This window comes from Pimephales promelas, chromosome 19, assembly GCF_988280905.1.
Source record: "Pimephales promelas chromosome 19, fPimPro1.hap1.1, whole genome shotgun sequence".
Lineage (NCBI taxonomy): Eukaryota > Metazoa > Chordata > Actinopteri > Cypriniformes > Leuciscidae > Pimephales > Pimephales promelas.
This window is the reverse complement of record NC_142787.1, coordinates 16,557,307-16,845,664: the sequence shown is the minus strand read 5'-3', so window position 1 is coordinate 16,845,664 and position 288,358 is coordinate 16,557,307. Positions and strand designations below refer to the sequence as shown.

General features: G+C 36.9%; 2 protein-coding genes and 3 long non-coding RNA genes across 8 annotated transcripts in view; 2 read left to right on the top strand and 3 right to left on the bottom strand.

Moving 5' to 3' along the window:
• The window catches only part of ccbe1 (collagen and calcium binding EGF domains 1), an 87,492-nt gene extending 18,447 nt beyond the window's left edge, over positions 1-69,045 (bottom strand). Inside the window, exons 1-8 of one of the 2 annotated variants that reach the window (XM_039687879.2) lie at positions 68,928-69,045; positions 66,329-66,444; positions 45,859-46,011; positions 40,593-40,772; positions 40,388-40,468; positions 4,571-4,623; positions 3,562-3,696; positions 2,070-2,207 (exon numbers count right to left, since the gene is read on the bottom strand). In XM_039687879.2, the coding sequence (XP_039543813.2) occupies positions 2,070-2,207; positions 3,562-3,696; positions 4,571-4,623; positions 40,388-40,468; positions 40,593-40,699 (514 nt within the window). In that variant the 5' untranslated portion in view covers positions 40,700-40,772; positions 45,859-46,011; positions 66,329-66,444; positions 68,928-69,045. The remainder of the gene's footprint in view (positions 1-2,069; positions 2,208-3,561; positions 3,697-4,570; positions 4,624-40,387; positions 40,469-40,592; positions 40,773-45,858; positions 46,012-66,328; positions 66,445-68,927) is intronic. The other variant, XM_089123790.1, reaches the window with a different exon arrangement.
• A 2,080-nt stretch (positions 69,046-71,125) lies between these two features.
• On the bottom strand, positions 71,126-98,838 carry LOC120490580 (uncharacterized). 3 transcript variants are annotated; one of them, XR_016147764.1, is made up of 6 exons: positions 96,361-98,838; positions 84,258-84,381; positions 82,099-82,740; positions 73,548-73,613; positions 71,602-71,949; positions 71,126-71,514 (listed from the first exon to the last, which is right to left on the bottom strand). It is a non-coding gene; the product is annotated as an uncharacterized LOC120490580 (long non-coding RNA). The 3 variants fall into 3 exon arrangements; XR_016147762.1 differs by having other exon boundaries at positions 71,126-71,509; XR_016147763.1 differs by lacking the exon at positions 73,548-73,613 and having other exon boundaries at positions 71,126-71,509.
• A 6,060-nt stretch (positions 98,839-104,898) lies between these two features.
• On the top strand, positions 104,899-217,136 carry hcn1 (hyperpolarization activated cyclic nucleotide-gated potassium channel 1). The gene is made up of 8 exons (XM_039688126.2): positions 104,899-105,579; positions 118,238-118,661; positions 161,430-161,591; positions 178,881-179,099; positions 195,457-195,603; positions 198,605-198,845; positions 202,421-202,585; positions 212,635-217,136. The coding sequence occupies exons 1-8, from the start codon at positions 105,224-105,226 to the stop codon at positions 213,651-213,653; spliced, it is 2,733 nt and encodes a 910-aa protein (XP_039544060.1). The 5' UTR covers positions 104,899-105,223; the 3' UTR covers positions 213,654-217,136.
• Positions 161,450-218,418, bottom strand: LOC120490739 (uncharacterized). Its single transcript, XR_005625122.2, has 3 exons — positions 218,195-218,418; positions 161,794-161,923; positions 161,450-161,575 (listed from the first exon to the last, which is right to left on the bottom strand). It is a non-coding gene; the product is annotated as an uncharacterized LOC120490739 (long non-coding RNA).
• A 29,643-nt stretch (positions 218,419-248,061) lies between these two features.
• Positions 248,062-250,273, top strand: LOC148970788 (uncharacterized). The gene is made up of 5 exons (XR_016147661.1): positions 248,062-248,197; positions 248,356-248,461; positions 249,187-249,274; positions 249,730-249,844; positions 250,068-250,273. It is a non-coding gene; the product is annotated as an uncharacterized LOC148970788 (long non-coding RNA).
• The last annotated feature ends 38,085 nt before the right edge of the window (positions 250,274-288,358 follow it).

The window sequence follows — 288,358 nt, the reverse complement described above, 5'->3', positions numbered from 1 at the left end:
CTTAAGTGGCCTTTTATTTTTTTCTATTATATAAAAAAAACAACTTTTAAAGTTACAGAGCATACAGCTGTTGTCTATGCAGAGTGTTCTAAATCAATAACTTATGAGATTCAAATTCAATCAGCAAGATCTTATGAAGGCAGTAGACAACAAGGTAGCTCAGTAGCTTTTGGGACAGATCTAAAGTTGCCGTCAAACTGTGCCATAAACAACAGAGATCTTAAAGTCCTCCTGTGGTGAAAATCAAGCTTTTAATGTTGTTTTATGTCTATGTGGTGTTTTTGATACGCTTTAAGCACAAACCATGTGCAAATTCATCCGTCAACACCATTGCTTTTATTATTTTCTCCTTAAAACTGCAGTGAACCAAAGACAGTCTCAAAAGAACTCAGTTCGAAATCACTGTGTATCTGACATTACAAACTACCTTGTAACCAATCACGCCAGCAAGTGGTTTTCTGAGTGAGTGGAGGTGGAACCACGTATACTAAATGAGGCAAGGGTGTCAAGGTACATAATCAAGCTGTTTTAAGGCATGAAGATTTTTTTTTTCAAGGACAAAACATTTAAATATGTCAGTTTGGTGATCAAAGATGAGTTTTAGGGATAATAAAGACAAATATTGACAGCAGGGGAACTTGTCTTATTCAAGGTCATATTGAGGCTCACTCTTTACAGGCATCATCAGAACTGTTCTAGATCAGGCCATTCCTGCCAAAAGTCCGCTGAGTTATATCACAACCTCCAACAGCTTAGTTTGACTCAGCTGATAACCTCATCTGATCCACACACTGTAATCTCAGAGTTCTGGAATTCTCAGAATTCTTTTTTTGTACATCTGGGTTGTTGCATCCCTGCATGCCCCAAAAGGTCATCGCGTTTTGCACTCAAACTGACCCAAAAGAGAGGAAACAGCACACAGGAAACTCTGATAGACTGACACGCTCCACAAGAAAGATCGATGGACAGAGGAGAGGAGAAGAGGAAGTGATTGATGCTAATGCTAACCGCTAGTTGGTGTCCAAAGTCATTAACCGCAATGGGTCAGTGGACTTCCTGCAGGGAGGCAGGAAGCAATGTCTTATAAATATGTCAAACCAGAAGAGGCTGCAGAATGGATTTTATGTAAATAGTGAGGTGATTAGGAGTTAAGCCATATCTGACATGAACTTATGATGTTCTTTCTATGCAACCAATGCAAGGAACAAGGAACATGTTGCACACATGCAACGTTCCAAGTTAAATATGTCCCTATGCCATTATTCAGATACAAAGGAAACTTAGCATCTACCCTTTCCACTTGGCTTATTTTCTTCAAATCTCTGCTTGCATTTGCATTGCAACAATCAGATCAATTACCAGTCGGAGCATTTTATAGACCGCACTCACTCACTCCTTTCCACACCTGTGTGACAGAGATATCTGTGTATGGATGGTCAGGCACAGACAGGAAAACGAATATCTCTGGTTCTTCGTGTTCTATATAAAACCTCACACAGCAGCGATTCGCCTTTTCCGTGCTCCATTTCTTTTGTTTGTTGGAAATGCTTTGGCGAGTCAGAGCAGAACTGTGAGGTTTGCAAAAGCAGCTTCCAACTGGAAAGTGACTCTCAAACTGAAAAAATAAATAAATAAATCTCACAGAAAAAACTTCGGAAATGAACTACAATCCCACAAAGCATGGCAAATCCTGCAATCAAATTAACCAAAATGATTCAACCTATACTGACAATACAAATAACTTGTTAATATGCTAAATTCAAAGGTTATTAGAAAATGATTTGACTGCCAAGTTGATTTATCTTTACAAGCGAACAACAACTTCTCCAAGCCTTATTGCTTCAGGATTACAAATCATCGTAAAGTACTTAATTTGGGCAATTAATCATTTTTATTAAGGCCGACAGGAGGGGGTCAGAGAACAGTGTGGGGCCATTAATGAATTTAACAAATGGGTCCAAAAAAAGTGTGACAAACACTAAAGTACAGAAGAAAAGTAGAAAAACAAATTCCAAAAGAGAGAGTAATAGAATAAAGTTCTTTGCTGAGAAAGGGATCCAGACACTCACCTCTCTCGCCCTTGGTGCATGTTTTCCCATCATCCTCTAAGTAGAAGCCTCTCTCGCACTCACACTGGTAGCTGCCGGGGGTGTTCACACAGATCTGTGAGCACACCGTCTCGTTATTGTTGGCACATTCATCAATGTCTGACGCAAGAACAGAGAGTGAAAGTGTGAGGGACGGAAAGTTGGCAAAGCGCAAAAGACGTGATATTCGCTCCTCAGGCACTATACGGAGCGCTTCGGTGATATCAGCCGGAGAAACTAAATCTGACTCCCATCAAATCAACACTTCAGCAGTCTGAGAGGTCAGACCCTTTAAGAAACATTCACACTGATATTAAAGAAACAGAGAAATCAAGCCCCATGAAATAAAAACAACCTATAGAGGGTGCTAACATCTTTGTACACTTAAATATATTCCAGATCAAACAAGTCAAATTTCAAAACATCTTAATCTAATTACAAGTTTAAAGTCTTCTTTTGAAAAACAAAATGCAGCACAGAAAAAAGGTTCTATATAGAACTTGAAATGGTTCACAATTTTGTTTTAATTCATTTTTAATTGTAACTAAATTACATTTAATGAATCAAACTGCAAGAAAACATACTGTATACTTGGAAAAAAAAAGGAAATAACCCTAGGGTTCTAGAACTCAAATTGAACCTTTTTTTGTATAAAAGAGTGATATTAGGATTTATGGGTGTCAAAATAAATTAAAATGACAAACCTTTTGAACTTTTTTTGCCAGATTATTATTATTAATTATTCATTACAATTTTACAGTTTATTATTACTATTTATAAAAATAAAGTAATAATGAAATGGGTACATGTACATGTACATTATAGAGTCTCAAAAACATATAAAATGAACAGGAAGACATGCAAATGAGGAATGTCAATGGTAAAAATTTAAGGGCTAGATTTATAAACAGCTTGCGCCAGCGCAAACCCTCTTTTGACGTTAACAAACTATACTGTCAGGATTTACTAAAGACACGCATTGAAAAATTAGCACTGAAAAGGTGTGGACAGGGTTATTTTTGCATCTGACCTTATTGCATATGCATTTTTTATGAGTTTCAGATGCAAATTTTATGGTATTTGATGAAATGAATCATGCAAGGTGATTTACTAAGACTTGCTCTACTCAATTTACTGGTATTTGCGCCATTATTTACCACCCCAAAAATTGTGTTGGTCATATGGAAAATCTCCGGCTGCATTTGCGTTCTTTAATTTGCTCGTCGTCAGTAGATTACGCGCTGAACTTTCCACTACCATCGGCACTTTTTTGGAATTGAGCTCTCACGCTAAATTGCCCTGTTTAGTAAATCTGGCCCAAATAGATATATGTACATTAGAGTCTGAATAAAAAAACTGTGAATTGTTTTCTGGAACATTTCAGTTATTGCCAAACCCTACCACTCTATGTATTTGAACATACTCCAAGTACACTTTTATCAATATATTCATATAAATAGGAGTAAAATCTTACCCAGGCAGTAGGGTTTCTCACGGTTTCTATGTCGTTCCCGGTCATAGCGGTACCCAGAGTAACAGGTGCACACCACACGGCCAAAATGATCGGTACACTGCTGTTCACATGGAGCCCCGGCACACACGTCATAGTCTGCATATACAAACACACCCACAAACAAACAAACAGAAATAAACACAACAAGAGAGGATTAATCTAGCTATAAAACAAAAACCACAATATCGCTTTCATTTCCGGAAATCGTATGCAAATGTGCTACTTCAAATCTTTTCCCTTCAGAATTTTAATTTAATAGTACAAACAAAACACTGTGGTCTGGGAAGCCAGTACTGCAAACTCCAGTCCAAAAATTCTTGCATCTTTTCCTTATTCCATGATTTATCCCGGAAGAGCCAAATCCATCTCAGTCACAGCATGAAATGCGTGTGAGTCAGGGAAATGTGTCCATTCTCAACTTGTACTTTATGTGTTTCTCATCAGTGGAGAGGGGGCAGGTGAGGACACCCGAGAACATAAACAGCATAAAAAAAGCAAAAAGACAAAAACAAGCTCTAGACTGTCTCAAAGGGCCTTTCAGAAACCAATATACACCCTTCTCAACGTGGCAGGGCGAACCGCAGAACACAGACAATTTAATTGCACGCTTTTATTTGACAGTTACGAGTAAAAGCTTGTTAGTGGTTTGAAAACCCTCAACCAAAGATCGAGAAGTATATTACTGTATTCATAAGCTAATATACAGACCTGTTCCCACTATAAAAATACGCACGAGGTAATCAAGATATCGTTACTGGTTGGGAAACTTTGCCAAGCGCTTTAAGGTGTGCTGGAAATGTTAAAACAACATTAAAAGCACCCGCTGAGTTATTTCCAAAAGGAATGATTTTGTTTAGAACCCTAATGGGAGACGAGGGAAAACCCGTCCAGAAATATCAGAGCAAATTCAACCCAGAGGAGTCTAGTGTGGGTCGAGAGAGAGAGAGAGAGAGAGGGAAAGAGGTCTTACCTTCTGGAATACACTGCCCCAGTACAAACTTAAAACCTTCACAGCACTTCTTTCTGAAAGAGAGGAGAAATGACTTTAAAAGTATGATTAAGGCTTACGCTTGACACTAGGGTGATGTGTATGGTTGCCAAGATGCTGCTACACTACTGTTCAAAAGTTTGGGTTTAGTAAGATTAATTTTTAAGAATGACATCTAGGGCCAGATTTACTAAACAGGGCAAATTAGCGAGAGATCGTAATTCCAAAAAAAAAGCACAGATGGTAGTGGAAAGTTCAGCGCGGGATCTACTGACATTGGGTGGGGTGGTGATGGTGCAGTCAGTGGACACATGCCTTTGGTGTGAGAGACCCAGGTTCAAATCCACTGGGAGACACCAGTGTGTCCCTGAGCAAGACACTTAACCCCTAGTTGCTCCAGAGGCGTGTGACCTCTGACATATATAGCAATTGTAAGTCACTTTGGATAAAAGCGTCAGCTAAATGTAAATGTAAATATAAATTAAAGAACACAAATGCAGCTGGAGCAATTATATATGACCAACACAATCTACCAAGATCAGCGCAAATTTGTGTCTGGGGCAGTAAATAATGTTGCAAATAGCAGTAAATTGACAAGTGCCAACCTTAGTAAATCAGCTTGCACGATTCATTTAAATACTGCAATAATGCAATACGTTCAGCCGCAACAATAAACCCGTCCACTACTGTATCGCCAAAATCAAGATGGAGCAAGCTGTTAGTAAATCTGGCCCCAAGAATGTTACAAAAGATTTCCATTTCCATTTTCACAACAACATTTAGCAGCAGAACTGTTTTCAACATTGATAACAAGGCCCTGTTTACACCTGGTATTGAGAATGTTTTGGTCGATCAGATTACAATTAGATGAGGCGGACAAATATCGGTTTACTCCTGGTGTTTTAATCTCTTTTATTCACTCTCAATTTGTCCTGAATTTGCATACATTTCATTTCTAAATGCTCAAATTATGAATTTTTTTTTTTTTTTTCAGGCTGGACCAGCTAATGTACATGTGCAGTCATAAGTGCGCATCTCTGAACACTTTCTGTAGAAACCGGAGCTTCTGACAGCAGCTGGCGTAATGCCTTTGCCAATTGATGATTGGCTATTTTATTTAGAAGGCAGGACTTATTCCTCCATATTTTTGAGTAGCACTTTCTCCTAGTGCACCGTCTTTGTAAATCCAAAGTCTGGCTGGGACAGGTCAAACACATAAGTTTAATACTCAGGGTTATGGTTTTATTCAAACTCCCAACTTAACAGATGAGCAATAACAATAACTTCAAGCCAGAGCAGAGGTTGCAATCCAGTCTGAAACAAAAGTGTGCAAAAGTGTCTGTTTTTATGATTTTCCTAATCTGATTTAATGTGATATCCTTGCCCACAATGCAAGACAGACAAACAGAAGATCCAAAGGAAAAATTGTGCTTTTTCTGGACAGTGATGGAAAACTCAGACAATAAAATTCCCCCCAACCTTTTCTCTCTCTAAGTGGTTATTGTGGAGAAGTTTCATTTTTGGAATGACAAGAGAAGAACTCATAAGCGCTAACAGAAATGATTCAGTTCCAGACTATGCTTCAATGATTCCCAAATGTTTCAAAGCTCAAAAAAATAAAATTACAAAACAAAAAAATACAACAGGGGGAAATGGAATTTGGATAGTAAGTAAATGGTAATATCCTTACAGTATTACTCACAAGAGTAAGCTCTTTTGGTCTACGCTGGAAGCAAACTGATCAACAATGTTTAAATAGTGCATATTAAAAAGGATATCATCATGTTAAACATTTAAAATGCACTAGTTATTACAAGTTAATAAGAACAGCTAATATATTTCCACACAATCACTTTTACAGCCACATACAGAGTACGAAGTCTGAGCTGGACTACAAGCTAGTATGGTTTGAATCATGGGAGCTGTTCAGGTGGTCTGATTCACACAGAAAAAAAAAACTTTATTGGTTTGTTTGATGTTCAAGATGAAAATATTGGGACCCCAATCTCTCTCTCACACATAAAACCAAACCCATTGAACCCTCCTAATATAAAAGGCCACCATCTACATCTTGATGTCCTGAAAAAAATATAAATACACATAATAACATACTTCAGCTACATACCATATGATATTCCTTAAAGAAATGACATTACAAAAATGTAACTATTTTATATTTTAAATGAGAAGTGAGATCATTATTAAATAATCATGACCCACAACTTGGCATTGAACTTAATAGACTTGAAACACTAACTACATGAGCTTGTTTTCAGACAAAACTTGCAGTCTTTTTCCACCTCACACCATTGTTTCTCCAGCATGTTGCCCAGAACTAATGTGCACGTTTGGAGTCCCCTCCAAGATAAAGAATTTTCCCACACTAACAAAAAACTTCAGCATTCAGGCTGCATACTGTATATATATACACGTTGACTGGACACCTTCTAGACTCTAAAAGAAGATTTCAAAAGTGATTTTAAAAGTAAAAATAATAATAATAAAAAATATAATATAATCTTTTAATATTCTTATGTCATATTTATTTTCATATTTAAATGGATGTTTATCTAGCCTATGTGCTAATTAAAAGAACTAAAAAAAAAAAACATGTCTTTATTTGTAGTGTCTGTATTAAGGCAGCCCACACTAAAACGCAGAGCTGTAAAATCAACTGTGCAGTGCCACACAAGTGCCGTAACTCAACAGAACAACAACAACAGAAATGGAGAAGGCCCATGGGGAGGAAGCACTGAGAAGCGGAAGAGGAGGACAGAGCAGGCGCAAATCTCCTGCTTTGGGAGGTGATGATAGGGATGAGAGCTGAACGAGGTGGAGGTGATTTAAACACTTCAACGCATGTTTGCAGTCATGTACACAGACACTCACTCACATGAACATATGCACACCGCTATAGAAACATAAACAACAAGGCATGCAAATGCGCTACATTTAGTATATATTGTTTATACACCAGCTTAAATGAAGTGCAATTGGAGATTTTAAGAAAAAAAAAAGGTAAAAATATCATCTTACACATATATCAGAAGATATCTCAACAATGTGATCAGACTTATAAGTATAAAAGTATGTAATTGAAATTTCACAACCTTCCACAAACACATACATTGCAGTATTAAGGATGTAGGTTTAGATATCCAAAAGAGAAAATCGTTTTTCTGGTATGCTGACCCCAAAACCACCCTGATCCTCCACAAATACACAGACTCTACTGTATGAAGAGTTCAGATGCAAAAGCCTCTAAATGCCATTTGAAATTTTCTTCTTTAATGATGATTTTTATCAAACTTGTATATTTAAGTTCAGTAATTTCACTTAAATAACAATTAATAGGTAATTATCATTGCCATTTTAGTGAAATTACTAAACTTAAATATACAAGTTTGATAAAAATCATCATTAAAGAAGAAAATTTCAAATGGCATTTAGAGGCTTTTGCATCTGAACTCTTCGTATGTCCCCATCTTAACAAACATGCAACACTCAGAGAGGAGAACGCACAGAGAGAACAGCCAGAACTGACCCTGGACCTGTCTGCTAGGGTATAAGATTTCCAAAAATATTTTTAAAGCTTTGTTTATTGACTCTCTGAGCTGTTTACTCTCAGGTTTCCATCCATCTGGTGTTCACAAATATTCATATTCACAAAATTTTGATCTCTTTATAAAACTCATTATGTAAAACAAACTTTGAAACCCATCATGAGTAAACATGTTTTTGTAATTATGTATTTAAGTTATCACAATAATAGTATCATAATATTTGTATTTACCCTTTATTTTAGTTATAAAATGTAATGGATGTTATAAAATATGAGGCATGCAAATATAGGATTTTTAGAAACCAAATCTGGACTGCATAAAAGTATTTATTAGTGCATGCGTCATTAATATGAATAATTATGCAGGCTTAATGGACAGGAGAACATGAAATCCAGCTGGAGCAAATCCCATAATGATCTAAACAGAGCCAGAAATGGTCAAACACAAAACCAAGCTTTACTGTACACATCACACAATACAAACCCATGTAAATATACAAAACTTCACAAGGACTATAATATTTTGCCTTGAGCGACCCCAGATGTTCTGTTCTGACGTCTTATATAGACTACGGCTACTTGTACCGATTCATAATCTGCGTGACACAGTGCTGGTTTAATCTCAGAAGCTTAAAAACACAAAACCAATCATGTGTCTGTGGAGTGTTGAATAGCATCCACTGAACAGCAAATTACAAAATCAGTGGGAGAAAAATAGACTTTTTTTCTTAGGATCAGGTCAATAGCACTAGCATTTAAAAACATGACACATATTAATGTAAATCACTCCCCATATTAGTGGTGTATCTGCCAGAGTGGTTAAAGCCTGACAGACTGATACAGGCCAGAATCTCTATAATGACCATTTCTCATGACAGGACCTTTGAGAGACACTCCAGCCTACTGAGTCTTCAAGTTTCACAATATTAAACGCCTATACATTAAATAAATACTACAAAAAAAAAAAAAAAAAGGAAAAATACTACTAGGAAAAAATACAATAAATCTATAAAAATCTGATTATATGAATTTAAGGGAATTCTTCTTCTTAACATGCTTAGAATGGGAGGTGCTACACAAAGCAAAAAATTACACAATTTGAAAAGATTTAGATTTCTAAACAAGGCAGCAAAGATTGAGCATTTTTCTGCCACGGAATAAAAACGTCAAATAAAATAAATGCGACACTTCTCTCGCAATTCTGACTTTTCTCTCCCCCTTGCAATTGCTATTCTGACTTTTTCCCCCTTGCAATTGTCCATTTTTAACGACTTCATAACTCACAATTGCGAGTTTATATGAGAAAAAGGTCAGAATTGTGGGATATAAATTTGCAATTGCAACAAAAAGTTTGTAAGACTTGAGATCCGTAGCTTTCATAGACGTGAGATCTGTCCAATGACAGAAAGTTGTGAAGGTTCAGAACAATTTTTACAGTTTAGTTTAGAAAAAAAAAAACCAGATTTTTTTGGACTGGAGTGGAAGTTGAGCTCTGAAAGTTACAATATGTTTTAATATTACATCAAACTCTTCTCAAAAGATCAAAGACAATTTAATTTGACATGACTTGTTTAAAAGGGTTCCTCTTAACTCTTTCCATGCCAGTGTTTTTGAAAAAAGTTGTCAGAATTTTTTTTAAATAATTTTCACAAAAGCTTTGTGGCCTCCAGAATATTCTGTTGTAAGAATATCTGAACATGCAATATATCAAAAGAAAGAACAGACCCTCTGCTTTTAGAAAACAACAGCCCTGTTTTATTCTAGCTTCATACATTCCTTTTTATCAACACTTGAATGTAGGTACGTTTAATCAAAAGCAACATTTTCAGCAATAAGCTGATAAAATATTATTACATCAAAGACTACATTCAGATCAGATTCAGAAAGATAAATCAAAATAGATGAAGTAGATCGAGTCCATCAACACCCCCAACGCTTTAAAGTCCTAAAAGTTTGTTCTGAGTCGACATTTCATTTGGTAACATTAGGCTGTTTTGATATCACTTGTTTCTGCTTCTTCATTGCCTGTGTTTTGATCAGGATATTCAGTTCTCTTTCAGAAGATGTGCCATAGCGCCCCCTACCGTATAACAGTGACAACATGGAAATCCAGGGAAAGAGTTAATAAACTTAGTACAATAAATCACAATATATTTAACTATGCATTCCTAATTTAAAAAAAAAAAAAATTCTGCATTGAACCTGATAAACTGTGAGTGAAACTATATTTCCATGGATTAGGATAAGTAACTACAATTGGTCTGATTTGTTTGTGGGACCTTCTGTCACACAGATGTTTTCATGCATTAGATTATTATTCCAGAATGCCATGTCACTGCAGGCTGTTACATAATTTACTATTTAACATCCTCTAGGGGTCAGATTGTAAAGATAAGATCACATTGAAGAGCAGAGGAGGATATGGGACACTGCGGTGTGGTCCGATCGCTCCAATGGTGTGCACGTCTCAGGAGGGGAGGCTCCAAATGTGAACCCAACCTCAGGAGGTTTTAATACGGACGAAATGGATTTGTTCAGGTTGAGTCACAACCAGACTTCTAACCAAATCAATGTTATGTAAGAGAAAAAGAGAAAGCATGCAGTGACAAGGTTCAATACAGATCTTTGTAAGTAAATGGAAGAGAAGAAGTCTTGTCAGATTTATTTAATATCGCCTATTGATTAACACAAATCCTACTCCATTTAGAACATTCACCTTGAGCCCTGTTCACTCACTTAAGCACCTGATCTCGACTCCTGAGGGCATTTTAGTCCGCGCAGAGCAGGCACGGCCGCATTAACCATAGGGCTAGGCGGGGCTTAAGCCCCGGGGCCCAAGCAAGGAGGGGGCCCGTGATTGGCTGTGGAGCAGATACTGCAAGCCATCTGATTACCAAAGCCTTACCACGCAATAACGTCCCCCACAAATTATCCCTGTTATTTAGTTGCACTTTGCCTTATTCCATGCATTATCATGGAATCATTATCATAAATAGAGACGTTCGCAAAGACCCGCCTTTTTTAGTATGTGACGGGCCACGAGCCAGGCGGGTCTCACGAGTCACGCATATCATGTTCTCATGCGCTCACGCAGTGAAAAATACATCGCGGGGCAAAGACTAACGTTACACCGAGTGATTACGAGAGAGAGTTCAGAGTAGCTTACTGTTGATATGAAACAAAGTCTCAACTTTCAAATATTGTTATTTAAGTAATTTAAACAATACTGTTTTCAAGTTCATATCCACCGACGTTACTGACAGCTTTGTTGTCGGACAAAGTTGCTTATTCGGCGTTATGATTGGCCAGGCCACCTGTCAATCAAACCCCCGTGGGCAGCAGGGCAAAATTGAAACGTCAGGTTTTAATTTGATATGACAAATACATTTATTCTATATTTAACTTGTGAACGATCGACCTGCTGCTGCACGTAGGCCTATAGATGATGGCTGCCTGCGCCTTAGAATATACATCAATCAATAAATTGCCTTTACTCTTCACTTCATTCTAGTCTATTCTTAAAACACAGCGTCATCATCGACCCCACAAACTTTCGGTAAGTTTGAATATTAACTTGATGTTGATGGATGTATAATTTTGCTTTTTGTGTTTGATTAAACTATTCGCCTAAAGGACTGGCGATAATACCGGGTTGCATATCCGGTAGAAATATTTAAATTTTGCTGCGCATCGATGTAGTTTATCATTTAAACGCGTTTTTAAACATTGTGGTTTGGATACCATTTATTTCAAACTGCTCAGGCACAGTGAGCAGCGGGAGAGAATTCATTTTGTAAATGCTGGTTTTGAGACCATGGTGAACTTGAGACGGTTTTGCACAGTGACAGACGCTGAAAGTGACAGACGCTGCTAATGCTGTCGCCATGTGTGTCAATAATGTTAATCAAACATCAGAAAGAAAGTAATTTAATGTTACTGTATTTGACTGAATTACTTTTGCAAAATTAACAAGAATGAATGTTGAATTTATAGTGAAAACCATGTAGGCTATTGTATATTTGATTACTTTATATAATATAATATTATTCAGTGCTTAAAGTCAATTTATTGTGCCTTTGTTCTATTTTAATTTGTGACTCTTGTCATCAGTAAGCTTGAGATTATTTTCTTAAGCTACTATTATTTTTTGGTGATATTGAAATTGGTCACAATAATTATGAAATTTTAGTCGCAATACATTTTGATATGATAAAAAAAATTGTGTTAAAAGTAACATAACTTAACTGTGAAGTATATCATAGATGGATAAAATGACTCGTATAATAACATTTAGCTCATGTAGTTGGTGACCTAACGTGGTGGGGGGGCCCTGCAGTAACTCATAGCCCCGGGGCCCAGTGAGCTCTTAATACGGCCCTGAGAGCAGGTGCATTTACTCAGATGAAAAGGAAAATGTAGTTATTCTGGCACATTAAAAGGGCTTACAACATGTCCGACAGCAAAAAAAAAAAAAAAAAAAAATGAGCTGGGAGGGTTTTTTTAGATACATTACTGTGGAAAAGGAAACGTTTTGTATTTTTTTCAGCCTCTGCTAAATGATAGATGAAAATTATGGGGAACTCAAGAATGAGTGGTGAGATTCCAAGACCACGTCTAAATAAAAACAGGTGCATTAACAGCGAGTCACATTCACTTTTAAATAGAGATTTTACTTGACTGTCAGATGTTATTAGTGGGTACGGTAGCACCTGCGCTTTCCTAATGTCGTGTTTATTTAATTTCCCACGCGGATGGGGATCCGGTTACCAGGAGAATATCAGGTCTGGATTAGCGTGACCTCAGCCCCACTTGCTGGGTTCGGAGAGAGATCTCTAATTACCTTATAAACAAACAGACTAGAGACCTGGAATAAACACACACAGAGACAGTTCACATGGAGGAAATAACATTAAATTCTGGCTATATGAGAAATGTACCATGGTACATCGAGTCTAGAATCAGTTTAGTTCAAATCAAGTTTATTTGAATTTTAAATAAAGGTGCCTATGAAGTTCTTATGATGCTCTAGAAAAACCCTTAAGAGAGTAGTTTTTAAAGATCCCAAATGTTTTTTTTAGTTCTCCGATACAGTTAAAATCAAAATATATTATTTTCAAATTAAAACACATCAACATGAAGCATATTCTGCTAATTTTGCAACTTATCTAAGTAAAACCATATTTTTTTAATGTTGCGTGAGACTTTACACACACACACACACACACACACACACACACACACACACTGTTAGTGAACAGCATTACAGTTATCATGAGTTACATAATCAGATTATTCTTCGAGTAACTTAAATGAGTTTGTTGCATTCAGAATGAAGTCTGGTAATGAGTGATCCCCAGTCGTTTAGTTTGCAGAGATGCAGAGATTTCCTCTAAAACCACTTTCAAAGTCGACAAGTGATGTCTAGTGTTTGAAAGTGCTCAGATTTGAATATTGTATTCCAGCTTTAAAGGGGTCATATAATAGTACATGCACTTTTACAAGTTGATGGTACTGAAATGTGTGTTGACACCACCATCATATAATAATACAAATCCACCCAGTGTTTTTTTAAATCTCCTGATACGTTTTCCCATCTCAAATCGAGCCGTCTGACCATGTCCGACATCACAGAGTCAACCCCCCCCCCAAAAAAACAAAACAAAACATTTGAAACAAACTTTTGAAACAAAAAATTCATACGTAAATTACATTAGATGTAATTTTATATATAGTTATGTTTATTTAATATAATTTTAAAAAGAAGCATACACACAACGAGGGGTGTCTGTTTTGTCTGTTTTTGTGACTAACCTTTCTTTAGTATAACCATGGCATGGAGTATAAAATTCAATATAAATTCTCAGTATTGCATTGGACTCTACGATCGGCGGAAGTTATCCAGCATCCTTAGACCTTCACCGGAAATACCGCCGTGCATAGAGCCCACTGACCGTAGCGTTTCCACACAGACCCGCCCCGAGCGAGCTGTCATCGTAGTCCGCCATTGTTGATACGCTGGAGCAGAATGACGTCAAAGCGATTGTGGTGTTCTGTTCTTGGGTGTAATAACAAACACAGCAGTCATTTTGATGTTCCTAAATCCGAACCGCTGAAATTAAATGCAGTGGCTGAGTTTTGTTTTCGAAGGGAATCTTCCCCACGATCAACATCAATGCTTTCATGTTTGCGCAAATCATTTCTCACCAGACTGCTTTATAAACGAGGGTCAGTATAAAGCTCGTTTTGCTAAGGAACTGCACTTGAATAACAAATCGGTTATTTGTTATAAACTATTTGTGTCCCTGCTGCACCTCCAGAAGAAGTTAGTGTAAATTTTATTAACCTTTATGTTAATCTTGCAAATTGTGGAAAAAGTTTTTCATGACCATTAGCTCTAACATCAATCTGTCAATGAACTAATGTATACATCAGTAAACACACAGCATTCTTATCTCACTAATCTACCCTGCCAGTACACACAAAGATGGATCAAAGTGACATTACGTTAAACAACCATTCGAGCCTTAATTGGCGAACTTCTTCGGGGCATCATCTTTTTCCGGGTGCAACTCAGGTTCAAATTGATTCGGTTGCACAGGTCTTTCTCCAAAATATACCCTCAACTGTTGTCAAGGCAACACTCCACGTGTGTTGTGTCAAAACGCCCCACAGAACACAGGGGCGGAGTGAGCGAAGCTCATTATCATTTAAAGACACATGCACTTAAATGGCGTGCTGAAAACAGGTAAAATTAGTGTTTTCTTACAATACTAGTAAGAATTTTTAATTAAAGTTTATTACAAACTTTTTTATTTAGACCCTTACAAATAATTTCGACCTGTATAAAAAAGGCATTAAATGACTCCTTTAAGAGGGAGGTAATTACAAAGGCGCTAATGAATCATGCACAATAAGACCAGGAATGTGAATCAACAAAATTAATTGGGGCCATTTTAAATCCATCCATGATGACTTCAAGCTTAGCATAGCACTTGAACTTGATACTTTCTATTTAATACTCACAGATACAGTTTCCAGACTATCCAGCCAAGTACAGCACGAAGAGTCATCAACGTTCACAGCTGGATATCACAGGCTAACAAACGCATAACCAAAATCTCAATTTCCTTCATAATTAGCATCCACATAATTGGCCAGGAGCCTAGCCATTAGCAGCTGCATAAGTTCGTATTTTTTCATGAATTCACGGCAGGCATCTCTCTCCCCTTTTCCTTAGCAAAAACCACTACAGCTGGTAACTGTAAATTACACAGACCTCCATTAATGTTTGACGATATATAATGAGTGTGTAACTCAGCGCAGGCTTTGTGTAAGTGTGTGGGTGTTTGAAGTTTCAGTCTTACACGTGTAAGGGCCCTATTAGAGTCTAGATCCCATTGTATCTTATATTGTACGTCAGTAAACGCCCTTTGGTAGAGTTGGGCCTCTGAAAACCGATTTGATCTTAGTGCTTTTTTAATGCCAAGTGTGAGTACATGTTTTCAGGGGGGTCTAATTGTTTTGATGGTGCTCTGACGCAGAGGGCCACTTCACTTTCTCTACTTTAATGCTTAGAAGAATCTTGATAATGTGGCAGAGATCAAGAGCCTGGAACACACACACACACACGCAGACAAAAACTAACCCTACATTCCTCCACACTGGCCCCAGATGTGGTTCCTCATTTTTCTTGTGCCTTCTCTCACTGTAACCCCCCCTTCTCTCACTGTAACCCCCCCCCCCCCCCCACAGGTCTTTTATAAGAGTAGGGAGTCGGTGTGTCTCTGGTAACTCGCTGGACTGAAGTCTTTTTTCCGCTCATGCTTTTATGTTCACGTTAAATCACAGAAGTGCTGTTGCTTGTTTAGGTGTAACTGCTTGGAATCGGGCCTGACAGAACCAGCCAGCCAATGCAAAGATCTGCCTGTCAACATTTCAGACATGCTGAGGAGATGAGAAATAGAAATGAATTCAGATTGATGGTGTAATGGGCATTTAGCTGGTCTGGAAACCCCATACTGGCATGGGCACCATAGAATCCAGTTATAGTCAGAGACTTTTTCTTTTATTATGCTGATTAAAGTCATTCATATGTAAAGTAATTCATATGGCATGGTGTTTAACAGTTGAAGTCCACATTTAAGTTGAATTTAAACTGTGCTGGTCAATTACTTGAAGCTAATAAACAGTGTGCAATTATGACACTTTTAATGTATAGAGTATTATAAAAAAAGTCAAATTTAACTTATCGGAGGGAATATGAGGTGGGTAATAAATTTAAAGTAATACAATATAATTATAATTTTTAAATGATATTACATAATATTACAAAATAACAATTTAACATTGATTAATAATATAATATACTGTATATTTTCTGGAGGTGTACCTTTCCTAGCCCTCTTGTTTTCACGGTCACGGGTATTTGTACAGTGATTAGTTGTCCCAACAAGGAGTTTTACATAACTGTGATTTAAATGTACACCAGGTCCAAAATATGAAAGTTAAAGGGGTCACATCAATGGTTTTAAAAAAATGAATTCCAAAAAAAAAAAAATTCCATCAACACTTCCAAGCAGGAGATGTTTTGTGAAACCTGAGATATTGGAGAAATATAATCTCTGCGTTGAGTTGTTGCTTTGGCAATCCTCCTTTCTTTTTTGCTCTGCCTCTCACTCTCCTCTATTGTTTCATGCCACTCCTGTTCGCAATAAACAGCTCGAGAGAGGAATCTGGATCTGGACTGGAGCAGAAATCACTTATGGACGATTGAATGTCATTATGTCAAAGTATGCATTGACTGGACCTGTTTGCCATTTATAAAAATACCTTGTTGGTTTTCCCTGTCAATGTTTAAGATACGATATGTGATCAGATACTACTTCGTTGTCGCTCACCGTAGACAAGCTAAGAACTGGAAGCAAACACATGGGATCAGCATGAGGAATTATTTGGAAGTTGTTCAACATACAGTCTAGAGCACAATGTGAAACAGTGATCAAGGACTATCATTCAAAGCTTTATTTATAGCATTATACCTCACATTAAAGCCATTTTCTCGAAGGATTGTGTTAAACCCCTCTGAGCATATGATGTTGCAATATTTAGGAATCCCCAAAATCTTCAATAACAGCAGTTTGTCATCCATCACAGTTCTCAGTGTCCTTCAGATATCAACACAAGGGGACACGCATACAATCTCAAGCCCCATGAGTTAAAAATAAAACTGATGTTTGGGCGATCAGCTAACTTTACGTAACTCACTTTATATAATCTATGGCAACACCGCGGCAAGCTATCTGTCAAAACACATACTTATGAATAAACCGTTCATCGATGCAGAGGTGAACCAAATGTCTGTCATGGTGCGCTGGTTACTCGAGCGAGCAGTGAGAACGAAAGGTCTCGCCAGAAAGTTCAAGAGAGGAGAACGGCTGTCGGAAAATACTAGTGTTATGTCTCCAAAACACATTGCCTTGTGGGAATACTGTTACAGGAAGGCATAAATTACAAAGAACAGTTACCTCTGAAAAATGCTTGGATATCTTTTGGCTTTTTAATATTTCTTCTTTCAAACGTCATATTTGGAGGAACTTCCTACTACCACTGCTAAAAATATCTCTGTCAAACCACAGGATACTTTGCAGACCTGAGAAAAGTGCCTTTTATCACGAATTGCAGATAATCTTTAGAAGGATCTGCACTTTTTCATGAAAGGTATAATTCATCATGTCTTTTTTTTCCACTGGAGTAAAATGTTTTTCCTGTTACATTTACTTCTTTACTCCCCCTTCATAGTCCCATTTCAGCCGCTACAGTTTCCTTGAGACTCGAACATAAACCTAATAGACTGAATTGACTTAGGCATTTATGATATAATTGTACAAGGTACAGAGGACAAGGCGATTTGTCTTGAAAATTGATATTACTCCAAATATGTGCAGTGTACAGGTCAGCGTCTCTGATTGGGCAGCTTTTGTGTAAGAGAATAAAGGTCGACCAAATCTTTAAGCTTTTGAACCGTCTAGTCATCTTAAATGCTAACCAGCAAAAGTTGGTCTCCATAGTGCTCTTTACAGTGGTCATGCACAACACACGCCACAAAAACAAAAGCACTTATAAAATTCTGTGTAAAGAATACAAAAGTAAGTACACTTGAGGGGCTTCTTGGTTATGCGGTCTCAAAATCATCTTTAAAGGGTCATGAACTGAGAAATCAAACTTTCCTTGAGCCTTTGACATATAAGAGGACATCATACTATAAAAATATCCTGTACATTTTAGAACTGAAAACTTCCTTGTTAGTCCAAAAACAGCTTTTATTGTACCAAGCCCAAAGAACGACTCGTTGTTCGTATTGGCGTATTCGCCATGGGCGTATTAGGGAGATGACAAGGATAGAAGAGTGATACAGAATCACTGGACTAAATATAACATTACTGTAGCTTCCCAAGGATCCTATTGCTATAAATGTGGTTATTTGTTTACAACAATGTGAATGTCTCAGTTGAGCATTATTTATTTGTATTCGGTACAATTCACTTTGGATTCTTGGGTAAATCAGTCACAATCTCGGTGCATGATTTGCAAAAAGACTTTTACAATGTAAGTAACTGTTAATTCTAATGGCTGATCTGTGACCAGTGATATGTAATGATTAATGTACAGTCAGATGTTCTTTGTCTATGCGTCAGTAAATCAAACCAGAGACTAAACGGTCAATTTCACATTGTTTTTCTCAGTAGTAAGAGAATAATGTTATTTAAACTGTGATAAAGAATGCTGGAGCACTCAATAAAACTGCTCAAGTTTATCAGTAACTGAATTCTGGACTCTCGCATAAAACCCCTATTATAACAAAGTCCCTTTTATCTATAGTCTATTGTTATAATCAACAAATCTCTTATTTACATTGTGTTTGCACTCTTAGTTATGATGAAAGCAAATTTCGTTAGTGTGCAGAAATTGAGTTAAAATGACGAGATCACTGTATTCATGCTCTCAACATGTCTGTGATCAGCTGCAATGCTCATCATTGCAAGCTTTCATGCAACAATCTAAATATAATGCTTTATTACATGGCTTGGTAGAATTCCAATGTAGAATGCAGTCTGTTATTTCTTGTTATAAAAAGGTTAGTTCAGGACAAAACACGGCGATGACCGCTTCACCCAATGGTTCTATTTATCACTGCGCAACACTGCAGTTCCAATGTTGTTTTTATTTGAGCTTTCATGCATATTCAGCCCATTCTCACTCCCAAGGCGTCACTTAACTGACGCCTTGGGAAGCATTTGGACATGCTTCAATATCTGACGCTTTAGGCGCCCTTTAGCGTCAGTTAGATGACGCCCTAGGATCGCATGTACCCTACCCCCACCCCACACCTAAACCTAACCGCGTCCTCTAACAGACGCTTTCCTTTAGCGTCAGTTAGATGACGCCGTAGGATCGCGTCATGTAAGTGACGCTAAAGGGCGCCTAAAACGTCAAATATTGAAGCATGGTCAAAGGTGACGCCTTGGGGTGAGAATGCGTTGGCATATTACACACATTGGAACGTTGTTGCGGTTCACGGTCAGGGACTTTTTTTTTCTAGCGGAAGGAAGGGCTTTTAGTGATTTTACTTCATGAAAGTTGCTTTAATACATATATCTTTTTTTAACTTTAATATTTTTATTGTGTGGTAACCCTAACCGTTTTATAAAAGCAATAAGGTACTCAAGGCAAGTGCTGTATCGTGAGTAACGGCTGAAGGGGTTGCAGGGACTCGTGTCGTGCCTAACAACGCCCTTCAGCTCTTACTTATGCACGATACAACACAGTATTTCATACCCTATTGCTTACAGAACACACCATTGCCATGAAAAACAGAGCGTTTCTATGGACACAGTTCAGAGATGGAACTAAATAAACTCCTTTTTGAATAAATATTTTAAGTCAAATTATTGATTTATTTGGTAGGTATTCATGTAATAAGCGGTATAATGTATAGTGAGGCGGTTGTTATAGCCCCGAATACCACCCCTTCAGTCTGATTAAGACACCTCCAAATTCGCGTCGGGCGAGTCAACCTGTCGAGACAACCGCCTCGCTATACATTACCCCTTACATAATCAACCCATTCAAATCGTAGGTTAAAATCAGGGTAGGAAAAATGCTTTTTATTTCTACATTTTTGATTGAAATCTACCATACTAAGATTATGTGCACCCCAGGAAACATTATAAAACAATAAAACACTGCAGTTCATGAGCCCATTAATACAAGGAATTCAAACTCTTTAAAGTGTCTTCAAACTAAGCATTGCATTTTGCATTTGCATTACAGAATTATCTGTTCAATCAAATGTTCAATCAGCTGCTTGTGTAAATTTCTGGTGTGAAAACAATTTCTCCTCCAGGTTTTTAAACCCCCTAACCTGATTATTAAACTTAATTCATGCAGCACCTGAGGAATAAATTAAACCTCAAATTAATTGACTTTTTGAGGAAAGATGTGCTATTAATTTTTCTATACAATGAGTTGTATAATATTCATCTGGCAGACAATAAAAAGGCACTGGACTAGAACATCATAGACAACCCCCCAACAAACAATTCAGAACACCCTAGCAACCGCATAGCAACACACTAATAAACACCCACAAAACCTTAACGAAACAAGCATAACATCTTATCATGGTGGAAAAAAATGATAACAATTTCTGAGGGATAATGCGACACTGAGGAAGTAATTTTGCTATATATATAATGTATTTATTTTAAAATATATTTTAATATTTTCTAAAAATTTACGTTTAAAATATATTAAAATATAGAAGAGTTGTTTTGACAATACAACACAACTTTACAGTATTTTTTTCTTTATTTATTTACGAAGGGACCATGCACAATTTTTAACATAAAATTACCATTTCATGTATGGTACCGGATTTAGCCAGAGGCTATTTTTAATCTGTAGTCCCCAGTCCCTGTAGTTTGATAGAATAAATAAAGATTTTGTGAACAAAAAGAGAATTATTTCAATCTTACTGTACCAACCCCAAACTTTTGAACTGTAGTTGACACAATTCCCTGTCAGGCCTCGTCTTATCTAAAACAAACAAAAACATTCACATCGAACCTGCATGAATAGTTTGCTTAATTTAATAATGTTCACTTCACGCTATAGTTCCACATTCCCAACTGAAGCATTGTCAGATGTTCAGAAAACAATTAATCAGTTGCCATGCAGTCAAATCACAACATTTCTTGCAGTGAAAATGTGTAGAATGACCTGCTACAACATCCTCCAATATTCAACAAAATGTCATTGAAAAGAAAAAAAGAAAACTGCTTTGATAATCACTTTTGGACGTGAATTGCAAGAAACGACCTGCTGCAGAATATTTATGTCATTATCGTGTGAGGTCTTGTTTTCCCCATCACATTCAAAATTCCCAACCTGAGACGCACATGTGAGCGTCTCGGTTTTTGGTTGTTGCACATGCTCACTGACATCAGAAATGCCAAATTCTTTGTTGTCTTGACAACAGTCGTAGGGTTCTACAAAAGACCCCCCAAAGCCCATGTGGTTGTGGTTAGATGCAGATCTGTGTCTGTCTCCTTTTGGCCAGTAATCACATGTGGAACAATCTCTCTCCTCATCTCCATCTCTCTTGACACTCAGTAACCAATTTCGTTATCTGAATCATCTAAATATCACACGATATCTCTTGAGTCTGTAAACGATAAGGGTAATTAAAACAAACAAAGAAAAGATGTGCGCCGTCGTCTCAGACACACAAACCCTTGAAACCAACCGAGTGAACAACCAAGAAATCAGTCCGAAGTCTGCAACGTCTGGCTTCAATATACAGCAGGCGGAGGAAGTGAAGGTATCTTTAGAAGCGTATTAAGGCGGACTGGCACTGAATCTAACCTGTGTGATGTCTCTCACCCTGACAACCCCGGAAATTACAGAGAGCATGCCCATCCATAGGTTGTTATACAGAATCCACGTTCACGGACATCCTTTCTGCACTTTATACTCTCTTAATCTTAACTCGAACCATACTACAGCCCTGGCCTTGGTCCAGATCAATGATGAAGAAAGAGCTTCGACTACTGGAACCCTCAATAGACTCTCGATTTGCACAGTAACGGGAGGTTTTTCCAGGAAAATGTCAAGTGCTTAGCCTGACCATTTGGGTCGACACCTTTACTGCCAAAGGACATGAATGAATGATGGGATGAATGAATGAACACGTCCCTGTTTGGTGAAAAATAAATCCTGGAGGCACTGACCTCTGGAAAGAGGTTTACAAAAACACCAGATCAGCACAAAAAGTTGTTGCGTGGAAACAAATGATTCAGTTAAGCGGAAAATATATGATTTATTTCAACAAGGTGATTTTAACGATAGCTGCAGTTAAAGCATTCTCAGACAAAAAAGTTTTTTCTTTCACATCCAATTTGTTGGAGAGTCAAAGGCTTATGGAGTATCAGATGACCAGGGTTTTCCCTGCGATTTAGCAAGAAAACCGAGCTTGTACAATTTGCATGTCCTGAACTGAAAGCACTATGTCTAAGTGACTAAGATTTATGTATGACCTGGAAAGTCCATCTGACTGACAAAAATATTAAAATTCAGTAGCATACAAGATTATAATGGTGGTACAAAGGCAAAAATGCAGAAAAAAAGACTGGCCTGACATCCAAATGCTTGAATATCCAGCTGCTAGCAATAGAAAATTATTACTACTGTAGCACAGTGCAGAACATTTCCTTTAGCTTGTTAAAAATTATCGGCTGGGAGAATAAATTAAGAGTTAAAATGACCACAAATTGTATAAAGCAAGACAGCAAAACAGAAACGATAAGCTCTGCCAGTAAAATATACACTGCAAATCCCAAAACATTAACCACCTAAAAGGAAAAAAAAAAAAAACCCAGACTGTGGTTTTGCGGAACCCTGTACAATTTCCTATGCAAACCCACATAAACAGTTTCTTGACAATCCATGCTTGACTTTATTACCCACTGCACATAAATAATGCAATTTAACACGTGTAAATGTCTTTCCATAAGAATTAAAATAAGCACAATTTAGCTGTGATGGGAATTTATAGCTTTGGTGAATCCTGAATGAAATATGAAAATCTTCCAGCACCAAAATGATCCAAAATCAATGATTCAAATTCATTAAAATCATTTGTTTCAATTTCATCTAAGAAATCTTGGTTTTTAGAAAGGTTTTTAAAATAAATTAAACTATGACTACTACTATTAGTAATAATAATAATAATAATAATACAAAAATACTTATTAGCAAACTTTCATTCTTTTTCAAACAGCATTCAGAAAAGCCAATTGGACAACAGTAATAGTTGAAAAAGCAACAAACTACCCATTCAGCATAATAATTCATAGATTTTATTTTCAGCTTTAAAGTTTAATGCTTCTTCTGATTCAAGAATGGAAACTATATTTTTACACCTTGTCCAGACTTTACACACAGGGGTCATGTAGAAGCTAAATGTAGTGCCACGGTTGTATTCACCTTGAATAATCATTAGATCCACGTTAGCAGTTCCATTAGGATAAACACAAACACACACAGGCGCGCACACACACATGTTGACACAGTACAAAGCCCTATACATCATCAACCTGTGTCTCGACCATCCTGTTTTAATTCAGGCCAAAGCCAACATCTGTTTCTCCTTACGAACCCAAATCCTCAGTAGTCTGCATTCAAACTATTGGCACCTATTCAACACAAACCCCCCCAAAACCATGGCGGGGCAAATGAATAATGTCAAAATTATGTTTAAAAAGGATAAGTGTGTGGCAAAAACAGAGTGACACTGCAAGTTTTTCATGAGCCAAGGGTTTGTCAGTAAGGCAGGGGACTGAAACAGTCAGATTACTGGCTATTTTTGATGATGACTAGACTCACCCTCACAAGGGGGTCTGTTAATGTATCGTCCTAAAAAAGTAATTTGGAAGGGAGCCACGTTGAAAAGTATAACAAGTGCTCAAATACACCGAACTGTGGAGATTAAAAGGATAACATAATTTCCAATTTCCAGATCCAGCTTGATTTAATTCGTTTTCAGATATTGGTATGTGACAATTATGTGTGCATTTTTGGACGTTTGGATGTACAGTGAAATAAGTAATATGGACATAATAACATTAAACTATACATTGAACAATTTTTTTTGCTTATATACTTAAATTCAGCTAGAATGCATTAAATTGAAATATAAAATGTGACAGTAAATACATTTATAATGTGCTTCATAATAAGAGTTTGGGGTTCAGCGAAACCATGCCTGCTTTAAAGGCGTGAGAGAAATGATGCGTTTAAAAATGTGAGATGATGCTCTGATTGGTTTATTGCACGTTACACCCAAACCACACCTATAAGTAAAGTAGCTTCAGACCAACCCATTTTACATTTGCGTCGGGTGCAAGACTCATTTATGTCGCCGGTATAATAGCAACAGCTCCCGAGATCCGTTACTTGCGGATACTTGCGTTTCGCATTTGATACATGCGTGTCAGATCGTTAACATAGGGTCTATAGGAATAACAAAAATGTAAAAGTAGAACAGGTTTATTTTAAAATTGTAATAATTTTTCACAACAGTAGTGTTTTACTGTGTTTTTGATCAAATAAATGCAGCCTTGGTAAGCAGAAGAGACTTCTTTCAAAAATATGAAAAATAATTTTTTGCAACGGTGTATGCATTGCATTAAAAGGCATTTTAAAGATTTAATCCTTTATATTATAGATATATTTGTATAGTTACATTTTGCTATTTGTATATAGATATATTTCAGGTAAATGTTTTGAATTAATTACATTTAATGCCATTACATTTATGTTATAAAATGCTATAAAATTAACCCTTTTAATTTCATGAAGTTAATATTCAAAGAATTTTCAGTAAAAAAGGATTTGTAAACCTTTTAAGGTCTCAAGTTAAAGTTGTTCATACATAAAACGCTAACTACACTTTTTATACAAAACCCTACAAGTAATAGGGATGGGCAACGATTAATCGCGATTAATCGCATCCAAAATAAAAGTTTGTGTTTACATAATATATGTGTGTGTAGTGTGTATAAATAATTTGTATATATAAATACCCACACATGCATGTATACAGTATATTTAAGAAAAATGTGTTAATATATCAAATATTTATATTTATATATAATATTAATTGTAAATAAATATATATAAAATATATACATGCACATATTTCTTAAATATATACATGCATGTGTGGGTATTTATATATACAAATTAATTATACACACTACACACACATATATTATGTAAACACAAATTTGGATGCGATTAATTTTATTTTGGATGCGATTAATTGCGATTAATCGTTGCCCATACCTAACTAGTAACAAGTTCACATTGCCCGGTCCCATTTTTGCCTTCTTCCCTCATTTACAGATCTTTCGCTAATAAAACGTACAAAAGTAAAAGACAAAATATACATCAATTAGACAGTTAAGATCTGTTTAAAACTCTCAAAATAGCAATTTTCAGGTAAATGGTCAATTAACGCACAAAGAAAGCTATGTGCAACATAACAATGAATGTGCAGCAAAGTAATTAAATAAATATTTCTAAGTTAGAAGTATAGCTTTTGCAAGCAGCACACAAATATTTGGTAAAACAGGATGTTTCAGTCATGCTTTTACAAGTGAGCTAAACATGAACAAACAAACCTATCATAGCATTGTGCAAATTAGACTAGTTTATAGAACCACATGGCATACCCACAACAGCAAATAATGAGCAAGAAACGAATCGTCTATGATTAACAGGAGCTTGGAACTTTGAGGTAAACATGTAGACAGGATGAGTGGACTTCTGCCAAGCCAAAACCTTGAGGCTAATCCACACCAAAGAGAGATGCGGATCAAATTTATCATTTGTTGGCAACGTTTTTAGCTACCAACATGCTCGTTCACATTCTATTTGACCTGATCACTGAAACACAAGGATTAAAGTTGTTTCCGTGCCCAGCTAACAGGTCTGGACAGCAGTATTAAGTCTGGCACAAAATACTAAAATAATGCAAATGCCCAATTACACAATTGTTCTGTTTTTGAGCCAATTTACTTCATCTTTAATTATATACAGCTCATCATCTGCCATGTCTGCTATTCAAAAATAACATCGAAAACATAATTAATATAAGATTATATATATATATATATATATATATATATATATATATATATATATTCACAGCCCCACACAAAGATGCAAGGAGAGATATTTATCCAAGCCTAAACAAGTCAAATCCCCTTTGGTTGAAGGTCTGTTTTTCTTTAAGCTCGTCTTTGTTGGTAGCTTTTGTAGTGCTGAAACCTGACCTCAGAAGTGAAAAAAATCAATGGGAACTGAAGGATCATGAAGGTCATTACTATCATTTGGATAAAACAATCCTGGGAAAGGAATGCAACAACCATGCCAGCTACATTCAATGTAATGAACAGTAAACAATGATTAAGTTATGAATACAGACTCAAGCCAAGGCTATGAACATGAACGAATACGATCTCCGTCCACACCAGCGTTTTATCTGCGTATTAGAATTGATCTCTGTTCACACTAAAACGACTGAAAACGCGGATCACGTGACCACTCACCAACACTGGGCATGCGCGCGCCGGTGTAAACAGTGAATGACGAATCAGGGAAAGACACGTCATGAGTGCAAACGTAGCAAAAGGTCTCCGTTTTTTTAAACAGGTGCAAACGTAGCAAAAGGTCTCCGTTTTTTAAACAGGTGCAAACGTAGCAAAAGGTCTCCGTTTTTTAAACAAAAACGCAGTAGTGTGGACGGCCCCGTCCACACTACTGCGTTTTTCGTTTAAAAATGGAGACCTTTTGCTACGTTTGCACCTTCCGTCCACACTAAAACGGGAAAAACGAAGACCTAAAACGGGGAAGTTAAAGGGTTAGTTCACCCAAAAATGAAAATTAAGTCATTAATTACTCACCCCCATGCTGTACCAACCCCGTAAGACCTTCGTTTGTCTTCGGAACACAAATTAAGATATTTTTGATTAAATTTGAGAGCTGTATAACTACCACATTGGCTCCTAAGGGACTGCCTCTTGACGGCCCAGAAAGTCAATGAAGAAAATGTTTAAATATCCCAAGTGACTACCGTGGCTCAACTACATGTTTATCAAGCGACGCGAATACTTTTTGTGCAAAAAAACAAACAAAAATAACGAGTTTATTCGACTATTTCTTTTCTTCCTTGTAGGCCAGAACGAGACTTCCTTAGATTTCCACGACGCATGCACGAGATTTGCGATCTGCTTACACCAGGTTACACCACTTCAGATCGCAATTCTCGCGCATGCGTCGTGAAATCTATAAGGAAGTCTCGTTCTGGCCTACAAGGAAGAAAAGAAATAGTCGAATAAACTCGTTATTTTTGTTTGTTTTTTCGCACAAAAACTATTCGCGTCGCTTGATAAACATATAGTTGAGCCACGGTAGTCACTTGGGATATTTAAACATTTTCTTCATTGACTTTTTGGGCCGTCAAGAGGCAGTCCCTTAGGAGCCAATGTGGTAGTTAGCTCTCAAATTTAATCAAAAATGATCTTCATTTGTGTTCCGAAGACAAACGAAGGTCTTACGGGGTTGGTACAGCATGGGGGTGAGTAATTAATGACTTAATTTTCATTTTTGGGTGAACTAACCCTTTAAGAAACGCTGCAGCTGCGTTTTGCGTTTTGAATATCCGGAGGGCGTTTTATTGTGGACGAGACAAAACGGAGAACTTCAGAAACGCTGACGCAGAGGCTGACGCTCGGCTCTATGATTGGGTGTTATCCGTCATGACGTATCCTTCCCTGATTCGTCATTCACTGTTTACACCGGCGCGCGCATGCAAAATGTTGGTGAATGGTCACGTGATCCGCGTTTTCAGTCGTTTTAATGTGGACGGAGATCGTTTCTAATACGCAGATAAAACGCTGGTGTGGACGGAGATCGTATTCGTTTTAATTCTCCGTTTTTAAACGAAAACGCAGTAGTGTGGACGGAGCCTTATATATCTCTGCAAAGTCAGATGCTTTCACAAAAAAAGGACCCATAATTTTTTGTTAAAAGTGTATAGAGTATGTGTAATGTTTACACATCACAGAGGCATAAAAGGTACCAGATTTATAGAATAACCAATGTGTCCTGAAGAGGGCACTTCACAGATGCAGTTCAATCTAAGAAAATGACCTTTCTCTGTAATTCACTTCAATGGCCTTGTGTATTGCCCTGGTACATCCTGCCTCAGATAAGATAGATTCTTAAAGCTTGGCACACAAACATAGAGACCATCAGGAAGGAAGGACAATCCATAGACAACTTTGAAAGGAAAAAAAGGAATTCAAAAGCTCTCCAAATAGTGTGTTGATCCCGCGGTACTAATAAATAACATCACTACATTTTAATGCATTATGTAACAGAAACATGCAAGTTAATTTGGCCTGGTGAGAGCAGAAAGACAGGAAAATGACTGGGAAACTACTTACATTTCTGTAGGAATTCATCTATAAACACTGTAACCTTCCAATACACAGTACCTATAAATAGTCAATTTTTCCCTTCAGTAATCCACAAATATGAACTAGCGAAATGAACTGGCTCAAATGATTTCATCTTGAACTCAATATTACTTTATTGTAAAAAGTCACGCAATGGTATAATCCTGCAAATAAAACAAGACTGCCTACAGCTTTGGTTTATGGCTGCCTCGGAGAATGAGAATTCTTACCAAGCGTGTTCATGATGATATATGAGACTTAACAGATATATATGACATTTATAGCACTTGTTTGCCAATACTCTGGCATATCACAAGATATCCTGCTGTGATACTCCAATACCAGCATACTTCATTACATATCATGAGCCTAGGAAGAACGCCAGTGCTATCCGCTGGTTGAGATTTAAGACTGCCATATAGATTGAATATTAAACCCATTAATTTGGGTTTGTTTAGAGCTACCCGTCAAATGTTATATTCATCCAAATTCTCTAAACTAATAACTGCTCGCATTGGCTTTGCCTCTGGCTCTTTCTGGGTGGAAAACATAAGCAATTAAATTTAGAGAACATCAATCAATGCCTCTATGTCTCAAATAACTACTGCTTGACATCATCTGAAATAAGAAATTTCGTTTTTAATTAAAAAAAAGTCAATAAATCCAGTAGATATTTCTAGATTAAAGCAAATTATGTCTTACTATACTTCATAACTTGCTCCAACAACATGCTTTGTTAACATGGCTGACTCAATAAAAATGGCTGGACAAATGGCTCTGGGGAGGGAAAGACTATATAATTTTTCTGTTTCTCTAAACAGTGGAGATAAATTACTGAAGGCCATCCAAAAGAAACGACCAAGAAAATTTCACTTATTTACAGCTCCAAAAAAAAGGCGCTTCAAATCTTTACAGCCTTGAAAGTGCGAGGAAAATGGGTTCATGCACAATTCAAGCAGCACTGTATGGTTTCACAATCAGCAGCTATGATTTTATCGTAGCAAAAAACACTGGAATCGTATAAACAATTTCATTTACGGACAGCTGATGACATACATGATGTCGAGTTTCTATGGTGACATCTACAAAGTGTTTTATAACTAGTGCCTATCCTGTGTTTTTTTCTTTAAAAAGACTGACATGAGAACAATAAGAAACCTACATTAATGGCAGATATCAATCTACACCCATTGTAATTGCTTACAGGTGGATCAAAAATCTTGCCAGGTCGGAAATCAAATGGCTGACATGGAAATTTCACTTTTATAACACATGTGTGTGTGTATGAATGGACAAAATAGTGTTTTAAAATAGGGCACAGATGTGTTAGTTGTGATATTATGAAATGACTTCACTCATTAATTTAAATATGAAATATTGTATTGTTAAAAAATGTGGCATGATCTATAGATAAGGTATAGTATTTTTGCTCAAGTCAAAACTAAAGTGTAAACAATAACGATTAACTCAAATCATTAAAATAGCAATTTCAATATCAGATTGAATTGCTATTTCTCAACATTCCTTCCAAGAATGTACAGTACATCTGATTCTGTAGGTCATTTGATAAATTCATGGATAGGAAATTGAATTGGATGAATGACACGACAATGTTTTCACTTAGAGTACGAAACATTCAGGGTTCTCGCCCACTCTAATATGACTTTTGATTTTAATAAGCCAAAATTGCAGCTGTACAAAGATGCATATCGGCAGTGGGAACACATTTGTTTGCATTTTCATTTGTGATTTCACTGGAACGGACAGAGAACCGCAGAAAAGCAAAAGGGAGGTAGAGCGCACAGCTGTATGTGGTAGAAAACATGAACGCTCTACGCCGCTGTAGTAGACAACCGCAAGAATAACTCAGGAAACAAATTACAAAATTTTAGCAGATCGCCACTCATGTAAACACATAGAAACATATTAGATACACGACTGTCGCAAGTACTGGGAACATGATGTCACAGTCCCCATTAATTATTCCTATATATGACATTAAAAGGAAGAAAAAAATAGATGGGATGGATGGCAGGATATAACGATACGTAATCAGCAAACGTGAACGAGAGCAAGACCAGATTTCCAAAGCATTTCATACATCACTGAGGAATGCAACACAACAAAAACAACACGTCCTCTCCCCCGCATGCCTGCCAAGATATCCCAAACAGCACTGCAGACTCCCTGTTGCTCAACTGTGCTCTCAGATTGAGCCCAAAAGATCTCTGCTTTTTTCAGTCAACTACTGGTAAAAAATGGGCTTTGAACAACGAGTTTAATGCCAAGATGGAGAGAGAGAACGCTACAATCGCTTTAGCTGAGAGGTTTCTCAATGAGCTGAGGTACTAAGTCATTCATCCTAAACGACTGGCAGAAATCGAGAAGGGTCCTGCCAACGATGTCTTTGAGGGTTGAGATTCACATGCAGTTAGCCATAATAAAACCCAACCTACACCAAGGCCATTTCAAGTGATGGAAAAAACTGAATTTATTAAAGTGCCCCTATTAAGCTTTTTCGAATATTACCTTTCATGCAGAGTGTAATATAGCCGTTTGTGAATGTAAAAGGTCTGCAAAGTTTTAAAGATCAAAATGCACGACAAATAAAAGTAACTGTCTCCTTAAAGAAAGAATAGATTTCAAACTGCCGAAATAAGTCATCAGCAATTTAGTCTCACTTCCTGTTACATACCTACTCAAATGTAGCAAAATGCCAGCCCAAGGTCTTTATTGTCTAAACTGTAGTTGTAGCTGAGGCCTGAAAGAGTTTGTTTCGGGTTGCCGTGAAGAAGCCATTTTAGACATTTTGCATGCACTAGATACGGTAATGAGCATTTCATTTCCGACATGCGCTGTAACTGGTAGGCCAATCACAACTGACTGAGCCGTCTGATCAATCAGAGCAGAGCAGACTCTAGGAGTTTAGAGAGACTGAGGCCCCGTTTACACGATGCAGAAATAAATGCAGATATTTCTCTGCGTTTTACCCTCTCATTTACACGAAAACGCCGTTTTTATCACAGAAAACGATTATTTATAAGAACTCCGGGCAAAGAGGGGATTTCTAAAAACGGCGGTTATGTGTTGCCGTGTAAACTGGGAGAAACGGCGTTTTAGGTTCTCTCTTGTCGATTCTGAGGATTCTGATTGGGTTGCATGGCTTTATCCTTAACCCCTACACTGCCGCCAATAGGTTTGGCATAGATATGATGGCGCTCAACGGCGTATTTACTGTATACGGGTGTGTGAACGATGTTATTTTTGAAAACGGAGAGGGGGAAAATATTCGTTTTTCTAAATACTCGGCTTTGCGTAAACGTGGCCTGAATCTTCAAACAAACTATTTTCAGAATAGACTGAATCTTTAAGTGAACTGTTTTTAGACTCTTTGAGAAGTCTTTTTTGACCTTTGATGGATGTAAATTTATTGTAGGAGAAATTTAAAATAGCACAATAGGGGCACTTAAAAAAACAAGTCCATAGAAATAGTGCAAAAGGTAGGGGTTCAACTAGGCAATTAGTTCAGAATCGCATTATTTCAGTGGCGCTTATTGAATACGTTTTCCATTCACAAAGTACATAAGAATTGAACTGCGACGTAGATGTGGCAAGATTGTCCACATTCATTTAGGGTGTGTATATGTCAAGTGTTTAATAAACTTACTCCATAATCAAAAGTTTGTGGTAATTTGAGGGTTACCTAGATAATGGGAGTTTAGGATTATTTGACAGGTCATGGGATCTCAAATTTGTGGGCAACAAACTTAAAATTGTGTTTTTGTGACTGTACTTTTAACACCATGCAAATAGTGTACATAGTGTAAAAAAAGTTACATTGATTACTGTTCAGAAGTTTTGGGTCAGTACATTTTTTTTTAAAAGAAAAAATAATAATTTTATTCAGTAAGGATACATCAAATTCAACAACCAAAAACAACATGCATTTATAATTTTACAAAAGTTCAAATTCAATTTTATTGTCTAAATCAATGCTGTTCTTTTGAACATTCTAATAATCAAAGAATATTGGTAAATATTTCCACAAAAAGTCAATCAAGAAGTCCATCAAGTTTTTTACAATACAGATTGTTTCAAATCAGGTTTACAGAGCTAACAGGAAAATAATGCAAAAAAGATTTGTTTCCAGAAGAAAATAACATCTCAGTCCAGCTTAAGTTATTTAAGAGTAGCACATGTTTTCAACACATAAAGAAATGTTTCTTGAGTGGCAAATCAGCATATTAGAATAATTTCTGAAGGATCATGTGACACTAACGACTGGAGTAATGATGCTGAAAATTCAGCTTTTCATCACAGGAATAAATACCATTTTAAAATGTATTCAATTTGAAAACAGCTCTTCAATATTTCGAAATATTACTTAAATGCACCTCTGGTAAACATAAGATAATTCTTTAAAAAGAAACTTCTGACCCCAAACTTTTTTTCAAGAAGAAAAATCTTGCTGACCCCAAACTTTTGTGTATGGCAAACTTTAGGAGAAAACTTCTTAGTTAATTTCAACTTAAACATTAGTTACTTACAAGTGAAGAAATGAGGTAATGGGAACTGGTTAAAAGACAACATGACTTATTGGATTTACCACAGGAGGCCCCAATTATTCAGGTTGTTGCCCTTTGACCTTCTAAATTGCATGAGCAAACCATTACCGGCCAAACCATGAGTCTGTATCTTTTTGACTAGTGAGACAAAACAGACCACCATTGCTTCTAATTACTGCAAAAAGAGCCGCGATTATTAGCAAAAATATGTAAAACTGTGGTCAAGTAATTAACCTTTGTGAATGAAAGACTGAGAGGGACGGCAATCATTTGTATGTGACACCACCATAATGTCATGTCACAATAGCACGGTAAAATCATGTATGAAGTATGTCAAAATAGGATTTAAATACAGTCCCGAATATTAAAAAAAAAACAAGGACGCGTCATTTTTATACCTTAGTACAGTAGTTTATTTAGCCTTTCAGTTTCCATTGTAATTTCAGAGCCATTCATAGCATTTTATATGAGAGATTTGCAGGAGAATTTTTATAAAATCCACAGCTAATGATCAAATTTGATAACGGTTTCATTATATTCATAACATCGCATGAGCAAATCTGTCTAAAGTTGACACCATTGGTTCAGATGTCAATGGACCGTTACAATGTTCACCACCGATAATTTCTTCAAGACTGATATTTCGAAGAAAGCTCACAAACACATCTGAATTCATAGGTTACAGCTGTGTATACACACTCCAATGCAGCATCACCAACCAGACCAGCGTTGAAAAAAACCGCGTCATGACAAGATGTGGAAAGCAAAGAGAGAACATTTTTAAAGGAGACTGCTAAAAAACAAACACCTATTTTCATCGGAATTATCACAGAATCCATCAGAGAATTGCGTAAATTCCAGAGGTTGTTGTGTAATGCATTCGGTTTCCTTCATGCTTTGAGCTCGGCTCAATTGATCCCAAACTAACTCTGGCCGTGTACCAACCAGAATCACTCAATCTGTCTGTAAGCATGCTGAAAACACTTTTCAGGGGACATTCATTAACTTTCGGGGTTTTAGGAGAAGAGAATGGAGGTCATCCCTGTTGTAAATACCGGCCAGTTGAAAAAGCCTATAAATCAGCTTGAGTGGTGTTGACTCAGTGGTCAGTGGTCCATTTGATTTAAGCATCTACAGAACTCATGGCTCATTTGTGCTTTAAAGGGATGCATATTCAGAATAACCCCTGCATGAAATCATTGTGGCTATAATAAAACCACCCCATAACACTATAAGAGAGCTCTGTATGAAGAAGGAATTCGTATGATATTCAAAAAAACAATGCCACAAAGAAAAGACTGGTACATTGGTTTTGAGCCATGGTTTGATCTGCTGCCATTAATTCCCACAGACATCGTAAAGAGACAACAGAGAACAATGCAAAGGATTTCCTGTTAAATCACCCTTTTCGTTTCATGGGTCAAAAACACCAATATCCTATTCCCCAGAATTTTATGAGCTGGTGGTCAAATGGTTTGTATGACAGCGTGTTTGACCTGATGAGCACTTTGAGCTGATTGATGAAGACTTTCACTGATATGAACCATCTGGTCAACTTAACCAAGAAGGGCATTAATCACTGTAAAATTGCATAATATTTCTGCCTAAGTCATAAAATGAAATGTACCCAAATCCCAAATGGCAGATGCTATGAGAGTGATTCGCATCACTTCCATCTTGTGGCATTTGAATATTAAAGGGGAGAACAAGACCTTCATAAAATGTTTGTTGGAAATAAATCATATTGAAATATTGTTGCAATTAAGCAGTAAAGGTATCTAACGTCTTCAGCCTGGTCATGTGCTGCCGCACGTGTTAATCTAGATGACGGAGTTCATGCTCATAATAAACATATTTATTTTAGATGAATTGTTCCAGATGAAATATGAACACTGGCAAAGTCTAAATCAATTAAAAGTGATGTATTTTAAAAATCAAATTACAATAACAAAAGTTGAAAAACCCATCAGCTTCTCTAACAACATTTTGATCTTAATCTGTGCCACATTTTTCTCTTCATCACTGTTCCAATCACAGCTTGTCTACATGTCTATGGACTTACACAATTGATAAACAATAAAAGAATAAAACTTAAATATCCCCAATATATATTTAAGTGAACAAATAATAAATATGTTGCAAATACAAAAGAAACAGGACACTGACAGATTGTCTTCTCCTCAATACAGTTGCCAGGCGCGCACACACACTCACACACATAAAGAGGAAATGTCCTTGCCTCATGGTACATTTGAAGGCAAACATTTCTAGGACATCACATTTTGGGAAAGGCAATAATGTCATAGCGCAAATGTATTAATTTGGGTGTGGGATGTGGGATAGGTCTATTCACGTTTTGTCCAAACAATGGAAGTTAAGGGGCAAAAGGGACAGTAGGAATGTTTTGAAAAACATTCGTCCTTGAGCTTAAAGTCCCAAATCTTATAGTACCTAAACAATCAATCCTGAAGCTGTTCAGCGGTAGGTAACCAGTACCCTTGTGAATCCATGTTGCAGGTTTAGGTTTACTGTGCATAGGCCAGACACATTTGCTCAAAGGAGCTTTTGGACATGTCTGGGTTGAAAAAAACTCCCAATATTATCTTGTTTCTTTTAATGGACACTTTTGGAAATAATCTCCCTAGACACCAGTGGATATTAAAGATGAACTAGAGGGGTGAGAAAAGACATGCGACTGGACTCTAGAGGATTCCCAATTTGTATAAAGGTTCAGCAGATCATTTAAAAGCTTTCTGCTGGCGACAAACAAGTGCTTGTGGTCAGATGAACTTAATGTTTAAGTTCATGGCTGGTTTTCTGTCCTAGAGGGGATAGTGATATGGTTTATATGATATGGCCTTTGTCTGTTTGGTTCACTTTGCCTTTTGCCCTGGAATGCTTCTACTTCAGAGCGCAGAAACAGGCCTAAAACCACCAGAAATATTTGGAAGAATTATCAACACCCAAGTTTCCCAGGAACATCTTGAGTATATCATCAGATTCATCATTTAATTATTTGTTAAGTACGTTTAAAGGGCACCTATTATGGCATTTAAAATGTTCCTAATATTGTTCTGGGAGTCGCCAACAACAGTTTTACATGAATGCAATGACAAAAAAACACTTTTGTTGTCTTATAATATGCATTTATTTTTACTTGATTCGCTCACCGACTTCGTACAACGACTCATTTTTCCAAATCACTCCTTTGTGTGACGCTAATCGGCGGTGATTGATCAGATAACCCAGTCAGTTATTGTTTGTTAGCCCAACGCATAAACATTGATAAAGCAAGCACTACAAGACGCTCTATTCTTTAAGACAACTCCAATAACAGCAACAAACATTTCACATATTTAAAAAAATTGACATTGGAGACCTAGAAGCTGGGAAAGGAAAGGATGGGAAAAATCTTATATTTCTGTGCAAACTGAACTAGTTCATTTTAAAATGTGTGAACTGAACTTTGAACTAGTTCATGTAGAAAGTGAACTTTCCCAACACTGATTAGTATGGTGTTCCTAATAATCCTTTAGGTGAGTGTATAAATGTCAGTGGCAGATTTTCCTTTTAGGGTGGCAGTGGCTCAGTGGTTCATGTGGGTTGTCTACAAACCGAAAGGTGGTCCAAGTGTGACCAAGTGTCGAGGTGTCCATGAGCAAGACACCTAACCCCAGCTGCTCCCGACGAGCTGGATGGCGCCTTGTATGACTGACACCGCCGTCGGTGTACAGTATGAATGAGTGTGTGAATGTGAGGCAATATGTAAAACGCTTTGGTGGCCATTTGGTCTATGAAAGCGCTATATAAAAATGCAGTCCATTTACCATAGAACCAAAATACTTTTATGCACAAATAGACTCAAAGCCAATAAGAGCTCAAAAATGAATCATTCACTGATGGACAGAAAGTTTAGCATCCATTTACATCCCTGGTTAGTTTTCACAGCTATTAAGCTCCAGGATGGATCACAACCAGGGGAGATTTAGGATTTTCCTTTTAGGGGGGCTTAGCCCCCAATGAGGGTGTGAATAAAAAAAAAAACAAGGTAAAAGTTTAATTTAGGGTCTAACGCTCACTTTCATTACCATGCAATTGCAGGGTTTTACAAACACTGTAGTCCTGGATTCGAATTGTGGCAGTTAGGGGGGTTCGGGGTTTCCCCGAGAAAATTTTGAATTCTCTGAACTATTATGTCCATTTTAAGATGTTTTGAAGGCATTTTTTTTTTTTTTTTGATAAAACCATGTCAGTGGGCAGCTGATTATTTTTCTCTCCTCATCAGCATCACACTCTTTTTCTCTTTGTTTTTCTCTTGCCCTGTCTCTTGCCCTCCTAAAGTTGAGCTTTGACTGATAATTAGGCTTTTCATTTTAGTACAAAAAAGCACACTTGGGATAAAGCGCTTTCTGGTTCTGACTCTGATGCCTATACAGGGCTGTGGACAGGGCTTTATAATCAAAGAGGTCCTACATTTGAGGTGGAGGTTTGGGGGTTAAATTTTTTAATCTCTGATATGTGCATTTCAAGACGTTTGAAGACCAAAAAAAAAAGAAATAACTTTAAAACGATGTCAGTAGATTTGTCAATACCTGCTCTCTCCTCTCGCTTGTCTCCTCATCGTGCCCTTTCTCTCCCCATCCTAAAGCTGAGCTTTTTTTTAATTACTAAAGGCTACAATTTGTACTATATTTTCACACATTCATTATTAATCATTTACCTTACATGATGAAAACGGATTTGTTAACGTTTCTTGTCTCACAATGACATTAAACTAATTATTACATTATAGGCTGACGTTACATGTTGAATATAATATTATAATTAGATGAAACTATATTAGTTTTCCTGATTACTTTTTGTTTATCATTCGTTTAACATTTATGACCTCAAAAAACTGTCAAATATATAACGTTATAAGTTTAGCTATTTACATGTCGCACTTGCCACTTGCCCGTGCACTGAAGTCGAGTCGTGCTGCTAAAATTCGCGCTCAGCTTCTGTGAATGTACTGTAAAGTCCGCCTACTTTGATTTGATTGGTCATCTCAAATATTCTGACATTGATGAGCAGTGACAGACCAATGGGCTCAGATGAACACACGCACAATTTCCTCTCTTTTTGACGTGCTTTCTGCTTGGTGCCACTGATTTAAGATGTAGAACACACTGAATCTGATTAAAACAAGACTGAAGCGAACACGAATTTGTGTAGCATATTAGGCACACATTTTTAGGGGGGCTAGGCATAAATTTAGGGGGGCTGAAGCCCCCCTAAAAAGGGCCTAGTGACGCCCCTGATCACAACCAAAGACAATGTCAATTGTCAATGCATGAACATTCTCCTTACATCATAATCTATTCAAGAGACAAACCCTGGCTTGCATGAATGTTTCTAACACAAGAACAGATGTGCAGAAGATCAAATCAGATCACATCAGATTTGAAGCATTAATTGAACAATAAATTACACAATTATTTCCAAAAATCACATCACGAGTTTGAGAGCCGCCAAGCCACAACCGAAAAGAGGTGTGGTGACTTACACTAACGACACCTGTTAATTTACGATGAGCTCATATCAAAACAGGGATTGAACCATTTTAGTGATCTGCATATGAGCAAATGATACTGACAAGTGTGCTCACTTGAGACCCAGTGTGTAAATACTCTCAAAGCACGCTTGAGAGAGTTAGGGACTCCACAGGTCACCAGCGCTGGCCCATACACCATACACCCCAGGAATTTACAAGCTTACAAGCTTAACAGCGATTTTGGCAAGTGTTTCAAAGCATCACACATCAGCGCCTGTTGAAATAATAATAAAAAAATGTTGAAGTTATGCTTTAACTTGCTACTTCCAGCTTCCAGCATGCAGGTGGACTGAAATGCACCACCACCAGAGGAGAGTGCCACCATTATCAAGTGATAATGGAAAAGAGGATAAAATCATCTACAATTTTGATTGCTTGATTTCTATTGTAGACAAATATTTAAAGTGTTTCATCCTAAAATGAAACCTGCCATTATTTATTAATACATTTCCAAACCTGTGTGACTTTATGCCATCCATGGACCACAAAGAAGAGATTATGAAAAATAAAAGTAGTCTGAATATTTATGGTGTTTTCTGTCTTTTGCAGCTCAGCAGCCGTTATCCAAGCTCACTTTAATGTCAAGTGCATTCATAAAAACTGAAAAGTTATGAGTGAATGCAAGTAGATTTTTAAACGAACTTTACCTTTAACTGAGGGGGTGTACAGCAACACAATAAACCTTAATAATAATCTAACCATCCCATGGCAAAGTAACAGACTGGAACCAAGACCTGCTTTCAAAACTAGCTTAAGTTACTGCGCTAAGGCTGAGGAATCTTGGTCTGCATTGCATCCGGAGCCGGCTTAAACCTCCAGCATCATAATCCTCAACCTTCAAAGAATAATATCTCCTTGCTTTCTTTCACTAATTCTAAAAGGTCACAGGAATGAAAACAGGATTACTTAACATGACCCACACAAAACACACCAACACAGCTAACCAAGTGAGAGAAAAATCCTGTGCACTTTATGAGAATGAGAAACTGACTGGCTGATTTGAACAGATTTTATAGTCATTTTCAGTTTGAAAGGACACAATGTGGGTCTCATTTTTGACATATAAACTCAGTATATGGTTCTTCCATTGGCACATAAGAAATGCATTAAACACAGCTGGAGTCTGTGTACTGTTGGTGATGTAGAATACAATGGCACATTAAAAACTGGCTGCTGCTGTCAGACATGGAGCCAGTGGCTCTATTTTCAAACTTAACCATAAAACAACTAAATATAATTTCTTGGCAGCCGTCCTGCAAATACAATACTTTTTTTTTTTTAAAGCAAAGAAGGTTTCATTGCCTAACCATGCAAAATAACCATAATAGACAGACATAGGGCACTTATTTTTTTTATGAGAAGCTGTCCAATTCAGCCCTACTTTAATAGCCTACAAAACGTTAAATAAGTCACAAAAGCGATTACAGACAATATATACCCACAATCATACACAAAAACCAACAGAATGCTAAAATGTAGAAGTAAACAGTTCCTTACCTGTAGCATGTGGTCACCTCTCCAGTGGATTTTACGCACGGGTATTTTGTCGTTGCGATTTTGCTCTCTGAACACACTTCTCTGTAAGACAAAGAAGACGTCAGCTGTTTCTTTTTACAGAAACAATTCTTCCTCACGCACAGGACAGAAACTTTCCATCCTCTGAGTTAGCGCAAACAGCGAGCTGACAGCACGCGCACTTTACCTGTCCACATCCTCCTTCTCCTCTCGGAAAGTCCACGGCGTTCCCAATGAGAAGAGTATTACCACCACAGCGAGACTGAGAGGAGTTCCTCTGGCCGTGGAGCTCATTTCAAACACTCTGAGATGATAAAAAAGATATTTGTCCGAATAAAGCCAGTGTCTTGAAGTTCAGCGCTTGTTTCTGAGGAATTGAGAGAGTATTGATTGGTTACCTCCTGCGAAGCCCCACGCGCAGATTCCCCCCGGCCCCTCCCACTGCAACACTTGATCAACTTCCATAGGTTCAGAAAAGCAAGTTATAGGTATAATATTTAATAATTGCCGCACGTAACAGCAAAGCCATTACTGAAAATAAGCTTGAAAAAAGGTGAAAACCCAAGGGGGGTGAGGTTTGAGTTAAATAATAATTATTTTAGTTTATGTTATGTTTAAATTATGTGTGTATACTAAATAATATATGAATGTGTAATTTATAAATATAATCATAATCATAGTATAGTTATAAAGGAGTTAACAGTTTTAGATGGAAAATGTCAAAATGATTAATGATTACCCTATGACAAGTGTTTAATTTGGTACATAAGGATGAAATAAATATTTTATGAAATAATGAATATAGAAATGTGAAGTGAATTAAAACATTTAAATTATACAATTATAAAAATGGAAATAGATATAGGCTCCCAATGATTGCTCTCAAAGGTTAAACAAGGCAAACTGAATCCCTCACAACAGGAATTATTTGCACCAAATCTTCATCCTTGACCTCTGACTAATGCCATAAGCTGTTAAGGGACCTAAAACGGCCCACAAGGCCAGGATTGTCACAAAAAAAAAGAAAAAAAAAAGATTTAGGCTAATAGTATAATTCTTGAATTGTAGTTATTTTTAAATTAGTGTTATTGATGCCCACGAAATTCATATAACTATTTCAGTTGTGGCCACAGATGAAGTGAGGGACATTTTGAAATTTTCGCCCCCTAGTGGCCGACAAAGCAGCAGCTGTTTCTTGTTTTAATGCAGAGGAGCCCTCACTAAAAATAAAAATCTCCATTCCCAACCATCTGAAGAGCGATAAATGAAGATGCTCTCCCCAGAAAAATCTTCCTGATGAATAATCTCCCATCTCATGAGTTTCAGAACCGTCTCTCATGAGCAAGCAACTCTAAACGCATCAGACAGGGTCAACCTCAAGTGCTTGGAAGTGCAAATAAATGGTCTGCTTCCAAAGATGTGTTTCCATGGAGCTGTTTGCACGATGCTGCTGATGAATCTTGGCTGAGATCACTTTTCGTGCCGTGTTTTTTTTTTTTTTTTTTTTGTAGTGATAAACTTCCTTTTCTTTTTCTTTCCTTCTTTTTGTCTTTTTCTTTCAACACTTTCACATTCCAAGCAACAGATTTAAGATGCTAGGTTGATGTCATCAGGGCCAATGTCTAGACTTTATGGAGACTTTAAGCTAAGTATTACAAGTTCCCTCATTAGGCTCAAAATCTAAACAGAATAAACTAATCTTTCTTCAATCATTTTAAGAAAATTAGTTGCAAGAAATGCTTCTTAAACTTTATTTCCCATCATAACACGAGGCTGCAGAGCTTGACACAAATGCAGGTGGATTTTAGCAGAAAAATTAGTGGCTAAAATACTAATAGATAATACTAATAGAAAATACTAATACTAATAAACACGAAGTCTATATAGGCCTATATTATATATGCATTTAATATATGCATTTTCAACTGGAGTCTTTTTAAAAGGCATCATAAATATAGATTTTTCTACATATTTTGATGAAATATCCGAAACGTTTCCAATACTCTTTTTCCGCATATGGGCTACATGATAGCTGCACTCTCTCTCAGACACACAAACTTGCCTCTCCTCGCTCACTCGTTTCATTTGCTCCGGATGAATATTGTTGGTGTTACAGGGTTTTGAAGTTTAGGATTGCGCGTAATGCACATAATTTTACTCTTTTCCAGCCGCCTCAGTACTAAGTTGAGTTATTTTTTGCTGCTTATTGCGCGTAAAGAGTGAAATACATACAATAATGCCAGTCTTGGTGGGTATTCACATAATTGAAGCGAACATAGTTAAGAACAGTTGAGAAAAAAACACGCATGTGTAACCTGACTTAACCTCTAATGGGCCTGTGTGTCAGGTCTTAAAGTGACAACAGCCTAATATGCCTGCTGTCAAATTATGAGAATATTAAAGTCCCCATGACATCAAAATTAAGGACATGTTAGCCTTATTGTTATCAATAAGCTAGTGTGCTCCAAACAATGACTAATTTCCCATTCCCATTTAGAAGATATAAGCATTCAAAACATAATCTCTCATGATCAATGATTTTGATGACATCACTCTGCACTTAGATTCATCAGATTTTCTGTCCAATCAAATGCTCTCTAGGATCTAAAGCGCCCGGCCCCAACATAATGAACAGACCATTTCACAAGATGTAAACAACACTGGCCCAGAAGCACTTCCTGTTTCAGTTTGTAACTGTTTTCTTTATTTCACATGCAAAGAAAACATCTTAAAGATGTTATTTAACTTTTTGATTCAGTTTTACATGTTCTGTTGGTAGTATTTTTATTCCAGCTTTTGTGTAGTGTTAAAAAACTGAAACAGGAAGTGCTTCTGGACCAGTGTTGTTTACATCTTGTGAAATGGTCTATAGATGCTAAAGCAGCGGCTGAAATCGGTCACTTTTTCAACATTATTTTCTATGGTGGGGCTAATGAAGTGTTTTCATGTTAGTGTCACAAGAAAAGTCGCAGTGCGCACACAGTCTGCTTCGGTCCAGAGACATAATAAAACAGAGCGGATCATACGTGAGTCGACGCAGACCAGAAAATGAATCGGACCCATTTAAATTCTGCACAGAATGCTTTTTCAAAGCAATATGGAGGAGAAACGGTGAGAGATTAGGAGGAAACAGCGGTTTTACCAAGCTTATGGCTCTGGTTGTGCTGGAAAACCAGTGGCTGGTGAGCAAAAAAGTTGATGTGAACCTCTATGTGAGTGGATGTAGCTATAACATTTAAACATTTTATATTCTTTACAGCTGTTTACATATGATTTTTTTTTTAAATTTCAGGTGGTTTGCATAATTCATGCCATGCTCTTCAAACACCCACACAAGTAAACAGAACAAATGAATTGTTTTCTGCTTTATAAAGAATTGTAATCCTAATCAAACAGCAATGATCAATTTAAGTCTATTGTTTAACTAAGCATTTTGCCTGTAACGGCATAGTGATAACAATTTAGCATTTTCTTATGCTTTGTAATTGATGGAGTGATTTACATAAAAGTTAGGAATTTTGTTATGAGTCACCGATGATGCAAATATGTGCTAGAAAGAGTGTGCTTGCAAGTTTTGCTTGCAAGTCATAGGACATAGATCAAATTGAGCAGTGTAACAGCAGGGAAATAGGCAGTCTTTATAAACCTTCCAAACATTTTAATGTCAAGATGCAAATATTTGCAGTTGGGTATGACTGAAGAAACAAGCTAAGGTCTGTTTCCCCCCCTCACTTCTGTTGTATAATAGCTGCAAACACTTCAAGTTCCAAGGAACAATGATTTGTTTCAATGTAATGAAATCTTGAGCCAAAAGTCAATTACACAAATGTGTTTAAATAACAATACACAGCTGTTTTTTTTAACTTTGATAAGACACATTTCTTGAGCAGCAAATCAGCATATTAGAATGATTTCTGAAGGATCACACTGAAGACTGGAGTAGGTAATTATGCTGAAAATTCAGCTTTATCACATATATATGAAGAGTTCAGATGCAAAAGCCTTTAAGTGCCATTTGAAATTTTGTTCTAGAATGACCATTTTTATCAAGCTTGTGTATTTCAGTTCAGTAATTTCACTTAAATGACAATAGGTAATCTTCATTGCCATTTAAGTGAAATTACTGAAATTAAATATACAAGCTTGATAAAAATGATAATTTTAGAAGAAAATTTCAAATGGCACTTAGAAGCTTTTGCATCTGAACTCTTCATATATATATATATATATATATATATATATATATATAAAGTATTAAAATAGAAAACAGTTATTTTAATGTGCAATAATATTTCACGATATTGCTGATTTTACTGTATTTTTTATCAAATAAATGTAGCCCTGGTGAGCATAAAAAACTTCTTTCAAAAGCATGGAAAAACTACTCAGAACTTCTGAATAATGTGTTTCAAACATCTACCGTTGTCTACCAAACCAAATATAAATATCATCATATTTTTCACTTCAGCTAAACAAGTGAACACAACCACACAAGCATATATAAGACTTATACTAAGTCTTAAAACTAAATAATGCAGGCAGATTTGAATTATTAAAGAATAGAAGAAAATAATAATTTAAATCCTCGAGTTAAGTGTGTTTTTTCTTCTCCCATAGCATAGTACCAGTATGAGACAAGTTGTCAGATGTTTTAAATGTAATTTAGTCAGGCTAATTTCATGATCTGTTGGCCTAAAAATATATTTATGCTTTGTGAATTTTGCATTTTTTCATAATTTGTTTTAAATTAAGCTTAAAAATATAAATATACTAAAAATAATGATATGACATATGGAATATAACAATATGGAATAATAATGGCAGTTTCTACTGTGACAAAGCAACCCACTAATCTGTTTTCTTGTGCAATAATAGTGGAATGTTCAATATTTTCATAGTTATGCATCTACTTGAGAAGCAAAATGACCCAAGACAATAAATTGAAATTTCTTTATTGAAATTATGTTAAAAAAACAGAAAAACGTATTCAAAAGAATATTAAACATTTTATTTAAATGGAAAACAAGTTTGTTTCTAACCACACTGACAGATTTAGCTATAGGTTTTAAGCATGAATTATTATTATTATAATTTTTTTAAACATTAATTATAATTTTTTCTTTTTAGAAAAAAAGACTTATTTGTTCTCTCAAGTAAATGTATCATGATTTAAAAGTAATACTGAAAAACAAAACAAAAACAGACATTTTTAATTTTGTATCTAATGCTTTGAAGTTTATCCAAATATAGACTACTCTTTGGTGCCAAAGATTTAAATTAATCTATAAGCTAATGATCTCTTTTTAAACATGTGAATGAATAGATTTGGGACCTATGCCATTTTCCTTTACACAAAGTGAGAATCATATGTGTTTTGACATGAAGGTTCAACTCCTTGTGATAATGACATTTACATGTGTGTACTTTGGTGTGTAAGAACAGGAAGAATTTACCATGCTGACCTCTGGGTCGCCCCAATCAATGGTCCATAATCAAGGTCATCCGGGGGGCTCAGCACTGTTATTTTTTCTCCTTCCCTTTCTCTCTTCAGCTGATAGTTGACACATGAAGAATACAGCTCTGGATTTGAATCAATGTGAAAATGTCTGAGAACAGAAAATGAAGATGTGGGATTTACTATCACTCTGCATCAACAACACAACCTCCAGTCAGAATGAGAGAGACTCACACACACACACACACACACACACACACACACACACACACTAAGAGAGAAAGAGAGAGAGAGAGAGAGAGAGAGAGAGAGAGAGAGAGAGAGAGAGAGAGAGAGAGAGAGAGAGAGAGAGAGAGAGAGAGAGAGAGAGAGAGAGCAAAATCTTGAGATTTGCCGTCTGTCAGATTTTCGACCTCACATGACCTGCCTGGACATCTGTGAACCGAGATTTACTCACTGACTGTGTGTCGCTACAGCAAATCATTTTGGATTAAAATGTTCATCCTGTCATAGGCCTACATGTGCACTTTATCACGTGATATCAATTTTATTACCTGTTGTCAGTGCTGGCATAGGGGCATAACATAGGGGTAAGACGTTTTTTTTTTTTTTTTTTCTTTGGTCAAGGGATGCCATTATGCCGCATAAGGCATCCCTTGACCAAGGAAAAAAAAAAAAACGTCTGATCCACAAGAACACCTCAAACTGCAATTGTAGTACCGCTGTAGGCCGCTAGATGCCTCTTCGGCTCCAGCGCTGCACACCTCCCTCATCGTAAACAAAATGGATGACCAGGGTTATAAATACCGGGGTGCGTCACGACTAGGGAGGGTGCCTGCTGTGCCATTTAAGTTTCTGCAGTTTTTGATGGCTCAGCAGAGAGGAGGAAAAAGGAAGATAGATAAATTAGAGAGAGCGGGGTTATTATATGTCTCCAGGTGCAAACATCCCTCACAGCCAGTCTTAAAGAAGAGAGGCAGTGTTTTTTTTCCTGCCTCTCTTCTATAGCCTATAGCCTATAAGTTATAACGTTTTACACAAGGCATTTTTGTTGCGTTGTTGTGCAATGTGTCTGTGAATAACTTGAAATATAGTCTTGAAAGTCTTTTGAAATCTTTGGGGTTTCTGTTGTCTCTAAACAAAACATGTAGCCTAATCTTTTCTTTTATTATTGCAATTGTTTAGTAAGAAGCAGTAGGCCTATAAAAAGATGACTGAAGGAAAATATAATGAAATTGCAATGCTAAGTAGGCTATGTGGGGGCAAAGGAAGTTAGGCATATCAATAAGAAAGCTAGACCAACTTTAAAAAATAAAAATGGCAACTGTTAGCCTATATAGCCTATTTTATAAAAGTCGTAAAAAGAATAAAATGACAACGCTGAGTTGAATGGAAGTTCAGCTTGTCAATTAATAGACTAGCTGGACCAACTTTAAGAAATACGAATGTAATTTTTATATTTTGTAAAAATATAAAGATTGATTTTGAGCTATAAGAAGATATGATTTAAATGTTGTCAGTAGTATTTATTTTAAATGCAGTATTTAATTGCTGTATTTATTATAGCCTAGTGACATGGCCTACAGGAGAGTCCAAAATTCTGTGTCCAAATGGCAAAAAAAGTCACAGCCTTGAAAGTCCCTACTCAAGAAGATAGTAGCAGATGTGCTTACGTGACTCGAAAAAAGCTGCCAGGGGTTTTCGCCAAGATGTCTGCCAAGTGAGCAAACTTGCTCCAATGAGAATTTTGGTTTAACGGATAAAGACAGGAAAAGATGGAGAGCGAGAGGGGAGAACCAGATCTGAAAATGCCACAAGTTGGAATCAAATTCACTTCGCCTTAATGAGCCCCACTGCTCAACACGTCAGAGCATGCACTAACTACTAAGCCACAGCTTCTGAAACACATGCAATCTTCTAAAGAGCAAATTAACATTTTAATTTAAAGCATATAATCTAATACCACTGCTATTATTTAATTGTATCTGCAGTTTGAATGTGTATCTTTGAGTCAGTCCATGTTGCAGCATATGTCCTATTAGAGGACCCTGTGCATCACTTTACCCAAGGAAGTGTCACCATAATAAGCTGAAATGGCTTTTGTTTCCCCCTTTATATTTTTCTCGGTCCATTCGGTTACATATCACCTTGCCTGAGAATTGGGCCTGTGGACAGGGAAGATTCTCTGTGTTGGGCATAAGGTGATTACACAATGCCTGGCACACCAACCACAGAGCGGCACCATGCTGACTCCTGGACACACACATGGCCAAACTAATGTCTCTTTCTCAATTCATCCTTCTGTTCCATTTTACCACTCCTTGATTGCATCTTTCCCCTCATCAACCATTTTATTTCCCTCAATTCTTACCTTTTTTTTCTCTTTCAACACAGTATATTTTCTCCACTCCCCAGGCTAACATATTCCTATTCCAGCCCCAAACGTTGTCATTTTAAATGACTTTTTGGCTCTGTAACCCTGTATTTTCTGCATTTTAAAGAATGACAAGTACTAATTTATGTACATGCACATAATCATTTACTTTATCATGTTAAAATATGCTCCAGCATCCCCACAATTTCAAACATTTTGGAGAATGGATAGATGGATATAATTTAATTTATTATACCGTTCAAAAGTTTGGGGTCAGTAAAATTCGTTTTTGGATGTAGTTAATAATTTTATTCAGCTAGGACACATTAAATTGATTACAAATTACAGAAAAGACATTTATAATGTAATAATGACATGTTAAAATGCTGTTCGTTTCAACTTTCAATTAATCAAAGAGTGATGAAAACAATGTATTACAATTTACCTAACTATTTAAAATCGTTATACAATTTCATTACCGTTTTACTATGTTTTTTGAAAAACAAAAACGCACATGGCAAGACTTTCTGGGCAACGAGGCAGCCTTCGGTTTCAGATTCAGCCTTGAAAAGCATTGCAGCTGAGACGTTGCAAGGAATTCTGGGATAAGCAGAGAGCGTGCAGTGCAGCCTCCATAATCTGTTTACGGGTGTCTGTCTGTCTGTATAGATGCCAGCTTCTCTTCTTCTCTCTCACAGTTCATATTCTGAGTGCAGTCGTAGTAAATGGAGGCTGTCATAACATCAGCATCCATCACTGTCAGACAGACACCTGTCAGCAACAATACAGAAATGTCCCATAGTGCTATATGGCTTCAGACAAACACTCAGTCCCTCAGGGCCAGCCCATTCTCACTCCCAAGGCGTCACTTAACTGACGCCTTGGGAAGCATTTGGACATGCTTCAATATCTGACGCTTTAGGCGCCCTTTAGCGTCAGTTAGATGACGCCCTAGGATCGCGTACCCTACCCCCAACCCATACCTAAACCTAACCGCGTCCTCTAACTGACGCTTTCCTTTAGCGTCAGTTAGATGATGCCGTAGGATCGCGTCATGCAAGTGACGCTAAAGGGCGCCTAAAACATCAAATATTGAAGCATGGTCAAAGGTGACGCCTTGGGGTGAGAATGCGTTGGAATGCGTTGTGTCAGGGCACCACAAACCCACGCACACATTAACCTGTCCGTCTGACCACCTGAAAAGAGGAGGTACGCCTACTTGTGTTTTTATATTTAACATACGAGTAAAAACTGTTATAACCCAAACTAATATGTTAGTTCCCAAAATAAAGAGCCAAAAATAGACGATTTTATATTCTAGTTGCCCATGGAAAACTTGCATGACACCAGGTAGCTGCAGTAGCTCATGTGTTCAGATTTACAATACTTTTAATTTTGAAGTGTATGTCAAAATTGAATTAAATATTTTTACATGTGTTTATAAATTATTTTATTTTTTCCTGAAATAACACCACATGGAATGTAAGGTCACGTGACAACAGTTTTGCAAACTTATTTGACATGTATAGGCGTCATCTAACTGGCGCCTTGGGAATATTCGATATCTGATGCTTTAGATACCCTTTAGCGTCAGTTAGATGATGCCCTAGGATTGCGTCTAAACCCTACCCCAGACCTTGGCTGCGTTCCAGTCCACTTTTAGATATGCACTTGCGAACTTCCCTAAGCACTTCCCCTCGGGGGAATCCCTGATGCCATTTTGAAGTGTGTTCCACTTCATGAAGTGGACTAGGGAAGTTTATATGGACAGACCCTCGTTCCCTCGATTTTGACCGAGGGAGCGAGTCTAATTCACATGTATACTTCAGGCAGTTCCATATACCACAATGCAACACGATTGTGATGTCACCACATCTCGTCTCCAAAAACAACTCTATGATAAATGAATTAGAATTGTTTTTCTATAAAACAACTCAAACACACATATATTCATTTGGATGCTGTATACAAATTCTTAAAGGGAAAAAACAATTCTAAATAATAAATCAACTCCATAGCTGATTCCAAGTGATCAAGGGCTTAGCACGTTCCACTTTCCGCCAGTAGTGGGCACTCGTGCAACGTAAGCAATGACGCACATCCGAGTGAACGAGATGGAGGGAAGTTAGCGAGTGAAGGGCATGACAATTTTGGACTGGAACGCAGCACTAAACCTACCTGATGCTTTACCTTTAGCGTCAATTAGATAACCCCCTAGGATCGCGTCATGTAACTGACGCTAAAGGGTGCCTAAAATGTCAGATATTGAAGCATGGTCAAAATTGTTAGTTAGATGATGCCTTGGGATGAGAATGTGTTGCAATAATTTTCAAAAAAAAAATTGTTGCATGTGTTTGTGTGTGTGCTGTTTATTTTTGCATGCTATATCATATACTATTTAAACCAACACAGTCTCATGAAAATGCGTATCTATACCACGAATGTCATTTCTTGTGGCATTTATACCCCAAAAATGTTTTTTTTTTTTTTTTTTTGTGTGTGTGTATATGCTACACACTAAAAAACCCTGGGGTAGGTTTAGGGAGGAGGGGGGTGGGGAGTTTGTGCGTATTACACGCCAAAAATTGCGTATCATATGCACGCGAAAAACGTGTACCATATACACGAAAAAACTGTTTTTGATGTATAAATGGCACGAGAAATGACATTTGTGCTATAAATACGAACTTTCATGAGATCGGGCTCATTTAAACATAATTGGTATACAATTAGAATGCAGTAGGGATGTGCCCGAAGCCAAATATGTTCAGAAAGGAAGTAACCAATTCTACGGAGAAAAAAAAAATAAAAATACAAGAAGCGAGAAAAAAAAACATTTCAATGCTTTTGTGTTCTCACGTAATTCTATAATTCAGTAATTGTTTTGTATATATTAAGATTGTATATTGTATGGTAGGCTATATTGTATCTATATCAACAAGCACTTGCTATTCACTTTCTCTTCGAATTTGCATTCACGCATACTCTGTGTATACGAAGTGCCGGTACTGGCTGACCACACATTTTACAAGATAACACATTTGTCAATGACGCTCAGGATCTGTTGCGCACCAAATCCTCCGACATTGCCCTGTCAGTCATATCTCCCTACACCTCTTCACATGAGAAGTGAAATCTGATGTAGCCTACTTTATGTATCCCCCTCAGCAAGACTCAGCGCTTTTTCACACAGAACATGTTTTTGCTGTTGATTACAGCAGTGGAACGAGAAAAAAAAAGCACAAGGTCTAGAGATTAGTGTTTATAACTTCTTTAACTTCTTTTAGATTCTCAACCACATTTTTAGAATGCTGTGTCAAGCTGCAAAAGACACGAGCGGAACAGTTAGACATCCGTCTAGCACGTGTTTATATTGAAAAACAATGTAAAAACCAGTGTTGTGCAAGTTACTTCCAAACTGTAATACATTAGGTATTACTTGTTACTGTTATTTAAAAGTAATTCATTACCTTACAATATTACTGTCTCAGAATTGTAATGGTTACATTACTCATGTATTACTTTTGAGTTACTTTCACCAAAATAACTAAGTAGAACAACTTTGGGGCTGTAACGATATGCAATATGAAACCGAAATCGCGATTCGCCTCACGACTCAGATCCACGAACCTACAGAATCGCGACACACCTCTTTCAACTCCAGCGTTATTCTCCTTACCGTCCATATCCAATGCTGCCTTATCTTTAAATTAGGCTATTAGTATTATTTGATAAAATACGTAGACCTACACCACAAAACTAGTTAAGGAGCATCATGGACATGACATTTGCAGTCAAAACTTGAAATAAAAATTCTCAGAAAATATGTATTGAAACATATTTGCTACTTCCTCAAAGGACTCCAGACATTAGACAAATATCAGTCTGTTTTATTTTTAATATTAGGGAAAAGACACACATTCATGCGTGACAAAAAAAAAAAATAGGAGGCAAAATATATTTTTTGTAATTCTGTTAATTACACTACGCAAATCGGATGAGGAAGGGTTGGCTCTCCAGTCTCCATAGAACTTAAAATATTAATTTTATTTTAGTTTTCGTGTTCGCATTTATGAGGAAAAAACAATGTTACAGACGCGACCGCTCTGAACTGGCACTAAAAGACTGCTTTAAAACTTTCACATAGTCTGTTGCCTTTAAGAAGTAAAAGCAGACATTACACTGTAATACAACTGTAATACAAGCCTCACTGAACATGTAACGAGTAAAATATTACTGAAAATTGATTAGTAATGCCTTACACTACTGCGTTACAGCAAAAAGTAATATGTTACTGTAATGTATTACTTTTGTAATGCGTTACTCCCAACACTGGTAAAAACGCGTTCTGTGTGAACGGCCTCTACCTATGTTGCTTTAGGGGCTCCGTAGAATGCATAACTCATTTTCCATGCCTTTCCAAATTTAGGCATCAGGGATCTCTAGTAGGCAGCACGCTAATATTGAATTCCTAACATAGCCGTATAATGATTTCAGATGAGTTCTCTGCAGAGTAAAACCCAAGTGGTCACGGTCTGGCTGGTTAGCTTCAGTTAGTCCCTGCTCATAAATACCATAACTCCAGCATTATGTGGTTAAAAAGGCATGACTGAGTGATGAGAGTATGCAGGTAAGATGACACCTCTTGTACAGTTCTTGTGTAACTCCAGACACTGTGTCTTCAGACCTGCTGTCCTCTGGCTGTTGTCTGCAGGGAGCTGCTGTCACTGTCTAGCCTGAGAGCCCAGATAAGACAAATGATTATGTAAATTGTAATAAGAACTATTTGAAGCTATTAAGATGTAAAGAGGTTACAATTGTACTTTGTAAGTGGCCTTAACTTATCCCTAAGTGTCCAAATAGTAATACTATTATTTCATTTACACCTATTTGAATAGGCTAACAAAATGCCTTAGAGTTTACTGTAACTTGTTTATTGTAACTAAATAAACAGCAGTCAGACAAAGTTAACTTAATAAAAGAGTTAATGAAAAAAACACCACAAACTTCAAGGAACCTGTAATAACTTTTTGTTATAGGCTTCTGATTGGCCAACGTGGCTTTACGGTTAGCCTACGCCGCCTTCACACTGGCAGTTGAAATCAGCTCCGTAATAAAGGCGAATATTGACGTATGGTCAAAAGACGTCCCAAAACGTCAGTTATATGACGTCTTGGGATGAGACCGGGTTGCCGTAATACGCAATACGTTCCCAAAGGACGTCGTACTACACAGTGAAAAGCGTCGGACGCGGGTAGAACAAAAATGGCGGAGAGATTAAAGTTTGATTCTGTCAGTTCTGTATGATCTCTCTGATTAGGGTTATGCTGCGTGAGGAAAGTTGCTCAGGACGTTGACATATCAGGTCGGCTAAAAAATGTGATATAGTGGTCAATAGTTCAATGTCTACCTTCAATTTAATTGTATTAACTGCCCTTATAAACGTTAGAAAGTCATGAAAATAAAAAATGACATCACAACTTATCGTTATAAAATCAATTTATTTTATTAAAAGTTAATAATTCAGGTTTGTTTATCAGTACCATAGCAACGGTCAACTTCCGCTGGAATTGTCGGATAGGAACCGTCCGTAGCTTTTCGCAAGAGTTCAAATTTTTGAACGCATCCGGATGACCAACGGACACGATTTTCTTCGCACCGCACTCGGTCGGACCCGTTTCGGACCCATTCGCATGCGGTCTGCGAATCTCCGTAGGAAATGAATGACTTCCGGTCGTTTCGCAGCCGCATCGGAGCTGATTTCAACTGCCAGTGTGAAGGCGGCGTTAGGGTAATATATTGCCCCCTGGTGGTGTGGCATACTCTTGACAGTGCTTGATAGCGTGTTTTTGCGTTTTCATTGGATTTTTTTTTAACGCAGGAGGAAAAACTACGGTTATAAAAATACCCGTGTTCATGTGGACAAGGCCTTAATCTCCCTGTGTTTGCAGTTCTGTGCTGGTTTGTTGTCCATGTTGTCCATGTTCCCTGTGTTTCCTGTTTCCTGTATCCTGCCTGATTTCTGTCTAGGTTTCCCCCATGAGGGAGGTTTTGTTTTATGTTGTTTACTTAATAAATATACCTATTGTTTGCACTGAGTCCTTGCACTTAATCACCCATTCCATGACAATATAAAAATAATACATTTTTGGTTTACGAGGATAAGTCAGATAATTGGCAAAGGTATTTGTACACCATTGATGACATATTTATGAATAAAAATATTGATTTTAAATGGTAAAATACATAAAGTACACATTGTCCCTTTAAAGGTGCAATGTGTAACAAAGTTGAGTATCTATTAACAGAAATGCAATATGACATCCATAACTATGTTTTCAGTGGTGTATAAAGAACTTACTTAATTAGCCGTAATGTTTTTATTACCTTAGAATGAGACATTAATAGCTCCATAACCGAGGGAATCCCCTTCTATGAAGGTCGCCATGTTGTGACGTCATTTTCCTACCGTAGCCGAACGCGAACAAACAGCGCTACAGAACGCGTTTCATCACTACCTTGAAAGAGAAGTAGCGGAAAGCTGGAAGCTAGCCTTACACTCCGTGAGTAGTGACTTTTCCCTTGTGAGTGGTGTAAAATATGTAGTTGGGATTGTTTCATGTAACTTAGTTCTCCCTCGCTGTGTTATGGGTTTGTTATGTTGGGGATAGATGTGCTGTTACGTTCGTGAGACAGCTGATGATTAGTATTCATGTCATTGACCGTACGTTACAGGAATCACTAACCCGTCGATAGAGACTTTTACTAAAGTCTTTTATCACTAAAGTCGATCGCGAAGAATTTTAAAAATCAGAGAAAAAAAGCCTATTATGGGATGCGGAGATGACATGATTGTAACAGCGCGCGCACTTCCGACCTTTGGACTCGTGCGATGCGGACGAGTCCCAGCTCAGCCACAGCAACAGCACATATTAGCCAGCTAAACTATTACTACCCTGTTAGAAAAAATATATAGCTGCTCCCTCGCTGTATTATGGGTTTGCTACAGTATGTGTGGAGAAATGTGCTGCTGGTTACGTTTGTGAGACAATCAGCTGATTATTATTTTATTAAATTATATATTAAAACCCTTGATCCTCACCTGACTATGGCTTTGTAAACAGACAGTATTCATGATGTGGTTTATAATGGACTGTGGTACAGAAACAGTGACAATGTTACACACTCTTGGCTTACTCTGGCTATTCTCTGCTGTTTCAGCCGACGAGATGTTTGTCCCGTTTTAGCAACCGTAGCTTCTTCGAAAGGGAGGGGTGAGCAGTGGGCTGAGCCCTTAGTGCAAACCTGGTGCAAACTCGCAACCGAACCACTAGATGTCGCTAAAAGTCACACATTGCTCCTTTAAGCCGTCGGTGAAGCATGGCAAAAGCTGTTGGCATGTTAAAACCATTTAGCATTCAACAAACATACATCCAATTGACTCAAACACAACATTTAAGATCAGTAAATATTAATAAAGAGCTTTTAAAACACATCTGAACAACTCATTTACAAAATAATAGACAGCAGTGACCTCTCCATGTGACCCCAATCAAAATACCTTATTGCATATCTGGAAGTGTCTACCTTTATAATTACACTTAAATCACTTTAGCAATTTTAGCAAACCATATCAATTCACTGGCCTTTCTCTCCCAATGGAAAATCATGTAGATATTTAAAGGATAGATATTTAAAGGGACACTCCACTGATTTGCATTAAGATTTCCATTGTTAGAAATCCAGTCATACTATTGAATGGTCGTCTGATAGCGAGGGGATTAATGAAGATGCCGAAGACAAAACGCTCCAAGGTTTGGCTGCATTTCACATGTAAAATTTCGGGTCAGAGTAAGTGTGCCGATTGTCTGAAGCCCACATAGAATCACGGCAATCCATTGGCTTATGGCGCGGGCGCCGCCTTAATGCTCTTACGTCGTCATATTATATTAGCACGCATTATCTGATTTCATTGTGTGAAATGCAGTGGTGGAATGTAACGAAGTACAAATACTTCGTTACTTTACTTAAGTACATTTTTCACGTATCTTTACTTTACTTAAGTACAATAAATAGTGCCTACTTTTTACTTTTACTTCGTTACATTTTGCAGCAATTATTATACTTTCTACTCCACTACATTTCTACAACTTCTGTTACATTTTCGTTACATTTTCTGATCAGTTTTTCCCCTGACAAAACGTAATCTGACCGTCCGTTCGTTGCACGTTTGTCTCACCAGTGACGTTTGGTTGCCATAGATACAGTATATCAACCCGGTCACTAAATGCGTCTTGCACGCAGTGTGTTTATCATGCAACTCATACGCGAAAATTAGTTTTTACATGCATAGGAAACACACCGTGAGTAATATACGTTTGGTTAGGATTATGGCAAGCCAAGAGGTTCAGAATTACACCATAAATGAATCGCGTGTACTGCCAAACATAGTTATTAAACATATAGTAAGGATAAGCATGATATTGCCTAATTGCAAGCTTGTTTCAGAAATGGTGACATTTTTTTTCCATCATTATTGAACATTATTATAGGAGTAGGCTATTAGGTTGAATGAGTTAGAATTAAATGTTTTATTAATCATTAGAAAATAGACATTAAGATAATAAATTGTTATGCAAGTACTTTTACTTTTAATACTTAAAGTACATTTAAAATAAAGTACTTTTTACTTTTTACTTAAGTATGGTTGTCATTGTGTTACTTCTACTTTTACTAAAGTAAATATTTATCTGGGTATTTGTACTTTTACTTAAGTACTGAGATTCAGTACTTCCTCCACCACTGGTGAAATGATTTCCAGGCGTAGAAGAGCTCAACTCTAGTGGGCAAGTAGTGGGAGTGGCCTTTGGAGCTGAGCATTGCAATGCACTATGGGGATTGTTGTTTACAATCCACAAGCACTAAAAAGAAATTTTCTACCTTTAATCGGCCAAAAAGGACCCAAATTAGAAATTTATGGTACTATTATACTACATATATGACCCACTTTCAATACATATTCATGTCTCCATATTCATGTCTCCACCGGTGGAATTACCCTTTAAAATGGTACAATTGCCAGTGCAGTATGCTGTATTTCTGTCAATAGTTTGAGTTACTGTTGCATGAGAATGTTACTGTTGAGAATGGATGCATGTTTTGAGCTTCAATCTGTTTGTTGCAATCCACTGCCATTATAAAATTTAGAAGAGCCAGATTATTTTTTAATATAACTCTGATTGCATTCGTCTGAAAGAATAAAGTCATATACTCGTAAGACAACGCATTCTCACCCCAAGGCGTCACCTTTGACCATGCTTCAATATTTGACGTTTTAGGCGCCCTTTAGCGTCACTTACATGACGCGATCCTACGGCATCATCTAACTGACGCTAAAGGAAAGCGTCAGTTAGAGGACGCGGTTAGGTTTAGGTGTGGGGTGGGGGTAGGGTACACGCGATCCTAGGGCGTCATCTAACTGACGCTAAAGGGCGCCTAAAGCGTCAGATATTGAAGCATGTCCAAATGCTTCCCAAGGCGTCAGTTAGGTGACGCCTTGGGAGTGAGAATGGGCTGCGTAAGATGGCTTGAGGGTGAGTAAATCGTGAGCTAATTTTCATTTGAAAGTGAACCTCTAACAACCATTTAACAAACACATAGTAATGCCCTAGCAGCCAACCACACCACTTTAAACCACCATCACCATAGCATAACATCCTAGGAACAATCTCAGAACACATTCACAACCACACCCAGCCCATTCTCACACCCAAGGCGTCACTTAACTGACGCCTTGGGAAGCATTTGGACATGCTTCAATATCTGACGCTTTAGGCGCCCTTAAGCGTCAGTAAGATGACGCCCTAGGATCGCGTGTACCCTACCCCCACCCCACACCTAAACCTAACCGCGTCCTCTAACAGACGCTTTCCTTTAGCGTCAGTTAAATGACGCCGTAGGATCGCGTCATGTAAGTGACGCTAAAGGGCGCCTAAAACGTCAAATATTGAAGCACAACGCATTCTCACCCCAAGGCGTCACCTTTGACCATGCTTCAATATTTGACGTTTTAGGCGCCCTTTAGCGTCACTTACATGACGCGATCCTACGGCGTCCTCTAACTGACGCTAAAGGAAAGCGTCTGTTAGAGGACGCGGTTAGGTTTAGGTGTGGGGTGGGGGTAGGGTACACGCGATCCTAGGGCGTCATCTTACTGACGCTAAAGGGCGCCTAAAGCGTCAGATATTGAAGCATGTCCAAATGCTTCCCAAGGCGTCAGTTAGGTGACGCCTTGGGAGTGAGAATGGGCTGTGAAGCATGGTCAAAGGTGACGCCTTGGGGTGAGAATGCGTTGCCACACCGCAATGCTCTAGCAACCAACCTGAACACCATAAACCACTCATAATATTTTAGCATATGCATAGCAACTCCTTAGCAACTACCAAAGCTTTTTTACCTGAAGCTTTTTCATTGACCCAGCTGAGATTTATTAATCCAAAGCAGCTACAAGACCACATTCACTGTGTGTTTAGTACATTGATCGATTTATTTGGTTGTGGTCATTCCATGGATTTTTTATGAATGTTATTCGAAGTCGTTTACCTCAAGAGCTCTGTTTAAGGGGTTAAGTGTTGCTGCTTTCCCATGACAGCAGCCTGTCTCTCTGACTGAACATTTCTATCTTACGCAACATTAAATTGAAAGCCAGCCCTCTTGTGTTTTAGTCCTCTGGAAATTTAACAGCTCTCGGAGAGAAAATGAAACACCTTTGTTGTCACATCCTGACCAGAGTCGAGCGACAGAAAAACCGAATGCCCTGCACCCACTACAAGGTTCTCAGTACAATGGCTTCCTATAAGACATGCAGCTGCGCTTCTGCTATTCTCCTCACATATGAATGGACATGTGACAGCTCACCTGACAGACAAAGAATGTATACACTTGAGATATTCCATAATCCCCTTCAGACAAAGCTGTTCCTTGTAGCTACAGGAACTTGGCACATCGACGGCCTGAACATTCAGTCCTCCCAACCTCTGGAGATCTTCTGAGTTAGCCATGTATTTCTGCACACACAGATCAGGGTCACCACATTAGCTACACACCAACGGCACCTCAACGTGACATATGTTTGCAAGATGTGCGACTATGTATTATATGTTTATCTTGGTTGTGGATATATTGTGAAATATTTTGTGCTGAAATATTACGACTTGAATTAAACATTTTCAGCTGACCTCTGCGGTTGAATCCGACATCTGCGAAGAATCAAATGCCATCGTAACAATGCATTTTTTCCCATTTTTTCAGGTTTATGCAAAACTGCTCTTTTGTGCCAACCAAGACATCTTGTTCACTGAATTGTGTTAGAATGTTGCAGTACAACAATTAAATTGTAAACATTGGAAATAAACCTAATTGATAAATTTCATAATTGATTTGTTGGGTCAAAAATAAAATAAAATAAAATTGTTGTTGTCTATAATAGTTTTATAATATATTTTTTATAACATATTTTTTTGTAGAGGGGGTAAGTACTTGTATTATTTGTATTTTGTTTTTGTAATAACAACAATAAAGTTATGATATAATTAATACATAAATAAACAGATACATAATACATTTGAAAAAAAAAATTCAATACAAAAATGGAAAAAAGATTAGACCTTTTTAAAAAATCTTAAGATGAATCAGTTTATTTATCACAAAATCCGCATTCATAAAATAGTTATTTATATCATAGTTATTTAGAAATATTTATTAGCATTTATAGAGAATAAATTTAGTAAAAAAAATGTATTAGTATGTCTATCTGTAATAATAACAAAACATTATAACAATAAACTTATGAAAGAATGAATAAATTCATGAATGAATAAAAAAAACATGCGTTTAAATACAAAAACTGGAAAAAAGATTACCCTTTTAAAATATATATATTCAAATGAATCAATTTCATCATTTATCACAAATCAACATTTTTCAAAATAATACTAAATACTATTTATTAGCACTTCTAGAGAATAATTTCAGAGACTACTTTATTGGTATCTTTTGGTATCAAACAAACAAGTATAGAACAATTTCAATATAATGGCAAAAAACTTTAGATTATTCAATTATTGATCACAAAATCAGCAATTGTCAAAATAGTTATCTAGCATTAAAGATCACAATTAGCTTTATTAATAGTGCTTGGAAAAAGTTGGAGGTTTTGGTTTTGTGCGGTGGAATATAGCATGTCGTGGGTGTGTTTTCTCTGATGTGTCCTCAGGCCCCATTGCACCGGAATAAGTGAGTGCTCAGGCCATTCTGAATTTTTCATTGGCCCCTGCAGTTCAAGACTCACATAATCTTGCAGGTGTCTGCTACAAGAATGTGTGTGTGAGAGAGAGACAGGTCACCTGATCTCCACCCAACTCACTTAGACAGTCATTCTAGACTTTAATCGGACCAGGTCAAGAAGTTTTGACCGACAAGGGCAAGTGTGGGAACCAGAGACTGAGTATTTCAGTGTGATGTCAGACTCTTATGTGTTTCTATATCTTGTGGACTTCTTTCTTTCTTTCTTTCTTTCTTTCTTTCTTTCTTTCTTTCTTTCTTTCTTTCTTTCTTTCTTTCTTTCTTTCTTTCTTTCTTTCTTTCTTTCTTTCTTTCTTTCTTTCTTTCTTTCTTTCTTCCATCCATCCATCCATCCATCCATCCATCCACCTCTATCTATCTATCTATGGATATCTATCTATCTATCTATCTATCTATCTATCTATCTATCTATCTATCTATCTATCTATCTATCTATCTATCTATCTATCTATCTATCTATCTATCTATCTATCTATCTATCTATCTATCTATCTATCTATCTATCTATCTATCTATCTATCTATCTATCTATCTATCTATCTACGGGAAAGGGGTCCTTCCTTCCTTCCTTCCATCCACCCATCCATCCATCCACCTACCTATCCATTCATCCATCTACCTCTATCTATCTATCTATCTATCTATCTATCTATCTATCTATCTATCTATCTATCTATCTATCTATCTATCTATCTATCTATCTATCTATCTATCTATCTATCTATCTATCTATCTATCTATCTATCTATCTATCTATCTATCTATCTATCTATCTATCTATCTGAAGGTCGTTTGTTTAAACAGCATGATGTCTTCTAGAGTTTCAGAGCCGGATGTTGTGGCTGTGACTGTCAATCATTTGTCTCTTTCACATCAATGTGACATCCCAGCCTGGAAGACCAGACAAAATATACAGTTGTGAATGTGTATTTGTGTCTGTGTTTTCTAGTGTTGTCAAATCGATCATAAGCCTACATATATTAAGGCTGTCAAAATGAATGCGTTACAGCATGGGATTATTTTTTTTTTCTCAGTTTATCGTGTTTAAATTATTTAACGCAATTAACACAGCATCCATTCTTTTTCGCCGTCCTTTGACTAGCGTTACATAGCGATCACTAGTGTGATCACACTCTCATTCATGCTAATGCTTTTACTGTAATGCATTCAAGCGCAAAAAGAAGCAAAAGAAAATGCAGTGCTGAACTGGTGCATGTTTGTGAATCTCCTATCTGTGTGACATGCAGAGAAGACAGCGCTTGAACGGACAAAAACACAAAATTATGCCGAAATGCCCGTTTTGTCGAGTATTCTGGCAAACAGTCTTAAATGAGTTCACAGATCTTAAAGTGACAGCAGACTAATAAACCCGCTATTATAAGGATAATCAAAGAAATCAACTACTGCTCTTGAGTGAATAACATATTTATTTTATAATTTATGCAGTGAAGACTGTGAAGTGCTTGATAACATTATTCAATTTCTGTATATACGTATGGTACAGTATATACCTGTTAGACCTAGCTAAAAATCTTAAAGCTACTGTGTAAATCTTTTAGTTTATTTATAGCTAAAAACACTTAGTTCTTTCAAAAACATATGCGCTCATTAATGTATATTTACTTCATTCAAGTAATAAAGTATTCTCGTGAGTGTATAATATGCCATTGAAAATACATACGGGAAAGGGGTTCTAATGTCGGTCGCCATGTTGCCCCTCTATCTTGAAAGTACATTAGCCAAAGAGGGACATACACGTTAATTCAAGCTTCGCCTTTCGCGTTTACGTTTGATTAAACACTCATGGACGAGGTCGAACAGGAAGCCATGTTAATCTTGGACTACATTGGCCACCGTAGGAGTTAAAACAAAATTGGAATTGAGAGGGACAGAAACTAATATCCACTGGACGGTCATATACATTTTCACTGCTAGATGGGGGTAAAAATCACACAAAGTAGCTTCAAAGCACTGTTTACACATGGGTCAAAAACTATTTTTTTTTTTAAATTCAATGTTACACACACACACACATTTACAAACTTTTGCGTTAGATGCGATTGATCGCAATTAATCGAATTGACAGCACTATTTTGTACATCAGTATTGATTGATGAATTGGAAATTATGGTTCCCGTATCTTATGCAGGCGAACTCAGAGAGAGTTGAAACTAAATGTAAAACAAAAGACAAAAGTAAACAAATAAACTCGAAAACACCAGAAGATTAAGGAACACACGAAACAAAAACTGAGCACTGCAACGAAACATCACTGGAACAACATAATCTAGACAGCGAACAGGAACGCAAAAGAATTACAAAGGGACTACAAGCAGACACTACTAAGATATGAAACACAATAAAAGCCCTTAAACACAAAACACAGGGGTCATGACAAAGTGACTCTTGTGTCCCTAAGCAAGCAACACTATATCGCAAACATTTCTTATTGTGACACAGTTTCTTAATGTTTTTATGGAAACATGCAATACATTTTTTTCTGGATTATTTGGTGAAATTTCAAAGGAACAGTGTTTATTTAAAATGTCTTTACGGTCACTTTTGATCAATTTTTTGGAGATTAATTTGTTTCAAAAACAAACTAACGTACTGCCCTGGCCCTATAGTCTTTTGACCGGTAGTGTACATCATATCCAATAAAAGGGCCCTTGACCCTGAGCTTTCCAAAGCCAAGTAGACCTTTACTAAACAGACTCTAGCATCTTGCAGCATTATAGTCCTCAAACATCATAAGTGTTTCACATGAATGCCACCGAATTACATTATTTTGTGCCCTTGTCTGAAAAATGCCTTCAGTGGTCACAAGAAGGAATTCATTTGGTAAAAGGGGTAATGAGAGTTTGGCAGAGGTAAAAGAGGTCTGAAAAATGAAACACAATTTTGTTTATGCCTGATTTAACCCATAGATAGGGCTGACCATATATATCATATACTGGGCAGTATATCGGACTAGAAATTGGCACAAATTGGATAAAAAAGGACACTTTTGGATATGAAGATCTGCTACTTGACTAATCATTCCCACATCAACATAGACAATATTAAAAGTAAAGTACAATTTCATGGGTTTAAAGGTCATGTAAGAAAAATCACTAATTAAAGCAGACATTAAGGGCTCAAGACCAGTTTTAACTCTTAGGATGAAGATCTGAAGGGTTTTACACAGTCAAAGTACTGTAGTCATCACTTTCCCCAGTGAGCTCCTGTGATCAGATATGAAAGGCTTTCATCTATTGAAAGGTTACCCATAGGGTTAGTTAAGGAAAACTTCTTAGACTCAAACAATTAGATTCAAATAAATAGATCTCTTTTGCAGATTTTGATAGATCTTTAACCAGAAGTCTGGAGATGGATTATTCAGACATAAACACGGTCTGTCCATCTGTCAATCTCGCATTTTTTTCTCTGTCTTTCAACCCGTTTCTTCAATCGTGGTTAAAATCGCCCACACCAATGGTCTATGCAGAGGAATCCGCATCACTCTGTCCAGTCCAGCTTTATGCAACATCTGCTGAACTGCGGTTTGATTTCTCCATATAATCATCTGTGATTAAATGACAACCGAACATGAAGGGCATTCATGTCTGTTTTATAGTACCCACTCTTCTTCTTTTTTTTTTTTTTATCCGGAATCATTTTGCATTCTTGGTAAATCACAAACATCTGGTCATTCCCATCTGCTCTAATGATGTGTGGATGGGACGCAGAGATTATGAGACCAAAAAAATATATATATATATATTAATGTCGGGGTCATTTAGAGACAGCAGAAGGTCAGAACTGCTTTTAAATACAAGCATGTGCAAATAAATGCATTCTGTAAACAAATCCACAGAAGCCTATTTATGCTTTTATTGAATACTTGTATTTATCAAGGACGCATTCAATTAATCCAAAGTGACCAACATTAATATCGTTTAAAAAAAACAAACATCTATTTTAAAACATCTATTTCTTTTGAACTTTCAATTCAATTCATCATGGTTGCCACAAAAAATTAGGCAACCATGATAATAATCAGAAATGTTTCTTCAAATTTAATTACATTTATGTGGGAATGTTATTCAGTTTTTGTGAAGCTCTTGACATTTATTTGTGAAGCTCTTGTGAATCTCAATCTATTTTTTTGGAATAATGCAACAATTACCATGTGACATTGAAGACTGGAGTAATGGCTGCTGAAAAAAATGCATGCTGAATAAATTATACTTTAAAATATATTCAAATACATCATTTTAAATTGGAATAATACTTCACAATATTACTGTTTTACTGTTTAGATCAAAAATGCAGACTTGGCGAGCATAAGAGATTTGTTTGACCCCTTCTTTTCATTACCAGATTTTATTGATCTGATCAATGGGGGGGGGGGGGGGGTAAGCCACGGGAGTATTCATATATATACCCCCACATAAAGACAGAGAGAGCTGGGAATGTACCAGGATGAATGTTAAAGGAGAATCCTGCTGACTGAGCATGAACATTAAATCATAAGAGTCATTTCAAAGAGCGCTGAGGAAAACAGACACACAAAACCCTTCTCTGACTGACTGCATTTACATTTAGTCATGTACTGCAATGCAGAGAGATAAAATGAAGAGAGAAATATCAGAAAATATCTTCCAAAAAAAGATCACTCGTAGTTCCTGCAGAGTGAGGCAACACTCGAGTAATTAGTGAATCATTTTTTGACTATATTTAGAGTAAAAAAGATGATTTATTACGTCTCAGAAACATGATGATGTTGTGATTAGTAATTAATTGGCAATTCTTTATCATTTGTCAGTTGAGGCTAATCTCATCAGTTATTAATGATAAGGAACTATCATAATCCTAAATTTGGTATTTCTACTGATTAGCTTCAATATTAGTTCATATTAATTAATAGCAGTAACCGAAATGTTAATGTAGTATCATTTGTCCTGGATTACTTCCTTAGTTACATATTAATAATGAACTGATATTCTAAAGTGTTACCAAAACAACTTAATGGAAGCCTTGATAGAAAACAAATGTATGTGTGGGTGTGGGTGTTTGCTCTATAGTCACTGTAAGGAATCTAAGAGGATGACATTGTGCTCTGTAGTCTGTGATATTGTCTGAGAATGACACATAATCACTAGCGGGATTGTGGACATTGACTCCCTGTTGCTTAGTCATCAGGGGATGAAAAACTAGACACAAAAGAAGTCAATGAGAGAGAAACAAACAGACTGCGACAGTTCCTTCAAATGTCAAGGTCTCAGAAGCCTACGGCCATAAAATCTGGTCCTCTAGAAACTCTCAGCTACAAATCTGATGGAAACACTGTTCATTTAGAGATAGTTCAGATTCGTGGATTGCCATTAAACAGCCCATTCTCACCCCCAAGGCGTCACTTAACTGACGCCTTGGGAAGCATTTGGACATGCTTCAATATCTGACGCTTTAGGCGCCCTTAAGCGTCAGTTAGATGACGCCCTAGGATCGCGTGTACCCTACCCCCACCCCACACCTAAACCTAACCGCGTCCTCTAACCGACGCTTTCCTTTAGCGTCAGTTAGATGACGCCGTAGGATCGCGTCATGTAAGTGACGCTAAAGGGCGCCTAAAACGTCAAATATTGAAGCATGGTCAAAGGTGACGCCTTGGGGTGAGAATGCGTTGCATTAAAGGTATTATTTGTAAAGTAGGGTTGGAGTTTGAAAGTAATGATTGATAATAGCTTACCTCAGAATTGAATCAGAGATTTTCTTACTAGAGACTACTTTGTAAGATTCACAAAGCTGGAATTTATTGCTGGGCTGCCGTGTTATCTTGTGTCCAAGGCCAAATGAACGCAAAATCTGAAACAAGCAATGGAAGAAAATGAGCCATCTTTCACATTTCCAACATCCCAATGTCTTTTTAATTGGAAAAAAATCCAAAGTAAGTCAAATACCTTCTATAATGTCTGAAAAGTCATGGTCATTTAAAAAAAAGAGACAAAAAAGCCCATTTTTAATCACATCACTGGTCAGCAAATAAGCAAGAATTGCAAAAATACTGTAGATAAAATAACTTTGCACAGAATAGCCTTTCCAAACTTGGAGACAGCTTTTTACAGGACGCCAGTGTTGTTCTTAATTACTTAGACATTTCTAAGCAAGTCCATTTGCCAAAACTTTAGGAAGATGAGGGATTACATTACTTTTTTGAATGGTTTTGAATGATACGGCTCTATCATTAACAGTTTTGTCAACAAATCATTGTCTCAGACTACAACCAAACCAAATAATATGGAGGTAATGAGAAATAATAAGGAGGGCAGAGCGCTTGAGAGAGCTACAGATTCTTTCCATGCAGTCTTATAGCACATAGAGCGTTGTATTAAGTCTTTATGTAGTCGGCTCATTTGTTTGCTCTGGCCCATATACGCTGTCTTACACGATGTTGTCGTCATAAGCTGCAAGGCCATAATTCAGCGAGTCTGGTGATGCATCCACCAGAGCCTAGATGTGGATAACTACATCATCAATCATAAAGAGGCTTCATGCCGTTTGTGCGTAGTTTAGAAAACTGCACATTCAACAAAACCAACTTTGCCAGCAAGTCTGCCTGGATCCCGATGTCCCAATTTCTGTCTCTCAACTGGAAGGTTTGTTCGAGGTTTTATTCTCATCTCCATGGCAACACATTGTATGTTTGATTTGTTTGGAGAGCATATTAATTAATTAGTGTGATTGCCTCTTATGGGTCATGTCCACACTGGTAGTAGATTCAGCCTTGTGGATTGACGCTGTTGTTTTCCCCCCAGCATGTTCATCTTCGCATGCGAAATAATGGCCAATCTCGAGAAAATCTTAAACACACTTCAACACAGGAAGCAGAACACACATATTTGCAGAGACAAGACCCCGGTAAGTCTAACCCTGTGGTTGTATGTGAGAGGCAGGTGAGGTGGCTTGTGTTTCAGTTGCGTGTAAACACATCCCAGCTTGGTAACAATGAAACCGTGCACATGGTAATTCAAGCAGCCCAGCCCATGCCAGGGTCTGCCCTCACGCTCACCTTAGTAAACACACGCAAAGCTGCTTTATCCAGATATGATAATACGCTTGACCTATGATATTTCAGAAATGATACAGCATGCAGATCTGATAAAGCAAGCAGAAACAAATAGAAGCCATACAAATTCACCCTTGTGTCCTAACCAGTTTCCAACAACTTTTGCTACGGACCAAAGTGAATCTACAAATTTTGAAGTATAATTGGCATTTTTGACCAATATTAATATACCCTCACCTAAAGAATTATTAGGAACACCATACTAATACTGTGTTTGAGCCCCTTTCGCCTTCAGAACTGCCTTAATTCTACGTGGCATTGATTCATTAAGGTGCTGAACGCATTCTTTAGGAATGTTGGCCCATATTGATAGGATAGCATCGTGTAGATTTGTGGGATGCACATTCAGGGCACGAAGCTCCTGTTCCACCACATCTCAAAGATGCTCTATTGGGTTGAGATCTGGTGACTGTGGGGGCCATTTTAGTACAGTGAACTCATTGTCATGTTCAAGAAACCAATTTGAAATGATTCAAGTTTGTGAAATTGTGCTTCATCCTGCTGGAAGTAGCCATCAGAGGATGGGGACATGGTGGCCATAAAGGGATGGACATGGTCAGAAACAATTCTCAGGTACGCCGTGGCATTTAAGCGATGTACAATTGGCACTAAGGGGCTAAAGTGTGCCAAGAAAACATCCCCCACACCATTACACCACCACCACCAGCCTGCACAGTGGTAACAAGGCATCATGGATCCATGTTCTCTTTCTGTTTACGCCAAATTCCGACTCTACCATCTGAATGTCTTAACAGAAATAAAGACTCATCAGACTAGGCAACATTTTTCCAGTCTTCAACTGTCCAATTTTGGTGCGCTTTTGCAAATTCCCTTTTCAAACCATTCGTTGACCCTAGAAATGGTTGTGTGTGAAAATCCAAGTAGAGCAGATTGTAAAATACTCAGACAGGCCCGTCTGTCACCAACTACCATGCCATGCTCAAATTGCTTAAATCACCTTTCTTTCCCATTCTGACATTCAGTTTGGAGTTCAGGACCACACCCCTAAACGCATTGAAGCAACTGCCATGTTATTGGTTGGTTAGATAATTGCATTAATAAGAAATTGAACAGGTGTTCCTAATAATCCTTTAGGTGAGTGTAGCTTGTTGCAGTGTCATTTATGCTAAAAATGTAAACATGGAAGATATTTTTAGCTTGATCACACCTGTTCAGGATGGTGTAAATTCATTTTAACTTCAAACATGCAGCATCTGTTTACCTCTAAAATGAGCCAAATTCTTCAGTGTGCCATCCTGGAGAAGCTGATTTCACCAAGTCCATCATCTTTGTTGATCCTGGAACAACATTCCAATCAACCAATCGGATTTTAAGGGACAAGTTCAGTTTTCATCAGTGTTATTCACAATTCATTTCACTCTGATTTTATAGATAACTTATGGGTAGGATTAGGTTTCGGGTTAGGCATATGGTTAGGATTAAATGTTTGGACAGGAACAAATTGTGACAAAATCAGGACTGTCCCCAAAGCCAAAATAATTGTAAATCTTTATTTAAAAAAAAGACTTTGGTGAATTGTTAGTCAATTCCATTTCTGTTCCAGTTCAAGAAGGTCTATAATACCTGAAGAAAGCTTACTTTAAAAGGTAGCATTCCCTTTCACCTCAATGCATGACTGAAAATGTCATAAACATTACCATTTAAAAGTTTGCGATCTGACACCTTTATTATTATCAATTTGATGTGCCGCTCTATTTGAGGAAACCATGACTTTTTTCAGTATTCTCTGATAAATAGAAAATTCTAAATAGCTATATTTATTTGAAATAAAAACATTTTTTTTAAAAAAGTATTTACTGGCTATCTAAAAAATGCTGAATAAAAGGACTAATTTCTTACTAATTAAAAACTTTTAAACGGTTGGATGTAGATTTTAAGCCGTTTTAATTCGTTTTTCAAGGGTTGATGGAGTAATGTAATTTTACAACAGGACGTCTGTAACAGTAATGGTCAATTCACATGGGACAATAAATCTCTCCCTGTCACCTCCCTGCCATCATGTGCGTATTCCTTCCTGATTTCACGTGAACAAACACATTTAGGGTAACCTACATATAACAGTAAGATTTATTAATTCAATTAATTAAACTCTGATTGAAGTCTGTTGGTAAAATGGTCTAAAGCTAGAAGAAGTTTCGTGTTTCTGACAAGTGCTTTCAACCTTCTTTTTTATCTGAATGGCATGTTTTGCAACATACTTGACATCATGCAACTGAATGCTTTTCCAAGCGCCGCCATACTTGGAAAAGCCACAAAAAAGTACTTTTAAACAGGAAATAACAGAATATTAGTATTACGTGAGGTAATTTTTTTCCAAAAGGAAAAAAAATCGCCGTAACCTTTATTGACATTGTCCGTAATTATTACTGAGATGGCACATTCGGACGGGACTAAAATCACTGAGAAGCTCTGGTAATAATTACTTTATCCTACCTCTCCATGTTAAACTAATCCCGTCCGAATAAAGCTTTAGGCCCTTTATAAGCTGTGGTTGTAACCTAATAATGAAAAACCATGCATGGCAGAACAAAACTTCAGCATTTATGGAGGTGAAACTGATAAACTGATGATTACTGTATTGCATTTTTGTACTCCTGAGTAAATCACTTCATTTCAGGTATTTCCAGTGGGACTCTCCCGGCACTTAGCATAGATCGAGTTGGGTGAAGAACATCTACCAGATGCCAAATTGCTTATTTGGCTTCTCACCTAATTCCTTTTTTAATGTTCATTATAATTTCTCTAAAACTGGCTAGGACACCAAGCATACATTATTATGTTCTTAACGTTACGGATAGGCTAAGTAGTGTCTACACAGTTTTGCATATGACATCAGAACAGAATATAATTAACATCTACTGTAACATGTCAGCAAAATCCTCTGTGTATGGTTCAGTGCGTTTCCTCCAGGCTTTAAAATCTGGAAAGGCCAGAAGATCTCTTTGGTAACTCTTCTCACCCTCGTGCCTAGGGGAAGATCTCTAAATGTCTTTGTGTTTTTGCTCTATTGTTGTTGTTAGTCTTGCTAGCCTTATTATCAGGCTCAGAAAGCCTTTCGATAAAGCATCCAAGCAAAAGGAGTGTATCCTCAGATAGTCAGCAGAGACGACCTATATTACAGAGCTGGAACCAAGCCTTACGATGTCTCTGTAAAAGAAGATTATTAAAGATTAGAGTTTTACAAGAGATACCATAGGCCATCAGTCTTTGTACTTTTCAAGTTTCAATGTAATTCAATGTATTTTTTGTAACTATTTGTACAATTTACAAAAAATTGTTTCAAAGTTTGATTTTTTAATAGTTTTTTTTTTCAGTGCAGGTTCGATTGATTACGGAGCCCCCTAAGGGACATGGTGAAAAATTATGAGATGGGAGGAAACATTTATTTTAGTGCTTTTATGTTCTCTCGTGCTGTAACAACATCTGCAAAGTAATAAAGTTCAAAGCAAAGGGAGCTTTTTAAGGACTACAACAAACGGCTGGTATAAAAACCTTTAAAAAAGTTTATAAAGTCACATTTCCAATTGTTCATTCATCACTTTTGGTTACCAGCCCAAAACATCAGTGAAGTTGATCATTTCACTAATTATACGCAAAAAATGACGAAACTTGCCCTTAAATATGGAAACCCAGGAGTCCTTCACCTCTTCTGTCCGAAAAATACAAACTGCAGTCGTGGAATCTTTTAGTTTTAAATGAAACTGCTACTCAAGGGCATGACCTCTGTAGAAACGCATATGTCTGTGTGATGTAAACCACGTCTCTTTTGTTCCACCCTAATGACTGCACTGCCAAGAAAACATATTATTAGCAAACATTTCAGATAAAAAAGAGAATCATTATGTAAAGACTGGGGCAAAAATAGTTTTGCTGACCTTGGGAAACGTAGCAGCGGATCATCGCAACCAGCTGTTCCCTTGAGAGCAGATGAGTCTTAAATGCATTATTAGCATGATGTGATTTTTATGGTTGCATAAGAGAGTTTTTGGGAAGCTTCAGAGAGCTGATGAAGTGAATGAGAGAGAGATGCTCACACATCTGGGAGCAGTTCCTGACATGGGTGACTGGCTTTCACTTCAATAGTGGTGATGTGAAGAATGATCAATCATGATACACCTCATTCACTTTATGGCTGAGAGACACATTTCTAGGACAGCTGCCGCTGTGTCTCACTATTCTTGGGAGTTGTGGCAAGATGCACAGGGAAACAGGAAACTGTGTGCCTGGAAACACACATGCAAGCAGAAACATTAGCATTTCTCCATCCATTAATTGATTACAATTCAAAACAGTGTTGTAGTACTCGAGACTCGGACTCGTCTCAGACTCGGTCTCAAGACCATATTTTAATGGTCTTGGTCTTGCCATGGACTCGTGTGCATTTGGACTCGGAATTGACTCGTACTCGAACATTTTTTTTTTTAGGACTCGGACTTATTCCCGAGTCCACTCGAGTTCAATTCAAAATATTTTTCATGATTATTAATGTATGTTAATAAAATATTTCTTTAAATTGATTGACACGCCCAGTGATTGGTGATTTTCTAGTGCGCAACTGCGCATGACGAATTGTAATAAAATTACTTTTAACACCACCTACTATGTGGCCTTTTTACCCTAAACTGATCATATTTTTTAAACTCTTGGTAAATTCAGTAAAAAAAAATAAAGTAAATAAAAGTAAATTAGGTAATCAACCCTCACTGTTCTCGGTCTGGACTCGGACTCGACCGTCTCGGACTCGACTCGGGCTCGACTCTCTATGGACTCGGTCTTGACTCGGACTCGACGACTCTCTCTGGTCTCGGTGTCGACTCGGACTCGAGTGAGGTGGTCTCGACTACAATATACTTTTTTGTATGCAGGGCATATCATAGCAGCAAAACTACTATCGGTCAAAACAACACATTCTCATCCCAAGACGTCATCTAACTGACGCTTTTGACCATACGTCAACATCCGACGTTTTAGGGTACCCTAATGTCAGTTAGATGATGTGGGTAGGTTTAGGTCTGGGGTAGGGTTAGGATTAGATTGCGTCATCTAACTGACGTTAAAGGTTACCCTAAAACGTCGGATGTTAACGTATTGGTCAAAAGCGTCAGTTAGATGACGTCTTGGGATGAGAATGTGAAACATTTTCAATGTTTTTGAAATAAGTATCTCATGTTCAGTAAAAAACATTTACAAAAATTGTACATTTTTTATGATTACAATTTAATGTAACAGTTTTTTTATATATATATTTTAACATGCAATTTATTCCTTTGATGCACGGCTGAATTACTCCAGCCTTCAGTACATGATCCTCCAGAAATCATTCATATGAAATAAATGCAGCCTTGGTGAGCATACAGTAAGAAAATTCTGTCAAAAACATTAAAAAAAGGAAATGATTTCAACTTTTGACCACTAATGTATGAGTACGAGGGGCTAGATGCTGTCAAGACATTCATTGGCATGTTTGTTGTCTTCAAACATCAAATGTCCAACAAATACCATAAAAAAATAAAAAAATATCTTACTATTTAAAAATTCACCACAAAGGTTTATAAATTACACCTGCATTTTAACAATTAGCATCTTCTCAAGCCTTTCAACTTTTCTCAAGCATCTGTCAGTTAGCAATATTTTCTACAAAGTCAATCTCGAATGGCACTTTAAAATTTGCATGTCTATTTGGATTATCGAAATATGGGATCTGAGATGCGGACAGTCTTGATGGATTTGTTCTTGGGTTGAAGGTCAGGTAAACATCTTGGGTTACTTGTGTGTAAGATGTCGAGTTTAATTTCAGGTGATGCCAGAGAACGCAACAAACCGAACATGATTCCTTGAGGACTGTAGTCTTCTTGTTTACTGGGGTGTCTGGAGAGATTTCTTCAATCTGTAAAGCAGCCACAAGGATATTTTCAATTTCAATTTTTAACTTTAAACCTGACCACTTAAAGGGTTAGTTCACCCAAAAATGACATTTCGGTCATCATTTAGTCATATTGTTCCAAATCCACAAGGCTTTTGTTTATCTAGAACACAAATGAAGGAATTTCTAATGATATCGAGAGATTTATGCCCCTCCCTCAAACCTCTGATGCTTTAAAACGCTCATAATAATAAAAAAAAAAAACCCATATGAATCAAGCAGTTGAGCCTTTTGAAGATACACGGTCACTTTATATGATGAACAGATTTAATTTAGGATTTTGTTACAAACATTGATCAGTGAACCTGCATACATATAGCATATAAATTTGGTAAGCTCACGCATATTCGGTTGGGCTTCTATTTATTATATGTCCACACAAGTCTAAATTAAATCTGTTCATCATAAAAAGTGATCGTATCTCATCAGAAGGCTTGGATTAAACCACTCAATTCTTTATTTTAGTTGATATTTATATTACGTTCTCTTTACAGACGCTTTAGGGTTTTTTTTTTTTAATAGACTTTCAATGGAGTCTATTCATTCTTTCAGATTTCATTCAGATATCCATTTGTGTTTCAAAAGTGAACAAAAGTCTTGGGTTTGGAACAACATGAGGGTAAGTAAATGAAAGACATTTTCACTTTTTGGGTGAACTATCCCATTAAGGAGTCCATAATGAATTTGTAATAGTTTGTATATATTACTTTTATGAGTTTATTAATTATTAGCAGCTTTTGGAGCATGTTTCACTTATTTAAAATGAATACCAACGAGCAACGCAGTGCATGTAATTAAACAGCAAAATGAAAGAAAAATCAGCTATCTGTATGCCACTTATAGGAGTCCTATAAACAACCTTCTCATACACCTCTACAAACTTGATCACTGCAATTATTCGATAATTAGCATTGGTGCATCACTTCCAGCGGCTAATTGCAGAAAGCTTTTAAGATGTAACCACAAACACTGGACTCATCTAAATTAGAGGTGCAGAGGCGATTCACGCCCTTAATTTATTTGTAATTTCATGTTCGCTTACTAAACTACAGGGTCATTGCATGGTAACCATTAAACACATGACTTTTGGGAAGGACATTATCATGTTCTCAGTGCTGGGGGTGGCAATTATCAAAAAAAAAAGAAACTATGTAATTCAGTTCAGTTTTTCAATAATCTTGCTTGAATGTCAACCTTTTCAAATAAAAAATGAAAATAAAAATGAAATTCAGTCTGATTTGCATTTTATTTTGTGATTTTACTGGAGTGTTGAGTTGAAAGTGTTGGGTTCAAAAGGAACATGCAGTGACAATCACGTCACCCAAATATTGTTGCTCCTACCGGCTCCATCACTGACTAGAGAGAAGGATACTACTTAAAGGATTAGTTTACCCAAACATGATAATACTGTCATAACTCACTCGCCCTCAAGTCGTTCCAAACCTGTATGAGTTTCTTTCTTCTGCTGAACACAAAATATATTTTGAAGAATGTCGGTTACCAAACATTTGACCCATTGCCTTCCATGGTATTTTTTCCCCTAACTGTTTGGTTACTCATATTCTTCACAGTATCTTCTCTTATGTTCAGAAGAAGAAATAAGCTCCTATAGTTTGGAACAACTTGTGGGTGATTAAATGATGACAGATTTTTCAGATTTTTGGGTGAACTATCACTTTAACATTGGCATGAAACAGAAGTTGTGATAGTCTTTTCTTACCTATTGTATATATCCGAGTGAAATGTCTTCTCGAACAAGAAAAAAACGTAGTGTGGGACTTGGTTTTATGTACTGCTAAACAGCATAACATATGCCTATAGTATTTAAATACCAATGTAGTGGGGTCTACATTTCTTTCATCAGTTTAAATATATATATGACACAATATGCCATTGTGACTACATGAAAAGAGCTTTAACTATTATATAAAAAAATAGATTTGTGAATATTAGTGGAACTGAAGGTGGGAGAATAGAGTGCCGAAGTTACGACGTCACTCTGTGGGCCAAGACATGGAAGCGAGTTAGCATTTTAGCACTCCCGGTTCCCTCGCTCTAAAGTCTGTGGGATTTTTGAGTGGGTTTTTGCTAAATTGCCTGAAATAAGGTCTGTGGTGAACAAAGCCTCTAAATATTTTCACATTTTGATCTATGACATAGAACACACCAGTTATAACGTGCTTGTGTTTTTAAAAACTTTATATAGGCTTCAAAATGTAAAAAATTTGGATTAACTTTATCTTGATAAACAAAACGTGTAAGGGTCACAACTCTTTGTTAAACACAGATCTTATTTTTTGCGATTTTCCAAAAGTCTATGGGGGAAAATGCATAGTAGAGCCAGACCGATATATCGGCAGGCAGATATTATCGGCCGATATTAGACATTTTCCAAACTATCGGTATTGGCAGTTATAATGGCCGATAAATGAATATTTCAAAAATAAAATAAAAACGGACGAAACACGCTTCAACCATGTCATGTTGGAGTGTTGGAGTTGTATAGTTTGTCCACCAGAGGGCACTCTACACCGTCCCTGTTGGCAACACTCGTTTATAACGCGCAACAGATTCTAGCTAACCACAAAGCTAGCTAATGCCATTATCATCAATGGAATTTAATGAACTTTGTCAATTAATTAATGAGCTTTGGTTCCTCCCCTGTTCTGTTGTGACAATAAAAGAAACAAGTTTCTTTTTAAAATGCATTATCATATTATTTTAATTAAAACTCATACATAACTACAAATAACTAATGTTAGGGAAATCTGTTAATGTTTTATTGTGCGTTTCTGAAAAAAAAAATGAAAAATGAAATAAAAAATATCAGCCGACATATCGGAATATCGGATTTCAAAACCAACAAATATTTATATCGGTATCGGCCTTCAAAATCCTTTATCGGTCGGGCTCTAATGCATAGCTTTTCGATTGAGGGAACCCATGCGCCGCTAGCTTCCGAGTTGTCCTACAAAGTGATGTCATCACTTCGGCACTCTATAAACGCAAAAAACATGTGATCGTTGTTATGCGAAGAATGCGTTCAATCGTGGATCAATTTCGCTCTGGGGCAGCTGCGCACAATTTTGGACACAATTTCTAACCGGCATGCACTGCTTCAAGTCAGCCACCGAAGTCGAACAGGCCTAGTAAGAGATGTCGCTGCAAGAGGGAGGGGAAGTTATTTTGATTAAAGATTACGAGGGCTCATTAATTAAAAATAAATCGTGAGCTTAGAATTATAAGGTTCTATCTCCACTTTTGGTCAAAATTGAGTTTTTGACATAATCTGATCCATTAGGTGTTTATTAATGCCTGTGTGGTGTTATTTTTGTAAAAAAAAAAAAAAAAGATTAATAGATAAAGCTATAATAGAACATTATACTACATAACAGTTTTGCCAGCTGGGATGTAAAAACTTTGATGCTCAATATCTCAGAACTAACCGAAACGGAGATAGAACCTTATAATTCTAAGCTCACGAAATTATGTGCACAGATACCTAAATATTGCAATATTCCATGAAAAAATAAGAATTGTTCATTTTGATTTCATGATGACTTCATTGTACCAAATGTAAAGTTTTTATAACTGCTAAGAGGAGGATTCCGAGTGAAGAATCCTTAGATAACCTATTAAGCAACTGCTGTTTTCAACAAATGTGAAGAGAGACCATTATATTACCACTGGTTTTTAGGACTGAGATGAAAGAAGGGCCCTGAAGCCCCCTAATTAGTGTCTACCAATGCCTATGTATTTTTTATGTGCCTATAAATGCGTCAAACGAGGACATAGTTAGAAACTTAGTATCAAAAACAGCAAGTTGCCATGTGAGCAGTTGATTGGCAGGTTCTGTGATAAACTGTCCTTAAATGCTGGACTCAGACCAATGCAAAGGTTATTGCGTGATATGCATCTGTCACAACTGCTGCCATTCCCTTGAAAACAAGAACATCAGAGATTAATTATCAAATAGCCAAAGCTTTAATGAGGGGAACAAAAAGGTCACCGAAGCTCCGTAACACATGCAAAATGGGGCATTAAAAGCTGGGCTCCCTTGAATATGACATCTTAGACAATTCAATCCAACATGTCAAGGGAAAAGCTATGAACACTAACATCAGAGAGCCTGCCCTCCTGTAGAGGCACTTAAAGAGACCAGAGAAGAGTGAAGTGGTCACAGATGCACGAGTTCACCTCTGAAAAGCCTCTGCAATGTAGAGTGCTGATATAATTTGAAATGAGTCATAGCTGAGCCTGAGACTGATCGAGTGAAATAACAGGCCTCAGGATAGCCAAACACATTAGAGATTTACTTAAAGTCTGCTTTAGGTGTAAAATGACCAGTCACAACAGTTTGCTTTTTGCTGTGACATTTCGGATCAAGTAAAAATACACTGAACAACATTAGAAACGCAACACCTTTGTTTTTGATGAGCTAATCTCAAAGATCTAATACTTTTTCTATGTACACAATATACATATTTACCAGGGGTGCCATTCATTCTGACCCCAACTGTACACACACTCACAAGTATTTCAGTATTTTAAGAGCATAGTAGTCTGTCATTTCTTTGCAGAATCATTTGTAATGTTTTTTTTTCCCCACCAGGAAAAAACAAATTGTAATGTATAAAACTAGTTGAAATAGTGTGAACTGTTGGCTTTAACAAATGTGTATACCATGGATTAACAACCTCATGTGTCACGGGGTGTATGCAGGAATACAGACGAAGGAAGAATAATAAAATTCCAACGAAGTTTAATACTCATAATCCACAAGACATGCAAACAGGCGTTAGCTACGCCTCACTAAACGTGAACGAGATCAGACAAAGAGAGAAGACGAACTAAACAATGTAATTAATTGAACACAGCTGGAACAAATAAACTAATAAGGGTGTGACCATTGCAACTAAAGAGTGGTGGGAGATGTGAACTGAATAAATACAAACTAAAAGTCCTTCAACTGAATAAAACTGAATAACAGAGAACACATAGCTCATTGTAAGGCTGTCTTGTCAATGTTATCAAGTCAATTGGAGAAAATGAGTGGGATTTTTACTTGTAGAGCCCTCTGTTGCGCTCTATTATAAAACCAACACACCAAACACTCATATTTGACTATTTTAAAAATGGGCATTTCATTGATTTTCATTCCTGTGTTTGGTGTTCACGAGGCAGAGGTGATCATTTGCTCTTATCAAGGCTGTTGTTAAATCTCTTGCTACAACACAACTGCTCACAGTTTGTTTCTCAGATCTCTCTAAGTGTTGTTAGACAGCGAGAAGTGTGAGAAGAGCGGGACCCATTGGTCCAGTTATCTCTAACAAGCCTTTGGAAAAATGCCAGACATCAAACATGTGCTCTACGAAGTCATTACATGCGTGGGTGAAATGCCTTATGCCATGTATAAAAGGCAGTGTATGCAGCCTATAGCCTGTTTGTTCATTTATTAGGCTACCATTTTGAATTTAGTGAATTTATCATTTCAGTGCTTCTGTAAGGGTGAATCTTATTAAGAACATGTCAGAAATGTGAGGTGTTTCACCACAAATGCAAAGAAAGAAATTATATTTTAATAAAGATTATTTTAGGATTATTATTGATACATCATGAATTATTTGTTGCAAAACATTTCATTTGGGCTCATTAAGATTTAATGTTTCAATGAATGGCAATGAGAATTATAGGGGGAAATGTGCCATGAAAATAATGTCACAATGCAAATAATGGTCATACAATAAGCCAAATTATCTTTATGCATATATTATCTAAAAGTATAAGTTTGGTCCTCTAGCGGTTATAAAACAAAACTGCATGCATTTTGTGGCAGAACATTGTTTTGGTTGTGCTTTGGTTGTGCTTTTCCATCTTAATACGTTTAGATGGAAAGGATCTCAAGCTGACTAGCTGAAGATGTTGCAATGTCATTCATTGACACATTGCTTCCTTGAAAATAAAATAATGAAATGACCCTTCACATATAATGTTTAAAATGAACTCTGTTGAGAGCTACATATGGCAATTTGTCTGTTTAATAAAATACTTTACTCATATACTTGACAGGAGACGTATGTAATCTACACAATTTCCTATGAAAACTGTCCTTGCAGGTCTAAAATATACACACTTACCAGAATAATTCAAAACAAGAAGGAATGATGATGTATTGACTCATTATACTCATTATGATGCTGAAATGTGACAGGGAAACGTTTTATTCACCAAAGCATTTTTGTAAATAAAGAAAAAACAGTTTCAAATATTGAGTGTATATATTCTAGGCTTTGGAAATTAAAAAAATGAAGTCTTAGTTTGCTTATGGGAGCAACTCAACAGATTAGTTCTGGATCTCAGCCAGACAAACAGTCGTCTCTGAGGACACACCACAACTCGACAAACAAATCTCCCTCTCTTTCTCTTCTCTTTAATACATATAAGCCCACAATTCATAACTCTGCATACAACCTGCATTATTATGTAAATCTATCTTCACATTTTTGTGTGCCTGTCTGTGCGAGTTGTTCTGGGTATCTGACCTGGTGAGGCATGACACCAGCTGGTTTTACAAATGTGTTAGCCTCCCTGGCTTACAACGCTAGCTCATTAGCTAGAATCAGATGTTGTTCTGCAGGGCAAGAACAAATGTCATCAGGGTATTCTGCACTGAAGGACTGAACAAGCACCTTGGCTCTGTCTCAATTCACATACAATTAGAAAAGACACTATGTTGCAGCTAGAGCTTGGAACTGGACTAAATGGCCTCCACTGCTATCCAAAACAACCGTTTATATTATTGAAACTAATGGATGAAACCAAAGAAGAAATGTCTGGGTCATATTTCACCCTAACATCAGCGTTAAAAAGAGAGAAAAGTCCTTGCTTTAGCTGAGGAAAATGAAGCATATTCTTTATGACATTATTTTCAATATGATTAAGTACAATGTGCACACACAAACACTTATACTTATATTAAATCCTTTTTTATTCAAATCTTAATTTAAATAAATTATATTCAGTATATCAATTATTATAACTGTACTACGCAATTGAAATAATCATATCACACTTTTTGCAATACATTAATTACATTGATAAGATACTTTTCAGGGGTACTTTTTTATAATTAAAAAAAAAATGTGTTTATAATAAATAGTCACAGTGTTATAGGCCAATTAGACAACTTGTAATTAGAAAATCATATTTCATGTTACAAAAACAGCCTTCTTCCACATCAGAAACATCGCTAAGATACGGAACATGTTATACGTTTCTGATGCAGAAAAGTTTGGATTAATGTAATGCATTACTAGCAGTAACTAGATTACACCAGCCACAAAGACTTAAGATGACCCAACACCAGTGAAGAGACGACTCCAACTGCCACATTTTCTATATATTGTAATCATTGTGATCACAAGTTGTAATGATTTTTTTCTGCCTAAAATTAATGGGTTATTCTTCAACTATGGTACTCTTTGAGCTAGACAGTTTCAGAAAATAAAAACATTTCTAAAAACAGTTTTTTAGTATCAGCTGGTTTCCCAATCTGTCTAAAAAGCTTCCCTTAAGTTGGCTGCACTGATTTGTATTGAATAATATATTGAATATATATATTGGCATTTTTATTTCACAGCCCAAGAAAACATAATTTCACATAGCAAAATCACATAGCAAAAACATGTTTTGAAGAGAAAATAATTAAATATCTTCTGTAATAAATATATTTGATTAAATAGCACACACATCTATGATCAAATTTGCAATTTATTTATTTTTCAGAAATGTAACTGTAAAGATTTTACAATGTTTACACTAAAAAAAAACACCTAAAACTAGATCACTGGAACATTTAATTTACTTATCATAACTCAAAATCATGTATTTCTTAAAGTGTATACACATATACCATAACTGCTCAATGATCAACACCACTGAATATAGTTGGTTTGATTGTATGTGTTTTTTTTATATATATATGTTTTACTTTAAAATATGTGTTGTGGTGGAAATGACATGTCGTGGCGGAAGAGACAGTTTGTGGCGGAAATGACATAGATAAGCAACTTCCAATTAAAAAATGCATTTTCTGTAATGATATGTATTTTGAAATGCGCTATGTTTTCACATGTATAAATATACATATATACTGTAGATGTGAATTAAATTTAACTTAGTTTGTTTTATTTTCTTGTGATTTGAGGGTGAAATGTTTATATGGGATATGATTTGCATAAATGAATGAATGAATTTAATTGACAAAAATAAAAAACAACAGCCTACTCTATCATATTATGTCTAAAATAAGCAAACAAACAAATAAATAAATACATTTCTTAATTACATTTCTTGATTTTTAAATGTATAATTTTGCCATTATAATTAGTTCCTCCTGTCTCATTATGCAAAAATAACATACCTGAAATGGTTGTTGTTGTTGTTTTACCTTTCAGTTGGAGCAAAATACACAGGTAGAGAGGTCAACTTCCTGGCATAATCCCATTTCTCCACAGACTTGTCCAGCAGCTCGATCTATACCGGGTAATGATCTGTCTTACGTTAGCACTGTGGGTCAGAGGGTGGACTTCAGATTTCTTGAGGGGCTGAAAAAAAAACTTAAACTATAAAAAGAGCTGTGAGACTTCAGAATGTTAAAAAAGTTAGTCAACGTAAAAAGTACTTTCCAAAGGTGAAAGGTACACTAGCATTAGGCTACTTCTGTATCTGCATATTGAGCTGGGATACAAGAAATTGCTTTATCGTTCTAAAAATGCAGGCTTCTGGTTCTGGTTCTTAAAAAAGATGTGTACCAAGGTCAATATATGTGTGCTAATAGTATAAGTGCATTGATTTTGGACAGTGCCTGTGAAGTGAAGGGTGCTCTCCTTCCCAAGAGGGACTTTGTAAGAAATTTGATTGAGGTCCACCTGGTGGTGAGACCTCTGGAGGTCACCTTACTCAACCCTACGCTGCAGGAAGCCAAACAGCTTCTGACAGGCATTTAGCAGCAGACAGGATTGTTGAGATGAAAGCCACTCTTCCATTTGTCCAACGACCCCTGTGGAGACCGAGCCGTGTATCCATCAACCTGCTCAAGGAAAGGTGAAAGAGCAAAAGAGAAGACAACTGATGAACTGCTCTTCAGAATCTAATAATTAAGTTGTTGTCAGCTGTATATACCCCGAGGGAAATAAAAAAGGGCTGTTGAATGGGAGGAAAAAGGAGGATAAAGGGACCTTGTGTAAAGAGAAGTGCTGATGGAGTGAGCTGGGCTGAAGCAGGTAGAGGAGAGATGGCACGTGTGGAAGGATTGTTTTAGGGAGGAAGTCAGGCATGGCCAGCAAGATAATGAGAAGATCAGATAATTAAAAGTGATGACAGAGAGACCGTCTGTCCCATATGAATTTCAATGTGAATAGTGGTGCGGACGGACGGACAGACGGAACTACAGATAGATAGATATATATAGAGAGAGAGAGAGACAGACAGACAGAACTACAGATAGATAGAGAGAGAGAGAGAGAGACAGGCAGACAGACAGACAGACCTACAGATAGATAGAGAGAGAGACAGACAGACAGACAGACAGAGAGATAGACAGACAGACAGACAGACAGAACTACCAGCCCGTTCTCATCCTTTAACGTCATATAGAACGCTATATGCAAAAACGGCGCTATACTACGCACATGGCACCCTTTATCGTTAATATAACACGCGAACCCAAGACGTTATAAATCCTTTAGCGTGAATATGACACGCACACCCTACCCCACACCTAAACTTAGCCCTCACAGCACGTGTTATATTAACGATAACGGGTGCCATGTGCGTAGTATAGCGCCGTTTTGTCATATAGCGTTCTATATGACGTTAAAGGATGAGAATGCGTTGGAACTACAGATAGATAGAGAGTGACAGACAGATAGACAGACAGACAGGCAGACAGACAGAGAGACAGAACTACAGATAGATAAAGAGTGACAGACAGACAGACAGACAGACAGAACTGCAGATAGATAGACAGACAGACAGACAGACAGACAGAACTACAGATAGATAGAGAGTGACAGACAGACAAACAGACAGACAGACAGAACTACAGATAGATAGAGAGTGACAGACAGACAGACAGACAGACAGACAGGCAGGCAGGCAGGCAGGCAGACAGACAGACAGAACTACAGATAGATAGATAGATAGATAGATAGATAGATAGATAGATAGATAGATAGATAGATAGATAGATAGATAGATAGATAGATAGATAGATAGATAGATAGATAGATAGATAGATAGATAGATAGATAGATAGATAGATAGATAGATAGATAGATAGATAGATAGATAGATAGATAGATAGATAGATAGATAGATAGATAGATAGATAGATAGATAGCTGGATAGATGGATAGATACATGGATAGATCTAGTTTAGAACAACTTTGTAGTATATAATAGTACATATAAACTTACATATCAATATAATACAAATAATTCATTAAGATATTCATGTTTATAAAGATACATACAAATAATGTGTTATGCTATGGCAAAGAAATGTCAACTTTTTGCAGGTCTACCTCGTTAAAATATTAAGATTACCCGAAGAAACTTGACAATGATGTTCAGATTAGCAGGTGAGTTGGAACCAGGTGCAAGTCTGATATAAACGGATGTCTGTGACGGACAAAGTTGTCCTCTGGCAAGAGTGCATTAAATCCACAGCCTGTAGTAATCAAACATGACATCTGATCATTAAATTCGTCCTACAAAGTTGGCTAGAGCTGAAGTACAATAATGAGAGGGGAAGTTTTATAGTTGTATAGCCTCGAACAAGCACATAGTTTAAGAGTAATATGTTCCGTAGTTAATTTCTCACTGCAAAACGTGCTAACACAATCTTCTTAAAACGATAGTTCACCCTAAATGAATAAAAATGTTGAGCTTTATTTTGACGGTTCCCTCAGACATTCAGTTGACAATAACAACTATTGCAACTACATGTCAACTCTTAATAGGCGTCATCATCGTACAGTCGTATCGTTCCCAAGATTATTAGATGCATGTTGTACGTTTGTAATGATCTTAGGATTACCAAAATAGGATTGTCTGGGGTAGCAGTCTTTAGTTGACTTTTGGTGCATTGTTACTTAATCATAAACATGTCTACAGTGTTACTGTAGAAAAAAATAAAAATAAATTGGCACTGTTTACTCATCGTCATGCCATTCAAAATCCATATGACTTTCTCTTTTCTGTGGAACATTAAAAATAAATAAATAAATAAAATAAAACAGAAGAGTACATTTTTTGGTTTGAAACAGCATAATGATGAGTAAATGACGCAGAATTTCTACTTTTGGATGAACTAACCAACCAAAACATGACAACTGCAACAGAGACTAACTTTGAAATAGTACAGAAGAAATGCTTTGCAAATTTTGCATATCAGTTTCATAACTCAAATAAGTGAGCCCTGGAGCAACCTCTATCATTATCAAACCTCTACAGCTGAGAAAATTGCAGGATTTGCGATTCTCTATGATTCTCTTGAAGGTGAATCCTTAAAGTTTTCATCCAAGCAAGGTGTCATCCTTTCCCCCAAGATAATCATAGACAATTGCAGTCATGTGTAATAAGTACAACATTTTTTTGCTGCACTCCAAGTCTACATCATGTGATCTTCCCCAGCTCACACAGGAAGCATGCAGATAATTGCAAGGTGCTAATTAAATAATTGCTGATGAACTATGCTATTTAAATTGGTGCTGGTGTCTATGTGTGTGTGAGGAAGAGAAAACTACCTGCATTTTTCCCACATGGAAGTTTTATCGTTTAAGAACAGGGTGTAAGAAAAGGTTGTAGCCGTGACAGTGCGATCTCTAGGGCCTGCTGTAATGATGGCCGCTGACATAGATTCATGCTTATCATTACTCTGTGCGGTTTACAATAACACCTTGGCCGGCTTGAGAGTGTCAGCGGGGAAACGGTATTAAGAAAAATGCCTAGCATTACATTTTAGCCTGCAGTGAAAAAAATGCCTATCCATCTCTCATTCTGGGTGGCTAACTGATGGATATCAGAATACAGCAATAACACGGGCAGCCTGGCAAATTGTCGGAACACTTCTCACCTTGTCGGACAGGGTCTTGCGTTTGCCTAATCTTGGTCACGTGTATTAAGACTGCAATCTTGTCTTTTACACCAGATGTTCTCAACTGCTGGATCACGACCCCAAAAATGGGTTGGAAGTTGGGACATGAGAATACAACTAATGCAATCATACCAAATAAATAGGCTTGTAAACTTTTAGTTAGAAAAACGCCTTTTGTTGTTGTTGGCATCAATGGCAGTGGGTCCAATAGCATCAAACTGATATTTCACTGCACACACACTCTGTCAGTTTGAATCTAGACTAAAAACACACCTCTCCTCGCATACACATAGATAGACTATTATCAATTTCTTTTATTAAAATCAGTGATTGCTAGGCTGCATAAATTAGGTCATTCAGAACCCGGAACACTTCCTATAACTAACTACATCGTACAAAGAATGGCATATACACTAATATTAGTCAGCCTATCTCATCTTTATACCGAAGTCACCGCTTTATAGATGGTTACATGCTTTATAGATTAATTGAACTAATTTACTAATTGATGATCTTTCCAATTGTTGTGTAGAGATCATGATGTCAAGACAAATCATGCACACAAGAAAAAAAAATGCCATAGAATTAAAAAAAAATAGGAAAAGATAACTGCTATGTTTTCTCTCACATGATTTGTCGTATCACGTGCCCCCATCTCAATACCGAGGGGGACAGAGAGAGTGATTTTTTTTCTTCTGAATTGCATGAGTTATTTACGTTTATTTAAAAGTTATAGTTATATAATGTATAAGTTATATATATAATATGACAGCAACTGCCTAGAGATTCACTAAAGGCTTCTAGTTCCTCTTTGCTATTTTTCTGGAAAGTGGACACATAAAAAAAATCTCTATTTACTACCCCTTATTTCCCTTTATAGACGCTAATGGGTCTGTGAGAATGCACCATTGATGAAAAAAAGAAGAAATTAAACCCATTTTCCACCAGACATGTCTCTCTATCTCTTAAATATGAACATTTTTTCTTTTCTCCATTAAAGACACAGTCCATAAACTAGCTTACATCTGTGCTGCAGTTAAATTATTACCTGCAAGACTAATCGGGAGGTGGTTTCAAACTTGAATTTCTGTTCAACTATAGAGCCTGACACAGATGCGGTGGTCAAATACACAGCGATGCTATTTTGGTGACAGTTTCATTAGCTCATGACAATCCCATCAACACCTCTGTTAGCACATTCAACACATGTGGGGATTCTGTATGGCGAAGTTCCCGATGCGTGTGTATATGACGAGCATATGCTAAAACGGCCAAATGAAGCATCTGTTTGGAAATTACTGAAGAGCAGCGGTAGTAATGAATACATCTCATATGCAGAGGCGAATCCACAACCCAAACTTGGGGCCTGACAAACGGATGCGGTGATTAAATTTGCTGACTTGATTGGGGAAACACAGGACATCTGTGATGGTGGAAAACATTAGCAGCCGAGAGTCGGCTCTTTGCAATCAGTGAGGGGAGCAAGCATGTATTTTACATATCAAAAGCAATCACTTAACCTGTTAAGAAACCTGCTTACCTGCATCTCATGCAAATCTGCATTGGACAAGTGAACAACGGGATTGTTCAAATTTCAGATTAATTGGAATTTGAAAAGAAATTCAAAATAAGTAATCCATTCTGGGAAATGAAGTACATCTCTATCTTTGGTCACTGTGATTTTGCCAGATATTTTTCCCTTGATCAACATATTTTGTTGATCCTGGAACCTGTTGATTTCCTTTGTCCAAAAATGTAGTCCTAAACATATCCCTACCCCTAAACTTAACCCTATAACGTATCCCTAAAGAGGGAAATGATGGTTAAAGGGATACTCCACTTCTTTTTTTTTTTGGAAATAGGCTCATTTTACCACTCCGAATGCATTTAGATGATTTTTTATATATATATATATATATATATATATATATATATTTAGAAGAATATCAGTAACCAGACAGTTTCTGGTCTCATTGACTTCCATAGTATATTTTTTCCTACTATGGAAGTCAATGAGACCAGAAAATGTCTGGTTACTGATATTCTTCTAAATATCAGAAAATCGGCTGTATGGATTTGAAAACGGTAAAACTCTACAGTTTAATTCTGGGGGAGTCGTAAAATGAGCCTATTTCCCAAAAAAAAGTGGAGTATGCCTTCAATAACACTGAAGTAGAAGCACCTGACCCTACTTGTCCCTCAAATCTGATTGGTTGATTGAAATGTAGTATTTTTACCACTATGGAAGTCAATGAGTCTAGTTTGTTTGGTTACTGACATTTGTGTTTAGCAGAAGAAAGAAATTCATACAGGTTTGAAACAACTTGAGAGTGAGTAAATGGTGACAGAATTTTCTTTTTGAAGTGAACTATCCCTTTAAATGAACAAACTCAAATGGACCTGAATAAACTGAGACAGGAGTGATTGATTTATTAGTCTGATCTTGAGCACCTTGGTTCAGGGACAGTTAATGTTTAATGAGGTGGTTTAGCCCAATGGCCTTAACCTAGATTTAAAGTTCAGACTTGACTGAATCCATTACTCATGATTACTTGTGAAGAGACCACCCAAGTAGGTCAATAATACCTGGAGAAAGTTCTCCGTTAGCATTCTGTCATCTCAAAAGGAGGTACTCGAAAATAATTAAAACAAAGTATGATATATAATTGTAATGGTATGTAATTGTATATATTATATCTGTGTTTTGTTTGTTGCTTGCAAAAAAAAATTGTCAAGTCATAGCATGCATATATGATAAAAGATGCTATTTGCAGCCAGAGGTGTAGTGTAGTCAATGCATCTATCAGAAGGATCTTACTGGATGGCGTAAATGAGCAAAACCAACCCTGTGAGACCACCTGGAGCGAAACAACACTATTTTTTCAAGCCATAACATAGTTTTCTATTGGCATTTTGAATGAGAGGAACTGAGCTGTGTATGATCCACAGCCATGTGAACCCCTCTGAGAGTTGATTGTTTGTTCTGTTCTATAACAAGCTAAAAGGAGAATTGAGCCTTGTTGTTTTATTCAGGGATATATTTGGGTCAGTGGAACATGAGTCCAAACGCTGCTGAGATGGTAGATCCAGCAGTTCTCAGCAAATCCATGATATCATGATTTCAGATGTGAGCATGGGATATATTGCACAATTAGGAATGAAATCAATAAAATAAAAGGTCAAAAATAATGAAAAGTTATCGACATTGATTAACAGGGTCAAAGAGAGTGACTGTCTTGTTTGCCACATGAATCAAACATGCACTCTTCTCACCACTGATGCGTGAGAGCACAGTTCGGATGTCAGATGCATGCGCACGTCCTTCAATAGCGGATGTTATAGCATCTCACCACCACATGATGATATCATCGATGCCATTGTTGATAGACATGAAGACACAGGTTAATGACCTTTGGAAACATGGCATATTGCCTGTCCATTTCTCATGCAACCAAGTGCTGAGGACATGGTACGCCCCCTTCACCGCGATTAGGCCGGAGTTAAGAGTCGTTACTTAACACAGACTATTAATGAATAATAGGCTGGGGATTTTGTTACGTTGCACACAACCTCCTGTTACAGGTATGTTTAAACATTCCATTCAGGCATACAGTATGCTCAGCTGGATGACCAGTCTGACAGGTGTTGTATCTTGATAAAAATCAGATAAAAAGCAAACAATGCTATTTAATAAATCATGCCAGGACAAGATGGACATTGTACGCTAGCAGTAAAATTATTCCAGTGTAGTTGAACTGAATTAGAAAAGAGTAGATGTGTTTGTTGAAATTATTTATAAATTCCATATACTGTAGAATTTACAGAATATATATATATATATACACACACACACACACACACACACACGTATATATTATATATATTTATCTATAGTTGTATATATATATATATATATATATGTAAAAATAATTAATAAAATGATTAAATATGTGCAAAAATTGTGCAAAAATTAATTGCGATTAATCGCATCCAAAATAAAAGTCTGTGTTTACATAATATATTTGTGTGTGCTGTATATAATTATTTTGTATATATAAATACCTATGCATGCATGTATACAGTATATTTAAGAATTGTTTGCGCTTACATTCTGTATATATATATAAATACATAATCTATATTATATAAATACAAATATTTTATATATGAATAACACATTTTCTTAAATATATACATGCCTGTGTGTGTATTTATATATACAAATAATTATATACAGCGCACAAAAAATATATTATGTAAACACAGACTTTTATTTTGGATGCGATTAATCGCAACTAATTTTTGCACAGCCCTAATATATCTCCCCTTATATACATAACCTCCCCTTCCTGGCCAAGGTATTGGAAAGAGTGGTGGCCTCACAACTAGACACCTTTCTTAATTACCATAATCATGTATGAGCCTTTTCAATCTGGCTTCCGTTCATGTCACATTACAGAGACTGCCCTTCTACGCATCGTTAACGACCTTCTACTGTCTGCTGACTCTGGTTCACTTAACATTCTCATCCTCCTTGACCTTAGTGCTGCCGTTGATACCATCAACCACAATGTTCTAATTACCAGTCTGTCTGCTATTGGTGTTTCTGGTACAGCCCTCAATTGGTTCCAATCATACCTCTCCAAAAGAAAGCAGTTTGTGACACTTGGTCCTCATCAGTCGTCCAAGTCCCCTGTCACCCGTGGTGTCCCCCAGGGTTCTGTACATGGGCCCCTACTCTTTCTCATATACATCCTCCCTTTTGGCCCTATTATATGCAGCCACGGTCTTAAATTCCACTGTTATGCAGATGATATCCAACTCTATTTGACCACCCACTCTCCCTCTGACCCACCACAGTGCTCCTTCGCTGACTGGCCCTAAAAACATCCTCTCTAAATCTCCCAGTCTCACTATCAATATTGATGGTTCACCTGTCCACCCATCTGCCCCTCATCATGTCCCTCATCATCTACCCCTGTTGTCAAAAACCTTGGCATTTTGCTTGACTACACACTTGTATGACACAGGTCATATTGTTATGTCTACTGACAGTTATTGTAAATATATTTTTGCTGTGTTTCATCAGCAGAACCAAAAAATACATTAAATAACAGTACAACCCACTGAAGAGATGCATTTCAATCCATCACAGCCTCGCTTTCACTCATGTTAAAAATCAGAGATGGCCCAGTAATTAACCTAGCAACCACCTACCAGCAAGGCCATGGAAACTTCCCAGAACACCTAGCATCCACTTAGCAACGGCATAGCAACTAAAACACGTTAGCAACACAATAGAAACCATCTAGAACACCCAACATTGTTGCAGTGAGTTTTGCAGTGAGAAAAAATACATCTTCAGGAAATTTGAATTTTGTGTACTATTATTTTCACTTATACTGTATATACGCATGAAGACAAAATTGAATTGAATCGTATGACTAAAATAGCACTAACGCTCTTTGAAACGTGCTAATTAGGTTTTACAGCTCACTGAGAATCACTGTAACATAATACAGTTTAAGGGTTCTTATCACATATCAGCTTAAACTGACTACAGTAACATGGTGTGATCTGATTAGACTAACGCAGAATGAGTTAATCCATCACAATCAGACGGAATCCCAGCCACGTCCCGAATGTGGACCCCTGAACCCTTCAGTCATCCCACGGATCGTTTTCTGCGATACATTTCAACCCAAAACTTGATTCCGGTTGGCCACTGAAATATTCAGTCCAACCGGTATGTCTGTGACCCATAGATTCTTATCCTTTTACCGTTATACTGGCAAGACGAGGCTTTCAATTAATATTTGATTTGTCACAGAGTGAATGGGCAACCAAGGAATGACACAAAGGTAACACTGAGTGGTCGTTGAGCATTACACCGTCCGTAGTGTCATCTCCACGTTTCTCAGCTTTCCACTATAGCTCAAGTGCTATAATCTGAGCTACCAAAACATGTCAGAGATATCTGAGAGAACAGAAAACCTCTCCTTAAACAAACGTGAACAGAATTACACATTTATTTAAGCAATAGATGGTCTATATTGCATTAAAGCCCTTCAGCCTTGATTATATTCACAAATGACTGCCTCAATTGCCATTATAAAACAGACTAGGGACATTGCAATCAATATAATGGAGGCACATGTTTCTCCCCTGAGAGACTTTTAGCCAATAATAATTTTCTTTGAACACAGTGTGAAAAAAAACAACAAAAAAACGTAAATGTACTGTACAATGGCAGCCCTGCCAACTGGTTGGATAGGATTAGAGTATAATATTAGACCGAAACAGCAAAAAATATATATAATAATAATTATATATTATATAAATTGATATAATTATACCCACTAAGCGAATTTTGTGTGTGTGTAGGCATGTACATATATCACAACCCATCTGTACTATATTGTGTATTTTAGCAGAGCAGGTAAACGCTGAATCAGCATCCAGGAATGGATCTGTTTTTTTTTAGGCTTTTCTTTGACCCTTGAGTAAAATGCTACATTTGTGTGTTTAAACTGTGCACTTAGTACCTACTTCACAGTGAAAACTTCAAAGCATGTACTCGTGATTCAGCACCCAGTGCTCATGTGGGTAAACGGATCTCCTCATTACACTTGGCAAATGCAAGGTACACATGCCGCCTTTCGCCACGAAACGACAGCTTGGCAGAGGAACAAAGGAGAAGGAAAAAATACAGAAAACTCGGTTAAGAAAAAACCCTGATTTTGTAATTCTGCACACCTCATCTGTTACCATATGACGCACAGACGGCACAGTACATTGGAATTCTGTTTGTGTACATACGTGTATGTGCAATCAGTAGCATGCATTACTATTCAGTCCCTCCAGGATTTCACGATTTTTTTTTGTGATTTTTGCGATCAAAATGACTGATTTTGTGGTGGTAATTTCCAAAAATTTGTGAAAAAATTCGCGATTTATATATAACATTTACCATACTAGTATTCAGTCCTTCCAGAAAAACGCGGAGCTTTTTTGTGATTGTTGCGGGCAAAAATTGATTGATTAGCCTACTCGGCCCGTTTTCTTTAAAAATGCGATGGAATATGCGGGATATTTATGCAATTTTATGCGATGAAATTGCAGGAATTTGCAAAAATTGAGAGAACTTGCAAAAATTGTGGTTTGATGAAAAAGATTTCTCTTTTTCAGTGATTCCCCCAACATCCTGTTCTCACTAGGCTAATGTAAGAGACATTTCTTATTACTTCCTTTGATAAGCAAGCATACTACATCATAGAAAGTGCTGGGAATATTTAATTTCTCATCTTGTTTTATTTCAGACTACAACGAGTGTAAATAAGGTGTGACCCCTTTAAGAGCTGCGCGCTCCTGTTGAACTGTCTGCAGTGTTATATGTGCGCCTCAAACACCCCATGTGTGCGGGTAATTTCTGTTTGATGCTACTTCTTTTATCTTATGTTGTTTATTAAGTAACGATGTGACGGTAGAACGTGTGACAGACAGTTATACGAGTTCGATTTGTGAGATGTCAATCGCCTCCGTGAGTCTGTCCGGCGTCGCGTAATTGCGTCACTTCATAACGTTCCCATGGAAACAGAGGGAAATGGCTGCTCTTGTGTGAAGCAAACGGAACATGTTTTAACTTTCTACTAAAATACACGTGACTTTTTTTTGCAACGAAAATGCGAGGATTATGAAATTATGCAAACCCCGCATATTTTGCAAGGAAATCGGCAATTTATGCAGCGAAAGTGCGGCGTATTTGAAAAAATGCAGCCCCGCATAAATATGCGGACTTTGGCTGATTTTGCATTGAATTCAGCGATCGCATAATCGCGTTTTTCTGGAGGGACTGACTATTAATATTGCTCTTATACTTAAAATTAGAGGGTGGTTTAACTCTATAACCTTAACTTGTACCTATAATGCTATCCCCGATAATACCTTAGTAGTGTAGTGTAATCTAGCTGTTTGTGTATGTAAAAGGTCTTCAAAGTTTTAAAGATCAAAGTGAACGACAAATTATTGTCCTCTAAAAGAAAGAATTGATTCCAAATTTCCTGAGATGAGTCGTCAGTAATTCCAGTCTTACTTCCTAAGCTGTACATAGGATTGTAACAAATTTGCGTAATGCCATCCTGGTCTTCATTGGCTGCCCGTGAACAACGTCTACTTTGCCCCTAAAACACTGTAGACTGGAAGATTTTGGTTCGTCTCGCCAGCATGTTGAGTTTGCTGCTCTGCGAAAACAAATCCACTTTGCATAGACTTCCAAAGGATGAGGCTCGAAATGACACAGTAAAACTGACGGCATCATTACTGTTCGTATCACTAAGCATAGAGTGCCGAAGTGATGACGTCACTTTGTAGGACAACTCGGAAGCAAGCGGCGCATGGGTTCCCTCGGTCGAAAAGCAATGCATTTTCCCAATAGACTTTTGGAAAATCGCAAAAAATAAGATCTGTGTTTAACAAAGAGTTGTGACCCTTACACGTTTTGTCTATTAAGATAATCTTTACAAGTTAATCAAAAATTTATACATTTTGAAGCATATATAAATATTTTAAAAAACACAAGCAGACACACTAAAGTTAAAAAAAACACAAGCAGGTTATAACTGGTGTGTTTTATGTCATAGATCAAAACGTGAAAATATTTAGAGGCTTTGTTCACCACAGACCTTTTTTTCAGGCGATTTAGCAAAAACCCACTCAAAAATCCCATAGGCTTTAGAGGGAACCGGTAGTGCTAAAATGCTAACTCACTTCCGCATTTTGGCCTACAGAGTGACGTCGTAACTTCGGCACACTATTGAGAAAGCCTCCGGAGCTGAAATTCAGATATGGTAATGGACCATTTGTTTCCGACAGGCACTGTAAGTTTTGACCAATCACAATAGACTACGTCATCTGACCAATCAGTGCAGAGTATAGACTCGCAGAAAGGTGTTTAGAGAGACAAAATCTTCGAACGAACCCTTTGAGAAAGGACGGAGGTGATGCACAATGTATATTATAAGAAAATTAAAGTGTTTTTTGACCTTGGATGCAAGTATTGTAGGAGTACTCACAAAACTAAATTAGGAGCCTTTAAAATAGCATAGGGATACTTTAAATATTAAACTTTTGTGCATAACTCACTCTTTACTCAACTTTCAAATTGCTAGCATGCTATTACATTCCTTAGTGACGGAACTGCAAACGGCTTTGAGTATTGTGAGGCCCATTTGAATCTTAAAAGACATTATATTTCCGCCCTAAATAATGTGCGAAGTAAGAAAACAACATTGATTTTGTGAGTGAATTGTAGTGTAGTTTAGTACACCATGTGTCTATAGTATTGCATTATAAGTCCACTTCCACTGTCATTTTCCGGTCCAGTTGGTATCCCCATCTCCCCTTATGTTGTGTGGAGATGATGGATCAGCCTCCACACCTGGATAACCCTGCTCTCCTCTCCTCCCTGCAGCCCTGCTGTGTCTCCCTTCCCATCAGCCATTCCCTTTCATCTGCCTCTTCAGATATCTCCATGACTCACTTATGTAGGACATTGGTCAGTAAAATTGTTTTTTTTTTCTTGTCTTTTTTTCTGAAAAATCATCTCAGTGTTCATCCCTGTAACCCCACTGGATATCCAGAGAGTTGATCAAAGCAGATGGAGTTTGGGAGAAGTGTGTGTACACTGTGTACTGGAAAAAAAACAATTACTATTCTTGATTTTGATTGTTTTACTCTCTCTCTCATGCAAACAAATGCAGACACACTTGAGTGTTTCTTCAACTACAGTCAATTTTCTTTTTGTCATATGATGGTCACTTTAAAATCGTCTAGAAAATTGTCTTTTTGTCATGCTTCCATAATTTATTTTTGAAAAATCTTATGGACCTAGACTTTTTTTTAGAACAGACTATCTTAGAATATATTCCTCTTTCTATTTCTAAATATTTCTATATCTAGCCTTCTAGTCTTAGACTAGTGGAAAGAAAACATATAAGTGATTATTTTTTTTTACTGCACATTATCTGTGTTTGTATATTTAAATTATAATATCTTTCAAGGTGGTTTTCTCAAAATGAGTCAGAAATCCCCACTTCATTGTCACTTACGTACACCAAACTTTCCAGTTTTATTCCTAAAGTATCTTGAAGTCAAGACAAGTCACATTTATTTATATAGCGCTTTTTACAATACACAGCCCATTCACATCCCAAGGTGTCATCTAACTGACACCTTGGGAAGCATTTTGACCATGCTTCAAAGCAACTTTACAGTGATAACATGAAAATAATATACAACACAGATCAATAATACTGTTGAATATTAAATGTCCCCAACTAAGCAAGCCAAAAGCAAGGCAACAGTGGCAAGGAACCAAAACTCCATCAGGTGATTGATTGGAGAAAAAAAAACTTGGGAGAACCCAGGCTCAGTCGGGGGCCAGTTCTCCTCTGGCCAATGACAGAACAGTGATTACAAAACAAATTGGATCGAAACATTAAGAGAATTTGTCTATTTCCGTCTGTTTGGAAAGTCAAAAGTCAAAGTACTCACGCCAGTTTGGAGACGAGATGTTGAGGTCTTGTCGATGCCGTCAGCACGTCAGCAGGTCCAGGCGCAGGTCCACCGTAGAGGGTCCCTCGGGATAAACAGAGAAACTAATATTAGCGTAGATGCCATCCTTCTTTTGATGTACCAAGTACATTAGGATTTACGGGACGTGTTCCCGGTTCCGGCTGATCTAAACTACAGTATGCAGCCTAATTTGAATTTAGGAAGTCTATAGTGTGTTATGTGTATGCTAGGCCAAAGAGATGTGTTTTTAGTCTAGATTTGAATTGACAGATTGTGTCTGCTTCCCGGGCAATGTTAGAAAGATTGTTCCAGAGTTTTGGTGTTAAATAAGAAAAGGATATCCTGCCTGCAGTCAATTTCGATATTCTAGGTATTATCAACTGGCCGGAGTTTTGAGATCGCAATGGACGTGAAGGACTATAATGCGTTAAGAGCTCGCTCAAATACTGCGGAGCTAAACCATTTAGTGCTTTAGTAATCAGCATTTTGACAGTTGGTAATCAGCAATCAGCATTTTTTTTTTTTTTTAAATTTAGATGCTGTTTAATAGGCAGTCAATACAGGGTTGACAGAACCGGGCTAATATGGTCATACTTCCTGGTTCTGGTAAGAACTCGAGCTGCTGCGTTTTGGACTAGCTAGAGTTTGTTTATTAAGCGTGCAGGGCAACCACACAGTAGAGCATTACAATAATCTAGCCTTGATGTCATGAACGCATGCACTAATTGTTCTGCATTTGTCAATGAGAGCATATGGCGTAAATTAGATATATTTTTAAGATGGAAAATGTGGTTCTACAGATACTAGACACATGACTTTCAAATGAGAGAGAGGGGATTTTTTTTTTTTTACAGAGGGGTTTGTTCAAACATCATTCATCCGAATTAACAATACATAACACATGTTTTTTTTTTTTTTTTCTGGCCATTGATGGTATTTTCTAATTTATGGAGGTACAAAAAGACATATTAAAACCCGTAATGTGTCAAAACAAACAAAACAAAAATAATAATTTTAAACCTGCTGCTTATTTCAACGTTAATCCAAAAAATCAACATCTGTTGTACAGGTTTTTGATGAATTACAGAAAAGTGAGCAAACATCTGTAAAATTGCCCTTACAGTGGGCGATTATTAAAACATTCATCATGCGCGTCCCCACAGGTTTCAGCAATAAATAATAATTCACCCACAATGCACTGATTTACCACCCGGCCTGTCTGAATAGGCACACAGATTTAAGTAGATGGTAGGAAAATGAGTATTGTTTTGAAGACATAAGCGGCATACTGGCAACAACACATATTTTATTCTAGAGATAAAAACAACAACAAAAAAAAAACATTAGCAATCATTTAAATTGCAAACATTAGCTACAGAAGAGAAAATACATCTTATGCAATTGCAGTCTGCCACATATGCAGAGCTAAAAAGAAATCTGTTCCTCGTCACATGAATAATTACTCAGAGGCTTAAAGGTGGATCTCATTTTACGTCTCAAAGACACTGAGACAGGACGAGCATATTAAGAAACTTTGTGTGCATATTCTATTCTATTCTATTCTATTCTATTCTATTCTATTCTATTCTATTCTATTCTAAATATTAGTTACATATATTTCCACTTCTGTCTCTGAACAAAACTTGCCAAATTCATTGTTTTTCAAGGTCCACTGAGATCTATTCAAATTTAATATTTGCCTCCAGCTCTAACAATGGTAAAATATTAAAATCAGTTTTGAGTAAAAATTGTTTTGATCAAACCCTTATTTCAATCAGAGCAGAAGGAAAGTAACAAATAATAGCACCGCAAGGGTTGTGAGGTGAATTTCTGTTGTGTTTGTCATCGGTCCACATAACAGAACAACAGCGTATCCGATTTGTATGATGAGGCTGTTGGTTGCTATGAATATTCCACATGTATTCAACTCCACAAGGACATCCAGGTTGTTCTGCCCCTCAGCGTTTTTTTTCTTCTTCTATTTTTACATTAAATGTATAATCAAGCCTGATCCGCTCGCTTGTGTACGTGTGCTCGGGCTTGTGTGTATAAGACTTCATATTTAAGCGTCCACTGTATGTGCTAATGAGAGGCGCGACAGGGAACATCCTGATTTTCTCACATATTCAGCCTCCTATCTCTGCTGAGACAGCAAGGCCTGGCCCAAGGGCTCCCGAGAGAGAGAGAGAAAGAGAGAGAGCATGAGAAAGGTGAAAGGAAACGAGGACGAGAGGAAAGGAAGTAGTGAAAAGTAAAGAGGTGAGATGAACATAGAAAGGAAATGTATTGGAAACAACTGCATGTCCGCATTACATACTGAGTCTTGTTATATAAAATAAACACATGTCTCCTTATGTAAAAGGTAAGTGCATTTCCCATGAGAGTTTTGTAAGAGTGGAAAAATACATTCGATCAATCTGGATTTAACACAGTCTCATCCCAAGACGTCATATAACTGACGTCTTGGGACGTCTTTTGACCATACGTCAATATCCGCCTTTTTAGGGCCCCCTTAAACGTCGGTAGATGGCGATCCCGGGCCGTCATACAACTGACGCTTTACCTTTAACGTCAGTTAGGTGACGGGCTAGGTTTAGGGTTAGGTTTAGGTCTGGGGTAGAGTTAGGATCCCATAACCTCATCTACCGACGTTTAAGGGGGCCCTAAAAAGGCGAATATTGACGTATGGTCAAAAGACGTCCCAAAACGTCAGTTATATGACGTCTTGGGATGAGACCGGGTTGCTGGATTTGCCCTTAATCATATTTAAGATTCACCCCATTTATTGATACTAGTAAATCAATAATATACTTAATTCGAGTATACTATAGTATCAGTTGGTAAGTATTATGAAGCATTCAAAGCAATACTGTGAGGTTTGGCATTGAATATCTGTCAGTCAGATTCAGAAGTTACACAAGCTCGTGTTGAAATGTTATATGCAGATCAGCAGACTTCTGACTGGGGATTTTCTTTCTTTGTCTCAATGGATGGACTGCAGTGCAGCAACTGAACACTGATGCAGGTGAAGAAAGACAACACAATGGGCAAAGCTGTTTCAATAGTGTTCACTAACTCGAACTGAAGCTGAGCTGAGTCAGAGATCCCATTTAAACACAGATGAGCTCTTACTCTGGGAGTTAAAGTGCCCATTGACCAAGGTTGTCTCTTTATGTCTTTCTCTCTTTTTCACCTCACCCTCTTTATCAGTCTTTATGTCTGCATATCTCTCTCCTTATACCTTTCTCTAATCAATCACCTAGCAACCACCTAGAAACAGCCTTGCAACCGCATAGCAACACCCAGGCAACTGCCTATTGTGAGTTTACTCTCTCCCCACCTCATTTGTTCACTCTCTCTCTCTCTCTCTCTTCACCTTCTCCAGCAAGTAGTGTCCTCACATTAGAAGTAACGCCTCACGGCCGCTGGAAGGACAATTTCATTTTCGATGCCCCGATGCTTCTCTTTTGCCCCCTCTGTCAAGGTGGATAAATCCATACCGCAATGAGTCCACTTGATTGCTTTAGTCCACAGACCACTCACGGTATTTTCATGGATGCACAGAGTCAGACGCAGCCTGAACGGCTTGCAAAGGAGAGTTTGACTTCACAAGGAGAGTACTGGCCCTCAACTGACCTTCAGTTTCATCTTAAGTAAAGTCATCAATCATTAGTAAACCAGAAATAGCAGAGGACAATGGCACATAAACAAGAGCACAGACCAATATGAATTCACATTAAAGTGGATTGGGACCAAACAGCACGTTTATTCAAATTGTATTTTAGTGTTATTTATCGTTTCCCTTGCTCACAAAAAAATACTGTAGCCTACTAAAATGCCGTTTTAGTACAATGTAAATTACATAGTTTACATTTGAATGACCGGAAACAGATAAGACTTTATCTGAAGTCAAGTCATGAATACTGTATGTATTGGACATTTTTGGAAATGGGAAAAAAATACCAACATAAACGGCAACATTTGTGGAATGTTTTAAAATACAACTAAAGCCACATCAAATTAATAGCTATTATTATTAGTCTTACCTATGAACGGAGAAACAAGCGCACAGCCATCTTTCGAGTTTTGTCTTTGAACTTGGTAGCGCTGTATAATATTTCAATGGACTGTCGAAGAGAAATCTGATGGTAAAGTGGATTTATTAGTGCAGACAGAGTTAACTAAAGTTATCATGAGCATTGTAATGATTGAAGCCAATGTCATATCAAATGTCATACCAAATGTCACAGTTCATCCTGTAAATCTGTTAAATCTTACTTTTATACTGTGGATACAAACCGAAAGACACAGCACAATGATTGAAGTGCTGAAAAGGGGCGGGGCTACATAAGGTCTATAGCTTAAAGATGTATGTGTCAAAAACATTATTGCAAAGACAAATATAGTACCAATTAATTAGTTTATAAAATGTTTTTGCAATCTTTTAAAATATGTAGGCCTATTTATTAGATAGATCTAAAAAACACCTGCTGTAGGCCTATTAAAAGAATAGTTCACACAAAAATGAAAAATAAATATTTGGAATGTATTTGGAATATGGATGACCTTCATTATGTTTTCAATTTTTTTTTTTTTTTTTTTCCAATTTTGGATTTACGCTCATTGGTGGTCAGGCAGTGGCAGTGGTAGTGGTAGTGAAAGTAAAGTAAAGTAAAGTAAAGTAAAGTAAATTTTGGGCTTTGTGAGAACGCAGACGTGAAGGTTTGGAGAGACATGAGGGTGAATGAATAATGATAAAGCTTTAATTTTGATGTCCCTTTAAGCATATGTGATACAACTGTCATTATAACACTTTTACAGCTTTTAAACAACGTTTTTACAATGTAGGCTAATTGTGCGCTACCTTCTTGTAAAGGTGAGACAATGATGTCTAAAAGGTTGGTTCTCATTTATCCAATATTATAAATGTCAAAAAGAGCTGACTGACAATAATGTGTCTTTCCTCAAGAGCTTTTCTGTCCTATAAAGAAGACAAGCGGAGGGAGAGAGATGTCATAAACTTTCAGAGAGCTCAACAATAATTCCCTTAATCAACAGATTTATATTCAGTGCAGTTAAGGTGAAACCGCCCTGACAAGCCCCCAAAACATTGAACGTGAACTAGCTCAAGGTCGACTGGAAACTAAAACAGGAAAGTCCTCCGTTTCCTGTTCGTTTTCTGCTGCTCTGACATGGCAAGACAGAATCAGAGTAATAGTACTTTATTTCCCCAGAGGCCATAATGCAGACACAACGGCCCATGATACAAGACAGATCGGAGATAGGATTACAGTTAAAGAATATGAGAGAGAACATGTTGCTGATATTCAGAACAACAGAAAGAGCTCTATATGTGTATGGAAATCGCAACCTCACCTGCTAATACTGCACCATTTGAAGATGTTCCTCGTTATATTACTTATTATATTTTTATATATAAGTGCTTCAAACCCAATGCCAATCACAGCTTTTATCTTATTGAATTATATATTGTAGAATTCATCATTATATATGTTAGGCTATGTGTATGTGTGGGTATGGGTATGGGGGAAATCACATGAGCCTCATCTAGGCTGACCACCTATGAAATGCATTGCAATGTGTGTGTGTGTGAATGACAAAGTAGAAAGAGTGTCATTTTGAAACAATGCTTTTTTTCTTGGTGGAAGTCTATAAGTGTTGTGGTAAAGCATGTAATGTTTCACATCTGGATAAAATATCGAACGAGTGACTGTAAGAACATTAGCCCCACAGGATGCTAAGCAATTCAGCTTCCCATGCACATCTGTGCCAAATTCAGTTTTATTAATTAGCCTCAGAGCATCAAATCGCATTTTCTGATATAAAAAAACACACAGCACTGATCTGAAATGACCTTCGCTCGTCTCATCTGTTGCAGTTTCGTCCAGCGAGACCTTTGCACATGCCAGAGTTCGTCCCCACACACGTGACCCAGCGCTTAAGCTCTGTGGTCAGTCTCTGAGAGTTATTACCTTGTGCTCCAAAATTACGCAACACATCGCCCCAAAACTAAAGTTACACAAGCATTCTGGACTGCCCCGTAAGGGAACAGTTGGTGCGCCAACTAATCCAGGCGAAACTCTGGCTGAAAGCAAAACGGAGGCATTAAAAGGAATGTCAGCTTTAATTTGGTTAACTTATATAATGACCTCACTGCCATATGTGCTATGACGGAACAGTCTTCATATGAATGATGCCCATTTGCAGGAAGTTCCCTGTACACAGATTTTCCAGTGGTGAATCATCATTTTTTTGTTATAATATAGTCCACAACCATCTGTGCCCAGGAAACAAGGCTTAAGTTTTTAAATCAGTAATTGCGTTGGTTGAGCATAAACCAATGCCATCAGTTTATGCTTTATGATATTCATGATTTAAAAATTTTCTAATTATCAAAGAATCTGTAAAACTGTATCATGGCATGAACAAAACTATTAAGCAGCACGACTGTTTGATTGATATGAGAAATGTTTCTTGAGCACCAAATCAGTTTGTAAAAAGGATTTTTGAAGGATCATGTGACCAGTGTTGGAGTAACGCGAGTTACGTAATCAGATTACATTTTCAAGTAACTAGTAACGCAACACATTATTTTAAATGAACAAAATATAAATATTAACAACAAACAAATTAATATGTTAAATTACACAAATACTTATTTTAATCTCACTTTTTAAAACAACTTTGCTGACCTTCAATAATCCAATTTAACCACACCGATAACTGCGTTCTTTTCTTGAACCTGAGGCTTATTCATTTCACTTTTGGTGTGAAAGTACCTTTACATTGGGCGAAAATGTAACTTTTTTGCTTAAAAACCAAAAACAAACAAGCAAGTCGAGACTAGGTGAGAAAAGGTAACATAAAAAGTATAACTAAGAAATGCAATTAGTTACTTTTTAGGGAGTGACACAATCTTTTAATGCAAAGTATTGTAAAGGTACTGGAGCAATAACTGTAAAGTGAGACTGGAGCAATAACTGATGAAAATCCGCATTGCCATCACAAGAATATACATTTTAAAACACATTAATATATAGAATTTTAAGTTGTAATAATATTTCAGTTTTTTTTCCTTGAATTTATGAGCAAATAAATGCAGCCTTGATGAGCATAAGAGATTCCTTACAAAAAGATTTGTAAAAATGTAACTGACCTCAAACCTTTGAACGTTGCATTGAACTGTATAAAGCTTTCAAAACCTTTTTAATGGATGTGCATTGTCATATTTCCACAACTGGCACACAACTGTCCAGAATGCACAAATCACCATTATAACCACAACACAACCCTATTTTCCTCTCTAAATCAGTTATCTGCTACTGGGAACAGCTTGTAAGAATGAAATCAAATGGATGAGCTCACATTGAAAGACAAAATTCAAATACACATTTAAACATCTGTGTTTTATGCATTGAGGGCCATTTATTAAACGATAATGTTTGCAGGGTCCATAAAGTCGACTTTTTCACATTTCTTCTCACAAATAGTATCAGATCACTCAAGAAAAGCTTTATTTTGGGAAAACTATCAGTTCAGGGCCAGTGCTTCCAGTGTTATTAGAGAGTGTTTCTCTCATGGTTGAAAGAATCAGATGAAAGCAGCATTTAAAGACCCAGAAAGATTACTTAGCCATATCTCAAGCTGTTTTATTAACATTTCGTATGCTTCAAAATGTCCCTACAATGGCAATGGATTTAATCTGCAGCCAGGTCGACAGTCTTGAATTTAAAATATAAATGTGAAATATTGCCATAGGGCTAAGGGCTGGCAATATTTTTCATGTGATAAATGCGTCAACCAGTTAAGATTTGGCTATAATGTTTGTACTTTGGCCACTTACACTTTATCTTTTTTGTCAGCATTATATTGCTGACTATATTCTTATAGCATTATATTATATTCTATAGCATTATATACATATGAATATTGTTGGCTTTTGTATGACAAAACGCTTGTGTTGTTCTTCATTTGTAAGTGGCTTTGGATAAAATCTAAATGGTTAAATGTAATTTCCTGAGTCTTTACAATGACTTTGAATGGCCCATAAACTGTTTTATAATATATAGTATGTAATAATTATGTTATACTGTTTACATAAACTGTTACACAATGTGAAGTTGGTTTTGGACTGACGCCATCAAGTAAAAAGAGAAAAGAGCCAAATGAGATGTGCTGTACCATTCAGTTGTAATTGATTCTGGATTGTTAAAATAAACAAATAAAAGAATGAATAAATAAATCAATTCAAAACACGAATAGGTGGCCTTACCTGTATCATATACCTATAATAGAGTCTACAATTACCATAATAAAAAAATATATATAAATAAATTCTTTAAAAATGATACTCGATTTTGTCATTCCATAAACCCCTATGATATTTTTTTAGATCGTCTTAACCACAGATAGACGTTCACAAGGCAATTGCCGTTTCAATCCACCTCATAATAAAACATGCCCTTCCCAAATGCTTTACATAACCCCGATTTGCATCTACAACATCATGAACAAATAGTATTCCTTTGGCACCCTTTCAGTCTGGAAGCATATCCGCGCAGCGCAGTGCGTCCGCGACACGCTTGGAGAGAAACGGGACGCGGGCCGCGCTCAATCCAGACAGTAGATGGCAGCAGCCCAAGAAAGCTGATCCTGTCGGGTTCACCACGACTCTGCCTCTCAGTTGTGCAGCAGCACTCACACTGGAGGCAGCGGTGGTTTGAGGGACGTCCAATGAAACAGAAGAACCGCCAGCTGCTCCTTTCGACTTTTACGCGTAGCCTGTCCTCCGCACCTGGAGACAGCACGTTTTGAAACCGCAATGGAAGACAAATCCAATTCGTTTTCGAGCAACAAAGAGGAGAAAGTGGATGGGAATAATGTGTTCCAGAGGCAAGACTCGATCTTGAAGAACAGCATGGGGAGCCAGAACATGAAAGACCACGCCAACTCAGTGGGTGGCAAGGGGGACCGGGAAGAAGCCATGGTCGGTTTTGACGATATAGACGCCGCGTCCAGGCAATCTGGGTTTATGCAGCGGCAATTTGGAGCCATGATGCAGCCCGGGGTGAATAAGTTCTCCTTGCGGATGTTCGGGAGTCAGAAAGCCGTGGAGAAAGAGCAGGAGAGAGTGCAGACGGCTGGATATTGGATCATTCACCCCTATAGTGATTTTAGGTAAGGAGTGTGGAAAGTCACCTTCCCACGCACACTCAGGTCAATGTAAAATGGGCTCTGCGTGCGCCGAGCGGCGCGTTTGCAGTCATTTTGCGTGGCGTTTCGGGGAACCGGAACGCATGCAATGTCCTTGGCATGAGTAGGGGTGAATGTCATCTCGGTGAATAAATGGCACGGCAGTCATCATGGGACGTCTCCGACCTGCCATCAGTGGGCATTCTGCGGTTGTATAAGACGTGTGCTGGTGCGCGCAGGGAATGATGCACCACTCTTTGGCATTGTAAACACATAGCTGTTAGTATATCTGCCGTGAGGAGGAACGATGGTGGCTGCGAGAGCACGTCTCGTTTAAGGCATAAACACGCGGATTATTCTATTGTTTTATCTCGTGGCACTGTATGATCCCGTGTGGCTGTCACCAGGTAACAGCCCATGCCAATTTTAGCGCTGGGACAGTTGATCTAAAGCAGTTTAACGCTAATCGCGTTAGTCAGGTGAAAGGAGGGGATTTTCAAACCCAATGCCCCCCAGTCAGAAGAATGCTTCATGCACAGCACAACTTGACTAGCTTATATACCTCTAATGAGACTACTACGGACAAATCATTTGCAATTATCACATAATGCCTGTCAAATAGCCTGCTCGGAATGGAATTATTTCATAATTTAATTTGGTTGTGCACCAATTGGAGTTGGTTAGTCCATTTGAAGGTTTAAAGTCTTCAGTTAGTATTTCACCTCGGATATCTATATATATATATATATATATATATATATATATATATATATATATATATATATATAGTGTACTGTAAACCTACTACATGGAACATCACTACATATGGTAAAAATATAAATAAACAATAAAAGATTCATGTTTACTGTAAAAAAAATAGTTTTATTATTTAAAAAATATGAACCACCTTATTTATTTATGAGGAACAAGACTTTCTCAGAATGTTTGTGCAAAAAACATCCCATTTCAGTCTTATATCTATTGTTCACATTTGCTAAAAGGCCAGTTTTGATGGACTTTAAGTCATCCCGTGGCTTTCAGTTGTACCACCTGACTGATAATCTGTACATTTTTACAGTAACAACCTGAATAGCTCAAAGATGTTGGTATACAAACATCAGTTATACAGTCTTACTTAGTAATACTTAATTGTCATGATTTTACTGTAAAGTTATGACAACCAAAGCTGCCAGATTTTGTTTTACCATAATTGTTTAGATAAACATTTTTACAATGTAGACCAGACAGACACATAGATAGATAGATAGATAGATAGATAGATAGATAGATAGATAGATAGATAGATAGATAGATAGATAGATAGATAGATAGATAGATAGATAGAAAACAATAACATGTCTGATCATTAGTTTTAACTTCCCATCTGCCCGTAACGCTCTCCATGGTACTGAAAACAGCTCCATGCTCTACATGAATGCGGAAAACTTTATCCCTTACAGGGTCATTAGCTCGACTCCCACCTGCCTCACTGTTTTATTTATTCCATAAGCTTGATGTACTTTGCTTTGGCATATCATGTGTAACATGTTTAACAACTCAGAAGTTGCACTCTCAAGGCACTATAACTACCAAAAGCAGGGCATTAACTACCTAATATGCAGTTCATTTTCAAGTCAACATTATTTAAGTCTTAATATACAGAATAAAATATTATTATAATGATTAAAATAGCCAGTATGCATATTACTTACAATATCATAAGTAAAGAGGGATGAATTTTAAATCATAACCTCAGTTTAAGCAAATGCCATGTCTATAACATGAAAACTAGGCTATTTATAAAGGAACTCTCAAGGTGTTTCTTTATCGTTTCTTTATCTAAACAAATGTTTCAGACACATTATTTTTTTAATATCACTTTTTATATCTTGTCAGTTTTTTGTAACACCTCTTTAACTGACAAAAGGGATGACATCATCCTCCAGTAAGTGACGTAGTTGGTTTGTCTTGCTCTAAAACATTTAATCCTGTTAAATTAATGAACAGAAATTGCTTAAATAATGATAATTTGTATATATCCTAATAATTTATTAGTTTTTCATGTTAGGAGAAGACATGGCAAAATGGCGATATCCACTTACTAGAGCTTCTCCAGTAATAATATATAGGAATAATTTAAGTTACAACACAATCATATAATATAATCATAATGTAAATATAATCATCAATTTTTTTTAAGGTACAGAGGTTACAGCAGAAATGAGCCATATCTACTGAAAGTAAATTTCCACTGCTACTTCTACTTGACATTTAGCTGATGTTTTTATGCAATGTGACTCTCAGTGCACTTATTACAGAAATCAACTCATGTCCTGCTCAAGAGCACAATGGGGATAGTTCACAGATTTAATCCCACAACCTTTCAGGTCTTTAACCACTGGGGCCCTGGGTTATGCCACCCCTGTAACAGATCAGAATGGTTTGTGTAAAGCCTTCCAACATCAGAGCAGGGAGGAGAGAAGGTGAGATCGGATTAGATGTCCAACACACACTGAATAAGATTAACATCGCTCTGAACCCTGTGATGTAACGTGATTGACCTTTCTGCCACAATGTACAAAGGACGCGGCTGCTTAGCAATCATATGCTTGCTCATATGATTGCTAAGATATTCTTATTGAGGAGGTTATATATGTATAAGTTAATTCTCTGTGGCACTTTTAAAACGTTGATCTATAGAGTGCCGAAGTTATCACGTCACTTTGTAGGCCAAAACAAAAAGTGAGTTAGCATTTTAGCACTCCCGGTTCCCTCGCTCAAAAGTCTATGGGATTTTTGAATGGGTTTTTGCTAAATCGTCTGAAATAAGGTCTGTGGTGAACAAAGCCTCTAAATAGTTTCACGTTTTGATCTATGACATAAAACACACTAGTTATAACCTGCTTGTGGATTTTTAAACTTTATTGTGTCTGGTTGTGTTTTTTTAAACTTTATATAGGCTTCAAAATGTATACATTTTGGATTCACTTGTAAAGATTATCTTGATAGACAAAACGTGTAAGGGTCACAATTCTTTGTTGAACACAGATCTTATTTTTTTTTTTTTGCGATTTTCCAAAAGTCTGTGGGGAAAATGCATTTATTTTCGATCGAGGGAACCCATGTGACGCTAACTTCCGAGTTCTCCAACAAAGTGACATCATCACTTCGGCACTCTATTTGATGGGGTGCAGCAACACTAGCTCAACAAATGGAGTGATTTTGGGGGTGGGACTAACTGTTCTATGACCAATGGCAGACAGAGCGAGTTTCAAATTACACACTTCAGCTTCAAATAGTTTTTTGATCAATCAGAAACCTTTAAATTGACATTCCTGCATAAAACTGTACATATAGGTGGTTTGAAGACATTTAAAAAAAAAAAAAGAAAAAAAATGTGTTATTGCTAACTAAAACTTTTAAAAACATTCCTGTCACGTCAACTCTCAGAGTGTTTGGCATGATGATGGATATGACAGTGTTGATATGTTTGGTATGACTTGCTACAGCCAATACAGCCAATACATACAGAACATACTGCTGAGTGCAATTAAGACAAGCTGCTGTTGTACGATATAGCCTACATGAATTACCTGAAGCAGATCTATACAGGTGGAGGGCTTCTGAAAGCGCGATACAACTGCTATAGCAAATGCTGACAGAGTGTTTGAAGATTGAGCAGCGAGCTCATTGAACCAATCAGCTATGACCAACACAGTTGACCGCTTCATCTTTCCAACAAAAGTGTACAGTGTGCCTAATTTACAAAACAATTTGCTGTCAAAAGTTCCGAACAAACATATAATCCTCAGACACAATCCAGGACGCATTAAAAAAAAAAAAAAAAAAAAAAGAAAAAAAAGAAAAATGTTTCAAAGAAAAAAATCCTTTATGCTTCCATTTACTTTTTACATTTACATTTGTCCTCTTGTCGGCAAATTCAAGCATGTGGAGTAAAGTGGAAGCACGTCTGTATACTGTATCCACTTTAGACAGCAACAGCGATTATAACGGGTTTTATTTGCTTTTGATGTGACGTTCATATTATCCAGTGCAAGTGACATATGCGTTAAGCAACTGAACGCCAGTGGGCGGGGCCAATAGTGTAATGATTGCTCTTGCTCAGGAGGCAGGCATATGCAAATGAATTTGCCCGTGTCATATCACAAGCTATAGGCTAAGGAGGACATTTTAAGCTCTAAAACTCACAGGATGTTTTAATGCTACAAAGACCTGTTAAATGTCAGAAAAACAAGGCAAATTTGATTTCTCATGTCATGACCCCAAGTTGAATTTATTTTAGATTGAGTGCCCTGTCACGTGCAAGATGCTGCAAAATACACAAGACATGAGCGCAGTGGTTAAAGACGTCCATTTTGCGCGTTTACTTAAATAATAGCGCAGTGGAATGGAAAAACGTGTTCTGTGTGAATGGCCCTTTAGATGGCCATGCTTCAGTTCTGCAGGTGGTACGCACGATATTGAGCCTTTGATCGCACTTGCCAAATAGGCTTTACTTCAAAGAAAGAACCATAAAAGGAAAAAAAAAAACAGGTGAGAAAGAGAAAACGAGATATGGAAAAGGAGATGGAGGACAGAAAGCAAATAGGAGGATGACTGTCGTTATTGCTTTTAACGAAAGCCTAAACCGTGCAATACTGGCTACATTTGGCAGGCTTCAGTATTGTGTGCTCATTTATAATGGCTTTCCTTTCTCACCCACTCAGGAAACTGCTCTTTTGTATTCTTTTTTTCGGTTTATGTTGTGAAATACTTTCCTAATTTTCTTGTAATCACATTGTAATAACAAAATGTTGGAACCAGAAACATTACATGAGTGATAACAGCATTCACATGTGCTGTTTTGGTTCTGAAGCATCAGGGAAACTCAATATCCCAGTGTGGTTCTTTAAAGATTAATAGGAGGTTAAGATTCATTAGTCATTGTTTTCAGAAAGGGCTCATGCTTGACTTGATGTGGTCCGAGCCCTTTTGTCATCGGTTTTTGTCACGCATGACGCAAGTCATGTGTTTCTTTTGTCGATCCTCCATACTGCATGTCATCTACCTCTTGCTTTCCCTGTTTGACCAGCCTATTGCTGTGCACACAATTCTTCAAAAGGGAAAGAAAAACCTATGGACTGAATTCCTTCACCTTTTCGAGTGACATTTTTACTTTTCTTTTTTTTTTTTTTTTTTTTAGTGGCCGGATTTATCAGGTAACAGATGAGCCTGCGTCAAATCTCTGTATTCTAAATTAATAACTCAGGTTGTGGAAAAGCAGGATTTGTATGTGAGCAGATTCCTTCTCCCTATCAAACGGCCTCTGATTTCTAAACCCAGATTAACCTCTATTTTTAGGGGCATGCAAGTTTGTCGTGCATTATTGATGCTTTTTGCTGTTGCTTTTTGGAGGCTTGTCTCAAAGACGTGTCTCAAAGTCTAATGAAGGTCTTTGTGGCTGCGTGTCTCACTTTTTTTTTTTTCCAAATTGGTGCCCCTTGGTAATCTTGAAATAGCCAGAGTCTGTTTTTTCTTCTCCTCAGATGCAATGCTAAAAAAAATGCCCAATTTATGAATGTAGTGTAACTGCAGAGCTCTGCAAACAGGCCATATCAGATTAAGAGCAATCTGTCTCTCATGTCCACCCCAAAAATAACAATATATATTAAAAATATGAAAATATTCAGTATTTACTCACCCTCATGTTATTCCAAACCTGTATGACTTTTCTTTTCTTCTTCTACATCTTGTGTGTGTATATATATATATATATATATATATATATATATATATACACTCACCTAAAGGATTATTAGGAACAACTGTTCAATTTCTCATTAATGCAATTATCTAATCAACCAATCACATGGCAGTTGCTTCAATGCATTTAGGGTTGTGGTCCTGGTCAAAACAATCTCATGTTCTGACAACTACAAAACTGAATGTCAGAATAGGAAAGAAAGGTGATTTAAGCAATTTTGAGCGTGGCAGAAGGGCCGGTCTGAGTATTTCACAATCTGCTCAGTTACTGGGATTTTCATGCAGAACCATTTCTAGGGTTTACAAAGAATGGTGTGAAAAAGGAAAAACATCCAGTATGCGGCAGTCCTGTGGGCGAAAATGCCTTGTTGATGCTAGAGGTCAGAGGAAAATGGGCCGACTGATTCAAGCTGATAGAAGAGCAACTCTGACTTAAATAACCGAAATGACATAATAAGATATGCAGCAAAGCATTTGGGGAAGCCACAACACGCACAACCTTGAGGCGGATGGCCTACAACAGCAGAAGACCCCACCGGGTACCACTCATCTCCACTACAAATAGGACAAAGAGGCTACTATTTGCAAGAGTGCACCAAAATTGGACAGTTGAAGACTGGAAAAATGTTGCCCTGGTCTGATGAGTCTCGATTTCTGTTGAGACATTCAGATGGTAGAGTCAAACAGAATGAGAACATGGATCCATCATGCCTTGTTACCACTGTGCAGGTTGGTGGTGGTGGTGTATTGTTGTGGGGGATGTTTTATTGGCACAATTTAGGCCCTTTAGTGCCAATGGGGCATCGTTTAAATGCTACAGCCTGCCTGAGCATTGTTTTTGACCATGACCATCCCTTTATGCACCATGTCCCCGTCCTCTGATGGCTACTTCCAGCAGGATAATGCACCAAGTCACAAAGCTCGAATCATTTCAAATTGGTTTCTTGAACATGACGACGCGTTCACTGTACTAAAATGGCCCCCACAGTCACCAGATCTCAACCCAATAGAGCATCCACATGTGGTGGAACAGGTGCTTCGTGCCCTGGATGTGCATCCCACAAATCTCCATCCACTGCAAGATGCTATACTATCAGTATAGGCCAACATTTCTAAAGAATGCTTTCAGCACAGTTCTGAAGGCGAAATAATCCTTTAGGTGACACACAATAGTATACATACACAATAACTTCAGAATAGTTGGAAACTAAGTTTAAAGCTTGCCAGCCTCATTCACATTCATTATATGAAGGGTTCTGGAATGACCTGAGAATTAATAATACATGACAGAATTTTCATCTTTTGTATACATTATTTCTTTAAAGAACCACATTTCACACTGGGGTAAAGTTGCAGCAGCTCTAGAGAGATAGAAAAGCACATTTGAGCATATACAACGGTTGTGTGGAGGTCACGTCCTCTATGCTTGTCTTTAGTATTCACCAGTAGGACAGATGGTCACATGGCAACCATCCCACCTCTGACAATGCAGCCTGTCTGTCAGTCGGTTGTCAAGGCTACAGTTACAAAAGCGAAACGGCTTATCAAAACCCTCTCAATACGAGTACTCGATATACCTCTGCATACAATCCACATAAATTTCATCCACAATCCTGGCTATACTGCAACCAACAGCATGAGCAATATCAAAAATGCATTCTTTCACCTATTTGGAGCTCCCCAAAATAAAAATAACCTAAGTGGATATTATTAACCAAAGATGCCTGTTTGGACGAAAGCACAGACAATTATTTGATATAGGATCGGTAGATATTTATAAAGCAAGGCCGAGAGCTTTTCTCATTCGCTCAGCTCCATTACAGCCAAGTGCGTCGGCCACATCGGAGGCACCAGCCAGGGGTTTTTAGCATGAGATAGGATTCTTGAAAGCATCTATTTTAGTTCATGGATGTATGCCGTTATCAGCGGCCAGGACATTTTGTGTGGTTCTCTAGGCCAGCCCGGCGCCCGTCAAAATACGTCTGGCTTTGGACTTTACAAGACACAATAGCTACATTAACGCAATTACAGCATGTGTGTGTGTGTGTGTGTGTGTGTGTATACGCTGACCTCTGAACATTGCAGCATTGCAAAAAAATCTCTGCAACACTTTACTTAAAGCCTTTATACTGCATTATATAACCAAAGAAAAAAATATATAATTAGTGCTCGGCAACGATTAATCGCATCCAAAATAAATGTTTGTGTTTACATATTATGTGTGTGTGTGTATAATTATTTTGTTTATGTAAATACACACATATGCATGTACAGTATATATTTACGAAATATTTGCATATATTTATACATAATATATATATATATATATATAATATATATAAATATAATTATATATTAACATATTATTCTTAAATATACATGCATATGTGTGTATTTATATATGCAAAATAATTATACACAGTACACAGACATATAATATGTAAACACAAACCTTTATTTTGGATGCGATTAAATGCGATTAATCTTTGCCCAGCACTAATTATAATATTCACAGATTCCGTGTTGCATCTGAAATTGGTTTTGTCGTATTTTAACGCATTGCTTTCTAAAAGTGTATAACTGTGGTTTGAATTATTCATGAGACCACATATAATGCATTATAAGGAGCATTACAACATTACGTTAAAAATACTTTTATAATGCATTATAAATAAAGGCTTTAGGTAAAGTGTTACCAAAACCTCTTCTATTGTCTGCTGGACTCCGATCAGAGTGTGTTGAGAGAGCTGACTCATGTCTGCTCACGGCAGACAATAAAAACGGGCTATTTTTCACTTTGTGCTGAGGAAGATTTCTTCACATTAGCTGGCATGAGTAATACCGCCAACATAGCAATGTTTGCTAATTACTTTACTTGTGTTTGGTTTGGCTTGTTGTCAAACATTAGATTTGCACTTTCGAACAACAATGGAAGTCTTTAACCTGAGTTAAACAGACATCTTAGCACAACTTTCATTTATCGACTGGAATTTATAATGTGCGTTGCAGAGTCTGTAGCCATTTCAGGGACATGTCTGGTGTGCCAAGGCAGACAAATGCTGCAAGACATGAAAATGGAGGCTGACTGATGTTTCGTTATTTATCAGAAGCATCTCCTTGACCATGTAGAGCAAACAGCCCACGGTGACAGGGTCCTGTCAAGGACTGGGTGATTATGACAGCATTATCAGTAAGAGGGAATTTACATCAAGGATGATGATTCAATTGTAGGAATAAATAAATGAAATGGGAATATATATTTTTTAAAACTGAAAATTAATCTCAGAATAATTATGCTTACTTGGAATCAATTAAATAAGCTGTCATTCCAAATGCTGTTGTTTTGTCCTTCAATTCTTTGCATGTCTATTTAACACTGGGCGTCTTAGTTGTTACATAACATTGAAGGTTTGAAATCATAATGCGATTTTTCTCGCTGTATGAGCTGTGTGCTTCATCTTCTGCCAAGCAACTGAAAATCTCTCGCATTAATGCTCTGGTGAATTGGGAGAATGAAGAAAATTTCAAGAATATTACGAATTACGTTTTACAAGAAATCTATCTATTCAATATTTACTGTAAACCTTTTACATTATTTTTGGGTTCTTCAATGGCCAATGCTGATAGTTGATAATGCCAGTATTTTTACGTTTCGGATGTCCATACACTGCTGTTTTTAAAAGTTTTCAATTGAAGTCTCTTATGATTAAAGTTGTGTTTATTTGAAAAATACAGTACTATTGTGAAATAATATTACAATAATAAAACTGTGCTCTATTTTAATATATTTTTAAAATATATTCCTGTGATGACAAAGCTGAATTTTCAGAATTTATGGTATTTTTTATCAAATGATTGCTCCATTGATGAATAAAAGTAGCAGTTTCTTTAAAAAAAATCTATGCCAAAATGGTGTGTGTGTGTGGCCATGTGGAGAAATGTTTTGGTCCCCGTGAGGAAAACAGCTTTTAAATCTTATAAAACAGAAAGTTACAAATGGTTTTTTTTTTGAAAATGTAAAAAGGCAGAAAGTTTTCTGTGATGGGTTGGTTTAGGGTCAGGGTTAGTGTTAGGGGACAGGACAGAATATGTTTGTACAGTATAAAAATCATTATGTCTATGGAAAGTTCCCATAAAACATGCACAAAGTGAGAGCTTTACGGTATAGAAGCTGAATAAAATTATTTTATTTTTAAAATTGTGAAAACAATTTGTGCATTACCTATCCAAAGTGACTTTTAGATCAAAAGTAAGATTTCATGCTTCTTGCCAACAATCTCAAAATGGCTAAATATCTGCCAATTTTGTTTAACCAAAATATTAGTCTGCTGGTTCAAACTCCTAATGGAACAATCGATGAATTCATCCCAAATGTGCACTTGATCAAGACATCTAACCTAAGGTGATTGTCCCTGTAAGAAGTGTGTTATATAACTAGTCAGCTAGGGCGTTAGTTTCAAAAAATGAAGGAGGACGATTGTCTTTACATAATATCTTTATATTTAGTTTACTTATAATAATTGTGTTTTTTGACTTAAGGTCAACGTAATTATGTCTCAACAGAATCTGTGTTGCATAAACACAAACCATTTATGTTAAGTAAAAAAATCTTACATCCAGAGGGGGGCAGTATAGTGCGAGTCAACTGCCATTTTGCCCGAACTTAATTTGATTGTGTTCAATCTGCTTAAATATATGTAAAAAATAAGTTGACTTAATCTGTTTGTGTGGGATTACATGATTGATGCATACAGTTGAATTAAGAGAGAATAAATGTTAAAATGAAGTGTTATTATTTATGCTTTTTATTTTTGAAAAAATGAGAAAAGGGGAAGACTTGATAGTGTGTAATTGTGTTTAATGTTCAATTACATTTGAATTAGAACCATTTAAATTACAGTGGAGAAAAGTGGAGCATTTTGTTTGGCTGTGGACTGATTTAATTTGTATTAACTGTTTGGTTGAGTGAGCATGTTAATCGTAGCAGTCAAGATGCTAATATGTGCTACTGCTAACAAATAGCTAGCTAGTCTATCAATTTAATTATGCGTCACTTCAAATAAATGAAAAAGTATTGGATGAATGAATATAAAAAATACCTGAATCATGTCAGGAAGCCTTTAAAAAAATCACTTTGAGACTACTTTAAACTGACTTAATTCCAGTTACATGTTTGTTTAACATAAACCAATTACGTGGAACCTGTTGACAAAAAAAAAAAAAAATGAATTAAAGCCAACATATCATTTTTTGATATCATAAAGTGTAGCTGGTTAGCACAACACATTAATAAAGTGCGCATTGTATAATTGTTGGGCCCAGCAGGTAGTCGGTAGTACTGCATCAACAAACACCTTCAAAACTGCCCCCGCGATTCTATTCACTCCTATGGTGGCTCCATTCACATGTTTTCAAAACACAGGCTAATTCCTGAGGGTGCATATGCTGCTGGCTCAGCAATTACATCCTGTACCTTTAATTATCTTACTACGTATTGTACAAGCAAAGCAGAATCTCAAACACAGACGGTTGTAAACACACAACACTCACATAAGAAAGGGAAACCCTCTCATGTTACAATCTCCCTCTTACATTTTCGGTCCTGTGGCTCTTTGCCTCCTCATCCAGAGAGCAAAGCACGCTGTCACAGGGCGGCAATCCAGCAGGAAGTGTTGGCGGTGATATCAAAAGCGACAGGGAAATGAGCTGTAGTGCATCGAGTGCGTACTGCAGGCTGAAAGAAGTGTGTTAGACAGAACCCACAGAAACATCACAAATATCTGAGGGCCGTCGGAATGAGGGCATTCCAGCGGAAAAGAGCAGGGATTTAATCTGGCTAGTCTTGCTACATCATCTTCTTGCTGAAAAGGGCTAGCGTTTTTCTGCTATTGGGAATAGAGTCAGGATGAGAGGGAATGTGCAAGTGCTTTTGAAGGGTTGTAAAGTCAATTCATGGGTAAAGCTTTGATAGATCAGGTACACTGTAAAAAAAATATTGTTGGTTTAACTTAAAAAATGAAGTAACCTGGTTGCCTTAAAATTTTGAGTTGATTGAACTGGAAAAAAAGAGTTAATACAATGAAGGAGATTGATTTGATCATCAGAAACTCAAAATAATAAGTTATCTCAACTAAATAAAAATATTTAAGTTGATTTGACAAAAGAAAAAATGTTTTGATAACAAATCTTGACCAAACGTTGGAACCATACAAAAATTCATGCTGAAGAAAAAAGCAAATGTTGTGTTTTAGATGCTCATCTTTAGAATGGGATGATGATGTATCCAAATCAGGAAATTTGGGGAATTCATGCCGATCTAAGCTGGGGGGTTCTTGCGCAATTGAGAACCGAAAAGAGAATGCCTTTTTAAAATCGAGTTTGAATTGAGGTAGCAAAAATAATGTAGAATTGTGGAAAAAGTGTGACGATTTAGAGGCCTTGTTGAAATTTTCGATTTTCATTTAGCTTTGAAGAATGCTGCGTCTGACGTTGGTTCAACGTTAATTCGATGAGCAAAATCAACGTTGTTTCAATGTCATGAGAGACGTCGTTTCCATGTTGATTCAATGTCAGTTTGCTGTCTGGGGTATATTTGTGTGTCATTATATTTAATACATTTCGTTTTGTGGACCAGGGTAGAAAACACTACCCAGAATGCATTTTACTGTGTTGAATTGCAATTCAGTCAATTCTTCTTACTGTTATTCTGATTCATATTCCAATTCAACCTCCTATGGGGTGTGGCCAAGTCGACTCAAATTCACATTCATGAACTGAAAGGAAACCAATTGTTCAATTCTGAATGTTGCACAACCCTGCTACGCTGCGTAGAGAAACGGTTTTGCCCACATTAACATATCACTTTTTATCTCCTCCGCAGGTTCTACTGGGACTTGATAATGCTCATCATGATGATGGGGAATCTAATCATCATTCCTGTGGGAATTACCTTCTTTTCCGAGCAAACCACCACCACCTGGCTCGTGTTCAACGTGGCCTCGGACACCATCTTCCTGGTGGACCTCGTCATGAACTTCCGAACGGGAATTGTGAACGAGGAGAGCTCGGAGATCATCCTGGACCCAAAGGTCATTAAGATGAACTACCTGAAGAGTTGGTTCGTGGTAGACTTCCTGTCCTCCATCCCGGTGGATTATATCTTTCTAATAGTGGAGAAAGGCTTCGATTCAGAGGTCTACAAGACTGCCCGAGCGCTGCGTATCGTGCGCTTCACCAAAATCCTCAGCTTGCTCCGTCTTCTCAGGCTTTCGCGCCTCATCAGATACATCCACCAGTGGGAGGAGGTGAGGGGACAGTGTGTGTATGAGAGTGTGTGTGTGTATGAACAAACTATGATGCAGATGGCCTTTAGTAACACATCTTGGATTTGTTAACTTCCAGTATGAACAAGAAGAGATATTAGTTGACGTTGTGCACATTTAAGGTGTTTTGAGCTCAGATGTTGTTCTTCACCATGAGACCTCTAACACACACGCTCTTTAGAGATGGAGAGACTTATTTGGGGGGTTAAGGTAATCATATCTGCTGCTTAGCCCTTGGCGACACCTCAAAAGCCACGCAAAACTATTAACTGCCTCAGTATTCATGCTACAGGACTTCACTCCCACCACTGTCTGAGACACCCCAAGCTAAAACACAAAGCATTAATCTTTACATGACGCATTCGGTTTTCAAGGCCTCCCCAAACAAACCTGTTTCAAAAGAGCGTTGTTTCACTTTAAGGTCAATTCTGTCAGAAAAAAAAAACACTGCATGTTTCTGCTTCCCACTTGCTATTATCCCTAGCCAATACAGTAAATTACAGCTTATGTTATGAAAGTTAACGCAACCCAGACAACCATTTTTGCCATTGAATGATAAAAAAGATTGAAAACATCAGATATGGTTTGGTTCAAGAAGGTTTGGTGGCTACTAAGGAGAAGAAAGAGATCTCTCTTTGTTTTGGTTCCCTGCGTGTTATTAAACTCTTAAAGCCGGTTCATCTTCCTCTTTAGCTGGCAGACGCCCAAGCCTGGACGAGTAGAGAGCAGAGTCGACGCTGTCTGATCTTACTTAATTGAAATACAGATGTACCCTCTCAGAAAGAGTAAAACAAACAGTCTCATGGTTGATTCATTACTATTGTGTTCTGCTGACCATCTGCAGTTGTATTAGCCAAGACAGGGACTCCATTAACATTCTGCAGGCAGAATACTCTAAAGACAAAGTAGAAGAACATCCAGTGTTATAAATAGTGCCAAAAATACCTAGTGCTAAAAACATGGCCTTAAACTCACCATCATGAAGGATGTTGTGTGGGACGCCCAATTTGGCGCTATGCGGTGTGTGCGGGCATGTTTTGGGTTGGTTACTTCAGTGTTAGTCTATGGGATTTATCCAACCCAGGCACATTGGGGAACTGCAACATTTTATTGCCTTGATTTTTAAGTCCAGAACACACCAAGCCGACGATTGGCCGACTAAGTTTCCTCAGTGTGTTCCGCACGGTTCCGTGCCGTTGGCTGAAAATAGTCCTCGTCGGCTTTGTTTCGCCCGATTTGACATGTTGAATCGTCGTCGGGGAAAGAGGGAACTCTGATTGGCTGTTCAGCTTAGTGAATAAGTCAGTGTACGAGAATAAAAGCAAAACAGCAAGCAAATAAGTCTAAATGGTAAAGATAGAAGGCTGTTCTAATAGTGGAATAAAGAAAGCATTTAGCAGGACTGATATTCAAAACGGTAAGCACTCGCTGCTTTGTTTACGGTGTGTTTATCTGCAGCCGGCAGCGTCGGTTTTCCTTTTTGAATGACGAATATACACTAATATATCTGTAGAAAAAGACAGTTGGCTCATTACACACAGGCGTAGAATGCACAATATAGCTGACAGTCGGCTGTAGTTCCCTCGTTGTGTTTAAGTGCAGCTTTTTATCCCGACGAGAGACATCAACACAGTGGGCTTTCATCAGCGCTAGTTCCTCGGCGTCGGCTTGGTGTGTTTCGGGCTTTACACGTTTTGCGACACTTTCAGAGAAAAATGTAGAGTAAAAGCGTGTTCAGATTAACGTACATCTGGCTATGTTTTATTGTTTTGCCTGTTGTGTGTTTTTTGGCAGTTTGGATATTAAGGCTGAATCCCAATTCACCACTTGGCCCTACCCCTTGTTTTCGAGGTACCCCTTGGCCCTTAAAACGAAGTTACAAGGGCCAAGGGGTTGAAATATTCCCCTACGAAATGGAACAACCCTTCATGAACCCGATACGTCATCAGTCGTCGGCGATTGAGAGTTGCAGAGTTTGTAAAGGATTTCTCCATGACAACAACTGACAATCAGCGCAGCTGCTCTTAACTTTGAATTAACATGATAATTATAACATCCCTTCCTCGAAATGTATGTCTTTTCTGATCGGAAAGGTAATTTATCATACAATTTCTTAATTTAAACGACTATAGTATTATTATAAGAGTAAATAAAGTGCGTGGTGGAATCATCTGGCGCTAAATTTAAATGTGTGTAAAATAAAATTTAAACGACTATAGTATTATTATAAGAGTAAATAAAGTGCGTGGTGGAATCATCTGGCGCTAAATTTAAATGTTTAACCATTTGCGAACCATCTCGCCGGTGTTTTCCGATGCATTCCGTGAACTTTTCTCTTAGCCCTCCGTTTGGATTTGGATTGAGCCTTCATGTCCGATTAGTTGCGCTAAAAGGTAAATACTGTCATGTTTGAAAATAATGTACCATCTACAGTACAGTAAACTCTACCTACCCTGATAATGTTAACAAAAGCAAACAGGAGAAAAAAAGCTAAAATTGGCGGAAGCAACCATGCTAGTTTACAAATCATGTAACTATGTTAGCTTACAAATCATTTTGAGGTGATAACATGCTATAGTGTAATAAATGGCACAAAAATATTTCTTTATTTGATCAATAATCTGCCCCTTTAATCATCATTTCTGTGACAAGGAAATAAATCTGGGTGTTTTACTGCCTCTAGTGTACAACTGGAAACTGCAGTGAATTGTTTTGTATAGGCTACTATAGGCACGTTTTTTTTCAGAGTGTTGCAGAAATGTAGGTGCGTGTTGTCCGTTTGTTTGTTTTATTGTTCAACAGGCAAAAATTGAGTCAGATTGCTTAGAACATTAATAGCACACCTCTCCTCAAACAGCCATATAATTTGAAATATCGTTGTATGTCTAAGCGCTAACAATCTGCGCCACAGTTTAATATTTAGGCTTAAACATGTGTTTGGACCTCTAACTTCTGAAAGTACATTTTAAAGTAGCAATACAGAACCACAGGCTAAACCTGTCCAGAGGCTTTACCAAGCACTTATTTACAGCATCCCTGCAAGCATCCACATTATACACACAATTTCCCCTCTCTCGTGCTGCTCTGATGCATTCTGGGAAATGACTATCAGCCCTGTCTCACTCTCTCTTTCTTTCTGACCTCTCACTGCCATGCTGTTGCATTGCAGCAAAAATAAGATGCTACCTGCATATTTATATCTACTGTATATATATATTGCACATCACATGCATTACTTCATACTATTTCCGCAGCCAGACAGACATAAACCTCCCCCACCCTCTTCCATTCCCTTCTCAGAGAGATGTTTTGATTGTTTGGGAGGAGCGAGTGTTTATTCCCGACCTCAGGTTGCTCTGTTGGCACATGCTGCGAATCCAGGGTTCGCTATCTCTCTCTGTCTCAATCCTGTCGTGAGCAGGTCTGTGCGCTATACACAACAACGTAGACGCCATGTTGAATAAAAAGTCACGCTACCCTGATCCGCTCAAACAGAGCTGTGACGTGAGTTAGCGCGTGGATCACGATGCTGCAGTGTGAGATGGTGCAGAGTCTAAATGGGCTTTAATGAAACCTGGAGTGTGAATCAAGAGGCCGACGCAGAGCAGACGTGATGTTCGCTAGAGCCTGAAAGGTTCAAACGTAGATTATATTAGGTTGCTCATGCACAAGCAATCTTGCAAATGCAAAATCTGCATATATTCACTTGTCTCTGCATATCTCCTGTTTCTGTTTAGCCTCCCTCTCTATCTCCTTTTAAATTTCTTACCCACTCCATTTTCTTCCTATTATCTAGCATTGTTTCTTTTTGTTTTCTCTTAACCCTGCAGTACAGTATAATACTGTCTTTCCCTTTTACGTCCTGTCTTTTACTTCCCCTGTGTCTGTTTTTGTCTTTGTCGGTTTCCTCTAATGAGACACCTGGGGGGTGGGTGGGGGGGATAACCTCCACATATATCCTAAGGAGATGGTTTACCTTATTATTTCTGTGTAAATCTATTCATGCTTAAATTTTTGCTTTGAATTGAATGGGAAAATCAACATTATGCATTTAAGTACAAGATAATGTTTCCTGAATAACGTCTAATTGACCAGAATTCCTTACATTCCTTGCTCTAGTATTATTTTCCATGGTTTCTGACACGCACAACCTGATTTTACCATGTGCAACATGTTCCTGGATCAACATCATTTGTTCATCCTTGAACAACATTTCAATCAACTAATAAGATTTGAGAGAGAAGTTTACAGTTTATGTCAAGTTTAGGCTTAGGTGCTTCTACATCAGTGCTATTCACTCATCGTTACCTTCTGATTTTAGGGATAACGTGTAGGGATAGGTTTAGGGGTAGGGATATGTTTAGGGTTACATCGAACAGGAATGTTGTTTCAGGATCAACAAAATATGTTTTAACTCTGCAAAATCTGGATGTGCTTCTAACACTGGAAGAACGGCAGGTTATTAGCACAGCTAAACTGTAAAAAATAGTGTTGGTTTAACTTAAAAAAGTAAGTAACCTGGTTGCCTTAAAATTTTAAGTTGATTTAACTGGAAAAAGTGAGTTAATGCAATGAAGGAGAATAATTTAATCATCAGAAACTCAAAATAATAAGTTATCTGAACTAAATAAATTAAGTTGATTTGACAAAAGAAACAATGTTGAGTTAACAAAACTTTTTACAGTGTAGGTTCATACACTACATGGATCTTTATGTTTTGATTCATAATAGATAGATGTAGAACAATATGCAGAGTATATACCTGTATAGAACTATATGTGCCATATTAGGTTTGTGTGTGTGTTATGAGTTATTTGTATAAATTTCATCACTCACACAAAGAGTGCTTTCCCACCCAAATATCATCACAGATGTGATTCTGCTGTAGTTATGCCTAATTACAATCCCTTTTATATTTAGAAAGACGATTTTAAGTGTGTTAAAGCAGTTAAACGTAACCAATAACGACAAAAAACTAGTTCGACCATTAGAAATCTCTTTGCAAAACGACATGTTATAGAAGCACCTCTTTTGGGGATCAGCATTCTTGCTTTATATTCTGTCCCTGGAATGCTCTTAAAAGCTTATCTAATGTTAATTGGAATGGGACAGAGAGGAACAAGCAGAGACAGAATGGAAAGAATAAGAAAATTAGAGGGATTGGACATTCAGCGTGTTTTTGGGAAAAGAGAGGCAAAATCAACTGACTAGGATGGGGAGACAAGTGAGCGCTCGAATCCCCAAGTCAATGAGTGTAACATCTGTGCAATTGCTCTCACACCAGCATTTTGTCAACTCTGTGGAGGCCTGATGGTGTGTGTGTGTGTGTGTGTGTGTGTCAGTGTAGAACCTACAACAAAACACAGCTGTTCCCTTTCAGTGCCCAGAGCAGGTAACTTCACTAGCTAAGATGCATCTTTAAACTATTGAAAGTGTACAAACATTTAAAGTGGATGTATTATGGATTTCTTTGCTCTTCTGGAATAAAGGTATGAAAGGCAGATTCATCATTAGAGTACAGAACAGGCAACTGCAACTTAAAATGTAACAATTGCAAATAACATTGTTTTAATTACTTTTAAATTACACTTTTTATTGCAACATTGTCACAATGCAACTTTATATCTTATTTTAAACTTCATCTCACAATTAAACATATTTATTTTTTTTACTCCGAGGCAGAAACAGACAAAGACTGTGTTCAGAAATGAACTGCGTACTCTACAGGATGTATTCTTTTTCAACTATTGTTTTTTTTAAAAGTTGTAAATAATAAAGTTGTTAATAACAATCTTCAATTCAAATTTGTATAAAAATGTCGTAACTGTTGGCAGCCAGAACAAACATTTGAGGGAAAATTAGTAATATGCTACTGTATTCTGAACATTTCCTTATTCGGTTCATAACACAGATTACCTCAACTAAGATGCAAATAGCTCATTCAAATGTCATTATGGTTATGATGTCATAACCAAACGCACTTTGACAATTGACTTGCGATATTTGCATATCAATGCATATTCAGTATTTACAAGTTTGACCCATCCTGATAAATGACAGTGTTACGTTTGCCAGTAAAGAGGCTTGCCAAGCATTACAGGGTTTTTTCTTTTACATATAGAAGTCTTAAAGATACAGTATAGCAGAAACTGCACGTGGAAAGAGGGTTAAAAATGTAAAAAAAAAAAAAGTGGAGTCAGAAATCTTAAATAGTATTATGAGAGGACTTTAAGGAAAATAAATACAATCTTAAAAATAAAGGTTCCAGATGTCATAGAAAAAGATATTAGTCAGATGATGCTGTCTCTTTAAGCATGTCTCAACCTGGGAGATATTCAAGCAGGATGATTCATCAGTGAGCTAGTAAATTGATCTAAAAGGGGAAAATCAGACCCACGTACTGAGTTTGTTCAGGGAAGAAGGAGCACAGTAGGGTGGCAGAGACGTACTAACGACGCCAATGTTAGTAAACTAGTCTGGAGACGAGGTCATTCAATAAGCCCCAATTTCACCAGCAGGTTTTTCTTTTTAGGACAGAGAGAATCCTGGGGGATATTGTGCAGGTCTCAGCTTGGGCTGTGCCCTTGAAGAAAGCCATAGAAATCTGGAATTAAGTGATTGGGTAGGCAATTTTCAGAAAGGCTAGCAAGAGAGTTAGCTTTGAAAGCATAAGATCCCATCCTCCATTTAGAGCTTCTCTAAAGCCACACAAAGTTATCAATGCTTCATTTTGCATGTAGGGACCCTCATTATTTTACTGTGTCAGTTACAGTATTAGGTTTTGCGTACTGACCTGTACCACCTGACTGCTGCAGATCATTTTGCCGTTGATAGTGTTAATATTGAAACTCATAAATTTGTGTCTCAAACCACTCCAAGTATAACGTGACGGGTTTCCATCTTTTACAAATTACAGTGGTTATGGCATAAGCTTGTTGTTTCGGTTCTGGGGGAACTGTAAAATGTGGCTTCTGTTTTGTTTGTGGCGCTCAGTGACTGATCTCTGTCTAACTTTGCATAGCATTGTGACACGTGATATGTCTACATGAGCAGGTGTGTGGAGGTATGAAAATAGATACATGCAGGTAGGACAGCATATCACTGCATTCGGACCGAATTCACTGATTGATATGAATTATATATATATATATATATATATATATATATATATATATATAGACTGATTGCAATCAGGATCTGAAGAGATTTTCAATCAGCATGAAACAAAACAAATCACACTGCCTTTAAGGAATCAAAGGTGAAGAAAGAACAGTAAACATTCTGTTAAATAAACTGTAAAATAAACTTGTAAAAATACATATTTAAATCTATTTATAAAATGAATGTTTAATGCATGGTTAAATGTAACAATAACGTAATTTTTCCCCCAAAATAAATAAATAGACTAAATTAAATTTAAAGTTTAAACTAAATTTAGTTCATTTAATATTAAATGTAACATAAAAATAATACATTAATAACTTAGAAATTATTAACAATAAAACCATAATAGAAATAAACAAATACATTTTAAATATTTAATATTTACATTTAAATTATTATTTGAATAAAAAAAACAAAAAGAATATTTTTTTTTACATTTGTAAATAAAAAAACTTTCAACTGTAGAATTTTTTTTTTTGTGGTTGTTGTTGTTTATACAAACTGACAGACTCTTAAACTCCCCGCAAAATAATTTAGACTCTTCTCCCAGTTTATATAAATGTAATAGATTTGTATTCAACACCGAACATTCGATTAATTCTGAATTTAATTTATTTAAAAGTATGTTTGTTTGGCGTCTGTCTAGGTGCTTGGCACCTCAGAAACACACAGTGCATTCAAATGTCACATTCATCGGGTCAATACTGTCCTTTCTAAACAAAAGGTCACCAAATCCCAGAGTAAACGTTGCTCCTGAAAAGCAGCTACATCACTTTGGTGGAGAACAATGGGATAGTTCTTGTGTTGTTCTCAGGTTAGTCAGACTCTGTTTTGTCATCCACCTGTGTGTTTTTCCAAGTACCCTTGTCTGTTTCTGATGACTCATCCTTTCTCCACATACGTCCCACAGGTGCCAGGAGGCTATTCTAGGTGAGAGAGTTAATGCTAGCTGAGGGCAGGGGAGGATATTGCGTGTTTGCCTCCTCAGCGAGGTTTTGCATCTGTGCCAGGGATTAGAAACTGAAGCAATAACAGCTCAGTCACACCTTCAGGACGCAAGAGCAGGAAGGCTTCCACTATCAGTGGTTCCCTGATTCCAGAAGATTCATGCTGAGTTATTCCCTCAGATTTGCCAAGATATTATGCCAAATTTGTTCATATTTGGTTGTGATGAGGGCAACTAGGACAGCCAACTCTGTAAAAAATGCTTTGGTAAAAAACCTGTTAGTCAGCATGAAATGGAAGTTGGGATTTGTGACATATACTGTATCAGAGTGAAATGGCTTCTCGAACAAGAAAAATGTTGGGCGAGACTTGTTATTGTCCATTGGGAATTGATTGGATAGTTGTAGTTTGCTATTGGTGGATCTCATGTGAGTAACAGGTTGCCCCGCCCTTGCGCCATTAAACACGTCATCAGAAGTGATGTCACTGCATAAGGAAGGGGAAGTTGATTAAAGATTAAAAGAGAGTTCATTATTATTATTATTTTTGTGAAATGTTCCATAAAAAATAAGAATGCTCAAGTTTGACGGTAAGTTCCCCTTACAGTGAACAGCTGTAACTATACTACAATATCTATTCTAACAGGATATTTCATGTAATTTTATAGTGAAATCCTGTTCACTGTACAGTTTTCGATCATTATCTGTTAATTTACGTAAATTGACATCCCTAGAATTCCCTGTGCGTGACACTTTGTATAATTATTTAATGTAAATCATTGTTTAAAGTACGTTTTTTTGTTATCAGTTATGTACATTTTTATATATTATATCAGTTAATGAAATACATTATTCTACTGTAAATTGAATTTCAGTCTGTAAAACCGAAAAATGTTGCTACCATACTTTTTACAGTAACGTTCTGGCAACCGCAACTACTGTTTTTTTTTACCGTCAGGAAACCGCTAAAGCCTTGAGTTTTTGTCTGCTGTTTTATGGTTGTGTTAGTGTTTGACTGTGCAAATCAAAATGAAAAGACTCATTTTACTTATGTAATCTGATGCATTTCCATTCCTATTTATAAAAAATTACATCCAAAAAGCATAAAGAGGGTAAGTCTAAAAATGGCATCCAATGAGTCAAGGTGAGATTTCCGACATGCAAATTGCAGGTTACGGTGGCTGTCCTGAATTCCCTAAACTAAGGTTGTTTTTGTAGATGGTTGCTTACACAAGCCTCTTGAGCCACTGAATATCCTCATCACCCTGCGTGAAAGCTGTCTGCCTTCCTAAGCAGTCTAAAAGCTTTCATCAATGCACAGAGTATATGTGACTGGCTGTTTGGACATGACAGATCTTCCAGACAGGAAGTCTGCTATAATGGTTTGGAAGTCCAACGCAGTCCTGCGAGTCAAATTAATTACCTCTAGATGAGATTCAATCTGAAACAACAATGGTTTAGAGACCTGGTATAGATAAAGTATGATTTTGAGTATAATAAGTCTATATGAATCTTGAAAGGAAATGTCCGGGTCATATCTTGAAGTCAAGGATTATTAGCTGCAATATAACATTTAATAAAAAATTTAAAAAAAAAATAAAAAAACAACATATTAGCATTAATATAAAGAGGCCTAAAGATATGATATATTTTTAAATATATAATACTCACATTTTAGCATTGTATTTATGTATAATAGTATCATTTGCCTGATTTTTAAAATGATTTTATGGTGAAATATGACTGACATTTCTTCAAAGTTTTCATAATATTGACCTGTTTATGATTTGTTCATTTTTTTCTGATTTTGAGGTGAAATACAACATATTTCATCACACTTTTCATGATATTGACCTGTTTATGTGATGCACTGTAAAAAATATTTTCATGATTAGTAATTACAACATTTTTCCTTTTGTCAAATCAACTTAAATAATTAATTTAGTTCAGATAACATATCATTTTGAGTTTCTGATGATTAAATCAATCTTCTTCATTGTATTAACTCACTTTTTCCATTTCAATGAACTTAAAATTTTAAGCCAACCAGGTTAGTTACTTTAAGTCAAACCAGCATTTTTTTTACAGTGTAGAAATAACATCCAAATTGCAATTTAATAATTTTTTATTATATAATTATTTTTTTTTACAGATTGTCTTGTTATACAGACATTTGAGGTCACATGTTCCCTACAGGGCAGTTTAGGCTCCTATTAACCCTCTTAGAGTTAAATTGCTAATAAATATTTCCCCCTCAAATCCTGCTAATCAGGATTATGTGCAGATAAGTAGTCATAACTGGAGAAGATAAGGTCCAAGGACCATGTTGTTTTTGTCCCGTTCACGTTTTTTCTTGCTCTTTAAACTCATATGTCTTTGCTTAATTCGATTTCTCCAGCGGCTCCCTTTGTCGGGGCATGCTAATGCAATTACTCCCTTCTTCCTCTCAATTAACAATTAATCTTTGCCCAAAACTGTCCCGCGCTGTACTGTACAGAAGAGCAGGCAAACAGAGGCACCGCAGCTCGCAGGAGGATAAACAAGGACTAGTCGTTCCTTCGCTAGTTGCCCGTAGGCACCATCCGCCCATCGCCCCAAAGGAGAACAGGGGATGCTGGGAAAAGCATACACAGGGTGATGCTAAATCAATCTCTTACCCAAAGCAAGTTATTACACACAGTGCTTCATTCTCCAGTGAATTTAAAGCAACTCTGGCAGATTAAAACAATTTGCACAAACCTCAGTGTCTCACGTCTCACGCTCTGTCTCTTCCGGTCTCTTTGCCCGTCTGTCCTCTGTCTTATGTGTGTTTGTGCACACATGTATATCTGATAGCGCCTGACAGACACACTATAATTACACAGATGCTTATGCATCATGGTCTTACACGCTGCGGATCAGTGTAGATGTTAATGCATGGCTTAGATGTACAATAACATCTGTTCATTAAAAGGACAATGTGTACTTTTTTAAGTATTTTATTATTTTAAATCAATATTTGTATTTATAAATATGTCCTCAATGGTGTACAAACACCTCTGCAAATTATGTGACATCCTCATAAACGAAGAATTTATTATCTTTATATACATGGGACGGGTAGGTCCACGGAAGCTTCCATGTTCCGCCATTTTGAAAAACTATAATAGCCAAAGAGGGACAAAAAGTACTACGCATTTCCACAGTGCGTTTTCGTTCAGAGCCTGCGTCACATGACTGAACGCAGCAGAAGCGGAGGAGCAGAGCAGCACTGTCCCGGCAAGTTTAAAAGGCTGCATTGCAAATCCTCGTCGCCAGAAAAGTCCAAAATAGATCGTAAAAGGAAATGTGACCGGAGATTACAAAAAACACGAGTTAATGTCGCGATAGCTTTTTCCAGGTGGATAGAAGTCCTGCTTTCTTTTCGACAGGTAAGTCAATGTTACAGTCTTTATTACAAGCTTTTTTTCCCCATTTGTTTGGTTGTGTACTTTATTTTATAGACAGATGAACATTTATAGTTAAAAGTTGATGATATCTAAGGCCGTGTGTCCACCAACGCGTTTTTCCACGCGCCTGGCGTATGTTTTCAATTGTTTTCAATGGGAGCGCCGCGTTTTTTAAACGCCATGAGCGTAACGAGGCGCTGAGCATTTTTTTTCACGCTGAAGCGCAGAGCGCCCGCCGTTTTTTACTGGTCGCCGAGAGTGGAAAAATGTTCAACTTTGGATAAAACGCAGCGGTCATCACTGTCACTTTTTACCCAGCCGTCCAATCACAGTGGAGGATGGGCGGGGCTAATACCACACCGCCCAATTGTCACAACATTCTTTCTGTACAACGACATCAACCAGCAGAGCGAACCGAACAAAACGGATGAAAAATAAATTTTTGGTATGAAACAAATTATCGGCGAAATCAATTACAAGTAAACTGTGCCGCGGATATTCTGTATCATAGCAACAACACGTCTCAATGGAAAAAACGTTGCGCTGCCAAAACGCTCTCAAGCGCCCAAAGCACGGCGTCTTCACCAGAGCGTCTGGCGTTTTCAGCTGGCTAAAAACGCTTTGGTGGACACACGGCCAAACAATGCACGTACTTCAGAAAATATAACGAATAAAGAAGGCGTAACTGATTACAAGAGTTCACATTTTTCACAGTCAGTAATTCATAATTCATTTTTTCATTGTGTTTGAAATAACAAACCTGTTCATCCAAAGTTACACTCGACGAAGTGCTATTAGAAGATTTTTGGTACATAATGGCTACCGTAGATGCAACGCACATTTGAAAAAGCGAGGCGCTTGAGAGCACAATTAGTTTGAATGCGAAATACATTTTCACCGCTATAGTTTAGTGTCCAATTCTCACTATTAAACTTATTAGCATGCATATTAACATTTATTAGTACTTATAAAGCACATATTAGTGCCTTATTCTGCATGATCATATTCTACATCCCTTAATCCTACCCAATACCTACATTTAAGAACTTACTATTAATAAACATAAATCAGGAGTTCACACACACACACACACACACACAAATATAATTTATTTTGCATGCGTTATTTACTGGAAAAGCATGATTTTTATCTTACAGTATCACTTAGAAGAGTAACAGGCCACATCTCTCCTCAACAATCTGCATGCTTTGATACACCTCTAATGATAAAAACAAGGAAAGACCACAGCAGTCTTTTTATGTGTGGTGTGTGTGTGTGTGTGTGTGTGTGTGTTTGATGGCATTGGTTAAATCCCCATCAGCGGCAGATGTGGAATCTGATCCAAAAAATCATTAACTACCTCCTTGGCAACAAGGTTGCTTTATTATTTTCACCTGAGGTATTTTTGTGAAGAAGAAGCTCCTATTGTGGAACCAATTATTAAAGAATATCCACTGCTTCAGATCTTGCACGTGCGCCAGTCGGTCGTGCCAGAGGGGATAGACTCGGACGCTTCCATTTTAGGGAACAACTATTTCTCACACCACTGCTTTTTAACACAACTTGAGATTTGTCTGTGTTCCGTGACATTTAAAAAGCACCAACTGGGGTACTTTAAGGAACAGCCTGCTGGGAGTTTAGGTCTTTAGTTATACTTCACTACCTTAAAGTACTTTCCCACTTGGTAAGAAACATATGGCACAGAAATGCTGACTCACCCAAAAGCCCACTTTTTCCAAGCACTGCCTCCTGTAGACCAAAGCAGAAACTGCAGCAGGAAAATTTCAGTAAGGGGACAGCATTGTTTATGACAAGTGCAGGACTAATGCAGATGTATTTGAGCACATGGATTTACAATCCCAAGGGGATAATTGATGTCGGCAGATTTTTTTAAAAAGTGTTTTTTTTTTTTTTCGCACTAACGTTGAGCTTTTTTTTAAAGCTGTGACTGTCAGTAAGCTTTTAATATACACAAGAGCAGAATTAACGCACGTTGACGTTCCATCTGCAAGACCACTCTGGATAATGAAGGAGGAACGTGGACTATTTAAAACCGATGATGCCACAGATTAGCTTAATCTGTGGCTGTGGCTGTGTGTACACTAGACATGGACTGGTTGGTGGACACCAGTTAATCCTGCTGCAACAAACAAACCTGTACACTAGGGAACCATATGAAATGACAACGCATTCTCTTCCCAAGGCTTCATATACAATGCTTTTGCCAATGCGTATACATCCAACGCACATGGTACCCTTTAGCATCAATATACACGCTTCTATTATGGGTAGGTTTAGGCCTGGGGTAGGGTTAGGGTTAGATCACTAGGAGGCACCTTCTGGCCCATATATATCTGCATCTCATATTGACGCTAAAGGGTGCCATGTGTGTTGGATGTCCACGCATTGGCAAACGAGTCAGTATATGATGCCTTGGGATGAGAATGGGCTGGAAATGATGACCCCAAACTCACTCCAAGACACTTTTTTAACTCAGTGAATGCGTTGAGTTTGTGACTTAGTCAACACCAAGCAGTATTATTTGCAACCCATTTTAATTCCATAATGTGGCATACAATACTGTTTAAAAGTTAATTCATATATATGATATATAGTATGCATTAAATTGATCAAAAGTGACAGTAAATACATTTACAATATTACAAAACCATTTCAAATAAATGCTATACATTAAATAATACTGAAATACTGAATTATTTAGCTTTGCCATTAATTAATTATATCAAAATAGAAAATAGTTATTTTTAAGTTTTAACAACATTCCACAATATTAATGTTTTTCCCTGTATTTTTGTATATTCCAAAAAAAAAAAAAATTGAAAAATTGAAAAATTTGTAAGGAATTGAGTGAGTCATAAGTGGGCGTTTCCTACCAGTCAATCATGGATGACTCATCCCTTCCTGAAACACACCCAACACTCATTGGTTAAAACTTTTGCACACTAGATGATGTCAACTGAAAAGGAAAGTCATTTTGGATTGGAGCTAATTTTGATGATATTTTTATATAATTGTGTATTAATTAAAAACGGTCAATAATGATTTCATTTTAAAGCTTTAAAGCTACAGTGTGTAACTCTTTTAGTTTATTCTTAGCTAAAAACATTTAGTTCTTTCAAAAATATATGTGCTCATGAATGTATACTTCATTCAATTAATAAAGTATTCTCGTGAGTGTATAATATGCCATTGAAAATACATACGGGTAAGGGGTTCTAATGTCGGTCGCCATGTTGCCCCTCTATCTTGAAAGTACATTAGCCAAAGAGGGACATACTCATTAATTCAAGCTTTGCCTTTTGCGTTTACGTGCGAGTTAACACTCATGAACGAGGTCGAATTGGAAGCCATTTTAATCTTGGACTACATTGGCCACCGTAGGAATTAAAACGAAATCAGAATTGAGAGGAACAGAAACTAATATTCACTGGATGGTCATATACATTTTCACTGCTAGATGGGGGTAAAAATCCCACCGTGTAGCTTTAAATACATTTAGATTGAAAACTTTACCTTAATGGCCAACACATTCTCACCCCAAGGCGTCACCTTTGACCATGCTTCAATATTTGACGTTTTAGGCGCCCTTTAGCGTCACTTACATGACGCGATCCTACGTCGTCAACTAACTGACGCTAAAGGAAAGCGTCAGTTAGAAGACGCGGTTAGGTTTAGGTGTGGGGTGGGGGTAGGGTACACGCGATCCTAGGACGTCATCTAACTGGGCGCCTAAAGCGTCAGATATTGAAGCATGGTCAAATGCTTCCCAAGGCGTCAGTTAAGTGACGCCTTGGGGGTGAGAATGGGCTGTAATGGCACACCCTCCAAAGACAACAAACTTGAACATATACAGATTCACAGGCAGTTGACTACATTTTCTGAATGGCTAAAAATTTTCAAATTCTCTTTTATAGAGCTTAGAGCTGTCACAAAGAGAAATGAGATTTCTCTGAATTGCCTATTTCAGTGATTTATGTCAGGTACATTTTATGTGTGATATTCAAATAGTAATAAGAGATACATTAACAAAGGCATATTTGGTTGGGTCTCAGATTTTGGATGAGTGATGTCACAGTGCAAACGTTCATTATAAAGTTTTGTTGAGCTAATGGCTTGTTGCCAAGTTAATGTACTGAGACGTGTCTTTTGATGTGAAGGAATGAGTTACATTTGTCACAGATTTTTTTCCCCATCTGTATATTCTCATGGAAAGCATCCAATTACCAATATTTACTGTAGCTGAAAAATTTTTTTTTTTTTGTAAAGTTGTTAATTTATCCCAGTAATATTAATGTGCAAACCGTGCTAATGTGCTGAAGTCCATGAAGCATGCGTTTGGTTTGGTCGTAAGTTTGCTCAATAACTGTATGGAGTAATCCTTTTAAAATTAAACGGTTCTTCACTTTAGAAGTGTGATTAGGTAGAGTCGGGCCAAAACAAAATGAGATTCTGTGGGGATACAGCGCTATAGTTCATTCTATTGTACCGCATGATAACAATCGTCATTGAAAATCCACTCAAATCCAGATTTCAGTATGATGAATGAGGTTTTATACGACAGTGTATTTTGCACACCTTAAGGACTAAAGCTAAATCGATCACACTTTCATTTCAAATGTGATGCTACTGGTGATGATGACATAGGGTAGCAGCTGAAAAAAAGCCCAAAGGCAAATAATTCTTATGCATGTTCATGAAACGCCCAAGCTTACAATAGTATCACTGCTGCATTTTTGCACTGAAACCAGAGCTGTTAAGTAATGCAGAAAGACATATGATAGAGAGAGCGACACTAAAAACAGGACAGATGCTCTTCAGAGAAAGAGGGTAGAAAATTCAAATCCTCCTTGAAGAAGTCTTTGCGTTGTTACACTCTCAGGAGAAATTAAGCCTCTTTATTCGCCCTCTTTCATGTTTGTGCATTTTTCTTTCATGGCTCAACTGTGTGTGTGTGTGTGTGTGTGTCGTCCAGACATGAAATTACAGATCTTGGGAATTTGCAATAATCGTTAGCTGCTTTATTCCGTTTCCACTGTGAAACGATTAGCTTAAGCAGACACCATAAACATGAAAAACAAGTTCAATTCCAATAACAATTCTTTTAGTATGAAGCACATTCTGAACCACACCCTCCACACAACTGGTAATAGTTTTTGGAATGTATTTATTTATAAAAAGAAAAATACAAATTAAAATTAAATTACGAACTGCCATATATATATATATATATACTGTATATATATATATATATATATATATATAACCATATATGGAGCTTACAACACCTAGTTTAAATATGCATATCCTCATCTGCATATCATTTGCACATGATTATTCATCCACGTGATACCATGTTAAGGTACAAGACGTTAGGAAAATATGAAATACAGATGTGCCGTGTCACAATAAATTTAGTAGCCTATATTATCATGATTAGCAACTATCACTAGTTAAAATATTAAAACACAGCACGCCAGAGGGAAAGTGTTCAAAAGCATTACATCCACAACAAATATATATTTCTATTTATTGAATATAATTTTTTTTGTAACTTCTCAGTAATGATTAATTTCATTTAGTTTAAGTGTTTAACTCCATTAATGAGAATGGCATACTTGATCTAAATGTTTATATGAGAAGTAAAACATCGTTCTTTCATTAATTTAAACTGTTATTGAGAACATGCACTGTATTTATTAGGACTCACGAAGATTTACGGTTTGACTTCATCTGCCATTAGATTATAGGCTATATGTGCGTCAGTTTCACTAAACGGCCCGACGTGCTCACTAGTGCGGACATTTAAGAAGGGATGGATATTGGCTTCAAGTGATAGGCTTGGTGAGTGAAATTATATTTTTAGGCTATTATCTTTCTGTAGCCCATAGGCTGTAATTTTCTTTAGATTTTTTGTTTTGAAAGTGATCAAAAAGACATTTAACTCCAGCTTACCATCGGTGTCGCCAATTCCCTTTGTCTCCAGAATATGCGTACGCAAGACTCAAAGTTTGCCTAAAGGTGCGCATATTCTCCCTTCAAGTTTGTTTTTTTTATAGATAACAACCTTTGACTGTGTTACGTATGTACAAAAACACAGTGCACGTCAGTTATCACGTTCACGGTTAGATGTACTAAAAGTGAAATTAACGTAAAAATGTGATTTTTGTCGGTTGGCGACTCATAGAGGCAATGAAGTGAAGTGGCAAACATTACACTACGAATTGTTCTATCGCACCACCAGATGCGATATTGTATGTATCTTCATAATATGTAAATAATTTATCAATTACAAATTATGTCACACGAGTTTTATTAAAATATTCTATTCTGCAATTAAGTATGAATATAAAGCATGTGCAAAGCCGTCTAGCAATGGCTGCGTTGGCTTAGGAATAAAAAATATTCCTAGTTTATTCCTAATAGGAATAAAAAATAAACTTCAATAATTCGGTCAGTAAAGGTAAAAAAAAGAAAGTAATATTTTTATTCAGCAAGGACACATTGAATTTGTTCAAAAGTGCCAGTACATGCATTTATAATGTTACAAAAGATTATAAGATTTCTATATGTGTTTTATTTAAGTTTATTCATTATTTTATTCATAATCCACAGTTAAGGATTAAATTTTAAGCCACAACAACAGGACTAACCCACTCTGTTTCCAAGAGACATTACCGGCTGTCGTTGAAACAATGGAGGATGGTGTATACAGATCACCGAGGGTGGGGTCTCTGCCAAACCACACTGTCAATCAAACCCCTTGCTCAATTCTATGTCACAAAGCGCTGAATATTTGAACCGCTCGTTCTGAGTGGATTTTTATCATTCTAGGGTGGATTTTGCTCACACACTGCCAACACACATTTATGTTCAAACACCATGTAAAAGTGAATTTTCCATAATAGGTGCCCTTTAAAAAAAATCAGGTTTTCAAAAAGTTTAATTTTACAAAAATAATGTAGGCTACATTGTCAGAAAGATTAAAGGGATCATTCAACCAAAAATGAAAATTCTTCCATTCACAAGTTCCTTTGCCCATATAATCTTTAAGCGATGAAGCTAATATTCGGCCCTCCACCTTCCCCAGCTCCACTTGTACAGATCTGTTACGGGTAAATCATGTATTCTAAAAAAATGCTGGGTTGATTTAACCCAATTTTGGGTCAAATATGGACAAACCGAGCCATTGGGTTACATTTTTAAATCGCATTTTTAATCCCACGTTTGGGTTTGTCCATATTTGACCCAAAATGTAGAACCCAGCAATTTTTCGAGGCATGCTTGAAAATGCCCTCATTTTGCACAGCTTTATGTATCAATGTATAAAATAAAAAATAAAAAAAGAGAATTTTCCATAATAGGTGCCCTTTAACATCCATGAGAAATCTCCATTGCAAAAAAGGGTTGCTTACTTTATATATATATATATATATATATATATATATATTTTTTTTTTTTTTTTTTTTTTTTTTTTAACCTGTGCACTGAAAGGTTCGTTGGCGATCCAAAAATCGTTCTTTAACTGCAAAACCCCCCTTTTGGAAACGTTATTTTTAAGACTGTAGACACCAATAAGATAAAGTCCAAAGGAAGGCTTCTGCTTAAGTTTTCTGCTTCTTTATCTTTCTAAAAAAGGCCACAGGAATCTTACATGCAGAACCGATCTCAAGGTCTCAAACTGTCCTCAGGTTTGCCGAATTCTCCAATCAAAAGAAAGACATCTCAACATAAGAACTAAACTATTTCTCATCAAATTCTTGCAAAGCCGGCTCAGAATTCTGTAACCTCACCACTGCAGATTCTCTTCCATGATCTTTTTGCATTATTCTCGCTCTCTATCATGTCCTAATCCGTCCAGACTGCAGTCTCAGTACATACGAGCGTTGCCAAGTTGCTGCCAAGTCTTTCTTTTCCTCTCTCTCTGTTCCCATCGCTCTATATTTCATTTACTCATTTAGGAGATGACCTTCAACAGTGAACAGACGAACACTGGACTACTTCCTAATGAACTGTCATTCTCTTCAGAACATACTAACCCGGTAGCCACTGCTGCATCTCCTTTTTTCATCTCCCCCCTCTCACTGACTGCTAGCCTTCCTCTCTCACCCCACCTTTGGCACACATCAAGCTCAGCCAGTATGAGCCAGGATCTGTTTAAGATCCACTCTTTCCCTCTGTACATCTACAGTTGAGTTTGGTCTGGAAGTGAGATAAGGATGAATGGACTTCACTCCTTCCTCCCACTTCTGTTTCCTCCACACAACAGACTTTCTCCTTCACACCACATTGGCTCCAGCGCTGATGCTAAGCTAGTTATGACTATAGTGAATGATTTGTTTAACCATTTTGAGCAAATAAAGACCATCCATCCAATCAGCATATTAGAATGAAGGATAAAAAATAAAAATAAAAAATCTGTAATTTGTAAACTAAAAAATATAAAAATAAAAACTAATTCAAAATATTAATAAAGTATATACATATTGAAAAAAGAAAGAAAAAAAAGAATGAAGGATAATGTGACGGTGACACTGAAGACTGGAGCAATGGCTGCTGAAAATTAAGCGTTGCGATCCCACATTACATTTTAAAATATATTCAAAAGAAATTTTTGAATTTAAAGTTTTTGAAACTAAAAAGTTTTTGTAAATTATAAAAATCTTGCACAATATTACTGTTTTTACTATATATTTGATCAAATGCAGATATACGCATGATGAGCATGTGAAAAAGAATATTAGGCGGGACATCATGTACAGTAGAGCGAAAATTAATTGGATGGTAACATCTGATGGTACAATATTACTGGCCTCTTAATATAATTTTTCTTTATGCATGGCTGTTTCGGATGTTTTCTGAAAGAATATATTTACAAAATGAGTGCATAATTGCCACCATAATGATTACCAGATTGTATAATTCATGTTTCCAGCGATACATGTCTGCATGTTTGAAATTCTGGAGATAAAGATGTCACATGAGATCAAGAATCATTTTAAAAATGAAAGAGGGAACAGTACTGGCCCAAAGACACCAGACAGAAAGAGAGAGTGAGAGTGAGAGAGAGAGAGATAGAGAGATGTCAGCCATTTTTAAATCAATGTGCTTTTAGGCTTTTAGACCAATCTGTCATCGGAACAGTACAGTGTGTGTGTGTGTGTGTGTGTGTGTGTGTGTGTTTTAGAGAGATATCTGCATACATTTCTTTCTCTCTCTGTTTGTGTGTGTGAGAGAGAGATATCTGCATACATTTCTCTATCTCTATCTCTCTCTCTCTCTCTCTCTCTCTCTCTCTCTCTCTCTCTCTCTCTCTCTCTCTCTCTCTCTCTGTGTGTGTGTGTGTGTGTGTGTGCACGCAGCACAGCACTCCCACTGGAATGAATAAGCCAGCATGGCTAAATATGGTCCTTTAGATTAAAGAAAGTGTTAGAGGTTAATGAAGTAGCTTCTTCCTTTTAAAATTCTGAATGGATTAGTTAGTTGTAAAACTACATTGACCACCCAATCCCAAAGATCTAACTAATCAAAAAAATGTTTTTAAATTTTCCATTTATCCTCCTGCATTGATTTGTTGTGACTGTGTTGGAAACCTTTGAGCCTGGATGCTCTTGTCAAAAGTTTCTTGATCACAGACTTGATTATACTAGCGATCAGACAGCTCTGGCAGTCTCAGATGCTTTTTTTTAGCTATGAGGACAGTCAAACAAACACAAGAACAGAGCGGAGCAACATTATTAGTCTCTATAGAGAAGTCTTTTTGAGATAGACTTCACTAAAACATGAGACTGTCACTCAGATCTCATGGCAGTGGAAGGATTTATATGTGAATTCAACTCGTCACATTATTGCTATCACCAAAATGTCACTGTAGATGGTGGTCCTGATACATTTCAATTTGTTTAAGCCTCTAAAAGTTTATTTGACAGCAATATCTTACTGACAGGTTTATTATCTTTATCTAACATGTTTTATGACATACAGGTTGTACTCAACCAGAATAGATGTGTCAAAAAATGGGGGCAGATAACAAATGTGCATGACCAGTTAAAATGCGCCGGTGTTTTATTTACTAAATATTAAATCTGAACCATTTGGGTTTGTGACAAATATTAAATAATGTAGTCACAATATCAAATCCACATAGCCTATAAATTCACACAGTTTTTGTTTAATGTATACAATATGTCGTAATACTGTGCAGTAAAATTGGAACTTTTGTACACTACTGTTCAAAAGTTTAAGTCAGTAAGATATATTTTTAAAGAAATTAATATTTTCATTCTGCAAGGATGCATTCAAATGATCAAAAGTGAGAAAGCTTTCAGTTAATAAATCCTGTTCTTTCGAACTTTCATCAAAGTATCCTGAGAAAACTGTCTCACACTTTCTACAAAAATATGAAGCAGCGCAACATTTTTCAACATTGATAATAACATTGATTAATCAAAATAAAAAATCACTTCTAAGTTGCTGCTTTTTCCTTCTAATCTGATGTTTTAAAATGTCTGAAGATATAAATAATTGACTATAATGTGCTTGCTGAAATGTCAAGCCTGTAAGATGATCGTGCCAGGTCATCATTTTTACATCAAACATCATGCACTGTTATATTTGCCTGAAGGCGATGTTTTACAGGATCTAGGTGACACCCTCCCCGTGTGCTGAAGGGAATGAATTTCCCATTACGACCCACATGAGGATGTTCATTTGTGTGAATGATCACAGACTTGCTGAGCGATGTTGTCTGGGATCAGGAGTTTGGCATTTGAATCATGGGAGATCAACTATCTGACACAACCATTAACTGTGGCCTTGATCAATAATTTAACTCTGGTAATTTAGGCTCTATAATTAGGGATAGTGGATGGTGTCTTGGCTGCTTTCTAGGTTGTGGCTATCGTAGTTATGTTGCCAGATGAAAATAACAGGCAATAACGGTCTCTTTCTTAGTCTCTCCATCTAATATGGGCACCTCAGAGTCAAACCCACTTGATTCAAGGTATTCCGTGAAATCAAGAACACAAAGTACGTTTACATTGTTTCAAAGATATTTTGCTGGTAAACAAGAGAAAAATACTGATTAAGGTTTTGAGATTTCGGGCTTTTCACGATTTTTTTCAGACGAGTGCAAAGTATGGCTGTCACGGTACCAAGTAGTTTACTCTTTGTTTGTTATAATGAAAGAATTCTGCGCTTCTGACTAACTTACTGACTAGCATCTCTGATAGGCCATTGCGTTCACACACTCAACAGATATCTATTTGGGTCTCACTTTATATTAAGTGGCTTTAACTACTTACGTTGAAATTGATCATTTGATACATACATGTTTTTACATTTTACTTATATATTAAAAATACCAGCATGTACACTCTAAAAAATGCTGGGTTGTTTTAACCCAACTTTGGGTCAAATATGGACTAACCCAGCCGTTGGGTTTGTCCATATTTGACCCAAAATTGGGTTAAAACAACCCAGCATTTTTTAGAGTGTAATTACAGCTGTAATTAATTGATGTAATTACATTTGTAATTACACAGTTGACCCTTCCTTTACACCTTAACCCACCCGTATACCTACACTCTAAAAAATGCTGGGTTGTTTTAACCCAATTTTGGGTCAAATATGGACAAACCCGAAATGTTGGGTTAAAAATGTAATGTAAAAATTTAACCCAACGGCTGGGTTAGTCCATATTTGACCCAAAGTTGGGTTAAAACAACCCAGCATTTTTTAGAGTGTACCCATACCATCACACATGTCCCTAACCTTACCGTATCACACCTCAATAGCAAACGTGTTTCACAATACAATGTGAACACAATAAGTACATTGTACTTATTTTTTGATGCAAGTAGATAGTACTTAAAACCAATTAATATGGAGTGGGACCTGTTTGTTTCTACTATAAATGTATTAAAGTCTGTTTTCTTAAAATGAGCCAGAAACCCCCATTTCAGTAGCACTTCAATGTACCAAAGTTTACAGTTTTATTCAGATCTATATTCTAGTGTTGTTTTTTTTTACTGAGGGTTTTGTTCATACATCATTGACCTGTTGATATTTAAATCCTTGAAATATGGTGAATCTCTTTTCTTCTGTGTCTGTTGACAGTATTTTCTGGTTTACAATGGATCTAGTATGGAGTGATAAAAATATATATCAAAAATCCCTTTTGTACAAATCTTTTAGCGATTTTCAGATTTCTGTTCTGGGAGTGTATACAAATTAGTTCATTTTTACTTAGGTAATGCCTTATTTGCATATTTAAAATTATGCAAAATCATGCTTGCAATTCTTTGCAAAACATTTTTTTACAAGTATGGTAACATCTTACCCTATTCACCGTGGGTGTCTTGCCTTAAAAATGATCGGTCAACCACTAAATCAATGTAAAAATTGGCAAATAAATAAATAATCCACTGCATTTTGGTTATCTTAGACTTGTAGCATATGAAAGAATTTAATCGATCCAGCTTTCCCGTATCTGCATTTTTAATAGCTCTTATTGTTCATTTTAAAGATGTACAGAATGATACATCAATGAAAGCGGGAAGCTTGAACAAGATCTACCTAGTTTTATGTTACATATAACAAATGAACTGAGCAGAGGCCAGATATTTGATATAAATTTATAAAAAATGAACGCTACGCACAGTTTAGGCCTCTAGGACATAGAAAACTAATGTGAAATGCAAAGTTTGATATCATCATATCATTGCTTGCTGCTAATGAGTGTACACAGTCAGGGCCATAGCTGGGGTATCTAGGGCTCTGAAGCAGGTTGTTGCTGTGGGCCCCCTTTAAATCATGTTCCGGGGCAGATGCCCCCCTGTGTTGATAACCCCCCTCGATTGAATTCATGAGGCCAGAATCGTCATCACCTTTTGTCCCGCTAGCGCTGGCCTTGTGAGTCGTAAATGGGGTAAAGCTGTTTTAACAGAAGCTAGCAGTTTGTTTTGTTGTTTTGTCCCATGTTCTTGTGTTACATCCAAGAATCGATTGTCTCTACCCTCAGACCATAAATAAGGTCTGTTTGGCATTGAAATATGAGGACACTTGGGCATGATAGGTTTCAGTGTTTGTTTTAGAAACCTTCCACACAAGGCTGGTTTTAAAATAACATACAATGTATGCTGCTAATGTAACACGGGCCTTTTGTCTCATGTTTTTATTGATAGGTTTGTAAAGTATCTGTTCTGATTCTGTCCTTTGAAAGTCACCTTAAAAAACAATATAAAATATATATATATATATACGTATATATATATATATATATATATATATTTATATATATATATATATACACACACACACACACACACACACACACACATGTATAACAAATGTTTGGAGAGTTTTAGAATTCATATATATGCGTGTATACACAGTACATACAAACTTTTATGTCAGATGCGATTAATTATGATTAGTCGATTTTACAGCACTAATTTCTGATTTCACATATGCTGTGTGTGTGTGTGTGTGTGTGTATTTACAAACTTTTATGTTAGATGCGATTAATCAAGATTTGATATAGGAATTTGGAATTGTATGAATGCCGTTATCTACTTAAGTGTAACCATTTTGAGGGATAGACGAGATGGTAAGAAGAAGTCAGGGTGAATTAAGAGAGCTGCTCTGTGCCTTGTTCAGGCCTCAGTGTACCACAGCTCAGATTAAAAGAGCAGAGGAGTTGAGGTTATCACGCTTCTGAGACTAAAATAGACCCTCTGCAGCCCAGACCGGCCCAGCCCAGACCGAGATGTGCAGGGAGGATGCGCCACTTAGGGCAAGTAAAGATGGAGAGATCAGGCAGTAAAAATCGTTCATCATTTCTGTTCCACATCAGCACTCATTCCAGCCCAGCACTTCACGAGAGTCCATGTTCCCCCACAGTACTGAAACAAACCAATGAAGTGAAGGGAAAGGAAAGATCAGAAAGAAACTTGACTTATACATCTGAAGAAGATATCGGAAAAAATGCAAGCAGTGCTTGAACAGTCAATGCTGATTAACGTTTTTACTGCATGTTATGCAGCTGCTTGTGTGTTTTGGGTGGTTGCTAGGGCATTGCTACAGAATGTGATAGCTAGATTGTTCTGATTAGTTGCTAGGACATTGCTATGGTGTTCTGGTTGCTAGAGCATTGCTACATGGTTTCTTAGGTGTGATTGGCGGCTCAAGATTACTACTATGCAGTTGCTAGGGCGTTCAGGGTGGTTGTTAGGGCATTGCTATATGGTTGCTATGTTATATCAGTTGGTTACATTGCTAGACCATTCCTATACAGATGGCCGAAGTGGTTGCTAGGGCATTGCTACATGTTTTCTTACAGTAGATGTTGGTGGTGCATTACTAAATGCAGTTGCTAGGGAGTTTAGGGTGGTTGCTATGATGTTATGGTTGCTAGGGCACTGGTACATGGTTCTAAGGTGTTCTGGTTGGTTCTAAGGAATTACTATACAGTTACTACGGAGTTCAGGGTGGTTGCTAAGGCATTTCTAGGCAATTGCTAGGGTGGTCCACATGAGGGATTGGGTGTTGTGGGTGGTTGCTAGGATTTTATAGGTGGTTTCTGTGGTGTTCTGGTTGCTAGGACATTGCTACATTGTTTGTTAGGTGTTCTGGTTCAAAGGCATTAATATGCAGTTGCTGGGGAGTTTAGGGTGTATGCTAAGGTATTGCTATGTGGTTGCTAGGGTGGTCCACATGGGTTTAAGGCTGTTTTGGGTGGTTGCTAGGATGTTCTGGTTGCTAGGGCATTGGTGCACTGTTTCTTAGGTGTTCTGGTTGGTTATATGTTATTACTCTGCAGTTGCTAGGGAGTTTAGGGTGGATGCTAAGGTGGTCCCTATGGGTTCTAGGCTGTTTTGGGTGGTTGCTAGGGTGTTCTGGTTGCTAGGGCATTGGTTCACTGTTTCTTGGGATGTCGGGTTGGTTATATGTCATTACTATGCAGTTGCTAGGGGAGTTTAGGGTGGATGCTAAGGTATTGCTATGCAGTTTCTTGGGTGGTCCCCATGGGTTCTAGGCTGTTTTGGGTGGTTGCTAGCGTGTTCTGGTTGCTAGGGCATTGGTAAACTGTTTCTTAGGTGTTCTAGTTGGTTCTATGCCAGCAAATTACTATGCAGTTGCTATATAGTTCAGGGTGGTTGCTAAGACATTGCTATGCGGTTGCTAGGGTGGTCCACATGGGTACTTGAGCATTCTGGTTGGTTTCTGTGTGTGGTGCCCTGGTTGCTAATTATGAACACTACCGATGATTGTTTTGTTTTTATTTGGTTATATAATTCAAAAGATCAAAACAAACACAAGATCTTTTTTCAAAAGGCCATAAATCACCACCAACATGCTGTGGCTTACAGGAAAACCCACTAATGGATAAAAGATTAAAGAATGATATATGTTCCATGTGAAAAGGTTTTATATGATAAAGATATTTTTTTTCAATTCCAAGTAGCAAACATCAACAGTAACAAGGCGAGCTTGAAATGCACCACAGATGGACAGACACGTGAGGGAACACGTTTGTTGCCTGTTCCATTCTTAACCGAATGTGGAAGCCAGATTATGCTGAAAAAAAAAACTATGTTTACAAGTCGGCTTACTAAACATCCCATATCTTATCAAAGAGAATACTGTAAATCTCTCTGCCCTCTTCCCCACGCTCATCTGATACATTAAAATTCAGCAGGACGTCCTAGATTTCAGCACACTGAATCATGATGCTCTGGTAACTCCTGAACTTTTGCAGACCTTTTCTGTGTTTCCAAAGAAAGAAAATGCATTTATTCTGTTGGTGAAAGATGCTGCAGCGAGATGACCTTTGGATCAGCTGCCTGTCTCTTCACAAAGCTTTTGAACTTCAGTAATCGAAGTGTCAGATGTTTTGTGCTCTGAGGTAAAACATAGCCGGCAGGGTAGAGTTGCCAAATCCTTTACACACACAGGCACACACAAACACAAACGCACGGCAGCAACTGAAGGAATGTTTTCAGTGATCGTTACTTGAATTAATGGCTTGAATTAATAATGTCTTAACAAAATAACATCAGGGACTCGTCAGAGAAAACTGCTTCCTAGTTGTAAACACAAAACGATATTACAGTTCTGTCAAAATAATGCTTCTAGTGAATTCAGTCATCAAAATATACTAATTTACAGTATAAAAATGGATATTCATTTTGAGTTCACATTTAACAGTGTAAAGGTAAATTAGGGTTTTGAGCATTAGACAATATAAATGTCAAAATAGGAAATTGTTATATCAAAATGATTAAAGCTGCGAGCAGCATTTAGCGGTGTTCAAGCAGTTCGGGCATTTGAGGCCTTTAAGCACAAAAGCATCAAAATACATTAAGCTTTATGTAGCAAGCCACTGAGATCACAGATGGACTAGAACATGTTTTAGCATGATTTACTATGATACACCACATTTCAGTGTGATTTTCATTATTTATCATGTTCCAGTGTGATTTACCATGAATCTAGCATGATTTGTCATAGTTCATAGTTAGTAGGTTTTGGACAAAATTCAACATAACTTGTTGTGTGGCCTAAATAATTATTGATCTAGACAGTCCAGAGAATAGGCCTAGATTGGGTTGGTTCCGATCGGGCGAAAAAAACAGGGACTAGTTCGCAAAAGTAGGCTTTGGACAAAATTCAACATAACTTTTTGTTGTGTGGCCTAAATCCAAATCGGAGATATATATCTTGTCCGTCTTGAGCCACGGATCACAGTGGTGTAACATTGAGGCTAAGTCAAACGGTCTAGGAGTTATGAGAAATTTAGTACTTTTGGTTGCTGTAGTGCCACCTATTGGCCAATCGGGGTCATGCTCTGATAGGTTCTCGCCAATTTGAGGGCCTAGCATCTGGCTGAGTTTCAAGTCTCTAGGCCTTACGGTTTTGGCTGCACGATGCGTAGCAATTACAATAGGTTTTCAGCACTTGGTTGATATACAAAATCAACTTGTACAAATACATAAACAATATGTTATGGTAGGAAAATTTTGAGCATCCCTACAATTTCCCTTTAATCCCTCACATTTTCCTCTACTTCTTGTGCTGTTGTAATGTTCTTTTATTCTGTGCTTTTCACTCCATTTGAATCTTCACTTACATCTATCACTATTCCCCCTCCCCACAATAAATCCCTTTTTCCGTATTTCTCACACATATTTCACTGACAGCATAGGCCACCCATCGGTTCTCTTCTCTGTAAGGCTGTCAGGTCGGTTTGAGTAGGACATGAAAGTGCTAAATGGCTCCGTGATGGGCTGAATCAGAAGGTTTAATGACAGCCGGTAAGGCTGCGCTCAAACTTTTAGCCCATTCTCTGTCACCCCATGGGGGTCCGGTTCACAGGCTCTCACGGAGCGCAGAGAGGCTGATGTCATTTCCATGCGGCAGTTTGCCAGGCGCACTGTAAAAAGCCTTCTTCCTCTAGAACAGTAAGAACCCCTCAAAGCAAACGCAGTGAGTCACATTTCCTCTTCTGCGCAAATCCCTTCCACTTCATTTAGCTTGTTAGATTCTTACACAAGATGCATCTTACCCTGAAATCAGTAAGCAAAACATGGCTGCAGCAAGCCGAACACATCAACATAATGTTTTACCACTAATATGGTTCTTACTGTATTTCAAGATTTCCATATAGGCCTATATATGTAGAGCTAACCTACTTCTGGATATGTTTTGGGGCCGCTGTATATAGAAACAACACGGGGAATAACAAAGGAAGGACATACCTGCAGCTATTTTCTTCCTTTGTCATTGTAATGAGTCCAAATGTGGATTTTAATCCCAGCAAATTAGTCCCTGTTAATCCTTGATAACCTTTTAATAGAGGTTATACACATACACAATGTCCAGTTAGAGTAACAGAAGCTATGTCAACACTCAGTACTGCCACAGCATAATGTTCAAATTCTGACGTACGCTTTTATGCATGCAGTGTCTCTAAACAGAGCTGTTATGAATAAACTAATTCTATTAGAAGGAGTTTGCTTACTGTGAACTGACTAATAAACTCTTTAATGAGGATTAGAGATTCACATACGCAAATCTGATTGAGACAATCAGAATGTCTCGGTATCATCTACTGAACAAATCTTTCTCTATCTCTCCTTGTCCTGTGATATTTATATTGCAACACATGGTCACCGGAAAAAAAACGTGCCTGGGGCAGCATTTCTGCAAAATTATTACGTTGCTCGTTTTAAAACACGGTCAAAGTGTCTTTTATCATGACTTTTGTTCCAGTGGATTTGTTTAATATGTGTAGTGCTGTACCAGGTGAGTTACAGAGCAAGATTATGTGTCATAAAAGCCTTACATTTGGAACTGGTTATTAATCTCAAGTGCCACACCCCCTTTTTTGAATAAACATGAAAATGCACAATCCGAACTTAAATGGTTGTAATTCAAGAATGCTTTGGAATATAGATGTACGTTTGGTCTTGTTTTAAAGATTTTTGTAGAAGTTGAATAAATTGAGAAAGTGAAACAGAAAAAAAAAAATTGTTATAGAGGTTTAAGTTTATGAAAATCAAAGTTATATATTATATTATATATATTATAAAAATTTTATTATTCATATTTTATATAAAATATTTTTTTTCAAAACCTGGTGAACTCTAAAACTGCAATAGCTTTCAGTAAGATTTTGTTTGGGTGCAGTATCAAACTGTTTTACTAGATGACAACCAGACTCCATTACTGCCCACATAAGGGTGCCTACATTTCCATATGTGTTTTAGTGATATGAACCATTATTTCTACAATTTTCATACAATTTATGAAGTAGGCATCCTATTCAGTAGTAGTAAGGGAAGTTTGGTATATTTTGATATGAATTCAACCTCTATTTATCGCATAAAAAGAACACGAATGTGCGTTATAGCTCACAAATCATTTTTTCTTTTTATTTAAAACATTTTCAGACCTTTATTAAAAAAATAAATAAATAAAAAATAATGGATGTTATCTATTGGCATGAAAGCAAACTGAGGTGTCTTCCATTCTTTCATGACGTTCATGTTCATCACTACTTCAAAATAAAGGTCTTAACACGCCTTAGGAGTATAAAAATATTCTTGTTGCAAATTGATAGATTGCGGCTCTTCTGTAATTTATTTTGAAAACTACAGATTGTAAGCTTTCAAATGATATATAGTTTGTCAATATTAGTTTAGTATAGGATATTACTGTTTTAAATATGTGGTGACACTTATGGTGACAACAGAGCTGAACGGTAGCAAAGCTAATGTTGTTTTGATCATATTAATGATCATTCTTTTACACAATTCCCTCCTTTTTTCGACTGTGTTGTGTTTTCAGTTAGTTTTAGGTGATGAATAGCACCCAGGCAGCTGTCAAGGTCACTCTGTATCAATCCAGCAGCCTACTGTGTAACATTAGCAATGCTAATAGGCTAACGTGTGTCTTCCTGTTAATCTTTTCATTTTATTAATTTATTACTTTTCCTGTCTTTTTTTGGGTCTCAAAGCAGTCGTTAAGCCCTTAGATGTTGTTATCTTTTGTGTGTGTGTCTGTGTATGAGAGAGAGAGAGTCTATTTGAATTTTGTGTCAGTGTATTTGTCGTTAGGACTGCGCTTGTTTGAATATGCACATTACAACATGAGTTTGACTGTGCATACTATACAAACAAATATGCTCTACTACTAACCTTGTCATAGTGCATTCTGGGATTGAGCCATAATATACTGGTTGTCTCTGTACTTACAAAAACAGTGACTAGTTGAAATGGTCAGTTTTTACTCACATTTGGTACAAGTGTTAATTTTAGACCCTGGATGTGTATCTTTATGAGTGGGTAGAGTTAGTACAGATATAGTTTGCGATGATATGTGTTTTAGCGGTGTGTGAGTGTACTAAGCATGCGTGTGTGTGAGATAGTGCTGGAATGGTGATGGGTCAGGGCGCTGTGAAACATCAGGCCTCACAGCCGTTGGCTAATTTTAGCCCTTGTGCACTGTACACCGCTACAGTATCTCTCACACAGGCAGATTAATAGAGTTACAGAAGCCTCTACTGTATCACTGCTGTTGCCCGAGCCATTCCCAGAGACAGCAGTGGGAGGAGAGAAATAAAAAGTGTGGAGATAGAAGGAGGTCGAGAAGACGAATAGAGAGGAAAACAAGAGAAAGTATGGAGCTTGAGCTGCGGTTCCTACATAATTCTAGTTTTACAGTTCATTAGGGTCACATACAGTATGAATAAATAGGAAATGTATGCGATTAGCGCAATTTTCATTCAAAAAACGTGCAACACAGTCTTTTTGGAAAAACATGTGACAGTGCCTGGCGACATTTCAGCAAAAGTAAAATTATGTTGTTTCTTGCTTGTTTCACGACACTTTCAATCTGAAATGTCTAGTGAGCGGCACAAAAAGTACATTCAGTTTTATTCAAAACAAATGACAAATTCAGCTACCTTTTATTATGGTGGTTGTTGTATATATTTCATTGTGGCGAGCAGGACGAGGTCGGGGGACGTGAGAGCTGGTGTCGTTCATCAGTAACCGTTCTCTCACATCCCTCGACCTCGTCCTGCTCGCCACATTCATCAGTACGGAAATTAAATGGGGAGTGGCGCTAAAAGACGAATGCTCTCATTTGAAAATAAAGTGCCACATAAACTAAACCCTACTCTAAACGCAACCATGTGTTAGTTTAATATGAATTGTATGTATAGGTTTTGGAGTTTTGCTCCATGTTTTCAATCAGCCTAGGTTGGATTTAAAGGACAACTCCGGCGCAAAATGAACCTTTGGTCTAATTACACATTGCTACCTAGTCAACCGTTATCTGAGATTTGTTTTCATGATTGCCGAATGTAAATAGTTTTATCTCTAAAAACAGTTTAGCCTATAGTGCTAGTATAATGCTAGTATATAGGGCATAGAGTAATGACAAGTAAAAATCGCTTGTTATTACCACTAACAAGGCTCAAAATAGCCCCACACTAAAACGACAGCATAACAAAGGTCCCTACATTCAAACTGAAGCATTGAGAACTTTGTCAGTGTCCATACAGTTTAATAAGAAGATATTTTATACACACAGTCAACTTCGCGAATACAGGAAGAAGCCATCTTTGAAAAATAGTCTCTACCAGTCGATCTACGAACGCAGATCCATGTGCGCTGAACTGTGCAGAATCTCATATGGTCCGTTGTTTTCGGAAGACACACAAACACGAACCGTTTTCTTCTCTTCAATATGTACACGTAGCCTACTGTTCGCGCTCACATTATCACCTTATTCACATCTCACCGGTGGACATGGATCGCATTCTTAGATTGACTGGTAGAGACTATTTTTCAAAGATGGCTTCTTCCTGTATTCGCGAAGTTGACTGTGTGTATAAAATATCTTCTTATTAAACTATATGGACACTGACAAAGTTCTCAATGCTTCGATTTGAATGTAGGGACCCTTGTTATGCTGTCGTGTTAGTGTGGGGCTATTTTGAGCCTTGTTAGTGGTAATAACAAGCGATTTTTACTTGTCATTACTCTATGCCCTATATACTAGCAGCATTATACTAGCGCTATAGGCTAAACTGTTTTTAGAGATAAAACTATTTACATTCGGCAATCATGAAAACAAATCTCAGATAACGGTTGACTAGGTAGCAATGTGTAATTAGACCAAAGGTTCATTTTGCGCCGGAGTTGTCCTTTAATGCATGTACGTTAAAGCAAAATGCAGGTTTTTGTTTGTTTTTTTACTAGTTTAATCACAGAATGAACCTCTCAAAATCATGTTGTATCGCTAGTATAAGTGACCCAGCAAACATTGTACTGGTTACCATAGTAAACATATATAAGAGTAAAAAATAAAGAAGACAAAAGGGGGGGGGGGGGGGGGACAAAACAATACTTGGATATACAGAAACTCTAGATGTCACTGGCTGATGGTCCTTAACTCAATCTGTTTGCAATCACATAATTTTCTATAGGGCACAGCTGATTGGTTCCTGCTGTATCAGTAGCCAATGACCTCACTGCTCAATCTTAAAATACTAGTTCAGCATTTGCTGTAGTGGTTGCAGCACGCTTTCAGAAACCCGACTTCTTCCCCAGTTCCACCTATATAGATCTGCTTCCGGTAATTCATAGGCTATATTGTACAGCAAAACTATGTTTTACTTGTGTGTTGTATATGTATTTATTGGCAGTAGCAATAACCAACAGCAGCAGCAATGTAGCAGATCTATTCCGCCAAGACCAAATAACATTGTCATATTACCATGCCAAACACTCTGTGAGTTATCATGACAGAAATGCGTTAATTTGGTTGCATTCCTCTGGGAGACCTTTGCCTCAGGATGCACTGCTCTCATAAGCCTGATCATACTTCCCATGAGGCACTAGGGCACAGTGGAACACGACTTACAAACCCTCTGGGGTTTATACATCCGGGACAGATAACATCATTGTGGAGGAATGCAACTGATACACAATCAAATCACTAACTAAAGAGGAATCTGCCTCCAAACACCATAAACCAAGACGAGAACAGAAAGATAAACAGACTTTGAGAAGGAGAGCGAGCTGGAGAATAATTGATATTAAGTAAGTGTTGACCGCCCAAGGCTTGCTCTGGCATTCACCGATCTCTCTGCTTGACTCTATTGCCTACTTATTACCATTATAAACTATTTTTCTTTTTTTATGTCTATTCCTCCTACTCCATTCGGTTTGTTCATCTGCTCCTCTACAGCTGCTCATTTGAAAGAAACATCAATCTCACTTTACATTTATAATTATATGAGTAAATACTGAGAAGTAGCTATTCAAACTCGAAAACTATCATCAGGAGACATATATATATATATATATATATATATGTATATATATATATATATATATATATATATATTAACTGAATACTTAAATGTATCAAAATTATTAAAATGTAAAAGATAAAACCCTGTTTTCAAATAATTGTTTTAATTGTTTATGATTCTTTTATGAAATAGTCTGTAATTAAACTTCCTTTTACTACTTGTAAGGCAAATCATTATTACTATTGTTTACAATTAGGGATATAGATTTGAACAAATCCCAAAGACCAAGAATAATTCCTAAAATCATATAGCTTGTAGACAGTGCTAATAGTTTTAGCGTATGATTTTCACCTGGCGAATGGTACAGAGATTGCAGAATATCTGGACTCTGGACTGGCTCATGTGTTCGATCTGTGTCCATGTCCGTGCCTGGTAGGGGTTATCTGATGCTGGTGGTCTGATCTTTTAAGTGCTGTGTGTGCCCTTCCACCAGTAACCTTGAGCATTAATAGAGTGTTGTTGCTTCGCATTCCCATAGTGCTTTGCTTCTACACAACGCTGTTGTTTGTTACAGAGACCAAAGCGGAAACCTGAATGAAAAAAAAAAAATGTAAAACACATTATTTTTATGTAAACTACAAAAGAATGTCTTAAAGCTATTATTATTCTATATGGCGAAATTGCTTATCCAATTGAGCTAACTCTTTTATCCAAAGTGACTTACAGGAAAACAATCGTGGAAATGGTCTCTTTGGAGCAACCTGGGGTTAATTACTTTTGTTCAAAGGTAGAATTGGGGTAAAATGCAATTAGGATCTCAGTTTCTCTCATGTTGGTGAATTACCTCCAACCATACAACTCAAACTTGGACATTTTAACTGTTAAGTCATGAAACGCAGTGAACGCAGATGCATCTATCTCCAAAATGTGTCAGAAAGCAATTCATAAGCCAACAAGTATGGATTCCACAAGGCAACCACACAACAATTGGTACTATGGACATTAGCATTTTATAAACTGCTTCCTTTTACAGCTAGTTTTCCCTTTCAGGCCAAAAAGGACATGGCTGAGCAATTGTTTGAGGATAATCTTGTAAAGAAATTTAGTTGCAGAACATTGTCAGCATGTCTATTGCTAGTTACCTTAATAACACCACAATTGCTTTAAAATTACCATTTTTTACTTGACTTGTTACCACTATAGTCCAATGCAATAAGTTTAACTTGGCCGCACACTTGCAATGCATTAGCCAAACATTAGTGTCCTCTTTGCAAGGTTTTTAGTTATAATCCTTACCAGAGAAACCTGGTGTTTGTCTGTTTGTGGATACTTAAGATTGGATTGATTCATTGGCTTTGAAAGTCTTTTCCATGTCAGCACTTCCTGATATTGTTCGCCAGTCCCATGAGGTGTATTTACATGACTCGGAAAACCAATATCGATATAATGCTAGTTATACAAGATACAGCCATTTCCTCAGACCAATTTGAAGGTTAATGTGTTTTGACAATATTCTTGACCCCACAGCTCAATGACTTTTACAGCTTTAAATTACGAGGTGCCACTGGATTTGACTTTTACATTTGACACTTTTTTCCCTAAGAAAACTTAAAGTTAAAGTAGCCTATGTAATGTCTTTGTCACTTAATTCACCAAATTGAACTCCAAAAGTAATGTTTTCAAACAGTTCAAAAAAGAGATAGCCCCGCCCCAAACTCACACCATTGTCTGAGGCACTGTTGTTGACACACTTTAAAGGTATATTCACAACACATACAATTTCCATAATGTGATGTATTTTAGAGTAACATAGCAGGAAATGATATAGGGCAGGCTTTTTCTCCACCCACATGGCATTAGATACATGTCTATAGGGTAGATGAAAGTATATATTTTGATGAAACCATTGACAAGGGACATTTGAGAAAGTTAATATGGTTCATTTTGATGTTTTCTTGAGGATGATAATATATGGAGATATGAGTTCAAATCAGTTCTCATTAATAAAAATCCATTTGTGATGAAAGAAATTCACCACATTTATTTTGTATTCCATAAAGAAATGCTTCTGTATCACATTGCAAGCATTAAACTATAAGAGAAATCTGCCAAGACAGTTTGGCAGTCTGTTCTGTTAACACATAATGACGCCTCAGTTTCTTTGCGGTAACTCAAAAATAGTGTGAGACTACAAAAGGTCACCACATCTCACTGTGGGTTTTGTGGAGCATAAAATGAACTTAACCCATCACCGCAGCGTACAGGCCCACACCATAAGCAGCCATTAAAACGACATCAAATTCACACCTTAGTAATTCCAACCGTATGGGGAGAGCAAGAGCAATTTCATAGACATAGATAACAATTACTTTCAGCTTCAAATCCTACCTTAATTTGGCAGGGGGAATTTCCACAGCAATACAGGGTTTATCATGCAAAACCAGTTAACACTGAAGCTGGGAAAAAAAAAAACAAAAAAAAACATAAGATCTTTTTTTGGGTTAGTAAGTATTGAGATTCTCCAGCCAGGGCTGTATAATGAAATAACTGGCCCGGATAGAAAAGAAACTGAGAGATGTGTGGAGGTAATGGGCTTTTCATGCAAATGAGGGATGGCTGAATTAGTGAGGGTGCCCACGGAGGCATTCAGGAGAGAAGATCGGCTTTGTTCTGAGCCAGGGCCGTTGAAACCTTTTATCCCATGCCGTTCGCTAACGATGGACGATCGCGCTAAGCTATAACATGAGCTTGTCTGATTAACCAAGAGAATCGGTCTCTTTGTTCATGTTGGATGGGAGGTGATGTTTAAAAGTTTCATCCTGAATTGCAATGTTAGAATATTTCATGGAGTGATGTGGCATGCTCTTAAAAAGTCAATATGAAATCACAATAGGCTCATTGGAATAACTCTATGGGCCCTATTTTAACGATCTGAAACGCAAGTAGCAAGCGCAAAGCGCAAGTAACTTTATGGGCAGGTCTTGGGCGCTGTTATTTACTGGCGAGATAAATGACTCTTGAAGTTTAAAAGTGGCTGGTCTGAAGTAGCTTCATTATTCATAGGTGTGGTTTGGGCGTAGCGTAAACAAACCAATAAGAGCGTCATATCACATTCCCTTTAAGAGCGTGATGAATGAGGTGCGCTTGTTCCATAGCCCAATTCTATTATAACGGCGCATTTACCAGGCATCGGTTCACAGCCGAAGAGATCGATGTTCTTGTCAGAGTCGTAAAAGAAAGAGAAGGGACATTGGCGATGGGACAAAACCACCCAAATTAGTTTCGGTTAAACATGCTTATGATAATATTGGTATGTGTAAGCTTTATGCCTATTTTTCCCATCGTCATGGACACAACAATGATTTCCCTCATGTTTATATATTTTTACTTATAATAATGTATCATTTGCAAAAAGTAAAATGCTTCTGTATAGATGAGAGAATCATCTACAGTGTATGCGTGTTGTTCACACTCTGTATGGCCAAGCATGTGCGCTTAAAATAGCATCTGAATGTTCGTGCAACGCGCCTTTGACTTTAGACCAAGTTTTTTCTGGTCAGTGGTGCAAAATAGCACCAGGGATTGTTTTTGCGCCGAAACACGCCTCCTTTTTGCGTCGACCCGCCCAGGGAGTGCAAGTTCATTTCCTAGTTTACCGACGTGTGAAAAAAAGCCCGCTTTGAGCGGGTGCAAAATAGGAATATAAATACATCAGTGTATAAAGTCATTTGCGCCGGGTGCTTGGGCCCTATATCTCCATTTTTGTTTTCTAAAACTCTTACTTAAACATACAATTCACTGTAGTTTCCAGCTGAAATGAACACTAAAAACGCTAAAATACCTGGTATAGCATTGCACTTGTTACAACAAACCAACATAAAACGTTAACAGATTCATGTTCATCTGTTTCAGATTAAACTAAATTCACTTTTAATGCTACTCACCGGACATTTCACTGGACATGAAAAGGGCAACATAATATATTGTCGCAGAAAAATCACCAAAGGCACACTTTTCCAATTAACCTGGGTTGATTAAAATGATCCTTAGTACTTTTTAAATATGCATCCCATATACATAAGTGCATGTTATTGCAGAGAAATATATTATTAATATATTAACTGTCACCGTCCCACAGGTGGGACGTTTGCCACTATATTTTTAAAACAATAATATCTTAGTAAATACCTTAAATAATATTGACAAACTATATATCATTTGAAAGCTTACAATCTCTAGTTTCCATATTTGGTGACTGATTTTCAAAATATATTACAGAGGAGTCATAATTTATCAATATAAAACAAGAATATTTTCATACTCATAAGGCGTGTTCAGACCTTTATTTTAAAATAGCAGTAAACATGAAAAATCATGAAAAAATGGTAGATACCTCAGTTTGTTTTCATGCCAAAAGTTCAAAAGATAGAATCCATTCAATTATTTTGGAAAAAAAAGGTCTGAAAAGTTTGAAATATCAAGAAAAAAATAATAAATTCACCATTTGTGACGTGGCAGCTAGCTATGACTTGCATGCGTGTTCTTTGTATGTGTTTCTTAGAGGTTCAATTCATTTCAAAATCTGCCAAACTTCCCATACTACCTCTGAATAGGATCTCTACTTCAGAAACTGTATGAAAATTGTGAAAATAATGGTTCATATCACTCAAAACACGAATGGAAATGCCGGCGCCCTTATATGGGCAGTAATGGAGTCTGATTGTGCCCTAGTGAAAAAGTTTGGTACTGCGCTCTAACAAAATCTTACTGAAAGCTCATTTTTTGAGATATCAACCTAAAATTTGAAACACAACTTGTTCAGATTTTTGGCTTTGATTTTTCTGCCGTTTTAGAGTAGCCCAGGTTTTGAAAATATATATTTTATGTAAAATATGAATAATTAATATTTTTGCATTGTACATTTCCATAAACTCAAACCTCTATAACTTTTTTTCTGTTTCACTTTCTTAATTTATTTCACTTCTACAAAAATCTGCCAAATGTCTTCTTTAAAACAAGACCAATCATATGTCTATATTCCAAAGCATTCTTGAATTACAACCATTTAAGTTCGAAATGTGCATTTTCATGCCTATTCAAAAAGAAAAAAAAGTTTATATTTGTACTGTAATCTTTTACAAAAAAAAAAAAATTGAAAAAAAGTTTATTTTGTCTGGCATCTCCAACTCCTCTTATTTTCCAACCCCTAAAATTACCTGTCATACAGAGACCACTTCACTATTCATTCAATTCGCAGTAAATAAGATCAAGTCCTGCCATGCATTTTTACTCCTCGAAAATCCAGTCTCACCCAGAAAAATGTCACATTACGTGAGTAAAATGCAATTATTTGGGTGTGAATTGTCTGAGAAGTTGTTTTACTCTAAGTTATGTGAGGCTATGTGAGTTATATAACAACCACGATCTCTTTCGGTTGACTTCACAGAATAAGCAGAAACAAAACAAGAATAAATGTGTATCTCTTCCACATACACACATACACTTCCTCTCAACCCTTATCCATTTCTCTGCATTATTTCACTCCGTTTAAAATTGCTACCCGCTTGCATCTTGCCAAGCCTGAATTGATTTTTTCAGCATTCAAAGCCTTTCACCCCTCTGAGTCTCTGTTGTGCCAGCACACAATGTAGTTTGCATATATGACTAATCATCTGCCGTGTTTATATGTAATCTCATATCATTTCAGGCCACGTCCCTCGTTTTGTATCATCCTCTCTCGTCTCTTAGCTGTATCGCTCTTGTGAAACTCAAACCAAATCTACCTTTGCACAAAACACATGCAAATATCCCAGGCGTTCACTAAGAAAGACAGGGACTCTTGCAATCGTGTGTAAGAGTACCTAATGTTTCACAAAAGTGCACGTGGGCGGCGTTCTCCGTGGTTTTCAACTGGTGGGTCGTGACCGAAACAAGCATCAGGGTCTATTACAACAATGATATGCAAATTAATAAATGCAAATGAACATAAAACGGTGCATATTTAGGATAGCAAAAATAAGTATCGCTCTTTTTATGTACTGTATTTTGAATATTTGGCCCAGTGTTTCATTTTGGTCTTTTTTATTTCAAACATACTGCGTTTCCAGTGGAATACTGCGTGAAACTAATTATTTTTTAATAATAATAAAAAAAGATTGCAAAAAAAGATGTTGTTTATCTCTTTACAATACAGCTTGGGCTGGTTTACCATAAAAAATGCTGCATCGTGGTGAGTTACACTCATTGTTTAATGTAAAATCTGAACCCTAAAGCAAAACCAATTGAGAACCGCTGCAGAATATAGAACAGCCCTTTTTCACTGCAGTTTTATTGATGCAGAGCTATTAAGTATCAGACCTTTTAGTAGGCGAAGATGAGATGGATAACAAATGTTCTCTTCTCTTTTGTTGACTGATGTCTTTGGGGTTAAACATAATTGTTTTGAATCCTCCAGGGCAGTTGTCAATTCGCAGATGCTGCTGTGCTCCCGTGATGTTCTAGTCTCACTGCATTATTAGCTATATAAATCTACAAAGAGGTGAAAAGGCATGACATTCTCAGCCGTGACTGCATAGTAATGCAGAATCTGCTCAACATCACATGGGTTATTAAAGGGGTGGTTCATTATGATTTCACTTTTCTAACTTTAGTTAGTGTGTAATGTTGCTGTTTGACCAGAAACAACATCTGCAAAGTTTCAACGCTCAAAGTTCAAAGCAAAGGGAGATATTTTCTTTTTAAAGAAATTTTTTTATAAGTACTACAACAAACGGCTGGTATGGACTACACGACATTCCTCATGGGTTAGTGACATCACCAACCTTAGAATTTACATAAACCCCGTCCAATGGACACGATAGTGTTAGTGCTCACGGTTCCCTTGCTCAAAAGTCTATTGGATTTTTGAATGGGTTTTTGCTAAATTGCCTGAAATAAGGTCTGTGGTGAATAAAGCCTCTAAATATTTTCACATTTTGATCTATGACATAAAACACACAGTTATAACCTGCTTGTGTTTTTTAAATCTTTATATAGGCTTCAAAATGTATACATTTTGGATTAACTTGGAAAGATTATCTTGATAGACAAAACGTGTAAGGGTCATAACTCTTTTTTGAACAAAGATCTTAGTTTTTGCGATTTTCCAAAAGTCTATGGGAAAAATGCATAGCTTTTACGATCGAGGGAACCCATGCGACGCTAAATTCCGAGTTGTCCTACAAAGTAACATCATCACTTATAGGCACTCTATTTATAGATTATCAAGACAGAATATGCTAATCAATGACTAGAAGATAATTACACATAAGCTCATGAATTCATCTACCCCGCCCCTGTGCAGGGAGCAGCAGCAGCTCATTTGCATTTAAAGGGACAGACACAAAAAACGGTGCATTTTTGCTCACCCTCAAAAGGTGACAATTTTAACATAACATAAAAATATCTGTGGGGTATTTTGAACTAAAACTTCACATACACACGACATCAGAGACTTATTTTACATCTTGTGAAAAGGGCATTGTCTTTAAGAGCAGGAAACAGGCTAGGATACTTAGAAGACTTATCTAGCAGCATTTCAGTCTGAGGCCACGTTCATCAACAGAATATGGTTGTAAGTCCTGTATTAGAGTGCTTAATACAAACGCATTCTTTAGCTGAACTTACACCCGTACATTTTCACAACTCGCAAACGTATTCTTGGAAAACACACTCTGTGTGAACGGAACCGGACTGTCTGTCACGTGTGTTAATGCGAGAGAGCCACTCTACAGCTGCACAAATGCGTGTTTACCGTGTGTTGCGTGTTTTTGCGTGTGGTTTCGCTTTGGGTAACTTAATAGCGACGGAGATACTCTAGCTCCCCTCGGTTATTGAAGATCTGATGGACGAACGCCATATTGGATTTGACTTTGGTCACTGTCGGTATGGTTACTGGTAGGGAATAGGGGCTTGACTCCAGTTGCACGTTCATATAGACAGTATTCGAGACTTTACGGTAAGTTACTGTTTGAACAGGATGTTTCAAGACTCTAAGGAAATGTGGTTGTCAATAATTCAACTCTGAAATGATTGTTGTAAACCCCATGGCCAAAATACATAGGCTATTACAATTCAAAAAAGTTTTGGGTTGGATTTATATATATATATATAATATAAAACTATAAACTATATAATATAGTTTACATATAATTAAATTCTGTGATTAACAAAACAGAATTTTTAGCAGCCATTACTCCACTCTACAGTTTCCTGTTTTCTCAATATGCAAAATAGTGATTTGTGTTTCCAAAAACAAAATACCATCCGGTGCAAAAGCTAATTATTTAATGAAACCATTGACCTTTTTCTCCTTGTGTTCCTCCTCCAGATTTTTCATATGACGTATGACCTGGCGAGTGCTGTGGTAAGAATCTTTAATCTGATTGGCATGATGTTGTTGCTGTGTCACTGGGATGGATGCCTGCAGTTCCTGGTGCCCCTCCTGCAAGACTTCCCTCCTGATTGCTGGGTGTCCTTAAACGGTATGGTTGTAAGTATTCAAAACTTTTCATTACTCTTTCAGAACTATTTTGTAATTTTGGACCAAATACTGGATCAGGTCAAAATGATCATTTGATAAGTGGATAAGACATGATTTATTGAAAATATTCTCTAAATGTTTAACTGCTCTTCATTAAGAAACTTGGTAATGACAGTAAATACACGTTGCATTCACATAGTGTCAAAATTACCGTAATTACGAGATGACGTGAGATGTTCACATGACGGGACTTGCTCGTTTCTGTGGCAACTCTCTCGGATCCAAGGGTGGCTTTGTTGGTTATGACAGTAAAATACTTAATTGTGACATAAATTCACCTCCTGCGAAATACAGAAGAACAAAGAAAGCACCTGGTTACACTGGTAATATTAAAATGGCATACTATGGTCGTTGGCAAACTACTATAGTCTCTGTTGTCCATCTGCTGATTCTCTGATGCATACAAAACTGAAAAGCACTAATCATTAAATCATTTTTGAGGCACTTAGTAACAAATAAACTAGATATTTCACAAACAGAACTATATACACTGTGTATGCATTAATACATCAATTCAGCAAGGATGCTTTAAATATATCAAAAGCAACAGTAAAGAGATTTATAATGCAAATGATTTCGGTTTCAAATAAATGCTGTTCTTTTGAATTTTCTAGAATTCCACAACATTATTAAGCAGCACAACTGTTTTCAACATTAATAATAAGAAGAAAATGTTTCTTGAGCAACAAATTAGCATATATTATAATTATTTCTGAAGGATCATGTGACACTAAAGACAGAAAACAATTCAGCTTTGCTATCACAGGAATATATTTTACTTTAATAATAGGCTAATGTGTAAAAACATGTTTATAATATATGTTTTTTAAACTGTATTTTTAATCAAACAAATGCAGCCTTGGCGAGTGTACAAAAAATTAAGAAATCTTACTGATCTCAAGTGCTTAGTTCGTTTAGATTAACTAACATTCTGAACACAAAGTTTACCCAAACTAGGGTGAATAGTTTAAAGGCCTCGATATACTTCAAGTGAAATCGAAGAACGAACTGGTGTGACGTCATTTCAAACAAAATCAGGCCAAAACGAAGTTCATTTTGTGTTTGATTCGGAAGTTCGAAATAGCTTTCCAAAGCGGGTAAACATCTTCGAACTATCTTTGGTCCATGGCGATGATGTAATAGGTAGGTGTGCTCTGAGGCTCCACCTTCTTTGACGTGGACATTTTCTCTAGTTCATTTCTTCTGTTCAGTACCTCAAGGTCGGACATCCGCGAGTAAAAAGATGAACAAACTGGATATAGCTGAAAATTAAGTTGAAAATTCGAAATAAAAGACACCTTTTCGTGTTCTATACTGTAGAGCTGCTTGTTTTTAATCAATCTAATGAATACAGTGATTTATAAATAAACGCGACTTTAGCTACTGAAGTGTCGAATTGCAGAGCTCGTGCTTTCTTAACTACTGTTTTTTTCACCGCTGTCATTTTTGTTGTGTTTATTTTGTTATTGAAAGGAAAGTGTGCCTGTGCGAAAGAAAATGAACGAAAATGAACTTGGGTATATCAAACGCCTAAAGTGGGCGATTATTGGCCCCAATAAGCTGTAATGTGCAATGGCAAAACCTAAAAACATTGAATGTCAAAGACTATTTACCTTGCTAGCCATTGCTGTTAAAGCCACTGACATTTACATGACGACACAACAGTCAAATGGGAAAATTTAGTTTTTAACTTCAATTTGTTTGACCAACTCACGAACGGACGTCTGAAACAACTAACACGACACAATAACATCAGTTAGTCAGAGTAAAATAAATGAAAGAACCCTGAGCATATGAATATTTGGACCCATTGCTGTTAAAATATAAGAGGCACTGGGCAGAACATTTTATACTTGACCTTTATCAACGAGAGCTGTTCAACTAATCAGGACAGATGGCTCGCTGTAGTTTTTCACCACACATCATGTTGGTGCTAAACGGATGTTAAAATGCCAAGACCATTTTTTTTCTTCTCCCAGCTTTACGAATGAGTTCAACTCATATTCCAGGTCAAATAACATTGCTGGTAAAAGCATTAGGCTTTTTTTAGTAAGTCGGATTTCTCTGATTCCCACTAACAAAGATTATGCATTCACTTTGAAAGTGTGCGCGGAAATCAGCAGACGGCATGTGCAAATCTCTTTGCATATTCTTCTGAGCCTGTTAGTTTGGCATCACATTAGATAGCAGGCTCGGGTGACGGTGGTGCTGGGGTGATATGGCTGTTCGTGCTTACGCAACCATACCCCCTCCTCAAGTGCTACAGGGCTCAATCTAACGTTGAGGGTCTCTGTGTGATACTGTGGGGCCCTCGGCTGTGGAGGGCCTTACCGGGAATCATTGATATTTCTGTTTTGAAATGTTACGAAACCTCTGGCTATATTGAACGCGACCTTCTGACAAATTAAAGTTAAACCCTCAGCCATGTCTGCTTTCTCTTAGAAACATTTTACGTCAAACGCACTACTTGCCTCTTCAACCCCGACGGAATAGATGGAAAGTATGCATGCGATAACACACACGAAAACAAGTCCTTTGTTATAGCTCTTATGCTTACAGGAAGTGACATAACTGTGCTTCAAATATGTACTTTAAAAAAAAAAAAAAAAAATCGAAGCAAATTTCCCTCATCTTTGCACTCTGAGCTAAAGAAGAGGTCAAGCGCTCATGGCGTTTGTTCTGCAGTTGGATGTGAGAGGAATTTGAAATCCCCCCTTGTGGCTCTGATTTAAAATACCAACCTCAGGTTCCTGTTTTTTTTTTTTTTTTTTTTTTAAACAGAGAATAGGAACATACTGTTGTGCACACACAAGCTCTATTTCAAAACCTAGTGAGCTACCTATCTAGGCAGCATGTTAAGAAACCATATGAAGGCTGTTCCAAAAAGTAGATAAGTAAGATACCTTCTTTTAACTATATTTGGTGTGCATCCTTCAGTTAAGTCTATCTCAGAATGCATTTTACTGAACTCACCTTCTGGGAAGTTTCCACTTTTAAGCTTAGAAGTCATAAATGTGTATACAAGTAAAAAAATACTAAAAAAAGATTGTGATGGGCATTTCTTTTTCGTTTCAGCAAAAACTTGTAGTTTTGTCACTAATGCAACAAAATGAAAAGCAAATGATGCACATTAGGTGTTTAAGTGATGCTTATCTTTATTTTATCCTTCTTGCATTGCCACAGAAATTGATGTGTAATGTAATTTTATCACAAAAAAAACCTGACTTCATAAATAACTAAATGGCTTGTATTTATGGCAAGCTTTGCAGATATCCTTTATCAACAAAACACAGAAGGACCTATACATCAGAGTGACGTACAGAACCATTCAAGTTAGCATAATCCTCAACAAGGCATGGATTTGATCAAAAAATACAGTGAAAACAGTAGTATTGTTAAATATTATTACAAATTCAAAACACATGCTTTCTATTTTAGTAAAGTTTAAAATATAATGTATTCCTGTGCTGGAGCCAGGAGCCATTACTCCAGTCTTCAGTTTCATAGTATCAATGTATTTATTAAACTTATAAACTGTGATTAAAAAAAAAATTCTGGATTCTTTGATGAATAGAAAGTTCAAAAGAACAGTATTTGTAGTTCATGTTGTGTTTGATTCGGAAGTTCGAAATAGGTTTCCAAAGCGGGTAAACACCTTCGAACTATCTTTGGTCCGTATTTGGAAAAAGTCTTTACTCTTACACTCTAAAAAATGCTGGGTTGTTTTAACCCAATTTTGGGTCAAATATGGACAAACCCGAAATGTTGGGTTAAAAATGTAATGTAAAAATTTAACCCAACGGCTGGGTTAGTCCATATTTGACCCAAAGTTGGGTTAAAACAACCCAGCATTTTTTAGAGTGTACATTTGATATATTGAATCCTTGCTGAATAAAAGCTAATTTCTTTACCAAAAAAGCAAATTCTATAATCAATATTTACAATTAAGATTCCAGTTTTTATCTCCAACTAGAGAATAATGACAGTGAAAGCTGTTTTCAGCAAATTCCGACATAACTTGAAGTCTTCTCCAAGACCATTGCGGCTTCAACGATCAAACATGCACATCCACCCCGACTAATAATATTGTAAAACAGTCAATTTGACTGAGATTCATTCTCTTAAAATGAGCTTTTGTTATTGAGTCATCAATTTCGCAGGTGTTTTGATGCGACATTTCCTCAGCGATGGGGTTTCTAAACTGATAGAGATGCACCACCTCCTCATTTCTGTAAATTATATCAAGACTGCATCATTATTTTCCATCTGTCTCATTCCCCTGGGCTTTGTTCAGATAAATGCCACAACCAGAAATTCATAACAGAAACAAACAGAAAATCAAAAGGCAAGGAAAGTGTTTTGTTTTACTTTTCTGTACCATAAGACTCATTCATTTTGAGTACCTTCTTGGTCTAGGTGCATAATCTTCTCTCTCTCTCTCTCTCTCTCTCCTTCCCCGAGTGACTTTGTGTGACTTTGAATCAATGACCTCCCTGTGTACCTCTGCACCACTTTCTCCTCCCCAAAAAAATCAATGCAGATGAAAAATGAGCAAAGATTCCCAGTGCTGTCTTTTCCCTGTGCACGGATGGGGGTCCCAGAGGGAGGCGGTGGCCCTGCTGCTCAGTAATTCAGGGTTTAGACGGGCGAAGATAAGAAGGGGATATAATGCCCTGGCGGGGGAGTGCTAATTGGGACATTGAGTCTGAGTAGACAGGAGGCGACACTGGCTGTGTTACCGGCCAGGCTGTCGGGTTAATTTAGCCATCAGAGAAGTTAGCGTTGCAGGACTGTCTGGGGATCTCGACATGCCTCTCTTAGCAGGATCCAAACTAAGTGACTGTAACTTTAAATCGCTGTATAACTCCCTTATTTGAAAGAGATAGTACAAGATGGGTCACATTCCAGACTTGTTGCATAATTTCAGGGTTGCCAACTCTCACAATGCCCAAGTAAATATCACGGCAAATGAAAGAAGCCAACGTGCTGCACCGACCGTTTCAACTTTCAAGAATCGCGAAGGCGTTTCGAAAGCCACCGAAGATGTTCAGGTCGCATTGTGAAACGTAGTATTTGTGCACACAAAGCAGATTTACACTTGAGTTGTTCATTTTTTAAAGTAGAATAATAGTAACAGCTGACATATACGTTTACAGCATTAGTTGGGATTTAGCTAACTGTTCCCATTTATTTATTCAAATGAGTCGGTATTAAGTCAAGATCCGAATCATATTGCAAGCTTATGAATATTAAACTATAAAACAAGCCATGAATCACTATAGTGTCACCAAATAGATTTAAAAGATTAATTTTCAGGATATATCCATCGTTACCATGGATGTCTATAATGTTTATTGTCATTTATTGCAGGAAAAATGAATGTCATGCATTATATAACAACATTACATGAGTTTGAAAATCTTTTATCTAGCTGAAGTGTTAAATCATGTATTAGGCAAGCTTGTAACCTACTTTTCAATACTAAAAAAGAGCCTCAAAACCTCAAAACAGCAAGCATGGTCCCTCTGAGAAGTTGTGAAGCACCCGGCCAGTTCACACAGGATTACTTTTAACTGTGGTTATTTCTTCAAAACATTTTATAGGTGGTAAAAAGACACTATGAAAGTTTACCTGTAGGAAAGTTAGAATGTGTAGACCATTAAAAAGTCAGAAAAATGACTGATGTAGGTATTTTAAGTGAAAGTGAAATCAGTACAATTAGTTCAAATCACAGGGAATTGTGAATTTATAAATCCTTAAGCATAGAAATGACATATTCCAGTTACAGTTACAATACAGTTTCCTGTTTTTTTTTTTACAAAAAGTTAAACAAATGTACTTACTTGGCTTGCACTGCCTTAGCCTACCACTACTGTCGGCAAATTATTATTATTAATAATGATAATAATATTAATTAACTATTGTTTTTGTTGCACTGCATTCATTGAATTCTGAATTTCGCACACATAATTGAAAGCAATTTGTTTGTGTATAGTAGCCTAAAACATATCTGAAACATTTATCAAGCTTACGGATAATTGCGCGTGTATTTCTTAATCAATATGATTCTAAACTCATAATAAAGTATACTACAAAAAAACGATAAGTCCAGAATATGAACGCAAAACGTTTCATTTGACGTTAAGCATTTTACTCCCGTAGAAACTCATTATAAGAACGTTAAATGTAGCTTAATGCCTATTAGAATGTGCCCCTTTTTATGTTGAAATAACGACTTACAGTATGTCGAAAAAACGACTTATTATGTCAAAATAACGAGATATTATGTGGAAATAAATATTTCGACTTAAGTCGTTATTACAACATAATATCTCGTATTTCGACTTAAGTCGTTATTACGACAAGTCATTATTACAACATAATATCTTGTTATTTCGACTTAATATGTCGTTATAACGAGATATTATGTGGCAATAACGACTTGTTAGTGAAATAATGACTTATTAAAGGACAACTCTGGCACAAAATGAACCTTTGGTCTAATTACACATTGGTACATAGTCAACCGTTCTCTGAGATTTGTTTTCATGATTATCGAATGTAAAGAGTTTTATCTCTAAAATCTCTGTTTAGCGTATAACGCTAGTATATAGGGCATAGAGTAATGAAAATAAAAATCGCTAGTTAATACCACCAACATGTTGTTCATTTTGCACCAGAGTTGTCCTTTAAGTCGAAATAACTAGATATTATGTCGGAATAACGACTTAAGTCGTAATAACATGATATGATGTCGTAATAACAAGATATTATGGTGTAATAACAAGATATTATGTCGAAATAACGACTTATTAAGTCGATATAATGAGATACGTTTTCTTTCTTTTTTTTCTCACCTTGCGGTTCAGGGCTTCCGTAGTTAACCAAACATAGTAGGAAAAATAAATATTACAGTAGTCAATGCGGCCAGATCGCTTGGTTACAAATTTTCTTCCAAATATCTGTTTTTTTTTTTTCTTCAGCAAAACAAAGAAATGGATTCAGATTTGGAACAATTTGAGAGTGAGAAACGATGACAGAATTTTTACTTTTGGATGAACTATCTCTTTACTGTTTGAGAGGATGTCTAATAGTACAATAATTATTTTGTTCAAATGAGCAAAACAAATTGCTTTCCAAAATTTGCATTTAAGTAATTGATGCTCATGATGAGGACATTCAAAGCTAATTTATTCTAAGTAACACTGTAGATTCCCTCCCATAGATGTATAATGAATGATTATATAAACAAATTATAATATGCTTAGAGTTTATTTACTTGCTTTCACTATGTACTTACAAAGGATGTGAAAGGGTGATTATGAACCGGCGGCAGCAGCCAAACCAGCAGAGGTTTTGCGGGAAACACTGTCCCATAAATCACGTTTCTAACACGAGCGCTCTGCGGAAACACACTGCAGAGAGGAGACATCAATAACTCTAATTGTTTCCCACATAATAAATAATAAATGAGTTTTTAATCAAATGATGTGTTGCAGGAAAAGTTCCTATGTACATGTGACTTGATCAAGATTTTTGCATTACATGCATTACACTACAACATTAACCAGTTGATCTTCGGTAAATAAAATAATCCACATCATCCCTGTGGATGCCTATAATAAATAAATGGTAGTTTACTATTTTTTTTTTAGATGTTCTCAATGTGATCTACATCTCTCCCTGCAGACACAGTGTGCTGCCACCTGATTGGTTCACGCTTCAATAGCTGGATAGTAACCGGACTTGTGTGGGAGAGAGAGAGACATTTCCTACACACCTTTAGACAACACTCACCTCATGTAAAGGCAAAGGATTGGTGTAGTAGTGACACTAAAAGCCCACTGGCCTCTCCAAGTGAATTTTAATGAGATCTGGTTTTGTATTTTTAATCTTCCGTTTTATTGGCTATGACTGTATTTTTCTCGTTTAAACCAATACTTCAAATGCCATTCTTAACTGTAAGGCCATTCTGTATGTTACCGTTCCACAAAATCATGACTATTGTCTCTGCTATAAATAACCTGATGCAAAACAACACACACACAATCACACACCCCAAAGGGCTTTCTGCGTCTGTGGGTTGGATGGTTTGTTTTGGTGTGAAAGGTGACGTAACAGGTTGGGTGTGAGCCATCAGTCTAAGAGCTGGTATATGTTTGAGTAACAGACAACTGGTGCTTCACTGTAATCATCAGACCTAATAACACCCCGTAAAAGCCCCAATAGACTTGAAGCCCCAATAGACTAGTGCACCAGTCCATTTTGGGAAGTAAGTATCCCATTTACTTTTCCCATAGAGACATTGATTTTTTAGAAATAATGTATAATCCTTTCAAGACAGACTAAGCACAGCTCACAAAGAAGTCACTTACAAAGAACTCACTTTCGAATCAAGCAGCTTTCTCTTTTGGTCAAAGCAACAAATCAATGTAACCAGTTTGAACCAGTTGCAAAATCAGAATGGAGAAATCTTTCGCCCTCATTCGAATTTTCTGGTCGTATCGTGTGGATTCCAGTTGAAATTACTGGATTTTGGCCACAAGGATTCACTCAACAATGATAAATGTGGTCAAACCTTAAAGGGATACTCCACTTTTTTTGGAAATAGGCTCATTTTAAAACCCATCCCACCCCACCCCCGCCCCCAAAGTTAAACAGTTGGGTTTTACTATTTTCGAATCCATTCAGCCGGTTTTCTGATATTTTAACCAGACAGTTTCTGGTCTCATTGACTTCCATAGTAGGAAAAAAATATACTATGGAAGTCAATGAGACCAGAAACTGGCTGATTACTGATATTCTTTTAAAAATCAGAAAATCGGCTGAATGGATTCAAAAACGGTAAAACTCAACCGTTTAACTCTAGGGGAGTGGTAAAATGAGTCTACTTGAGTATCCCTTTAAGACAGTCACTTATTTTGGTCCTGAATGAATCGGTGTATTGAAGTGAATCTGTTGAGCAAATGATTCAGTGACTCTGAACAACAACAACAACCACTTGTTGCTAACCCTCAGAAAGAAGTGTTCAGTGCACATAAAACCCTATAGTTTCAGATTCAAGTATTTCCTTTGCAACACTTCAGCGAGTAGTTAATATTTGCAAATTAATTTTTCATGTCAATGCTCTTGTATTGTGATATATCTTGGAGCCTATGGAGAAAATAAACAGAATAAAGACTGCTATAAAAAGTGAACAGTCACTATTGCTTTCAGCCACACAGAAACAGATTCAGAAAAAAATATTCACATACACACTCATACTGTATGCACAAGCACACAACTCATCTGACCCGCATCTCAAGAGAACAAGACTCTATAATATGCATTAAATCCAGTAACGCCATGCAGCCCACAACTTCCTTAAGCCCTTTATCTTCCGCATATGGCTTCTGATCTTCTGTAATGCTGAATTAAGAATAATATCATTACTGTACTCTCTAAATGACCCCAGTTTTCTGGAAACGCTTTGAAACTTCTGGCCAGTTAAATCGATAAGGCGGAGAGAAGCAGAAATATGGATGCGTGTGGCCTTATTGTAAGTGTGTGTGTTTTAGGAAAAGACTGAGCCTCATTTGAATTTTTATTGCATAGTAGCTCATCAGAGGAGAAAAGCCCAGTAGAACAAAGGTGATTTCCAGCTTATTTATAATAAGAAGCGCTACTACCTGGCTCATTATCTTCCTGCTTAAACTTCTCACCCACAACAATGCATGGCATACTACACTGTAAGATCCAATATCCTCTTGTATCCCAAGTCACGTTTTTATCCTAAATGAATGAAGGCCCCATGTCCATTAGGAAAAAAAGAGGTGAATTTGCTGGTGGGCTTGGATAGAGGGCGCTTTTTTTCTACTTGCCTTTTTATGCTTCTAGTCGAGATAAAAGAAAAGCTCTGTTCGGAATAGCATACTACTTGCTATTTGTACAGTATGTACTATACACTGTGCACAGTTATGCAAATTGTGTGTGATCAATAACTTGAAATGCTACAACTAAGCAACTTGAGGACACTGCATAAAATACCATATCTCACAATACAATGCAGTAATAAAAATGCACTGCGTCCGAATATGACTACTTCTATATGATACAATACGTTCAAATTTAATAGTAGTCACAAAACAGTGGGCGAAATGTACCCTGTGCTTTTGAAGTGCACACTCGATGGACACTTTACAATCCCACGAGACCACAGGAGAGGATTTATGAATTGTTGAAGTGATGCAATGTCACATGCTATAATGACAACATTGCAAATGTAAATATAGAACCTACTATATATAGTATGCCATTTTGGATGCAACATTCGTTTTTGCCTCATTATTTGCATTCTGTGAGCAATATGCTAGTATCATTCTGAACAAAGATTGTAATTCCCAAGACAATTTGAATGAGACTATCATTACAAGGAGAGATTATGAGTGTAGATAACATTGCAAAAAGCCAAATAAGAAGGAGGTCATCACTAATTCTCTCAGGTTTATGAAAAAGTAAATATGCCTGGAAAGGAAAATCACCTTTGTCTTTTTGGCACATACTCAAGGCAGATGTTTGGAAACATATTGTTCCTTTTTCTTAAGTACACTCTCAGAAAAAATGGTATAAAAGCTGTCACTGAGGCTGTACTTTTTCAAAAGGTACACTTTTGTACCCAAAGGCTGCATTTTGGTACCTTAGTGGTACATATTATCTCATGAAATGGACATATTAGCACCTAAAATGTACATATTAGCACCTAAAATGTACATATTAACACTCAAAAGGTAAATATTAGCACCTAAAATGTAACTATTATCATCTAAAATGTACATATTAACACCAAAAATGTACATATTAGCTCATGAAATGGACATATTAGCACCTACAATGGACAAAAGTTTGCCTTTTGAAAAGGTACAGCCCCAGTGACAGCTTTTGTACCTTTTTTCTGAGAGTGTATGATTACGTTTAACCTGTTTTGAGAGTTTATCAACTCCTTGACTGCACGGGTTATAGAAAATTTGATTTGGTCGGTATTATACAGTATTATTGGTTTATGTTAAGCTTCATAAACAGTATCTGTGTCAACTACTGCAATTAACAGTTTACTCGTACATCGACCAGCAAAAAATGCTTTGACTGAAATACACATAATATTTTTCTCTTTAGATTTACATTTTCAATGTAAGTGCATGATTGTCAAATCAGAAAGAGTTAAAACTATTTTCTGTGCAATTGACCACCTGATGTTGTTGATCAAGCTTAACTTCATTTAATGTACAATAGTCTTTGATTTCGATCAGTTTCGTTGCATCTCCCGAGATGTGTCACATCAATAGTTGACGCTTTTATTGAATAAAGTCTCCTTGTTATAGTAATTAATTTATAGATAATACAGGGATTTGTTTGGGAGCCTGCAAAAGATTGCTTTCGATTCTCAATGGGCCTGTTGAGACGAATGCTTGGCCTTTCGTTTTATCTCACATGTCACTTTAGATAGCTCAGCTGACATCCATCAGGAGAAACACTGAGGGAAGAAAGGAGAAAAGGTGAGAGAAGAAGAAAAACAGATAGAAAGACGGGTAGAGGGAGATAGATAGATAGAAGCAGAAACCAGAAGATAAAGAGAGAGCGAGAGCTGCTAGCTGACAATGAGCCTAGGAAACATTTCATCGCTGAAAGGACACACAAGCATCACAGTTTTCACAAATTAGAGATTGTGGTCTTATACAAAATAAAACTCACTTTCTTTGTTGTAAAAGAAATATATTAATAAACACATGCTTAGTCACGTCAAATATTAATATGACATGGCAAACTAACAATGAACTGTCTACACTTTCCTTGTTTAAATAAACATTTGGAAGATTAAGAAAATGACAATACATGTTCAAATGCAAACGCCTCCTCAGGTGGAGGTACAGATGAGCATTATTACCCTTTTCTGACACCCTCGGCCTAGTAACGTAGCGTGTGATTAGCTGGAATGGCTGAATTGAATTGGATTTCAATTACTGCATGTCTGGTCACGTCTGAGAGAGTCACAGCTGGGTGAGGGGAGCAGCCCGCTCGTTCAGTATCACAGGAGGGCCACGGCTCTGATACGCTGGAGAAAGAACTTCAGATGTTTGGGACGGCAGTTTGACGGCTATTGTTGAACAAATTAATGGATTTTCCACACAAAGACGTGGACACATTTGTGCAAAGAGAATGTGTAAATGTGTCAACAGTCCTGTAGCCACTAGCTAAACATAGCAGCACTATTAGCTTAGCAACAGTAGCATCAATAAATAGTGTAGCTTTTCATTAATGGGCTATTTTGTTTCAAATGAATGTGTAAAATGACAAAACACTGTACTGTGCACACAGAATTATATTGCTATTCAGGAAAAGTTGTTTATATCCCTGTGTAACATTTCTACACCACTAAACCATGGTCAAATCACAGTAACATACTGCTTCTTGTTGCTTATTTCTATTTGATATTTCTCATTAAAGGGTTAGTTCATCCAAAAATTAAAATTATGTCATTAATGACTCACGTTCCAAGCCCGTAAGACCTTTCATCTTCATAACACAGTTTAAGATATTTAAGATTTAGTCCGAGAGTTTTCTGTCCCTTCATTGAAAATGTGTATACTGTCCTTGTCCAGAAAGGAAATAAAGACAGTGGGTTAGTTAGAATGTTTTGAAGCATCAAAAACACATTTTGGTCCAAAAATAACAAAAACTACAACTTTTTTCAGCATTGTATTGTCTTCCATTTCTGTTGTCGAGCCATGTTCAGTGACGCTGACGTAAGACGCTACTGACGTGTTAACAGTGCGCCTGAGCTTCGTTTACAGTCTGAGGTACGCTGTAAACAAAACAATGACAATGACAACAGAACCGGAAGAGAATACAATGCTGAATAAAGTCGTAGTTTTTGTTATTTTTAGACCAAAATGTATTTTCTATGCTTCAAAACATTCTAACTAATCCACTGATGTCATATGGACTACTTTAATGATGTCTTTATTTTCTTTCTGGACAAGGACAGTATACCGTACACAGGCCTACATTTTCAATGGAGGGATAGAAAGCTCTCTGAGTAAATATATAATATCATAAACTGTGTTCCGAAGATGAACGGAGGTCTTACGGGCTTGGAACGACATGAGGGAGAGTCATTAATGACATAATTTTGGTGAACTAACCCTTTAATATAGATAGGTTTATAGTCTAATTAAGCATATTGTAAATAGTTAGCTACTTTGTTAGTAAATCGTTAAGCTACACTATAGATAACCATAACTTGACTGTTGTTTACCGATTTAAAATATGAAATTATTTTAAATAGCTTCCCAACATTGTGTGTGTATAAAACCATGTGCATGTACACACATTTTAGTGATGTATGTTGATTTATTCACATGTGCACACATGAGTGTCTCGTGTGACTATTATGAGGATTAGCTGAGCAATATGATCTGAGACGCACGCAAACACCCGATGGGTAGTATTTAGGCTGCTTTACGTTGCGCTGCCTGTGACACCTTCTGTAACACACACACACTACAACATACACAAAGATTATCAGCCAATCAACACATTTCTCAAGTGGGCTCTTCTAATCATCAGCAGACCACTTAAGGATCCACAGCTATCAAATACACCGGTATGTGTTAGTTAAAACAGTGTCTGAGTGTGGAGGTTGAGAGGTTGTTGGCGTTTATGGAGTGAGTCTGATTGGGACGGATCCCTTCTCTTGAGCGCCTGGTCATCAGAAACTTCACCGGGAAGCTCCTTTGGGGTTTATACACATACATTACATAACCATACATTTACAAACCAGACTTGTGTAATCATTTAATTATTTTCAGGTGTTAGAAAACATGATTTACTATTTACAAAAATCTGGTAATATGTTTTAGAATTGAAAGCCTTTTACAGCCTAATATGCTTACTTTTTTAAATCACTAATTCTTTACCATGCCATTTCTAAGGATAGGACAAGAATAAAACTCGGTTTTAGCTTGTGCTAATAAGCAACCACGCAAAAACCCACATCAACCACCTAGAATTGCCCCATCAATCACTCAGAACATCCTAGGAACCACACAGCAACATCCTAGCAATCCTGTAGCAACCACCACCCTATCAACCACCTAGCAAACACTCAGAACATCCAACCACATAGCAACACCTTAGCAAAAATACCCAGAAACCCCTATCAACCACCCAGGACATTCTAGGAACCACATAGCAACACCCTAGAAGAACTACCCAGAAACCCCTATCAACCACCCAGAACATCCTAGGAACCACATAGCAACACCCTAGCAAATATACCCAGAAACCCCTATCAACCACCTAGCATTGGCCTATCAACCACCCAGAACATCCTTGGAACCACATAGCAACACCCTAGCAAATATACCCAGAAACCCCTATCAACCACCTAGCATTGGCCTATCAACCACCCAGAACATCCTTGGAACCACATAGCAACACCCTAGCAAAAATACCCAGAAACCCCTATCAACCACCTAGCATTGGCCTATCAACCACCCAGAACATCCTAGGAACCACATAGCAACACCCTAGCAAAAATACCCAGATATAGGGCAGTGCTAATGTGTTGCTAGGTGGTTGATAGAGGTTATCAACCACCTAGCAACACATTAGCAATGCCCTATAGCAACAACTCAGAACACCCTAGCAATGATGTAGTAACCACCACCCAGAACACCCATATCAACCACCAAGTAACCATTTGGAAAATTATAGCAACGACATGCTTGCTACCCGACATAGCAATGCCCTAGCAACCACCCAGAAAGGACTAGCAATGCTGTAGCAACCACCCAGACCACTATAGCAACCCCATAGACAACATACCAGAAAACACATTAGTAACAAACAAGCCCTGGCAACCACTGACTTTTTTCAATGTAGTATGATGTAAATTGACAACAGTTCCTGAACAATTCATGAAGTGCAAAATGCTATCTCTAATATGATCTAATATATCTTATCATGAGAAATTATGCCATAATTTTTCCATTTGTCTTCAAAAGAAATAAGCAATCATCATGGCATTAATAGGTGACTCAGTACTGGAGCTAATACACCCATAGACAGAGAAGGCACATCAGGAGTATTTTATTCGAGTTCTCCTGACACACGCAGGCAAATACACTCAGCAGAACTAGCGTGTGTGATACGTCCCTGCTTGCGTTTGAGAGCCCTGTGGGTTGGCAGGCAGCGGTGCTCAGGTTTAAGAGCGGTTCAACAAGCTTTTGTCGGCTTCCTCAGCACTTTTTTCCTCTTCAAAAAGAGCAGGAAGAGGTTTAAGCTGTCAGCGAAACACAACTGTCACATCCCTCTGTGTTTTCACATAAGCACAAGGAGCTGAGGCCATCGGGAAATAATATGTGTATTGTTTAAGTCAGTCTTCTCAGCAAACACACCAACTAATGTCTGCGAGTAGTGCTGACAGCGACCAGTGACCGAGCAAACTGAAAATAGCTTCTGGACATAAAATAAGTCAGAGAAGCAAATTTATCAGACGTAAACAGAGCAATGTTAAATTTGGTATGACCTCTCTCCCAACAATATCCAATGCTGATTCAACAAATATAATAATATAAATATATATATATAAAAAATTATACTAATAAATATATATATTAGGGCTGTCAAATGATTAATCACGATTAATCATATCCAAAATAAAAGTTTTTGTTTACATAATTATTTTGTATGTATATAAATACACACACATGTATGTATATTTAAGAAAAAAATTATTATTTATATATAAAATATTTATATTTATATATAATATAAATTATATATAAATCTATATACAGTATATAAATGGAAATATTTCTTAAATATATACAAGCATGTGTGTGTATTTTTTTATATATATATATATATATATATATATATAATTATACACAGTGCATCCACATATATCATGTAAACAAAAACTTTTATTTTGGATGTGATCATTCACGATTAATCATTTGACAGCCCTAATATATATAATCTAGGGCTGTGCAAAGATTAATTGTGATTAATCGCATTCAAAATAAAAGTTTGTGTTTATATAATATATGTGTGTGTTTTGTGTATATTTTTTGTATAAATAAATATATATATATATATATATATATATATATATATATATATATATATAGTACATATAAATATATATAATATAATATAATATATATATATATATATATATATATATATTTATTAAGAACACATTTTCTTAAATATACACATGAATGTATGTTTATTTATACAAAATAATTATACACAGCACACACAAATATATTATGTAAACTTTTATTTTGGATGCGATTAATCGCAAATTAATCTTTGCACAGCCCAAAAATAATCATCTATTTCTAATTTAATTAAAAAACATTTCTTTGTGTAAAATCCTTGTATATTTATATATTTAGAGACATTATTTAACATACATTTTCAGGTTTCATAAAATGCAAGTTTACAGTTATTATATTATATAATATAATAAAAGAAGGTGACAAAAGGACAAAAAAAAAAACTTGCTTGGAAAGTTTTTCCCTTTAACATCTTGTTTTCATGAGCTGCCGTATTGATTCTGAGCAGGTTCAGTACATCTGCAGTACAGTTTGTCTCTTTCTATTCGCACAGTTCTCCATTAAAATCAGCCTAATAGCCTGTGAGAGGACTGAAAGTGCCCTTCCTCTTTTCTCTCGTCCGGCATCAGGGATCTACAGAGCCGTGCATCAACTGACGGCAGCTAATGGAAGTAATCCAAGTTGATTAGCAGACACCAAAGCCATCACTTGTTTTCACACCCCATTGCAAATGACACAGAGACCAAAAAGAAAAAAAAAAGATGGTGTATAGCAGGGGTATTTTGTCAAAGGCTGATAAAACAGAGACCAAAAACAAAATTATTATTTATTTTAAGCTACTAGGCTAAATATGGATGTATGGATTACAACATATAACAACTAGCAATGAATACAAAGAAAGAGAGAGAAAGAGGAAGGAGAGATGCATGGAGAGAGATAGTTTGCCATGCATGAAGGTTACTGTTGGCAGGACACTATATGAAGATTCACTGATAGCACTGAGGCTGTTTTTTTGTTGTTGTTTTTTTGCCTGCAAGCCCGCATGTGTTAAATTCACTCCACCTGCTTTTCTATCACTGACTGTCTTTCTTTTTTTTGTGTCATCTTCTCATGTCTGTCTCTTTCGCTCTCTTAGAACGACTCCTGGGGAAAGCAGTACTCTTACGCCCTATTTAAGGCCATGAGTCACATGTTGTGTATCGGGTACGGGGCCAGGGCGCCTGTCAGCATGTCAGACCTTTGGATCACCATGCTCAGTATGATCGTGGGCGCCACCTGTTACGCCATGTTTGTGGGCCACGCCACAGCCCTCATCCAGTCTCTGGACTCGTCCCGACGACAGTACCAAGAGAAGGTAAGCGCAACCTCATCCGTTTCATTCACCTGGCTGCTTTGTTTGCAGGTACGCACGCGTTATTTTGATATTTACACCACCGTGCCTTCATTGGACGGGCATGCGATCTTACAACACCATGATAGCGTAGCAATCTTTGTCATCATCATGTATCACATTATGAGCTCATCAATCATTCAAGAATGACTTTGATATTGATCTAACGTCAAAGAAATTCTATCTCTGCTACATAGGTAGAAGGCGGCATGTGTCAGACAAACATGTACAGGTTCAGGGCTGGAATCTACAGGTCTAGAATTATATGTGTTTGAATAAGCAAAAATGTGCCTTTTGTATCACTGCAACGGTATATATTATGATATAAAATGATTATTATATTTTTAATAATATTATTTAAATAATCCCAAATTGATTATTATTAATTACTAATTAATATGAGTTATTATTAAAATATATTATATGATTATTTAAATGAGTCATTATTCTTATTCCTCTTAATAATAATAATAATAATCAATAAAAATTGATTATTAATAATCACTGATTCATATGATGTATTATTAAAACATATTGATTATGATTTATTGATTATTTAAAAAAGAAAGAAGTAAAAATAAGATTAATACACATCCTTTATTCAAAAATATTATGGTTTTGATTAAGTATTACTAAGATGATGTTGTTATTATTATTACGGTTAAGAATAATACATTTTCTCAATTATTAAATATTAAAATCATTCTTAATTCAGTAATTCATACTTTTGATTATTCTAAAATATTACAATTATGATTAATACATTTTTCAACTTAATAATAATAATTTCACATATGTTAACTATTTAAAAACAATTAATATAATTATTACTATTATTCTCACAAATAAAGTCTGGAATAATTGCAATTGAAATTTTTATTATACAACTTTTAATTTTAAAACAGCTAATTCTACATTACAGCAGCAAGCAGCTACATTACAAAGCTCTTTTTTTTCTCATAACATGATGTTTCTTCGCCAATCTCGCGTGTAAACAGCATATACCTGTAGCGGTATCAGCACAGACATCTACCGCGGTGTGTAATTCTCTCTTGCACAGGTTTTTGGACGAGTGCGATCACTGCTTGACACTGTTCTGCTGTTCTCTGACCTCAGTTGTTCAGTCTTATGTACTGTGATACTTAAGTCATCAACTCTGAGGTGCCACAGCGTATTGATTCCACTTCATCTAAACAGCATGCAGCTTCCTCCCTGAGATACCATGAGAGGAGGGATTGTCAGATTATCCCTCATTCTAGCATTCTGTCTGAGTGCTTGTTGTACCGGTAGTGAATCATTATATCCTCATGCTTTCAAAGAGGATTTATCCCATGTGAAAGACAAAAACACTCTCTCTGGACCAAAGCATGTGCAAGAGGAGCCAGAGCTGCTTTGTCCCATGGTAGGAGGGGTTTTCTCATCTGGGACCTCAACGAGCCAGGTTAACTTCACAACGTCATGCCAACATGAGCCATCAGCTTTGCCATTTAATACCATTAGTGGATGATGGAAAGACGATATGGGAATGGAGAGAATGGGATTGTTCTCCAGGGAGCTGGCACAGACTTAATGAAAAATAATTATGTTGAATAGGCAACACTGTCAGAGAAAGATTGTACCTTTAGAGGTGTAACAGCTTGTTTCTAGGCAGTTCCCTAAAAAAAAAATTTTTTTTTTTTTTAACTTATCTATACCTTTTGAGGTTACCGAATAGGCTTCTCAGATGTTTCATAAGAAAAAAGATCACAGTAACTTCACTTATGGAAGTTGAACTCTAACATTTTTGAGCTGAATACTATAAATATCTGAGCTGTATACTATCCACGGTCAAAAGTTTGGAGTCTGTAACTGTTTTTTTGTGGAATGAAAGCAATACTTTAATTCAGCAAAGATGTATTTAATTGATCAAAAGTGACAACATTTTAGCATTTTGCTTTTTCAGAATGCTAAAATCTTAAAAAGTAATTGTTTTCAACATTACTGATAATAAGAAATGTTTACTGAGCAGCAAATCAGCATATTACAATGATTTTTGAAAAGAATGATGTGACACCGAAGACTGGAGTAATGATGCTGAAACACAGCAAAAAAAATCCTCATTTGTGTCTATTTTTATTTCTCCTAAATTCAACACCTGATTCAAAGTTGATACTTAAAAGAGACACAGCTGAAACGCAATTAATGGCGCTTTTCCAGTACACAGTACCGGCTAGACTCGACTCGGCTCGCCTTTGTTTGGTTTTCCACTGTGTAAAAGTTGTACCTGTACCTGCTTTCTGTTACTTTTTTTTATAAGTAGACTCGCCTCCGTCGAAGTTCTGAGAGAGCTAAGGCGATACTAAAATGTCACGTGAAAACAATGCCGACTGATTGGTCAGAGAAAATCGTCACCATTCACTGCGTCGTCATTGTACATGCCAGATGGAGTATCCAGAATATCCCCGCCATTTTTAAATAGTTTGGCCAGAGATAGTTGCTAAACTAGCTATTATTATGGCAACTCAGAAGAATACACCGTGGTCAAACGAGGAGGTGCAGACTTTCCTTTGTTTGGTTGCCGAAGAGAGGATCCTGCAAGAGATTGATAGGGCAACGAGGAACGAAAGGTGTCGCTATGACGACCGGGTACTATTTGTGGCGGTACTGTCTGCAATGGAAAACGGTGCGAAAAGCGAGCCGAGTCGAGTCGAGTAGAGTCAAGCTGATACTGGTAATGGAAAACCGTCATAAGTCACCTGGGCTCATTTATATGCAATTATTTCATGCATTTAAGCATTTGGATGAAAAGTTTAAATTTCTTTATCATGTGTAGCATTCTATAAGCTGCTTTAGGGCCTGTTCACATATCGCGTCTTTTGCGCGCTCAAGTTCATTATTTCAAATGTATGCTCCCTCATAATGGAAGCGACGCGCCGCATCGAGATAAAAACATCTCAACTTTTCAGAATGCCGCAAGCGCACCATAAGCGCACAGTAGGTCACATGACAAGAACCAACCAGAGCACAACCACCCTAGCGCTTTGGAAAAAGGAGAATGCGGCACGCCCAGTGTTTTCAGCCGCTATATGTGAATCCGGCCTTAGGAAATAAACTGTGTGCTAAATGACGTCAATATACATTCCAACATAGGATCCGACTGCTATCCAGAGACTTGACTCTAGCTCAGTTGTGGCTGCTGTTTAAAATAACATCTAGGAGTTTTCTTGCATTTATAAAGTTGCATTTTCTCATTACAGCCAGCTCTTACATCTTATTGATTGACAAAGCCATTTAGCTGAAACCTTTTAGTGGAACAAAGTGTGGGATTTCCAAGTTAATGAGATTCCTTTACTTTGGAAAACAGGGTGCCGCACACATCCATGGGCCATGCATACCATCAATTTCCCTGTCATGGCTGCTGTGCACGGGCTTATCTGAGTTGCACACGGAGCTGGTGTCACCTTCACTGCGACAATGACACAGCGGTCTGAAACAGACAAAGGGCTTCTATGAATTTACATCTCTGTCTGTCCCAGCACTCTTATTCCCGACTCTTATCTTCAATTTAAATATGATTTTTTGACCTTGCCGTGGCCGTGTAGCGTTTGACACAAAGAGCAGTGTTACACACTTCACTTAGAATCGCAATGTCACCGCTGTGGTTTCATCCCGCCATAATGCCAATTAAAATCTGGCTCCATTGCAAATGGATATTAGATACAGCTCCCCGGCCCAGAGATCTGCAAAATACATTCATATCGAACTGGCTTCTCAGTGGTCACTATATATAAACAGCAGAGGTCAAATGACAAAGCCAATGTCACTGGCCAATACTGCCGAGAACAAAGGCATCGCTGGTCACCACCATACAGTAGGACTTATTTTGGAGAAGCACGCTAAAGCACAGCACGCTAATTAAATTAATTAAACAAATAAAACATTAAAAATGTATGATACAATTTTTTTAAATGTGTGTATATATATATATATATATATATATATATATATATATACAGTATATATATATGAAGAGTTCAGATGCAAAAGCCTCTAAGTGCCATTTGAAATTTTCTTCTAGAATGATCATTTTTATCAAGCTTGTATATTTAAGTTCAGTGATTTCACTTAAATGGCAATGATAATTACCTATTAATTGTTATTTAAGTGAAATTACTGAACTTAAATATACAAGTTTGATAAAAATCATCTTTAAAGAAGAAAATTTCAAATGGCATTTAGAGGCTTTTGCATCTGAACTCTTCATATATATATATATATATATATATATATATATATATATATATATATATACAGTATATATAAATGAAAAAACTACACTAATGACTTATCACTACACTAAGTGTTAAAAAGCATAAATCAACCTGGATAACTAGGATTTTAAACTTTTCCAAAACTATTGATCTGCCTTGTACACCGCCTATTAGGGTTGTCAAAAGTAGTTAAGTCAATACTTAAATTTTCAAAACTTAAACCTACCAGGCTCTCTGAAGTATTGATGGTCCCGGTAGTATACCAAGCACCAGGTCAATCCGGTACCCAGAGCCGATCATGACCTACCTGGGACCCTAAGCAAAATTCTGTTAAGGGGCCCTCCTTCCTGACCCTTGAGCCATGTAAACCATTTGCCATTGCCACACAGTCACACCTGACACCCCAGTGCTCCCAATACAATCCAACCTCCTTTAACCAGTACTAATAAAAATGTAATTCCTGATATCATAAATAGACATCGTTACTTGAAAAAGTACATGCTTAATATCAAGAATTCACATTTTAAATAGTACAAATTGAATTATTGATTTCAAAAATGCACCCTATGAATGAAAATAAGCTAAAATGGATTGAATGTCACTGTGTTTTAAATGATAAAAGCAATACTTGATACTTGATGCATCCATATTGGCCAGTATGTCCAGCCAGTCAACATTTGAAATGCAATAGCCTATAAATTAATAGTTAATGTCAATACATTGCTTTCCATCTTGCTTTATTGCAGAGTTATAACTAAACTGACTTGTAGACTAGATCATTATTGTCTTGTTTTAAAAGTCTGTGCTTGTATAATGAGGAGGGCCATCACACCAAATGTTGTAAACTTTGATTGATGCGCTTTGACGCGAGGGGGAGGCGAGGCCTTGAGTAATTTGCAGGGCCCTAGGTAACTTGCGTAGAGTGCATATAGGGCTGATCTGCTCTGTCGGTACCCGCTGATAGCCGGCTGTCTGTGAAGAGCGACAAAGGTTTCTATTTACAATGTGTTTTTGCAGCATTGAGCATTGTAGCCTATTACAGACATGTTTGTTGAGAGCGCAAACACAATGGCCAATCAGAGGCATTTAAGATAGTTAGAATCCGCTCAATAGAGCGGTGCAGGGATGACGTATTTTAGTAGGCCAACCTAGAAGTTCGCATCACCCTTGTTCTCTCAACAAAAACCCTATATGATTTTTCCACTAGCTTTTGGATTATTGCAGATAAGCTCTGTGACCAACGAAAGTTTGACTCTTACAAGTATTGTTGATTTTCACAAATTAACACAACATATGAAGTTTGAAGCATGAATACATTCAGAAGAAGGCAAAAGCTAAATGTAGTCATAAAACGAACTACACCACAGTCACATGACTTCAACGTCACTATCATTAAAGGATTAGTTCACTTTTGAAAAAACTTTTGCTGATAATTTACTCACCCCCATGTCATCCAAGATGTCCATGTCTTTCTTTCCTCAGTCGAAAAGAAATTAAGGTTTTTGATGAAAACATTCCAGGATTTTTCTCCATATAATGGACCTTCAATGGGAACCGGATGGTTCAAGTATCAAAAGACGGTTTATAACTGTTTCAGATGCAGCTTCAAATGTTTTTAAACGATATCAGACGATGAATAAGGGTTTTATCATGCGAAACGATCGGTTATTTCAAAACTTATTCCAAAAATGTAACTTTTATAAGGACAAATGCTAGCCTTGGTATATTCTGTGAGGCGCGTTTGCAATGTCACATATTACGTAATTACGTTCAAAAGGTCACGGGCGACGTAGCCGAAAGTACAGAGTCAGTGTTTACAAGTTGAACGCATAGGTTGAACGTGCAAACTAACTCAAACACCGTTTACAAAAAAAGGAATTTAAAGGAAAAACAACGATGTCGGACGATTTTGATTCTGTACTTCCGGCTACGTCGCCCGTGACCTTTTGAACGTAATTACGTATTATGTGACGTTACAAACGCGCCTCAGAGAATATAGCAAGGCTAGCATTTGTCCTTAAAAAAGTAAAATTTTTGGAATAAGTTTTGAAATAACCGATCGTTTCGCATGATAAGACCCTTATTCATCGTCTGGTGTCGTTTAAAGACATTTGAAGCTGCATCTGAAACAGTTATTAACCGTCTTTTGATACTTGAACCATCCGGTTCCCATTGAAGTCCGTTATATGGAGAAAAATCCTGGAATGTTTTCATCAAAAACCTAAATTTCTTTTCGACCGAGGAAAGAAAGACATGGACATCTTGGATGACATGGGGGTGAGTAAATTATCAGCAAAAGTTTTTTCAAAAGTGAACTAATCCTTTAAGCTTCCGACAACTCATTCAGTCTTTGTTTTAAAACATTTTCCCTGAAATTTTCAGTCATAATAGGTTTTATGAGCATGATATCATAAACAGTTTTCACTCAGTCAGTGAGCTGAAGTGATATCAGCTTCATTACCTATGTTTCCATCCAAAGTTGCGAATTTACCCTATGTGCAAAATTGGAATACTAATAAATAGGGGCATATGCTGTAATCAGTGGTATTATAACAGATCTGATGAAGAATTTTCTGGCTTAGCTCCTGTCTGACTCATTTCGATTCCATCCGTTGTTCCATTTGCAAAGACAAGCATAAGAACGACGACTAATGGTAAGATAACCACGCTCCCACAGCCATATCTCTCATCAATGCACTCATCTGTGGCTTTGCAGTAGCAGATCTCCTATGATCAGCAGATCAAACCAGCACATGGATGAGAGATCAGACCCGGAGAGGAACCACGACACGTGGGTTTGTGCTGAGCAGGGAGATGTGTATGAGTGGAAGAGTTCTTTCAAAGTGCAAGATCAAAGACCATCAGCAGGAGAGCATTTCGAGGAGAAGTTTCTTTCATGTGAGGTCAATGTTCCCCTTATTCACCTCATGTTGTTTTTTAGACCAGTTTAGGAATAAACCCAGCCATTATTTCCTGGCATTTACATAGCATTCCACAGTGGGAGAGCTAGGCAAGGATATTGGATCAAAAACGGCTTAGAATCCTTTATCAGATCAGCAGGCTTGTTATGTATTGCTTCACACATACAGGCTGTTGTGGGATTGAATGCAAAGGTTAAACAGGTGGGTTGTTTGTTGGATGTCAGGTGCACACCTGTTTCGCTGTCTGATTGTTGCTTGTCAGATTCTACAATTTGTCCCGGTAAGATATTGAAAGTCTAGCCAGAATGTGACATAAACAGACTTTTATGTCAGTGTGTGTGATATATCTTAGGGCTTTGGTTATGACTGCCAGCATTGACTATAGGTGATAATTCACAGCACTGACGTTGGCAGTGATTTGTTTGGCGGTAAATGAAAAGTATTTACAGCAAGCTCAAGGTCATTTTGATTGTGTGATCATGACATGGTAAATAATTAGATTGTTATTGCACATTAATATTTTATAAGGAAACCTGAACATGCACGGTTAAGATGTAATGCATGATAGGAAACATACATATTCTATTATTGCCAATATTAACATGTTGATACAATTAACTCATTTTATAAACGTTGTCGATTACAATTACTGCATGGCAAAATTGAGGTCAAAATCAGAGAGTTTGTGGGCATGCATACAGATGATATACTGTATTTTGTATGCTTGTTTCTTCAACAAACATACAAATATAGATTCTAATTTTCAAAGGGACAGAATAATAAAACCTCAAATTATCTTGCCTTTTCTCATCTTCCCTTCATGCAAATTAGGATATCTGTATTATCATCGCCATCACATGAGTGCGCCGCAGTCTATCCTCCTGAGCAGGTACCTTTGCAATTTGGTGGATCAAAGAATCTTTCCATTTTTTTTTTCTGCTGGAAAAAGAGTGAAGGGCAGTCTCAAGCACCTGAGACGCAGGAGAGATGCAGACAGGCTGGGCGGATTGTTTCTGACATCTAATATAACCCTGCCAGAGCCCAGAACACATTTAATGTGATGACCGCTTCTGCAAGAAGAAATGGGGTGAGGGGGAAAGAGAGAAAGTGGTGATAAACCTAATCTTGACAAAGCATTTCTGTTCCCACGCTGATAATAAACCCGAATGTGAATTAGCCTTCTGTGCTCTTGCCTGAAACGTAGTAGAGAGTAAAAATCAGAACTAGCCTAGTGTTTAACACAAAGGAAAGGAATGAAAGGAGAGTAAAAGGTAATGAAAAGGAAGAACGAAGAGCAAAGTAAATGGAAAATGAAAGGTAATGGAAAACACAGAAAAAAAGAAAAACCTTTTTTCTCAAAAAGAAAAGTGCTAGCTTCTGACAACTCTTTTAGTCTTTGTTTTAAAAGCATTCATCGTTTGCAAGAACGTGGAGAGGCTCTGAAAGCGGAGTAGTGAGTAGATGAGTTTACTTGTTCGACATGATGACATCTAATGTCCCCAACAATCTCTCTAGTCCCATTTAGCCACTTACTGTATGAGCAATCACCCTTTACAAGACAAGTAAAAGCTTCTTTAATTATCACAAGAGAGTATTACTGATGTTTTTTATATTGTATAGAATAAAATGTGAAAATAGCTTGAGCTTGTGTTCATTATTTCAAGCATTTCACCAAAAATCCATTTAAAAAAACCCCACTGACCTCAAGATTATGGGACTGGATGTGCTAAAATCCTAACCCAGGTTTGGCCTACAAAAATATGTCATGCCTACAGTACATGACCTACAAGTACAACATTTTAGGGAAAGGAAAATGACAGAACAGGAAGTGGGAAAGGAAGGAAGGAAGCAAGGAAGGTAGCAAGCAAGGAAGGAAGGAAGGAAGGAAGGAAATTTAAAGAAAAGAAAAAGGACAGAACAGGAAGGGCAAGGTAACGGGCTGGAAGATGAAATTGAACAAAATGAAAATAGGAAAAAGGAGGGGATATGAAAAGGAAAACAACAGGACAAGAAAAGGTAAATAGGGATATATAAGAATGTGAAAATAGCTTGAGCTTGTGTTCACTTCCAACCTTATTTCAAGTATTTCACCAAAAATCCATTAAAATCCCCCACTGACCTCAGGATAATGGAACCGGAAGTGCTTAAATGCTAACCAAGGTTTGGCCTACAAAAATATGTTCTGCCTACAGTACATGACCTACAAGTACAACATTTTAGGGAAAGGAAAAGGACAGAACAGGAAGTGGGAAAGGAAGGAAGCAAGCAAGCAAGGAAGGAAGGAAGGAAATTTAAAGAAAAGAAAAAAGGACAGAACAGGAAGGGAAAGGTAACGGGCTGGAAGATGAAATGAAACAAAATGAAAATAGGAAAAAGGAGGGGATATGAAAAGGAAAAGAACAGGACGAGAAAAGGTAAATAAGAAGTAATGGAAAAGAAAGAAGAAACACGACATGACAGCAAAGGAAAAGGAAATTTAACCAAAAAAAGATTGCAAGGTAAATATAAAGGACAGGAAAAGGCTAAAACAAGGAGGGGAGGAACAGGATTAAAATAATTAAGGATAGTAATAAAGGGATAGGATAAATTAATGAAAAGGAAAAAAAGGGAGGGATATAAAGAAATGGGACCAAAAAATGGAAAAGGACGGAAGGATAAAAAAATAATAGTGAATATATATAAAACAGTAGAAGGTAATATAAATGACAAGACGGGGGGCTGGGGGGAGGGGGGGCGCCATTGACAATAAGAGGACACCAGCTGTCATTCAAACAGACGGCTGAAACATTTGAGCATTACCTCTGTGGGACTCACAAAGTGCATGTAAGCAAGCTTTATGAAATCTCAGGATGATATGAGTTTATCTACTCTGGCAGTACCAAACGATATTCCTGCTTTAAGCCACATGCCCAAAAGAGTACGACTTCTCTGTGCCTCGTCGCCACCTCAAGAAGACACAAACCTACACTCCCCGTTCCCCACACGACCAACCAAAAAAGTTCCCCTTCTTTGTGAGCTCAGCGTAAATCAATGTACTGCAAACTCAAACAGGCCTTATCATGCTCTGACAGATGTGCTGTAATCAATGTGGAACAAGAAGTGACATTTTTGTTTTCACCTTCATTTGCTTCTCTACCCGTTCGCTGTCTTAGCGCAGCACCACTGGCCTGCAGTGTGTGAGACGATGCTTATTCACAGGCGCTGTCGTCATCGGGTTGTGACAATCCGTTAAACCAAACAGGCTGATCCCCTGATTCTGCTTGCTGAATATATACATGTGTGTGTGTAGACTCTGATTAAAATGGATGAGTTTCCAGAGTTTCTGAAGGTTTGGTCCCTGTGAATGTCTGAGAGAAAAAATGGAAGGCGGTAATGTTTGGCATGAAAAAGGTCTAGTTAGAAAGCACAATTTCACTCCAAGGGGAGTTATTGTAACACAGTCTCATCCCAAAAAGTCATATAACTGACGTCTTGGGACGTCTTTTGACCATACGTCAATATCCGCCTTTTTAGGGCCCCCTTAAACGTCGGTAGATGGCGATCCCGGGCCGTCATACAACTGACGCTTTACCTTTAACGTCAGTTAGGTGACGGGTTAGGTTTAGGGTTAGGTTTAGGTCTGGGGTAGAGTTAGGATCCCATAACCTTATCTACCGACGTTTAAGGGGGCCCTAAAAAGGCGAATATTGACGTATGGTCAAAAGACGTCCCAAAACGTCAGTTATATGACGTCTTGGGATGAGACCGGGTTGGTTATTGTCTATATCAGTTAACATGAGTTCTGAACTCCACCTCGATTTTAGTCTTGAGTTTTCTGCAGGGAACGAACATGTCACAATTTTCCTCAATGAAATAATTCCCGCCCAAGGTATAAACAAAAAATATGATAAAAAGGTGGAGGCCTGTGTTAGTAAGTGTGTTGAAACTTGCAGTGTAACTGCGTGCCATTCACGAAACGCGCTTGTGGTTGACCAATCACAACGCACTGGTCCAGCGACCAATCAGAGCACACTTCAGAAAGAGTGGCTTTGTAGAGACAGGAACTAAACTAAGTGTTACTGACAGAAGTTTAAAATAAAATTGAGCCATGCAGTACACTGTAAAAAAAAGTGTAATCAACTTGGATGTTCAAGTAAAATTCAACTTAAATTACATTAACTTGAAAATGAGTTGAATATTATATAACAAAGTTAAAAATGTTCTTAACTTAGTTTGGTGAGTTAAAGCAATGCACAAACATGTTGTGATAATGTACTGTATTGATCATATACATTTTTACAATGTGCATATAAATACAGTGTATGCTAAAACCCATTCTTATCTTATCCCAAGTTATTACGGTAAGTCTACAATGATGACTTAGGTGTTTGTGTACTCATGCACACTATGTGTGTGCGAATAAATACATGGACAATATCTCCGTAAGGAAGTCCACATCAGTGTGTTTGCTTTTGCCCTGATGCCTAGTGACTCATTGTATCTCTAGAAGAGAAGGTCACGGCACTCACACTGACACCGACTGACTGACCACAGGTCACAGTTACTCATATTCTGAATATCCAGCACTGGCTCAGCCTCTCCAGCTTAGAAATCACTAATTGTGAAGGTAGAATGAGTCAGTGCGGTGTGGCAAAGGCTGTCCCAATTCCTCGAATGCGGTATACTAATGCATCTTTCGTTTCCCGGGGCGTTAAAGGTGTGGCGTTTGAAGTCTGCAGCCTCTGAATTGGGACACAGCTATATATGTGGGAATTGAATAAGAATTAATTGTTTCTGAACCCGTATTTTCACATTATTTTAGCATCTGATTCTACTGCCTGAATTATGCAAATAATGACACTGTGTTAACTAGTACAGGCGAATAGCTTGTGGTGAATAAGACATCTATTATAAGTTTATTTTACATTGGAAATAATCATCAATGACTGGATGCACCAATTTAAAAATTCTGACTGATACCAAGAAGCTAAGAATTATCATGTAGTGGTCAATAACTAATAAATAGTCAATATTAAAATTCTACACCATAAAAATAAATACAAATTAAGTTGTTTAAATGTCACAAGTGAAATTAAGCATCAAATACAGTTTTAAAGGCGATATTAATTTTGAGATTTTTGATAAAGATCACATTTAACAGTGTTTCCACGCAGTGTTCTACCAAAACAAACTATTGTTTTTGGTAATTGAAATTAAGTGAAATAAAATATAGATATAAGGAATAAACTTTAAAAACTTGAAAATGCAGCCTTGAAAGCAAACTGGAAAAATAGTACATTTAAGCAGAAGTACATAATTACTAAAACTGAAATAAAAATGAATTAATGATATTTGAAGGGGGAAAAAAATATGACAACAGCACATCATAAAATTAGCAAAGCGTAAAGTAAAATTTAAATCCAAACTATAAAACTAAAAGCTCATTCAAAATACTATAATATTTGTATAAAACATATATAAAACACTGTTAAAGATGTCAGCATTGTGCTAATTTTCTCTTATATCAGTGTTATTTTTATAACCAAATATAAAAATAGGGAAAAACAAATCAGCGCTATAACATTAGCCATTAACCGACACAAAAAGATTGTGAATCCCTATAATTTCCTGCTTAAAGTCCCCGTGAATTCAAAATTGAACCTATTTACTTTGTTAGCGCATATTACTAGTCTTGTGGTGAACAATTAATCCGTGCAAGTAAAAATATATTTAAAAAATGTTTTACCTTGGTAATCTTTAATCAAAATCTGAAAAGTTACTTCCGGTCTGGAACGGTTTCTTTTTCTGATGACGTAGGTTTCACAACTTGGGTGGGGAAAGGCTTAACCACTCCCCTCAAACCGTTAGTTTGCTATGGGCGAGAGATGGAGAGGGGGAGCGCTAGAGTAAAACGTACAGTAAATACGTCACAGCACTGGAGAAGAATCGTTTGCAACTTCCGGTTCACGGGGACTTTAAATACTTCATCAGATTCGTTAAACCGGATTGTGAGTAAAATGTGTGTTTTGTGCTGAAACACACAGTTTGCAGGTGTGTGTGTGTGCACTAGCACCTGCACCTGCACATACAACCAGCTTCCTTTATATTTCAGACCCAAAGTCTCCTCAGGGACATAGTCTAAAATCAGCATGGTCAAGCTAAAGCTCCCTATAGGCTGCTACTGTGTAGCTGTCTTAAAGCATCCCACAGCCTGAAGACATCAGCTCTGAAATTCTGAAGGCCTCCGTCTAAGAGACACACGGATAAAGACTTCCCGTCGAGACGATAAGTAGCCGCCGGTCTAGCCGTGTCCCCGCTGCAGTAGAGCGAGAGATGGGGAGGTTTTGGAACATTAGCCTAATTGCTTGTTGCTTGAATTGTCCTAGTCATTCAAAGCCATTTCAATGCGGTCTACCATCAGAATACGGGTTCTGTGCTGCATAACATAGCCTGTTAGTCTAACAGTTTCTTAATGAATCTCACTTCACACTAAGGTAAAAGTCAATTCATAGAGAGACGATAGATAAAATATCTCGCATGTATTGATTAATCATGAACAGGAGAGCTGTTATTAATATGCGAATCAGTCAATGTAGTTTAAAATAGATTGTTCTCGGGTGGATATTGACCGTCTTGGTAGGCTATCGTTTCCTGTGACGGTGTGGAGTGGGTAGCCTGTGTAGGTACAGAATGCATGCATAATTGAATTTATGTGCAACCAGAGTCAGGTGAAAGGGAGCAGGTGTTGGGATTAGACATTCCTGCTCTGATGTCATCAGCTTAGTTGGCAGACAGGAAGTGTTGTCACCACCTGCCCACAGCCAATGACCCAGCACAATTTTCTGTGCGTGTGAATGTGTTTACACAGAATTCATCTAAATGGCTCATCATTAAATCATGCATGAATTAAAAAAAGATCATTTCACCTAACGCCTACACGGGGGGACATAGCATTGCTCAGAGGCTGCTTTCATAAGTAAATGTTCTCATGTTTGTTTCATTTAAAGTTTCTCAATAATCATTTATCACCTAAAACTTATATTTAAAAGTTTTTTCCAGTGATTTTTTTTTCCTTGAATGTAACACTGTGCCTTATTTAGTATACGTGGTTCTATGAATATGCAAATAAGCCCCGCCTCCACTCACTGACGTGATTGGTTACAGGGTAGTTTGTGACGTCAGCGATTTTAAAACGCGTTTTTGAGGCTGTCTTTGGTTCACTGCAGTTTTAAAGAGGAAATACTCAGCAATGGTGTTGACGATGATGAATTTACACATGGTTTTGTCTTAAAGCATATTAAACCACAACATAGACATATAAACAACTTGATTTTCACCACAGGGGGGGACATAATTCCTTGGGGGGACATAAAAATAAAAACAATTGAGATAATAATAGCCAAGATAATTTGGCTTTGGAAGAATTTGATGAGAATGTCAGTATTGAAATCTCTGACTTTTGATTGCAAATCTGTGAACATGAACACAATGAAATATAAAATGTAAACCAGTGACATTTCCAGTTCACATACCCCTCTAAATGATATTTACAACCTTTGAAAAGTTTGGGGTAGTTGATTAGGATTTCTATGATATTTTTTTTTATAGAAATCACTTTTTAAGGACTACAACAAACGACTGATAGGGACTACACGACATTCCTCCCAGGATCACGATGACATGACGATTGCCTAAAATTTACATAAACCCCACCTCGCAACAAAGGGCTCTATATTTCTCTGCTAAGAACAAACTGTTGGAGCAGCAGCTCATTTGCATTTAAAGAGCCACACACAAAACATTTTTGATCTCTCTCATAAAAGGACAATTTTAACATGCTACAAAAATGACCTGTGGGGTATTTGAGCCTGTTCTCATCCCAAGGTGTCATATACTGACGCTTTTGCCAATGCATAGACATCCAACACACATGGCACCCTTTAGCGTCAATATGAAACGCAGATATATTGGCAAGAAGGCGCCTCCTAGTGGTCTAACCCTAACCCTACCCCAGTCCTAAACCTACCCATACTCTGTGAGTGTTATATTGACACTAAAGGGTGCCATGTGCCTTGGATGTATGCTTTGGCAAAAGTGTCAGTATATGACGTTTTGGGATGAAAATGCGTTGGGTATTTTTAGCTCAACCCTCACATTCACACTCTTCGGACATCAGAGACTTATTTTACATCTTGTAAAAAGGGGCATTATACCACCCCTTTAAATGATTTCCTCTTATGCTCACCAAAGATACATTTGTTTGAGTAAAAAAACTGAAAAACAGCAATATTGTCAAATATTATTACTATTTAAAATAACTGTTCCAATTCTGTTTCAATATATTTTAAAACAGCCCATTCTCACTCCCAAGGCGTCACCTAACTGACGCCTTGGGAAGGATTTGGACATGCTTCAATATCTGACGCTTTAGGCGCCCTTTAGCGTCAGTTAGATGACGCCCTAGGATCGCGTGTACCCTACCCCCACCCCACACCTAAACCTAACCGCGTCCTCTAACTGACGCTTTCCTTTAGCGTCAGTTAGATGACGCCGTAGGATCGCGTCATGTAAGTGACGCTAAAGGGCGCCTAAAACGTCAAATATTGAAGCATGGTCAAATGTGACGCCTTGGGGTGAGAATGCGTTGTTTAAAATGTAATTTATTCCTGTGATGCAAAGCTGACATTTTCGCATCATTACTCCAGTCTTCACTGTCACATGATATTTCAGAAATTATTCAAAGAGCAGTGCATTGTGGGATAAATGATCAGTGCATTAAGCAGTGTTATTCATTTTTCATTCGAAGAAAACGATTGTGCTGCTTAATATTTGTGTGTTTTTTTTATAATTCTTTGACGAGTATTAATGTAATTTCATGCATATAGTGGCATGGTTTCATCCTTATAGTTTCATCCTTGCTGAAATAATATGTATATATATATATATATATATATATATATATATTAGATTGTCTGGGTCATTTTACATTATACCTATGTCTTGTTTCTGTTTTGTGACATTGTAAATATAAAATGAACATTGTGACTGATTTTTTTTTAAACTCACCATTTCAGATCTAAATATTGCGATTAATTTTAAATATAAAGGTCTCGACCAGCTTCTTTTTTCTTTTTATACTAAAAACTCTTTCTCTCTTTCTCTCTCTCACAGTACAAGCAAGTGGAGCAGTACATGTCCTTCCATAAGCTGCCAGCTGACATGCGGCAGAAAATCCACGATTACTACGAACATCGCTACCAAGGCAAGATCTTCGACGAGGACAGCATCCTTAACGAGCTCAACGACCCACTCAAAGAGGTGAGACGGCAAGAGGTCACAGTAGTGCTGATCCAGGGTCAGAGCTAATGCAGCTGCGGGTACATCTGAACCCAAGCGTCTCACAAAATAAGTGCTGATCTAGGATTATCTCCCTGTCTGGACGCATAATCCTTTTCATTTGGATATGAAAAGAAACATCTTAACTTAGTTCTTGGATACCACAGGTCTTTCAAATTATTTCAATGCCACACACAGTTCTTTAAGCCCTAGTAACCGCCTCTGGCAGATTTACTCATCTGTATCAGAAGTCATGCCAGGTTATTAGTAGTTTATATTATATTGACTGATGTCGTAGGTCATTCAGATATCCTATGCATACCGAAAATGGGAATTTCTAAAAATGACCCAGAATGCAACACCCATGTCATCATGATTTAGCAGGCAGAATGAGTGTCTTTTATGACACAGCAAAGTGAGAGATAACACTGACGGCTTCATCCCCAAAACACCTCAACTCTCTGGCAGCACCCCCCTCCCTCCCGCCTCGATCTCTCTCTTTCTTTCTTTCCCTCAGTTGGTCAGGGCTGCTATTTTTACATGCACCGCCTTGTGACAAACCAGCTTTAAATAGATAAAGTCTCCAGCTTGTCTCCCTAGTGGAGGTAAAGGGTTGGACGTGGCCATCAAACTCATTATTCCTCCTGTGTGAATGCGGTCAGAACCTTTTCCTGTCGCTTTTACGACTACGCCACGATTTAAGGCACAGTGCAGATTTATCCTTCTCACACAGCAAACAAACACTTCCTTCAGCCCGGCAGCATGGAGACAAGAACGACTGAACATTATGTGCATTAGCTTTCCGTACTATAAGATCACTGCAATGCAGTGGGAAGAGAGACTATAGAGGCTGGTGATAGTCACAGAGGAGTGCTGCTGAGCAAAAACTTGAAAAAAACTGAATAAAAGCTTTGAAATATGCATTTTAAAAAGTTATTTTTGCTCTTACATATTGCCCACCTCTACTAAATAATATATATGCACAATATGTTTCTATGATTTTGCTGACAATATATCAAGCAACTTTTAGTTTAACATAATTTCAGATATAAATGATATGCATATTAAATATTGTCAGAAGGCCAAAACATTCAAATGAATAAATAAATAAATAAAGTAATTTAACCAAAACACACAAAAAAGGTCATAATGCATTCAACTTTTAAAAACCATCTTAGATATCGATAAAAAAAATGAATCCTTTTTTTTTTGTTTAGATTTCAACTTTCTGGGTCGTTTTACCAATAAAATAAAATAAAATAAAATTATGTCGTTCTGTTTCATCCCATAAGATATTGTGAATATAAAATTAAGCAACACTGTGATTAAAAAATAATAATAAAAAACTTTACACCCTTTCAGATATAAATTTTGAGATACATTTTAAATATTGTCAGAAAGCAGCAACAGAAATAAAAAAGCTATAATAATCAGTCCCTCCAGGATTTCACGATTTTTTTTGTGATTTTTGCTATCAAATTGACTGATTTTGTGGTGGTAATTTCCAAAAATTTGTGAAAAAATTTGCGATTTATATTTAACATTTACCATACTAGTATTCAGTCCTTCCAGAAAAACGTGGAGTTTTTTTGTGATTGTTGTGGGCAAAAATTGATTGATTATGAGGCCCGTTTTCTTTAAAAATGCGATGGAATATGCGGGATATTTATGCAATTTTATGCGATGAAATTGCAGGAATTTGCAAAAATTGAGGGAACTTGCAAAAATTGCGGTTTGATGAAAAAGAGAAAAAAAGTGGTTCCCCCAACATCCTGTTAATGTAAGAGTCATTTCTTATTACTTCCTTTGATAAACAAGCATACTACATCATAGAAAGCGCTGGGAATATTTAATTTCTCATCTTGAAGTTGTTTTATTTCAGACTATAACGAGTGTAAATAAGGTGTGACCCCTTTAAGAGCTGCGCGCTCCTGTTGAACTGTCTGCAGTGTTATATGTGCGCCTCGAACACCCCATGTGTGCGGGTAATTTCTGATTGATAATACTTCTTTTATCTTATGTTGTTTATTAAGTAACGATGTGACGGTAGAACGTGTGACAGACAGTTATACGAGTTCGATTTGTGAGATGTCAATCGCCTCCGTGAGTCTGTCCGGCGTCGCGTAATTGCGTCACTTCATAACGTTCCCATGGAAACAGGGGGAAATGGCTGCTCTTGTGTGAAGCAAACGCAACATTTTTCAACTTTCTGCTAAGATACATGTGACTTTTTTGCAACGAAAATGCGAGGATTATGACATTATGCAAACCCCGCATATTTTGCATGGAAATCGGCAATTTATGCGGCGAAACTGCGGCGTATTTGAAAAAATGCGGCCCCCGCATAAATATGCGGACTTTGGCTGATTTTGCATTGAATTCAGCGATCGCATAATCGCGTTTTTCTGGAGGGACTGAATAATAATAATAATACAATAATATGACTAAAGCAAAAAAAAACTTTTTTGTTTATATTACAACTTTTACAAAAAAAAAAAAAAAGTCATAAATGCATTGCCCACCCCTACTAAATAATATATTAAATATGAACAATATGTTTCTATGATTTTGCTGACAATAATATCAAGCAACTTTTAGTTTAACATAATTTCCGATATAAATAATAATCATATATATATATATATATATATATATATATATATATAAACAAGACAGTTGACGAAATATATATATATATATATATTTGTCAACTGTCTTGTTTCGGTTTTGTCCCACAGGAAATTGCGCATTTAAAATCTAAGCAACACTATGATTAGAAAAAAACTGTACGCCCTTTTCATTTATAAATGAGACACATTTCAACAATATATTAAAAAAGCAAAAACATAAAATACTACATAAATAAATAAAGTTTTGGTTAAATTGCACATTTTAATGATGTTTTACAAAAAAAGAAAATGTCAAAGATACTGTCTTATGCTTTTTTTCACCTTTTGATGTTTGTTATTTGTGTTTTCTTTAGGAAATTGTGAACTTCAACTGTCGTAAGTTGGTGGCCACTATGCCCCTGTTTGCAAACGCAGACCCTAACTTTGTGACGGGAATGCTGAGTAAACTAAAGTTTGAGGTCTTCCAGCCCAACGATTACATTATCCGCGAGGGAACCGTGGGTAAAAAGATGTACTTCATACAGCATGGAGTGGCCAGCGTCATTACCAAATTCAACAAAGAGCTGAAACTCACCGACGGATCCTACTTTGGAGGTCAGTTGAAAACCCACAAACAGATGGCACAAACTTGTAAACAACTTACAATCTCACTCAACTCCACACAAGGTGCCGAATAAGCTACACAAGTCAAAGACTTCCATCTGGTGCATGTTTACATAGTAGAAAAATCATTGCAAACAGCCACAGGGTTTAGGACAAAATTGCAGCAATTACTAACCTAAACACTAATGAATACAGTGCAAATGCATGTCGTGCTGATGGACCGAAGTGAAACGGACGAGTCACAAGCTTCTAAACACCTTCTAAATCCGTAGAGTTTTATAATTCAGAGATTATGTCATAAAATGACCTTGATGTCACATGTTCTTCAGTGTTACCTAAGCTGTACGAGTGTGGAAACAAAAATCGAAATGAAATAATCTCCCTTCACGATTCATGAAGGTTGTGCCTGCTCTACCATGGGTACACTGTGATGCCAGCCACCTGCTCCAGTTGAAAACCATCTGCTACGGGTATTTTGGCCCATAGCAGGATTGCTGCTGGCATGTGTGTGTGTGTGTGTGCACACGGGTGCGTACGTGTGTCAAAGCTGCTGGCGGTGTCAGAAAATCTCTTCCTCCTCACTGCGTTCTGATAAGAAACGAACACACATTGACCTTGGTCCTAAATTGAACGGAGATCGGTCAAAAACGTGCAGGACAACCCAATTTACACACTTATTAATAAGTGGCATTAAGTCAAACTGCGTCTAGTGTAGATGTCGACCAGCAGTGGCCAATGCTGATAGAGAAATCTGGAAAAAGCTGATATGCTGATAGATACATAGTAATGCAATTTATTGACTGAATTAAAAATTGCTAAAATAAAATACTGCCTTTTAAATTATTTACTGAAAAATCTCAAAAATATGATATAAGAAATGTATTGTATTTATTATTATTATTTTATTAATAATTATTAGTAATAATAATACACAGAAATGGAAAAATAAAAATGAGTATGTATTATTATTATTAAAATTAAATACAAATTATTATTATTATTATTAATTACAATTAAAAAAAAATTGTATTATTGTTATTATTTAAAAAATAATTATAATAAATAAGTACACTTTTTATAATCATATTTTATTTATTTTTGTATTCAATAATAATAATATAAATAAACATTTGTATCTATTATTCATATTAATATTTATTATTATTATTAATTAATACAAATAAAAACGTTTTGTGATATTATTATTAAAATAAAAGCAAAATAATAATAATAAATTATTTTTTTATAATAACAAACATTTGTATCTATTATTAATAATATTATACAAAACAAATGTAACAAATACAAATCACTATCATTATTATTAATTGCATTATTATTATTTTTTTTCATCACTAAAATAAAAACTGGCCAGGTGAAATCAGAATAGCAGGTATTTGAGCCAATAATTGCCAAATCTTGGTACTGATTTAGTGTTTTAAAAGGCGTGCAGTGGTTTAAAGCATCCGCGTACTGTATGTAAAGTGGAGTTCTGGCAGTGTGCCGCGAGGTGAGGGCCGGGTAAGGTGAGGCGTTCGATCATGATAAATCAGGCAAACTCCCATTTGTTAGCTCACAACTGGGATACATGCCAAACCGACGGACATCCTAAGCTCTGAGGTCAAGTGTCATTTCCATTTGCAGAGGCCCGAGAGGAGGGCAAGTTGATTGGATGCTCTTTGGTGAGGGTGAGAGAGACACCTTCACACATATGCTAGCTTAGGCGCTAACTTGTTCAGGCACTCATCCACGCTTGGCAATCAGCCACAGACGTGCATAGTAAGACAATTACTACCGGAATCCCAAATTTCATTACGTTTCATCATTTTGTAGCTTTAGAAGTCTCTTCATCCATCTCGACTTTTCGGTCGACGATATCGGGCTGTGAAAATGTACATTACAGTGACATTTGAGGCTAATTAACCAATTAGAAATAGAACAGCAAGTGCAAAGTACTTTTGCCACCATCACCTTTATACTGCACCACATGATGCCAGAGAGATGGCACATTTCCATTAAAATACTCCGACGCCTTGTTCCCACTCCCAGCTGGAGAGTGTTGTTAGCACGTTCCGCAGGCTACACACTTTTTCTACAGCATTTGTTCCCGTCCAGGACAAAACAGCTAAAAAAGTCTGTCATTTTGAAGCACAGCAGGTACAGTCCTACATTTACAGCAAATATATTCAAAGAATCAGAAGTCATATGTTATTTACTCCAGCTCTAGCTGACAGAAATTGCATATAAACGAATACTCATACATATCTCAAGGTGAAAGACAGGGCCATTTGCATGAGATCTACTCTAAGCACTAAAGAGTTCCCCCCTCAGGGCAGATTAAGCTGCATTGTGTACAAGATTACACTGTCATTGATGACTCGGTATTGACAAGGTTCATTACAGATCTCTCTGTGAGAGACTGTGTGCACTGTATTCAATGAAAACAGGCTTCTATGATGAGGTATGCAAGTCTGTAATACAAATACGTACATACAAACCTGATATATAGCCTACATATATAGTCCTATATTTTGACTTATATAGCTTAAATCAAATATTTTACAAAATATTTACATAATAATACTAACAACAAGAAGAGTATTATTATGTTTGATTTTGAGTCTTTTTTGGTATAATAACAACAATATTTTATTGTTTGTTTAATAATACAAATAATATTATTCTATTATTAATGCATATATTTATAAATATAAATGCTATAATATTAATACATGTGAATTTTAATTATATTGTTTGGTATTGTGTTTTTGTTTGTTTAATAATATAAATAAAAATAGTTTATTTATTGTAATAATAGTAAATACAAATAATATAAATACTAAAAAATTAATAAATTAGACAATATTATTATTACCATACAAACATAATAATAATAATTGATTTGATTGTTTGTATAATAAAAATAACAATATTTTATGCTTTGTTTATGGATTTACTGTTTGAATAATAATATTTGATTAATACATATATTTATAAATACTATAAAATTAATTTATTTCAATTTGCTATTATTATTATTATTATTATACAAACAAATATATTATTATTATTGTGTTTGTATGTTTGCTTTTGTTTATGTGTTTGTATAATGAAATAAATAGTTTATTTACTGGTTGTATAATAATAATAATAATAGTGATTAATAAATAAATATAAACTATACAAATATACTACAATATATTCTATATTATTATAATTATTCATGTTTGTTGTTATTGTTATTATTATACAAACAAATTGTTTTTATTGTTGTTATTATGTTTGATTGTTTGTTTGTATAATACAATGCGGCCATGAGTTTTACTTTCGCATTCAAATTAGCGATTTAAAAGTAAAGTCTCTAAAGTGTATAAAAAGCACTGCCCACCACATATTAAACTGAATACATCATGTCAACCCACTATGTTTATATGCTAACCTTTTCTTTTACTCAAGGTTAGCTCTTCTGCTAATCCATGTAGCCGTGCTCAGCTGGCTCCCTTGTCCAACTAGTGACCTCCATTTTATAAAATATGTAACATGTTGAATTAATCTATTTCCCACAGAGATCTGCCTGTTGACGAAAGGTCGTCGTACAGCTAGCGTCCGCGCGGACACCTACTGCAGACTTTTCTCGCTGTCTGTGGACCATTTCAACGAAGTCCTAGAGGAATATCCCATGATGCGCCGCGCTTTCGAAACCGTGGCTATCGACCGCTTGGACCGCATCGGTAAGACCAGAAACCCAACCCTCGCCTTCTCTTCTAGCTTAATGCCTGAACCTTGTGTGTGTTTGTTGCGCGTTTGTCCTGTCCTGTCCATCACACCTCAATCATACCATTGTGTTGCATGACGTGTATATATGCTCCCTTATTTTCTCTTTTTTTTTTCTTTGTCCAAATGTCTCGTATGAATTATATTCATAAACCGTTAAAAGTAACTAATAGCAACTAAATGTTATTTGCTAGTCTTAACTGAGTGGTCTGTCGGTAAGAGACAGTGCATGTAACCGTCCTGCCCGGGGCTGGACGCCCCGCTGGTTTTGGTTCAATGTCATCCCCAAATGGACGCATGGAGGGTGGACGGAGGCAAACCCTCACCAGCATGAGCCTCCGTTCCACTCCCCCACCCCGCACACCTGGGTATGAGCACCACCCCGCCCCCTCCCTTGACCCTGGTAGCAGCAGAGCACCCCCTAGAGGGAGTTTGAGCTGGTGCACTAAAGGGCAAGGGCTTGAATAATTATCTATCAATTATGACCAGTTCTTCACATGTTAGTGTAGTCCCTGCCCATTTAAAGTGCTTACTTTATTCTGTTCATTTACTTCCTCAAAACACAGAAATGTTTTTTTTAAAAATAATAATAATTTAATTTATGGTAAGTTCACAAATTACATTTTTAAACATTAGATTATGCATTGGGCATCATAAACTAACACTGACAGTACTTTTGCAGCATTTATTAATTTTGGTTATTGGTAATTTCTACAGTACATACCAATACATTTTTAGCATTTAAAGTTGCATAAATTAACATTAAAGTCATTTGAATGAACATGAATTAAACACTGAACAATTATATATTTATAAATTAACATTAATTAGTTGATACATAGAGTATGGGGGGAGGGGGATGTTCATGATACCCAATGCATTAGCTAATGTTAATGAATAGTTATGAATTATAAAGTGTTACCCAACTTATTTGAACAGTTCACAAAACATATTGTTCCAAAGCAGCGAATGTTTATTTTCCGAATGTGTTATTAATTTGTGCATGAATCACCTCAACATTCATTAAATGACAACATTAAAGGTGCAATGTGTAATATTTCTGAGGATCTATTGACAGAAATGCAATATAAGATCCATAACTATGTTTTCAGTGGTGTATAAAGACCTTACTCAATAAACCGTTATGTTTTTATTTAAAATAAGACATTTATACATAAAGCGGGCCCCCCTTTCTATGAAGGTCGACATATTGTGACTTCATGTTTCTACCGTAGCCGACAGCGAACAAACAACGCTACAGAGCGCGTTTCGTTCATACCTTCAAAGAGCTAGAAGCTAGCCATAAACACCGTGAGTAGTGACTTTTCCCTTGTCAGTGGTGTACAATAAGTAGTTGGATTGTTTCATGTAACTTAATTCTTCTCCCTCGCTGTGTTATGGCTTTGAAAATCAGCTGATTAGTACTATTGACCATAAAATAGTAACGTTAACGTTACAGGAGTCACCAACCCGTCGATCGCAGTTGACAAGTCAATCTTGTAAGCATTTAAGTCGTTCGCGAAGAGTTGACAAAACCAGTGAAAAAGAAAAACTATATTTTTATGGGATGCAGAGGCGTGCGCGCTGTTATAATCACGTCATTTTTGCCGCGCGCACCTTTACGCTCATACGGAAAGGTGCCACCATGCCTTATATATTTTATTTATATTCATTATATTTATATTTTAGCCACCGTAGCTTCTTCAAAAGGGAGGGGTGAGCAGTGGGCTGAGCCATTAGTGCAACTCGCAACCAAACCTCTAGATGTCGCTAAAAAATACACACTGCACCTTTAACATCTAAAATATCACATTTAAAGAAAATCAGCAAAACCTTACACCCACCTCATTTTTCACTACAACACATTTATTCCTGAATGTTCTTCTCCATGAAAACATCATAAAAGTGGCATTGTTTTTGTACTATGCTACTATAGTCTCAGATTTTATACACATAATGTACTTTTTTTTTAAACAGTTGGCTTGATGCACTTTAAGATTTCTCCACTAAACACAAATCCATTGTCACTCACACTTACACTTCATAGAAATACTGAATAGAAGGATCTTTCTTTCAACCAGTTTCAAAGGAACAATGAAAAAAAAAAAAGGATTTTATTCAAGCTGTTTTAAGACAACGCCAGGTTCTGTAAGGCTGCATACTTTAGTCTTTGTCTCATTGTTGAGATACAGGCCACCGTCCATCATCAATTTGAATTGTGTGGAATTCAAATGAGAGCTAATGCATTCTGAACATTCGTAGAACATCAGTTTGATGTTCTGCACCATTCAATGGGTTTGGTGTATGACCTTTTTTGGGCTATTCAATTGAATTCTGTCACTAGAGTTTAAAATAGGGTCTTGAGCATGAGCCTTGTTACTTTTCACCCAACATCTTCATGAATCTTTTACACAATAACAATTTTTAACTAGTTTGTGACAGACCAGATTTGAAGTGAAGCACAAATGCATCTTAAATTCAGTCACATCACTAAAAATACATATTACAACAAGTCTTTTAATAAGGGGTTGATCTGATTATTGAATACAGCAGTATTAAAAATGTCTTGTTTCTTTCTTTTTGCATTTTTTGATTTCACAGTTCATAAGATAAAACCAGAAGATAATTTAAGATGTGACCTGAAAACTCAAAGTAAATGTTTCTCCTTTAAGCATATGAAATGGTTATGACGTATACTAATATAGCATGAAGCCCAGCATAATTTCACAACTCGAGTGCATGAAACAAAACACTAGAAATATAAAACAGAATATCCCTTTTTAAGTTCCATTACATGGTTATTGATACATTTTAGTACCTGCTTGCCTGCATCCAGAAAAAGGAGTTTAGTTCAGTTGTTTTAATTTGTACATTTATGTACTAAATTCTGGCATGATGCTATTGACTTGCCTTGCACAAAAAAATTGGATTGGATTGGATTGGTTTGGATCAATATGCCCACACTATTGTGACATGCACGTCACAACTAATCAATAACAGATAAGAATTGATGCGATCAGGCCAATCAAATCAAACGAAATGAACCCCCAATTCGACAGTATGCATTACACTGTCTGAATTCCAAACCAGGATTCTATATGCACCCATCTCTGTTTGTGGCGTTGACGTTTTCACCCTTTAAACGTCAGTCATAACTCGAGATGACCGGTGTAAACAAAGCCAAGACGTGCATTTGTCCTTTCATGTGGAGAACGGGCTTGAACCATATTGTCACTGCAAGTTGCCAGCACTTTTGATTTGACATTAGTCCAACTAAAACAAGGGGTCTTGTCTCATACAAGGGAAAAATACGGACCGTGACATGATTGGTGCTCCATGTACTGTTTTTTGGACTGCAAATGCTTGTCTCGTCCTAAGCAAAAGAATTTGACAAAAAAAAGAAATCAACCAGATATGACATGTTGTACAATTGATGTATCTATCTTTATTTAAAAATTATTTGACCAGGAGCCCCTCTTGAGATGAGCTCATCTCGTTTTCAAGAGTGTCCTGGCCGACCAGTAGGCAGCAGGTAAACTCCTCATGACGATCCAGATTTTCCCCCCTCACATCTGAAATGATCCACAGGCTTAAGGCAGCCAGCATGCGTTCAGTGCACCAGTGGACCACAAAACCAAGGTTAAATCAAACGAATAAAAAGCCATTGTAAGTAAAAAACAATTGGTTGCATGTTACTGTTAAAAGTCAAGGCAAGTACTACTTTTTATAGTCTATTCCCTGTTTGTTTGGGATATCTGTCTTTTTAATAACCAATGCATGCATACTATTTGATCAGTTCAAGAAATTCCAAAAAGTGTGCTTCACTTAAGGTTTTCACTTCAAGAAAATAACCAGAATGAAAACAACGCTGCTGCTTGTTGTGATGATGTTGCGAAACAAAATAATACTTAAATGCTGTTGTTAATTATTATTTGTCTGTGTACCTTTAATAGTGGTGGGGAAGATACTTTAAAATTGTTGTTTGCCAAGAAAATTTAAAGTAGTTCATTTAAAGTCAAGTCACTTTAAAGGGATACCCCACTTTTTTTTTTTTGGAAATACGATCATTTTACAACTCCCCCAGAGTTAAAACTGTTGAGTTTTTGAATCTATTCAGCCGATCTCCGGTTCTAGCGGTGCCAATTTTAGCATAGCTTAGCATACATCATTGAAGTGCACAAGACCATTAGCATTTCTCAAAAACAAAAAAAGGACCAAAGAGTTTAGATATTTTTCCTATTTAAAACTTACAGTAGGTGTAATGATATGACACAGCACCTGAAAATAGTCCCCAGCTTGGTATTAGCCTATTTTTAGGCGCTGCGTCATATCATTACACCGGTTGCACTCATGGTACGGCAGTAAGATTCTTGATTATTACGCAGAAATGAGAGTAGCCATATCAGCCTAGAAAATCGCAACTTTACTTTTTCCGTCGGTCTTAGTGCACAATGTAACTACAGAAGAGTTTTTTTTTTCTTTTTTTGAGAACTGCTAATGGTCTACAATGATGTATGCTAAGCTATGCTAAAAGTGAAGAACCGGAGATCGGCTGAATGGATTCAAAAATGGTAAAACTCAACATTTTAACTCTGGGGGAGTTGTAAAATTCCAAAAAAAAGTGGAGTATCCATTTAAATATTTAGTTATAAAAAGCAGCTAACTAAATAAAGATACTTAAAGGGACAGTGTGTTAAAACATTGTTTAATTGATCAGATTATATCATTTATAATTATGAGTGAGAGAATAAGAGTCTATAACCAGAGACAGAATAAGAGCACAAAAAGCAGGTGAATATTATTTTTTAAAGTAAATATTTACACTACACTAATATAAAAACACCCATATGACACGCATATGATTAGCAACATACAAAAATGTGGGGAAAAAAATAAGTGGCTACACTATTATGAAAAATAGATGAACTGATGAAGATGTTATGCTACTGATAAATGTAAAAGATTAGTAGTCTCATCACTAATTATACTGAGCTTTCAATCACAGATCTCCCACACCTTTTAGACCAATTCATTTCCCTGACTTTCAAATATATTGTGATTACTAGATGAGGATTTATTTGCACTCAAAAAGAGACAAATCAATATTTTAGAGCTGGTCTAATCTATTTATATTTCCAGGTTGACTTTAGGGGCCTCTATTTACAAGACTCCATATACCTAAACTCAGATAACAAGCATTTAAATAGTAGTTAACAGTTTTGTTTTTCTGTTAGCATCAGAAGCTAAAACAGGCAGCTTTGTCCCGGGCCTATTTATATCCGTGGTCCAAGCGTCACGGCAGCCACCTGGCAAGGTGCTTGAGCTCAATGGTCTGCCACGTTCACGGCTCACTGTGTTCCACTCATTAATTAGAAAATGGGAGGCTGAATCCAGGTTATTAAGCATCTTTACGGACACAGATAGAGAGAAATGAAGCCCAATATCGCCATTCAGCCCCAGAAGCGTGCGGCAGAGGGCTAATGTGTCTCGACGGAGGCCGTCAAGCTTAGAGGTGAAACGGAATGTTCCATTCTACTGAATGTCTGGGAACATTCTATGGGAATTTGTGTTTCTCCGTACAAGCCCCATGTAATAGGTTTTTGTTCTTAAAGAGACTGTGGGTTACTGTGAAATCAATGTTAAGGAAATGTTCAGAATGTCTTTTTAATCAGCCTTTCTTGTTCACAATCAAATGTTATGACACTCTCAAATGATATTTTTTGCCAAAACTCTCCACAGGAAAGATAAATCTCAATTATGAGACTGAGATTAAATTTTGAACTGATCTAAAAATGTCTCAAACTGTGCTTGGATTTCTAAAAATACCAAAGTCTGCCAACAAATTATTACAGTATGAACTAAATATCTGTGATATTCATAGATATTTGTGCATAATGTTCACACAGATTTTGGTCCTGTCGGATATGCAGTGAAAGGTACAATATATAAAACGGATAGTTCCAATCCTTGATTCTGATTGGTCAATAGCTGTGCTTTATTCATGATAAAACACGGCTATGACCGCTTCACCCAACGGTTCTATTTATCACTGCGTAATACTGTAGTTCCTATGTTGTTTTTATTTGAGCTTTCATGCATATTACACATTGTTGCTGGTCACGGTCAGGGACTATTTTTTTTATAGCGGAAGGAAGGCTTTTAGTGATTTTACTTCATGAAAGTTGCACTAATACATATTTTTATTACTTTAATATGTTTATTATTAATATGTTTTTATTAATTAATTAATTATTAATATGTTTTTGTTACCGTTTTATAAAAGCAATAAGGTACTTGAGGCAAGTGCTATATCGTGAATAAGTAACGGCTGAAGGGGTTTCAGCTTCGTGTCGTGCCTAACAACGCCCTTCAGCCGTTACTTATTCACGATGCAGCACAGAATCTCGTATCTTATTGCTTACATTGATAGCATCTGAAGCATAACACTATTAGGCATGCATGCACAGCTTAAGAAACAATAATGTGCATTAAGATTATTGAAATGCATTTTCCTAATTTCACAATTTATCAATAATAGATTGTGGCTACGGTTTCAAATTTTCATATTTTGTAATGTAATGCAATGGCATTCATACATTTTTTAAACATGACTTAAGTGTCTAAATATTTTCTGGATCACTGAATGCCACATTCTTAGGTTTAGGATAAAGTAAGATTATATAATTTCCAGTAGAAGTCCCTGCAGATTTGGTTGATGGCAAGAGTTGGTCAATAAAACATTCATACCAAATTAAAGTTCCCGCAAGGGTGTCAGAGAACATGTACGACTTTAACATATCCAGCGGACACCATTTAAACATCTCAAAACATGTTAACACCCCTTAGAGGTCATCATTGATCTGGGAGGACCTTGTCTAGATCCCCTTTTCTGGCCCTTTATAGTCCTGTGAATAACATGTTTTTGATCAACTCCTTATTCACAGAATTCATTATGACTCCAAACTTCTTGTCAGACATCACGTAAGTCTGTAGACGTGCAGTGCGTGTTTATGTAGGCGTGTTTAAGTAGACCATAGACTCTTCAATGTTCATCTGGGTTTATTTCACTGTGGCTGCCAATAGATTACATCGTGGCCTTTGCCTTCTGAGATTGAGTGCACAAAGGCCATTTTTTCAGGGTGGGTTGCAAACATCAGGGACAATCAGTCATGTGTTTTTTCCCCATGCCGAAATACATCACAGGTCTGACTGCCTCTTTACAAAACTCACCCAGCCATGTTTACAGCTGTCGGACTAGTCAATATGCACTGTGAACAAGGAAATTGTGTATATTTGGATATGCAAGGACACGACAGGCCTGTATAACCTAAAAGAAGTGTCCAGGGAGGTTTTCACGTTATTCATGTCTCCCTGAATGAGTGTTTCTGTCCAGACCAGACACGTTCATCCTCAGGAGTCCCTTGTTTCTCCAGTGACATAAGATATATCTCTCATTTTCTGCTTCCGCTAACACCAAATGACAGTGCTTAAACTCTTCATTATAGGTTATTGATTGCTTCCCCCCATGGGAACAGTCTCAAATATAAGTGTACATATCACAGCAAGTTATTATCCTTCATCTCGACAGTTACTGTTTCGTGCTACAACATTATGTTCTTAACAGTAGATCGTATTGTTCTTATTTTAGTTTAAACCATCATCCATCTGCTGATGGCTTATGTCCACATACTTTTGGCTAAGTAGTGTACGTCTATAAAAGAAAAGTATTTTGATATTGCATTAAAGCTACTGTGCCCATTTAAGCCTTAAGGTGTCCTTTAAGTCTTTTTCCCATTTATGTGGGTTTTAAAAAAAACAACCTCAAACATAACCTTCAATTAAGACATGATGCAAATCAAATCAAAATAATGTAATTTATTCAAAATCTCATTACAAATTTTGATTTAAAGAAACAAAAGAAGGTATTTAAAAATCTAAAAAGTACAAAATACTGTAACAACATATTTAATGAGGCCCAATCCCAATATTTAAGATGTACGAATTAAAGGGTTAGTTCACCCAAAAATGAAAATTCTGTTCCCACTTTCATGTTGATCCAAATTTGTAAGGAACACAAAGATGTTTTTTAAAAATCCAAATTTTCTGAAGAGACCCTATGACTTTATTTGATGAACTGATTGAATTTAGGCTTTTATTCACATATAAACATTCATCAACATCATCAGTTGTGGTAAACGGAAGCTCAAGCTTCGAAAATTTGGAACAACTTGAGGGTGAGTAAAATTTTTGGGTAAACTCTCCCTTTAAGTACTTAAAAAATAAGTAAAGTAAATAAATAATGTAAAATTACAAGCGCTGTCACATAGACAAGTAAAATTTCTTAATGGTTAAACTACCATTTCATTATGTCTGTCAGGTAGTCATGACAATCTATGTTTTGTTTTGTTTTTTGTTTTTTTGGCTGTGGGGGAGGGGATACTAGTAGCATCAACTGCCATTATATGTGAAACTATTGTACTCATTTGACTCACTGCAAAACTGTTAGCAACTGCCCCCGTAAGCCTGAATTTCATAAATCCAAAAATATATATTCATTAATGATTCAATACTGTATATTTCAATTCTGCTCAGACGGCTTGATAGTAAAACTTGATATGTCCTACAGCAGATGGGTCATGAAACTTTACTTTCTTTTTGAATGGTAAAAACATCCCAGCATCCCTCCTGCCTGGTTCACTCTTACAGCTATTGATGAGAGATTGATAGCTTAATGCTTTCAGCTCATAAGAATCTTACTCAGTCATTTTATGTAACAATAGAGCTCTCCTCAGCTGTTGTATACAAAAAGGCAGTAATAGAAGAGGTTCATGGAGAGATCGATACATCCCTCATTTATGGTAGCAACAAAATAGTGACTAACAGAACAGAATAAATGTAAATCCATTTGGCAAAAGGGAGTAAAGTTAAATTCCTATTTGGAAACTCTAAAAACATTGCACCGTATCTAATCTCACCTAGCATGCTTTACAAACATTAGCTGATCAATCAATTGATTCTTCTTATTGCTGGTTCCAACATGACATTGATATCACAGTAACCCACAAATAGACGACAACTAATTGCACTGATCAACGATTCTTCTTAAATTTTGATGGATCTTTTGTAGGCTATGGAGGACTAAAAATATTAATCATAATAAAAACATCTGTATAAATACAATTCTAAATAATTTACTTTTTAATTGCAATAAATCAATTTTATTTTACTGCAACTAATTTGAAACTTTTTCGATGTATTTGTCAATTTGAATAAGTATTTTAATGAATGCATTGACTGTTTTCTTCAATTGACACTCATCCACTAGATCACTAGCACAGTTAACTAACTTAGCCTAGCTTTTAGGGTAGACCGCTAATAGAATTTAGCAACTATTCAATAGAAGAGACTATAATAGCCATGGACTCATTACTACAACAACAGCTACGTTTATACACATTAATATAAAAAAGGCTTATAGGACCATTGGCTGCTGAAGTAAATGTTATTTTATTCAAGTCCCAGTTTTACTATATACATTGTGTTTGTCAGTTTAAGTAGTAATTACCCTGCTGGAAAACAAACAGCTTAGACAGACCTACTCATCTCATCTCCTAGACCGGCCTGACCAGACTAGGAGAACATACCTTTTACATAAGCTCTAAAAATGACTCGAGGCTTGATTTTCAGCAGGGTAACAAAAATTTTTTTGTGATGTTTTAGACTTTGAGATCTGTGTAGTTGCTAAACCATTAAACCAATAGCGATAAACAAATGTGAATTGAGATTCAATGCATTAGCACCTCAGAAATTGAATCCAACATCAGTCCTGCTTCAAAATCTCTACTTACTGTAGGAGTGACTAGCCTCCCCTTTCTACATTTGTGAGACCTTTGTGCTTCTCCTCTCACTGTTCAGAATCAGCACTATTTGTTACTCTATTTGGTCTAGTTGTTATCTGCTCAGCCTAAACTAAAGATTGACTATCTTTCGGTTTCACCCTCAACAGGGAAGAAGAACTCACTCCTGCTCCAGAAATTTCAGAAGGACCTGAACGCCGGCGTCTTCAACACTCAGGAGAACGAGCTGCTGAAGCAGATCATCCGGCAGGACCGAGAGATGGTGATGATGGTGGATCGGAAGCAATCGGTCACGGGGATGAACTCCACGCCGATGTCTGGAAACTCCATCATTAACTCTCCCGCTCAGCCACCGTTCACTACAGCGACTGCTATTCTTGGGAACAACCAATTACAGCAGCAGGCCGCCCCACTAAGCTACAGCACCTCCGCCACTATAACCCCATCAGGCCGCGTGCCGCCCTCACAGGGCGTGACGTTTTCGGCGCCAAGCGTTTCTTACGGTAACTTGAGCACCTCTTCCCAGAATCCCCCTACGCCCTTGCAGCAGCCGGCAGGGGCGATCATGTCCCCCTGTTCGTTCACCACGTCCATCTGCAGTCCCCCAGTGCAAACCCCTATAGCTAGCCGAACATTCCAGTACGGATCGCCGACGGCCTCCCAACTGTCCCTTGTACAGCAAGCCTTACCCCAGCAGTCCTCTCCCGTCTCCATACCACAACAGCCGGCTCAACAACAGCCGCAGCAATCGCAAGGGGCGTCCCCTCAGAGGAGCGATGTCCACAAGAGCACGCAGGCGCTCCAGTCAGGCAGCCTGAGCAAGGACATACGCCATCTCTCTGCCTCACAGCCGTCCCTGCCCCACGAGGCCTCATTGGCTGCCCGAGCACACCCCACATCAGGCGAACCACTGGCTTCCATTCAGCCACCCATGGGATCCACGGCAGGCGTCCAGGCCCCAGGCTCCGTGCTGCAAAGCGGCATCCGCACCAACGTCCCACAGAGGGTTGCCCTTTTCCGGCAGATGTCATCGGGCGCCATACCGCCCGTGCGCATGGCGCCTTCTAGTGCCCAGCACAGGGATTCCACGGGCTCCAGGAGAGAGTCGGCAGTCTTAAGCAGTACAGAGACGGAACAAGACAAGATGCGGTTCGCATCGAATTTATGATCCCGTTTTACTTTTTTCACATTCATTTTTTTTAAAAGAGATTTTGATTGATTTTTATGGAGAGACAAAAAATGGGGGAAAAGACTTGTATTTTTTTCTCCAACTTCCTCTGAAAAAAAATAAATAAATAACCTCATAGCTACCCTGTACAGAATTTCCTTGTACTATATTTTAGACACACTTCCCCTTCAACTTAAGAATGTATATTATACAAATATATATATATGTGCAAATCCAACTAGAATATTTGGCATTGTCCATATGGGAAAAAAAAAGAAAAACTCTAGTATAAACGCAAGTCTTCCTCTCTAACATATGTGACTATAACGTGTCTGAAGATGTTCTTTTCTGTTGACGTTTTCCTTACGGTTCAGATTTTTCGTTTTTGATTACAAGAATGCAATGATGTTTTTGAATGTGTTTTTTTTTTTTTTTGTTCTTGACAAGAAGATTACAAAACAAGTCCAGCATTCAGCAGCTTTTGGCATCACTGTGGAAAATGTTTGCGCAAATCGAACCTGGGAAATACTGACAAGTTTTAAAAGCACATCTACAAACTTTTACCCGCTGGAAAAACAAAACAAAAGATAATATCAGAAAATGCTCGGCGCACCACATCAAGGTGTAGTTTCGACATCTGCAATACTTCGTGTTGTGCAGTAATTGCGTTGCGTTTCAAGGCAGCCTTTGTGCATTAAAGGGAATAAATGTATTTTTTCTGTTCGTTTTATTTTATTTCAATTTAATTTATTTTTACGAAGGATGTGTGGTCAAATCGGATGGTTTTTATTTTCTATATCTGATTTCAGAACGAGACAGACATTATGAAATGTCACTTAAAGACTGTACATTTACACTATTTATAAAACTAAAGATTATCACCATTATGCAATAGACTGTGATATGAAGATTACCTATATGTGTGTTGTACATAGTTTTGTAGAACTAGTATTTACAAAAGTAATGTGTGGTGCATTTCTCAAACATGGCAATGTCTTATCTCTGTCAGCCGCCTGGGTAATGTCTATATATATATATATATATATATATATATATATATTCAAATGGTAATATGTGACTGACAACAAACATCAGAAACAATCATTAGAGATAAGAAAACCTTAATGCAAATAGTAGCACTATACTGTAGGTAGCACTAAAGAATATATGTATTCCAAAATATCTTGCTGGTCAAATATAAAGGTATACGAATGGGGGGTTGGGTGGGGGGCATTCATCATCAGCAGCAGCAGCTAAGCTTAATGCAAATTATGTTACATCATCATTTATGTTTTACAATCCATCAAAATGTATTTGATCATTTCCTGGGCTGACGGAACAGGAAGCCTCCAGACGCCTGACGCTTTTATTTATAATAGTTTCATATAAATAGTGTTCTTCTCATGGATCAGTATTATGTACACACTACTCCGTTACAGAACTAGAATGTTCTGATTATGCATTTTCCTTTTTTTTCCCCCATATTTAACGACTGTGAAAAACATTCTAGCGCTTTAAGTTATGTATTTATTTTCACTGTATGTAATGTTAGTTTTTACAAAAACATCAACCTTTAAGTCTAACCTTTATGCAACATCTGTAAACCAATGGCACTGCAGACACACACAATTATCCAAGTGAGCAGCAGAAACTAATAATTATGTGAATCCAACAAAGTATCAGAGAGAACAGATGGATAAATATAGATGTTCAAAGAAAGAAAAAACAGAAGCTGCTTTGCATTAAGGTTTTTATCTCTCCCGTTCGTTGAATCATGCAGTCTGGGGCTTAAGACTTTGAGGTGGCAGTAACAGATTTAACAAGGGGTAACAAACAGTGACTTCGATGACCATTTTGAATTTACTCTTACAATACTGCAACCGAACTTCGGTAGAATTAAGCAAAAACTCATCTGACCTGTCCAAAGTCTCCAAGCCCCCTTGCACAATGTTTAAAAGAGGACAATACTCAGACAAAACCACCACTTGTGTCAGTACTGTACCAGTGCAAACCCCATTCAGCGACCATGAACGCATGCATTGTCACGAATACTTCAAAAGAGAAACTATTTAAAAAATGTTGACGTTTAAATGTATTGTGAGATTATGTTTTTTGTTTATTGTCTGCCTAGACGTTCTCTGTGCGTATCAGAAACATTGAATTTTCACGAAAAGGACATTCTTGAGTATTTGTGCCTAAACTATAGCCATGTTTCATCCTGTTCCTTTCATGAGTGTGACTCGTGTGTGTGTGTGTGTGCGTGCGCTCGCACACGCGTATGTAAACAAGTGTATATGTGTGTGTGTTCTATGTTTTCCAATGAGAACAAAAAGCAATGGGAACGGCCAAACGTATCGGAGCAAAAAGAAAATGGGATCGCAGCGGTCTTTGCTTGGCACATGTGAAAATACCGAGTACATCTATTCGCATTTAAAAGACTAATCAGTATCGACTGGAATCACGAGAGATCCTGGGAATGGTTAAATGTGTGTGGAACTTAACTTTATAGCCACTGATGTTGTGTGGAACGAAACTGGCCAAAGTGAAACATTTCAATACAAACTTTCATTGTGAATTGCACTTTCTGTTTAAAGAGAGAGAGAGAGAGATCTAGAAGCAGAAACATATACTGTACATTAGTTGGTTAACTAAAGGGGTTAAATACAACAAAAAGTGCTTAACTCCTGCTATGCCATAGTGTATAGAAACTAGTGTACAGATAGGATGGTCAGCGGTACTCTGAGTATCTGCTTTTCATACTGTACTTGCCTTCGGAGGGGAATGCTTCCCGTGTTAATGTGCTTTTTCCTCTCAGCTTTAAATACTGTTAGAATTCTGGAGTGGAATATGAACATGAAGGAGAGACGCTTATACAACAATACACTTAAAAAAAAAATGTAAAAAAAAGAGTGAGAGAGGCTCCTGTCACTTTCTAAGGAGGTGTTTAAGAAAACCAGCACATGTCTTTGTATGTTTGTTTGTTTTTATTTATTTTTATCATATATTTGTGTTTGTGATTGGAAATGAACAATGCAAAAGAACAAGAGGGAAGGAGTGATGTTTTAATAAAGGGAAAAAACTAAATGTTTGGTTTGCAGCCTCTACGATTCAGGTGAAATCATTTTGTTTAAAATGTTCAATGATGTGATGCAAATGATGGAAGATTCTAGAACAGGCCTCAAACTCTTAATCTCAGCTGATTTTGTTTTTCCATTATGCTCGTTCATGCACACCAATGCTTGGTTTAAAAAAAAAAGTAAAAAAAAAAAAAAAAAGCAGGTACAAAAGTCATTCAATAAATAACAAAACATGAACAATTAGTTACTTGATCCTGAATAAGAGAAAGGTAAATGTATACTTTCTTACACCTATATGCAGACAAACGGTGTTTGTCAAAAAATATTTTGATTTTCATTTTTTTTTCTTTGTAAATAATAAACCTTTAAAGCATAGAGAGAAAATAAAAGAACTATTGCCATTTACCACCAGGCTTCTGTGTGTTTTTGTGACGAGTTGCGCAATTACCTGTTCTCACATAAATGCATCTCTATAGCACGCATTGTGTTTTATCATGCAATTTATACGCGAAAATGAGTTTTTACGTGCATGATACGCAGTTTTCGCGTCCATTTGATACGCAGTTCATTTGCATGTAATAGGCTACACACACATCCCACACCACTAACCTACCCTAACCAACCCATGTGTATCCTATGCATGTAAAAACTTATTTTCACGTATAAATTGCACGATAAACGCACTGCGTGCTATAGAGACGCATTTAGTGTGATCGGGTTGACGTTTCACAACAAGACACTTTACAGTTGTTTACTCTACACATTGATGGCCTAAGACACGAAACAAGCGGTATTTTTATTGTTTTTACCTCTTGTAACCAAAGCCACGTCCAAGTGATCTGAGGGTGCGGGCGCTTTAGTCTGCATATAAGCGCCGGAAGTGATCTGTTGTGCGGTTTTGGAAAAAATTCAACGCTTTCTGTTGATATATCGATATCGTCTTCCATTGCGATTTCCTGTATATCTAAATATGTTTACATCTTCAAAGTTAAAGGTAACCGAAATCTTTGTGTAAACAATGAGTGACATACATACACGCACGAGAGATCACTTCCAGTGCTTTCCAGCCCTCAGAAGTGTCTGTGCCCTCAGATCACTTGGGCGTGGCTGTGGTTGCATAAGGTTAAAACAATATAAATACTGTTCGTTGAGGTAATCTAAAACATATCAAAAATTTATTTCAAAGTGAACTATCCTTTTAAGGATAGGCTGTTCTGAATTGAGCCACCTACGCCTAGCAACAAACAATCACTCAGAACACCTCAGAACTTGCAATGCTCTTGAAACACTTCTACTAACACAGATTAATAAATCCAGATATTGGTATTAGATGTTCATCACTGAACCAATCAGATGGTTGCTGCTTTACAAACAATTGACAACAACAGAAGAAATCCATCCACTTCATGTAAACAGAAAATCAGTCCAATCTCTTAAGACAATTAAAGAAAAGAAGATCCTTACTGAATTAGTTGTCTTCCCTTGTACTAGAATCCTCCATTTTGTGTCCAAAAGTCAAATAAATCCATACATGATTATTCCACAAAAAAAAAAAAAAAATGGTAAATTCCAGGTCACATGAGAAAAAAGTCATTCATTTTCTGTATTTGGAGAACAAAAAAAAAAAAAAGAAACAATGTCTTAACACATAGACTGGGCAACAAGCTCAAAACAGGTGCATCATCTTCTTCTTTTTTCTTTTATTGGCGGTTGGCAAACAACTTTTAAGTGTGCATTACCGCCACCTTCTGATATGGAGTGTGGATCAAAATAGCCTTTCCTCACTAAATAAATATATAAATACATAAATCCATAATAAAACCAATAAATAACTTTATAAATATCTAATACAATTATTAATATCCACACATTATCATTAAATACAACTTTCTAATACAACTATATCCTTCTACTAAGCCCTGTTTTACTTAAAGACAAATATGGCTCTATACCCTACATGACCTGAATTCATTTGTAATAGTTCCTTAATTTCAAATCTAATCTTTTTATTTTCTAAACCAGTTTTTCAGCCTCATCCTTTCCTCCTTATACTTAAGACAATTAATCATAACATGCTCTACTGTGTCATTAATATTACAGTCTTTTCTTTTTTGGTATGTTGCTTTAAAATAGCTTAGAAAAGAAGGAATTTTATTGAAATTAAACTAAATGTCAAATGAAACCATTTGAATATGTTTCAGACTTATAGATGGACTCTTTGGCTGACAGTTTCTTAGTGTAAAGGTCATCTTGCTTTGGCCTTCTCTTTCTGTAAAAGTAGGCTATAGAGATAAAAAAAAAATGTGTGTGTGACAGTGACAGTGAGAGAGAGTGAAATATAAATTTGGAGTGAGGAACAGAGAGGGAATGTCAGTGACTCCTGTGGCAATATGAAAAATCATCTCTTTGGGATGGTCAGGATTTCCATTCATTACCCTTCGTTGCAGTTATCAGTCATGAAGTATTCATACATTCTGACAGAAGACTCCTGACAGTTGGTTCTGATTAACAGGACACCTTACGCACAGTTTGGATTCATAATTCACACTTAACAATAGGGATTATAATACTTCTGAATGCTTAATAAGTCAGAGATAGAATGAAATATTTGCATCTCTTCATATGCAAATCCTCTACAGAGTTTGATTTAATAACCCAAACTGGGTTATTAATCAGGAATTCATTATACATGTTAAAGTATATTCATCACATAAAATTGCATTCTGTAGATATTTGGGTTGAAACTTACTTCACAACTGTTTACATAGTATGAATATGGGTATGAATGAAATTTGGACGAACTACATCCGCCATGTTGTTATTGTCATGTGACCTTCGGTGTCAGTTCACTTCCATTCATAAATCCTCTCCAGTGGCCTCATGGGATACTAAAGTGTCCATTGAATGTGCGCTTCATAATCTCGCCGGAAGTAGTAGGTCTTTTTAAGATACTTTTTAATTCACTTTTTTCATTATATTTTATTTTTTAAATGTATTCTGACATACTTTGTTGGCTTACTGTTTTTCGCAGTAGGGAAGTATTCGATTTCGGTGCTTATTTTAGAATATAAAGCGTTGCACATGTCCGACATTCAATCTTTAAATTTGAAAAATATTACAATTATTATTAATATAAAAGATGATAGCATATATACAAAGAGTGAAACAAAAGTAAACCAGTTTAATTGTATATTATTCAGTTCCAGACCATTTTAAATGTTACCTTTAGTTTATTTTATTTCTGTTTAATTTTGTTATCAAGTCCACAGAAACTTTACAACACGTGATAATGTAGTAATACATTTTTTGTTTAAGTTAAGGTTTGAAACAAGCCATCAGCATCACTAATTCACATCTAAATTAAAGTAATCAATCCACATCCCAGTAATTCTGTTTGAATATAAATGATTTCAAACAAATTCAATAGATGTGTATGAATGTAAATTTACACACACACACACACACACACAGGGATAAAAGAAAAGCTGACAGGCAAACTGAAACATGAGATCTGAGCAAAGCAGTGACAACATTTCATGTCAATTCAAAAACACCATAGCGTGGCTTCCCAGAAATCACAGCTAATCCTTTCAATAAATATAATGAATCAGACTGAAAGTAACACATCTCTACACACCAAATGTTTTTATTTACCAAGGAAGATTTCCAAATCCAATGGCTGACAGTAACCAGAAGTTTTATTCTAATTCACATATTACTTCACAGAGGAAATGAAACAGCAACACAAAACCAGCCAAGGCGAAAGACCCTTGACATAAGCCAAATCCGTCCATTCAGAATTCCAAATGGCTCTTAATGGAATTCATGCAAAGCTGAATACAGATGAATCCATTAAAGAGGACCATGACATGGAGATGAGCAGGATAATGAAGTGCATTCACATGCTTACAGAAGAACACACACACACACAGAGCAGGTTTAAAGTTCAGATTATGCACGGTCAGAGCAAAAGATGGGGTATAGGTCAAAAAATTCAAAAATTGTTAAGATGACAGCTTTTATAAATCCATAAATGTGATTTCCCAGAATAACACAAAGTCTGAACATATCTACGTATTTATTTTGAGCAGCATTAGGTGTACTGTGTCCCATCTATGGCAATGATGGAGGAAAGAAATTCCTACATATTTGGAACAACATGAGTTTGGGTCAAGTATGTCATTAATCTTCATTAGGGTGAACTAACCCCATAAATTGTGACAAATTAACAGTAGCACATATTAAAATACTATTTCAATTCGATTTATTATTAAATGTGACTTAATGCTGTTATTAAAACCTGTGTCCTATAATCTGAATCTCATCCGATCAGGCCACCCAACTTTTAAAACATCAGCAAAAACAGGAAGGTTTCACATGACACAGTTCAGATAGAATTTCTTTCAATTGTGCCAATTCAGCATATTTTCTTTATGTTCCAAAAGTTATTTAAAGGGATACTCCACTTTTTTGGAAATAGACTAATTTTACAACTCCCTCAGGATTAAACATTTGGGTTTTACCGTTTTCAAATCCATTCAGCTGATTTTCTGATATTTAGAAGAATATCAGTAACCAGAGAGTTTCTGGTCTCATAGACTTCCATAGTAGAAAAAAATATATATATACTATGGAAGTCAATGAGACCAGAAACTGGCTGGTTACTGATATTGTTCTAAATATCAGAAAATCGGCTGGATGGATTTGAAAACGGTAAAAACTTTGTTTAACTCTGGGGGAGTTGTTAAATGAGCCTATTTCCAAAAAAAAAAAAAAAAAAAAAAGTGGAGTATCTTAAGAAAACAAGCTGTGGGTTTGGAAAAGGTCAAAATAACTGGGCATGTCTTTATAAGTGTATAGGCCTACCACGTCAGATATCAAACAATTCGTATTATTATAGCCTGTATGCATATTATATGTATTATTATGAATAAAAAACATGAAATAAAGTTAACTGTAACAAACATCCATTATTGTGAACAATTCACTTTTTCATGATGTTCCAAAGGCAAAAAAAAAAATTAATTCATTTATTTATATTAATGGTATTATATTATATTAATCATGCATTTTGCGGAAGAAGATTGTTTTAGTTGAGTTTCGGCTATGTGTGACAGCGTGGAAGAATATGACACAATAGATAATGCTTTACAATGAGCTCTGTTGGAGGTAAATTAAATACTTTACTCACGTGACAAGTAATAAAAACACCATCTCCATGTCGCTTTTACTCAAATCCCACAGTTCTTGCCATCTCCGAAAAGCAAAGCCAGATTCTCATTTTATTGCAAGATCATTTTTCTTTTTTTTCTCTTTTTTCTTTTTTTTTTGCTAACAATCTCTCCCCTATTGACCATTTTTTTAAGTGGTGATTCCTCGAGGTTGGAGATTTAGTACTTCTTGTCAACCTTTCTCACTTGTGACAATTTATTCCACTTTTTCCACACCATATACACGTCAAAGTAGCCTGACCAATTCTTCTCTATTTACCGATATAGGGCTGGTAAGTCCCATCCATCCGTAAAACGGGTCCAATTGGACCCGTCAATGCAAGTGAATGAGAGAAAATAATTATTTTCTGATCCCGTTTGAATTGTGCCATGAATGTGAACATATGTTGTCTGTGAATTTATATAATTTCTCATGTAACGAGTTTGACAGTATATTGTGATTCTTTGGCTAGCAGTTGTGGAATAGACATAACGAGAAAGACTACACGTCGCTTATGTGACACATTTTCCCACCACAAATCACGGTTTTCACCACGCTCAACTAGTTTGTCCTCTCCCTGAAAGAAGGCGGTGAAGTGCACCAGACACAGGCATGTTTAGCGGGATCCGTGTGCTAGTGGTGGTGACGTATAACAAAAACCTCAAAAGCAGCAACGAGTTGTAGTCCACAATGTTCTCTCACACAAACTCTAACCGTATGCTAAATGTAGCATTCTTTACACGGAAAATTAGGCTATATAAAAATTCACAGACAACATATGTTGACATTCATTGCAAAATTCAAACGGGATTAGAAAATAATTATTTTCTCTCATTCACTTGCATTGACGATTTTTCAACCTAGAGGTCCAGCGGCGTTTGTGTAAGGGTCTGGACTTACTAGCTCTATGAGAGAAACGCACGAGAGACGTAGCCTATCTACATAAATTCCCGCAAAACCATCTCTAGAGAGATAGAGTTGCGACACTCCCATAGAACGCCAAGAACTTTGGAAAGCGGAAGTAACGCGTGTCGTGGAGCATAGTATCGTAGTTTTTGTCCGACTCCATTGACTTGACTGACGGTACAAATACTACGATAAAACCTGTTGGAAAGCGCTTTTTGTGTTAGCATATCAGTGAACACCCCAGACCACTCGTAGTCAGGGAGCCAAAGTCTCAAAAATGGGTTGAACCTGACATGGTCTGCCATACTTTTTATTTGTGTTTTTTCTGTTAACTTTGACCCTAAGAACAAATAATTGGAGGGTCTGCTCTGCCGGAAATATCGCGAAAAAAAATTGTGGCCATTTTAGTGTACGCACCCTTTATTTTTTATCAGAAAAATGTGAAAAATTATTTTTTTCATCAAATCCTTAGTGGGTTGGGTAGGTTCTCAATAAATGCATTCCAGATACACAGAACACATGTGCGGACAACATACACTGAAAAAATAATTCTTAAAACACATTTCTACATGATTTTGCATCAATTTAATGCAAAAAAACAGGCGTTTTTTCACTTTTTTTCCACTATTTTAATCTTTACTTCATTGGCAATCAACTATTCCATTAAGTTATGACATCAGGCAATATGCCATTCTTTTCACCAAACACTATACTCATTCCACAGAAAAAATGATAAAAATCCAAACAAAATCAATGGATCTGTGATGATTTCACTACTAGTTGGCGATCAACAGGCTCAGAATTTCAATAGAATTTTAGACTACTCTCAAAATTCTTAAAAACATGCTGGATATTTAGCATCATGGCTCACTTACAAACACACAAACACACACACACGCGTGATCTTAGTAATTTTTATGAGTTTGGAACAACCAACCAACGGTTACCAACGGTTACCAACAGACTTAGACCGGTAGGTCTGCCCAAGTTTTGGGAAAATAATGGTAATATGGATATTGTAATGGTAATTAACTGAAATGACCACACCAGTCTTCAAACAATAATATTTCTGATGATTCCTCATCCCAAATGTATCCCTGCAGCAGCAGCATTCATTCTCTACTAGTTTACTTAGCTAGCTTTAGCCGTTTTAGCTAATTTCTGTGGTTTCTTTAAACGGCATTACTCCTCACAGGTATGGGGTAGAGAGTAGAGACTTACTTTTTTAAATGATCAGAATATTATGCTCTAAGAGAGGCATGTGTCCTATATGTTCAATAAGCTTCGACCAGAAGTTGAAAAATTGCCAAAATTTCAACTGGACTTGTTAGGTAAAGAAATAGATATGAGAATAAATGCTGCTACAGGGATACGTTTGGAGCGAGGAATCATTGGAAATAAACTTGTATGAAGCCTTGTGTGGTCCTTGAAGTGTTTTTCATGTCAGACAGATAGTAGGCTAGTAAGGATAGCTAAAGGCTACACCAAACGTTAACTGCCATTAGCAATTAGCTACATGGCTAGTTGTTACATTCAGGTTTAGAAAGTTTAGCTAGATAGCTTGTGACATGAATGGCCACACAGACAAAAAAAACAACTATATAGCTATATTGGATATCAGACTGTACACAATACTGAACAATACAAATGTTCTGTAAAATGTAAACATACTATAAATTATGCATCATTTGTTTTGTTTGTACAGTATATAGAGTGAGTGATTTGTCAAAAGCTAGTAGTAAATAATTCATTTTATTTGTGGGCGTCTTTCAAGACACTCAAGAACACCTTACAATAAGCAATAAGTAAACCAATTAAGGTTCCCTAAAACTGGAGTAATATGCTCATTCAACAGTGTTTGTGTAATGATCCGAGCTGCTGAATTCTGAACCATCTGAAGTTTATGAATACAGGATGACACTCAGACTCTTAACCTGAGAAGAAAGAAAGATAACAGAGTCGGCGATAGTAAGTTTAAAACTTCCACAATTACGCAGTTTTGATTTAGTACCTACTAGTAAAATTTTAGTTCCCTTTCAGTCGATCACATGCGGCGTAACATCGACGTGACAACGTAATCGGGACCACTTCAGGGATCGCATTACGTGCCCCGCTCCGCAGCGTGGGTATAAACAGGAAGCGGGCGCACGCACACATTGTCTTTCACTTAGGAGCCAAGCTTTCATCTGACTGAGTTCTGCAGACTGCTGCAATGTTTAAGATTCAAGAAAAGCAAGACTCTGTATCCAGTGCTGGTGTGACTGTGCGATCAGTGGTGGCCTCAAGGATTTTACAGCTCACAACTGCTGTTTTCACAGCATTGCTTGTGTGTGTGTGTGTCGGTCTTGGTGGGCGTTCCTCTTTGAGAGTGTACCCCGATTATACCGCGGCTATCCTTGGGTACTTTGGCACTGAAAGAATTTCTATTTTTTTGTTTTCACTAAAAGAGCAACACAAGCGTGACCCTGCGTTTCTTTTCAGGATGTCTTTCCGCTCGTGCGTTTATGGATGCGGTCATTCCCTGGCGCCAGCAGATGGTCACAATAGTTTCTTTTTCGTGTTGGGCTGCCCAACGCTGAGGCAACTTTTGTGAATAGTTCATGTTTTCATTGCGGGAATATGACTATGACTGTGCTGAGATTGAGACTTGCTTACCTCAAGGGAGGTGCAGTCCCCTCGCCTATGCCCGATCTAGCTTTTATTTTGGACCTCAAAATAAACCTACTTCTGTGCATGAGCAGGGTGATCTGAGGGTGATCTGAGGATTGATGTGAGGACTTCCCCACTGAGGCAATCTCCTTGGGTCCCTCACACCTTACAAGTGCTGCAACTACCAGCCATGTCCTTTGGGGCTCCGCTTGATGATCAGATGTCGATCACAGCATCGTAGGGGGAGCTTCAGTCCTCTGGAGATGAGGATTCGGGTGTGTTGCCCCCTTCGAAGGAAACCGCACGTTCCATTGGTCAGGCGATGTCCACCTTGGTGGTCCATGAGCACCACCTTTGGTTCAACCTGGCCGATATGAGAGACACCATTAAGAATCGGTTCCTGGATCCCCCTCGGTCCCAGGTTGGGTTATTCGGCGACGCGGTTGAGAGCTTTGCCCCACCCGTTCACTGGTCGCAGACCCTCCATCCGCTCATCACTGAGGTCGACCTCCTGGGGCATCCTCCGCTCCTGTAAATTCCATAAATACTTGGAAAGCCATGGAGTTCACAATGTTACCTCATACAGATATCAGTCCTTGATTGCCCACCTTAGAAGGCACTATGAAGTAGGTGGTATTTTTAAAATAATGGTTGTGCCACAGAAAGTATGTTCTATTTGCTCAGCATAAATGAATGTTGGCTGCATGCTCTCAAAGTTGAAGGAACTTGAGGAGAAAACGGAAGAGGCAGAGTATTCATTTACAGTTATCTGACGCTTTCAAAAGCGACTTACAATTGCTATATATGTCAGAAGTCTCACGCCTCTGGAGCAACGAGGGGTTAAGTGTCTTGCTCAGGTACACATTGGTATCTCGCAGTGGATTCAAACCCGGGTCTCTCACACCAAAGGCATGTGTCTTATCCACTGCGCCATCACCACCCTAATACTCTGCATACGTCTTGCAGAATATGAAGAAGAAAGTGAGTTGACACCATAGTCTCTTCCTACAACACAGCAACTAGAATACGTTAGGAACTCCAGGACCAACATAAGCAGGCCCTGAAGGAAGCAAGACAAGCCAGAACAGCTCAAGCCAGAGGGAGTCACCAGATCGCTGGTAGTATGACTGAAGACCCGACACTGCAGCAAGATATCATACCTGCGGGCATCCCAAAAATTGAGCTCTAACCTGTATAACCACCTGGAATGGATGATAACAGATGGATCTCCAGAGTTAGGTGAAGACGGCCGGGTGAAAGTTAGTCCTAAGCAGCAAGAACAAGTTCTCAACCTTGCCCAGGATGTCTGCCAGGCAGTTGCCAAGATCCCTGAAACACGTTGGGACAGCCGTTAAAGAAACCAGAAGCAAGTCAACTGTGTCACTCCTAAATAGATTTAGGAACAGCATCAGCTACACAGATGTACATACGTATATATATATTTTAAAACAATGGCAATGGCAGTTGAAGAGCAGACAACTAGGGATGGTGCCTTCATACCAACGAACCTGAAGGTTGGGCGATTCACACAGTTTGATAACCTTGACTTCCCAGAGTACACAAAGGATGGACGAACACTGAATGGCAGTTCATTCCAAGCATTTACCATCCCAGATAGAAAACCACCCAGAACACCTTAACAACAACAAAGAATCACCCTAGAAACCACATAGAACACCTTAACAACTACATAGAAACAGCCTAGAAACCACCCAGAACACATTAACAACTACATAGAAACAGCCTAGAAACCACCCAGAGCACCTTAAAAACTACATAGAAACAGCCTAGAAACCACCCAGAACACACTCTAGAAACCACCCAGAACACATTAACAACTACATAGAAACAGCCTAGAAACCACCCAGAACACCTTAACAACTACATAGAAACAGCCTAGGAACCACCCAGAACACCTTAACAACTACATAGAAACAGCCTAGAAACCACCCAGAACACATTAACAACTACATAGAAACACCCTAGAAACCACCCAGAACACCACACCTTAATAACTACATATCCTCTTTTTTCATCTACTATTCTTCTCTCTTGTTCAGTCCACCCCTGTCCTCTTCACTCTACTCTCCTCATTCTACTCTTCCCTTCTGTTCAATCCTCCACTCCTCTTTACAGTCCTTTCCAATCGTCTGATGCCTTCTCTTCTCATTACCTTTTCCTCCACAGCAAACCCAATAAGATCAGAACCAAATCTGCCAATGGAAAATATTGTGCATTCAGGTGAAAGAAATGTAGATGTTTGACACTACTAGGTAACCAGCTTTTGACAAATCACTCACTCCATATACTGTACAGTACTATATACAAAAACAAACTATGCATAATATATAGTATGTTTACATTTTACAGAACATTTGAATTGCTCAGTATTGTGTACAGTCTGATATCCAATATAGCTATATATATTTTTTATTTTTTTTTTGTCTGTGTGGCCATTCATGTCACAAGCTAACTAGCTAAACTTTCTAAACCTGAATGTAACAACTAGCCATGTAGCTAATTGCTAATGGCAGTTAAGGTTTGGTGTAGCCTTTAGCTATCCTTACTAGCCTACTATCTGTCTGACATGAAAAACACTTCAAGGACCACACCAGGCTTCATAGAAGTTTATTTCCAATGATTCCTCGCTCCAAACGTATCCCTGTAGCAGCATTTATTCTCATATCTATTTCTTTACCTAACAAGTCCAGTTGAAATTTTGGCAATTTCTCAAATTACGGTCGAAGCTTATTGAACATATAGGACACATACCTCTCTTAGAGCATAATATTCTGATCATTTAAAAAAAGTAAGTCTCTACTCTCTACCCCATACCTGTGAGGAGTAATGCCGTTTAAAGAAACCACCGAAATTAGCTAAAACGGCTAAAGCTAGCTAAGTAAACTAGTAGAGAATGAATGCTGCTGCTGCAGGGATACATTTGGGATGAGGAATCATCAGAAATATTATTGTTTGAAGACTGGTGTGTCATTTCAGTTAATTACCATTACAATATCCATATTACCATTCTTTTCCCAAAACTTGGGCAGACCTACCGGTCTAAGTCTGTTGGTAACCGTTGGTAACCGTTGGTTGGTTGTTCCAAACTCATAAAAATTACTAAGATCACGCGTGTGTGTGTGTTTGTGTGTTTGTAAGTGAGCCATGATGCTAAATATCCAGCATGTTTTTAAGAATTTTGAGAGTAGTCTAAAATTCTATTGAAATTCTGAGCCTGTTGATCGCCAACTAGTAGTGAAATCATCACAGATCCATTGATTTTGTTTGGATTTTTATCATTTTTTCTGTGGAATGAGTATAGTGTTTGGTGAAAAGAATGGCATATTGCCTGATGTCATAACTTAATGGAATAGTTGATTGCCAATGAAGTAAAGATGAAAATAGTGGAAAAAAAGTGAAAAAACGCCTGTTTTTTTGCATTAAATTGATGCAAAATCATGTAGATATGTGTTTTAAGAATTATTTTTTCAGTGTATGTTGTCCGCACATGTGTTCTGTGTATCTGGAATGCATTTATTGAGAACCTACCCAACCCACTAAGGATTTGATGAAAAAAATAATTTTTCACATTTTTCTGATAAAAAATAAAGGGTGCGTACACTAAAATGGCCACAATTTTTTTTCGCGATATTTCCGGCAGAGCAGACCCTCCAATTATTTGTTCTTAGGGTCAAAGTTAACAGAAAAAACACAAATAAAAAGTATGGCAGACCATGTCAGGTTCAACCCATTTTATAGAGCTTTTGAGACTTTGGCTCCCTGACTATCGGTGAGTTTCACGTCTTTGTAAACTAAAGTTCAATGTTTATGAATGATTGTTCCAGTACTCCGTGAAACAAAGAGGTAACTTACATTTCCAACCCAATCTCACGACCAAATCGTGCGAATTCGACGCATGATTAAAAAGTGTCTAATTCATACTAATTCATACAACCTCACTCGTATGAATTAGTACGATTTTACTAAATCGTACATATTTTACGAATTGGCCAATTCTTATGAATTCGTACGAATGACCTACCCCTTACCCCGCCCCTAAACCTAACCATCACGTGGGTTTAGACAAATCGTACAAATTAGACACTTTTTAATCATGTGTCAAATTCGTATGAATGGGCTATATGCACGCATAAGTTCCGCATTTGACGTAAGGATGCTCGTCCATTTCCGGTTGTGTAGATTAAAGCGGAGGAAAACCGGAAAAAACGGGATTATGGCAGAGTCTTCAATATTTACTGTCCTCCCGTCTTTGAAACGAAACGTACATACGTTTAGATGTCATTTTATATATAGTTATGTTTATTTAATATAATTTTAAAAAGAAGCATAAACACAACGAGGGGTGTCTGTTTTATCTGTTTTTGTGACTAACGTTTCATTAGTATAATCATGGAGTATAAAATTCAATATAAATTCTCGGTATTGCATTGGACTCTATGATCGGCGGAAGTTATCGAGCATCCTTAATCCTTCACCGGAAATAACGCCGTGCATAGAGCCCATTGGTTGGTCGTGAGATAGCATAGACATTTTAATCTTAACCGTTCCATTTCATCAGAAACGATCTTAAAACAGGGCTTTAAGTGTAAAATACTGAACTAAACCTTTATATATATATATATATATATATATATATATATATATATTTATTTATTTATTTATTTTTTCAAGTTGTGTTATTCCTCACAACTCACAAGCAAAATCATGTCCCACCCAACATGTTTGTCTTCAAAGCATTCCACTAAACAGATTTGTGAAAGTTTCACACGCATACAGAGAGATTAATTATATTTTGAATATTAATATTAATAGGAATGCTAACGTATATCTCATCTGAATTTGTGTCCATATAAATAACCGTTGGCAGGAAGTGGATTAGCGTTAGCCCCCCTCACCCCAGGTAAACACCAGCCCTTGATTTATTGGATTCCAGCGCAGCTGAAGGTTACCTTTGTGTAATGGAGGATGTGCCGCTCAGTAATCTTGTGTCAGGTGACTTCTGTAATTGCATTATTTCATAATGGCTGTGTATCGTAGATAGGGGCTTTGGTAACTGAAGTGAATTAAAAAAAAGATTCATAGCTCCAGATATGTGCTTATTTATCGGAATTTCATTTTGGCGCTGTCAAGACCTTGAGATCAATTTATGCAGTTTCATCCAGTCAATTACATTATTAAAGTTTATTGAATAACAAAGATTGCTGGGGAAATTGTTTGGGGTTAAAATATTAAGCATGATCAAATGAAACAACAATTGATTTGTTCCTAACAATCAAAATACAGTATTTTAGTATAAAAAATAGTCTAAACACAACATTTGGTTCCTCGGGGTAAATTTTATTATATATTTATTTATTTATTTACTATTTTTGAAATAAAATTCCATTCATAGCCAAAACCTTTACAGTGATCAGTTACATAGATTAGTACAAATGCTTCATGACAAAATAAAGAACAAATAAAACAATAGCCTAGTATCAATAGACATAAATAAAAATAAAAGTATTAATATATTACTAAGTATTAATAAATAATACAATAAAAAGTATTAATATATTAAATGTATTAAGTACAACAAAAAGTATTAATATATTAAATGTATTAAGTAGAAAACATTAAATACAATTCCATGCATTTTCTCAATGACAACTGCATGCTGGATAATAATACGATATTTTTTTAATTATTAAAATTTGAAAATTCTTTCGAGAGGAGTTTTACATTGCGTTTTAAGCTAACAATTAGCAGTTGTATTATATACATTCAAAACAATAAATGGAAACAACGATTCGAATCAACAAAATAAGAGCATCACAGTGCAAGGTTGATACCTTTACTGAAAAAATAAACCTATGCATATTCAAATTGACATACATCTGTTGTTGACCTGAAGGGTCTTTGTTATTGAAGGGGACTTTAAAAAAAAAAATCTTTTTAGATAAAGTTTAATGTCAGATGCTTTTTTAATGAAAGCACAGGGAATTGGATTTTCAAATGAGGTAGAAAAAAACAAACAGATCAGATACCTGATATCTCAGCTTATGCCGGATACTAGTACAGTATGAAAGCAGAACTCATGCATGGGTACAGCTCTCAAGGTGACATTCTGGCTGTGAACACCAGTTTGTTCACTGACAGAGGTACTGTACTTCTGTCCAGTGGCCCACTGGGAGCCTGTGGTCCGGGCAGCCAGGTCTTGATACACAGAGGGTGTGTGAGGGAAATTAAGGGCATCTGTAGAACAGACGAGGTCAACTGTTGACCGCCCAAACATAGGAAAGTTTTGATTTTCTTTTTCAATGTTAAGAAAAAAACCTATACTTCCATCGCAAAAAATAAGGTTATGCAAGAGCTGTAAATGATGCGTCCATTCAAAAATGCAACACTGGTATATTTTCCAGTGAAAAGTGCAGATATGACAGTTCAAAAGATGTAAGTAGGAAACAACTAATCATAATTAGCAACTTATCGGTTTGAAGGTGATCACAGCAAGATTATAGGGTTTATCTGCAAATGAAAGAAGACAAACATAGCATTAGATGCATCAGAAATATAGCACGGTTGCAGTTCGGTGTCTGAAAAGATGCTAGTCTCATTCAACAGCATGTCTGCACTGCGAGAGAAAAATGCAATATAGCTATAGAGCAGCCATCAACAAAGCTGTGCATCAAAAGGCACATTGATTGTAATGGGAGCTTTCTAGTTTTCTTTAGGTTGCAATCTCAGTTTGGAGGAGCTTTGAGAGGTGATAGACAGCATTGATTTTAAGTTTTTTTTTTTTTTTTTTTACTTTTTTATTCAGCACCAGCAGAACATCAGGCATTCTCTGAAAGCTTCTTCAAAAAGAAAAGCCTGTTCTGATCTGATCTTGCATACTGAGATTTCGCTCACAAGCATAACTTTTCTTTCTGCGTGGCTCTCTGTGAGATGCTCGCTCCAAACTGGCTTTCTTAATTAGCTGGAAAGATGTTTCTGTGATCACTGCTTTATATGTCAGACTCATTAGTTTCTGCCTGGAGATTTGTTCTGCTTACGAAATGCATGGTTACACTTTGCATATCTCTGTATTTTATTGCGAAACGGAGCCAGAAACGAAATTAGCAGAGATATATCAACCTTCAGTTCAATAGAAATAGATTAGTCGACTAAACAATACTGTTGTTGCTTTTAGAAATTAGATTTTTTGCACTATGTTTTGCACAAAACATTTTTGCACTGTTTTGCTTTATATATTTATATACGTTTTTAGTTCACTGCACTTTTAACGAGAAAGAAACTTAGCAATGGTGTTGAATTATGAATGGTTTGTCTTCAAGCATATTAAAAACGCCATATAATCAATATTAAAAACTTGATTTCTACAACAGAAATAAACTAGAAATAAAGTTCTAAACTATTTTAAGCAGTAATTAGGAGTTTGAGGCAATAGTTAATAGTGAGAATTGGACCCTAAACTAAAGTGTGACCATTAATTCTAGTATTAAACATGTCTAAATTGGCATGTTTTGAACGCTGATTAAGTGAATGCTTAAGTTTAAGATCATAATGAAGGCAAACACTGCTCATGTATACTCACTAGCCACTTTATTAGGTGGTGATGGCTCAGTGGATAAGACAAAAAGCCTTTGGCGTGAGAGACCCAGGTTCGAATCCACTGTGAGACACCAATGTGTCCCTGAGCAAGGCACTTAACCCCTAGTTTCTCCAGAGGCGTGTGACTTCTAACATATATAGCAATGGTAAGTCACAAAGTATTTTCGCTCACAGAATTGCTGCTCACTGGATATTTTCTCTTTTCCCGACCATTCGTAAACCCTAGAGATGGTTGTGCATGAAAATCCCAGTAGATCAGCAGTTTCTGAAATACTATACCCTGATAGACCAGACCGTCTGGCACCAACAACACATGCCACATTCAAAATCACTTAAATCAACTTTCTTTCCCATTCTGATGCTCAGTTTGAACTTCAGCAGATCTTCTTGACCATGTCAAGCATGCATAAATCCATTGAGTTGCTTATATGTGATTGGCTGATTAGATATTTGCTGATTAGATATAACGAGCAGCTGAAAAGATGTAATAAACTGAGTGTGTGTATGATTCAGAACTCGGAGCATTCAGAATGGGATTTGACGGTTTGGTTCATACATTTAGTAGGCTATTTCAAATTGATTGCTTATATAGAATGTTTTGTTTTTCTTCTTCTCCAGGTTTCTTAGACTAGTCAGCTACAAAATTTCCATTTAAACATTATGGAAATTAGTTGTGGCACTCTTACTATATGATTCCCCCCAAGTTCTGCATTTAATTAATGCCGAAAATTAGAATATCACGAAAGCAAGCAGTGATTTCAAGCAGTGATTTCGTCTCATGCATTCGCATTCAAAAACAGAACAAAATCGCCACTTCTGGAGGTAACTCTGGATGCAAATGGAAGTTGTAACCAGAGAGAGAGAGAGACTGGCTCTTTAAAAAATATTAATTTAATAAAATATTAAAAACAAATTATATTTGAAAATTATTTTTAAATGTTTTTAAAAAATGCATTTTTTAAATAAATTATTTCCTAAAAGTCAAATCTTTTCAAGCAAAATTCAGACATTAATGTCTAATTAGACATATTTATTGATTGTGCTTCATTTTTCTACTACAGTATATTTGCTACAGTGAGTATTTAAAAGCTCAACCCCCTCTCTCACTCAAAAATGTGACACAAGGATGTCCACATGGACCCATTTCCTGATCTCCAAATGGAGACCTTAACACTTTTTCAGGTCTGTGATATTTAGTACTAAAATCGCAAAAGAGGATTTCCTGTAAATAAAAAGAACATACATGTCTATCCCCAGAGCGCAGTGTGATGTTCCTCCTCCATCCCATTCTTTTCTCGCTTCACAGAATTTTGAATTTATCTCACAATTCTCTGTGGAGTCATTGTGGAATCTTGGAGACCTGAAGCAAAAATCTTCAGTTATTAAAAGTTCTGACCAAAGGCGCTTCAAAGTAGCACAATAAAGCCCAATAAATCTGGTCTGTCCTCTGAGATTTAAAGATTTGATATGCAACTCAATGCAGGGAAAATAAACATTCTGTTCGCCAAAAGAATGACAACTGTGCACTGTTAGGACATAAAAAACATTTCTAGCAAAACTGTTTATTTAAACTGCGTTGCTATAGCTCTGACTTTGAAGCTATTTAGATGGAATCTGTGAAAACAGAAAAAAATCATTGGTTGTGAAATTCATAAAAATCGCACATGCACAAGTTGAGGGTCAACATGATTTTGTGAATATACATTAGCATTATAGCATGCTCCTTTCAAACCACACATTTATTCATATATTGATATAAATAAAATGACATTTGGCCACTTTTGGGGACCAATTAACTAGTTGCTTATATTAGCGCTCATGTTACTAGCACATTGGCTGTTTAATTCATTACTTATAAAGCCATTATTAATGCCTTACTCTGCAAGTCCATGTTCTACATCTCTTAATCCTGAATGTGTTTTCCCTATACGAAAGTGTGACTAAAGATTTAAAAATTTAAAAATTAATACAATTCTAAACATGCAAATTTCTATTAGTATCATCATGTTGTGGCGACCCACAAATAAGAGACATTTACTAAGGAACTATACATTAAACAGAACATAATATACCAGTTCCGGTTAACGTTGTGTTGTTGTGTCGATCTCACTGCTGTTCAGTTCTGATATATTCAAGTGGAGAGTAAAGCTGACTCGATGCATCTCTGTCTCTTGTCTCCTCATTTATTGCACTCCACAATACTTTAAATGAACTAGAAGTTGCTGTGGAGAAAAGTGTCTGCAAAAGTCATAAAAGCATAAAAGCACACTGCACACACTTTATAAAGTGAAAATGAGCCGTCTGGGAGCAATTTAAGAGTAATGGTTGCAAAAGAAGCTATTTACCTGAATTACTCTATAAAAACTGCCTAATTACTTTTTGTCATCAGGTTGAATCATTTAAATGTTGATGTTGATTTGAGTAAATGATATTTTTAACTAATAAAATCAAGAAACACTTTATTTTGATGGTCCACTTTAGACATTCGACTAACTATAAGTAACTTTGCAATTAAATGTCGACTAGCAGTAAGTAGAGTATTATTAAGACTGTCTGATCATAATATCTGCTAACACTTTGTTTTGATGGTCCCCAAACAGACCAAAACTTGTAACTGTATGTAAACTTATTCTACTAACAGTTAGTAACTAACCCAAATCCTAACCTAATAGTCTACAGACTCTGATAGGTAGTTGACATGTAGTTGCAAAGTAACTTTTGTAGTTAGTAAAAGGTCTAAAGTTGACCATCGAAATAAAGTGTAACCTTAAAATCATTTTCAATTAGAAAATCAAACAAATTCTCAGCTATGACACAAATCCTGCAACCTGGATGCAAGAAAACAGGGAGCATTCACGAGCGTGTCGAAATCAAGAATATTACCAAGCGTCTTACTGAGGTAAAACCAACTCAGGAGTTATTTGATTTACTGACTTCAGCAGTAAAATGCAGCTCTTCGGACAGTGGAGGCATCAGGTTAAATGGCTTCTTTGCAGGTCACGTGGAGAGAGCCCTGGTCCCCTGATCTCCGCCTGATAATGAAGTCTGTGGAGAGAGATAAGTCAATCAAGATTAGCACTGTAAGACTCTCAGCGCCTCGAGCCAAGAGCAAGTCTCAGGGCAAAGAGCACAGAAGAACCGAGTGGTTTGTTTGTGATTCCCTCAGGGTTTTTCTAGTTAGGTGACTCATCCTGCACAAGATAATGAGAAACAAGACAATTATATATTTATCAAGTTAGAGATTGTTTTTGAGTAAGAAGTTTAGAAACATTTAGAAACATTTTTTTACTTTTTATCATTATCTTTATTATTTTTAAATGGTCAAATTTTAGAAAAAATAGCAAATATAGCAAAATCATCACACACAGACACACGAACATTTTCATGTTTTATGGATTTTTTTTTTTATTGTACAAACTGTACATTCTATCTCCTAACCTGAACCTTACCCCAAAACTTACCCATCACAGAAAAATATATAATTTTATGATTTTAAAAACACCACTTAATATGATTTATAAGCTCTTTTCCTCGTGCGGACCAAATAATGTCCCCACAAGGACAAGGATTTCAGATATTACCATCTTTATAACATATGTTATGGAAATTGGTAAAGTACTCAAAATGTTCAAAGTTTCACTTTTGTTCCAACAGTAGCCGTCAAGTAGCTTTTGGAAAATATGGTTTCAAGGATGTGCAGCTGTGTTCGCAGACACAGTAACAAGTGGTTGTAACTTATTTCTCATCAGAGCCCGCCAGTAAATTTCCACTCAGCATGAGCAGACTGCACAGACACACGAATCATATGAAGTACAAAACAGAAATAATGCTAAGAAATTAGTTTTCCTTTACACATATAGGTAAACCAGGACCACGCACACACACAAATGTATAAACCTTAATAATCAAGAAAAAAGGATTTAAAAAAAAAAAATTATACCCGTTATATTACTCTGTACCCACATTGGACCGGCGGTTTGGAAAATGGATGGATGATTCAGCTGTGAGTGCCATCTTCAGGTCAGATGCAGGAATTCATGCTCCAAGACTGCCACAGTGCACTATGGGTATACTCTAGCCATCGAGTGCATAGATTTGTATATATATATATATATATGGTTGAGCAGCGCAGTCTCATCTCAAGACGTCAACATCCGCTGTTTTACATCCCTTTAACGTCGTTAGATGACTCTATGTAATCCCAACCCTACCCCCGACCTAAACCTACCCGCGTCATCTAACACCGTGTCCTAACTACACGCGACGCGATAAAATTCCAGCAACAGCAAGTATGTCTGTCCACACTAGACGCGACGCGACAATAAAAAAATAACACCCATTCAGAACAGCGTGAAAGCGCACTGCTGGCCCGCACTCACATTGGAAATGGGTAAGGACATAATCAAATCAAGAAATAACATTATTAAAAATCAAAAAATTAACAAAATATACTCATTGACAAATTTTGTTATGAAGTACAGTTGTATGTTTGCATAGAATTCATTTTGTGGCATAGTGACCTATTTTTAACTAAAAATAAATAAATATGCCTACTCATAACCAGTGTAATTTCTTTATTCTGGCAGCCGCGACGTTGCAGAAATAGGAACCGTTTCCTAAATTAGAAACTTTGCGTTTCGCCGTCGCGTCTGGTTAGGACAAAAACTCTGATTAACATGGAAAAGATACCTTTTATCACGTGTCGCGGCGTCGCGTCGCGTGTAGTTAGGACACGGTGTAACTGACGTTAAAGGTAAAGCGTCAGTTGGATGACGCCCGAGGATCCTCATCTAACTGACGTTGAAGGGTAACCTAAAATGTTGACGTATGGTCAAAAGCATCAGTTAGTTGACGTCTTGGGATGAGACTGTGTTAGGTTGAGCATAGCGTAGCCTACATCTGTTGTACACTTGTTATTGCAGTGCATTGTGGGATTGAATCAGTGCACTCGATAACGTCCACTGTGGTTTCGGACACCACTGCAAATGGCTGTCCCTTCAAAATAGTACCCTATTTTAAAATATAGTATAGGGGGTGATTTCGGACGCATCCCTGTTTTTTTATTGAAAGTTATTTTCAACTGTCACAACCTTGCGTTTTATTAAGTTATAAGTCAACTTTTGAACAAAGATGTTTTTCTTTCAATATACCAAATATTCGAGTTAGTAACCCAATACTTACATTTAAAAGTATTTATAATCCAGCAATTTCTCTTAAAATATCCCATTGTCTCCAGTGCGCATTGAATTCTGGGGTAGGCAAGGCCACGAAGGAACTATCTCATGTGTCCTTCATTGCCCAGAAAACGAAGGATTCATTTTGAAGCCGCATTTGAAGGAGTCCTTGAATTGGATAAGCCTTTGTGACTCAATCAGATTCGAAGGGTGCAGACTCTAAATTGGAAAGCAGCTTATGACACCGGGGAAAAACAAAAAGGAAACAGAAAATGAAGATAAACTAAAAGTTCTTGCAACTGAAACAGAATACATACAGAATCGTGACACATACAACATACATAAATACATACAAGCATAAGCCTATAGATTAAAAGGTTTCTAAGACCATGAGAAAGAAACATTTAGTCAAGTGTGTTCAAACATTTGACTGGGAGTGTATATGAGAAAAAAAAAATCAACCTTTTACCTTGTTATGTGCTTAAATAAACCAGGAGAAAATAACAAAACAAAACACTTTAACGCTCTAATGAGGTTCCAATTAGTTTCAAAGAGCGGAGAGCGTTTTCATCTTTGTAGAGTAAACACATCTTTTATTCACATGATAAATGGGTAACGCGCTGCAAGGTTAACTAAAGGTGTAACGATTTAGAGAGATTCTTCGATAATCAATTTCTCTTCTCTAGTGGATAGTGTTCGTGTCCCCTTTACTGAATTGACCTGGTTCACCCCACATGAAGCTCTAACAGTATAAGAAGAAGCACTTACTCCCTTAGATTGAACATTTCTGCCTGTTTAACCCAGAAACATTTACTTGAAAGGTTACAAGGCCGGTGGTGGTTACACAGCTAACAGGGAATTTTCTCAAATCTTTGGCTAACTTTCTGGTTAAGTTCTCTCAAACAAATATTCTTTCAGTAACATAAATAAAAAAGTTAAGTTATCAACGTCCACAAAACATTAGCACAAAAATTGTATTTATACATTGTTAATGGAACTTTTTTCCTTAAATGGTTTAATTGGACATTAGTTTAACGGTTTTTAAATGTTACTTGTTTCAGAAGAAAGTAAGGAGAACGTTCAAAGTAACAATCCCATAATGTTTGCAAAATGATACAATGGAATGTTCTCTTTAATTGTCTTAGTGTGGAAATACAAAGTGTTTAATGCTTGAAGACAAACCATGTAAAATTTCACAAGTCAACACCATTGCTGAGTATTTTCTCCTTAAAACTGCAGTGAAAGACAGTCTCAAAACTGTGGTTTGAAATCGCTGGTGTTTCTGATGTCACAAACTACCTTGTAAACAATCATATCAGCAAGTGGTTCTCTGGGATGCTGTGAATGTGTGGAGGCGGGGCGAATTTGCATATTCATATAACTCCGTATACTAAATGAGGCAAGGGCATAGAGTTACATTCAAGCTATTTTAAGGCATTCAAGGGAAAAAAAAAACTTTTAAATATGTCATATGGGTGATCCAAGATGAGTTTTTAGGGATAAATGATTGACTACTGGGGGACTTTAAGGTGCATATGACTAAGGATAATATTTTAAAACACTTACATTTGTACGTCATATTGGACTTAGATGAAAAATCATATGAAAAAATCACATTAAATTTTCATTAATGTATCCACTTTCACTTAATTATTATGCCATCTGCCTTCCCGAAAAATTCTTACAGATGCTGACACAAAGACTCGATCCCATTCATCCTAAAGCTATTTTCCTGTCTCCCATTAATGTGTAAAAATAGCAACCACCAAAAACAAAGGAGTCTAACGGTAAAAAGCGTGTAAGCTTTTGAAATCACCTCGACTAATGTAAAAGATGTTCCAGTGAGGCAGGCAGGAGGTAGATATTTAAAGAAAGAGTAATCAGGGAAAATATATCCAGTCACATGCGGTAGGAGAACACAGTGTCTCTATTTGAGATGTCTTGTTGCCTAAAATATACGCAATTATATTACTAGCATCTTTCAGTCAAAACACACCCCGTTTCTCTGATTCTCAAGGTTCAGGGACTTATTTTAATCAGTTGTAGCCATTATCTCCTCGTTCTCAGTAATTAAGTTTGTGTCAAAATTGTGTGGCAATCAGAGCGTGTTGTATAAACTCAAGCCCTTATGTCTGAGAAAAAGCACACCGTCGCACCACATCAAGATTTGAAGTAAATATCAACTGCCGTCTGTTTTCAACACAACGCTTCAGAAAAAAAAAATTATTAAACGGTAATTTTTTTTATTTTCATTTTAATTTAAATAGCTTCATGGTCCCCCCACTTTCATTCTATTAAAAGGAGGCCAATTACTAAAAATGCGCCTTTGTGTTCAACATTAATGACTAAATTAGCACTTTCGTGTGAACAGTTATACCTTCAAAAAGTTGTGCCTAAGAAGCTCATTTTCTTTTCCCTTGCAGTCTTCCCAACAGCCAAGTATGCACCTTTCCGCTTGATTTTAGCCATTTTTGACATTAATTACTCTGCCATGTGCATATGCCAAAAGCAATAATTCTTAGCATTCGATATGGCTGTATGTATATGTATGCAGCATCATGTGCAGCAGCAGAGCAAAACATGACAGTTCATAACAGCAGCCAACTGAGCGAGCCAGTGTGGAGGTGCAGTGCTAACTGTGCTGAATACCCTCAGGGCTGGCTGGGCCATTTTGCCTGGTATTGATTTATTTTCCAGTCCATTCAGACCCAAATGCAACTAAAAAGGCTGCATAACACCATGACTCCTGCTCGTGGCAGTGATGGATGCTCGGGAAAACAACGAGTTTCATAGAAGCATTTTTTCACACAGGATCTGTGGCTCATCTTTTTCAGTACATGAAATATCAAGCCAGTTTCGCTCCTCAAAACACAACAAATCAAAAGTAAATCTTGAGTCTAACCTTGTAAATCACAGTAATATATTTTCCCCAGGGGACTTCTTGCAATCTTGACATAAATGCACCACACTGATATTAAATTTAAACACCTTCAAAAATAAAACAATCAATAAATAAACTGGGAAAGTGCCATGATGGTAAATGGCATTAGCATAGTACAAATGACTGACATTAGTATTGATGGTAGTCCATGGCACATTAAAGAACACCATGCTGGAATATTGTTTGTCAGGGCCGTCTTTAGGGTGGTGCTTTATAGCCACTAGGCTACTTATGCTATTTCGTGTCTACGACAAATGCGTACAAACATTTTGGACCTGAAATTTGTATAGCCATATGTTGTAAATGTATTTTTCATGTATATATACTTTATGGTGTTATTTTTCGATTTGATCAAGAACATAAACCAGTGCCAACGCTGTTTGTGTATATAGTAGCCAGTCAGTTCGATGCTATGTTGCGTAAGACAAACATGTTAAAAAAAATATAGGCAAATTACCATTCAGAAACGTATTGTAAGAGCTGTGTTTAGGGAGGTTCTGCTTGCATCTCTTCATCGCCGCTTTCTGGGTCTGATTCTGGCTAATACTGATGCAGTATCAATACCATTATGTACATTTGACAGGAACACATATGCAACTTCACCCGTAAAGGTAATGGTAAAGGTAATCACAATACACCGGCCCAAACTAACCCAATCAGAGGGAGTGGTTTCATAGACTCAGGAAGTCAACCGGTCGTTCAAATGACAGAGGAGAAACGGCTTACAATAAAGGTGAAATTTATGAAAAATAAGACTTTTTAAAAAAGAAAAACCACGAATACATGTTATATTGCACCTCATAAACACAATCATGCAAAAAAAAAAAAAAAAAAGCAGTAAACCACCCCTTTAATGTAATATGAGTATAAAAAATACTAATAAGTAATAATTAATTATTTATAGATAAAACGACAATCCAATGACGGAGACAAACCACAACATCACTATCTAAAATCTAAATGTCATTAGTTAATGCTCAATATTGCTGCCCATTCCAGTCACTTTCGTGATATTGAACGCCAGCTGCATAATGGCAAATAATCCAGAGTTTTAAATGCCATAAGATTATAGCTTTACAAACACATGGGCTTCATGGGGTTTGTTTTGGTTTCTTTGACCACATCGGTGATCCTATAATTTGGTTGCTTCCTAACTGAACTTCCCCACAGCTGGCAGTTTTTCTTTTTTTTTTGATGATGATGATGATGATGATTATTAATTTTCATCCAGTGTCTAGGCTATACAGAGGATTACACATCTGCCCAAGACTGCAAGTCAATCCCTAGGGGCCTAATCTAAAAAAAAAACACACACACACACACACACACACACACACATATAGTAAAGAAATTCAAAATATTTAAAATATCTCAACCCATGAGTCTTTGTCGCATTGATATAAATATGGGGTCTGAGACATCCAATTTTGATGAAATAACTTATAATTTAGAACAAAAAAAATGCAAAATAGAAGTAAAATATAAAAGCATATACTTTTTTTTTTTTGAATTTTACAATGTGACCTCCAGAAAATACATTTCTTGAATAATTCATGCTGACAGCACTGACAATTGCATATTGAACAAACACAGCAAGTGTTCATAAGCTCAGCCAGACAGCAGGAGCAAGTCCTTCTCTGCTAAATTCAGTTTCTTATTTTGAAATTTAGATGTAATGAAAAAGACAAAGGAGGAACACTACAAATTAAATAACAATTAGATGCTTGTGCATAATAATTATAGCAATTAAAGACCTGTATGTTTGAATTAAATGGTGACTCAGTAATGGGTTGTGTGTTGCGTGTTGAGGACTTCAGCTGCACATCTGTCTGGATTTTGGCATTAGTACAAAGCTAAAGGAACTGCTTGTTCAGTGTGACCTTATCTGCACTGTTCAGGGTTTCCAGGTCTGTGCCAAGCCAACCTCAATGACATGCCAACATCCGCAATCCCTCTGCTTCAGTATCATTATCTTGGGATTTTTTTTTAAAAGCTTTTACTCGTCTTTTTACTTTATTGCTAACAAATGTCTAAATAGGATCTACAAGGTTGTCAGGAAATTAAATGTCATCATGTCGAACAGAAAAACTCATCTATTCACCATAGTCGCTTGCACAGCCTCATTGTCTTTATAATTGCGCTCTTGCCAGCTATTCAAACTCAGACTTTCAGGGAAAATGTTTTTAAAATAAAGACTAAAAGAGTTGCTGGAGGCTTATGGTGCTGTCAAAGTCTCAAAGTTCAAAGTCTCTACCGATTGTATAGGTTACAAAATGCATAAGTAATGTTCATTTGTGAAGAATAATCAACGAAATGTGTACGATCCTAAACTATTTTGTTGATCACAGAGCTTATTTTCTGCAATAATCCAAAAGCCAACGGAACAATTCGTTGGGAACCAGGGTTTTTCTAACATTACAAACTTGAATTTGAAGCAAAAAAAGTATTTGAAAAATGGACAAAAATACAAAGGTACAAGAGTAAGTATTGCAAACAGAATAATCAAATTAAAAAAGTTGGAGAAATATAAGATCTACTTATTTCCAAATGTTGATATAGGCCTATAAAAACAATGTATTTTACGTTTATTGCAAAATATGTACATTTATTTCAATAATGAAGTATCTTGAGAGTGTACGGAGACCAACTCGACTACGTCATTCACAGTGCTTCATGGGAGTGGGCGGAGCTAACAAGATCTTTCTGCACACTTTTTTCTTTCGACTCTGATTGGTGAGATTTTCTGTACAACATCATTGGTAATTTAGTTTTGCCACCACAAATTCCATTGTTCAACATTATTATTGTAAAACTTAAAATTTTAATCCAACTTCAACTTACACTTTCAACTGTACATTTTTAACTACATTTTTAACCCAACATTTCGGTTTGTCCATATTTTACCCAAAATTTGGGTTGAAACAACCCAGCAACAACCTTTTAGCTCACAGTAAGACTGTCTTTAAAGGTTTATAAGTTTTCATTTAGAATCAATTTCCCTATAGGCTTGAGCAAATAATCCGCAACCCGACTGCTGCACCCTATATTATTGGACATTTGTGCTCAGGGAATAAATTAATCATGTTTGACTGCAAAGAGCATATTTATTCTATGCCATTGGTAACACTTCTGCTTTTGTGCTCACCAGTTGTCCAAGATGGCTGCCATACTGACAAGCGGCAACAAAATTAATAAATGCACCTATGATGTTTTAGAATAAAAGCTATAACAACACTTTATTATAATATTTCTGTTGTGACTAAATTTGCTCCATGTTATTCATGGTTTAAGACTTTTTTTAGTGACCTAAGAGTATTGTGTAATGGGGCACTCTTCCGTCCGCCATGCATTCATTGAGATGATCTGTAGTGGTTTGATTACAGTTTAGATCAGGAGGATTGAACTGGAAGCCGGTGAGTCTGGCTCTTGTTTTGACAAGGATTAAAGGCTAAAGTTAACATGGGCTGGAATAATAATAAAAAAAAAAACTGATGGGTGGGGGTGAATAAAAGCATTTGATGAAGATTAAAAAGATTACCCGAGCGTAAAACCTATAAATTAGCCTATACGGTCTTTTGCAGCTGCCACTGCTCAGAATGCAGCAAATTCACATAAAGTGCTTATTAAATGGATTCCTCTCACAGAGAACTATTACATCATGATGAAATCCTTGTTAAGGAATGGCTGAAAATCTGCCATTTTAATCAGCCAATGGCAGACTTCACTCTGATGCAATATGATACCTTGCATAATTGCCAGGATACTGCAATTTAGAAATATTAATAATGTAAGTGAGCAGTAATGTCCACTTAAACCGCTTTGTGACTCACTCCTGATTATGAGGACGTATATTAACCCAGTGTTCAATGAATGATTCATATAATTCATACATTAATTTATAACAATAAGAAAATGTTCTGCTTATTTATTAAGAATGATTGAATTATGAATTATTAAATATTTATTTATTTATTTATTTATCAGGCATAAAATCCTATCAGGAATAAATAAATAAATCATAATACTTTATATAACAAGCATAATAATGGCAAAAATTATTAAATAAAAAAATATTGCCTATTAAGATTACCAGGTATTTACCATTCTGAATATATGATGTCATAAAATGAATTTTATAACAAATAAAAAATGTTTTAAAATATAATCAATGTAATCCATGGTGGTTTAAATGTCACATGGTTCAAATATATACGATGCAGATGATTAAATCATGGTAAAACAGTATGTCACGATCCTAGTACCTTCACCATCAACTGTCACCTCTGCACTACATTTCCCATAATCCTCCCTGACTCTCACCTGCACTCTTTCAGCTATCACCCATAACTGCTACTCATCACCCTCATTGGCAGGACCATATAAAAACTCACACCTCGTCTCCTTTGATTTTCTACCATTTCCAGCATGTATTCTCATACAGATGATGTTTTTTTTTAAACTGTTAATTTTGATGTATGCAATGAAACCAAAGAACATCTGTATTGAAAACAAATCACCGGAGTTTTCACCTTCACCACAGTGCAATGCTTTTTAAACAAAACAATGTTGACCTAACAGATGCTGTTAATTATGGAAAGAAATGCGCATGGCATAATCCACAGCCAGTTCATTTACTCAGAAGATTGGCAAACAACTGTTACTGTGGCCCAATCTTAGCCCTTCAATATTGTACTATATCCATTCAATGAGTTAAAAGACGGTGCGTTCACACACTGACATCAATTAAAGGAGTGATTACTCTTTTTAACCTTTAAGTAGGCTAGTGTGTAATGTTGCTGTTTGAGCACAAACAACATCTGCAAAGTCACGACGCTCAAAGTTCATAGCAAAGGGAGATATTTTATTTTAAAGAAATTGCTTTTTAAGGAACAAACATGCTGGTAGGGACTACACAAGCTTCCTCTAGGGGAATAGTGACATTACAAACCCTAAAATGTACATAAACCCCGCCCCCGGGAACACAATTTATAGATTATCATGACAGATACATAAATTCATCGACTAACCACTCAGAAATGCTGTCTACATGTTGTCACTTCTTCTATCTTTAGTCTCTCCATCTTTGTCTGGCTCCAGTTTGAATATAAAGGCTTGGTTTTTTGACATTTTCAGGACATAAGCTGTTGTAGCTCCGGGAGCAGCACCTCATTTGCATTTAAAGGGACAGACAAAAACAGCGCATTTTTGCTCACCCTCCAAGTGACAATTTTAACATGCTATATAAAAATATCAATAGGGTATTTTGAGCTAAAACTTCACATACACACTCTGGGGACATCAGAGACTTATTTTACATCTTTAAATCACTGGAGGTCACAGAGTTTCTGCTGTTTGCTGCAGTGTCCAACTGTACACAGGAAAAATAGCAGAGTAGTTTTTCCAGAGTAATTATTTTTTTCCTCAAAAAGAGTTGTTTTTTATCTATTTTGAGTGAACAGAGTAAAATGTGTCCATAGAGTGGGAGCAAAATTATAGAGTAACTGTGACTCCTCCCCAAAATCTTCTGCTCCCTAAGTTTCGTTTGTCAGCCATTACTGTTCTACACGGCCATCGCGATCGCGATCTGCATTTGGATTTGGAAGAGATCGTTGTGCTACTGCTGGATTTAAAAGTAAGTAGAATTCCAAAGTTTTAGTACCCATTTTCATAAAAATCGCCTCTGTTTTGAGCTCAGATCAATTCCGCGGTTTTTGAACATTACAGAGATAGCTTTCTCATGTTAACTTGATGTGAAGTTTAACGTGACCGTTAAGTTAGTGCTCGACAAGAAAATCACTAACGTTAACGTTAATCACTTGTTTGTTAAATGCAGTTGTACAGCCAAAATGCTAAGCCTATGTTAGTTAACTGGGAAGGCGAACACATAAGGATCACATTTTAAACTGGGCTCAAGATTAAACTAATGGGATAAATTAACTTATTTTTGTAATCACCCCAAACGCAAAGAACGTTAGATGACATAAGTTATAGCTTAAGTAAACGTTAACACTAGTGAAACTAGCTAGCTGCATAATTATGTGTGTCCACTGTCCAGTAAGCGGCTCGAGTTGTGCGCCACATGTACATGACTCTATTAAGAGTTAAGTTAACGTTAGCCTTAATTGGAATGATGGAGGCTATTTATAAGTTATAGCTTACATAAACTTTAATTGACACTATTGAAACTAGCTAGCTGCATATTGATGTGTCCAGTAAGTTATACGTACATTAACGTAACATTACTGTGACGATGAGCGGCTCGAGTTGTGCGCCACATGTACTTGACTCTGTAAAGAGTTAAGTTAACGTTAGCCTTAATGATGGAGGCCATTTTGATGTGGTCATTTTGAGTGTTAACAATGCGTTAAATATTTGTTCATGATGAATAACTTACACATGAACAAATGATTAATGCATTATTAACGCTCTAGTAGAAAATATTAACTAACGAATTCTGATTAATAAATAGTGAGTAATAGCGCTCAGAATGTGTTAGTTCACTATTAGCTAATCAGTAACTTTTTCATACCTCCCATAGGATTACTAAATAATAACTACTACTGCTTGTAGGTTCATAATTAACGTGAATAATGCATAATGTATAAAATATTGTAATGTCGGTAACCCACTGATTATGACTCAAGTATTACCAAATAGTTCATAGGGAACTACTTATTATTTGGAACAGTATTCTAAAGTTAAAAGCATGATAACTTCCTTGTAATGAATGACTATTGTAAGCTTTTGATATAATCAGGGCTTCATCTGACTGTGAGTGTTAACGCCTTAACTGTCTTTTTGGTCCCTCCAGAATGCAAACCAACAACGTTGTGAGACTGAGAGTAAAGTTCAAAGACACCAAGAAATATATTTTTTCTCCAACACCTTTTACATTTCAAGAATATGCAAAGGGAATCATCTCCCTATTCCCATACTTGGCAGAATGGGTCACCCAGGAGCAAGCTTGGTTATGTACGTAGCTGTTGCCTCTCAATATTTTTGATTTACAGGAGGATGATATACTCTGTATACTGCAGAGTAAAGATTATCTACATTATTATTCATATGGTATTTATTTTTTTAATTATGTAATGTATAACTACTAGGTCTGTGTATTGTTCTGGTCATAGGAGCATTATTACAATCCAGAAGATGGAAGTGGATATCTGGCATGGAGAATAAAAACCCTGCAGAAAGAAGAATCAGAGGGACGGATGAAAAGGCAACCACAAACAGGTGTGAGATTTGATTTTTAGTCTGCTTTTATTAGCTTGAACGGAATGATTAATAAACTTTTGTAACTTTTTTATTGACCATACAACTTGGTTATTTTACGCATCTGTCTTTGAAGTATTATTTTGTTCCAGATTGGTCAGTCATTAAGTCATAATGTAAATAAGGTCGAGAGTAACATAGTATCTTTTCAAAATATAATTGCTGTTCTCAGGGATGGGCAACAATTAATCGCGAATTCGCGATTAATCGCATCCAAAATAAAAGATTGTGTTTACATAATATATGCGTGTGTAGTGTGCATAATTAGTTTATAAATATAAATACCCACACATGTATGTGTATATTTAAGAAGAATGTGTTATTAATATATCAAATATTTATATATAATATTAATTATGTGTAAATATATATAAAGTATATACATGCAAATATTTCTTAAATATATACATGCATGTGTGTATATTTATATATACAAATTAATTATACACACTACACACACATATATTATATAATTTTATTTTGGATGCGATTAATCATTGCCCATCCCTACATGTTGGGCAAATTTAAAAGTCTGGGATACTCTCACTCTGGGATTATCCCACTCTGGGATACTGTATGGTTTCTATGTTTTTTTTCCTGTCATCTAGTTCTGGTATAAATGTGTTGTGCTTTTGAAAGAAAAGGAACAAAATATTTTGTTTCCATATTGTCTTAAATACTTTCAGGTGGGCCAACTACTGACAGGGATCCCTTCAAAGCCGCGAGGCCTCAAACAGACTAGTGAGCTCCAAGACGTTATCCAAAATGCTGAAGGTAACTATTGTGCTATAACTTAAATTATTTAATTGGAAGTTATGCATTTATGACAGCATAGCTTTATTCAGATCTAGAGTTTACTCTATACTTTACCCATTAGACATGCTTGATTCATATGCAACACAGACTTGCAATGGGTAAACTGTCAGAATGAAAATCACATGTTTCTCTAACATTTCTACCTTGATCTTCTCTCAAAGACCTAGTAGAGGAGTTTACAGATTTACAGTTTGAAATGGCTTTCATATTGGTCTCTGAAATATAAAAAGTTTAACTCTTTGATATAAAGTTTAACTCTTTGACCTCATTTCAATATCTGTAAAAACGATATAAACACTGTTCGATTTCTCAAACAAACCGCTCGTTTCGTGTCTTAGGCCATCAATGTGTACTTACATTTACGAGTCATTCAATCATGTTTAATTTGGACTTCTCTGTGCATGCTCTTTGAGGTGGTGACCATAGACCTCCATTATATGACTGACAGACAAGAACGGTTTGACTGAAAAATGTCAAAATTGAAAATACTGTGGAAACAAAGACACCTACATCTTGGATGCCCTTGAGGTAAGCTAAAACATATCAAAAATTAATTTCAAAGTGAACTATCCCTATAATACTTATTCTGTGTGCAGTATAAACTAAAGTACTGGAGTGGTTAAAGTATTTATACTGACACATCATCCAAGTGAAGTTAAGTCTACGTAAAACTAGTTCAACTGAGTATGTTCATCCCCTTCTACCTAAAAAACTAAAACAAATGTGTTTATTTTGTTTTCCTTGTCTTCAGGTTGGGACAGCGACATGTCATCCATTCTGATGCTGGTTCACCTTTTGCCACCCTCAAGTTAAGGCCGGGAAAGATCTCAGCGATAAAAGCGTGATTCTTGTGAAATTCATCAAGGTGAAGCAACTGATGAAGCAGATAAAATGACACTAGTTCATATGAAAAGTTCAGATGCAAAAGCCTCTAAGTGCCATTTGAAATTTTCTTCTAGAATGATCATTTTTATCAAGCCTGTATATTTAAGTTCAGTAATTTCACTTAAATGGCAATGAAGATTACCTATTGATTGTCATTTAAGTGAAATTACTGAACTTAAATATACAAGATTGATAAAAATGATCATTCTAGGAGAAAATTTCAAATGGCACTTAGAGGCTTTTGCATCTGAACTCTTCATATGTTGTGTTACTGTGTGACCTTGAACTTGCTTATTTCTCAGACAGGTTCTTATAGATCACCTACCATCCAAATTGTTGTTCTTGTGCTATTCTTTTCTGCTTAGTACAGTAACAATCTGTTGAAACTATGTAATAAAGAAACTTTGAGGGAAGACACAATTTTATCACAATTTTCGATTATTTTATTATTATTGTTAATTTTTATTTTATTTTTTTGATCACAAGTGAATTGAGTGTAAGTGCAACATTGTTTAAACAGGTGCTTGAAAAATAAAATTGAGATATATGAGTATAAAGTTGTTGATTTTTTTTTCAGACAAAGCTTTTTCATTTATATTTTTACGACTTTTTGAGGGTAAAACATGAATGGTGCAATTCAGAAAAATAATTTACTCTTTATAGTTTACTCATAATTGATAATAAACAACTCAGGAGGGAAAGTAAATTGTGGCAGAGTACATTTAAAGTTCCCCTGAACAGAGTTAAAAAGTAGCAGAGTAATTTTCTTGTAGCTCTAAACTGAGTAAAATAGCATGAGAGTTGATTTTAAAAAACACTAAATAGAGTTAAATATCATTGGAAAGAGTAAAATTGTATCACTAAATTGAGTATAATTAACTCTGGAAAAACTGCTCTATCAAAAGAGTAACTTTTACTCTTTTCAGAGAGGGACCAAATGTTATCTGGAATAGAGTAAAATTTTCTTCAATTTGAGTAAATTTTACTCTGACAAATTTACTGTGTATCACTGCTCATTTGCATAAAGTTAAACTGTACTCCTTATTACCATGCCAAGGGTTGCTAATATTTCTGGACTCTCATTGAAAATTGGTCGCTGTCTGTATAAATCGCTGTTGCACTAAACAATGCTAGCAATAAAAGCAAGTAAATCGCATGAAGTCAAAGGAAATGTCTAAACTAAATTACTGAGGTATGTTTTAGGTTACATTGTAATTCACTTCAGACATTCGACTAACAATAAGTAACTTTGCAACTACATGTCAACTAACTCTCATCAGCGTATTAGACTGTTAGGTTAGGGTGAGTGGAATAAGTTGACATACTTCTAGTCAGTAGAATGTCTATTTAAGGACCATCAAAATAGTGTTAGGAGATTTTAAGCAGGCAGTCTTTTACACTAATGACTGCTAATATGTTGTAAAGTTACATATAGTTTGTAGAATGTCTAAAGTGGACTGTTGAAAATAGGGCCCTGTTGAAACGATATGAGTGCATGGTCAAGTGCACTTAGGCTGTGTCCAAATCCACTTTTGCTAGTTTAACGACTGGAAAAATGGTTGGCGCACACAACGCATGATCTAAAAGGGTTGTCCTTATTCTCTTAAAGAGTAATGGCTGTGTTTTGGGTGTAACCAAATCATTAAACCAATCAGACTCTCATCTCCCATTTCCCTTAAAAGCCAGTTGCGCCATGGCGGGTTGCTATTTACCTGGTAGAATTTACCTGAACGCAAGGTTAAAGCGTCCAAGCAGACCAAATACGGGACATGCCTGGATTCCACCATATATTTATGTACACAATAACAATTTTTGACATTGTAATCCTTTTATTTTTAATATTTTGTATGTTTGTGTGCTGCTTTGCATCCTTGTGTGTGTAATAAGCAGTGTACATGCGTTGTGGACCCACCTATCGGCTCATATTACTAATGTGCTCTCTAAATATCAAAAACAATATTGCGCCATTGACTTTAGACCAGGTTTCCTGTTGGTCAATGGCGCAGCCTCAAAATAGCAACGCACCAACAATGCGCCTAAACACACCTCATTTTCATACCAGCACGCCCATGGGCACACAAATGGGTGTAGATGCATTTGCTATTTAAACAAACTAACTGCGTTGGGCTGAAACTAGCAAAAAACACTTACGTCGCACCTTGCCCCAAAATGTTACAATCATTCGCGAAACAAGAAAGTATCAAAAAAAAAAATTATCTTTTACCATCTTTCCCCAAAATTGTATCTAGTTCCAATAGCAATTGCCTTTCATTTGTCTCCATATGGTTTGTGTGAACCTGAGAGAGTAGATGCAATCTGGGTCAATCGTCTTGGCCTCTTGGGTTCAGTAACAGCCATCTATAACAGTTTATGAAAGCCCAGCTGAGTGCAGGTGGGAAATCCCGGCAAACATGGTTTTGATAGGGTTGAAAGTAAAAAAAAAAAATAATAATAATAAAAAAAAAAACACAATGAGTTCAGTATGAAGAAAGCATGCATTCTAACAGAAAGTGGAAAATCGCCCTGCTCTGGTCAGCGAAGCCCTAGGCGTTCATTTCCAGTCCAAGCACGTTCAAAAGCCTTCTGATCAAGTCCAGGCTCAGAGTTAGCACTCCACAGTAAACCTGCAGGTGCTCACAGGTTCATTCGCATGCATGTATTCATGTGACGCTGCACTGATTTATGCAGCCCTTGCAGGAGGTTCATTGTTCAAATAGTTGTGAGCAGGCAGCTGCCAGGTCAGATAAGACATTAGAGATGTGAGCTCGGCCGAGGACAACACGGACACTTTTCTGACTAATGCATGAATTCATCACTTCTCATTGGACTGATATATTCAAAGCCAGACCTGAGAAAGGTCTGTGATGCTTTTTATTCCCAGGGAACGGAAATGAGTAATGTTCTCAGGAACTGACCCTACCTTCACATGCTCTGTCGACCATTAACGTCATCATGTGGTTTGATAGAACAGCTGGTTAAACTGATGAATCAGCTGAGGACCCCCAAATATACTGCAAGAGAAAGAGCCCATTGGGATATTTCAGCCAAAATTACAACATTTGGCTTTGTAAAATAAATAAATGGAAAACCGAGATGGAAGCACTTCAGCCAAAAAGCTTATCAAATATGGCTACCATACAAAGCATAGCCATTAAATACATTATAGAAATAAATGAAAACAAAATATTCTGTCCTTTTTTCAATAATTTTTGTCTGTAAGGAATGGGGGAATGGGTGATAATTTACCACTGATCACAAATGAATGTGACTTCAAGTCAGTGTTGAAAAGTGAATTCAGATTATCCGACTTTATTGTCCGGCTTGAATGCAATTACTAGTGGTTCAAATACTAGTATTTTCTTGATAATTTACTCACCCAAGATGTCTTTCTTCAGTCAAAAATAATTTTTTTCAATTTATAAAAAAATATATATTTTGAAAATTATATATTGAAAAAATATAAGGTTTTTGACTTTACGTGGGTTGTAACTCGGCATGGCACAGCGCGGATGAATCCAATGTTTCGAGCAGACTGTGCAGCTGTCAGTCAGAATCATAGATTCTACTTTTTGGAAGTATGACCAACACAAGAATTTTCACCAGAAAATGTCATCTAAACAAGTAAGAAACATCCACAGTTATTCTGACCAATTAAGGGGGGAAAGCATTGCAGTAAACCGCGCTGATTAAATCTAACAATCACTTATTGTTAATTCTACTTAAATTGTTAATTCTAACAACATCAGCATTACATGACTACATTTAATACCGATATTTACTTACTGTACAATATTTGTCTTTGTTTTCACATGGGCTGGTTGCAGTCTCTTTTTTATGTTTTTTTTTTTTTAAATCAAATTAGAAAACAAAGAAACAAATAAATAAAATAAAACATAATTATTAAACTGGTTTATGGTTTAAAAATACTTGGTTATGGTTAAATTATTTTCAGTTGGTCAACAGCATTTGAAGGCGTGCTGAGATAGGGCTTCTCTATTCAAAACATCACAAACTCGCAGCTGACAAACATTTTTCAGAACGAAAACAAATCAATGCGTTGATGATAACTGCAAGCGAAGAAACACGATGACTGAGAGCGAAAGCCGATATTTGAGATTCATGCCGGCACTGACTCGGGTAGTTTGTCACTTGGGTGTTCCAGTTTACGTTTTCCCTTTGGGATGGATAGGATGAGTCATTTTCTATTGTATTTATAGCCCTGCTGTTTGACTTGCTCAGCAAGGTATTCTCTAAGCTTTGCTGAGTTTGTTTCAAATGTAAGTCTGATAACAAATGGGTTTTTGTGTGTTAAAGTAAATCACCAGCCTCCCACTGATGCCTCTGGCAAAAGGCTGTGTATATCCTTCTTCCTTAAAGAAATTTCTGCTTATTGATTTCCAATATAGTGAGCTGGCCACCAATACCAAAGACTGTTGATTAACTAAAGCAGTCCAGTTCAGTTCAGTTGCCCCAAAGCAACAAAACTTGAATGCAAAAGTCTCTGTGGTTTCTAGCATTCTGTTAGTTGTAAAAAGTCACTGTTTCATGATGGATGGCTGCCGCCTTTGCAGTGAATATTATACAAAATCAGATTGTGATTGTACGAATATGTTTAAGATGGTATGATAGTAAAAGTTAAAGAGATTGTGTGAGATGAAGACATCTAAAGAGTTTTTACAAGAAATACTCATATCAGAGGGTGAAAGAGTATTTGTACAAGATGGCAATATCGTAATAATCCAAATGCAAGATTTATTGAGTGTAATCCATAAACATGCATAAGGTCAAAATCGCAGGGTAATAAAAATAATAAAAAGGCACATGCAAACATGGTAAGGCTGAAGAACATGACAAGGAACCAAAGATAGTTTCCCAAAATGCAGCAATACTGCACAAAGAATGACAGAACACACTGGGCTTATAAAGGAGAAAATAAATGAGATAACAATCGACAGGTGGAAGTAATAAGCACACAATGAGTAATGGGAAATGCAGTTCATAAAGTAATAGACAGGAGGAGTGCCCTCTGGTGGCTATCATGGGAACTCTGGCTGGCAGGCGTAACAGCGATGGGAAAGTCTTCAAAATTCAAATGGCAAAATCGCTACAAATTTGCATGAAATAGCGAAAAAATTCACATGAAATGGTAAATTCTTAAAAATTTCAACAATACAGCAATATTGTAAGAAGTCATATGAGACAGCGAGAAAGAATTCATCTTAATTTGTATGAGACAACAAAGTGTTGGAATTTTTTTTTTTACATTTGAAGAGGATGGTGAGATCTAACAAGTTTGTTCAAGATGGTGAGATTGGACAAATTCAAATGAGATGGCGAAAGTTTGCGAATTCATACGAACATGGCAAAATCGTAATTGTAATAAATAAAACACCTACACTATGTTTGTTTTTGTACAATGGAAGTCACACGATATGCCATCTTTTACAAATTACTCCAAGCTGCCAAGAGATTGTGGAATTCACATCATTCCAATTTCCATATCCAATTTACAAAAGTGTTTATGCAACTACATTTTGGCACAAGGTACAGTAATAAGCAGAGTGTAGTTTATGCAAAAGTTTACAAAGCTGATGGACTGGTACACAAACTAGTAAGTGAAATTTTTGCATCACTCAATGTCTGTGGATGCAAAAGTCCTTCACACAACTTCAGCCTATTTTGTAACTAAACAATGTTTACTAATTAATTCAAAGAAAAAAAAATGGAGTCAAAGGACAAATATTTCAAAAGTCTCTAGGAGAGCACTGGGTTTGTGTGTTCACTGTGACTGACTCACTGTGTCAGTCTCTCTGTATCTGCTCCTCAACCCACTGCCGCCAATCCATCACAGCAGCTCACAATAATTACTAGATTGAACTGATTGGTCAGTTGAGAGGATCATCAGCCAATCAACTTGCAAGGTCATCTGTCACATAATTTATGTGTCTGATTACCAGTAAGCCTCACGCTATGTTTACACGGAAATGATTCTGAAGAGAAAACGCAAAAGTGGCATTGTGTTATCACTTTTTATTCTTCGTTCGATGAGCTTCGATGAGCTTTTTAGGTGGGAAATCCGTGTGCAGATGGTGACGCAAAAGCGTAGTATGCACTCCAGGCGGCAAGGTGGCAATGTGGAGCACTGCCACACAACAACACCAAGTCCGCGCGCCTGCATACAACCTTCACTGTCAAGCAGACTTTTGCATTTTTACCCTTAAAACTGCGTTCACATAACATGCGACTTTGTCGCTGCCGGTTGCCAATGGCTGCGCTGGAGGGCGTTCCCACTACTGGTTGCCTAGTAATGTTTGTGAGTGACATTCAAGGATGTTACTCTTTGTTAGACAACAAATACGTTTTATTGCCGCTACAAACAAATATTTTGGAAGGAAAAGTCTAAATATAAATGGAATCAGTACATAAAATGCATAATATTAAAGGTGAACGAGAAACAGTGAGTGCTCTTTGCCATCGCGGCTATTTAACTGCAGCAAACGGGCAAATACCGGTCTATTTGGGTTCCCGAAACCAATCAGTCACGGAGTCAGTACGGTGAACAACACGGAGATATATCATAAATTATAGGACAGTTTCTGACTGCTAAAATGAGCTTCTTGTTCAACTTGCCTCGGTCAGACTCAGCACTGAAGAGTGATGCGCTCCACTGACTTCACTCCTATTGGTTTTTGCTCGCGAAAATCGCTCTTCATTTGCATAAAGTAAAAAAAAATCTCAACTTTGTCGCGTCGTCAGACATGCCCCATCCAGTCGCCAACGGTCGCGACTGCTCGTGTCGCCGGAAGTCGCCCTTCTTACCATTGAAAATGAATGGTATCGTGTCGCTTGGTTGCATGTAGTGTGAACGCAGCTTTACACGCAGCGGTGGAGCGTTTTTAAGCTTTCCACTCTGAAGGGTGGTTTCACTTTTTTGCGTTTTTAAGCCTCAAAAACGCCGTCACCGTGTAAACGAAAGGCACATCCGATAAAATATTTTTACGTTTTCACCCGCGAGTGTTCTCGTGTAAACAGGGCCTTAATCACTAATAAAAACAACAACATTTTGTCATAATTTAGTCACCCCCATGACATTCCAACCATTACCTTTCTTATTTTCCAAAAGGAAAGTACACTGTAAAGAAATATCGTTGTTTAACTTAAAAAAGTAAGTACCCTGGTATGCCTTAAAATGTTGATTTCATTATTATTATTATTATTTTGAGTTAATGAATTAATACAAAGAAAGAGATTGATTGATTTCCGAGTCTAAATATCACACAGATCTGATAATAATGTTGCCTGATGTGTGCCATATTCTTATCAACAGAAACTCAAAATATTGTTATCTGAACATCAGGGAATCTAAGTTGATTTGACAAAAGAAAAAAGTTACGATAAATCATGAAAATAATTTTTACAGTGTATTTACTTAATTCTTATATTTAAAAAAAAAACGAAACAAGAAACATAAAAAAGTAACATTGTGCTCTATAAATCTCAAGCATTGTGAGAAAAAGACAGAAATCTTAATTTTGCACCAATGAATAGCTCTCAAATCTCATTTCCTGGAGCATTCAAACTTAGGCTATGTGGTTCATGGCATGCAAGAATGACGTGAGAGTAAATGATGATGATAAAATATTAATTTAATAAAACCAATTCAATGCTGTCAACACAATATAGTTGTTACGTTATGTTTCATTCAGTTCAGACTGAATCACTGAATAGCTCAGATGGATTTTTCATTCTCTATCATGGCTAATTTTATTGGTCAAGACAAAGCGTGTGCGCATCATTTTCATGAAAAAATAAAAAATGATCATAAATCTGAAAGAGAGTGAATAAACTATGAGATCACATTAAACATTGACAGCAATTGCATCTTGTACAGAGAGGATGACACATTCCCCCCGCAGGAGGAAAGGAACAAAACCAAATCCAATCTCATTCAAATTGTTCATTCCTCATTCTTACCCCCTAGTTTCTCATTTTGTGATGCATGTTACATTGTTTATAATTGTATAGATTACTTGAAAGACTGAACTTTTATCCAACAGCTTCAGTCAGTCTCCATTTTTACATCATCAAACATTTACTAACCAAATGCAAACGCATGCCAGTATTATTCACATCATTGAAAATAATTACTAAGGCAAGTGTTTGGTCTTAACCCATAGCAAACCAAGTCATATTTTGCACAAGCAAGTTCCCCTCAAATGTTCTTCAAAAAAAGTGACTTTTTTTCAACTGACCCTTCGCTAAGCCCCGCCCTCCCTAGTTACTGTTGCTACACCTGTCAAGATTTCGTGGCTGGCACAGCTATTATAGACCTTTTTCACAAAAACCGGAAATACGTAATCGTTGTGGAAACGGAGTTCCCGTCAACTGTTAACACATCAGAAAAACCTACTCTGGGAGGAGAAAATTGATCAGAGAGTCTTCAAAACTTCGAAAAAATTTAAACTTGTCATGGTCCAGTTGTTGATGACTTTGTGAAATGCTGTGGTGATGCTTGTCTGCAGCTGATTTATCTAAGACCAAAGATATGATATTGATTTTAGAACTGAAGCTCATTCTTCCCAATATACGTTAATTAAAGGTAAGAAGGTGGAGTGTGTGAAAAGTTATTCATATTTAGGGAGTATTAGGCCTATTTACAATAAACTACATTTTGATGAGAATACCAGAAAGAAGTTTGTCAGTTTTATTCAACAGTTATCCTGAATTTTTTGCACTGCTGTTGCTATAGAACGATCAAAGAAGAAGAAAAATTATACAAATATTAATTTATTCCTTGTACACTCAGATTGTTAAATACTCAGAATGGTATATATTAATATTTTAAATGTATATGTAGCCCACTGTTGTGTGTTATTTATCTTGTTTTATATTGTGGTGTATATTTTATGTGCTTATTCCGCTGGATACAAATATCTTAATAAAGTTGAACATGAACTAACGTTACTTCAAAAATACGCAAATCATAAAACATAAAAAATAAACAAACAATGACGGCTTATTAGTGAATGGTGACATGAGAAGTACAGAAGATCACAGGATCAATAACATCCCGCCAGATTGCCTGAATCCATTTCCGTCGAACTTCATCGACAGGGAACTGACGAGGGAAGGAATGAAAACGACAGGTATGGCTGCTTTTGGGAATAACAAAAAAGATCGGTACGCAACAACTCTCACTAGTTGCCTTCGGCGCTATCTGTGAATGGAGCGGAAGAAGATTACCACGACAATTGCGTATTTCCGGTCACAAATACGGAAGTTGTGAGAAAGGTCTATGTGGATGCACCGGTGTCAGACATGCCCAATCAGATAATTAGTAATTAAGCGAACATGTGAAATATCTGAGAGAGCAAGACAAAAGGAACTCCATTCGAAGGATATATCCACAACAATGCAACCGATTAGAGAAAAATTTCTTAAAAATTGAAGCTAAAGTCCCAGCGCAAGCAGCAGCTGACTCATATGCAGACCTGACCATTCAAATGGGAAACTTACAAATTGAGGAACAGCTGTGTACAATCGCACAGCAGGGTAAGTGAAATGTGAAAATAATGCTAATAATTATAAATCAAACAGTTTATCCATAAATCTTGTGGAATAACACTAACAGCGGGAGAGCCGCGATCGGATTGGGTTAAAGTTACTTAAGTTAGTGTCGATTAACAAAATGCTGAAAAATGTCAGTCAGCCTCCGTCTTGTCTTTAATCGTCTTATTTTACGTTAAAATATAAATCATGAACAAAGAACCGTCAATATTTCCAAGCAATAGGTGTTTTTGGCCCTGTTTACACGAAGGGAAAACGCAGATATTTCCTTGCGGATTGGCCTCTCGTTTACACGAAACCCCGTTTTTATCACAGAAGACAATTATTTCTAAAAACTCTGGCCAAAGTGGAGATTTCTGGAAACGCTGGTTATGTGTTGTCGTGTCGAGAAACCGCGTTTTTGGTTCTCTCTTGTCAATTCTGAGGATTCTGATTGGCTTGCATGGCTTTATCCTTAACCCTTACACTGCCGCCAATAGGTTTTGGCATAGTTATGATGGCGCTCGACGGCGTATTTATGCGGGTGTGTGAACGATGTTATTTTTGTAAACGGAGAGGGGGAAAATATTCGTTTTGCTAAATACCCGGCTTTGTTGTGAATGGGTCTTCCACACTGCTTGATCACGCCCATCATTTCTCCCCTTGGCTTTTAGATTTTCGGGAAGAAAAAAAAAATCCACTTCCCTGTCCAAAATTTTAGGATACCGGGAATCAGATTCGCACAATCCATACGCACAATGCTTCGGCATTCCCGCTTGAAAGCTTGCCAGACATCCCGCGCCTAGTTACGGTTGCTAAGACACGATTGGCCAGTGGTGGTTTTAGGGCGTGGCTTAGCGAAGTGTCAATTAAGTTTGCTGCCTCTTATTGTACTGAAACACACTGCAGCCTCAAGTCATTTTAATAAGGTAGTCAATGCTCTGGAAAACACGAGTGAAGGTATTCACAAACATCAACACTAAAAGTATTTTTCACACACTGAAGCATGCTCTCTCTCATTTATAATGGTTACAGATGTAATATGCATTTTGGGCTGTCTGGCCTTTCTGTGGTAAATTTAGTGACATGTCAGAGTGTGGTGTGAAGTTTCAGCGGGGCCATGTTACGGATTAACCTCAGAGAGACACATGAAATAATGATAGCATGGGGTTTGGCAAAAACGTCAACATTACATAATAAGAGTAAGAGAGAGAGAGAAAGAGAGGAAGCCCAGCGGCTCGAAGCTTCACCCCTCTCTCTCTCTCTCTCTCTCTCTCTCTCTCTCTCTCTCTCTCTCTCTCTCAATTCAATTTTCAATTTTTTTTTTTTCAATTCAATATAGCTTTATTAGCATGACTGTGTAACACAATGTTGCCAAAGCATCAACATATTATATAAAAATAATAGAACAAACACACAGAACATATATGTACAGATCATGTCATATATAGCATGGTAAATAAATAAACACAGTATATATTAAGAAATGAATAAATACAATTAGCTGTCTCTGGCCTTGTGAATAGCTAACACATATTTAGCCGCTAGTGCAGCTGTATCATCATCTTCTCCGAGTAAGAAGAACATTTTCTCAGTGTCACTCAGATCAGAGAATGATGGGATGAAGGATTCAAATTTGGGCAGAAAAGTTTCTCTAATATTGTTATATTTGGGACAGAAGAGCAGAAAGTGTTCCTCATCCTCTATGTGCTGTAGATCACAGTGTCTACAGATCCGCTGCTCTCTCTCTGTCCATGTGTGTCTATGTCTTCCTCTCTCTATCTCTAGATCATGGTCGCTTAGTCTGTATTTGGAGAGGATTTGTCTTTCTTTAAAATGTTTAATAAATAGATAGCTGGCCAATTTAGTGGTTCTATTGAGGGTCGAGTAACATTGGAGTTTATTTTGAAGGTCAAAATGTGCTTTTAGTGATTGATCATGAGTGTCTTTTAGGTGTGTGTGGATTTCTTTAATAATAGTTTTGGGGCTGTAGCTGTGGTCAGTGGGGAGTAGGGTCTGATGGACGAGTTGAAGAGCGAGTGTGTGTAGAGGATGAGGTTCTGCTGAGCTTTCATTGGCGAGGAGGGCTTTATACTGGACTGACTCTGGATCAGACTGATGGAGATGATGCCAGAACTGAACACATCTCTTCTGGATCTCGATGTTCAGCGGGTACAGGCCTAGCTCAGCCCTGCAGGCGGCAGTGGGCGTGTTTCGGTGAACCCCTAAAATATTTTTGGCAATTTCCAATTGTAATTTTTCTACTAATGTTTTATCCCAATTTTTTAAATTTAGTAGTGGTCCCCAAATTTCACATCCATATAGAAGGATTGGTTTTATAATCGAATTATATAATTTGATCCAGGTTTTAATGGGTAATTTTAAGTGTCCACATCGTGACTTTATGGCATAAAAAGCCCTCCGAGCCTTTTCACTGAGTGTTTTGACAGCCAGACCGAAGCGTCCCGAAGCGCTGATGTCGATGCCTAGATAGCTATAGCTCGTGCTGTGCTGCAGGACCTGGCCTTTATACAGGAACTGGTGTTTGTGGTCCTGGGATCGGGCCTTCTTCTGGAACACCATGACTCTGGTTTTGTCCAGATTGACTGTCAGGGCCCAGTCGTGACAGTACTGTTCCAGCAGGGACAGGCTCTGCTGAAGGCCCTCAGGTGTGCGGGACAGCAGGACCAGATCATCCGCGTATAGCAGACATCTGACCTCTGACCCCTGACCCCTGGCCTGTGTGTGGTGTAGAGTGAGGCCGGGCACAGTGGAGCTGTCCAGCGCTGATGCCAGATCATTGATATAGATGTTGAATAGAGTCGGGCTCAGACTGCAGCCCTGCCTCACTCCACGGCCCTGCTGGAAGAACGCGCTTCTGTGCTTCCTGATTTTTACCGCACTTTTGCTGTTGCTGTACAGAGATTTTATAATGTCAAACGTTTTTCCGCCAATGCCAATTTTTAGGATTTTATACAGTAGACCATCATGCCAAATTGAATCGAATGCCTTTTTGAAGTCTACAAAACATGCAAATATTTTCCTTTGTTTGTCGTTGATGTTGTTGTTGATGAGTGTGTGGAGTGAATAGATGTGGTCGGACGTGCGGTGTTTTGGTAGAAAGCCAATCTGTGCTTTATTTAAAATGTTGTGCGATGAGATGTATGAGACGATGCGTGTGTTTATGATGCTGCAGAACAGTTTTCCTAAAGCACTGCTCACACTGATGCCGCGGTAACTATTGGGGTCGAGACGATCGCCTTTCTTAAACACGGGTGTGATGAGTCCCTCAGACCAGCTCTCAGGAACGCTTCCGGACCACAACACCAGATTAAAGAGTTTGGCCAGAGTTTGAATCATGCTGGGACTGCTGAGTTTAAGCATTTCATTACTAATGTTATCTTGTCCACACGCTTTCTTTAGTTTAAGATTTTTAATATGTTCTAATATTTCAGATATTGTTATAAATGTATCTAATGGATTTTGGTAATTTTTAATAGTTTTTTCTAAGTCTTCTAGTGTGTTCTGTATGTTACGCTGAGGTTGGTTAAGGTCAGCCGGTGTAATTTTTTGATATAAATTTTCAAAATAAGATTTCCAAATTGTGCCGTTCTGGAGTGACATCTCTAATTTGGGTTTTTCTAGTTTTTTATATAGTTTCCAGAAAGTATTTTGATCTAGCGAATCATCAATTTCATCAATTTTGGCTTTAAAATATTTTTCTCTTTTGTTCCACAGAAGTCTTTTGTAACTCTGCAGACAGCCTGAATAGGAGAGCCGTAATGTCTGGCTGGACGGGTCTCTGTGCTTTCTGTTAGAGAGTCTCCTCAGCTCTTTCCTGAGACCTGCACATTCGTCATCGAACCAGACATCCTTTCTCATTCTCTGTTGATTTGTTTTATGTGTGCTTTGCGGTTTAATGTTAGATAGAGTCATTAATGTTTTGAATATGCAATTTAAGTTTTTAGTTGCTAGATTTATTCCATTAATATCTAGAGTGAAATCGGTGGACATAAATTCATCCAACATGTTTAATATTGTAGGACTGTTCATGTTTTCTTTGAATTGATCCGAGTTGGATTGATTCCATTTAAGTTTAGGTTTCAGAGGAAACAGTTTTTCAGATTCGAGTGGAGAAGTTTGAGTTATTTCACACGGGGGTTTCAGATAAAGCACAGTTTGGCAGTGATCAGAGATCGGGAGCTGAGGTCTGACTGTGAAGGCATTAATAAAGCTTGGGTCAATATCTGTTATTGAGTAATCTACCACACTGGATCCTAATCTGGAGCAGTAAGTGAATCTACCTAACGTATCTCCACGAGTTCTGCCGTTGAGGATGTAGAGTCCTAAACCTTTACAGAGTTTTAACATTTGTTTTCCATTAATATTCACTGAGTTATCATAGCTATTTCTCTGTGTCATATTCAATGAGGGATGAAACGTGGTGTTATTGAGGACGTGGTCATTATCTACAATATTTACATAATCAATTTCTCGCCCTGTTCTGGCGTTGAAGTCTCCACAGATGAGGACATTTCCTCTGGACTGGAAGTGTAAGATGTCAGCCTGTAGTGTTGGGAAGCTCTGCTCTTCGTAATAGGGAGAGTCATGCGGTGGGATATAGATGGCACAGAGGTAAAGATTGGACAGTGGTATGACGGATTTCACTTCAAGCCAAATAGATGATTTACCAATTTTAGCAATTTTAATCAAATGTTTTAAATCGTCTTTGTGCCATATAAGTATTCCACCTGAGTCTCGGCCGCATTTTATTTTAGAATTTTTTGTTGAAGGAACTATAATTTCCTTATATCCTATTGGACAGTGTAACGCCTCATTACTACGACACCACGTCTCATGAAAAATACAGACGTCCATATCTCTTACACTGCTGAGTAAGTCTTGGTCTGCAGTCTTATTACCAAAAGTAGAAGAGTGCAGACCTTGTACATTCCAACAACTGATTTTAAAAGATTTCATGGATAAGTTCATCTGTAAAGTGTGTGTGTGTGTGTGTGTGTGTGTGTGTGTGTGTGTGTTATGTAGGTTATGTCCTCAGTCTGGAGCAGATGATGTTCAGCAGATGTCTTATCTGGTTGAGTTCAGCCGCTGCAGGGTTCTGGGGTTGTTGAACGGCCGCAGCGTAGCTCTTGTGTTGTGATGGAGGTCCGGGGGCCGGTCTGTGCTCTGCTGGTGGAAGAGGGCTTCTCTGTGTTGTGTAGCTGTTGTGTTGTGATGGAGGTCCGGCGGCCCGTCTGTGTTCTGTTGGAGGACGAGGGCTTCTTGGTGGCTGAGAGCTTCTCTTGTTGTTTCTTGCTGTGTTTCCAAGGGCTGTGCTTTTCAGCACTCTGGCGAAGACTTTCACTCCTTGCTTATTGAGATGTACGTGGTCGTACATATGATGAGGCTGTATGTCCTTGTGATGGGCGAGATGAACATTAGGGATGAGTGCGCAGCTTCTGGAGAGTTCCACATTATTCCCGTGGATCACGTGGAACGGCACGTCGGAGCGTGGCAGCAGTGTGGACAGAGTTATCCTGGCCTCTGGGAAACGCTGTGTGGCTCTGATCGCCACCTCTCTCATCACAGGAGCCACATGGCCCTTCATGGCCCTTAAGTCATTTGTCCCTGTGTGGATAATTATGTGCTTGTAGTTTTCATGTGGGTTTCTGTCAGACAGGATCTGAAAAGCACTTCTTGTGTTTGGACACCAGATTTTCTCGGCTCTCATGTTTGGCAATAGAAGTTTCTCACTGATATATTTCCCATTGGAGTCAGTCAGGATAAGAGCGTGTGTTTCCCTCGGGTCCTGTGCAGCAGCGCTGTGGATCTGGGATGCTGGTTCAGTCGAGCAGTGAGGCTGTTCTTCCACTGGTGTTTGTTCAGGTTGAGGATTTTCCATGTGCATCTCTGGATGAATCAAGGGTGTAGCAGGAGACTCTGTAGGTGCTGAGACAGAACTGAGTCTTTCTTTTAGGCTGATGATGAGTTCATCTTTGGTATGAAGAACTGACTTCAAGGTAGAGAGCTCCTCCTGCATTTCTTTTCTAACGTCTGTTAGTTGTCTTCCTAAAGTGGATTTTACTTCCCTCAGTTCATCTTTAGTTTGCTGAAGTTCTTTTGACATTTCTTCTCTGTCTCTCTGGAGATATTCAACTTCTTGTTTTAATTTCTTTATGTCAATAGTCACTTGTTCCATGTTGAAGTCTTTCAGGTGGGACAGTATTAACTCTTTTATCTCCACAACTTCTACTTCCAGAAGTGAAAAATTGTCTCTCATTCTTGAAATTGGAGATGGAACTGCAGTTGCTGAAGTCACTGTCATCTTTTGGACTGATTTTCCAGGGGAGTCATCAATATTTGGATTCTTGTCCACATCATCAGACAGTGCCAGTGTTTTTATTAGTTCGAAATCTTCAATGAAGACCTTGAGAGCAGACTCTGATCCCTGGATCATGACAGTGCCATTTTGATACAAGTTGAGGGTTAAAAATCTTGTTTCATCATTTTTGTCAGCGTCTTCAAATGCTAAGATCTGTCTGCCTTTACAGATGCCTCTTTTCTTCACAAAGGTGAGATGCTGACAGAAGGCTGTGTGCCATAAAGGGCTGTGTTCAGTGTAAAAGAGTAGGTTGTTCATGGCACTGTGGTCATGTAGATCCGCAAACAGTGTGTCAGGGCTCTCCTTCATCTGCTTGTGTCTGAGCATCAGCCTGGAGTGCTCAGAACTCTTCTGAGGGTAGATGAAGGGGCGGGGCCAAGATGATGCGCTGGCCATCCTTGATTTAGAATGTCAACAACCAACTGAAAATAACTGCCACTGTTTTGAATTATTTTGTTTTCATCTCTCAGTGAAGATATAAAATAGGCAAAAATTAGCAAATAAGCCAAAAAATTGTAAAAATATGACTTTCACTGATCACTTTACAATTCCAGTTGTGTCCAAAATGTCCAAAATATTTTTCTGTGCAGTTCTTTCAGACAAAAATCAGGCAAAAGTCCAAAGAGAGCACTGTCCACTTAAAATATCTTTACCTCTCTTTTTCTGCAAGCTTTCTTATAGTTGTTGTTGATATTGTTGCTTGATGTTATCCTTTTCAACCTGAATATCCACCTCTGCAGAGGGTTATCCTGTGATCAGCTTCTCTTGAACTTTTCCTCAGATTCAGGTATGACAGTGTAAAAATAAATAAATAACTCTCCAGATTCAACAAAATCTTTTAGATGTTGTCTAGATGTTGTTGTATGTTGATTTCTCTATTTTCTTTACCTCTGTTGGTAAACAAATCTTATTTTTCTTGCAAATTATCTGGAGCTCAACTCAAGTGAGACTCAACTCAACTCTCTCTCTCTCTCTCTCTCTCTCTCTCTCTCTCTCTCTCTCTCTCTCTCTCTCTCTCTCTCTCTCTCTCTCTCTCTCTCTCTCTCTCTCTCTCTCTCTCTCTCTCTCTCTCTCTCTCTCTCTCCAACCACTTCCTAACATCAAAGGATTCAGCTTTGATTAAATCTGAGTGTTTTTCAAAATTCCACAAGGATACTTAAAACATGCGTATAATAATTTGGTAACGCTTCCTTTTACAGTCCAGTTACCCATGTAAATACTATGTACTTATTTTGGTAAATATAATTACTGGGTAATAACTAGTACTAACCCTGAACCTACCCCTAAACCTACCCCTGTTCCATGTACTCACCTTATATTAGCCAGTACTTTCTAGGTAAGTACACTGTAAGTATACTGTAATTACTGGACTGTAAAAGGAAGCGTTACCAATAATTTTTAATCAAATCGAAATTAAGTTATATTTTACACTATGTTCAGTGCAAGTTTAACAATCAGGAGACAACACTTTTGTTAACTCTTGTGTATTAATTTTGAACTGTTAAGCCTCGTTATTTTATAGTATTTTATAGCCATTTTTACCATCTGGCTTCTGACCAAGGCTACATCTTAATCCTTCTTTTAGTGTATTGAGTGCCACAAGGGTCTGCATTAGGCCCTCTACTTTTTTCAAAATATATGCTGTCCCTTGGTAATATGATTAGAAGACCTTTGGAATTTAGAGTTGAAGGTTTGAATCAATTCCATCAAGGGGCATCAACATATTCTTTAAAAACATTTTTCAGTTACAAAGAGCAGAGATAATCCTTAATTCGACTTTCGCTTTCTAATAGTAATTGGAAGTCTGATTCATTTCTGCGAACAGGTTCTTTCAGATGGATCGTTTAAATTCATTTATAAATAAATTATTCAGTAGTTCTTTTACATAATTGAGTAATGATGTCACTAATAACAAATATGGAGTTGCATCTTGGACAAGTTTACTACATTTTGCACCCAAATAAATAGTCTTATTATAAACTCCATGATTTTGCTTAAAGGGTGGCGTGCTGTTCATCATGAATGTGAGGGTTAAATGCTTCAGTTCTTTTGATTTTTTTTTTTACACTTTATTTCAATCAGCCAATGATAATTCTGGAAAAAAAAGGCGTTGAGGCCAGATCAGTGGCCGAGAGCCTACTGGTAAACACAACTTCCATGCACATCTGACAGCTCTTATTTCAGTGTTGTTGTAAAATGTCGTGGTTATTTCAGTGTACAGTTTTGCTATGTACATTCTGTGCATATTTATTTTCTGCTGGGCTATGAGCCATTCCATGAACAGCCAAAATTACAATTTAAAATTAATCAGAGCTACAGAAACGTATATTAAAAATAAAGCTTCATGTTATGAGAAGGGATCTTTCAATGAACTTCCAAAAACATATTGAAACAGAGTATTTTAATGTGTTCAAAGGTAAGTGTTTCACTGTAATGTAAAATAAAAGAATAAGTCAAAATAATCTTTTTGTGCTAATCAACAAGTGCTTTCAATTGAGCTTAATTTGCAGCCACTATTCCTTTATCATACTTAATATCATCATACAAGTTTCTGGCCTTATTTTACACATTTCTAAAGAAAAACTGTTATTCTTTCATCACAATTATGGCCAGTTTTTCTCTTCCTGTCTCTCACTCTCTCAATCTCTCATGAAACCCCATGGTAGGGAACATATGATCACTCCATAGGGTGCATTGATACAATGCCATCCATGCGTGCGTAAAAATAAAGCAATATGAAGGTGTGAATTCCCATGTTTCTTTGGGTTTTGCAGTCTGTTATTTTCTTCTAATCAAATCTGTGTTGCTTCTGATTCAGAGGTTATTTGTTAAAAATTTACTTAAACAGTATGATGAAAATGTCATTTCTTTTGTACTGTAAGTGAATAATCCCAGTACATTGTGGGGGTAGGTACATGTTTCATTACTGTGCGTAAAGGCACATGCATACTTTTGTTCCTTCATTTTCTATCTTCACATCCTGTCTCTTGTTCAATCTAAATTTTCTTCCTTTGCTTCATGTTCCAAAGAGATTTTCAGCTCTATGAGCCACTTAATTGTCGCTGAGAACATTACAGAGACAGTCTCACTGGAGTAGCATGATTCATATAATGGCACAATTTCACAAAACCATTAGTGCAAACGTAATCTTAAAGACACAAAAAATAAAAGTAGTATTATAAACAAAGTATTATGGGCTTTTATACAGCCTACATACATATATACCATTTTTGGGTATGAAAAAAAAACACACAGTTTTTGTGTGTGTCTCTTTAAATGCAAATGAGCTGCTGCTCCCCGCCATCGTTCAGAAGACAGACGATATTTTACATAAGCTTCGGTTCTCCGGCAATAACAAAACGCGAATAACATTCATCCAAAATCTCAGAAATAACCAGAAGCAATCTTACGGGACCCGATTAACACTTAAACACGGAAAAGGACAGATTTTCTCTTTAAGTGTAATAATTTTACACACACTTTATATGTGCGAATGAAAAAAAAAACTTTTTATACATTTATTATATTAACATTACGGTATTTTGTATGTAGCTCAAATATAAAAAAACATATGCTTTTATGTTTATACATAATCTATATAAAAATATGATTTTTCAAAATGTGTGTATGCAAACAAATAGCACACATTACATATTTCATATATGTGTAATATAATTTTTAAATTCGATTAACTCATCTTTCTAGGTCATGTTTCAAGATCCTTCAAGCTGGCAGTCATTAAGCCTCTCATTAAGAAACGACAACTAGATCCAAACGAATTGGCAAATTACAGACCCCATTTTAAATCTTTCATGTAGGACTAAAATACAAGCAAACATTTTGTTCACTTAACTCACTTAACTGTGCTCCTTCCTGCAAAAAAAAAAAAAAAAAAAAAAGATAGCCTGAAGATTTCCTGAAAGGATTCAGGCCCCATCATAGTACAAACTGTGCTGAAGAATTACAAATGACTTACTTCTAGCTTCTGACCAAGGCATCTATCTAGTTTTACTCGATTTTAGTGCTGTGTTTGACGTTATATCATAACACACCCTCAGATAGACCATAAAATTGCACTGGTATTCAGGGACAGGCATTAAAGGGATTAGATCGTAATCAGACATTACCATTTTGTTTATTTTAACAGGGATTTATCCACGTTAACAATAGTAAATTGTGGAGTGCCTCAAGGGTCTGTGTTGGGCCCTCTGCTGTTATACATATTGCCCATTGGTAATATTATTAGACAAAAAACAGCCTTCTTTCACCTCAGAAATATTGCTGAGCTGCAGAATATGTTACATTTCTGATGCATTCATGACCTCTAGACGAGATTACTGTAATGTGGTTCTCCTGCTTAAACAAGCTGTTAATCCAAAATGCAGCTGCTAGAGTTCTTACCAGGTCAAGAAAATATGATCATATAACACCAATGTTATCATTTCTACACTAGTTACCTAATAAGATCAGTATTACTGACTTACAAGACCCTAAATGGTTCAGCTCCTGCGCATTTCACCAATCTTCTATTGTCTTACATTTCACGATGCTCTTTAAGGTCACATATATATATAGTGAATTATTATTTTTTTCAAATCATAGATATATTACGAAGTCAGTCTCGTATAACGCTGACTCAGAGCACTTCTATAAGCAGATGGATTTGATAAAGCACATGAACTACAGAGTTCATACCAACATACAGTACTTGTAAATAGGCAGAGGGATAGACAGACAGAGCAAGAGAGAGACAGGGTGACTGTGGAGCAAAAACCACAACCACAACAAAGACAAAATGTGCAAAAGGAAAATAAAGGAATTCAAATAAATAATGCTTTCATGGCAGATATTCAAATAAAGCTCGACAGTGGAAGGAATTAAGGAGCAATCTGAGCCCTCACACTTAAATCAAAAAACAGCGACTGTCGGAAAGCCACCTCGCCACATTTAAGAACAGACGCTGAAAAAACATTTGGAATGAAGCATATCTGCAGCAGAGACAACGCGGAACGCACATCAAAAGAAGAAATATCACACGGAGGGGAACATGAACACTGCGTCCGGTAATTTCATCATGCTGAGAGAGGAATATTCAAAGCCTTTCCAATCAGTCTGCAGGCACAATGACGGAAGACTGAACTGTGGAAAGTGCTGACCACGATCAGGCAGCCGTTTTTACTTTCTGAAAGCTGAGGGTTGAGGGTGAATCTTGAATTAGTTTGGACCGAAAAGAGGGGTCATACTGAAGTCAAAGATCGAGGTGGTCGATGGCAGACGTGAACCAAAAAAAGGGCCGCGATAAAATTGATTCAAATATAAAAACACAATAATAAATCATAAAAAGAGTACAATGTTGTGCTTATTGGAGATTCAACAAACTATCATTCAAAGGTTTGGGGTCACAGCCCATTCTCACCCCCAAGGCGTCACTTAACTGACGCCTTGGGAAGCATTTGGACATGCTTCAATATCTGACGCTTTAGGCGCCCTTTAGCGTCAGTTAGATGACGCCCTAGGATCGCGTGTACCCTACCCCTACCCCACACCTAAACCTAACCGCGTCCTCTAACAGACGCTTTCCTTTAGCGTCAGTTAGATGACGCCCTAGGATCGCGTGTACCCTACCCCCACCCCACACCTAAACCTAACCGCGTCCTCTAACTGACGCTTTCCTTTAGCGTCAGTTAGATGATGCCGTAGGATCGCGTCATGTAAGTGACGCTAAAGGGCGCCTAAAACGTCAAATATTGAAGCATGGTCAAAGGTGACGCCTTGGGGTGAGAATGTGTTGGGGGTCAGTAAGATTTTTAATAAGCCTCTTCTGCTCACTAATTAATTATTTAATTAAAAAAAATACAGTAATATTGTGAATTATGATGTGTTCTCTCAATAGCTGTTCTCTCTCTAAATATATTTTAAAATGGTATCTATCATTTTCGATCACAAAGCTGGTTTTCAGTCTCATCATTAAAATTTCCTGCTTAATTTGACTGCTATTATTGAAAACATTTGTGTTGCTTAATATTTTTTTGTGGAAACCATGATACATTTTTTAAGGATTATTTAATGCTTAATTATTATTTAATTTTGACCTCAAACTTCAAACTTAGTTTACTTAAACTACAGCATATTTGAAACCAAATGTTCAGAACTAAGCTAAGAATATTGGAAACTCCTATCAATCAGCCACAAATATTAAATATTTAAATAATATATTCTATATATATATATATATATATATATATATATATATATATATATATATATATATTATAGGCATTTAACTAACATTTATATTTAATTTCCATGTGGATCTCACCTATTAGAAGCAAGCAAAAAAAAAATAAAAAAATTTTGAGTTATATTTTCAGGAAACGCATTGTAATCCCATTGACGTATGTCATCAATAGAAGCATTTACCATTATAAACAACGCATTCTCACCCCAAGGCGTCACCTTTGACCATGCTTCAATATTTGACGTTTTAGGCACCCTTTAGCGTCACTTACATGACGCGATCCTACGGCATCATCTAAGCATGTCCAAATGCTTCCCAAGGCGTCAGTTAAGTGACGCCTTGGGGGTGAGAATGGGCTGTTATAAACCAATGGCAGTGTTCTCAATAAAATCAATGAATGGGATTTTTTATTTGGAGATCAAATGAGCTCTTCAGGAAGCTGTATATCAGATGGAGAGTCAGAGACAGGAACACTCATGCGTTTGAACAGGATTGATGTGTCCAATTTCCAGTCGGTCAGAGCAAAGGCAAGAGCGACGATCATCAGCGGTGCTGGATCAGACCCACAGGGATCAGGAGTCTGTCTCCCTCATACCGACAGCACCGTCACACTCCAAAACGTTCTAGACAACAAGACCTCTCAACTCACACTCCGCCTATGACTGTGCCATATGATGATGGATCAGAATCAAACTCCAGAACCACAGCAGAGCAGATGTATGGTGATTCAAGCTCATATGGCAATGAGCACAGACTGATACACTTATATTACACAGTCATATACACAGCATATTCACTGACCATCCGATGGGGGTGTTGGCGTAAATATTAAAGCAAAAAAAAAAGATAAATTCATTAAATTATTTACACAGAAAATTAACAATAAACACACACACACACACACACACATATATATATGTGTACATACACACAAACATACACACATACATACACACAAACACCAATGATATAAGATCTGAGACTCAGTGAAAACATTTCCATGATTTTATCAACGCTAACAGTAGCGATTTGAAATTCACAATGGATTATGACAAGCACAAGATGAACTTTTTAGACATTCTTGTTTACAGAGACTTGAGACTAGGATCTAACTTGTACCGAAAAAGTACTGACAGAAATTCTATTCTTCATGGTCAATCTTTTCATCCCATTCCAATCAAGAGGAGTCTGCTGGATCTGTAGTTCTGATAGAGATTTCCAAGCCCAAGCAGCTGATTTGGAAAAACGTTTTCAACAGAGACACTACAAACATGAATGGATTACCCAAGCACGTAATCATTTTGAATTCACGTCGCAAATTGACCGTCTCAGTAACACCAGACAGAACTTCTGCGTCTAGAGTCAATTGTTGTCCAATATTCACCTCTTGGCAGAGAGTTTGAATCCATCATTAAAAAACATTGGCACACTATTGACTCTGATCCAGCACTCAAATGCTTCACTACATCACCCCGCATTGGGTACAAAAAGCACCTAATCTCAAAAATATGTTGGTGAGAGCTCATCTTCCACCATTGACACCATCCACCACATTTTTTGCAGTCTATTCCCTTTGGGAATTACAGATGTGGCAACTGCACTCAATGCAACTTCACACACCTTCAAATCACCCATGCACTGGAAAACCTTATGATGTCAAAACACTTTTTTTTTTTCCATTTACTTAAATGCCCGTGTGGCTTGGCCCATGTTGGTAAAACGACTAGGCCACTGAAAATAAGAATCTCAGAACACAGATCAAACATTCATAATCATGACATCTAAAGCCCGGTAGCGGTGCATTTTTCACAAGCCCTCTCATAACGTTTCTTCTCTCAGATATTGTGGCATTGAACTTGTGAAACAACCCTTCCGCAGAGGTGACGTAAATCGTTTGTTACTTAAAAGAGAATAATTCTTGATCTATACCCTGGACACTTTAGCTCCAAAAGGGTTGAATGAAGACTTTGACCTGAAGCCATTTCTGTAAATAACTTATGTCATTGAAAAATGTTTTAAATAATTGTCTTGTTTTTGTAAGTGTTGTGCGATCGTTTTGCTGACTTGGTATATGACATTTGTAACACACCATTGTGGTATCTCTTATGTATTTACATTCTTGCTCATCTATCATTAGTGTTTACAGTGGTAGAGATACTTTTCCAATAAAACTATTTAGGCCTTTTTTTTTAGCTATCTAATATATTTCTAATGGATATTTTTCTGTTATGGGATGGGATGTAATAATGACATACATAGTAGTTTTCACTTATTTCCGACATCAGAGCCACTGAAAACACAGTGGATGTATTGTATTTTGGAAGTTTAAGTGGGGCCTTTCCTTCGTAAATAAGTTTATGTTTGAGCGAATCATTTTCTGACTGACTGTTTTGTGAACGAGGGTAAATTGAAAGCAGGTCTTGCTTAAAAGTTAATCCTCAAGTGTGGATCGTCGTCTACTAACTGTTTGCGATCCACCATCACCTTCAGTAACAGTAAGTATATTTTATGATTTTTGAGCAAATAGTCATTTCAGTCGATGTCAGCCAATTCAACAACAAATGCGTATAAAGTTGTTGTCGTCATCGTCATAGGATGTCTGTGTATATAATTTAAACCTTGTTTGTATAGTGTGTAACCATACGTTTATAAATATATATATTTATATATATATCTTGTTCTGCAAGTTAACCATCTTCTCACATTTGCCACAGAAGCACCTGTAAGAAAAGTAAACATGACGCAACAGGTCCCTCGCATAAATGTAATTTCGCCTGTACGTAGCAAACTTTATCACAGTACGTGTATGTAGTTTAAAAAAATTGCGCCAATGTTAGTGTTTGTGTGTGTTGCACATCCATAATTTCAAAGGGGACGCGATTTCAACTCTATAAGTACATAAATGTATCAAACAACCATACCGAGACGTACAGGTCCATTCCAATTTGTGTTTATTCTTCCGAAGTCTCTTCGTCATCTGGGTCTGATCAGAGACTATTTATTCTGATTCAAACATGTACGGCTGAATGACATTCAAAACAGTGGGTCTCTCACTCTCTCAGCCCTTCTTCTTGGCGACTGCCATAGGTATGCAAGTGACGCCCTCATCCAATATGCAGCTCATTTGTATTTAAGGTTGTATACACCAAAACGGCTCATTTTTAAACCGGCCCCAAAAATGACATTTGCAAATGGTTATAATAAATTAACTGTGGGGTATTTTGAGCGGAACCGTCACAAATACATTCTGGGGACACCTGAGAACAATATTACATCTTGTAAAAAGGGGCATAATAGGTACCCTTTAAATTTGCACAGGAGCATTTTCTGGTGTGTGGACTTATGGTTTACTTTTGTTGCTACCTGTCTGCCCAGCACCCAGTTTTATTGTTTTGGATGTGCATGCTACAGCTTTTGAGATCTTCCCTTTTATTTAGACCCCAGCAGGAGAGGAATCAAGTTCACCTTTAAAACTGCAAGACTTGCGCCCTCAATGCATGAGCTGGACGCCTATATGCCAATAACCAACCAAGATAACACACACACTGCCTCAAACTACACGCTGACTCTCACACACACACACACGTCATTGTAATTCACTGACCTTTCCTTACTCAATTCAGTGGTTCGCACCACACAGCCCTCTCTTTTCCTTACTTGAACAGAAAATAATGCTGTGGGTCAAAGACATGCAAATTGACCTAGCACTGGAAATAATATCTGAGACTACTCCTTCAAACCCAGCGGCGGTGTGAACGTTGCCTGATGCTGGCGTTTCCAGAGGTCAGACTCCTATATGGCACAGGAAATTCGGAAGGAATTCTAATGACATCACAGGAAGTGGCATATTGCTCTGCGTGATACGAGGCAAAGTAATTAAAACAAATAAGTAACTACACTGTAAAAAAAAAATATTTTCAAGATTTGTTACAACAACATTTTTTCTTTTGTCAAATCAACTTAGATAATTTATTTAGTTCAGATAACTTATTATTTTGAGTTTCTGATGATTAAATCAATCTCCTTCATTGTATTAACTCACTTTTTCCAGTTCAATCAACTTAAAATTTTAAGGCAACCAGGTTACTTAATTTTTTAAGTTAAACCAACATTATTTTTTTATAGTGTAAAACATTTTATTCAATATCTATTTAATTATTATCAAATAATGTCTGTACATTGATTGAAGATTTATTCTGTTAATATCAGAGGGGAGAAAGCTGTTATGTTGTTCCTCTTAATGTAGCAAATATTTTTAGTGATCTAAAACTTCCTCCACTTACTCCACTGGGAAATTCAGGCACACTATGGCTTTGGGAATTAATTAGTCTAAAAGTATCACATCAGAGATTCAGGAACCCACATAAAACAAACTTTACAACATTCTCTTACTGGATCTCATAAAAAACCTGATATATCACAAAAAAATCAGAGCTGAGGGTGGAACGCAAGTGAAAACGGATCAGGCTACAGGCTAATATTATTGAGTTAATCAAATACTGATTTATGAACACACTACACACAGTCTGTTTAGTATAGATTGAGCATTTCTGTTTACATTCAACTTGGACTGAAATCCAGTCCAATTGAAATTCACAAAATACAAACAAGCGAGTTACTGGATAAACAGCCATTAAACAAATCTCAGAAGGTACCTTTTCAAGGTACAGCCCTAGTTACAGCTTTTGTACCTTTATTTCTGAGAGTGTAGATGCTAGTCAACTTGAGCCGGAAATTCATCGGGGAAACATCAGGGATTTTCGTAGAATATTGTTTATTTTCCATACTTTGATATGATGATTGCAATTTCAATCACTATTTTGTCATTGTATAAAATAAAATAACACCATATATAAACCAATTCACATGCTTGTATAATAATAATAAAATATAATCTTATTTAATATACTATAATGACAGAGCATTCATGTGAATTTATATAATTTTGTATATAATATACTTTTTTTTACATATTGCATATTATTTTTATATTTAAAAGAACCGAAATGTATAATAATTATGAAATTAATTTTTTTAAATAATATTAATTATAATACTATTATTAGATATTATTTGAAATATATTATAATACACAAATAATTGAAATTAATATACTACAGTATAATGACAGAGCATTCATGTAAATTTATATAATTTTATATATAATATACTTTTTTACATATTGCATATTTTTATTTTTAAATTAACAATGTATAATAATTAATATAAAAATTACATATTTTTAAAATAATATTAATTATAATACTATTATTATATATTGTTTGAAATATATTATAATACAAAAATAAATATATTTATATAATAATAATAAAAATATTTAAAACATATATTTGATACAAAATTCACATGGCTGCATATATAATCGAATGGAATATACTCTAATATAAAAAAAACATAACCCTTACCTTGTGAAATATTATATCTAATTCATAATTATTATATTTAAAATAAAGTGTATTAGCAATAATTTACAGTATAAAACATAGCTACTGAAAATAATTACTATATTTAAGTATAAGTTTTAAATATAATAATCTTAAATAAACCCACAATGTAATTTTGCTAGTATGTAGTATTTTTTTTTTTAATATTCACGCTTGAACTGTACTATTTTAAGAAATACCTCTGCAAATTAAAAAAAATGAACTTTTCAAGCCACACCTACACTACCTGCTTTAGAAAAAAAATCACATTCCAAATGTCATTACTGAAAAGATAAGTGCCACGATTATTGTCTGTCACTTTGCTGTGAACCCCAAGAAAGCAGGTGTACATGTAACCTCAATGCAGAGCAAATGAGGTAAAGCCCATGTGGATGCTGACAGCTGTCATGAGGGAACAGGAGACGGAAGAGTCATTTGTCAACTTCAGAAAGAGTGAAGAATGGAGGCCGAGAGCCGGGAGAGGTCAAAGCACCTGTCAATCACCACAAAAATGATCCTACAGTCAGGGGGTGGGGCTGAACCTTAGGAAGTTTCTCGTATTCCTCTCCTTTTCTTGCTCATAAAGCTTTGTAACATCACTTCATGTTTGCTAATCCACCTCTTTTCATTCTCTGGGTACAGCAGATCCAGCGGGGATTAGGTGAATTAGAACCTGTCCAGCCAATGACAGCAGCGAGGAGAGAGAGAGAGAGAGAGAGAGAGAGAGAGAGAGAGAGAGAGAGAGAGAGAGAGAGAGAGAGAGAGAGAGAGAGAGAGAGAGAGAGAGAGAGAGAGAGAGAGAGAGAGAGAGAGAGAGAGAGAGAGAGAGAGAGAGAGATGCACAACTGCAGCCCAATCTCAATCAACACACTGGCCCCTACTGGACAGGAGAGGTACTGCAGTGTTAATTGCTCGAGCTGTTACACACTTTCATTATTCATGCTGTGATGTTCAAATCAAGAACTAAGACACACTAATAGTGGCATTATATATAAGAGTTGACAAACAGTAAATCACACATAATATTTAATATAGGCTAAACATTATGAGTGATGTTTTTTTTGTTGTCAAGAACAGTGTGCAGCTTCATTGCTAAGACATATCAGGGTCATGCAGAAAAATAAAGCCATATTGACGCTTATATTGCATATTTGTAAAGTTAACTATAAGATAATATATTGTACAGATCCATTAGAACTGTAGTAGGTGATATTCTGATAAGCAGGATGAAATATGATGCTGATATATTCTAAACAAATAAATCATCAACCACCAAATTAATATATACACAGTGTCTATTTCTGGCCCTCTGTGCATTCTTGTCGTCGCGGCTCTATGAATAAAATAAGGAGTTCATTATGCATTCTGTAGGAATATCTTAACAGTTCTCACCAGAAGAGTCGACAGGAGTCATAAATCTGCACAGTCAGATCTCTCACACACACATGACAAACAGTATCTATGTATATACAATTCTGAGAGAAGGAAAATTTTACAAAAAGAAAAACTATAGTAAGAAAATAATATGTAGTAGACCCAAACAGCAATCAGGATTCAGGATTCAGGATTAACTTATGCAAGACAACCACTTGAATTTTAGTGTATAGTAACAAGCCATAACAAAACGCTTTTTGAAGCAATTTAAATCTATTTATTTTGCTATCCTAACTATGAACAATTAAATGGCATTTTATTATTTGCATTTTAGGTTTATTGCCATTTACAACCTTCCAGTCCAGGACCAGTCGAGAGCAACTTCTGCAGATTATCCGATCCATTATTAGTTAATTTATGTAGCAATTTCTGGTGTGCTGCTGCTCACACCACCGCATGATCCACTGGTGCACAACACCAAGAGCAGCCATCATCACATTCCCACAGATCAAGAGTGACATGCACGCACACATGCAGTTGACTCTCAGTGTACGGGTCAGTTATGATGCATCCACTGTAAAGCTGGATTCAGTTTCTTACAGTGCATGAAGCAGAACAGATGCAAGACTTCACTTCTGGAGCATGTACAAGATTGTACAAGTTGTGTGTTTATTTTGCAAATGTGTGTTATCTGAGGCGGTGAGCATGTGTGTGACTGCGTTTGGCAGAGATGATGATGCATCCAATATTTCACAGCATCATCTGCAGCATGCAAACATTAGCTTGTGTGACCGCAGAGAGTATCAATTCACCTGCGTCACAGCCGGCTGTGTTGCCTTGGAAACAATGGGAATGATGATGTCACAAAGACATCACGGTGACCGTTCATGCACCATCCAGTCGAGGCCTGTTTTTTTTTTTTAAATCACAACTTCAGGACGCACAGAACAAACGACAAAGGTGTTTGTTACAAACAACCAGCCACATAATCCTCTTCATCGGTGCAAATGAAATACAATGCAAATAAAACTTAAAACTTTGGTGGAGAGGGAACCAAACGGTAAATGTCCAGCAATGCAGAAAGCACGGAAAACTTGACCAAGAGCAACTTATTTTTCCTTTCAAGATTCAATACCACCTTTACAAAAAGTAAATGAGGCAGAACCATGAGATGGGAATACAATGGTACTGTATGATTATCAAAAATGTCGGTAACACTTTATTTTAAGGTGCTTGTAATAAGCAAAAGTTAATAAGACACTTATAATAAGATGCATATAAGCATCAAGTACTTCATATAAGGGTTAATTAAAGCACAAGACGAACCCGGAGTGGCAACTGAGCAGCCCCGGAGTGGTCATGACCCAGCTGGACCTCAGGGGATGGAGTCTACACTCACCCTGGCTGTAACTGTCGTGAGGGTCGTCGGCGGCGCGATTGCGTAGGGCGGGAAAAGTGAAACAAGCATCCTCAGACGTTATATGAAGTAGTCAATGCTTATGCATCTTACAAGGTCTTATAAGAGTCTTATTAACTGTTAATTACTGCTTATTACAAGCACCTTTAAAAAAAGTGTTACCAAAATGTCATTTCGAATACAACGATCATGGTATAACAACATTCTTTGCAGTCCCTTGCAGATCCACCTAAATGTTAAATAGTATAATATCCATGTACGGTACCATATACGTAGAGGGGACGAACGGACAGACAGATAGACAATAGATGGATGGACGGATGTATATAGTAGATATATCTATACAAACGGTAATAATAAAAAGACAGAATGGACAACAGATAGAACGATAAGTTTTCGCGGACGGACGGACGGACAGATAGATACAGTAGATAGATAATATCATATTTATAACTATAAAGTGATAAACGATAGTGATAAATGACAGCCAGTCAGATAGAAAAACAGACAGACAGACAGATAAATAATATCATATTTATAACTATAAAGTGATAAAACGATAGTGATAAGTGACAGACAGACAGATAGAAAAACAGATATACAGATAATATAGAATTGACGACAGGTTGAACAATAGTATGATAAATGATGGAAAGATAAATAGACAGACATACAGACAGATAGACTGAACGACAGATAGAACGATAAACGATAGTGATAAACGACAGACAGATTGAACGACAGATAGAATGATAAACAATGGAGATAAATGACAGACATAATGTTTGGCAGAATGATAAAAGATAAAATGACGGACGGACGGACGGACCAGACAGACAGATAGATAGATAGATAGATAGATAGATAGATAGATAGATAGATCATTCACATCTATCAAATCACAGACAGCTGTGATGAGCTCCTTCTAAATACAGTATATGATCAGATGACAAATATTGCACTGACATATCTTACTCCACTATGTAATAGTGTACTTGCATTCATTTTTTACTCTATGCAAAACTCTAACTTTGATCCTGTATTTTGTATGGGTTATAAATGACTGATATGCTAGAGTGAATTCATTTCTGTTCCCCGTTCCACTGCTTTACGTTACATGGCCTCTCTCAGGCAAACATGTGCGGCTGACTGCCGAGTGGGTTACATCACAGATTTGATTCAGACACCCCAATGAAACTTCTATTTCTTTCTTTCTTTCTTTCTCATTCCTGGTCTTTCTTTCCATGCAGTTCTTGCTCAGCAGTAATATTTTGGTTTGACATTCTCCAATGCCCTTTCTAAATTTGTGCGCTCTCCCCATGATAGATGAATGACCCTATAAAAACAGCCCTGGGCTGACGACTCCACCGTCCCTGGACCAGCTGCAAGGCTGCTGACTGCGGCGGGAATCTCTCACAGGTACATGCAGAAAACAGATGCCTAATAAGGTCAGCCAACAGAACGCTTTCCTGCTCCAAACACACATTCCTGAGGAATGGGCTTCATGGATGCTGATTCAGCAATCAGGGCATACACTAAGTCACAGAGATAGCGGTACAATTAGGAGTTGTGCAGGGTCATCAATTAACCAATAAGATGAACTAAATTTAGTAAAAACACCAAAGATGGGTTAATGACAGAGCTGGTCGGCTATATTCAACACCCTTATCTGAAATTTTCAGGTACTTCCCAAGTAGTGTTAGGCTCAGATAACACCATTCCAGGAATGCCTCACGCATAAATCCTTTACCCTCTAAGTAATTTGCAAATATAATTCCAGACAAAAACAAAGGCTTTCTTTTTAATTACAAAATAATTGAAGAATGCTAAAGGGGTCATGACGCGATTTATTGTTTTCCTTTTGCTTAAGTGTGTTATATAGCTGTTTGTGCATGATCTGCAGAGTAACAAAGCTCAAAGTCTATTCATTACACCGCCCAAATGTATATGCAAAGAAAGAAGGCGTAACTTTGATTCTCGCTGTATAATTGTATAATAAAAGAGCCACCATGACATGGAAATGCAGTTTTTCATTGCGAAATCCAATCTACTTTGTTTGACCTTCCAAAAGAGGACACAATTATTAAGCAGTGCTTAAGCTTTATTTACAACACTGTTCCAGAACAGTACAAACTAAAATATTTGACTGTGTGCTGCGTGTGTTTTTTAGAGAACTATTTCCATTACCTGCGGGAGTACAAGGCCGGCTGTGCACAAAGGCTGATTCTAAAATTGGGGAAATTCAATCTTTGCAAGTAACGTTACAGTCTGACGCTTCTTACTCACAGACACACCCTGCAAGTATGCTTTCAGATTATACAAATTTGCTACGGACTATTTAAGTATATAGTAGCGCTTGTTTGTCGTTCCTATGTTTACAAATGCAGATGTGGTTTTATGTTTACATAGTGTTCTCGATCAGCTTGGTCATCTGCATTTTTCGGATCAGATTCAGCCTCGAATTACTAAGGTAGTACTGACATTATCACCTGTCATCATTGCTTTGGGACCTGACGTTCCAAATTTGGTAAGAGGCGTAACTTTCCATCACACGCTTAAAGGTTTTTGGGCCAATCAGAAAGCACTGAATCGCTGGCCAATCAGAGCACACCACGCTTTTCAGAACGATGAGGCTTGTAAAAATTGATGCGTTTCAGAAAGGCGGGGCATAGAGGAGCAAAAATAATGTGCGGTATGTGTAAAATAATGTTTTTTAAAAAACCTAAAACCTCGTAAACATTGCATTAAACCAAATACACAAAATAATGTTATTTTTAAAACTTTAATGGTGTGTTCACACCGGACGCGAATAGCGCGTCAGGCGCGAATGATTTCAATGTTAAGTCAATGCAAAGACGCATTACGCTCGTAAAAAATTGCTGCGGCGCGAATGAGGCGCGGAAGACACGAATATGCCTCATTTGCACGGCAAGTTTGCGCGAATTGAACGTCTGGCGTGATAAGCGCGTTACGCGCGAATGATTTAGTTAGTGCCATTTGTGCATTCACTTGTTTGACGCGAATTTGTGTCTGCCGCCCGAGTTGAAAAATCTGAACTTTGGCGTGAATTCGCGCCGCGTTAACCAATCAGGAGCCTAGCTGCTTGTTCACGTGGTGAAGTGTTTGGATGCTTCAATAAATTATTTAGTAATATGACTAAATGCATGTTGGGATTATGCACAACAAAGCAAATATTTTATCACTTAAAACATTATTTCTATATACGAGACATGTTCATTTTGTATTGAAAGTTATTCATTCCATATCTAGATTATATGAAATAGTATTATGATGTATTAAAGACAATAAACATATGTGCATAAGTTCGTGTCTGGACATGAGAGAGAAAAAAAAAATCAACAAACAAAGATGGCCGTCAACGGGTTTCGGTTTTGACGCGCGTAAATTTCGCTTCAAACTTTTTATTTTACTCGCGTCAGTTTCGCTCTAGACACGCGAATTAACACAAAGTGGTCAAGCGTCAAACCAGGCGCATCAGGCGCGAATTTGACGCGCTATTCGCACCCGGTGTGAACGCACAGTAAGACTTTCCCCTATTGGCTTGGATTGGATTAAACTTTTCCCAGACTTAAAAAAAAGTACTGACTTTTGCAACACACTGTTACAGCTTTACTTGTTTTAATTTGTCTGTTGTGTACCAAATATAATATGACTCATGTTTTAAAGTTATAACTAAACTGTCCAAAACCCCTCTTTGACAAGCACCCACGAAACCCTAAACATAATGGAATTACTGACCTGCTGAGGCATGGAGGCATGTACTTTACTGAAGTGCCTTGGAGGGCGCAGCTTTGTATGATGTGTTGACGTAATTTCCACTGAAACAGGAAGCTAGGGCGGGACATATTGAATAGACAATAGCTTTACCTCACAATCTGCAAGCCGTACTTGACAGCACCATGGAAGCGAATCCGAACGCTGATGATTCGTTGGATTCAATAGTAGAGGTCGGTGTGAATAAATTGTAGCCATTTCATTCTCAACCAACGTACAGTTGGAAAACGGAATAAAACTCGAGCGTTTGAGCAACCGAACACACATCTCCAACCCATATTGCTCCATGACGCGTCAATGGTCGATTTGGCGAGGTGGTATTTAGATTCTAGAGGCTTTAGATTCTAGAGAGCATTTGATTGGACAGAAGAGTCCGCGGTGATGTCATAAAAATCTGTGATCCATTTTAGTTATATCTCCTAAATATGAATTTTGTCATTGATTTGGAACACACCAGCTTAGTCATAACCAAAAGGCTAACTTGTTCATCCGAAAAGCTAAAAAAAAAATTAACTTTTTGATTTCAGGGAGCCTTGAAGGTACTGTGGTTTCTAGCACCAAGACTTTAGCAGCAGATCATTCAAGTCCCGTAGGTTGCAAGGTGAAGCCGCCATGGATCGAACTTGTTGATCCAGCACAACCTACAGATACTCAATTGGATTGAGATCTGGGGCAACACCTCGAACACTTCATCATGTTTCTCAAACCATTCCTGAACAATGTGTGCATTGTGCATTTTCCTGCTGAAAGAAATCACTTCCACCAGGGAACGCCATCGCCATGAAGGGGTGTACCTGGTCTGCAACCATGTTTAGGTAGTTGGCATGTGTCAAATTTATATCCACACGAATGGCTGGACCCAAGGTTTACCAGCAGAACATTGCACAGAGCATCTCGTCGAATCAGGCAAAACTTCTTCCGCTCCGAGGTCCAGTTCCATGTGCTGTTTTTTTTTTTTTCATTGCTTGGTTTAATATAAAGACTGGTTTGCCTCAACAAACACCAATGGTGGTTAGGCTGTTGGTGATTGCTGGAACAAGCATTATATGGACCAGATTGTGTGTTATTAGTCAAAAGTCTGGCTACCTCCAAATTTGTTGATCTGAACACTGAAGAGCTTCACATAACAGCAAGATAAGATCTCAAGTCCATGTCATCAGCAGAAGAGATGATGATTGCGACTCTTCAGAATAGCATGAACACAAGCACTCTAACACATCAAAGCAGTTGAGATCAGTGTCTCCCCTCCTCTTTTCTCACTTCCTTTGAACCTCTCAGTCATCAGTGGCGGGTTTCACTTCCTCCCATAATTCATTGGAGCAAGTCAAGGATGCTCATTATCACAATCGCTTTCCCCTTGTCTCAGAGGACGGGTGGCATGCACAATTTATCAAAATGATAGCATCTCCAGAGGGGAACCAAATGCACCTTTTTGTGCTAACGGTGGTCTGCAACTTTAGATCGTGTTTGGCCCCTTCTGCCCGCGTTTTCCACCACATTTAGCTTGATTCTACCACTTCTTCAATACTTAGGGTAATCTGATTAGGTTTTGTTATAGGATGCATAAAAAAGAAAGATGGAGATAAATGATTTGTTTGTCTGAAAACAGGATTGTAATTGAGTAAAGAAACTAAAAATAAGCTTGTGCTCAACTGAATTATCCCAGCATGATAAGACAGAGCTCAGCTTGATTCCGTGAGGTCATCCGATAGACCCTGCTGCTAATTGAATATAGCGTACAGTCAGTGGCAGGGGGCATTTTCACAACCCCATTTGTCCAAAAAAAAAAAAAACAGGATGGAATCTGTAGAAATCTCATATGCATTACTTAATTATCTATAGTGAAACAATGAAAGAAAAATGTAGCTCCATTATAGGTTCTTTGAAAAAAGTTCAACTTATTAGTGAAGTAAATGCTGATATTCTGTTTGACACTTTTTTTGTGTATACGTCTACAGCTAGTTAGGACATACAATAAGCAAGTACATGATTTGGTTTGATTCCAATTCACAAGCTTTCAATTTTATTTAGTTTTGATTGACTTGTGTATAATGTAAATTTTGCTTACATATAAAATACATTTTATCTTTGCTTATTATGTAATGTTATTAATATTATGTTATTATCAGGGCAGAAAATTACCATTCAAAAGTTTGGGGACAGAAAGTTTTTTTTTTTAATGTTTTGTCTCTTATGCTCACCATGGCTTCATTTATTTGATAAAAAATACAGTAAATATTTTGAAATATTTAATGTCCAATTTAAAATGAAAATATTTACCAAATTTAAAAAATATAAACCATAATTTTTTTTTTTAAATGTAATTTATGTAGAAATCATTCTAATATGTTGATTTGATGCTCAAGTAACATTTCTTATTTTTATAAAAGTTGAAAACAGCTGTGCTGTTTAATATTTAGTGGAAACCATGATATTTTTTTCATGATATTCTTTGAATAAACTTTAAAGGTGCAATGTGTAACAAAGTTGAGTATCTATTAACAGAAATGCAATATGACATCCATAACTATGTTTTCAGTGGTGTATAAAGAACTTACTCAATTAGCCGTAATGTTTTTATTACCTTAGAATGAGACATTAATAGCTCCATAACCGAGGGAATCCCCTTCTATGAAGGTCGCCATGTTGTGACGTCATATTCCTACCGTAGCCGAACGCGAACACACAGTGCTACAGAACGCGTTTCATCACTACCTTGAAAGAGAAGTAGCGGAAAGCTGGAAGCTAGCCTTACACTCCGTGAGTAGTGACTTTTCCCTTGTGAGTGGTGTAAAATATGTAGTTGGGATTGTTTCATGTAACTTAGTTCTCCCTCGCTGTGTTATGGGTTTGTTATGTTGGGGATAGATGTGCTGTTACGTTCGTGAGACAGCTGATGATTAGTATTCATGTCATTGACCGTAAAACAGTACGTTGCAGGAATCACTAACCCGTCGATAGAGACTTTTACTAAAGTCTTTTATCACTAAAGTGGATCGCGAAGAATTTTAAAAATCAGAGAAAAAAAGCCTATTATGTGTAGTAAATAGTATCTATGGGATGCGGAGATGACATGATTGTAACAGCGCGCGCACTTCCGACCTTTGGACTCATGCAGACGCGTCCCAGCTCAGCCACAGTAACAGCTCATATTAGCCAGCTAAACTATTACTACCCTGTTAGAAAAAATATATAGCTGCTCCCTCGCTGTATTATGGGTTTGCTACAGTATGTGGGGAGAAATGTGCTGCTGGTTACGTTTGTGAGACAATCAGCTGATTATTATTTTATTAAATTATATATTAAAACCCTTGATCCTCACCTGACTATGGCTTTGTAAACAGACAGTATTCATGATGTGGTTTATAATGGACTGTGGTACAGAAACAGTGACAATGTTACACACTCTTGGCTTACTCTGGCTATTCTCTGCTGTCTCAGCCGACGAGATGTTTGTCCCGTTTTAGCAACCGTAGCTTCTTCGAAAGGGAGGGGTGAGCAGTGGGCTGAGCCCTTAGTGCAAACCTGGTGCAAACTCGCAACCGAACCACTAGATGCCGCTAAAAGTCACACATTGCTCCTTTAAAACAACAGCATTTACTTGAAATGGAAATCTTTTGGATCATTTGTCCATAAAACAAGTCTTTGATGTAATTTCTGTCCTTGCTAGATAAAAATATTAATTTATTTTTTTCTTATTTTAGAAATCTTACTGACCCCAGACTTTTGAACGATACGAACAGTATACAATACTACAGATACAACCAAATATTCAATAATATACTGTTACTTTTATCTCAATGTAATGGATCCATGCTGACTTTAAAATATGAATTTCATTCAAAACAATTGACTCCAAACTTTTGAATAGTACTCTATTCATCAATATAAACATGATTCATAAGAATCATTTGTTTCAAGAATCAAAATTGGTCTGATCACTGCATGATCAAAATGGTTT

Excerpts from the sequence above, each read along its gene's own strand:
- hcn1 (XM_039688126.2), top strand. The coding sequence starts at position 105,224 with ATGGAAGACAAATCCAATTCGTTTTCGAGCAACAAAGAGGAGAAAGTG. Across the intron at positions 198,846-202,420 it reads CGACGGATCCTACTTTGGAG|AGATCTGCCTGTTGACGAAA; the intron begins GTCAGTTGAAAA and ends TATTTCCCACAG. Across the intron at positions 202,586-212,634 it reads CGACCGCTTGGACCGCATCG|GGAAGAAGAACTCACTCCTG; the intron begins GTAAGACCAGAA and ends CACCCTCAACAG.